The 288358-nt window shown below is 42.8% G+C and overlaps 8 protein-coding genes and 2 non-coding genes across 14 annotated transcripts in view; 2 read left to right on the top strand and 8 right to left on the bottom strand.

The window, feature by feature from the left end:
* elf2b (E74-like factor 2b (ets domain transcription factor)) overlaps positions 1–4068 on the bottom strand; it is a 25645-nt gene extending 21577 nt beyond the window's left edge. For both annotated transcript variants that reach the window (XM_087842127.1, XM_087842129.1), the window contains exon 1: positions 3717–4068. The gene's annotated coding sequence lies outside the window, so the exon portion shown is untranslated. The remainder of the gene's footprint in view (positions 1–3716) is intronic.
* Positions 4069–4981: 913 nt separating this feature from the next.
* LOC102786491 (uncharacterized) lies at positions 4982–21140 on the bottom strand. Its single transcript, XM_087842126.1, has 7 exons — positions 20395–21140; positions 17227–17324; positions 15424–15496; positions 12159–12482; positions 9644–10447; positions 7932–7994; positions 4982–7641 (listed from the first exon to the last, which is right to left on the bottom strand). The coding sequence occupies exons 1-6, from the start codon at positions 20465–20467 to the stop codon at positions 7948–7950; spliced, it is 1419 nt and encodes a 472-aa protein (XP_087698252.1). The 5' UTR covers positions 20468–21140; the 3' UTR covers positions 4982–7641; positions 7932–7947.
* A 5117-nt stretch (positions 21141–26257) lies between these two features.
* LOC102786993 (ras-related protein Rab-33B-like) lies at positions 26258–30524 on the bottom strand. Its single transcript, XM_006799646.3, has 3 exons — positions 30045–30524; positions 27090–27268; positions 26258–27001 (listed from the first exon to the last, which is right to left on the bottom strand). The coding sequence occupies exons 1-3, from the start codon at positions 30261–30263 to the stop codon at positions 26671–26673; spliced, it is 729 nt and encodes a 242-aa protein (XP_006799709.1). The 5' UTR covers positions 30264–30524; the 3' UTR covers positions 26258–26670.
* Positions 30525–33828: 3304 nt separating this feature from the next.
* On the bottom strand, positions 33829–59083 carry naa15b (N-alpha-acetyltransferase 15, NatA auxiliary subunit b). The gene is made up of 20 exons (XM_087842125.1): positions 58872–59083; positions 48347–48431; positions 48152–48256; positions 45113–45270; positions 44333–44467; positions 42653–42806; positions 42155–42274; positions 41968–42063; positions 41417–41523; positions 40371–40443; positions 40084–40253; positions 39835–39987; positions 38239–38367; positions 37908–38121; positions 37623–37816; positions 37434–37542; positions 37241–37339; positions 36991–37134; positions 34571–34668; positions 33829–34174 (listed from the first exon to the last, which is right to left on the bottom strand). Exons 1-20 carry the CDS (start codon positions 58923–58925, stop codon positions 33977–33979), a joined length of 2595 nt encoding a protein of 864 aa, XP_087698251.1. The 5' UTR covers positions 58926–59083; the 3' UTR covers positions 33829–33976.
* An 11804-nt stretch (positions 59084–70887) lies between these two features.
* maml3 (mastermind-like transcriptional coactivator 3) lies at positions 70888–217026 on the bottom strand. 2 transcript variants are annotated; one of them, XM_087842123.1, is made up of 6 exons: positions 215922–217026; positions 142730–143473; positions 140232–141170; positions 82170–82415; positions 77470–77548; positions 70888–76092 (listed from the first exon to the last, which is right to left on the bottom strand). In XM_087842123.1, exons 1-6 carry the CDS (start codon positions 216297–216299, stop codon positions 75020–75022), a joined length of 3459 nt encoding a protein of 1152 aa, XP_087698249.1. In that variant the 5' UTR covers positions 216300–217026; the 3' UTR covers positions 70888–75019. The 2 variants fall into 2 exon arrangements, with proteins under 2 accessions (XP_087698249.1, XP_087698250.1); XM_087842124.1 differs by lacking the exon at positions 215922–217026 and adding an exon at positions 146369–146499.
* Positions 217027–254920: 37894 nt separating this feature from the next.
* scoca (short coiled-coil protein a) lies at positions 254921–261869 on the top strand. Of its 2 annotated transcripts, none has more exons than XM_006799649.3 (4): positions 254921–255216; positions 259338–259409; positions 259519–259599; positions 260235–261869. In XM_006799649.3, the coding sequence occupies exons 1-4, from the start codon at positions 255153–255155 to the stop codon at positions 260375–260377; spliced, it is 360 nt and encodes a 119-aa protein (XP_006799712.1). In that variant the 5' UTR covers positions 254921–255152; the 3' UTR covers positions 260378–261869. The 2 variants fall into 2 exon arrangements, with proteins under 2 accessions (XP_006799712.1, XP_006799713.1); XM_006799650.3 differs by lacking the exon at positions 254921–255216 and adding an exon at positions 257178–257299.
* A 1209-nt stretch (positions 261870–263078) lies between these two features.
* On the bottom strand, positions 263079–273599 carry clgn (calmegin). Of its 2 annotated transcripts, none has more exons than XM_087842121.1 (15): positions 273393–273599; positions 270608–270865; positions 270428–270501; positions 270251–270309; positions 268956–269097; positions 268793–268874; positions 268456–268648; positions 268126–268315; positions 266711–266824; positions 266464–266620; positions 266008–266223; positions 265793–265909; positions 265551–265701; positions 265306–265451; positions 263079–264411 (listed from the first exon to the last, which is right to left on the bottom strand). In XM_087842121.1, exons 2-15 carry the CDS (start codon positions 270863–270865, stop codon positions 264334–264336), a joined length of 1977 nt encoding a protein of 658 aa, XP_087698247.1. In that variant the 5' UTR covers positions 273393–273599; the 3' UTR covers positions 263079–264333. The 2 variants fall into 2 exon arrangements, with proteins under 2 accessions (XP_087698247.1, XP_087698248.1); XM_087842122.1 differs by having other exon boundaries at positions 263079–264408.
* Positions 273600–275344: 1745 nt separating this feature from the next.
* exosc9 (exosome component 9) lies at positions 275345–280215 on the top strand. The gene is made up of 12 exons (XM_006799651.3): positions 275345–275483; positions 275694–275788; positions 275878–275997; positions 276762–276864; positions 276979–277116; positions 277251–277333; positions 278132–278264; positions 278798–278886; positions 279001–279147; positions 279429–279595; positions 279699–279774; positions 279885–280215. The coding sequence occupies exons 1-12, from the start codon at positions 275418–275420 to the stop codon at positions 279946–279948; spliced, it is 1281 nt and encodes a 426-aa protein (XP_006799714.2). The 5' UTR covers positions 275345–275417; the 3' UTR covers positions 279949–280215.
* A 168-nt stretch (positions 280216–280383) lies between these two features.
* Positions 280384–280455, bottom strand: trnaq-cug (transfer RNA glutamine (anticodon CUG)). Its single transcript has one exon. It is a non-coding gene; the product is annotated as a tRNA-Gln (tRNA).
* Positions 280456–280752: 297 nt separating this feature from the next.
* trnai-aau (transfer RNA isoleucine (anticodon AAU)) lies at positions 280753–280826 on the bottom strand. Its single transcript has one exon. It is a non-coding gene; the product is annotated as a tRNA-Ile (tRNA).
* Positions 280827–288358: the final 7532 nt, after the last annotated feature.

Raw genomic sequence — 288358 nt, 5'->3', positions numbered from 1 at the left:
ATCGTTCATATCATTATCAACATGAAAGATAAGAGACGTACGTAAACATTATGGTATCGCCTAATAGTTCTGGAGGCTGCATTTTGAAGCTTGACTGTAATTTATCATGTCAAACTCTAACATGCAGGTGCAACACACACACACACACACACACACATTCTGGTTAATTTTTTGCCAACTAAAAAGAACTAAAGACAAGCTTCTTGGATGATCTATACGTCACATCAAACTATAATATCAGTCAGACAATCCATTAAAAACACTCCAAAAGTCTCCAACCTGCACAAACACAGTAGAGTCCAGTGACTCAATGTAGTGAATGAGGCCAACTCAATAAAAAAACAACACATAAAAACAGATAAAAATAAATAAATAATTCATCTGAATTTCTGACAGACTGATCAAATATTTAACTCGAGTTTAACTTGTTTCAACTTTCATTTTAAAACGACTTAAAACTGCCTTTTATGAATATTAGAAGGATTAAATGACACAATTATTACAGAGATATTTAGCACAATACAATGTATAAATGAGATGGAATTAGCAGTTTAGAAATGCATTGTTTATTTGTGTCCTCTGTGCAAATAGAATAATGCATGTGATTCAGAAAACTCATCAGTTACATATATGGCTTTGAACAACTATAAGAACATAATAATTTCAGATAAAAATTCTTTTGCTTTGTTCCTTTTATGCTGTCACTCTCGTGTTTCTTTAGGCTGAAGCATTTTCACTCTTCTCTGAAACCCCAAATTCACTCCCCCTACAGGCTGTTGGAGCTTCAGATGAAGTCAAATCACTTCATCTCTCTGGAAACACTTTGGTTTCAAGTGTAGTAAGGAGCAAGAGCAAGTGCACGATGTCCCAAAAATCAAGTTATAACATTAAATAATATTGAGCATAATTTCGGCCACAGTCACACAACCCCAAAATATAAAGACACACACAACAAGTGCGACCTTTTGTGATTTAAACTTGCACACCTCTCTTGTATCCCATCATACATCATCTTCTGTGGCAACCAACCCCTTGTATTCCAGGGTCCGTGTTTGCAGTGGAGAACATTTGTGAAACCTTCAACTGTTCAACTGTTGACTCGCACTGCAGGATACGCTGTCTGGTTAATGATGAACGAGCACAAAGAGTGGACACTCCCAGCCTGTAGCATTTAAATAGGTCCTTTGCCCCACACAATCAAACTGTAAATACCTCCACACACCAACGCACACAACTGCGAGAAAGAGTGTGAACTCTTTGTTAATACTAATGTAATAATTACTAGGGCTGCCACAAACGATTATTTTGATAGTCGACTAGTCACCGATTAGTCGACTAATCAGATCATGCATCCATTGGACGTAAAACTACAGCTTATTGCACCAGCAGCATCTGCTCTTATATAACTATCATTAGCTTACAGCTTTAAGTGTTTAAGGTATGTGCTAACTAAAAATAAAGACAAGATGATAGTTTATTAAATTTTAATGAAATTTGCAGATTGTTTCGGTGAAGTTCAATAAACTCCTTGCTATCTAAAATATAACGGGACACCGGAGTATATTCTCGAGCATCTCACACTTCTGATAATCAGCTGTCTGCTTGATGTTTATTCAGCTGTGTAAAAACTATAACTTTAATCTCAGCCAAACCGATTTACTCAGGAACAAATAAAATACAAAAAAAAGCCAAAAAATAACATTTTTAAGTTATCTAAGTGACTTATATATGTTTAACCTGAGTAGCGAAAGAAGGATTTGCCGGTAGTCCGGTGTTCTCATGGCTCTAGTGAGCCTTGCCCCCGGCTAGCTATCGAGCTAGTGGGTAACAGACGTCTCCGAAAACGTCTGAGCGCTTTTGAAAATATGTGGTGTCTTGATAAACTGAGCAGATATTTGAGGTTTACACAGCTACATTCTCGCCTGAAAATATGTTAAACGTTTATTTTGTGACACAGGAAGAATAATAAGAGTAATATTAAAACTAACTAGCTGCCGCCATTGTTGGAAACTGAGCTGGGCTGCGCTATGAATTCTGGGACAGAGCTACTTCTTCTTCTTCTTCGGGGTTTAACGGCAGCTGGCATCCTTGTACATGCAGTGCTGCCATCTTCTGTTTCAGTCCGTTATTACACTCTTAAATCCTACTACTTATTCCTGTCTCTTTTGTAATCTTACAAAGCTTCAAACGATGCGTCGACTATTAAATCAGTCGTCGACGATTTTGATAGTCGACGTAATCGTGACTAGTCGACTAATCGTGGCAGCCCTAATAATTACCCATACAAATGATCTCAGATCATCTCAGGAGCCCTAAGAACAGTCGGGATGTCTTTAACCCTTCGCAGATCATTCCTCAGACTTTAAGCTGACACATGCACCAGCAGGGGGGCACATGCTGAATCAGGCCAGAGATAAATTTAAAATAAATAAATAAATCCCATAAAAGCCACACATAAATCAACCTTATAATGCACACTATTATATTGGCTATTTTTCTACACAGTTTGTTTGATCATCACAAGGTTTATTTATCCACTCATTCACTCACAAGGCAGATCCCTGAAACCATAATGCTGCCTCCACCATGCTTCACAACTGCAATGAGGTTTTAGTGTTGGTTTCATTTTTGGCCCACCTGTCCAAGAACTGTTGCAGAAAAATGATGTGCGACAAAGATTTAAGAAAATCTGCAACAAGTGTTTATTATTATAATATTTTATATTATCGTATTTATTTATTTAAGTATTGTAAAGCAATACACCCCCCCCCCCCTCCCCCGCCACGTTGTTGTGTGATTACATTTCCTATTCAGGATATTTGTAGGGCCTACATAAAATAAACAAATTAACAAAATTGATAGCAAAATGCATTACAGCGTGAAGAGCAAATCTTTCTGTAAACTAATCACATTTTCTAACAGGAAATGAGGGGGAAAAAGGATAAATACATGAGCAACAATGACCTACTTCTGACCACAACACCTGTTATAACATCATAATGCAAATCTGCCTCTCAACCCGCACACTCACCTGTGTTGACACTATTCTGTCAACACAGGTTTATGTGTTACATGCATGCAGTAGTTACCAGATCCCAACAAAGTAAATGTCAAAGGAATTACTGCTGTCAACAGTGGATATAACTTTAAAAACAAACAGCTGCTGTATTTTGTGTTATTGTCTGATGCCTTTCCGAAGGCAAATTAAAACCTCATAAAGACAACGTGTTGGTGTGTAGATCTATAAGTTATAAATATACTGCATTTAATTTTTTATCCATTTTTTACAGCTTCTCATACATATAAATGGATGCTAAAGTGGGGGGGGGGGGGGGGGGTTTACGTTGGTGTCTATCAATTATTATATGTCATTGTAACACAATAACAAACATGTCAACTGGACTAAGGCTGAAGGCTGTGCAGTCCCATACAAACTGGGACACCTGCTCACCCTAACCTGGAGTCAAAGACTATGTTGGACATAAAGAGCAGCCCACAGGAGGGAATCTGTTATTGAAATGATACCTCCATGAACTAATAGTCTACTCAATTCAGCATGTAACGCCCAAATCTCTTTGAGAGCCCCGAGCAGAAACTGAATGTGGAGCATTAACTTCGCTAACGCTAGCTAGCTAAGTTAGCGTTGAAAGAAAAGCAAGTAAACAGAGGATAACAACAAACCATGTGGCTAACGCTGCTACAGTCAGCTCACTCACCGTCTAATCCTTCCTTTCAGCTCCTGATCGGCTCACAGGCAGCAGTGTGTGGTTAGCTGGGTGCGAACCTCCGCCTCCTCCTCCTCCTCCTCCTCTGAACCCGCCGCTGCTGTAAACTGTCAGCCCGGAGGAGTCCCGCTGTTAGCGGACACTGCTCGGCTAGCGTTAGCTGGTCGCCTTCATGGTGAGGAGGGGGAGGAGGAGACCTCCCGGATCCTCCCGGCCGACCAGAATCAAGTCTTCCGCGATTCTGGGGTGTAAATGCGGGTCCGTGAGTGAGCTGCGAAACGGTCGGTCGAGTCTGCAGAGGCTCATGGAGACTGGCTCGGTCAGTTTACTCTCTGCTTGTTCAGGCAAGTGACACTAGTGACGTCACGCCGTATCATAAACAATCCCAGCCCACCAACACATTAAAGAGTCATTCTTTACAGCGGTGCACAGTGGGTTTTAAATCAAACAGTCCACACGTGACTAAAGTGCAGACCAAATGCTGTTTCCTCTCATCAGATGCTTGTTTGTGGATCTCTGCCTTCGGGTTAGTCTTCAGCAAATGAAAAGCAGGCTCTGTTTGCATAAAGAACATGAGATCAGTACTTGACCACTGAAGAATATCTTTTTTGTTGCTTTTGCAGTTTGCTTTGGGTCATTATCCATTTGCACTGGATCGTGTTTGCTACCTTTGACCCCCCCAACTCAGGAGGCTCTTTTAGGTGTTTTCTTGTAAAGTCTAATTTTGTCTCAGGTACATTAATGTATCTCTTGATTGTAGACTTTGACGCGATATGTTTTTCGTAACCAAGGAAAGAATTCAGCAATCACCCACCTTAGATGTCTCCTTTCGTTATTGTTGAACTGGCCAGTACTCAGCAATAACAATAATCCTCCTTTTCTAAGAATATAGTGGACTGTAGATTTAGGCACATCTAAAGTTTTTAGGTTTTTTTGGTATTCAACTTAATGGTGGCTGATGAGAATTCCAGTGAACAGCTACTAAGTTCAACAACACAACATGGAATCAACTCCAGATCTTGTATCTGATTATTTTTCATGAAATAATGAGGTAACAGGTCTCACCTGGCCATGAAACTGGTTGTCAGTAAATTGTCTAATCTCTAAATTATTCTTTTAAGTGTTTTTATTAGAGAAATGCAATTATCTGACAACAGATCAACCTGTTCTGCACCACAAACTTGAGCAAAGGGGGCACATATTTATTCTAAAAAGATCAAAAAGAACAGACAAATGCTCAAAAACATATAATCTCATTAGTTATTACATCACTTTATTTAAAATTTGAGTACATTATCAGACAACAGAGAAGTCATTTGCAGAGCAATTTGCTAATTACAAGCTAATTAAAGTTACTGTTTAATATGCAGATATATTAAACAAAGTTTCAATCTATACATCTACAATCATTTTCTCTTATTCTCTTACCCAGTCTGCACATAAATGGAGATTTATGTAAGTATAGACAGGTGTTGGTGTGGATGTGGAAGTGTGTTTACCGGATATTTTCTTGCTTCAGGTATTTTTCACCTCCGTATGTGTGTATATGTGTCTGTGTTTGACCTTTCAACACTTTTTTCTAAACTATTTTAGGTGCTAGTGGTATCAGAAAAGAAGGAAAAGTGCATAAATAACACGTTTAATTCTGTATGTAAAATAAAGCTTTTGTGTCACTCTTACATAACTGGAAGCACTGATGTTCACATACTTAATATTTAAACCACTTAAAGCAAACTTTTGTTGCAGAAGCTAAAATATAAACAACAACAATATTTTTCTGCCATTTGACAAACAAAATTATTTTTTCCTTTGAGTAAATTAAACCCCACTTATTTTTTTTTATTGCAGTTGTAGAGGAAGACTAAAACCTAGAAAATTCTAATATGTATGGATAATAAGACAGTCATGTAAGTACCTGCCTTTGTATTATGAGAAAAAGATTGTCATCCATCCATCCATCCATCCGTCTTTTGCCACTTATCTGAGTTTGGATCGTGGGGGAGCAGCTTACGCAGAGAAGCCCAGACCTCCCTCTACCCAGGCACCTCCTCTGCCTTATTTATGGCGACAGCAAGATGTGTCCAAGCCAGCTGAGCGATATAATCTCTCCAGCGTGTGCTGGGTCTGCCCTCACCCAGAGGGCACCCAGGAAGTATCGTAGTCAGATGCTTGAATCACTTCAGCTGGCTCCTTTCAGTGCTGAGGGGTAGCGGCTCTAATCTAAGACACTCACAAATAACTGAGCTCCTCACCCTATTTCTAAGTTAGAGGAATTTCCATTACTTGTATCCGAGATTACATCATTGTATTCACTACCTTGAGCTTGTGACCATAGGTAAGGTTGGTAACTGGTAAATGGACAGCTTTATTTTCATGCTTTCTTCACCACAACAGACCGGTACAGTGTCCACACTGCAGATGCAACACTGATCTGTTTGTCAGTCTCCTGTTCATTTCACTTGTGAACAAGACCCCGAGATACTTAAACTCTTTCACTTGGCACAACAACTCATCTCTCACCCAGAGTGAGCACTCCACCCAGGCTCAGAGGAGATCATTTTCATTCTCATTGCTTCAAACTCAGCTGCGAACCACCCCAGTGCGAGCTGGAGGTCGTCACCTGATGAAGCCAACGGAACCACAGCATCCATAAAAAACAGATAAGAGATGGTAAATAGACTGATTCTTATACAGCACTTTTCTACTCTGCTTGAGCACTCAAAGCACTTAAGATCGAGCGGCCACAAAACTGGAGACTTTCCAATGCTTGCCTACACACAGAAATCCATAAAAATTAGGAATCGCAGACAGAGGACAGCACTGGCTGTCAAACTGCGATCAGGACTAAATCCAACATACCGTATTATTGGCGATATGGACCAAGCTCTCACTGTGTTGCAAAAGAACTGAACAGCCTCTAACAACAAGCACGATAACTCACACTTGAATGGATCGATAGATGGATTTCTCACATGCTCAGTGTTTCTTCCTGTCTTGTGGATTGTTTTTTATTTTATTTTGATAGTTTGTTTTGGGTTTTACTCATCTGTCTGAATATCCTGATTACTTTCACCTGTGTCTCATTCTCCTGTTTTAGTACCATTTCGTTAGAGTAACACAAAACCAGTTAGCCCCAGGCGTATAAATAGTCCTGCCCTTCTCTTCTCTTCTCTTCTCATTTTTTTAAGTAACCAATATTTGACAACAGCATAATAAAACTGGAAATTCCCAATATTTTTAGTGGCCACCCCTATGGAAAAAATTCTGAAGGTGGCCCTACTCTTCACTTCATTGATTTTCCCCTTTAGTTCTCTGTGTATTTGCTCTTTTGGATTTTGTTATCTGTTATCGAATCTGATGCTTTTCCTCACCTTTATAAATATATTTGTGCAGTTCTTATTTTATAAACTTTCTACTGTTTTAAGATTGTTTTTTGTAAATATTTTGAAGAACTTTGTAACTGTGGTTCTGAAATAAAGTTATTATATGTATGTGAGCTGATATGAGCAGGTAAATCACACTGATGTGACACATTAAAAAGTCTTGTCCACATTGGCAAACTTATTGTCTATAAAAGTGGTCTATCACCGTGCTAAAATACACCACAGTATTACAGTAACCCACTTCCACTGCCTACTGAAAGATTTAAAGAAGCCTCAGCTGATCATGAAAAGTTTTGCAACAGTGGCACCTAGAGGACATGATAGGAATCACCTCACAAGCACTAATACAGAAGACAACTCTGATAACATTTGAGAAAGGACGTTTGAGTCGGTTACACCTGCGACTACCTCTATTCGTGTTTTTTGTTTTCTGCCGGTCGCTCTGGCTTGGTTGACAGATAGGCGAGTGTTGTGGAAGGCACACTGTCTGTCCCGTCACGACTGGGCTATCACCACCACCGTCGCCTCCATGGCTGCAAGAAAACAAGCACAACTTTAATTTAAAGGAGACAGAAACGCATTCACTCGGTGTACATGACTGTAGGATTTTGCAGTGCACATTTTCTAGAGTTTAAAAAGTAGGACTTTAAATATTGAATTCACAGCTGTGCAGCTTGAACTATCTTCTAACATTTGAAGCACAGAAAAGTGTCTGTGAATGTTTATGAGACCCACTGGAGCTGTTACAGTGTGAGCTGCTAAGATGTGTGCATATTTGTCCATTTAACTCTCTTTAGGTCTGTGTACAGCTGTGCTGCTTTACCTTCTTAACTGTAAAATTACATGACTGAGCAGCGTTTTACAGTCCAGTTAGACTCCTTTGTCTCTGTGGATACAGGCAGAAATACATCTGGTCAGAGCCAAACACAGGAAAGGCTTTACTGCTGTCTTTGCTTGTTTTCGAGGGCAAACTCGAACAGGGATACATTTAGCGTTTGGGGGAGTTCACAAAGTTTTCATGAATGAGTGGCAAGGAGGCCGTTAAGGAGCCAGTGAGTGACCTACTTTATTTATTTACTGATAATGTGTTGTATTTGGTAATCTAGGAAGGTTCATCAGCTTTGATGGCCATAACTTTGCTCTTTTTCACCTCTGAGAACTCGAGGTTTTGCCTTCCTGAGGTGATTCTTTTTATTTTTATCTCAGCTTTATCTAAACGTAGTATAACTCCCTGTATTTGTCCAAAGATTGTGTTGTTAGTTTCTTTTTTTCTTTGAGATTTGACTTTTGTTTTTGTTGAATTTTTGGATTCCTGTTTTGATTTTTTGATCTTCGTTCCTTGTAGCTCTGCTTTGGTTCTCGTGTTTCTAGCGTCCTCATTGTTTCCCTCTCTCTTTGTTTCTGCACGAGCTCCACTGATCTCTTGTGTTTCCTTTTTTTATGCCATCTTGGTGTTAGTCTCAGCGTTCTTTCCTTTTGGCCGTTTCCTGTTTTACTTTAACAATTTGATAAGTGTTTTCTTTTGTGTGATGTTTTGGGTTTCACTTCCCAATATTTTATTCTTCATATAGTCACAATTCCTCTTCTTCCCTGATCCTTAAACAGCAGTAAAGTGCAAATATATTAATACACACTACAAACTAAGTTCAAGACCTTTTTATACTAAAAGATAAAACTTGTTTGTTCAACTTGATAGGGAAGTGCTACAGAAATATCACCAGACAGAGCTGTAAGTCTACTGAATTCCTCCCCGTGTCACTGTGGCTGCACCATACCAACTTATCCTTATTTTTATGTACATATTACATAAATATACAAATATAAATGATGACATAACCATTGATTTCATATATCATCATTTCTGTTTTTGTGTCTTTGCAATTATTATTATTGTGCCGTGTGATCAGCCAATATTTACGGTGCTGTGAAAAAGTATTTGTTCTCTTTTTGATTTCTTAGTTTTTTTTGTTTGTTTTGTTTCAGATCATCAGACAAGGATAACCCAATGAAATACAGATTTTATATGTTTACATTTATTAAGGGAAAATGGTATCCAAACCAACCTGACATTACCTGACAAAGTAATTGCCCCCTCTTGTTAAATCATGAATTAACCGATTCACTGTGTGCATGCCCAGGACTGACTGCTGGCAGACCTGCTTTACCGAGAAATCACGAAAATAGAAGCTGCCCGACAAGATAAAGTAGGCTAAAAGCAACAGATCCTGCACTCCAGGTTCCTCTTTGTCTTTTGTTTGTTCAGTTTTGCTCGAGCAGAACTAAACTAAACTAAAACCTAGGATTTTAGTTTTTGTCTGATTTTTGCATTTTGAGGTAAAACTAAAACCTATTTGTTTCAAAACTACAATTTGATATTAATACTTTCAATACTGTTTTAACTTTATGTGAAGTAAATAATTCTCACTTCACAGTTTCACTACACTGTTGATCCCTTGCTTCTCAGACCGGGTTGGAACATAGATGATGCAGTATGTCCAGTAAACAATGTTTAAGTGGAGCAGTTTTTATTCTTACTTTGTGCTGAGGCTGCATCCTTGGCTTCTTGTGAAGTATCCACAGCACCATCAGTGATCAGCTCCTCTCCTACAGCAGCAGGTGGCGCCACCTCCTCTCCTGCTGAGGGAGCAGAGTGGCAGGAGTGGCAGGGTTTCTCCTCATGCACAGGAGCTCCTGATGTAGGCTCTGCTTCTGCAACGGAAAGAACCTTTAGGTCCGCTCCAGCGGAGGCTGCTGCCAGCTGAGTCGTGCTGACAGCAGCTTCAGCTGTCTCCTCTGCAGGTGTTTCAGCTGCTGCCTGGTCAGCTGGTGAAATCTCATCCAGTGGGGCAGCTTCACTGGTGACTGTGGCCTCCTCAGCAGGAGCAGCATCTTCAGAGGAGACAGCCTCATCAGCAGCGATGGCCTCCTCAGGAGCAGGTCGAACTTCAGCCTCTGCCTCGTCCACAATGGGCATTGGAGATGTTGTTTCCTCAGGATGAGATCCAGCTTCCTCATCCACAGCTGCAGCCAGAGCAGATGTCACTACCGTTATCACTTCTTCAGCAGCTGGAGTCTGAGCATCTTCTGCACTTTTCTCACCCTCTCCAGACTTCACCTCCTCCTCACCTTCTACACCTGCTCCCTCTTCAGATGCTTCCTTGGCCACTGCCTCTGATGCTTCTTCCAAAGCTTCTGTTTCAAGCACCTCATGTCCCTTTCCTTCACCTTCAGTTTGTTGGACAGTCTCCATCGGATCCGTCTCACCAACAGAAGCTGCGGCAATTTCAGCTGTTGAGCCGGTCAAGAGCTTAACATCTGTGAGCAGCTCTGGTGCGGACTCTGATGGAGGGAAAAAGACACAAGGTAATGGCTGAGAAACAGGTTTTGATGAAAAACCTTCTAGCTGTTAAAAATCAACAGATTTACTTCAATGCCAACATTTTAAAATCTACTTTAGTTTTGCACTACATCACAAGTGTGACTAGAGTGTGCTCTAAACTCGTGTTGTGCTTATTTAAGACCTTTAAATGGAATTTAAACCCTTCTAACTAATTTTTATGAATATAAAACATAATTTCTTAAATCTTCTATTAATCCCACTTACCTTGACCAGGAATCTATTACTGGATCTTTTACAGTCACCACAGGTTCAGGCACTCTACAGAAGACTACAAATCCCAGGTTTAATGCAATATACTCTTTTCTGGTATTGTAGACACTAATTCCTTATTCACCTTCTTATATTGTTCTCCAGATGAATTTCTTTTTCAAACAATCAAGCGTTTAAACAAGTATTAGTCATATCCCCTCTGTGCACTTGTAACCATGTGGTTATTTTTGCATTTATGGTTATTTTTCAGCATTTTTTTAACAGATGTTTCTTTCTGCTCATTATTCTGTGAGTGGGAAATACTGTGAAATCAATTATGAAGGCTGGAAAACTTCTTAGTTTGATGGCAGTCGAGCTGAAGCCAGACAGGAGCATGAACACAGCACAGGGATTCTTCGGGATAAGGAGCTTTTCTACAGGAAGTAGGTGTTTCTACTCCAAATACTATATTAATGGTGTGGAGCAACAAGCAAAAACATCTGAGAGACTAAAGAAAATCTTTATTACAGCTGTACCAAAGACCATTTTCAATGCACGGACATAAGGGTGAATGCATTTTCTATAAAAGAGGACAGAGACAGCAGCAACAAAAAGAGAACTTTGATTTTTTAGGGAACAAATTGGCAATGAAATAGAAATGTGTGCCGGGCAAATAAAGTGAGTGCAGGTCGGTGTAGCTGTAGAAGAATAAGATGGATATGTGGTAATGATGAATATGAGAAAGCATCTTACTGCACGAGATTTTTTTAAAAAGAAGACAAAGTAGGAAATGAAGTTTTAACCACGTCTCACTCTGTGCAAAAACTGTTTTATAGTTTGAGAACACAAGACCAGCACTGCAGTCTGCTAACAAAGAGCTAACTGGTTCAGGTAACTCTTCACGGTGAGTTTAGAGGTTGAAAGAAAACATGGCTGAACACATAAAATACCATCTGAACCTGCTGGAAAGGAACAAGAAACAGGGCCGTCCTGTTTTAAGAGCACTTAAAATCAGATTTTTCGAAAGCATTAATTACCAACTTAGTTCTGTCCATTATATTTACCCCGTGTACTGTACAGTATCCAAATTATAATTTGGATTTCTTCCTTTTTTGTGATAGATTTTCTATACAGACATAGTTTTCCACAGTGGCTCTAATCACACAGACTAATTCCAGATGTTCTTGGATGTGAAGCATTAGGAGAGCTAAGGGAAGGAGGGGAGCTGAAAACTGGACTGATGAACCCCCAACAGAATTTTTTAAAACGACTGAAACTACATTTTTTTTGCTCGTTATCAAAAAAAATGGGGTTAATGAGTCCGTTTTTCTGGGGAAGCGAGGAGGGACATAGCACATCCAACTGGGTGAACTATCGAGCCATCACAGGTTTAAGCAGCCACCTCTGCAGCAGGGGCGACCTCGGCTTCAGCAGGTGGAGTGAGATCTACTGCTGCCGTACCAGCGTTTTCTGCCACAGGTTCCTCTGCTGGGGCCTCCGCAGCCACTTCAGCAACCACCTCTGCCTCCACAGGTGGAGCGGCGTCCTCCGTCTCTGCCATCTCAGCTGCTGCCTCTGGAACGACCGCCTCAGAAACGGCGGCGGCTTCTGCTTCTTCAGACGCAGCTTCCACAACAGGTTCTGCAGCTGTCTCTCCTACAGGTTCTGCAGCAACAGTAGCCGGGGCCGACTCAGCGATGACCTCAGCAGCAGGGGCTTCCTCCTCCACGGGTGCAGGCTCAACTGCAGGTGGAGCTGCCTCTGATGCTGCCTTTGCTGAAGAAGCTGCAGCGTAAGAGGCCAGAAAGAGAAACATGTGAAAGATTTCACTCTAGTAAATGTTAGCTATGTGATGCTTGTTATATCTGTGCCTGAATAAAGTGTTAACCTCTGGAGATTAAAGATGAAAGCAACTGTGCACTTTTATTAATGTAGGTTTCATTTTTCCAGCGGGTTGCTCATCTGTGCATTAAAAGCTATTTGATACGAGACTTCCAGCAGCAGATAAAGAAGGCTCAAAGGTCAAGACTTTAGGTCTTTGAGGACTAAAAGGTGACATAGCTGCTGTTAAAACTGTAAACATGAGCAAAGTGAAGGATAATCTTATCCTAACATGTCAGTGAAAGACAGAAATATATTATTACCACCCCCAGAATCAAAGCTCAGCACTTTAGAGATAAAGTTTAACGTCTCAGGCTCCAAATCTGAGCTAATATTATGGACATTTTTGGCTGTTGCCATATTAGATTTCTGAAACCAGTATCATTAACTGGGAAACAGAGCACATGTGTTGTCAGTCATAAGTTAGACTGGCCTTACATCATACACTTATTTATTTTCCTCTAACAGACCAATCGTACTATAATGATTTTACCACGTATGTGTGTGTGTGTAATATTTTAGAAATCACAGTTATGTTGTTTTTGTAGCCTTCATACGTTCATGCGTGTGATGTTACAGTCTCCGTTTGTGTTTCATTCATGTGTCACACATAAATAGCTTAACAGTCACCAAAATTTGTATCCACGATGGAATTTTGCTTGAATCACCACTAAATACGTAATGAAGAATTTAAAAGAGCAACATGGGATTCTTAACTAGTTTAAACATAATGTGGTTAAATACTAGTTTAAACTAGTGACTGAGAGCATAAACCCAGCAGGAAAGCTTTTTCTGAGGTTTGTTTTTCTCACATTTTTGTTTACTGTACTGGTTTTACAGCGACACAATTCACCCCCTACTGGCCATTAGAAAGAATGCAGGTTTAACTCCCACCTTTCAAACCTGTAAATTACGTCAATCTTTCAGTCTACACTGTTCCTTTCAAGGAACTTGTACTATTTTGCCAAACATTTACTCACTGAGCTCAGGTGTTCCACTCACCTCCATGGCCACAGGTGTATAAAATCAAGCACCTAGGCGTGCAGACTGTTTCTGCAAACATTTGTGAAACTCTCAGGAGCTCAGTGAGTTTCACTGTGGTACCGTGATAGTCCAGTCATGACATTTCACAGTCAGCTGTTGGGGGCATTATAACAAAGTGGAAGTGATTGGGAATGACAAACTCAGCCATGAAGTAGTAGGCCAAGAAAAATCACAGAGCGGGTTGCCAACTGTCTGACTTGTCTGACTGCATTGTGCCAAGTGTAAGGTTTGGTGTAGGGGGGTTTATGGTGCACGGCTCGTTTTCAGGAACTGGGCTCGGCCCCTTAGCTCCAGTGAAAGGAACTTAATGCTTCAGCACAGCAAGACGTTTAACTGTGTGGCAACAGTCTGGGGATGGCTCCTTCCTGTTCCAACATGACTGCACTGCAGTGCACGAGAGTGCACATAAAGACATGGATGAGTTTGGCGTGGAAGAACTTGACTGGCCTGCACAGAGTCCTGACCTCAACCCGATAGAACACCTTTGGGACGAACACAGCGATGTCGGCCTTCTCGTCCATCATTGGTGTCTGAAATGCACTTCTTGAAGAATGGTCAAAACTCCCCTAAACACATTAAATGTTATGGAAAGCTTTCCCAGAAGAGCTGAAGCTGTTATAGATGCAAAGCACGTAAGTTAATGTGTGCATTCAGCTCCTTAAAGACCAGAGGTGGTTTCCTCTCCATCGCTGTAAGCAGCAGCACTTTAACTTCTTATTTCGGAGTGAAAACAACACTTCAAAGCTGCATGATCGCAACTAACCCACTGACAGCTGCTGCTTAGCACCATTACAGCTCAGTTAACGGCTCTGGGCACAGCGCCATGGACTCTCCGGGCTGAGTAGACAAAAATTGCGCAGACAGAAATCAAAACAGACAGGCACGATGAAGCCATTCAGAGTGATCAGTCTACCGTGCAGCTGGTGAAGCTGGAATCAGCCCTGAAATACATTCGCTTCTTCCTTTCTGCCGTCTGTGTCTTTGATTAAACAGTTACAGACTCCGACATCAGACTTCTGTGGTCAAACAGGCTGTCACACCTTGGGGAATTTTAATCTTAATGGCACAAGCTGAAGTAGCACCATTTTAACCTGTTGTAGAGAGGAGGCTCACGGTGAGGGATTTCTTTGATAAAACCGGTCCTTTTACAGTCATGGATGGTGTTTTGGGGCTCTTCATTCATCGCTGTGTTTGAACCCACACACGGGAGCTCTGTGGGGAGTTTGCACTCTCTCACTGTGACTGTGTCTGTGAAGGTTCTCAAAGGACCCCCTGATGATCCTCTAATCGCCTGAGCCAGTTTCACACCTTGGCTCAGGCGATTAGAGGGATCCTTTTGTCCCTCTGTGGGGGGAAACTCCCACTAGGTTTATATCTGGGACTCTCCACCATTTGACCTTAGAACTGAAGAAGCTTCTCGGATGAGAGGTGAAACGTCTTCAAGCAACTTAAAGAAGTCCAGACGCTTTTCTTTGCAAGCTCCTTTGACTCACTGTGACTGTGTGAGTTTCCTGTAGGATCTCCAGCTTTTCTACTATCAAAAACAAGCTAGGCTGGTGCTGCCTATCCTTGAGTTTCACATACTGGTTAAATAGAAGGTTTGAAAATCATTTAATTTACAAGAAATTAGTGTTTTAAGTTGCATATCAAACCTTCTCTTGCTTTAGCTGTGATCACATAAGTTGAAATCGTGTGTCTTGTCTGTGCAGCGTGTACGGTTTGCACAATGTCATGTTCACAAAGCTGAGTTGTGGGTGACAGTGTTTGTTTTTGAGTGTGTCTGTGTGAGAAAGTAGCTAACCCTTCGCCCCGGAGCCCATGTTGGCGAGTCTTTCCTCGTAACGCTCGGTATCATCGTTGACCGTCTTGTATGCCTGAGAGAAACACAGCAGACATGTACTCATTACATTCCAGCACACAGCTAATGATAACGGCACGAAACAAAATCCAACCTCAAGCTGACAAACACAGTCAGACACACTTGTTTGCTTTGCCAAGAGCCCGACGGTGACTGGGGGACAAATTTGACCGAACAATGGCAGCAAAAAGGGAGAGATTGTCAAAAAGCACAAAGAGCCTCTTTTGTCCCGTCCAGCGTCTGAGCTGTGGTAACGTCTGCAGACCAGGCTGGCTTCAGACTGCATCGCTCCCAGTTTGCACCGGCAAGGACAGAAGCCTGTAAAACTACCAGGTAACTGCATATATCCAGTACAGCAGCTTGTTGTTCTGGTTTTGAATGAGTATTAAAAAAAACACACTAGAAGATTTTGTTTCTTTGAAGATGTAAAAAGAGAGCAGACCTTTTTTACACTCCTGTATGACACTGAAAAACACAAATTTATTGAAAAGTAGAAAAAGGGGGACGAGTTACTTTCATTTACAGCACTGCGTTTCTATTCTTGCACTAGCTTTGCATGACTAACACTTCAAAATAATCCTCAGTCATCTTGTATTGGACCTTGAACCTCTCCGTTCATCCTCTATCTTAACCCCACCACCCCCTCCCTTTTGGAAAACTTTCTTCACGTAAACAACTAGTTCAAAATCTCTGCACACCTGAACACATGACAAGTCTTTAATGAAATAACTGAATATAACTGCTGCACGTTTAGCTAAACTTTGTGACTTAATAAATGTATTCTCATTGAGAATGTGTGCAGCAGTAATATTTAATTATTCTGTCTCCTGTAAACCATGTGTTTAAGCAGCAGGTGACTTGTGTGCCAGAGATGACCATATTAGGAATATCCTTTCCCAGTGACATCACACAGAGCCAAGAATAGAAAAAACTGTGTGAAACAGACAAAGGTAAGGATTGGTCAGCAAGTGTTATTTGATCATCTTAAATTTAAATGTTACTTGTAATGTTGTAATTCATGTTAACTACAGTGAATCTGTAGCACTAGGTGGTCTTGTGCAGGTTAACCTCATTTTGCAGTGATGAGGTAGGCCTGGTGCAGAGCAGGCAGTGGTTCTTATAGGTTCTCATACTCTGGGATGGGCACCTCTGATCTGATCGGACATGAACAACCAGGTGAAAATGATTTTCTTTGAAGGGGAAATCAATTAATTTAATGATGCTACTGCACTGATGACATGCACCTCTATTTATGTGAAATTTAACATGGATTTGTTTATGTTTAACTGCTGATTTAAAAAAATACAGGCTGTGAGGCATGAACTTTTTCAGATTTTGAAATGAAATGTGAGAAAAAGTTTGAAAAAAACTGGGTTAGATCGATGTTAGCAGTCATCAGTGTTCAGTTTAGACATGAATCCCTTTGTGGTGGCATCAGGATGGGCATCTGGAGCAAAATCAGTATATAACACCTGCTTATTACTGAATTACGTTGTCTAAATCAAGAAAGAGAAGTAAACCTCAGAGCAGCAGCACCACAGGCTCATATAAAGGAAAACAACACAAATAACAAATATTAATACAAATGATCGCAAAGATTTTCTTTTGCCCCAGCTGTAGCACAAGTTCAGGTTCCTCACCTGAAAAATCCATGTGCAACACCTGCTTACAGCAGTCAAAAACAGCACACACACGGTGAAAATGTGGACTCACAAACCATCGCCTATAACCTGATCTGATACTCACATAAACAACTGCAGCAGTGAGGCCGCCGCCACACAAAACAAAGTACGTCATGTTGGTGGAGCCTCCAGGAACACCGAAGGCCATGTGTCGCACCGGAGCTGTGGAGAGACACACACGGGTACAGTTATCCGGCGAGCTCGTAATAAAGACATTTATTTATATAAACACACGTAAGTGCGTTTAAAATGAGAATCAGTACTAATACTGGAGAGTCGTGGATAGAAACCACTACAGCTCTGACACTTTGTGAGTTTATTTTGTTCAGAAAACTGTCGCTCCATCAGAAGCACGACGGGCACGAAGAACAGTGCGTCAACAGCGTCAACATGTCTCCATCCCTTAATCCAGTTACACAATACAGCCCGGTCATTTGTAGCAGAGGAGATGGAAAGATTTAGCAGCAGCCAAGCCAAACACTGAATCTTTGCTTAAATTAAACCCCCGGCACACACGCGCACACACACACTACACAAACACTAAGACTTCCTGAATGATGATCTCAGATTTGCATCAAAACAAACAACATAAAGCAATGGGTTCAAATTCATATGGAGTAGTCATTTAGCACAAATCAGGACTGCCGCTGTGGTGTTGGTGACGAGTGCAGCTGCAAAAAGATCAGCTGGTGTTTAAAGGTGGTGCAAGCAGGTTGACATAAATAAAATCACACTGCCTCAATCTAATCTCTTCCTATCTGGACCTCTCACGCTCACACACTGTGAGAGTGAACACAGGGTGCAGCACATCTCGCCCCTCTTTGTTTGTGTGTGTTCATGCAAATCCTAACCCATCCTGTCACTTTTGACTTTTCCACTGACTGACATTTAAACTTTATCGATTGTTCTTTGTCATCCAGCACATACCTCGCCAGCCACTGCTTTTCACAAGGTTGAAACTGGTTTAATAATAATACAAGAAAAAGGCTTCTCTTATAAACGTCACTTTGTTCTCACAGGTTCAGAAGAACTGCGCCAAATGGCCTAGGCACATTTTGAAACCTTAAATGAGATCCATTATGCTTTTGCACATTTTCTGTCATATATTAACTGTTAGAACGGTGGAATTATGAGGTGAAAACAATCCCTGTGAACCAAAAGTTCAAGCTTCAGCCTGCTTCAAACTATTTTCTACTGTTGGCTCTGGATGACGTCAGTGAAAGCGGACATCGCTTACATCAGGCACACAGCTCTGGAAGGAAGGATTGTTTTGAACCGTGGATCAAGCAAAGCTACTCTCGTAGAGCACTAGAGATAAAAAATAAAAGCATAATGTGTTCCCTTTAAAGTAGATGAAGTGACACCGTGAACCCAGAGAGCACTAAGGCTTAAATCTATCTACAGCCTCATTTATTGGCTTCAAAAAGCTTTAAACTGAATTTATGTAGGGCGATCGTGGCTCAAAGAGTTGGCAGTTCGTCTTGTAACCGGAAGGTTGGGCAAGACACTTCACCTGCCGCCTACTGGTGATGGCCAGAGGGGCCGATGGCGCGATATGGCAGCCTCACTTCTGTCAGTCTACAGTGGCTACAACTGTAGCTGCCTCCACCAGTGTGTGAATGTGAGAGTGAATGAATAGTGGCATTGTAAAGCGCTTTGAGGGCCCCGAAAAGTGCTATATAAATGCAATCCATTATTATTATTATGTAATTGTTTAGCTGTTCTGCCAGAACCTAACCAAACATGCTTTTCCTTCAGTGCCTAAACTTAACCAATGAGCTTTCAGAGCTTAAACCTATGATGGTAGCTTTGAGTGAAAGTAAACCGTGAGAAAACACATACAAGTCCCAACAGGATATATGCATATAACACAAAGTCTGTGTCGTGTCCTGTTAAACCTGCATGACTGCAGGCAACTGCTTGACTAAACCAGGGTTTTTCTAGCATTGCTAGTATGTCTGGCCATCATACAGACCTTTTCCATTTATATGCTACATGTGTTTCCTAAAGTGACTCTTCATCATCGTCTGGAGCTGTAAAAATGGCTTCAGTAAGCTTTAGAGATGCTTTTAGATTATTTTTATCTTTGGGCAGAACCATTTCCCTCCTCTTCCCACTCTTTGTGCTAAACTGCAGCTTTTACCGTCCCATCAACCTTTTATCGAAGCCGACTCGCTGTCTCTGTTTTTGACTTTATATTTAAGAGCACTGTGCAAAGTTTCACTGCAGCTTCGATGAATTACAAACCCAAAACAGAGCTGAGGTTTGTCCTCCCTCCTGCTCTAATACCAATGACACAGCAGCACAGTGCAGGGACAGGTTACTTATACAGGTTATTTATACAGGTAATCACTTAATCCTGGCTGCTGGGTTCAAGCCTGTAAACATAGAAACGCATGTCAGAGAACAGCAGACAAGATAGACATGTCTGAGGACATGATGGTCAGACAGGAAGGGACCTGCTGCATACTTAGGATGCAGTGTGTCGAGCTGGTGTGTAGTTAGAAAGCAGTAGCAGTATTCACCTCCTTTCTTTCACGTCACATCTTCTGTTTTGTTTTGTTTTTCTTTGGCCTGGTTTGCAGCATTTTGCCACAGATTTCTCAGCAGGAAATTAAAGCAGCAGCAGCAGAATCAGCGGCTTTGCCTCGGGCTGAATTCCACAAAGCTCTGATCCCAAACTAAAGGATGATCCGGGCCAGGCAGGCAGGCATGCGTGAAAATAGAGCCAGTCTGAAATCTCCGTCATTGCACGCTCTCCAGATTCAGATTTTAAAAATAATTATTCTGAAAAACAGATGTTTTGTTCACTAATAGGTTATAAACGTTGTTATCCAGATAAACTGGATTTAGGACGTAATTATAGCGTCTACACTCCTTAGAGGCATCATAAAGAATCGCCTTTAATTGTTATTTCTGTTCAAATATTGGATTATTTATTGTAACAAAGTTGAAATATGTAATATTTTAAGTGGTACACTTCTGTGTGTTCCCAGAGCACACACCTCCTTTATCAGACTGCTGCAGCTCGACTGGAAAGCCCGCAAGTGCGTCTCTTTATGGGACTTTTACTTTTCCCTTTCTCAACCCACAAAATCATTAAAAAATAATAAACTGAACTGGCAGCAGCAGAAAATAAACGAGCACAACTATTCTATAAACTCTACTTAATTACTCTAATTAACGCCACAGTAATAATTCCTGAAAAGTCCCATTAAATGTCCTGACTCACCGTATCTGAGTGTCGGTTTGAAAGACCTCCATGCCAGCGGCCCGACTCTCTGCCATGCCCGTCTGCAGAACATGATTGCTCGGGTATTAGCTGCAGCTAAGCGAGTTTTTCTCCGGCAGGTTTTACAGCGAAATGATGGGAAGCGCTCAGCTGCTGCTCACCAGTGCTGATGGGAACAGAGCACACCCCCATTCAAAAGCAGACAGCTCCACCAGCACGCCCCCTGCAGACGAGAATCTAACAGAACACAAATAGCAGGAACTGAAGCGCCAAAGAATGAGCAGAGCTATGATTTGTATTTTCTCCTCGCGTTTGGATCCTTCTGAGGCAGATGTTGACCTGCATATATCATATAATCCCCCTCTTCCTTCATTAAATCATTCTGCCCTCTCTCTCAGCTGTGACTGTGAGAAGGAGAGATCCCGCAGGCTGGTTTTAAGCGCATCACATTCTAGTTCAGTTGCATGACAACGTCAGCTCTGGTTGCATAATGCGATCTCTGTCAGAGTGTGCACGGAGTGACAGAGCCAAGGACAAAAGACTGGCCTGTAGATCAGATCTGGACATCCAGAAAAACACAACGCGGACATGAGACTTTATCAAAGTTTGACTTCTCCTAAATCTACTGACAGTAATCACTTATATACAAGGTTTGTGTAACATCCCATAATATGTTGGGTTTTATTCATTTAGTACCACCTCACAAAAACAACAGATGCTTTATATTCAAAGGTGTAAATCACAAAAACCACAATATTAAAGCGAAAAACTCATCAGTGTCCAGTTGATCCTCCATGAGCACTTGGCGATGGCGGGGGAGGAAGAAGTCCCTTTTAGTAGGAAGCGACCTCCGGCAGAGGCAGATTCAGTAAGGCCATCTGCTGTGAGCAGTTAGGACGTGAACAAAAACAGATGACATAAATACAAAACACTAAGCACAGAAGAGAGAAGAAAAGTTAATGACATGGACTGATACAGTGGTTCTCAAACTGTGGTACGTGTACCACTGGTGGTACGTGGGCTCCCTCTAGTGGTGCGGGAAGTCTCCCAAAAAAATTTAAGATTAAATAATACACCATATTCTGACTGAGGGATTTCTGGAAAATTAAAACGACATAAATGAAGAGATTAAACTAAACAGCAGTGACGTTTGTAGGGTTACTGAAGTTGGACTAGCTGGTATATAATGATGTGCTAAATGATGGCTAGCTACACAGCTATGGTTAGCATAATATAAACACATTAGCACAGTGAAGTTGGAGGATGACCGCTTGACAAATGAAATGTCGGGATGATGTAAACGGACACAATACGAGGTTAGTCATTAATATACTGCTGCATGGGCTGGGCTGTAGTTACATCTTAAGGTTTTAAAAACTGAGCTTTAAAATAAACAGTGGTAATAAAAAAACCAAGAGAGGCTGACAGTGATCACTGGCCTTTTAGGGGTTTGTTCAGATGAAATAGAAAAATATACAAAAACAAGACAACCCTGAGAAACGCAGAGCAGTTGTTATTATTATCACTTGTCACATCCTGTTTATGACAGTTAAAGTAAATAACATTCATATAAGAAATAAAATTGTCTCGTATAAGCTGTATATGATGTTAAATAGGTGTATGCTATCGTACTTTAATTTCTGTCATAAGGGTGGTACTTTAAGAGCCATATATTTTATGAGGTGGTATTCATTGTGAAAAGTTTGAGAACCACTGGACTAATAAAAATGGAGAAGTGATGCATCATGGGAAGTCCTCCAGCAGTCTGAGCCTATAGCTCCCAGGTCCCCCTTGAATCGGGGTGATATCCATGAATGGCACATGAAGGAGACAAAAGCTGAGGTAACTGATGTGCATAAGTACTCCGAACTTTCTAAAACAAATATATATTTGATAATAAATAATAAACATTTTTTTCTGAGTTCTGCTGAAGTTGAATAAAATAAATTGCACCTCAATTTAATTCAAAATAAATACAAATTAATTACCACTGAATGCTGTACAAGTAGTAAGTCCCCCCTTTTAAGGTTTATTTTTGTTTATTTAATTATTTATATATAATGAACCCCATTAGCTTGCACAATAGTGGTTGCTAGTGTTCCTGGGGCCCAAGACATCAAGTATAATATCTAATGAAACATTACACAAGAACGTAGATGCAAAAAAGTCCACATAATTTGGCTGTTCCATCCATTGTAAGGTTTTACAATTGTAAAAATATAAGTATGCATATATCAATAAAATTGAAGCACAATACACATGAATCAAAAACAGGTCACAACTTTGCAATCATAAAATATTTACAATAATTAAAAACTTTGTAAATTTTAATTTTTTTTAAAAATTAGGAATAGTTTACAGTTAATAGTACTTGGCCTTTTTGTGGCAATTACTTTGTATTATTTTTGTAAGTAAAATAAAATTATTGAATCTTTACAGTGTGCACGGTCGCGGCAAAGCCTTAAACCTGTAGCTGAAGTGGAAATTTGAGATAAAGTGAGTAATTTTACTCTGAGACATTTCCTGTTCAACCATCATACATTGCTGGTTAGGTCAGGTGATATAATGGACATTATATATCACCTGACATGGACCCTACACTCGCTTTATACTGAGTTCCCAAGTCATTTTTTAGTCCCCAGTTTAAAACTCATTAAAAACTGTTCAAAGTTTACATGCTCCAAGCTAAACCCCCACTATGAAATTATCAGGAGGCCTTTCCTCTCTTGAACCACCTGCAGGAGCTTCATAGAGCTTCTTTTGGTAAGTTTACAGGTGCAGTAAACGTACAAAAACAGCGATTAAGATTTTACTTAAAAATCTCAGAGTAAAGAAAGCAGCCTCTCCTCTGGTTCCACTCTTCCCTGCATTCAGAGAGACACGCCTACTGCTGAGCTGTTGAATGTTGCACAGCTGTGATACTTTCGTGTGCGCACACGTCCTTAAACACCGGACGCTGGCTGTTGTTTGGCTGTAGGATCTGCAGAAGTCTGGCCGTTCGACTTTAATCATGTGACAAGCTCTGAATCATCGATTAGACAAAGTCGTGAAACCACATGTGATGCACTTTTCCAACGCCCACATCACGCACAAGACCTGAGCATGACTGCTGCCGAGTCCGCGGGCAGCCAGGATGAGATGGTGATGCGTCAAAACAGCACCAGCTCTCAGGAACTATTTGAGTAAATTTTAACTGAGTAAATTTCACTCTGTGACCCTTGGATGGGCTGCATGTTTGACACCCCTGGCACAGGATGATGTGACTCAAAGTTTTTAAGCACTGGAGAAACCAGAAGCCGAGATGTTTGCTTTCTTTTGAATATTATTGAACCAAATGACACGGTGACTCATTATGGTAGATGGAGGCACAGTGCCAGGGTTGGTGGGTGTGACAGCAGGAAGAAAAGACGTTGCACAATCACACTAAGTTTGTTCATTTGAGTCAGTTTTTCCAAAAGCCTGGAGTTATATTTTGGTGCCATCACATCCCAGAGACGGCTCACATCTTTGCAGCTGACATTTCCAAAACGAGGAAACTCACAGAAAGAGCATCCAGACCAGCTGTGTCAAACTTACAGCCCAGTTTGGCCACTGAAACCACAGTACTGCCTCAAATAACCACACCTGCACCGCTCCTTGGGTTTACACTTTGAGTAATAAATACACAAAAGCTCATTACCTGGACTTGGTCATATAATTAAAACCTGAATTCTTTTTTTAATTTACAGAAAATTTCTTATGGACCCACTTTAAAAAAGAAAAAGAACAAATTTCTGTGGTGAACAAGGAACAGATTTAATAGTTAAGCTTTTGCTTACTTTGGTGTACTACACTAGGCTGTTAGACCAACAAGAATACAAATAAAAATCAAAAACTGTTCACCTCCTGCTTTGCAATTTTCACATTTTCTTGACTGGCTGGTTCTCTGTTTACATCCCTGATTGATACGGATAAATAGCACACATATCAAGATATATGAATTTGTAATTTTAGGGTAAACTGCATTTTTAAGAGCTCATTCTCAGAGCTATGTGCTTTGCTTTAATGCATCCAGTCATATTGGACATGTTGGATCTGTGGTATCAGTTCCTGGGTGCACATTCAGTCTGAGTCAGTGAATAACAGCAGCTGAGGAAGCTGTAAGTTTAATGTGACTCGTGCAAGGTAGGAGTTTAGCATTTGGAGTCGAGTGGGCTGCTGCTCTGGGTTACAGGGTTTTCTGTTAAATTCTGTGAAAGCTGAGCTGCTCGTAGACGATTGCATTACGTTGTATTTATGTGTGAGAAGCAGTGTTGGGAAGGTTACTTTTAAAATGTATTCCATTACAGAATACAGATTACATGCCCCAAAATGTATTCTGTAAGGTATTCCGTAACGTATTCCGTTACTTTACTCAATGAGAGTAACGTATTCTGAATACGTTCGATTACTTAATATATTATCATGCTGTTTACAACTACATGAATGTACTATTGCTGTGATTTAAATGGTAAATGGACTGATTCTTATATAGCGCTTTTCTACTCTCTCGGAGCACTCAAAGCGCTCTATACAACATGCCACATTCACCCAATCACACCCATTCTCACAAGCACTTTATCTATACTTAGTGCTATTTTAACTACAGTCATACTCCGATGGATGCATCGGAGAGCAACTTGGGGTTAGTATCTTGCCCAAGGATACTTGACATGCAGACTGGAGGAGCCAAGGATCGAACCACCAACCTTCCGATCAGTAGGTGACCTGCTCTACCTCCTGAGCTACAGCCACCCCGGACCTTATTACTGTTACTGAAGGTCCGCGGCTCCGAACCGTAGTAAAGGGACCTCTGGCTAATTCGGTGGGTTCTGTGTCGGCTCGTAGCCGAAAACTAGCTTTAATTTGTTGTCTGGGTCAACTTTGCTAGCGAGAGACAGAGAGAGGCGTTGAAAGGCTGCTCCAACAGAACTTATTGTTTCGGAGGAAAACACGAACACGGTGTACAGTCGAGTCTTAATAGCTTACTTACAACTGGGCTCGTCAGGCTCTCTTCTTGGCTGCAGTGGTTATTATTATATTTACATGCTTCCAGCTCCCGTTTTTGCTCGATGACAGCTCGTACTTTTCCTTTTTCTCCCTCTCTCGCTCACAGACACATAACGAGTAAGGCAGTCCATTCTCCCTGCAGCACGGACTACACTGCCTATGATGCTACATTCTTTAGAGCTATACCTGTAGCATTCTGCCTATTAGCTTAGCACAACAATAACAGAAATGCCTCTCTCACCCAGGAAACAAGCAGAGAGAGAGAGCGTCACCCTGTAACCATGGCAACCGTAACGCTGCCACCTGGAACAACAGAACGTAGCTGTCAAACAAAACCCAAACAGTCCTGACCCGCCACAATATGAAACAGGGAAGTACCGCCGTGTAATCCATTTATTTCAACAAAGTAACTGTATTCTAAATACCACCTTTTTAAACGGTAACTGTAACGGAACACAGTTACTCATATTTTGTATTTTAAATACGTAACGGCGGTACATGTATTCCGTTACTCCCCAACACTGGTGAGAAGTAATCGCCTGACACTTTCTAAATCCACAGTAATGGCTCAAAATTCTCATGACTATTTACTCCATGTTGGTAAATCGCAGCCCTGTTTCTGAGCTGTTATTTTACATGAATTAAACGTGATGTAGGAAAGCAAACCGTTATAGTTCACGATCTGTCACACGAGGGTGTCAGAGTTCCTGATAAATTCTCTCTTTAGCTTTAAATCGACTTGCAGAGTGGGCACAATGTCACAACAATGTGTGAATATCATGCATTTTTATTATTTTATTCATTGTAAAAACAGAAATAATAACATCTTTTTATAGAGTCCTCATCCTGCCGTGGTTTGCATATTTGTGCATATGTCACAGATGGAGATTACACACCTGTGCTTCCTCACTCATAGCTCCTCCTGCAAAGCCTCCTCTCTCCTCGAGAAGCACTGCAGGCACTGAGATACAAGAAGGAAAGAGGAGACGAGGAGGCACAAAACAGGGAAATGAGAAAACCCTGAGCTCAGCCAGTGAGACCACACATGCTGAAAACAAACAGCGCCACTGCATCGAAAGCTCACTTGCATGTTTACATTCACAGTATTTTATTTTGCAGCTTTTGTAAACACTGAGATCACAAATATACACTAAATTTCTGAGGGGCACGTTTTGCATTTTTAAGAGTTTAAATATTAAAGTTCAGTGTGAGAGTGACTGGATTGGCATGTCCTCGTCCTCCTCGCTCTCAGCAGCAGGTCGTCGGCTCCTTCTCGGCCTTCTTCTTGTTAGTGAGTTTAAAGGAGCCGCTGTACGCCAGGGAATTCGCTGTCGGGAGTTTCTTCTGCCTCTTCAGCCTGAGGCTAACAGCGGTGACGATGTCCTCCACATTATCCTGCTGATACAGTGCCTGCCTGCTACCTTGCTGTCCGCTCGTGCCTTTCTTTGGAGGATCCTTGGCGGACGTCTCAAAGAAGATCATGCCGTGGGCTTTGGAAAAGCTCACTGCCCGCTCCTGGCTCACCTGGCTGTCAGTCTTTTTGGGGTCACGGAGGTCGCTCTTATTCCCCACCAGGAATCTGAGAGGAGACGAGGAAATGAAAGGTCACAAAGAGTCTGGTCCACGTTAAACAAACACTTTTGCACACAGAGAAGCGATGCAGGTACCTGGGTATGTCCTGGCCGAGGGAGTGCTGCCGGCATTCTTCTACCCAGGAAGTCAGGCCGCTAAAGCTGGCAGGACAGGTGACATCATAAATGAAGAGCACCGCGTGGACGTTACGGTAGTAGTGTTGCACCATGGATTTACGAAAGCGCTCCTGTCCGGCTGTGTCCCACAGCTGGAGCTGATGGTGACGAGGGGAAGTAAGAAAGGAAAGAAAGTGAGAGGCTGATTCTTCTTGAAGGCTGGTGCTGGCACAAGCACGAGGAAAAGGACGGAAGGAACAGTGAGGAAGTGTTGATATTCGTTAAAGTCAGTGACATACAATGAGTCATTTCTGAGAGGGAACCAAAAAAAGGAATAAACAAGCCGATCCTGTTTTTTTTTTTTTAAACCAACGATTTCTCTTCAAGGTTTATTCAAAGTTTCAAAACAGCCCCCGACCCCTCAGAAATACAGTCCTCATGTCTGCAGAAAAGACATTAAAAATAACTACATTAATGCAAAAATAGGGAAGAAACTTGACAGGGGGGGGCACGCAGACCAGCAGACATGGCACCCAAAAACAATCCTGAACAGAAATCTGTGGAGGAGCTCTGAAATGCCAAAGTTGGTGGCCTTGGCCTTTAAAAGCCAATCAACAGCTGAAAAAAGGAAATGCATTAGCCAATCATCCCATTGCACTGCACGCCTCTACATGTGATCTCAGTAAAGATGGTGGTGACTTTATTAATGTAGCTTATTGGGGCTTATTGGATGCGCAGCATCAAAACAAAACATGCTGTTTGTTCGGTTCTCCTGTGGGACGCAGCCATAACGGTGCAAACCTGTGTTGTCTTCCCATTCAGTCATTTAGCGGCTTCAAATAACTGTCTGGATTCAGACCAAGATGGCGGCTGAGCTGCAAACGGACAAAACCAATCAGGGCCCAAAGGTTAGACGTGGCCTGTGGACCAGACCTTCTCAATCTGGCTACAGTCAATTTACCGGTCAATATATTCTTGCCCACACCTATAACCGACAAGGAGTGGTTAGTGACACTGAGGAGTGCTGGTTTTCTCTTAGAGACAGGGTGAGGAGCTCAGCTTCTACAGGGGCGCCTCCAGATGCCTCCCAACTGCTACACAAGGTATTCCAGGCATGTCGAACTGGAGGAGATCCAGGATGCGATGGAGAGATTCTGCTTCTTGGATTGCTCAAAAGCACGTCAGGGTCTACCTAGAGGAGCGGAAGGAGGTGAACGAGTTCTGGACATCTCTGCTTAAACTCCTGCCGCAAACACCTGGACCCAGTGACATGAAAGTAGATGGATGCTTCATCAGCAACCTAAGCAGTGGTGCATATCAGACTTTAGACCTGATGTATGCCAAATTACATTTTGAGTTCAGTGAGATTTTTATCTTCTAACTTTCATTTGAAGTTGGAATCTTTTTTGATTCAGTTGTTAGCACATTAGCCTGAGTCAGTGAGTCAGTTTGGGGTGAGGACTCTGGCCACTCCTGATCCCAGTGACCCCTGAAACAGAAGCAAGCATCCCGGGAACAATACTGTTGGATCAAATCAGCATTAGCAGGTGGCGTTAAAGCATATTCTTATAAACTATATGAAAGTGTTTACTTCCTGAAACTTTTTGATAAATATTTGACTTGATGTGTCAAAATCATATCTGAGTTTTTCTAGTGACCCACTGATATTGTGAATGTGAGGAATATATGTTGGCATCCTGTGTGGATATATGCTTTCTAATGCTACAGCACAATTTTAATATTTCTAAAAAATTATTTTGCAGAACATTTTTGGCACCACTTTACGAGCCACTCATGTACAGAAGTTGAGTATTTTTTGGTAATTAGATCTATGCTCTGAAACCCTGAAAGCAACATTTAAAATATGCTTACTACCCACACCACCAGGATCTAGTCTTTACTTGTTGCCATAGAGCTGGGAGTCTGAACAGACCTGCTTGAGGCAGGACCTGCAGTAGCTGCCTCTAAAGCTCTGAAACACTTCTGAATTATTTTGGAGCTGCTTATAGAAACATGACTAAAACATAAATGATTCATCCTGATTATCTGGTTTTCATTATCACTGAAATTCAGTTCAATTGAATCTTAGGAGTCGCCACCCGCTGGTCATTAGAAAGAATGTCCGGTTTGACTGCACTGGATGGACCTAAAAAACTTCTGTCGACTGACTTGATCACGAACTTATGGTTTAAGATCCTGGGCTGTTGTTAAACTGTGTCAGACACTGGTAACTAAATGCACCGCTAAGCAAAAGGGAAAAAAATAACCTAAGGTTACAAATCCTGTGTCGCCACTCACGACACACTTCCTCTATCATGTGGTCATTTCAAAAGACCAACTGAGACTCACATTTTTCGTTAATACCGGATTCGATTTTCAATTCAACAAAACAAACAAACTTTCTCCACATCCTAACTACAGCCTAAAAATCTAATGTGTGTTTTTGTGGCTGTGGAAGCTCGCAGTGATTTAGAGGCTGACACAGGTCTGCAAGCACAAGCGGGTCTGCTGATTTTCTGCCATCCAGAGAATTTTTCAGTTGTTCAGTCTGGGACAAATAAGTGTGTGTTAATGCAGCAGAGCCACACTGCAGTGTAGATACTTAATTAACAGCGATCCTGAGAACATCAGGACAGAGGAGATAAAAACGTTTTAACAACATAAACACGAGGAATCGAAGCCCGGCTCACACGTGCTTATCTGTTTTTCCTTTTATCATGAGGGTAATTTGAAAAACAAACAAACAAATGAACTCACAGAAATTATTTCCGAAACTTCAACAAACCAAAAAGTTACTTAATTGTTTGGGGGTTTTCAAAATAAGAGTTTTACTTATGCGTAAAAGTTGTCGTTCAGAACCCTTATTAGGGCAAATATCTCCAACTGGGTTCATTAATGCTAGCTTTTTAGTGGTGGATGATAGTCACCAGTTACCTTGATTTTCTCTCCATCGATTTCAAGCACTCTTTCGCGGAAGTCCACGCCGATGGTAGCCTCCGATCTGCAGGGAAACTCCCCGGCGCACAGTCGGTGGGTGAGGCAGGTTTTACCCACCCCGGAGTCTCCAATCACAAGCACCTTAAATGTTCGACAGCGGGTTAGCAGTGAGGAAACACTACCCAAAGAACCGGAAAACTCGAGAGACGAATCCATGTAGCCCGAGTCCTTCAAGGTAATAACAAAGCGCAAAAAATGCGCACTTGGCTTCAAACGGCGTCTCCAAAGATGCAGCCTCCCCCCCGTCTGACCAAAACTTCTGCAAACACAAAATCTTCTGCTGGTTTCGAAAACTTTTCCAACAACTCCGTGCAGACTATTCACAGTGCTGCCCAGCGTGGGTGTGAGGAGGAGGACCCGGCGTTTCACTGTGGTGATGAGGGTGGAGAATCCAGGGTCTCAGCTTCCTGGCACATTAACGTGATTGGCTGATTTTAGTTCCTTTCCCTTTTAAGTGTTTTTAATTCACAACAGCACGGGACATGGTGGTACCTTCTCTTGGAAATAACAGGTCATCTTTTTTTTTTTTTTTGGGGGGGGGGGGGGGGGGGGGTCAGAACATAAAGACGCGCACGTTCACTGCAGCTGACCTCTTCAGCACGATGCTGCCCCCTCCTGGTGGGGGCGCCAAGTGACTCCGCATCCTGCTTCCCGCTCATATCCATCAAGTTTGGTGGTTCCCTTTAATGCTGTTTCTTCATTTGTGCTTAATTATACTTTATATTGTACATGATGATTTGGTCAGCATGAACCGTGGTGCCACCTGAGTGCAGAGATGAGGCCTCACTCTGTGACAGGAGACGGCTACATTTGAAAAACTACGAGATTTTATAGGAATTTTAGGATAGCAGAGGAAAAACAAACACTGGTTAGTGAGAATCGCGGGTTTCCTGGTTGTAACTGACAAGGGCACAAACATTAAAACTTTATTAAAATCACAGCTTTAAGTTAAATTGGTGCTTTGGAAGTTTTCAGTGCCAACGTGATGGATCAGAGAGAAGAGTCTGTTTTCAAAGGACTTTTTCTGGTAGCATCCACACCAGGTTTTCACTCATAAATAACCAAAAACGGCATGCTTAGAATAACAATCAAACATGATTTAAAAAAAATATATACTGATATTTTTTTTCTCCCCTAAAATAAGGTTTTCAGCTCTTAGTAACCAGATATACTTTTACCATCATCTTTATTGTTACAGTAGGGAGCACTGCCATCACACACCAAGACGAGCTCAGGTTCAGGTTTTCAACGTTCTCTGTGTGCTCGTGAAGGATATTAGGCTATTTGGTGATTTTAAATTACCGTTCTCTCTGTACTGGCCTGCGCCTGCTGCCCTCTGACAGTTGGAGTGGGCTCCTCTGACCTTGAACTTCATAAGCGGTTTCAAAATAAAACATTTTAGACTACCCAAGCAAGGGAAGTCACCAGCGTGGCTATAAAATGATTTATCCCGTTTTGTTAGGCAGGATTTGCTGAAAATAAGTGAATGCACAAATTTCTGTCAAATACAGGGGCAAAGCCTTTAAAGCACACAGTGTGATCATGCCTGTGTGAGCAGGGAAAGGCTCTGATAAAGTACCAGGACCTAATTCTGGGATTTTCCCTACAACACGTAAGCACTGATCAGCAGAGAGAGGAAGCATAAAAGTCTGTTATCTGACAGAAGTCTGCATTGTTCTGTTATTTTAGGCCATTTGATAAAGAAGTACTTTAAACTCAGTAACTTTAAACCAGATTTAAAAAAATAAGAACTGGCCAAACAGTTTTGTTTTTTAAACCACAGTCCTGGTGAATTCAGGAAAAACCCTGCACCTTCCTACTCTGTGACAGGTACAAAATCACCTTTGTTACCACTGAACTGTCTCTAAATAAAGAGGTAGTGCTAACACAAAAGGGAAACCCCTGGTGTTGGATAATCAAGCCAACACAGCAGTAACAGCAACTGCAGTTTTTCTAAAGGCCACATGAGTCCACACAGACTTCACGGTCGAGTTTGTGCTTGAAGTTTCTGCGAATGAAATGTTTATATTGTATTCGTCCATTATTCTGTCTAAGGTAGCGACTGAGATGCCCGGTCCTTTCTCATAAAGGCTGCTGCATTAAGATCACCCACAGGAAACTCTTCCTACTCTGATTTGAAATGTTCCCACTCATCTTTTTTTTTTATTATTATTGGGATTTTTAACACTCGACACTATGAAGCACCATTTGAAAAATCGTGAAAGCCATTTCATTTCATTTTATTGGTGAAACAGTCCTCCTGAAATAATCACACAGAACAAAATTTTTTGCAGGCGTGTGGATTTTCCTCCAGCTCACACAAAACAGCTGCTGCACATTCTCGACGTTCGGTTACTAAGCCCGCATCGGTGTCAGAGGGCTTCGTGACCCACTTCCACTCAAGGTTAGTTTGTTTGAAACAGCAGGTAAAACCTGGTCCTCGCGAAAGCTTTACCTAACCCCTGCAAAGAAAACACGGGCAGCTCAGGGAGGCTAACAAGCATTTTTTTTCCTGTTGGTTTTAATACAAAAATCCAGAGATATCATACATCACCATCTCAGATTTCATCTTTCACATTAGAACCAAAATCAGAGGAAGAAGGGGAAGAAAAACAAGATGTGGGGGTGGCACAGAAGTAAAACAGCTTCCAGATGTTTGTACGTTTACTCGCCTTTGTTCGTGTCTTATCATTTTGGCAAAGGGGGGGGCAGTGGATGTTGACTTCAGACTTTCAAAGTTAGCAGAGAAGAAGATCCCTCTGAAAGCACTACAGGCTCATAAACGCCTTCACCGAAAGAGTCTCTGTACATCATGCAGATAAAACCATTTCTAAAGAGCAACAACACAAGTTACTCTGCCTCGTCTGGAAAGCACCCGGGGCCAAACTCCTGTTACTAAATGTGCTGCATAAATAAAAGTGACCGCCCGGAGGCTCCGTGTAACCGCTTCAACCAGATCCTGAAATGATTATCATCGGTAAGAGTGTCTGTGGTATTGCTTAGGTCTATCCATCTCTCTCAGAGCTATATAGAAAAGTTAAGAGTAGCTGTGTAGTTGAAACAGAACGCATCACACAATCTTTACAGTTTTTATTCTGTGCTACGAGGTGCTCCACGAGGACAGAGGGTTACGTGTTCCCATGTTGGACCTGGAACTGCGAGGGAAGCACTTTTTTAGGGGGGGGGAGCTGTTCGACGTGCGAGGCGGCTTTCTCTGGCGTTTTACTTGAGTGAGCGTCACAGCAGATACAGAAACACCTGTGGTCGTCCTCAGTGTCCGTTTCAGGTAACTCTTCCCGCTCGGCTTCCTGCGGACGTGTCGGAGATCAGATCCGCTCCGCTCAGTCCCCCCCATCCCCCGCCCCTCACCGACAGCCGTGTCCCATATTCGTTTAGATTAGCTTTTATTTTAAAATAAGAGGAGCAGAGTATGCAACGTGTTGGGAGTCACGCCCGAGTGGTTGGCGTTATTGTTATTAATCAGAGGAAAACCAGCGCTCAGTTTCTCCCGATTCTTTATTTTCATGTTCAGCATTGCCAGCTCTGTTTTAAAAAAGTAAAATGGACACTTATCTTCTTCTTCCCCTCCCTCCTCCTTCTGTTTCCAACAAATACACAACCGCACACATGCACGCACACAAACACGCCCTCCACACACGCACACGCACGCACGCACACACAGAGTCCTGATTTTCACCCATGTGGGAGAGAGCCGAGCCGAGCCAGGTCAGAGCTGAGCTGAGCCTGAGGACGAAACACCCATTTTTCGCTTCCTGTGTCCGGCTCTACAAAAATGGCTGCCACAGGCGTACCACAAGGCTCCGTGCTCGGCCCAGTTCCTTTTCTCATCCGCTGCCGTACTGCCGTGCTCACATCTCGTTGGCTAGCTCCTCCGTTTCCGTGGAAACGTCTCCGTTGGCAATCTTGGTGTTCTCCTCGTATCCGGGGGGCATGAAAGCTAACGTGTAGGGATAAAGCTTGTGGCACTCGGCGCGGTACGACTCTGCGTGCTCCTTACAGTCGCCCAGGGCGCCGCTGCGAAGACAGTCGAGGACCTCCGTGCAGATCTGAAGACGAGAGGACAAAGGTTAGAAGAAGCTACGTTCAGGCAGGGAGGAGTGGACAGTTTATCACAGTCTGTCGCAATCCCAACTCAAAAGGAACTGCTGTACTTCCTGATGTTATTGGTTACCACAGTTTTTGTCGCGACTTCTCGATTGCGGTCGGTCCTTTGACCAACTTTTTAGGAAAACCTGTCTGGCTGGTTTCACTTCACTGAAGAAACTCGTTTGTTCTGTTCCAGCCCTTTTTTAGATGGATACTCTCAGCATCTGAGCCACGGGGACCTGAGAGACTAACTTTTATTCCACAACAGCAGAGACTCCAGTGTGTGTTTACCATAAGAATAGTCGTAACTGTTTCTTTGCTTCCCTCCCGTCTTCTTACACGATGCCACTACGTACCTGTATGGTTCTGTTGTTCAGGGACTCATCCAGTGCACCGGCCAGTTCTGCTGCTTTCGTTTGCATCGAGGAGTCCAGATACACCATCATCTTCGCAGCTACGGGCGGGAGAGAGAAGGTGAGTCTGAGAGAAAGTGTGTTTTTAATAATTCTACATTTTAAGATCAATCCATCGCAGAAATGTTTCTGCAGCGTGAGGCTGGTCCACAAACCTTTAAAGGCATGTTCCAGGGGTAAGTCTCTGTTCTGGGTTTCATGTTAGGGCCGAGGTTGGAGTCGGGAGTTTAGTAAGGTGATTAATATTAAGGTAAGAGGTAGAGCTGGGCGATATATCTCGTATAAAAATATCGATATATTTTTATACGAGATATAAGATGTGACAATATCCTTTATATCGATATAGTCTATGTTACGTTATAACTATACTTGTGGAGCCGCAAGTTTGCCTCTCTTTCGTCCACTTTTGTCTTTACACAACATTACTCGGCCTCGCCCCTCCTTCACTGAACACAACTCCCCCTCCTCCCCCATCGCTTCACCTGCAGGAAGCGACAAGATGGACACGGCAAACCTCCGTTAACGAGTTACTGCGCATCGCCCCGTGCGTGGGGCTGGACGCCGTCAACGTGTTAGCTAGCTAACCACGCTAACGAGCTAACCACGCTAACACCATGCAGCCCAGAGGCGCTGCACAGCCTAAAATCCTTTCATTTTCTCAAAAGTTGACAGCCGCCTTATGTATGAATTCTGGTTGTGCTTGATGACCGCGAACCGATTTTATGTGGTACACAGCGCTCAGCAATCTGTCAAAAATGTTTTAGTACGACTTTGCTAAGCTACGGTGCTTCACCGCTTGATGGATTGTCAGAGCATTACGGCGACCGAGGAGCAGTGTTGCCAACTCCTCAGTAAGGAAAATCGCTATTGGTTGTCCTAAAAGTCGCTAGAAGTCGCTAAATGACGTCATCACCTAATTTGCGTAATTGGTCGCTGCTGGAGAGAGAAATAACATCGTGGACGAGACATAAAGTGAGCAAAAAACGTCCTAAATGCATTTAGAATTTATTTAGAACTACAAATTAAATTTCTTTTAGCAATTATTGTTTTTTGTAATGTCACAATTCCAACCCTGCTCCTTTACCCGGGCTTGGACCGGCAAAAGTGACCCAAAATAGGCACTCTGGTGGAGTTACTTTGTGTGTGTGTGTGTTTATAAGTAGTTTTAAACCTGATCCACAAAACAGTATAAGAGTAAAAGAGTAAAAGAAGAACTGACTGCGTTACAGCACCCGCTGCTTGTTGAGAGTAAAAGCGATATGCGCTTTCACGTCTTTTTTTAGCGACTTTTTCTAGAAACAATGTCGCTAGGGGGTCTGAAAACTCGCTAAATATAGCGACAAAGTCGCTAAGTTGGCAACACTGCCGAGGAGCCTCGCGGAGTGATACGTACTGTGCTTCAACGTAATATTACCCTACTGTGTATAAGGACCATAAATGGCACCTGTTAAGAGACGTGGTTACGAAGAGGATTTCAAACTCAATGCTGTGAGTCACACAGTAGAAGTTGGGAACAGAGCAGCTGTGAAATCTGTCTTTGTTACTATGCTCATCGTCTTTTAGTTTACATTTTGACTGCACAATTGTGAGCTTTTTGTTATGCACAAAAACAACATTGTTTTCTTTTATTTATGGAGCGTGATTATTTAATAAATGCTGATAATTTATTTTTGAGTAAATTTTATGTACATCTATGCTCTATGTTAATAAAAGTGCCTGTGTGACATCTGGGACACAGCTTTGACTAAGAACTCTCTTTTTGTTCTTACTTTATGGCTAAAAAAAAAAAAATCGAGATATATATCTTATATCGCCGTCCAGGTAAAAAATATCGAGATATGAATTTTGGGTTATATCGCCCAGCCCTAGTAAGAGGCAAGGGCATGCATGATGTGAATCAGTGCCTTCACTAAGGTAGAACAGGTTGGCCATTGTCTGTGCTCATCTATCATTCTTTAGGTGCAAAGTTTCCACAATGGGACCAATGAGATCAACGAGCAACCCCCCCCAAAAAAACCACAAAAAAACCTGGCTTGCTTAAAATTTAAATAGAGTACTAGTAAGTAGGTACCAACTTTCCTAGCTCCAAAACATCTGAATGAACTAGCATTCAGAGGGAGGATACCTCAGGATACCTCAATTGAAAAATTGTTTGTTTTTTTCCCCCCCTAAGAAGGGGGGAAAACAAACAAAAACAAACGGAGTGACATTCAAGCAAAAAACATTTGCAACAATGGAAGAAACGGCCCCCAGCTCATGTCAAATAACCTTAAATGTTTTCATGAGTACTGCTCTTAAGTGTCAATTGAACTGTTGTTGCATTAAGTACCAAAGTATTAGAAGTGAGGGTCAAAGAGACTTACCAGCCAGTCTGTGTGGTATGGAGCTGGAGTGCTTGGTGAGGTAGGCCTGGTTGAAGCTCTTAGCGTTGCTGTCTCCGAACAGCCGGGTGATCTCCTGCTTCAGCACCGTCCTGACCACCTCTGGAAGCTCCTTGCTCTCTGAAACTGCAAAGAGGGGACAGAGAAAAAGGATTATGTAAGGATAGAGAGGCAATTAAAACCGAGCGCTTAGGAGCATGTGCTGGTAGTTAAATAATGAATCCTCTCATACCGCCTTTGAAGAAGCGTACGAGACACTGGTGCAGCCACGGATGGTCGGGGTCGATTGCCAAAGCTCTCTTCACTGACTGGAGCATCAACAGGTACTTTTCTGAAAGGAGAACACAGTAAACGTGTGAGGCAGAAATGGGGACGAAGACGATACTGGCGGAGTTAAAAACACATGATAACGTGTGCGCGCCAACCTTTCCTGAAGTAGATCTCAAAGGCCAGTAGGTGGGTGTCAATCTTGTCTTTGACCAGGTGCTTGAGAGGCGTCAGGAACTTGATGGCTTCTTCCAGTGGATTTTCTACCTGTAAAAGCAAAACAAAGTAAAACTCGAGTCCTAAAAACTGATAAACAGACTTTAATACTTCACGTATCGGCCACTGACCTTCACCAGCTTGTCAGGAATGAGCTCTTCTTTGGGCCCTCCGATCTCCTCGTCGTCATCCTCCTTCTTCTTTTTCTGGTTCTTGAGTTGCTTCTCCTTCTCCGCGTTCTTCTTCTCTTCCTCCAGCTGGGCCTTCTTCTGGGCTCTTCGCTGCTTGTTCCTCAGCTTTTTCAGCTCTTTGTCCGATAGGTTTGCTAGAGAAATGAAGACAAAAAGGACGGTCAGTGAAGGTCTTCCCTTGATAAGAGCCTCGTTGACTCTGGATCTTCACTGTGCGTCTCTCACCAGTGTCCGCCTGCAGCTCTTTGCTGTCATCCGTCAGCGGATTGTCGTGGAGGCTCAGGTAGATCTGGATGGCCGTGATTGCGGCTTTGTAGTAGAACGGGTGCATCCGGAGCACATCCTCCAGCTTCAGCAGGTCCACGTACGAGCGTAGCGTCATCTTCCTCATGCAGTAAGTGTGGAAGTCAAACTGATCGTCCGTGATCTCCACAAAATGCTGATGAGATTAAAGAGAGTAAAAAAGGAACAATTTTAACACCCAGAAAGACTTTGCGTGGGCGGTTAGGGAGCGTGTACTTTCGCATCAGTTTAAATCCCGTCAGAAAAGCCTCACCCTCTCAATCTCGTGGCACTTCTTCAGGGCTTCTCCAAACTTGTTCATGGCTTTGTAGGAGAGCGCGCACTCAGTCTGGAACCACATACACTGCATCTCGTTCAGGTTCTCCACTGCTGATGCTCCCTCCTGCAGAAACATGAGACATATAGACATGAGCACTGGCAGTCTGACCATTACTGTACGTGTTTCATGGGGATCCATTCTTAACTGAATGCTATTGATGAGGTGAACTAACAGTGATGAGCCTATAGTCTGCATTAAACCTTTAAAGCCGGTCGGAGCGGGCACGCTCTGTTTTGCATAACTATTTTTAAATCCTGGTAGCTCTGCAACCACGTGAGCTAGCGCAATAATTTTTTTTGCATATGAAACCGGAGGAGTTGTACTTACATCTTACCCATCAGCTTATCCTAGGTCACAGTTTCCTTCCACATATAGCTCTGCAAAAACTGCATAAAAAGCGGTTGCAGCAACAAAAACATAATATTCCAGAAACAGGCTTTGCCGATCCGATCAGCTGTTCATAACACTTCCTACGTTAGAATAGACGTCAGCGCGAACTTTTGCACGTCCGCCATTACCTGCCCGAAACCGGAAGTGACGTCATTTTTCGCGGAAATGTAGTCTAGCCTCATGAGCCTATACTGGTGTTTTTAAAAGTTATGTTTGACTTTATGACTTTCTGTGTCGTTTCTGTGATGCTTAGGACTCATATTACACTGCTGGAAATAGTTTATTTTGATGCATATGCTGCTTTTTTGCAAATTTCCACTGTAATATTTATTTTCCTTTTTCCTGCAGTATATAAAAATTGGTGTATTTCAAAAATAAAACTATGAAGACACTCAAAATAAATTTCCTGTGGTGGGAAACTAGTTTGTGCAACTTTTTTGTATTAACAGTTTTGAGGGATAAGCCTCTTAAATTTCTCTAACTTGAAATATATGTTAAAAAAACAAAAACGATTTTCAATTTTTTTGTAGTTTATTGCACTTTTTTGCAATTTATGTAATTACTATGCACTTAATGCAGACATATTATTAAAATCTAGGCTGTAATGGTTGTATTGATGTATAGCAACTTGAAATGCTCCCAAAAATGGCTCCACAGCATGTAAAAATATAATATAAGCTCTGGCAGACTTGGTTCTATGGTAGGTCTTAAAGGGTTAAAACCCTTCTTGAGTCTTATAAATGCTAACCAGAGATACTTTAAAGAGGGTTATCGAGTTAACTGGTCAAGAACATTAGAATAGCTAGAATCCTGCTAATGTGGGATTATTTTAAACTCCACACTTCTGCGTGTGCTTGACTATGGAGATGTTTTTGTGTATGGCTCACCCTCCACTTTAAAACAATGTTGGGAAATAGGCCGCTGCGATTGATCACAGTCAATTACTTTGTCATTAATCACTAGAGCTTGTACAAAAAGTGGGAATCTCTCTCTCCATCACTCTATCAGAGATCTAAAGATAGAAAGTGCTCATTATGATGAGTACTGATTGTTCTCGTCATCATTTGCCAGCATTTTGTTTTGACATTTTTAAAAGTCCTCATCGGTTGGTCAGCTGTCACTCTGCACAATTTCTCTCACCCGGGTGAACTTGGAGCACATTTCCTCGGCCTCTTTGATCATGGTCGCCTTCAGCATGTACTTGGCACACTTGGAGTTGATGAATCTGTCAGCGGTGTCCAGAGCCTGGGCCTCATCCATCCACTGGGCAGCCTCTTTGATGTTGCCAGCATGCTGCGGGAGCGAAAAAAGGTCAGTCGAGAACACTGCCGCAGCAGAACTACGCGTCTAAAACAGTAAACAATCATACGAATCGGACACGCGCGCCACCTTGTAAATCTTGGCTTTGATGAGGAAGAGCTCGATGAGCGTGGGCGTGCTCTCGATGGCCGCGTTGATATATTCTAGAGCCAGCGTCTGCTGGCCGATCATGTCATAGTGCTGCGCCAGAAAGTACTGCACCCAGAGCAATGTGGTTGGTGGCTCCTCCTTACCGTCATCTGGAACAGCAGAAGCAGACGCTCGTTAGGGTTGGAACCAAACGACTGCAACGGCTACACAAAAACTTAACTGGTTTAACTCCGTCTGGTTTGTTAGGATGCTGAAATGTTTCTCACCGTTCTGGTTGAACATTCGGCAGCTTTTTAATGAGGTTTCATAGCCGACCACCAGTTCCTCTATAATTGCCACCTAAAAGGAAAGGAGGACACAGTAAATATGAAGCGTGACGCAGTTAATACAGTGACTTATTGTTCATAAATATTTCTTACAACGGTGGATGCTAATTTCAGACGTTTTATACAGAGGATGAGTTGAGGGGCTTCACTGAGGCCCAGGATAAGATGATAAGGGATCATTTTGAACTCATGCAAAGCTATTCCAATTTTTTTATTTATTTATTTTAAATGGAATTGAGCCTCTTTTAGGCTACGTTCACACTGCAGGTCTTGATGCTCAATTCCGATTTTTTGATCAAATCCGATTTTTTTGTCTGCCAAACGCGCTCTAGTGTGAACGCTCAAAGCGGCCCGCATGCGCAAAAGAAGACGCCACACACAACGCGCTCTGTTTAGACCCAGAGCAAACAGTATTGTTTGACTGATGGCCCTTAATATAAAGACTTCGGACTTTACGTTTCCCAATTTTTGCTTTAAGTTATTTTGTTATTTACATAATAATGTAGATAACCTAATAATGATCCTTATTGCTGTTTTAGAGGAGCGGTGCTTCAAAGGATAGTTGCAGATTTCTGTCAGAATCTGCAGATTATACAGTACAAATAAAATGTTCACGTTGTCTTCCCAACAGTTTTACTGGATGGCCAGGAAGCGTTCACGATGTCTTCTCTGGAGCTGATAATTGGCGTCTGTCTTGTGTCGGTGACGTAAAAGACGGATTTAATGCGACCTGACCGTTCAAACAGCGGTCGCTTTCTAAAACATCGGATATGTATCGGATTCAGGACCACATACGAAAGTGACCCAGATCGGATTTGAAAATATCGGATTTGTGCCGTTCACGCTGTCAGACCATGATTGGATATGGGTCACAAAAATCGGATTTGATGCGCTTTCGCCTGCAGTGTGAACGTAGCGTAAGACTCTTTTGGTCCGAGGCTGTGACTGCGATTTAATTTTAGATCAGTCAGCAGGTGTGCCGTCACCTTTTCTTTGTCGTTGTACAGCGATTTGAGCGTGGTGAAGACGGGCGGGCAGCCTTTACTGAAGTTCATCCTCAGATACCGGTCCAGACACTCTCTGAACTTGTCACCTTCAGAGAAAAACAAAAAGACAAAGCGAAAGAAAATTAATCTTTAATCTGTAGTTTTATTGATTGTTAATTCGTTGACTAATAATTCTGGTCAGTTTTCATTAACAAACTTTTTTCCCTGATGGAAAAAGCCGATAACTAAACAAAAACTAACATACGAGGACAAAAGCTATGATGAGATGTACACTTTCATCACTAAAAATGAGATGAAAATGCGAAGCTTTGCAAACTATTTTGGAACAAAACAACCAACCTCTTTATATTTTAGTCACTGAATCAACTTCAGATTTAGTCTACGATAATCTTATATTTAGTCAACTAAATATAAACTAAAACTAAACTAATTACAGGCCTAAACTATGACTAGAGCTAAAGGGTGTTTTAGAAATATAAGTGAACACTGGCTTTATTCTGTTTGATTTAGCGGAGAAATGAGCTGCATACCAGAAAGGAAGTTGAGGGGTAGGCGGCGAGGCACCAGCCCTTTGGGAAATTTCTCCCAGGCTTCTTCAAAGATTTTGTATCTCTCCTCTACAGTACCTGAAAATAAAATAAATAAAAATCGAGAGGAATTCAGGATTTAGCTTCACCGCCGATTTGGATGTTTTAGAAGTCAAGACTCGTGTCATACTTGGTTTGAGGGCCTTCTCCAGGCCGTGATAATAGGACCAGTTCTCTGGGTTCCTCTCCAGCAGACGGCGGTAGACTTCTGTTGCTTCATCCAGACGCTCCAGCTTCAACAGTAACTCTCCTACAGAAACAGGAGCGTAAACACTGTTAAATCGAGATAACAAGCCAAGAAAAATCATGGCTGCCAGCAAAAACAAAACAAAAAACCCAACAAACTTCTGCTCACAGGAGAGTCAGAGATAGAAAAATTAAATCGGCCTCAGAAAAGTTTTCTACATGACTTATTGAAGCTTGTTTGCCTTTCTCTCCTGCATTATACCAAGATTACTGCTGGCATCACTGCTCCCCCTAGTGGCAGCAGGTTTTATCACACCATTAACACCAGTCCGCCACTGTGAATGAATTATGCTCTTTAAATAAAGTTTTGCTTGTTTGGTGTTACTTTGGTAAAGATGTTTGCACTTCCAAAGATTAACAGAGAGGCTCTGCAGTCACCCACCTCGCGTCTCCTCCACTGCCAGTTTATCGCAGATCTGCTTCTCGTAGTTGGACAGATGCTCGAGGGCCTCCTTGTGCAAACCTGCTTCTCTCAGCACCTGGTTCTGGTAGAGCAGCAGCTCGCTGTACTCGTAGTCCACTTTGTCCGGAGACGTCTGAACAGACCAGAAAAAGAACAGACCACTGAGTGTCAGTAATATTTTGTACCAGGCACGCATGACTGAAAACCTCCAGGAGCCGCTGTGCTTTTCAGGAAACTCTGAATTATTCAGTGTGTGTGTGCACGGTCGCACCAGCTCACTGTATTACACAGATGGCACAAAGACAGGAAGCAGGCTGGTCTTATCAGGAGCACGCCAGAGTGAAAGCGAGGGAGCTCTACTGCTGTTGTGACCAATGCAGAGACGACAGAAAAAACACCCGCCGGCTGCAAAGCTACAAAGCACTCACTGTAAATCAGCGAGTCCGACACCTACAGCGCCGCGAATACGAGTAAGCCTGTTACTCATCAAAGCGTGGAGCGGTGCACGGTGCCTGTAGTACACAAAATAGTTCATATCCAAGCTTCTTTAGTGGCAGGGGTTCTCCCTTGCACAAACTTTCCACGCAGCAGGAGTTATTGGTCCACACTGGTGTGCGTCTGCGTACCGCCCCTGCTGCGTAGAAACAAACACTGCAGGAATGTGGCCAACGCAGAAACTATGGCGACGACTCCGGTGCAGTGCTTTAAAAAGCCAACAGGGTGTAGCCAAATCAGTGTGTGCTGATTGAATGACAGGAAGGTTCACCACAAAGGAGGAGGAAAAAAGTGCAAATGAGCAGCACAAACAGCAGCTGCAGTGAACGGCGTTCAAGTTCTTTGTCTTTGTGTTCGGTTTTTGCCGCAGCAGGTGGAAAGCTAAAGCATCAACAACGCCACAAGCAAATAAGATCAGCCCACACTCCGCCAGCAACTTTCAGCCAACACTCACAAACTAACCTCAGCACAATCACACACTGAAGGATTGTAAGGACCAGCTGGCTGTAACAGCTACTTGTACCCCTACTTTTAAGAATAGGTAAGATGGTCTTTATCAGTGAAAGTGCAACTTTTTAATTTTTTTTTTTTAAAATTCCAGTCAAAGATATTTTTGGACAAAAAAAATTAAGAGAAAAACTAAAAATTTTGCTTAAGGTGAGCTGTTAAGATTTATCTTGGCTTCTTGGCCAGAGCTTGTACTGAAATCTAACGCACCGGCTCCAGCTGTGGCAGCTCTGAAACACTCTAAAATAGGTGCCTGGTCTGTGTTTGCAGTACTGGCCTCTGCACAGCTGCAGAGTCTGGACTGAATAGTCTGTGTTTGTTTCATTTACACTGTATCCCACTGGCAGAAGGTGCTACTGATGTGAGCAAGTGGTCACTCTATTTAAAACTGCAACATCAGCGGCCTCCAGTGCATCCCCCTCAGCCTCCTAGCAGATGCACGTATGGTACGATTGTCAAAGTCCAAGGTGACTTCCTTCTCGAGTTCTTGCATTCACAATACTGTCAGAAAGTGTGACCTCTGACCTTTGCGCTGAGATCACTAAAATTCCAACTGAAATTCAGGCCAGCTGCACGACAGGGTGACAACAAAACTGACAACTGAAAGTCATCTCCTGGTTCGGGTAAGAGAAATGCGAAACTGTCGCTGCGTCTAACCTGTTGTGTTTTCCTGAATTCCTCAATGATCTTTGCTGCCATCTCATAGTCTTCCAGGAGGTGATAGGCGATGGCGTAGCCGATCCAGGAGGCCCGCTGGGCTGGACGCAGCTGCAGCAGCTGGTACCGTGTCTCCTGGAGAAAGAGAAAGTGCCAGCGTTGAGTTCATTTGATATCAGGTGGAAAAATACTACGTTCCCTATAAGCCCACATTGTCTCAAACCTGAGGCAGCGCCGGGAAGATAAACAAAGAGAAAGTGATTGTGCTGACTCATGGTAGTGACACCAGGATGTTGCTAGCTGGCTCAGGGAGAACTAAAATTAACACCTAATACACTCCGAGTGGGAGCCCCTCCCTGTCCTCTCATCCATATTTTTTAATCCTTTCAGCCAGACTTTCCTCTTGCCATTTCATACCTCTCACTATAAAAGCATCTAAATCCCAGGAGAGCTGTTCTACATTGTGAAGACTGACTGCAACCTGATATGTGGATGCTGATTCGCCCAGTCCTCTAATTCAGAGCCATACTGCGTCCTGGACGAGGCAGGGCGACAGATGGAAGTGTGTGCTTCTCTTCAGGAAACTTCTTTCCCCACTAACTGAGGACTGTTTTTGTTTTCCTTTATAAAAAGTTTACTGTTTTTTTTTAAAACATGCCTCTGCCAACAGGGTTTATCTCCTGTGGCCAAACTTTTCATCAAAACCTCCCAGCTTTTGATTAAGAACATGCAACATCTCTCAATTGCTACTTAAAGAGACACAATCCCCCTCTGACTCACCCTGTAGCCCTCCAGGTCCCTCATCTGGATCTGCAGCAGGGACAGGTCTCGGAGGATCTGCAGGTTGTCCTTGTCCCACTTGAGAGCGTTGCGGTAACACTTGATGGCCTCATCGTACTTCTTGTCCGAGCGCTGGAGTAAACCGTACACGTGCCAGCCTGGTTCGCAAGGCCAGTTAAGGAAGATGCACAATTTGTATGATGCTATCAAATGAAGTACAGAAAAGGGTCAATGGACCTCTTCTCTTGTGGTTGAACTGAAGTGATGTGATCTTTTAAAAAGCTGCTTTCAGAGCGAAAGGATCTCAGAAGTGCTCACTTCTCAGGAACGAGGCACCTTCCTGCATTTTCCGTTATATGAACTCTGAAGCCTTGTAATAGCTAAACACTAGTTATGCATCATGTGGTCTTTCCTTTACTTGCAGCCCTGTGTCATCCTCTTCATTGTGTTGCTGCGTGGTGGGAGCCACTGTGATGCCACCATGTCTCATTTCGTCCGATTCATTTAAAACGTTCACTGGTGATTTCTGTCTCTTTGTTTTGTTCCATCAGAATATCTACATTTACAAGAATGTTGACACGATAGTGAAAGTAGACTTTGTACGAGTAATTACATGTATATCAGTTTAAAATCAACAGGGAGACTAAATGAGAAGTGTTTGGTTGTGTTTACAGATGTTGCTCAAATGTAAAAATAAAAACTTCTGGCTTAAACTGTGAAGAGTGCCGTAATTGTCGGGCTATAAGCCGCTACTTTTTGAAGCTTTGAACCCTGCGGCTTTTAGTCAGGTGCGGCTTTTCTATGGATTGTCCATGATTTTTGTGATATCGTAGGAGGATTTGTTTTGTTTGTTCCGCTGTTGTACGGCACTACGTTGCCTGGCGGAAGGATCGGGGTTCAAGAGTGGTATGTTGGTCACATGTCCGTCCGCCAGGCAACGTAGTGCCGTACGAAGCAGCGCGAAAAACAAACTTCAAAGTAGCGCTACGCGTTCAGCGGGAGGCGTGGATGATGAGCGGCGATAAACTTGCGAAAAGCAAGTTATGCTCAACTCCACCGGTGGATTCTGACAGCGTGGAAAAGTGTGAAAACATCCATGATCACCAACGGATTTCGAAGGGCTGGACTGCTGCATGATGGAGAGGACACCGCCACGGCCCTTCTGAGGGTGTTCGACTCCGACACTGACAACGAGGATTTGTTTGGTTTTGAAAGTGACAACGAAGGAGAGAAGCGGAGAGTGGATGACGAAGCCATCCTGAGCCTGTTTGTTTCCGACACTGGAGAAGAGGACTTTGGTGGTTTTAGTGCGCAGGAAGAAGAGAAAGATGGTGAATGACTGACTTTTCTTCTTGTTAAAGCCGTGTCACTGCACCTGAGCCTAAAAGGTAGTCCCAATCTATTTTTCTGGTGTGCTGTAGGTTATTGTTATGTACTACATTTGTTACTCGTTTATGAAGCACAGTACATGTTTCATACGTAATTACTGCTGCTTGTACATATACCTAAAAAGTTATGCAAATATGAACCCATAACTTGTTTTTCAAAATATTAATAAAAGGGGTGTGTCTCCAAACAGCCATCTCTTTCCTGACAATTCCCTTTGTGCATATTCTCTTACATATGATAAGTCAACATTGAAACACCTGCGGCTTTTAGTCAGGTGCGGCTAATGTATGTACAAAACAGGATTTTCCCCTGATTTTAGCTTGTGCGGCTAATATTCAGGTGCGCTTTGTAGTCCGGGAAATACGGTAATTGTTATTCTCACGCCATTTGTCATCAAACTTGCTTCTTACCCTTTCCGTAGTCCAACAACAGCACTGCTGGGCCAACATGGACCTCGCATAAGATAAAGTGCATCTTATTAGACTGCTGTAATCTTTAACCAATTTTCCCCACAAACATTTAAGTGTGAGGATTTAATAAAACAGGCTGCACTGAATGATCTACCTTGAGACACAACAAAATTACATTTAAGCTACTTTAATACTTTTAGTTTAGAAAAACAACTTTAAAAGCTGTGTTTTTAATGGCTGCTTCTGGTGCTGTATTCATGTGTCCCAACAATCCATGAACATTAGGAGCTGGACCAGTAACTGTAACCTACACTCAAAGGTCTGAATACTGGGGAATTTCCTATCCTTCTGCAGGAGCTAAAAAAAGATCCTTAAATCGAGTTGTAACAATTATGGCTCCTACAGTTCCTCCTGCGCAAACAAAGGGGGGAAAAAGAAGCTATTACCTCCAACAGTAGCCAACTATGAATCTGTTCATGCTGTTCAAAAAATCATCTCAACGCTGTGTTCAATGTGGGTCGAACACAAAGTAAAAACTACTAGCACAAGCTGCTGTGCTGCCAAGTCCAAATTCTGTGTAAACAGTGTTTTAATGAAGTTTTTATCCAGCGCCACAGAAACTAAAGCAGGGAGAGGCAAATCTAAAAGGCAAGTAAGAGATAAATCCATAAAACAGGATACTGTTTCTGAGGCTGTTCAGGCTTCATCGCCAATGTGGCTGAACATGATTATTCTAAAAACTGATTAATGACAAAGCAATGATCTAAATGAACTACCAATCATAATTCTGAGCTTATGCAACGCGTAACGCCGTGATTTAAAATCCTGATGTGTTGAAAAGCCTCGGCTATTTTAAAAGAACACTTTTTTTTTTTTGCATGCGTGCACCAAAGCACGCCCTCTGAGGGACGGAAACATGCCCTGGATACTGACTTACTGTGGAAGCTAAAGAGATAACAGTGTATCTGCAGAGAGCTGCTCTGTCTTGACTTCAGGCAGGGTTTAGGTTCAGATAGACCTCATCCACCAACAACGTGCACAGACTTCACTCTCTGCAAGAGAATCACAGAGAGAATGTGCTGACAGTGCTCCACCGAGAGCAGGGCTCTTCTACACAATGTGAGGCACCTCAAGGTCCTTTTAGCATCCCACACTTCAACCATCCTGCAAAAAGACACTGCTAACAGTTCAAAGCGACAGCTGCTTAACCCAGAGGATGCAGTGCTGTCTATAAGGATACAGACGTGGCTCTTGAGGTCATTGCGCAGGCCTCTCCTCACCAGGTCGTATGCCTCCTCCTTCTTCCCCAAACAGTTCAGGGTCAAGCCCTTCATTGCCAGGGTCTCTGCAGCAAGAAAAGGATGCAGTAGATGGTGAAAAATACATTTAAGAGAAAAAGAAAAATTCTCCGTACAGCTACATTTTTGCTGCTTACCTCCATGCTCAGCAAACTTGGGGTTGGACAGGATTTGTTTGCAGAACTTGAGCCCATTTCTGTATTGTTTGTGTTCGTAACATCGCTGTGAGAGGAAGGACAGAGAACTCGCTTTAGGCCAAAGTGACTTTTAAACAGGTCAGCGGGTCAAGCCCGTGTTCTGGGTCTCTGCTCGTTCTGCTTTTGCATCTATTTACTACCAACTGACTTCATCCAGGAAATGGATTTTTCAACATTAATGAAACAGAACGCGTCTTAGCAAAGTATAATAACACATTTTTTCCAAAGTCTGCGAGTAATCAGCGTTGCCCAAAATAATCGTGATTAAGATTCTTGGAGCTAATCATTTGCACGTTCATTTTTCCCCCCTAAACAGAAACTTCTGGCGCCGACCCCAAAAGCCGTTTTAATCAACGCCAAAGAAAGAAAAGAAATCGTGAGAATTTTTTTTTGAGTAATTTAAAATGCAAATGTGCTTAATCACAGACAGCGATTGAACATGCAGCACATAAACATGAGTATAGTGTCCAACTTCCAGCACTCTCCTCTTATCTACAGCTGCTATATTTTACACACACGCCGGCTCAGCTGCAGTGTTTTACACTTTTATCGTCCGCAGTCCGAACGCTCGTCAGGAAACGCTGGCAGTTACAGCCCAGATCCTCCCGGTGGCTTTATCAGTAGTACATTACAGGCCTGCCGATACTCGTGACACGTGCCTTTGCGTTGTTCAAGCACCGGTGCCGCTCCGTATCACCCATTCCAAGTATCAGAGAAACCAAACCGTCCCCACAACAACAGGAAAACCAGTATGCTTTTCTAGTCCACAGCAAAACTTCTCTCTCCTGTTTTCTTTGCACGCATTTTAATTCAGCTCATTTCCAAACAAAGCCGTTGTAAAGGCTATTGTAGGGTAATTTCCAATAAACCGAGTTCAAAAAGGGGAGTCTATGGCTGACGCGTGTTCCTGGTTTCCAAAAGAAATGCTTCCAGTTGCATTATGATTTGAAGACTGTTTATTTATGAACTGAAGATGTAACAATGAACTCCTTCCTAAATAAGCATGAAAGTTCAAAAAAATAGCAGTTATCCAGAACTACCTGTGCACACAGTCAGAAAACCGTGAGACTCCTAACCTCTCTGTCCATGCTCCTCCCCTTCCCTCTCACACAGGGTTTCATGCTACTATTGCACTTACATACTTAAAGTGAGAGGTACCCCCTTTTAGGTTCCAATCCCAAAACAGTGACTTAAAATTACTTTATGTAAACACATATTTTCACATTTATTAATCCTGAAAAGATGACTTATGTAATGAATCTATGAATTATAAAACAAACATGAACTCAATCGTAAATAAAAATATAAAGCAGACGTCTGGCGCTTACAGCTATTACGACTAAAGTAAACCAGTCTTCCCATATGGAAAAGAAATAGTAAAAACTTACATGATTTACTCATGAAAGTGGCCACTTTCTCATTACTTTCATATATTGTTTTAGTAAGTATCCAAAACATACAAGTTTCATTATATAATTTTTCAAGGGATCTTATATCTGTTTTCACTCTTGTATGCTTTTCATACAAGTTTCACACAAGACAGATACAAACTTTATAAGATTTATATATATCTTTTCCATATGGGTTTACTTCAAAGTCACTGTTAGCCTGCTTCTCTTCGCTGATAAAGTCCACACAATAAAACTGTCTGAGTTTGACTATAATCACAAGTTAAATGACCAATCGGAGAGAAAGTTTGAAGTCACATGAGGCTAAAGCTTCTATTTAGTGGGTCTACTGATGGTCTTTTATTATTTAAATAAAAAAAAAAAAGCCAACCTTCTGGAAATAGAAAACAGGGGCCAAAAACATAGCTGCTGCAGCACTATTCAGTACAAAGATTATATCATAGCATGCAAACTTATTCTAGTCTTCAAAAGGACGGTTCACCAGTTGCCATACATTTAAAAATTCCTTTCGGATAAGAAAAATCAACAAGGACTCTAAAAAATTAACCTTTTAATTCACAAATCCAACTGTACAGCTGTTTATCTTTACCCTGTAACACCCGTTTAATACTGACAGCGATGCTTTCAGTGCTTTATAATGTAGGAATTGACTTTAACCCTCTCAGGCTCAAATTAAACTTTTTGTTGCTAATGCACAACCAAGTCCTGCAGTGGTACTTCTGAGTAAAAAAACCTCATAAAATATGTATGTGGGATAATCAGGTTGATAGTTTTTAACTGTTGCAAATCGGCAACGCCTGCCTCGAGAGGGTTAATCAGTTGAATAATAGTGATGAATAACACAAGCTCATTGCAGTCCAATTTGCATTTACTGCCATCTACTACATACTACCCGTCTGAGCCAGGAAAAGCCTGAAAAGATACAAATGTGTGCCCAGCACTGTGTGTACTGCACATTTAAACACCTTGAACAACAGATTTTTGGTCAGTCAACACTTAAAAGTTGTAATCATAAACTACCACAGTGTGTATTACTGCAGCGAAACATAGCAGACATAGTTCTGAGCATCTACGATTTCCTTCCAAAAATATTAAAAATATTAAAAAAATATATTAAAAAATTAAAAATATAAATATTTTATATTAATATTAATTAATATTTTTAATATTAAAAATATTTTAAAAAGTTCTACATTTCCAATAAGCAAGCAGATGCTCAGTCAGCAATAAACCCCCTCTGTTTTTAAGCTGGTGGTCAGAGGAGGCTGTGCGTTTGTGAGGGAGGCAGGAAGAGTTAAGCTGGCAGATGGCATTGCGTTGTACCACCAGCAGCTCCACCAACAGTGAAAAAAAAAACAAAACAAAACCCCAGAGATGACGTCAACGTCACATATGGGTGCCAAGGTTGGTTACGAAATTAAGCAATTCACTGTTGAACTATGGGGACAGTTACACCACCAGCTGAGGTGTGGAGCTGGAGGACGGAAAGAAAGAGGCTCGGGTCCTGCCTGCGGCTGGAGCGTAAGGCTCCATCTTCTTATTGTACTCTGGAACAAAAGAATAGCTGTTCATGGCTGTAAGACAGTCTTCAAGGTAATCCTGCATAAATATGAGGTCAGGTTTGTTTTCATTAAGGTATACTGAGACCATTCATCGCTGTATGTAAATGAGCCCATATATGGCAGCGTGCTTGTTGTGGATCTGTATGCATTACTTACTCTTCGTGCTGGAAGTGGAAATTCAATAAACCACCTGATGTCTCGCTACTCTCTTCACCCGTGTGCAGATGTGCACATATGCAGCTCCATGTTTTTGTCTGTGCTGCCACACAGAGGACACTCAAACTGTGAATGTCATGCATCTGTCCTGATGCATGCTCAATCACTCAGGTAAGGAAATCCCAAAAGTTGATTCTGTTCATCTGGACGTAGCATTTTCAGAGGGAGAAACGTTTCATTGCTCATCCAAGTGACTCTTCAGTCTCCGCTGACTGCAGGTTTCAACCTAATAAATGGTACATTTGCATAATGAGTGAAACTAGGCCTCCTTGACTCCGCGCTCAAACCAGCGTTCCTCCCTGTCCAGGATGTAACATCCCCATCATCGAAAGAGTGTCCACTGGCCTGTAGGTGTAAATAGACTGCAGAGTCCTGGCCTGACGAGGTAGCTCTTCTGTGTTGTGCCATCGGCTTAGCCAGAGGTTGTTTGGTTTCGCTGATGTATAAATCACGGCAATCCTCCTGGCACTTAACAGCTTTCACTATATTGCTCTTTTTGTGTTAGGGGACCCGATACTTTTGGTGGACCAATTTTGGTGCACCGCGTTTTTGGGTTTGAAAGCCACAGAGACTGTGTTTAGAGAAAATGCGTCTCAGCTGTTCCGATACTCCTGACTAGGGATGGGTACTGGTATCCGGTGCCATGATGGCACCGGTTCTGACATAAACGGTAGTAACCAGACCGAAAAGCAGCGCACATTTCGGTGCTTTATTTCGGTGCTTTTTTTTTTCCTGAGCTGTGATACACTTTAGATTCTAGCCAATCATTTTACGTTAGGATAGTAGGCGGGTCCAGGTGCGTACGTTCTTTTAGAGCAGAGCTACAGATTAAAAATGCCCAAGGCGAAGCGGTCAAAAGTCTGGCTGTACTTCACAGCAAAATATGCAAACTCAGCAGCCTGCAACAAGTGCTTTAAGGTGATACTGTGATACTGTCAAAGGAGGTAACACCTCAAATCCGATGAAACACCTGGCAACGCATAGCGTTTTTTTTAAAAGCCGAGAAATGCGCCGTATTTGATAGCTTGCTGCCAGACCTCACACCGTGCACATCTACTGTGGGTGTAGCCCTAGCCCTGTCAGTGTAGCAGAAATGATGAGGATGATGATGGCAGCAGCAGCCGTTCTTCTCTGCGTGAGTAGCTTAATGTTGTTCGTGTGTAATTTACGTTGAGTAGGCTAACCATGTTATTACATTAATGCATGTAAGGTGAACTAGCAAACACAGTCGTAGTTACATGCGGCTGTCTTCTTGTTTGATGGCAGATACTCCCTTCACCCTGGACAAAAAGGCTAAAATGACCAAAGAAAAAGTGGAAAACAGCTAAACATGAGAGGTTTTTGGACAAAGTTTGTGTTTTTTTCCATTGTTTAAGCACTGCTTCCAGCCAAGAGTGATGCCATAAATCCCCTATAGCTGCAGAAAAGGCTAACATTGTTATCTTTTTACAAAAAAAACAGCTGAACATGAGAGGTTTTTGGACCAATTTTGTGTTTTCCATTCTTTAAGCACCGGTTTGAGCACTGATTCAAAAGTACCGGTTTGGCACCGGTATCGGATAAAACCTAAACGATACCTATCCCTACTCCTGACACATTCAGAGGGTTTTCCTTTAGGCACCAGTCGTCCTTTTTCTCTCCTGGAGCTTTCTTTAGGTGCCTCCATGTAGTGCACCTCTGTGGCACCTCATAGCCCAGTGCTAAACACATTGTCAGTCCTTTGTTTAATAAATCAATTTAAAGAAAATGCAGCAGGCCCAATTACTGAGCTCGCTACCTGTGAGTAACTTTGTTCTTTAACAACCTGTTTATTCAACGCAACGATCAACGTGATGATTACCCAACATCACTCTCTTGATTTAAGATAAAGGCACAGGAGACGTTAAATGAACGTGCTATGAAATGCTCGTGCTTCCACTGGCACTCAAAGTTGAAATTCTGTTGACTTTCATTGTCCGAGCACAGGATCCGAAATTCAGTTTGACAATACATGACACAACCCTACTTAAAGTGAACAGTAAGCGAGAGCACTGAAGCCTGAAACACACCCGTGTGGATCCTGCCTTCATTTGTTTTACTGCACTTTTATTTAAGGATCAACAGTGCACCATCTCTCATTATCAGGTTGTGTAAAAGAGGCAGATCTGGTCTGCAGTCTCAGCTTTGAATGACCGCTTTCCTGCCACAACAATGCAATGCAAAGCAAAAAACTGAAGCCAAGCTTTATTTAATTCAATATTCTAACATATGTTGTGTTTTTACTGCAAGTCTAAATGAGATGCTAAATATCGTCTCGTCAATTACTAATAATCAGCAATGCTGGTTTAATTGTAGAACAACAAATCCAAATGACAGCGTCTTGTGCTCTACATTGTCTTTTCATGAGAGCTAACTGTCCCTCTAGGAAAAAAGTTTCCTCCAAGTGAAACTGGAGTGGAAGTTATGATTTCTCTTCCCTGGAAACCCAAAAGACAAGGAAGACGCATGTAACACAAGCCAGAGTGAAGAACACAATGTTTGGTATGTATTTAGAGAAATAATATCAAGAACGCATCAGGCCAATGCCAGACTCAAGAGGGTATTAATCAATGAAGTGCACACCGGTAAAATGTAAAGTACACTGAGTCACTGTTAAACTGTGTCTGCTGGTTCTCTCAGTCCTTTCTATATAAAACTACATTTTAAATGATTCATTTTTAAATGATTATGATCCGTTGACACAGACAATAAGTAATCAGTCCTCTGAGATAATACCGTGTGTGCTTCATATAAATTTAGAAGCATTAAAACCATCAGCGGTGCTTATCAAGAATACTCTGCCACCACCAGAGAAGTCAGTCAGTCGCAGCTCTAAGCTGCACAGATCGCTGCGAGAAGTCCCCAGAGCCAATGCTAGATTTCGATTAGACATTTCAATGCATAGTTTGATTATTTCAGATCAAAATCATGGTGGAACGGAGGACGTGAAAATGAAGACCCAACTCACAGGAGTTCATGTCAGTAGTGACTTCTCACTCTGCTGGGGTGTGAACTCACTTTATCATCACAGACAGAGCCCTCGGAAAAAACACCAATCATTAGCAATCCCGCTAAAACTTAATCTTTCCTTTAAACTCAAAATATGACCTATAATAAAGCCAAAGAGGCTTAGACAAAGTTTAAAATTCAGCAGTTGGTTGAACTCCATGTTGCTCGCAAACAACTATTATTAATTTAGCCTGATGTAATTAGTGAAAAATTAGAGGATGATATTAGCTGAACAGCTGAAACAATTTGCCTGGCTCTTTACTTTCTTCATGCTCTAATTGTTCAGTCTTTTTTTTTTTAAATACATGTGAAATGTCTCCCAGGTTTTTACTCAGCTCTTCACCACACACAGCCACGTCTTTCACAAATGCCCGGTGGAGATATACAAACGTCTCTGCTCCAATTTCAAATCAAATCAACAGACATAAACGCCCTCCTTCTGTTTTCACTCGTTTAAAGATGATGGATGAAGCTGGTCACCACACACTTTTATTTCATATAGGGCAAAAATTTGAGGGAGATTTTACTATGAATTAAAACGATATGACCAACAATATTTATCACCATATACATTTGAAAATTTGCGCTAACGATATAACTGACGATATAATTGACACTAAACAAAATACTTTACAACTCCACAACTTTATTAGTGCAAAAAACAAAACAATGTATTTTCACTTAAACAAGCAGCTGTTTTCTATGTGCATTAAAGCTATATAAAAATGTAACAGTGCAAATGCAAATTCCTTGCTGACAGTTTAACCAAAGGGCATTTCCAGTGGAAATTGGCCGACACATCCTCAGCATAACCATGTATAATAACCGCAAAACTTAAAAAGAGGTTATACACACACACAATATGGTAATATTATGTTGAAGCACAGTACGTATCACTCCGCGAGGCTCCAGTCTACAATAGCCGTAATGCTCCGACAATTCATCAAGCGGTGCGGGTTCCTAGCTTAGCAAAGTCGTACTAAAGCATTTGACAAATTCTCGAGCGCCGTGTACATAAAATCGTTTCGAGGTCAGTAAACACAACCAGAATTCATACATAAGGCACACGGGATTATAAGGGGAACTGTCGATTTTCAGAAAAATCAAAGGATTGATTTCAAGTGTGCCGTATTTTCCAAACAACACGGTAATAACGACGGCCTGCTAGCATGCTAGCTACCAAAAATAGTGCTTTGTTGTGTATCTGACGGACGAAAGCTAAACCAGTTCCACACCAGTGAAGTTGCAACATTTTTACAAACCAATTCTGGTTCATCCGTTTCATTCAACGATCCGCTTTCGCCCTTCTCACCGCCATGCTTTTTCTGCCATGTGCGTATGAAAACAAAGGCACTGCGCACGCGCGTTTTACCCATATTTTATCGCGATATTTCATTTTCTTATCGTTGCCCAACATTATACCAGTATTACCGTGAATGGTATGATATGGCTCAGCCCTACTATGAATCTCACAGAACAATATGAACTTAATGAATTAATGGGGCATTAAACTAAATATATACTTGATTTGTGACCTACATATCATGTAATTGGAGGACAGAGCAAGAAGAGCTGTAGGAGCATCTTCCCTTAGTTAGACAACCCTAGAAACCCATCCACAAGTCTCGTGGCTGAATGCATCACAGGACAACACACAGCAGTTTATAGACCTGAAAAGTGCAGATAAGTTATAACAGCATAGATAGTACAACAAATACATGTGCTTGCCACTGCTTTTTTTCTCCTTCCTGTGATGCACTTGTTAGATGGATTGCACTGCCCTGCAAATTCAAAAGCATTAACAGGACAGCTGATGAAAACCACCATTACATTAAGATTACTGGTACAGGGCCCACTGTTAGGTGATGCAGGAGGAGAGCAGCGCGTTTGTGAATCCTGAAACCACAAAATGGAAATGTATCCACCTCAACTGTCAATCAAAAGCAGACGATTGCCAACTTCCAATAATGCACTTGGGAATTCACTCTGGGAAAGCAATAATAAAGAGAGGTGTGGTCTGCTCCTGGCTATAGCCAGAGGGGGACAAAGCTTGGATCACATCTCTGCAGCAGGAAGAGTAATAATAGTAATTTCATTTTCTACAACTCCACCAAAGTCCTTGTTAACTGAAGGAGACGTAAAGTTCACCTGGTTCTATTATAGTTTTTGTTAAAATGACATTCGCAGTATGTGAAATGTTTACAGAGATTGTACAAAATTAAAGAGCACTCAAACTGAAAAGCAATTCAGGACTGCACAAGGTATAACAAGAATGTTTCTACTTGTTATGTGATGACGTAACTGCTGTTGCTAAATCAAGCTTCTACTGTGCTGGAGGCTCTTACTGTCTCGCTATCTCTCTTTTAAAATCAGGCTGAGCTCCTCGTTTTAGGCCTTTTATTAGCATCATTTAAAAAGCAAACATTTGAACATTTCAGAATAGAATCAATGTTGGACCAACTAAGACTTCCGTTGGGGAGCAGGACTTTTTCATAGCAAGTTATCCAGATCACACAATATCAATGACTGAACCTCATCTGGCGGATGGGATCATCTCACCAAACTTCAGTATCTTGGCTGAAGTTTGGTCAGTTTCAGTCTTAAATTAAATCCAAGTGTTATAGCGGAGCTATGTATTCTTTTCTTCTGCAAATAATTAAGTCAGAACATTGTATTTAACCTAACCATAAATTCTCTTTTTATGGAGGTCAGAGTGTTAAAGACGCACGGATAATTTTATTGGAGAAGAAAGAAACCGGATTGTTTGTAACTCTCTGCAGTGCCTGAGTGTTTGTTTTCTTTTGGGTAATGAAGGTGAATTTGGACCTGGCTCATGACATCAGACTTAACAAGCAAACACTCAGTTTGTTAGTGGAAGATTTTCTGTTAACTATTTCCTACCTTAAGAAAGATCCAAGTATTTATACTACTAGTTACCTAAATTAAGAGTTTTTGCACAACTTCTACATTTTTTTAAAATATGGAAAGGATGTAATGTCAACCGATTATCACCAGTTCCATGAAAGGCTAAACTCCCACTGAGGAATGCAACAAGTACAGCCACTAACGTCTCAAGTTCAGGTGCAGGTCACACAGGTTTGTTTTCTGTGGGGACTGCCAATACTCAGATAAAGAGCCGCTAAGTCCCAGCTGAGCCCCTGCCTTTTAAAACAATGATGTTTATCAGATCCAGTTTGTGACGCTGAAGTGCTCACTGCCCACAAGTCTCCAGAGTTCCTGGAAAGTGCGTTGCTAGATGCCCATGCTGCACTGTTTAGTGGTACACACCGCCAAGCACCAGGCATGGTGGCGGGGGGGACTAGTTTGGCATGCAGCGCACAGAAAGTTAACCGCACTTCCTGAAAAATACTGTGACAATCCTTAACTCACGCTTGTTCAGCTACACGTGTGGCCCACGTAAAACTGCCCGCAGATAGGACACGAACAACCCAGCAACACGGGAGAAAGGGAGGGATGGATCAGTAGCTCAGCAGGCCTGGGGCGGCTACAGATTTGCTGACACGGCCACACCGGTACTCCCCGGACTTCCAGTGGCTTTCACACATCATACACATCTACGTCGGCCTATGCTAGCCTCTAAGGTTGATCATGACGGAGCCTGCAGGCCCCCACAACTCAGAGATTGCTACTGACATTTGTTTAGTGCCTCACATGCCAAGATATCTAGCTCGGTAGAGTTAGCCGATTAAGCAACGCTAGGTGGCCTGCAAGCACGTTACTTTGTCAGATAGCACACATCTGACCAACTAAACACAATCCGGCTAAGAAGACAGCAGCTATGCACGCAGCCAGGAACTAAAATGCCACAACATTCACAAAACTGAGTGAGAAGCTAAGTAAGTGCAAGCTAATTCAGCAGCACACACGGCTAACGGGTTAGCTGTCGCTGAAAGGAGCATTAACGTGCTTTTCCCAGTGCTAAGGCCTGTCGCAAATGAACCACAAATACCGACTATTTAATCCAAAATCCAAATGTTTGTAGTACAATTTAACCACACTGGAAGCATATATCGGAATAACATCAAAGTCATGAACAACCATTTTGGCTTTGTACCGCAGTGACAGCGCACATCAGGGGCCGGGCTAGCCGAGCTAACCCCATTCAATGATGCCATTTTGCTAACAGGCTAAGCGCTACCAGCCGGAGAGCTCCGGTAAGAGCCGGACTGCCGCCAACAGAGCTCCAAACTCGGCTGTCGTCGCTGTGCAGCACCTTAAAAACCAACTCACCAGGATCCTCTTGAAGAGAGCGTTCTCTTTCGGCGGTAAAGTAACTGTCGGCATGGTTGCAGGTGAGATCAGTTTCCCCCCTCGACCTCAGCACATGTAGCTAAAGTTAGCCCGGGTAGTCAAGACGAGTTGAGTGATGTTTTTTTAGCCCTGGCTCGCCCGCTTCGGCCGCTCCGCTCGATTGCTCCGTTTTCTCTTTTCACTCACTTCCTCCTCACATTGTCGGAAGCTCCGACAGCTTCCAAAATGGCGGGGAAAGAGCGTTCAGGTGGACTGATCATGAAATATTTGAGATAAATAAAATGAAAAGTGTCGTTTAAGTATCCTTTAATGCATAAGACAGATAACAGTACTTGGGCCATTCTACAGCTTCACGTAAAGAACACAGAGAAAAATCCAAATACGGCTGAGGACCTTATTATAAAGAAGAAGTAAGAAAGATAAAGGGCAAGGGAATAAAATAATAAGATAGGACAAATATTTAAATCTATAAACAGAGCTGCTTGTGAGATGTAGTGCAATGGCCAACAGAGAGGCAGTAACGCGTTACTGTAATCCGATTACTTTTTTCAGGTAACGAGTAAAGTAAGGGATTACTATTGCAAAAACGGTAATTAGATTACTGTTTCTTTCCCGTAGGAACGCTGCGTTACTGCGTTACTAAAACTGTGATTTTTTTTTTGCGAGAATGTCTCATGACAGTGACGTAAGCAGTGCAATGTTTGTGACAATGAGCGTGCAGCGTTTCTGCTGTGTTTTACTTGCATCTATTTGAAAGAGTGAGTGTAAACACACACACAAAAAAAATATGTGCTGGAATGTGCAGAAAATAGGTTTAAATGTTAAACAAATTTCTTCCAGACAGAGAATGTTACATATAATTAAATTTTTGCTTGATGCATAAAGTTAAAAGATTGAAACTAATAAAACAAGTTTTAAAAAGAGACTTTTCCATTTGATTACATTTTGTATGATGGATTATGCAGAAAAAGTAGAATTGGGCTGAAAGATCTATCTCTTTATCTCTTTTATCTAGATCAGTATGCAACAGAGCTGGGAAATTGGACTAGTATGTTAGCTCTTGGCAAGCCCAAGTCCTTGACTAGTGTTTGTTGTTGTTTTTAGATCAATAAAAACTTTTTTGTGATTTTGAGTTCTGATTTTTGTCTCTTTGAGGATTTGACTCAACTTGTAGAAGGCAGTTGCTGAATGGTACACAAAGTGTTGCTTCCTTCCCGTTTTTGCTTTGGCAGTTTAAAATTTTTGTCACGTATGATGGTTGGTGTGTCGCATAGTTAACGCTGTAGATCAGGGGTGTCCAACTCCAGGCCTCAAGGGCCGGTATCCTGCAGGTTTTAGATGTGTCCTTGATCCAACACAGCTGACCTTGAGGCTTGGAGTTGGACACCCCTGCTTTAGAGCAAATGCAAAAGCACTTGTGACCTACAAAGCTCTTCCAGAGTTAAATGAATCACATATTGCTATCTGTTCTCTGTCACCACCACCATGCATGTTTACCCCACTCTTTTCATCATCTATAGGCTGCAAAGCCCTCACCTGGCTTATGTTGTCGTATGGGTAGGCAACTCCAGGCCTCAAGTGCCGGTGACCTGCATGTTTTAGATAACACCCTGAGTCAACACACCTGAATCAGATGATTAGTTGATTACCAGGCCTCTGGAGAAATTCAAGACATGTTGAGGAGGTAATTTAGCTATTTGAATCAGCTGTGTGGGCTCAAGTACACATCTAAAACCTGCAGGACACCAGCACTCGAGGCCTGGAGTTGCCCACCACTGATATGTATGAAGGAACATAAGTGTGTTGGCCTGTGTGTTTGTACATTGGGATATGTGCACTTATTAATGCACGTTTTATCCAAACAAGATGTAACTGTCTGTTTTTAAAAAAGTGCAATACAAATAAACTCATCCATATTTTTTTTTAGGTCTGAAGTTGTTTTTAATCAAATAAATTTAATAAAATAAATTTAGTTCAGACACAGTAAAGAAGGACAATTATTTACATAAACGGAAAGACAACAGAAATATCCAGTCATCATTGAGTACAGCACCAAAAGACATTTTTTTCTTATGTTACCGGAAGTAAGGAGATTCAGTAAAAGCCACCAAAACAGTGTTTATTTGTTTGATTAAAAAAAAAAACACGGTTAAACAACACGTAAATACATGTTTATGCATAAAATTTCTCAGCACAGCATGAAAGGCAGCAACATCCCAGCGATAAGCTTCAGATAAAATCTGATGTGACATAAATGTGCAAAAGGTTGGCAAAGTGGACAAACGTACAAGGGAGCCACTTCCCATTTCAGCCACTAGAGGGCACCAAATGAATATAAAAGAGGCGAAACCTATCATTGCCCTATCGTCGCTCACCGCCACGTAATTTGTTGCCTATTTGCCAACAAGCAGACTACTCCTGCGTTACTTTAAAGCTGAGCGAGTGGACACTTCACCAAGCATGTGATTAAGTACACGTATATATTTATACATCCTGAACATGCTGGGGCGGCGTAGAGAACACTTTTGCACAGTGCGATGTTTTTCATTTAAATAACTCAATGAAACAGTGATAAAGTCATCTGAAGGTAATTAGAAATCTGCGTGTGTTTGCGTGTGCGACAGAGGGGTGCTTTATTCACGGTGTGAGACAGCTTAGGCCTTGCTCTGCTGTTATCTGGTGGCCTCCTACTCCTCCACCGCCACAATGTCTTCTGCTACCACATTTATCAACTTGACACGCACACTTTTCTCTCTCTCGCTCTGCACCATCCCTGTTCCCTTCTTCCCCTCCATATGTCTTTCCACTCCACACTTCTCCGGCTACATTTCTTCATCTTATTACTCTCAGAGAGGGGAGAGAGTGAATGATTCTCCTAACTCGTCTCCCACTCTTTGTGACACTTCATTTGTCGTTGTGATTAGAGCCCATAACAGTGCCTCTGGAGTGTGCACAAGGCTGACGGTGTGTGTCTGTAAGCGTTTGGCTACAGGAGGAAACGCGCTGTAATTAACTCGCTGTCTGCGCCGCTGACGATTTTTGAGGACCGATGAAGACATTTGTGAGAGTTCATGAGGCCTTTTACCACCTCCCCTGCGCAATAATGAAATTGCACTTTGTTAATCTAACCAAGAAAGAGATTAGGTGCTTTTTACCTACATCTTTAGAAATATAACATAAAAAGAAGTGCAGATATTTATACTCCCTGGAGGATAAAGAATTTATTTTTTAATCCTTGGATTTCTCCACTATACTAAAGGTATACAGGCCCAAACTAACTTAGACACAGTAAGCAAAAGACCATGCACTTTTCAGCATTTTCATTACTTAAACTGGAACAAGAAAAACAAACAGCAAAAAGCAACCTCCAAAGTAAAGAAGGCAGAAACAAGAAGACTTCACACTGAACATGACAGCAGAGGCAGGAAACAGACACAAACAGATAGCTGAGGCAGGGGGAAGGAACGCTGAATAAACTTCAAATGCAAGAAGAAATAATGTGACTCTAACTTTGTGATGAATAACCTCCTCCAAACACCCAAAACACTTTGCAACTTAATCTTACTTTTGTTGTTGATGTAATCTTGCCTCCGTACACAACCACAGTGCATTTTAAATCAAGCAATCTACCAAACAAGCTACCAAATGCAAGTTAGACACTTGGAATTAACTCTAGATCTTTAATCTGCTTGATTTGTCGTAGAATAACAAGGGAGCAGGTCTCAACTGGCCATCAAAGTGTTTATCACTCACTTATCTACTCATGTCTGCTGTGGAACCTCTGAAAATGAGGGACTACATATAAAGAGGGCTGTAATTCCTAAACAGCTAACACAATACTTTATTCAAAGCCCTTGAATTAAAGCTGAAAGTCTGCACTTCAATCACAGCTTGATTGTTTGTTTTAAAATCTACTGCGGTGATGTGCAGAGACAAAGTCACAAAAACTGTGTCCCTGTCCAAATATTTACGAGACGATTGCTCAAACATGGCAGTATCTTCTAAGTTTTGAGCTGTATTTGGGGTGCGGTCATTATTGCTCATGACATCAAGCTTAAAAGGTTCTTTTTGGACTCGAAGATATCTTATGACAGGAACCAGGACTCGAATAATACAGCAAGAGCTAAAGTCAAACATTACTCCCATGATACTTCAATTCAGTTTTATTTATACACCTCACCTCAAGGCACTTTATATTTTAAGGTAGACCCTACAACAGGGGTGGGCAATCTCAGTCCACGAGGGCCGGTGTCCCTGCAGGTTTTAGATCTCACCCTGGGTCTACACACCTGAATCACATGATTAGTTCATTACCAGGCCTCTGGAGAACTTCAGGACATGTTGAGGAGCTAATTTAGCCATTTAAAACAGCTGTGTTGGTTCGAGGACACATCTAAAACCTGCAGGGACACCGGCCCTCGTGGACTGAGATTGCCCACCCCTGCCCTACAACAATAAGAAGAACCCAACAATCTTATGACCCCCTATGACAGGGGTGGGCAACTCCAGGCCTCGAGGGCCGGTGTCCCTGCAGGTTTTAGATGTGTCCTTGAACCAACACAGCGGATTTAAATGGCTAAATTAGCTCCTGCAGTTCTCCAGAGGCCTGGTAACGAACTAATCATGTGATTCAGGTGTGTTGACCCAAGGTGAGATCTAAAACCTGCAGGACACCGGCCCTCGGGGCCTGGAATTGCCCACCCCTGCCCTATGAGCAAGCACTTTGGCGACAGTGGGAAGGAAAAATGCCCTTTTAACAGGAAGAAACCTCCAGCAGAACCAGGCTCGGGGAGGGGCGGCCAAAACAGAACTCCAAAAGTCAATACAACAAAAATTCAAAAACTAGACCTTCAATAAAAAACAAACAGAAACAAAAATATAGACTATTTACCATTTCACAGCCAAATAAAAAGTCTATTTTTAAAAAGGTATATGCTACTTTTTAAACAGATGTTAACCTTGACTGGTACGCGCCATTTAGATGTCTTTTTGATGGGTTTTGCACATTATTGAAGTCTTCTTTGTATCTGACCCAACGTCTTAGCTTTTTGGAAAATGGACCCCCCAATACAGACACTTCTTTTCACTTCTTATTGTGTGAAGACCTTAAATGAACAGTGTGCCTCTAATCCATAGTACATACTTATTCTAAGCAGGCTTTAAGTATGTGTGTTGAGGATGGAAAAATGACTAAATTAAGTATGAATTAAATCCACTTGAACTAGATGGCATACATATTAAATGTGTAATAGAAGATTATCTGTGAGACTAAAATGTGGGTGATGGTGAAACAGCTCTGGGGGGAAAAATGTCCCGTTAGTATAAAAATATATTTTAAAATGTAGTTAGCTGTTACTTGAATCATGCAGTTCAGTTATTTTTCTGACATATTTCAGATGCTTAACTGGCCATAAAAGAAAACATGTGAAAGTATTTATCTTACTGTTGATCTTCTACTGTTATTGAGCTCAGTTTGACACCCTTGACCTGTTTTTCTCTTTATCCTGATGCTGTGAAAAACCCATCCAGACAATGCATTCAATCAGCCAGCCACAAACTCACTCTCGACCTTTGTGTGCTTTTTGTATCAAAAGGGTGGGCAGCAACAATTTCAGCATGAATAAACTTCCTGAATCTCAGCCTGAGGATGAATCTGTAAATGTTTAGAGAAGCTGTTGCAAGCTCATTCAGAGGTTACCGGCTGAGTATTTCTGCTCGGTGAAATGAACCCATCTGAAATATAGTTGGTTTGTTTTTGTTTTTTTGATGGACATTGAACACAAAAACAAAGCTGACACCCCCACACTTTTCCACAAAAAGTGAGGCATTTAAATGATTTCTTTATTGCTTCTTTGTTTTTGTGTGACCTGCAAATAAGTGGGCACTTTCTTTGGTATTTTGTGCTGGCATGAGAACTTTTTGCTCTATTGCAAGTGTGTAGAATCAAAAAATAAGAGACAAGACTCATTTCTCTGAGTTGGCCTCCTTGTGTCCTTTGTCCTTCCTCCTCCTGCCTGTGACCCAGAAATCAATCTCAGTGTGTTGTGCTGACGGTTGTCTCAACTCCTAAAATGCTCATAGATGAAAGAGGAAAGATGGGTGCAGGAGGAGATTAATTGAGGATGCTCTGGTGTATCCTTTGCAAAAGTGTTTTTACCTTCAGTGAGAAAAAGATGTGAAGCGTACAGCTGGGATGTACAACCCACCGAAGGAGGACGACTCTTAAAATTTCTTTTCACAAAACAAACAAATCATAATATTTTTCCACGTTGCACAATTTTTTTGTGAATTCAATTAAGATGGCTATAAATTTAAATATAGTGCACTGAGCACTGTTACATCATAAAATCATAAAATCCAGCACTAGTCAAAGTTAAATGACATCACTTTAAAATGAGCATGTCTCATCTTGCTAAACGTCTGCTGCCTCCGCTTCTCTCTCCTCGTGCCTCTTCCTCGCCTCCTCAGCTCCTCCTCCTCCTCGTCTCAGGTGGGAGTGACTGAGATGCAATAAAAGGAATCGGGCATGTGCACAGTGCGATATGAGAAAGGTGGATTAATGAGAATAACACAATAAAAAGAGACACTTATAAAAAAAAACATGATGGGGAAGCCCTACCACCATTTGTATTTTCCAGATTCTAAATTCTTCTCCTTACATCTTAGCTCCACCTACCGGGGACCTTCCTGGTAAGTATGGATGTGGTATCCTGGAAGAGCTGGACCACCTGTTCCAACTCAAAGGGCTGCAGGTATCATTTCATGCTGCAAGGACACAAAAAGTAAAGCAGAATATCAGGAGAGAAAACCACACAGGAAGAACACCAAGACTCGACACAGACAGGCCCTGGCTGGTGAGTGGATTTGTACCCAAATCCATAAGCAGTGTTGGGAAGGTTACTTTTAAAATGTATTCCATTACAGATTACATGCCCCAAAATGTATTCTGTAACGTATTCCGTTACGTTACTCAATGAGAGTAACGTATTCTGAATACTTTGGATTACTTAATATATTATCATGCTGTTTACAACTACATGAATGTACTATTGCTGTGATTTATTACTGTTACTGAAGGTCCGCGGCTCCGAACCGTAGTAAAGGGACCTCTGGCTAATACGGTGGGTTCTGTGTCGGCTCGTAGCTGAAAACTAGCTTTACTTTGTTGTCTGGGTCAACTTTGTTAGCCAGAGACAGAGAGAGGCATTGAAAGGCTGCTCCAACGAAACTTATTGTTTTTGGAGGAAAACACGAACACGGTGTACAGTCGAGTCTTAATAGCTTACTTGCAACTGGGCTCGTCAGGCACTCTTCTTGGCTGCAGTGGTTATTATTATATTTACACGCTTCCAGCTCCCGTTTCTGCTCGATGACAGCTCGTACTTTTCCTTTTTCTCCCTCCCTCGCTCACAGACACATAACGGGTATGGCAGTCCATTCTCCCTGCAGCACGGACTACACTGCCTATGATGCTACATTCTTTAGAGCTATACCTGTAGCATTCTGCCTATTAGCTTAGCACAACAACAACAACAGGCGCTCTCTCACCCAGGAAACACGCAGAGAGAGAGCGTCACCCTGTAACCATGGCAACCGTAACGCCTGGAACAACAGAACGTAGCTGTCAAACAAAACCCAAACACACTTGACCCGCCACAATATGAAACAGGGAAGTACCGCCGTGTAATCCATTTATTTCAACAAAGTAACTGTATTCTAAATACCACCTTTTTAAACGGTAACTGTAACGGAATACAGTTACTCATATTTTGTATTTTAAATACGTAACGGCGGTACATGTATTCCGTTACTCCCCAACACTGTCCATAAGGGATATCCCTAATATGGTCATTTCAGGCATACAACTCTAACTGTGAAGCTCCGCCTACCTGCTGTTTATACTTCTATAACGGGCAGCCAATCAGCAAGTTAGCCTAATAAAGGAGGAGAAAATCAGCTTCTTTCATACAAAGTAGGACGTGAGGCCACACCAAGGACGAGTTTGAAATAAACTGCATTACTTTTAACTGCAAATCATGCAAAGCCACTCTACTAGAGCTGAAGATGATGAGGTCTACTTATAAAAAATCCAGCTTTTAGACATAGTTCTTATTAAAAATTCATATCAAAAAGTTTGTTTTGATGTCTGTTGATATCTGACAGATGCTTTACTGTTGAGATTTATACACTAAGTCACCAATTAAAAGAGTTCTTGACAAAGAACATATTAGTTTCTTGCAGCTTTATTTGATTTATGTCTGAAACTGATGACTTTCATCCGCTCAGATGCTACAGTCCACTTATTCTGCTTTTCACATCAGTAATGAACAGCTCAACACCGTGCACTCTGGAGATGTTAACATTTGTAGCAAACACCTCCAACTGCAAACTCTCTTCTCCACCCCCTTCACTCACCATCTCCCTCCCATCCTGTCCTTCATCCTCCCTCTTACGCTCGTTTTTTTTTTTCTGTCCTAGGTGGTGTCGCTGCTGAACATGAGTAATGATGCTGTCATCTCTGCAAGTCTCCATTTATCAATGTCAGAAGGGAAAGCCGGAGTGTTTGGTGGATATCTGTGTATGTGTGTGCGGGGGTGGTGATTTTGGGTGGGGGATAGTGAGTGGATAAGAACCAAAGCAGCATGGGAGTGAAGGGAAAGATGTGGCAGAAATATAGGAGGAAGAAGAAGAGTATGGTGGCCGTGGCAAAGAAAAGGGATGAAGACGAAGAGGAGTGGCACAAAGAGGAATAAGGAAGAGTTTGAATGGGATGGAAAAGATGTATTTTGACGAAAAGGTCGTGGCCCTGCATGTGGTCCGTCTGTCTGTCTGTCTGCCTGACACCAACAGGGTGTCCCTTATTCATTGTCACAGTTACAAGCAGACAGCATTAAGGCGCCGCTCTTTAGCATATTCCAGTCTAATTATGTAAATTGGGTGTGTTAGACAAAACATTACTGAAGCAGTTAGTCAGTCTGCTTTTAGGCGCCACATGATTGTGTGTGCATTTGTCTCTGTCAGTCTTGCAACCTTGGAATGAAATGAGCTTGTCTGCTTAACAGAGTAAGTGTGAATGTTCCCTGTGCACACACACACAGAGTCATTGTATGCAACCACCAACTACCACCAGCCACGGACCAGCCTGCAGGAGAACCTGAACGTGTTGAAATCTATAGATGTATAAACAGAAAACCTTCATTGTCACCCTGGCTCAGATTAATTTGACACCGTGGTGTTGCACGACCGAGTTTCATCTTTAGTGATGACCCATGGAAAAATAAACCACCTCCAGATTGTTCCCCTTTCCTAAAGCGTAAAGAAGTTTAACTACATGTTTAAGCTCTGAGATGTCTTGAGAAAAATATGTCCAGTTTTCTACCTTAGAAAGAAATGCTGCTGTAGTAAAGAAGCTGATTCAAAGAAACGCTCCAACACAGCTCCCTGGGCTTACAATGTAAGAAAAAGGACTTTGTGAATAAATGCAAACTATTACAGAAAAGGTACTGGCAGCTCTTTACCCCGACTAATACATTTTCTGTGAATTCATAAAAAAATGTATTGTACTGTTGTATTGTTTACAAAACAGGAAGTTCTACGGTAAAAAGTGAAAAACAGGAAGTAGGTTCTGTTATTTTATGTAGCATTAATAATATTAAAAACCACCTTTATGTCTTTATTTCTGTCATTTAATGTCGTATTCCTTATTTTGGTGTGGCAGAGGACATGCAAAGAAATGAGAATGCACTGAACAGTCCAGTCTTTATGCCCTCTTTTGCATCCAGCAGACCTAACTGGAGCCTTTGGTGGGCTGGTTTGAACATCTGGGCCAGATGTTTGACCCCCTGTTATATAAATTACTTTTACCTTCTCATTTCCGTCAGGTTTATATTTAAATTATTATTTTCTGGCTTTTTGTCCATCTGAATCAATTTTATCCAGCATCACTATATTAAAATATTTTTCATATTTTTAATTTAATTTAATTTCATCACTTTGTTTCATATTTTTAACTCATTTTTTTCAAATTATTTTTAATTTTTGCAGATTTTTTTAAATGATTTCTCTTCTTAATCCATTTGCAGGATTTCTTAATTTTACCACTTGTTTAATCCTTTCGTCTTTTATTTTTTCCAGCAACACATTATTAAATCACTTTTAGTTTACTGATGATTGCAGATTTTCTTATATATTTTCTTATTTCATGTTGGCTTTTTATCTTTTAATTGTTTTGTTTGTTTGCTCTTTCTTATTACCAGCTTATAACTGTCAGTTCAAAGAAAAGCACTCTGAAGTGCACTAATGTATGAAGGGGCGCAGTATCAAAATAAAATAAGATTGAGTGAAAGCTAAAGGCTCTGCCTGCCATTTTACTTTAAATACTCCAGGAACTACAAGTTAGCCAGCAGTCTGAGAGCAAAGTGCTCTGTTGGGGTGAAACAGTGCTGCGAGTTCTTTAAGATAAGATCGGACCTGAATATTCAACACATTGTATCTGAGGAAAAGGATTTTAAATTCAATTCTGAATTTAACGGGGAAAGAAATCAAGAGAAGCCAGTGTGAGAAAAATATATGTAGTAGATTTAAATGATTATAAATTATAATAAATATAAATCACATAACAATATAGGATAATAATAATTTAGTACATCTGAGAAGTAATAAATGCATGAGCTAGTTTTTCACCATCATCCTGAGACCGGATGTTTCAATTTTTATTGCAAAAGAGGACACAAAGAACCCAACAGGTCCTCACCCATCTGTGGAAGAAAAAAAGTGATGTAAAAATATCAGGGTTAAAAAAAAAGCATAGTGTCATATTACAATGGATGGATGGAGTTAACCTATATTATAATAATTCCAAGATAATTGCTGGAATTTTGGGAATAGGGGCAGCGGATCCAACCACCGCCTATCGTCTTTCAAAGCATGAACATGTATTATTTTGCATCTATAACAAGCACAAGCGTTTTATATTGGAAGGTAAAGCTTACAATTTAAACTTGCCATACAATGCTACAAAGAGAATCCCAATGATCAGAAAGTTTCCTATGAGTGAGTCATGGCAAAAGGTGGGAACGAAGAACTCCTTTTTAACAGGAAGAGACCTCAGCAGAACCAGGCTTGTTCTCCAATCAGCTCCCACTGCTGTGGAGGTGAGAGAGAGGAGACAACATAAAAGATGAGTATATGAGTGTACCCATACACCAACTATAGGGAGAGCAGACAAAATTATGGCAAAGAAATACTGGCATATAAATGCATGGGGATGACTCGGTGAATGATGGTAAATCTCACAGGAGCCTGAGGCTAAAGCAGCATAAATAAAGGATGGTTCAGGGTTACTTTATCATGCCATCAAGGTTAGGCTACACGTTTGAAGACTAACCTTAAAAGTAGAGATGGTATGTATCTCTGCAGTCTGAGAGTGAAGCTGTATTCAGATAACGTGATTCTAAAAGTTGCTCGCCGAAGTTGCCCAAAGTTTAGTTGAGCCTTTATGTTCAGTTAATTTAGCCTAATGGGTCAGTCTGGACGTGATTGGAGCAATACTGAGTGAATTCCAAGTAAATGTTTATAAACACTCACCAGCCACCTGTTTAACTGCTCGTTAACGCTAATATTAACACGGTCAAGATGACCAGCTGATGTTCAGAAACCTCACGGATGTAAATGGTAAATGGCCTGCATTTGTATAGCGCTTTACTCAGTCCTTAAGGACCCCAAAGCGCTTTACACTACATTCAGTCATTCACACACTGGTGATGGCAAGCTACATTGTAGCCACAGCTGCCCTGGGGCGCACTGACAGAGGCGAGGCTGCCGGACACTGGCGCCACCGGGCCCTCTGACCACCACCAGTAGGGGTGGCGGTACATGGGTTTAGTATCTTGCCCAAGGATATTTGGCATGCAGGAGGAGGCAGCCTGGGATCGAACCACCAACCTTCTGATTAGTGGCTGACCTGCTCTGCCAGCTGAGCTACAGTCACCCCTATATATGCTTGCAGACGCCATCATGTCAGTATGGACAAAAACCACGGAGGAAGTTGTCCAGCACCTTGTTGAATCAATGCAATTAAGAGCTAAGGTAAAAAAGTGGGTCCATCCCATTACTAAGGTGTACCTAACAGTGTCCAGTGAGTGCACGTTTCATGCTGTGTAAATGATGTAAATGAACCCAGTGTAAACAGAAGCTTTCATGTAATATGATCAGCGAGAATAGTCTCTCTTTATTTTATCTTTTTGAAAAAACAAACAAAAAAAAAAGGTCTCTTGTAATTATCTTTTGTTAACATTTTCAGAATTCTGTACAGGATAAAAAGAAATAAGCACTGCTTAAGAACCGAGTCAAATCTCAAACTAGAAAAAACAACTGAAAAAAATACCAAAAAAGAGAGGAGGTTTACAATACAAATTAGTAGTAAGACATTGTCTGAAGTGCAATGGCATAGCTCAGATGGGTTAAAAGTGAAACCAAAAAACTTCAAAATAAAAATACTTCTCTATTTTCCAACAAACAGTAAATTCTTTACAGAGTAGAGACTGTATTATCTGATGTATTTAAACCTGTAAAAACATATTTACAAATAGCCATTATCTTTTATATAGTTTTTTTTCTCATAATCACATATATGTCAGCACCAGTAAAAAAAAATAAAATAAAACAAAGAACATCAATAACAACAGTTTTCGTTAAAATGTTGTCTACAGACTTGGTCCCGGTACATAATGATATTTGGAGGAAGCTTCCTTTCTCTTCCTGAAGGGATTTCAAACGCAGCCTCACTTTGGCTGTGACCTTAACACTGACCCACACATGTTTCTATACCTTCCTGCCTCTGCGTTGGACTCGTAATCCTTGGGTGTTTTCCCACAAACTGCCTCTAACATGTGATTTATGAGCCTGCCTGGACTAGCATCAAACTTTTGGAAGCATGAGCATTGGAGCCCCCGCAGGTTTGGGCGCTCCGCTGCTTTTCCTACACGAGGCAGGCTCAACGACCGAGAGGGTTTTAAATTTGTGACCGTGCTCCCCCTGGTAAAACTCGGGAATGCTATAAAAACCCTACATATCCTTGACATTCAGTCTCCATACAGTGAGATGGAGGACTCCCCAAAGGTGACAGAAACCCCCCAAAAAAGTACAGAAATTCATTCGCGGGTGCTGCCAAACACATTGGCGCTTACAGGACGACGGGCGTGGTGGTTAAAGTTCGTATTTAAAGGGTTGGATTATACAACACCAACAACCATGAGAACAGATGATGACAAGGAGTTAGTTTACAGAGAAGAAGGCTTTTTTGGTTTTGTTGATTACAGCATCGTCCCCCAAACTTTCACTCTGATGAGCTAAATACAAAGTAATGCAGACACGCTTTCATTCATCTTTTAAAGCGTTAGCGATGTAAGATGTTACCAACAAGTACAGTAATAAAACCTTTTTGACACATATTCATTATGCACACATCAGGGCAGAGGAAGTCGAGAGGGAAGGGAGACACTAACTTCAGTGGAAGCACTGATTATCTCGACACTAACGCTTTAAAGGGACTGATCACCCCAGCCTTCATTTTATATGTTTTTCCTTCAGCCTCCAGTTTTCTTTATTCATCTCTATGAAACAGCACTTTTTGCAAATATTTTTATTCTACGAATTATGAAACGGTTACTCCAAACATCACATAAATCGTGTGTAAAATAAATAATAATAAAAATAATAATAATTAAAGTTGCAGTTCCTCTAGTGGCCACTTGAGGCAGCCTTCAAATATGATTCAGTCCCCATAGACTCCCATGTTAAAATGCCCAGCTTTACAGCAGAATTAAACATGTTTACACCCTGGTGCTAAACAAATATGGCATTGATCTCTAGAGATAACTTACCCCTTTATATCACCTGTGCAGTGGGTATAGTTTTGTTATATGTTACACCCATCCCATGGTAACTTTGATAGCAACAGATGATGGCTGTCTGATAAGCCTCAGAAATGCCAATTGGGGTCACTGAACTGGACCTCTCACCATTCGGTGTCTTTTGGAGCAACCCATGCTTCAGTTTTGAAGTTAGTTGGCACTAACTAGCAGGTACCTGTGGATGTGCAGTGCACCTGTACAGTTTAATGATGCGGTTTCCTAACCAAGCATGCAAGTGTGAGCTCATAGCTTAGCAGTCCACTGTCTCATACAAATAGAGACATATTTGGGTCAGAAAAACCTTCAGAGTCGTGGCCACAAGCCAACATTAGGACTTCAAAACCAACAGATTTTCTTTCTTTATACTGAATTACAGCCAATAGAAGTGTGTAGTTAGCACTGACACTCAACTCCATAACTACTATTGTGCAAGCTTCTCATCATTGGTAGTTACCCTCTTACTTCTGCACATTGATGTTGTTGGTGGCTGTAGTTTGTTAAAGCACATGGTTTGTGGATGTTTTCTGAGTAACCAGATCATGCGATTTATTTCCATTACACCTAAGTGAAGGTTGAAATCTCTGCAGCTGACCGGACGAAGGACAAATAAAACTGCACACCTGATGAAAAGTATGAGAATTTTATCTTTGGGGTGAGCTGTCCCTTAAAGGCTATCTGAAGCTTCTCTCTCTCTTTAAAACAAACTCAAGGCTTAGCAGTGGTTCATTTTCCTTGTAAAGCGCCAGAAGGGCCCGACTTGTATTTCTTCACAGTAGTGTTACAGTATAGCACAGTTATAGTTTGAAACGAGGGCGTTTTACAGCTGAGAGAAGCCACGATGTCACGAAAGCGGGGCTACGGTGAGTGACGACAAGCTGAGCCACAGATTTTTTTTTACCAAACAGATTTTCATAAGATGACGAACTAAGAAACAAAACTAATTTAAACTTTCTTTTCCGTGTGTAATTGACAAACTACCAGATTCACCGTAAAAGAAAAACACAGCGACAAAATAAAACACTGCGGGCGGCTTTTCAATGAGCTTTTTTTCTCGTCTCTTTAGAAGAAGAAGTCACTTGTGGTGCTTGAATACATTCAGTGCCCAGCGATCGTTTCTGTCTGCCTGATGCATGCGATGTGGTTTGTGTCACGCAGACAGAAGGTTTAATGTGTAGCCTAATATTAGCTCTGTTTGCCGCCTCTCACACATCTGCACATCCTCCCGGGCTGACGCTTGTTTGTCTGTTTGTTGTTGTCTACGTGTGCTTGCTTTAGCTGCCTAATCTCTCCTCCTTTTCTCAGCTTTTTACTGCCTTTGTCTTTGTCTACATGTGCAACCACAGCGACACAACACAGGAAATGAACCACAACCCCCCTTTTAAAAAAATTAAATAAAAACGCCACTCAGGTCGGTTGCCTAGCAAAAGCACTAGAGGGCAGAGCGAGCCTGCGTGGCACAATAGAGGAGCATCATTTGTTCTGTTGTGATGTGCACAGTTTAAACAGAGAAAGGAGCGTTGAGAGCGAGGAACGAGTCTCTGGAGAGAGGGTGGGAAAGACGGGAGGAGAGAGGAATGGAGGATGAGAGGGAAATCAAGTGAAAGGAACAGAGTGAAGGAGCGTGAGGGAATCAGATTTGTGAGTGTGTGTGTGTGTTTGTGTGTCTGTACGAGGGGGGGGCTCAAATCTAAGAGGAGGAATGGGAGCGTTGAGAGTGCTTTCTACTCCCTTCAGCTCCTCGCGTAGTTGAGAGATCTGAAGCACTGATCAGGGTGGCACAAACACACAAACACAAATAAATTGCTGTCTTGAGAACAAGTCTTGCTTCCCCTTCATCAGTCTACAGTTTCCAATCAGCCCCTGCTGAAGCTCGGGCTCAAAGCGCTGCTGCGTGAATGGGCCTCGCTTTCAAACACTGAAGAAATTTATTCCACAGAGAAAAAAGGGAAAATTAGGAAACACACTTCTTAATCTCTATATTGGTTTTTCATTAATATGCACAAGACAAAATGATAGCTCTCTCCATCACACGCACACATACATACGCACAAAACGTAACACAGGAACTCATTTATAATCTTGCTCATGTTTTACAAAACAAAAACATGCCAGTCCACGTCATGTTATCGTTTTTGTTTTACTTTCTCAGATTTTAAAATTTGTCCAACTTTAAATGTTTTTATTTCATCCAGTAACAACTGTCCCCGTTGGCTATTAGCTCGAGAAAAACTCCTCCATCCAACCGTCACTTGAGTCCAGCTCTGCCCCCGAGCCGTCGCCCAATCCGAAGGCTCCTCCGCCTGAGGGCCCGCCCCCGTATCCATAGGATGACATGTCCTGATTGGCTGTCCTCTGGTAGCCCTGCGGCTGACCTCCAACCCCGACCGCCCCTGGTCCGTAAGATCCACCTCCTCCACCTCCACTTGCCCCTAATCCTGGCCCCCCAGGGCCTGGCACGAAACCCCCCATCCCAGTTATTCCCTGGCCCATCACCCCCTGGTTCATTCCCTGGTTCATAACCATAGGGCGGGGTTGGTTGGTCCTTGGTTGACCACCCATGTGAGGGCCCATCATTGGGCCAGCCATACCCGCAGCTGGGTTGCCCAACCTGGGGTCCATCCCCTGGCCCATCCCTTGTCCCGGGCCCTGAAAGTGTTGTTTAGCCATGCGTGGGGGTTGACCCGGCTGCATCCCATAACCCTGGGCAGAGCTGAACCCCACCATATCTCCTCCCCCTCCTCCTGTAGTCCTTCCAACTCCACCCCCCATGGCCTGCAGACTCTGTCCTTGCTGCTGCGGCCAGCCACTTGCTGCCATTCCCCCACCGCCTCCTCCCAGCATGCTCTGCAGTCTCTGTGTTTGAGCTTTGGCATTAGGAGGTCCTTTAAGAGGCTGTTGGGTCATAGAGTTCATTAACATCCCTTGCCCTCCATAACCTCCAGCTCCACCACCTCCGGGTCCTCCAGGCATACCTCCGACTCCAGGACCCGCACCTGCCTGCCGGGGTGGCCCTCCGGTGGGGTTGTGCTGTGGCGGAAGACCCATGGAGGCTTGGACGCTTTGGCTCTGGTGCTGCTGCTGGTGGATCATTTGGCTCATGGAGGGGTTGAGCCCATACAGGGAACCCTGGTTGGATCCCTGGTTACTGTAGGGTAGTCCCATGTCAGTTTGGGGTCCCACAGAGCCACCCTGGGCCTGAACAGAACTCATCTGGACCATCTGCTGCTGAGTTTGCGGCTGCTGCAGGAGGCGGGTAGCCCGAATGTTCTGGAGAGCCTGAGGGGTACCTAGGAGTGGAAAATAAGAGGAGTTAGCAAACAGATGAGGAAATAGTTGTAGGGGAAAATCTGAGAGCTTACACAGTAGAGCCACTTAAATGACCCAAAGGCCATAAGACGGTTCTAATAAGTCATTGCTGAGGCAAAGATTTATGTTGCACGACAGCCCCTTTACTCTGGAAACGAATGCTTCCCATCCAATTTGGCCCAAATCCTACCCCACCAAAATAAAACTAAACACACTGAAGCACCAACATCTCACTCCTCTACTTTTTGCTATTAGATGCTCAGAAGCAGCTGAGCTGAGGAGGTCTGCTAGCGTGGAAATGGCTTTAAATCCTATAATAAACCCACTTCTGACATCATTCCACTAATCCCCCACCTCACAGCTCAGGCTGAAAATGTAACAGAGGAGCGAGAATGAAGAGGATCACTCACTCCAGTAAGTAGGAAGTGAGTAGAGTTGCAGGTAACTGTCTATATACTTCACAGATCACAAATATATCGAGAGTGAGATTTGTAGGTGATATGAGCACAATCACACTGCAGGACAGCTGAGTTAATGTGTATATCTGTAGGCCGGAGTTTCACACCGGAGCTTCCTCTTCCTCTCCATATTATCTCTTTCATTTGCAGACACTGATGGCTATAAATGGTTTTTCAGCCTGACTCTCTTCCTCATCCTCCTCCTCTCTCTCTCTCTCACTTCCTCTGTGTTTTCTTTGTCTCTCCATCATCTCATCTCTCCGTTCAACCTCTCCTTCTACCCACCGAACCATCTACCTTTCCCTCTACTTGCCAGCCGCCCCGCTCTCACTCCTCCTCCCATTCTCTCCCACTTCCCCTGCTCTCATCCATCTCTCCGACTTCACCGGAACTCTGGGGGATCCAGGACAGACAAGTTGCCGTGGTAACAGGCAGAGCAGAATTTTTTATTTTTTTTATTTTGTATTTTTTTTTTCCCGGAGAGAGGAGGAGAGAGAGAGAGAGAGGCTGGAGAGCATCTGAGCGCCAACTGATGTATCTGACAGAGACAGACAGAAAGGACGAGGCTTGGTTTCAGGGTGATGTTTGGTCAGTGCTGTTGTTTGCATACATATCTGTCTGTGAACGTGGCACCGAATGAACTGCAAAATCTGTTACGTCCCTAAATGTCTTGGAGCGCCACCATGTATACCATACTTGTTGCTGACAAAACATGCATGTATAATTGTAGCCATCCCCCCCGACACACACAACCATCTGGGTGCTAAATCCATTTTCTAATTTTCCAATAAATAATAACGTGTGAGAAAATCCTGTGGGGTGCAGCCATTCTTGCGCAGGCGCATGCCGTGCGTGCATTGCTGCACAGGTGACATGAACGCACGTGCTCATGTGTCTCACCTTGGTACTGATTGACTTGGGGATATGGATTCCTCTGGCCCTGGCCGATTTGTCTGGGGAGATGTTGCTGCTGCTGGAGCTGCAGACACAGACAGATGGAAGTTGTTAAGCAAGTATGCTGAAAGCGTGTTACAGCTGCTCGTACCTATTTCATGAATTTTGTATCATTAGGGTGTGAGATACACAGAAGAACAGAATCACACTTGACAGTAAGAATAGTTTAGCAGAAGAACCTTTCTTTTGCTCCTCTATCGCCGGATTGAAGCCAATGTGGTAAAGTGCTAAAAGCTGCACTTCCTCTAATGGCCACTTGAGCTGGACCCATGCCTGCTCTTAAAGAGCCAATAACAGCCAAAAGTAAATAATATAAAGATGTAGGTACACAAATGTTTGATGGAGGAGATTTTAAGGTAGAGACAGATGTAGCTGAGAACAGACAGATGCTTGTTACAGTAGATGTTAGTTAAGTCCAGGTACAGTGAGGCAGTGAGACTTGTTCATACTGTCAAGATCAGGCACCAATATTCCACAATACTGATACAGTTAAAGTTTGATGAAGTTATATAGATGCTGGGAACAGCGGCGACCTCACAAGGTCTCGAATAATCAGGCTCCATCTTATCTTAAAGAGTTCATATTACTATATCCCCCTAACCAGGCACTTCGCTCTGAGACTGCAGCATTCCTCGAGCATTTAAAAGCAGAATGGGAGGCAGAGCCTTCAGCTTTCAGGCCCCCTCTCTGTGGAACCAGCTCCCAGTTTGGATTTGAGACAGACTGTACTTTCAAGATTAGGCTTAAAACTTTCTTTTTTGATAAAACATATAGTTAGGTCTGGATCAGGTGACCCTGAACCCACTCTCTGTTTTACTGCAATATTGGGGCACAAAATCTTTCTGATTTAATTTGAAGCTTTATTTAAACTTATGGACAGAAGCCATTTTTTGTTTCCTATTTGCACGTTATTTTTTTTGTTTAAATACTAGCATTTTAACTTGTTTTACCTAATATTTTTATTTATTTCATTTTTAATGTAATGTTAAAAATACATTTGAGTGTTTCCTAGGTCATTGTTTTCATTAGCTGTGGGACGAGACAACAGGGTGCTAATCACAGGTGGGCAGACTTAAGCAGGTGAGTCACTGGAGCCTAGAACAGGAAGTTTGCCCACAGGAAGCGGAGATAAGAGACAAATAATCATTGACTAATCGACTAATCAAAGAAAATTGGCAGATTAGTCAACTACCAAAAGAATCTGTTTAAGCTGCAGCCCTACTCTGCATTTCATCATTAGTTAATATTAATCTCTGGTTCTCTTCCACAGCGTGTCTTTCAATTCATCCATCCATTCGCTTCCGCTTATCCTTTTCAGGGTCGCGGGGGGCGCTGGAGCCTATCCCAGCTGTCATAGGGCGAGAGGCGGGGTACACCCTGGACAGGTCGCCAGTCTGTCACAGGGCCAACACACAGGGACAGACAACCATTCGCACTCACATTCACTCGCACATTCATACCTAGTGGCAATTTAGATTTTCCAATTAACCTATCCCCACAAGCTGCATGTCTTTGGACGGTGGGAGGAAGCCGGAGTACCCGGAGAGAACCCACGCAAACACGGGGAGAACATGCAAACTCCACACAGAAAGACCCCGGCCTGATGTTGGAATTGAACTCAGGACCTTCTTGCTGTGCGGCAACAGTGCTAACCACCGTGCCACCGTGCTGCCTTTCAATTCAATTCAATTCAATTTTATTTATATAGCGCCAAATCACAACAAAAGTTGCCTCAAGGCGCTTCATAGATACAGAGAAAAACCCAACAATCATATGACCCCCATGAGCAAGCACTTTGGCGACAGTGGGAAGGAAAAACTCCCTTTTAACAGGAAGAAACTTCCAGCAGAACCAGGCTCAGGGAGGGGTGGGGCCATGCTGCGACCGGTTGGGGTGAGAGAAGGAAGACAGGATAAAGACATGCTGTGGAAGAGAGACAGAGGTTAATAACAGATATGATTCAATGCAGAGAGGTCTGTTAATACATAGTGAGCGAGAAAGGTGACTGGAAAGGAAAAACTCAATGCATCATGGGAATCCCCCGGCAGCCTACGTCTATTCCAGCATAACTAAGGGAGGATTCAGGGTCACCTGGTCCAGCCCTAACTATATGCTTTAGAAAAAAGGAAAGTTTTAAGCCTAATCTTGAAAGTAGAGATAGTGTCTGTCTCCCGAATCCAAACTGGAAGCTGGTTCCACAGAAGAGGGGCCTGAAAACTGAAGGCTCTGCCTCCCATTCTACTTTTAAATACTCTAGGAACAACAAGTAGGCCTGCAGAGCGAGAGCGAAGTGCTCTAATAGGGTGATATGGTACTACAAGGTCATTAAGATAAGATGGGGCCTGATTATTTAAGATCTTGTATGTGAGGAGCAGGATTTTGAATTAAATTCTGGATTTAACAGGAAGCCAATGAAGGGAAGCCAAAACAGGAGAAATATGCTCTCTCTTTCTAGTCCCTGTCAGGACTCTTGCTGCAGCATTTTGGATTAGCTGAAGGCTTTTCAGCAAGTTTTTTGGACATCCTGATAATAATGAATTGCAGTCGTCCAGCCTGGAAGTAATAAATGCATGAACTAGTTTTTCAGCATCACTCTGAGACAGGATATTTCTAACTTTAGAGATGTTGCGCAAATGGAAGAGAGCAGTCTTACATATTTGTTTAATATGTGCGTTGAAGGACATATCCTGGTCAAAAATGACTCCAAGGTTCCTCACAGTGTTACTGGAGGCCAAGGTAATGCCATTCAGAGTAAGAATCTGGTTAGATACCATATTTCTAAGATTTTCAGGGCCGAGTACAATGACCTCAGTTTGATCTGAATTAAAAAGCAGAAAGTTAGTGGCCATCCAAGTCTTTATGTCTTTAAGACATTCCTGCAGTTTAACTAATTGGTGTGTGTTATCTGGCTTCATAGATAAATAGAGCTGGGTGTCATCTGCATAGCAGTGAAAATGTATGCTATGTCTTCTAATGATGCTGCCTAAGGGAAGCATGTATAATGTAAACAGAATTGGTCCTAGCACTGAACCCTGTGGAACTCCATAATTAACCTCAGTGTGTGAAGAGGACTCTCCATTTACATGCACAAATTGGAGTCTATTAGATAGATATGATACAAACCACTGCAGCACAGTACCTGTAATACCTACGCATGTTCTAATCACGCTAATAGGATATTATGGTCGACAGTATCGAATGCTGCACTAAGGTCTTTGTCCTCTCTTCCTCCCCTCATCCTAAACAAAGTCACCCAGGCTCAGGAGAGGCCGCCCCTCCCTGATCCTAGGTTTCTTCCCGTTAAAAGGAAGTTTTTCCTTCCCACTGTCGCCAAGTGCTTGCTCAAAGGTCCTTTGATTGTTGGGGTTTTCGCCCCATTATGGTAGGGTCTTTACCTTACAACATAAAGCCTCTTAAGGCAACTGCTTTTGTGATTTGGTGCTTTGGGAAGATGTGTTGGGTAAACAGCATTGGGGACAGCAGAAGAAGATATCAGAACAGTTGAGTTCAGACAGATGTTGGTGTAACTGAGTTTAGCCAGATGTTGGTACAGCTGAGTTAAGACAGGCACTGGTACAACTGAGTTAAGATGGATGATATAATTGCATTAACACAGATGCTGGTATAATGAAGTTAAGACAGATGTTGCTAGAGTTTGTTATATGTTGGCCACCTGATACAGTGGAGTTAAAATAGATGTTGGTACAGCCAGTTCAGGCAGATGTTGGCACAGCTGAGTCAAGACAGGTTCTGACAGATGCTGATGCAGCTGAGCTGAGACAGATGTTGGTCGAGTTAAGACAGATGCTGATACAGCTGAGTTACGACAGATGTTGGTGTAATTTAAATTAGGCAGATGTTTTTACTGTTGAGTTTAGGCAGATGTTGGGTATAACTGTACTAAAACAGATGTTTTGGTATAGAAGAAGAGAGGAAGATGTGTGCCGACGGGATTAGATTTGCGTACATAACCTGTGTGATGCTCGTTTGCATTAACAGCATCATAACTGATTGGTGTAATGATGTAGCCACAGTTTGTTCTGCAGGTATAAAGAGAAACCTGAAAGGTCTGCACATTAACAAGCAGTCTGCACATTTTAAAGCAGGTCCTGAATGTATGCATGGACAGGTTGCTCATTTTATACTCAGTTAACAACATACACTAAATCCCAGCAGGATGGCGTTCCTTTTGGGCACCTATATTTGCGTGTCTGTGTATGTTTTTGCAGATCCAATTAAAACCCTTCGTAGTGGGTGGTGACTTCAGAGTTCAGAACTCTTTTAACACTTGATTCCCTCACAGAGAGAGAAATAAAAAGAAAACACCATATTATCACAGCAGGCGGCATGTGACAAAAACACATCTACACACACACACAGACACACACTGAAGAGATGAAAAGGAAGTAGTGAAGAGGGGGCTGGTTGAGGGTAATTATACATGCAACCAGACAACAGTGAGGAAGAAGAGAGGATGAGCTGCTCTTGTTTGAGCTGAAGATGCTGACAAATCTACATGGATGTATGAACAAACAAGGCAAACACGCACACGCACACATTATAATTTAATGGGTGACAGATGAGTCACAGAGGCCTTCCTTCCTGTTTAATCATCACCCCACTGAATGACATGAACATAAACTCACCTGTTCAGCCAAGAGTTGCTGCTGCTGTCTCTGCTCTCTTAAGAGCTGCTGTTTCTGCTGCTCCATCATGTGCATCTGCGCCCTCTTCTCCTGCTCCATCACCATCATCTGCTTCATCACGTCCTGCCGGTAGACCGGAGGCGGACCTGATCCCTGGTTGGGGCCCACCCCGGAGGCAACGCCGCCAGCGGGGTGAGGAGGTGGTATGGCGCCAGGTGGTCGTGACATCCCCACCACACCTTGCTCCTAGAAAGAAGAAGGCAGCAGGTCAGGTGGGCTATCAGCTAATAAGACATCACAGCACACTTGCACAGCTGTCATTTAAATATGACACTAGCAGCCAGCTGGATAAAGCATTGACTGTATATAAGAGATGAAGGTAGGTGTATGATGTCATCAATTGGCTCCTCCCTAAAGCAAGCCCTTCTCTGTCACCCTTCTTGAGTTTAATAATGACAACAATTAACAAAATACAAAGAATTGAATGAGGTCACAGAGTAAAGTGGGTAGTCAGAGGACTTGACCCCTGCTGACCATTAGAAAGAATGCACGTCGATGATGGTTCTGCATCATAAACCTTCTCATATCCAGAAGCTATGGCAGCTTTTTATATACAGTCTATAGATTAAAGACAGGAAACAGTAGGCTTCTGTGTGAAAAGCTAAAAAAATCAGCCAGCTAGCATCTATAAAGCTCTATAAAGCTATAGCTGCAATAATATTATTCCTAACCAGCTTGTATGTATGTTGTCTATTTGTCTGTCAGTATATCAGGAGAAATTACACGAAACTCGATGACGGGAAGGCAAAGAAAGAACTTCCACGAGGTCACCAGTGAATCACTACATGCTGTATAGCTAGGTAGCATTTAGCCACATGGTAAACAAACTCTTACAGTTTTTCTGTTAAAGAATTTCTCTTGAGCAATGCCAAGTGAGTCAAAAGAATGCACGCAAAGGTGTAATTGTAAACCATACAGGTCAAAACTCTCAGCGCTAACACTCTCTTTGCAAGAAAGCAAAGTATATGTATTTTCCAAGATGTTTAAATATTCCACTGAAGCCATTTTTAATCACGTATGCTCGGTTAAAGGCGTAAAACCAAACAAAAAGGAGCTTCTCGGCATCTAACAAAACCATTTCAGACTCTGAAAATCTCCTCTCCACCGAGTCATTGTTATCGCTCTTTATCACAAGTGAATGCCACACAATAAGATCAGATACATAAGGAAGGCATATTTTATACACTATCGGAGATGGAGGCATTTAGACTGCCGGCTTTGCGTGGTCCCTTTTTTGGCATAACGCTGCAGTCGAGCCTTGTGATGTATTTTAACTCACAAAGACACAGTCCAGCTGTCTGTGAATGACAGTGAAAAACAAGATAAAGACAAGACTGCCTCAAGATTCAGCACGCTGGGCCACCCTGAGTCCTCCCAACGGGGGCACCGGCTTGTCCTCGCTGTGCTGCATACATTATCTCCTCATTAGCATATAAAGAGCACTTCCTCCTCCACTCAGGCGTATGCTAATCTCTAATAGGATGAAATGGCCTGCTCTGGCCAATGGGAGTGGAGTGTTTATGGATCTATTAAAGGTTAGACAGCTGAACGAGAGTGGACATTGTTTAGGCCTGCCAGCAATAGAAAGGGGGAGGACTGAGAGGAGAGGAAAGAATGATTCGGGCCAGTAAAGAGTGTTTGCTCGCATAAAAATGCACCAGCACACAGGAACAAAGAGTGTACAACAAATCACATTTAACTGCAGGGCAAGAATGAAACAGCGAACGCGGGATTACAGCACCAAATCACATCGCTGGCTCGCGTCAGTAACACACCAGTATACTCAATATGTTTTGAAAGAGCCAAAGCCTCGTAATCCGCATTGAGGCTCGGCTCTTCTTAGAAAGGAGTTACGTGTAGATAAACCTCATATATTAGAGCACAAAAAGCCCTGTGGAGCAAACAGAATCGGCTGCTTAGGACTGGCTCACCAGACAGCCAGACCAGACTGATCGATGTTCAGAGCTACGTGTCTCATCTTCGGATGGCATGTTTGTGCCCGGATGGCAGCGCGGCAGTTAGACGATGCACGAGAGCGGGGAAGAGACGGCGAGCTGTAGTGCTGGGAAATGACCAACGGGTGGCAGTGGTGATCTTTAAGCACAGGCGTGTGTGTGCGGGTCTCACTGGCCTCCTCTCAGCAGATGGCTCAATCATGACGGCTCTGATCTACGATCGCTCCCTCTCTCACTCTACCACTTTTCTTTCCTTCTCTCTAAACACCCCCCCACCCCATCAAAGTCCTCTTTTCTCGACTCTTTCTTTGGTTCCATCTCTTCTCTGAAGAGAAGGGGCCCTGAGTCATGTCCACACAACTGCAAAGGAGTGAAAAAACGGAAGAAAGACGGGTTAGAGAGGAAAGAGGAGAGGGAAAAGTCTTAAAGATTTTCCTGGAGGTGGTGAAAAAGCAGCACGGTGGCATCTTCCTAAAGAAAGCACAGCTCCGACACATCTTCTAGTCAAATAAAGACACACGGAGAAGACAGACACGAAGAGTAAAATAATGGAAACGCAGTAAATGAATTCGAATTAGTACTATTTCAGCGCTGTTAATACTTCACTGGAGCGTCGCTAATATACAAAGAATTAAATCTCACGCCAATAAAGCTCATTAAATCAAAAGCAGGTATCCTCTTCAGAATGAAAAGGCAAATTAAATTAATTGGAGGGAAGAGAAAAGAGCATGTGTGTGGAGAGAAACGAGGCATGAGAGCAGAAGGACAACCACAGGAGGAGGATTTGAGCGTAGATCTTGTTTGGGGAGAAAAATCGAGAGGATGCGATGGAGGTGATGAGCCAAAAGAGGAGGAGGAGTAAAAGGTGGGCTGGAGGGGAGGAGAGGAGAGCAGGTACCCTGGCAACAGTTGCTGCAGCGCCGAGCAGATGGCGCTCGGAGGAGCGGTTATGGCCGCCGCGCCTGGTCACCCTCCGCAACAACCGGGCAGACCCGAACAAACAGCGTACAGTACACGCGGGTACAAACGAGTCTCCCGTGCAGCGTTAATGTGTTCGACCAATCTTCCACTCTCTTTGTCCTCTCGTGTGAGCGTTGTTACTAATGTAAGAAAGAGCACGCTCTGTGTCTGTTTTCTCTGTCAGCCCCGTCCATCCAACTCTCTCCCCCAGACGCTTCGTTTTGGCACCTCGGACCGGCTCGAGTCAGCCCCCAAACTCTGAGCTGTTCAGCAGAAATGGGTCAGTGGATAAAGTGACTTGAAGCTTAGCTGCTAACGAATAAGAGCTCAGTCACAGGCTGAAGTTTGTAACTGAAACAGTTCCTGTAAGTCGGACGGTTTGTGGCAGAAAAACTGAGGCGGAAAGAAGAAGAAACCAAGAGTTGAATGTATTCTGGAGCATGTGTGTGTTTGTTTGTGTGTATGTAACTGTGTGTGTTGGAGACTGTCAGCTTTATTGGGTTAGCAGGCATGGAGAGCCTAGGTGATTACATTACACATGAAGTGAGCGGAAATTTGTGTGTGTGCATGTATGTGTGTGTGTGTGCGCGTGTATAAGAGAGACTGAAATATGCGTCTGCTGCATTAACTGTATTTGTGTTTATGTGAATGCATTGGTATGCAGGGACTGGCACCCAGTTTGTTCGGGTCTGATTGAGTCACTGCAGTCTGGTGCTCTATTTCAGGGTCATGATTTTCTGTGCACAGAGTGAGTACACCATATATCAGTGGCATCTGTTCAGTTTAGTCACTTCATTGTTTATTTATCTCTTTACTTATAAGAGATAATAATGCATTAATTAGTTTAGGTAAATACACTTTGGGCTACTTCATTCGGTAAAGCTGTACTGGGTTGGACCCATATTTAGCTTAAGAACGGCCTTAACTGTTTGAGACTTAGATTCAACAAGTTGCCAGAAATATTCCTCAGAGATTTTGGTCTCTGTTGCTGTAGATTTGTCTTCCGTGCATCCACGATGCAAACCTCCCGTTCCACGACATCCCATAGGTGCTCTATTGGATTGAGATCTGGTAACTGTGGAGGGCATCGAGTAAAATTTAGTTCAATTCAATTCAGTTTTATTTACATAGCGCCAATTCATAAACAGCAGTCCCTTATTGACCTTACAATAACAGAGAGAAAAACCCAACAATCAGATGATTCCCTATTGAACAAGCACTTGGCGATAGTGTGGAGGAAAAACTCCCTTTTGAAAGGAAGAAAGCTCCAGGAGGCAGCCATCTTTCCCAACTTGTTGTGTGTGAGACGAGGTAGACAGAACAATGAGTGTTCAAGAAAGCTGTTTGAGATGTTCTGAACTTTGTAACATGGCCTGTTTTTTTCTGCTGGAAGCAGCCATCAGAGGATGGGTCAACAAAAACACCCAGAGAGACCTTGGCTGTTTAAATGATGTTCACTTGGTACAAATGAGCCCAATCTTCTACTGTCCAAATCTTTTAGCCAAAGTTTCCTGTTACTGGCCCCTGGTGTAGTTTTCTGCTGCCGTAGCCCATCTGCTTCAAGGTTTGATGGATGCTCTCCTGCATACCTTTGTTGTAAAGAGTGGAGTTACTGTTGTCTTTCTATCAGAAAGTCTGACCTCGGACATCAACAAGTCATTTTCACCCAGAGAACCGCAGCTGTGTTACGTGCCAAGAGGTGTGGCTTTGCTTTTGTGTTCTATTTGTCTTTCAGGTGTCAAGCCTCCACCTATTGGCCAGTTCGAAGTTGATTGGCATGTGTCTATTGGCTGGTCTGGGCCCAGTTGGCCAATCACACGCCGAGGATTACTACAAATGAGCAGCTCCCTGGCCAGCTGGTGGCTGCTGGCTTCTGCTATGACAAACATTTGCGAACAGGCTTCTTTGTATTATGTGTGGTGGGAGGCTGGACAGGTAAGCTGGGGTACCCTATACACTGATTGCAGGTTTTAAACTGTTAGACACACTAGGTTATGCGGTTGATGCCACTTTTGTATGTTTTCACTGACCTTTTGTTGAGCAGCTAGGTAGCCGTTTTGTTTTGCATTTTTCTTTTAGTTAGGCCCTGGGAGCTCTCGACCTCTTTTTGTTTTATTACTTTCTTTGATTTGGCTCAACCGCCCAGTCCTCCTCCCCCACCTTTTTTCTTATAGATTCCAATAAATCCCCACTGATTCTTAACTGTCCTGTTGTCCTTCTTCATTGATTGTGGTTGTCCGGTGTTGCTGTCTCCTACCTGCCTTTGCCACCACCATGGTGGGGGGGACGTAACACAAGTGGCGGCTCGTCCAGGATCTGAACCCAGGACCTTTCGCACCCGAAGCGAGAATCATACGCCTTGTTTTTTTTGTTTTTTGTTTTACCATTCTCTATTAATCCTAATGATAGAAAATCCCAGTAGATCAGCAGTCTGAAGTACGTCCGTCTGGCACCAACAACCATGCATGTCACTTAAATCACCTTTTCCCCCCAACTTTTCATCTTGTCCATGTCTAATTCACTCAGTTGCTGCCATGTGATCTGATGATTACAGCAAAATAAAAAAAAGTAGAATTTTTTTTTTTTAATTTTCTATTACCATTAGTTACTTGACCCTTAACAAAAAGTCAGCACTGTGTGTAACACATTACGGTAATCACATTACATTTTTCTACATGGCAGTAATGTAAGATATTTCTGCCCTAAATTCAATAATCACAAGACAGATGCAATTATGGCTCCTCAGTCACCTACAAGACAAGTAGATACAAAACCCCTCCAAACATGCAATTTTCTTTCCTCGTGCTGCAATCATCCGACTTCAGTTTGTGTGCAGGTTGGAGGGAAATGGCGTCACAGTCAACAGTTTTTAAGGAATTTAGATATGAACAGTAGCTTAACTGTAATTGCACGAAAGGGAAAGAACACAATAGCAAACTGTATCCTGTCTAAATATCACTGCTGCTAACACAAAATCAACTCTTTGTGAGCATCTGCATAAAAGGTGATAAAGAACTCAAAATGACTTTAACGCTGAGCGCATGCAGACTCCAGCCAAGCAGCCAGAGCCTGTAGGGTCTACCTTACAATATAAAGCGACTGTTGTTGTGATTTGGCGCTATATAAATAAAATTAAACTGAATCATCTCCACCAGGTAACAAAACAGGTAACCTCTTGGGCTTTTTATTTGATTTTTTTACCGACTTTGCTGTCGGCTTTGCGTGTCATCATTAGGACTGGGATTTGCATTGGTATGCTAACATGTTTGTATTGTTTTATGTGACAGGCCATGTTACAGTAGCAGTAGTGAAAAATTACCTTCTTGACAGAGTACTTAAGTAATGTAAGCATGATATTTTCTAAAAGTAATTGATGTGTACTGCATTATTTTGAGCAACGACCCCCCACACTGGTGAAAATTGGACACTGTGACAGCAGAAGCTGAAGGAAGGCAGGCAAAGCTTTCGATTCATCAGCTGATTAACCCTCCAACCCTGGCCTGTGGTCACGAAATGTGAGATATGCCCGCAAAAATAAGGTTGGGCATACAAGCAGCTAAAATGGGTTTTCTCCACAGGGTGGCTGGGCTCAGCCTTAGGCCTTGATCATACTCTGTTACGGACACGGATGGCTGGAGATCCAATGGCTAAGTAGTTATTCCTGTTATATTTCTTTAAAGTCCACTGCCTGGGGCGCATGCCTAGTCGGTGCATTGTAATATAAATTCTCTACAGATGAGTTTGCGCAATCATTGAAACAGGCAAGCAGGTGGACATCCGCATGGACCCTCGTGTTCACTGTTCATGAAATTTACCCCACTTGGACCCGAGTGGACATGAAAAGTATAACTGAGGCTTTAGTGATAAGGTGAAAAGCTCTGAGAGCTGGAAGGGCTCAGGTTAGAGTTTCCTTCCTGGGAGACAGGTGAGGTGGTTCAGGCATTTGATCAGAGTGTTGCCTGGATGGGTCTCTGTGGAGTTTCTGGGTACATGCAACTTGGAGGGGAAGGGAAGACCCAGAACCTGCGGGACAGATTATATATTTCATCTGGCTTGGAACACTTTGGGATCCCCGGGAAGAACTGCTAAGTGTTGCTGTGAACAGGACATCTGGAATACCCTGTTTGCCTCGCTACAACCATGACCTGACTTTGGGAAAGTAGAAGATAATGGATCCATCCATTTTCTATCTCTTATCTGGGTTCAGCTCACAGGAGGGCAGCAGTCGAAGCAGAGAAGCTCAGGCGACCTCTTCCGGGGGGATACCAAGGTGTTCCCAAGCTAACCGAGGGATCTGTTCCACTCAGTGAGCACTGGTCTGCCCCAGGGACTCCTCCCGATAGGACATGAGCGAAGCGCCTAGCCTAGGAGACGGTCCATCCTAGACAAAAATGGACTCCCCCTAAACGCGCCGCAGTGGCTTGGTCCACTTCCTGTAATTCTCTAAACCCCTTATTTAGCTAAAGTAAGCTAAGCTACACAACTACTTCTACCATTGAGTAGAATAAAACATATTGACAGTTGTAACAATTCTGCACTTTCTCAGCTTCATTACTGAAACATCTGCTGCCATATTGTTAAGCGGCAGCCATGCCTCCGAATGCAGGAAATTTGCTCATGAGCTAACAGGACTAGCCCCCCCTCAATTCTACACCATTTAGAAAATACTGGAAATAACCCTGTTGGCATGAACATCCACTCTCCAGCTGAGATAAAAATCCCATCTGCGACCACACAGCAGTGAGATTAACGGCTGCACTTGCTACACTGAAATAACACACACACCTAAACACATGCACCCACACTGAAAAAGCAAAGAAAAAAGGGACAGATTACTACAGCACTACTACAAGTTTATGCAAAAGAAACACACACACACTCACACACAACCTATAAGAGCATCGGCGCCTGGCAGCCGAGCGCTGGGTGTCTGCGTGCTCTCCAGAGTGGCTCACATCTGTCACCCGCTTGTGTAAGAGGGAGGGAGGGGGAGGGTGTGAAGAGGAGAGAGGAGATGCAAAGCGAGGGTTGGGTGGATAAGGAGATGCTTCATTAGTCTGTTACAGAGGCTACAGCTGCAATCAGACTGAGACAGTGAGCAGGAAATGTATCGGTTTTTTCCCCCCAAGTCTCTATTCAGATGAGCAGAAGATCTGCAGCAGGTGAAGGTTTATGGGCAAATCCAAGCCGTGTCCCTGGTTACCGTAGCCAGCTGAAGGTCACAGAAGGCGCCTTCGCAGCCAGGGCTCATCCATGCCTGAATGTCCTTGGGATTCATGCTGGCTGACCTTAAACTGTGACCCCCTCCCGTGACGCATGAGAGGTGTGGCAAAATATGCAAATCAAAAGCACTGCATCGTGAAGAATGAGGTGGCAATGTGACTGCCAAATGTGCCTGTTTGCTGGAGTGGAGTTTGTTATATTCAAAGGTTTCAGCCTGAATGAATGGAGATGGAGACAGCAGCTACAGACGCATGAGGGATTATATTTCAAAAGCTGTGATATGGATGGCAGAAGACACCGTATGCTCACATACAGGTTATAGCACACAATTTCCTTTGTGTTGTCAACCCCCAAATTCCCACAATATGCGAAAACATGGGGACAGAAGACAGAATTTTCCTTTAATTTGAAAGCCAGAGTTTGTTTTTGAGGATAAAAACAATAATTATGTTATTTAGTCTATAATCCACTGTTTTCATTTTCCCACTCTTTGTCTTAAACTTGACTGTCATTTGGCTTTTTATTACCCATCATCAATTGCCATTCATCAGTACTAAAACATTGTTACTTTTTATATAATTCAAACATAATTAAGAGTAATTAACTCTAATTAAGTGCAATTAAGTCTAATGAAACCAATGCAGAGTGAGGAAAGTCACATATGAGACTAATAAACAACAGGAAAAGATAAAGATGGAAACAGAATTGGACAGAGGATGATTACTGCATATAAAACTGGACATAGCAACCATGACATGACCCGATAGTTTCTGGACTCTGCATGTTGAAACCTCAGTGTTTTTAATAACTGCAGTGTTTATTTTTTTTGGAGTCAGAAGTCACCATATTTGGACAACAGGTGGGAATGCTAAGCTGCTGCATCAGCTAATGCTCGGTATACAAGAATTTCTGCTAATTAGCGCTAAGCAGTAAACTATTAAAATACTAGAATCGAATTCAACTAAAAGAAAAACCTCTTGGAAGCGCTGTACCGGACCACAGGCCAAACTATTTCTGAGGAACCCATTAAAAATGCTCCAAAAGGCACTGAAAGTGCAACCAAGGCAGAAAGCTCTGGTTCCAGCTGATTCTCAAAGCTGCTGTGGCTTGTTCAGAGAAAAGATTTCCTTTGGCCTCTGTGCTCTAATTCGATGTGAGTTTTTCCAAATATTCCACGTTCCAGCCTCCCAAACCTCTTGAATTGTTCTGAAGGAGCGAATTAGCTTCAGAAGCCTAAACAGTTTTTTGATTTCAGGCTATAAACACGTTTATTTCTGTTGTAAAGTTAGGCATGTCAACACATGAATCTGTAGGGAGTGACTGTGTTTGCGTGTAGCCTCGTGTGGCCGTTAGCGGAACTGCACTTTTTGACACCTGTACATCGATTTCTGCATCAATAAAATCTTCTATAAAGGTCGTCTTTAGCTTGTCGTCAAACAGACAGCTTTCTATGCTTTTAAATATGTGTTTAACACAAAGATATGAAGTCAGTGACTCGGTGAAGAAAGTATTTGATTAAAAATAAAAGATGGTGCACTGCAGCTTATGGTTAAACACAAGCTTTATGCATGTTATGCAGCTCCTGCTGAGTGATTCACATGCATATACATAATCACACATACACACTAACACCAAGCAGATGGTGAAGGCAGACCTTACAGTGTTGAACTATCCCCACAGCTTCCAAGGTAAAGAAGACATCTCTTCATCACACACAGAGTCACGTTTCCATCGCTTCAGAGGGCATTACATCGCTTTACACGAATTTCCTGGAAGCTTAAACTGGCCCAAAAACAAGTCTTCATCCTAAAACATGAAGGTTTGCTCCCACAGGGAAAAATAAAACCGAATATGTAAACACATTTGCCCCCCAAATACAAATATGCACGGAGCAATAAGGACAGATCAAAGTTTCTTAGCCACATATTTTTCACATGTAGAACAACACATAAACCCACTAACCCAGCCCGGCCCCCCTCAAACACACACAGGCACACACACTTGTAGACTTACTCAGTTTCTCCCAGAAGAGAGTTATATTTAAACTGCTGGAGAGGAGTTTTGCTCCCCACAGAGGTCTGTTTAATCTCTAACATCTCTCTACTTTAAACCCTAACTGGCCTATTTCGGAATCTTTTGAATCTACGCACACTCACCCTCATGCACACATAATTTACAGATCAATGTCAAAGTGAAACACACTCAACCTTCCATTTTCCTTTTTTTCCCCCCTTCATAAAATTCACCTCACAGGCTCAAAAACAATCGGCTGGGTTAACAGGGTTTCTTGGGGATCATCCTTTAACCATAACTGAAGCGACATGATGCCATGCAGCGACGCTGTGAAATGCATGTAGGCATGCAGGAGTGGATCAGTTTGACTAAATGAGTCCCTGCAGCATGAACGCTGTTTGGAGGCTCTGTGTTTAACCGAGGGATTTCTGTGCAGACACAGGATGCCACCCACAGACAGCAGCAAGCCTGGAATGTCACTTCACGCTCGTTTGCAGTCGTGTAGCGTGAAATTCTTTAAACTATGATCTCTGCAAAAAAAACCAACGAAAAACTGTATTGATTCACATTTATTATTACAGTTAAAAATGAGAACATTATATGCATTATATGAACACTTTAGACTGAAACTCTTATTCCCGTGAAGTTCGGATGCCAGGGTTTCCACTAGAGTGTCGGAAAACCTCTAAAAATGTAGCACATTTTAAGATGTTTCTTTAAGCTACTGTCAGGTTAGCCAGTGTGTGAGTTTAGCTTACTGTTACCCTAAAATGTTGTATAAAAACTGCCTGTTAAAGGAAGAAGAGGTTGAAAAAATACGAAAGAACCAGGTTATTGAATTAATTACAGTTTTTTCCTCAGACTGCACAACTGTTCTGATAGAAATCCTGTGTGGCGATTTAAAACAGGCAGCATGTGGAACCCAAAATGTACAAAGGCGGGAATCTGAGTCTGGTCCCAGATAAACTTCCATGCATAAGCTTTTTTAATCTAATCATACAGTCCAAAGCAAACACGAAAACATCCAGCGCCTACACTGTAAGCCCCCAAAGTATTCCTCACTGCCCCCTGAGGCCAGGACAGCAGACCGGATTGCACTTTCAATTCAGTTTTATTTACACAGAGCTAATTCACAACAACAAATGCATCAAGGCGCTTTATACTGCAAGGTAAAAGCCCTGCAATATTAGAGATAAAGCACAGAAAAATCAGATGACCCGCTGTGACTATCACTTTATGGTGACAACAGGGAAGAAGAACTCCCTTTTAACAGAAAAAGACCTCCAGTCGGACCAGAGGAGGGGCAGCCATCTACTGTGACCAGCAGGAGCTGAGGGGAAAGAAAGGAGAGACAAAAAGATGAGCATAGAAAGACAAGGACAAAGTAGGAGAGAAAAGACAAAGATGAAGCAGGAGTACAAAGACAGGAGTAAAGGAGAAATGCTCAGTGCATCATGGGAAGTCCCTCAGCAGCCAGACCAATAGAAGCGTAACTAAAGGACGGTTTGGGCTATCAAATCCATCCATCTTATAGGTACAGAGGCTGTCACTGAGCACACCCCTCATTGCAAAAACACTCTCAGATGGCAGAATCCTCCCCGAGCGTCACAAAAATGTGGAAAAGAATGTGACAAAGAGCCCACAGAGTCCCATCAGCCCAATCTCACGGAGTGCCTGGAGGACCAGAAGAAACCCGACCCATCGAACACATCTGCACTGATCTCCAGCCGAGGCCCTGGTGTCAGACAACAGAGGACACTCGTGTAGCTCAGAGCTGCTGTGGTAACACAAACGAGGCCTACACAGTATTTGGCAGGTGGTTTTAGTGTTGTGGCTGACTGGTGTACCTTTAAAAAGGACCTAAACAGCTAAAACCATCGACGCGAAGGAGTTCCTGCTGCTCGCGGCTCCGCGGTTAGACAGCGTCGGTTCAAACCCAGGCCAGGACTCCCTCACGTCTTCCTCCCTGAGCTTAGGGTGATTATAAATTTCCTGTTAATCATCTCTAATCAATTAAGCGTCTGGTTCAACACTATTAATCACTAATGTTTGTTGAACCCTGTAAAGCATTTCACAAGCTAATCTAATGACCTCCTTCTTATGAATACCTTTATTACCACCTCTTTATCATCCTGATGCTTTATATAAGGTGAATAAACGGTCACGGACGGCTGAACATGACGAGCGGCGGGAGGACAGAAGACGGGTGTAAATCACGTCTGCGACAACGCGGCAGGAAGAGAAGAAGAAGAGGAGGAGAGCGGAGGGATGAGATCATTGGTGGCCGGGGAGTGATTGAGGCGAGCAGGCGAGTGTACCACCCTGAGAGGGACCAGGTGCTACAGTAAATCACCTTGGAAACGGTCGCCATGGAGACCTTAAAGACAAAACGGGGAGGCAGACGAGAGGGAAGCTGGGATCTGACGGTGTGTGTGTGTGTGAGTGATTGAGCGATGTCAGCGCGTGTGTGTTATGAGAGAGAAGACTGATGTGTTCCTGTGTAATCTAATCATGGCGGCTGAGAATGGAACATCTGAGGGACGACGTGGAGCTGCAGCAGGCGGACCGCTCTGTCTCTTCTTTTCACTCGTCTATATCACGACATGCGTTGTGCACACACGCGCTCGCAAACACGAGCGTGCGTCTCAAAGGCGTGCGGCTACGTGTGATATCGCCACGGCGACTGCTCCGTCTCTTCCCTGAGAGAATTCCCAACTAGAGGTTTTGAATTATTCACAGCTGTGATCAGTGCTATTACACGGCTGTTAACGGAGGTGAAGATACGTTCCACGCATCCGTCCATCCTCCCTTCTCCGTCTACCTCCCCTCCCCTCTCCTCCCCCTCGTTGTGACAGTAAACTGCCTTTTTATCCGTACGGCATCCTCCATCTCTCACTCAACAGCCTCCTCTTCAATTTCCTCCTCTGCTGTCACACCAGCTCTGTCTTCCATTCTCTCAATCTCTTCTTCATCTGATTGCTTTTCCACTTTTTTTTCCTTCACTCCTCCACCCCATGCCACCATTTCCTCCCTCCCCCTTGTTCTCCATCCACCCCTTCAGCTCCATCCATCTTCCCATTTATTCCTCCGCCCTGCTTTGTTTGCACCCTTCTCGCCCGCCTCGTTCTTTCACGCTTTCATTTGTTTTTCTACCTGTTTCACATTTGTTTTTCTTCATCCACGCTCATCCATCTTTATTCCCACTGTTGCTCATTTAGCGGCTGTATCCGTCCCTCCCCCCCCCCACCTCAGCGGCCATCATTCACCTCCCTCGTCTCCACCCTCTCCTCCCTTTCACCATTTACCGTTTTTCACTCTCTTCTCCTGTTTTCTTTGACTCCATCTTTACTGAGCGGCCGTGTAACCTCCACCTCTCTTTGTCTCTCTCTCCATCTACCTCTCTAAATCTATCTCTGCCTCTGTCATAGCCCCCTCATTATGCCTTCTCCACCCATCTCTCTCTCTTTCTCCCTCTCTCCAGAGAAGCCATTAGGTGCTGCTGTAAGGCTATCACTCTTCTGCGCTCTCCCTCTCTTTTCACTCTTTTTCACTCTGCTTTAGTCTCAGGGCAATGGGTTCCCCTTCCCTCCTTCCCTCTGTCATTCTTCCTCAGTTTCTCCTTCTCTCTCCCTTCCTGTGTTTCTTCAGGCGCTTTTTTCTCTCCTCCTCTCGACTTCACATCCTTCCTTCTGCTTCAATCCACTTCACCTTCCCTCCATCTTGATTCCTCCACCCCTTTAACTGCCCCCACCTTCTATCCTACCATATTCCAGTGAGATCGTCTTCTGTAGCTGTGGGCTTATAGGCAATCTATACTGTGCTGTCTGTGGCTGCTACGCTTACACCTACAGTTATGTACGTGCACTAAATCTCTCCATCGGTTCAATTCTTAGCATATATTTCTATAGTAGGAATCAGCTGCAACACCGAAGAAGCGATGAATCAGGCCAACAACTAAATATTACTTTCTCTAATAACGGAGATCTTATAATGATGTCTTCAAATCCACTGTTGCAGCCAACCAAGAGTCCAAACCAACCCATATATGTACCCTGTTTATATGACTGTGTCATATTTTACTTTATCTGAACAGCTGGGGAGGAGTAATATGCAAAGTAAGAAGGAAAACTGTAATGTTTGATTGTGAAGGAGAAGATTACAAGCTCATAAACATGAATGTAAATTCAGAGGTCTGTAGCTGCTGTTCCATCTCCCTGTTTAAGCTCAGTGTAAAAATGCAAACTGAGATATTGGATTATGGGACTACTGTGACAGCAAACTGGAAGGATGTTAGCCAACCATGCGGTGAAATAAACAGTTTAAACGAGAGTCTGTTTACGTGATTTATTGGTGTGAAAGGCACGCTTTTTAAATATATTTCGAGAAATGGCTTCGGTGATGTGCCATGTGGAGCTGTGGTTAATGCCTCGTTAAAGCATGCTAGTCTAGTGGAAGCTGTGAGGAATTTGAGAATAATTACAGCCATAGACTCTATAAAAGATGGACGAAGCTTCCATTTTCCCCTTTAAAAGTGAAAATACACAGAATGTGAAAAACTGTGAAAAACACAGAAGTGCCGCAAACCTGCATGCTTTTTAATGGCCACCAGGGGGCGAACCCAGTCGCTGTGGAAAGATTGCAGCCCTGTTTAAATCTATGATAAAAGAGGCCTCGGCCCTGACCTCAGTAAACACTTTTCAGATGAATTCACTCAGTTTGGGTCACATTAAGTACAACTTCGAGTCAATGATATAAATTTCACTGGCTAATGACTTGTTCGCTCAGCACAAGGGTTCACGGGGAAGGAAATATATTAGCATATACCAATGATGCGACCCATTGGTTTGTCAAGTCCCACTATGCCTCGATCTGCAGTTTTGGCATTTGAAAAGTGTGACGAGTGAGGGGTGGATCCAATTGTGAAACAGCACTTTCATTAGCTAATGCCTTAGAACAAGCTGATTCAAATGGCGGCCCGCGGGCCACATGCGGCCCAGAAGCAACCTGCGAGTGGCCGCATGTGGTCCTGGCAGAAACACAGAGAAAAGGCAAAAAATTAATTAATTTAAAAAAATAAAAAAATTAAAAATTCCTACAGCGTAGTGTAGACTGTGAATGCAACACTCCTAGTAGCCTAGCAATATTTAACCCACAATGCTATCATTGTAATGTATGATGCGACAACAGCATGTCTTTCTCAGTCCAAAAGCGCAAAACTGACAATTAAAACCTTCAGTTTAACCCTGCCTGGACTGACAAATACTTATTCATTTTACCGCCAAATCCAAATGCCAAACCTATGTGTTTAATTTGCAGTGAGTGTGTTGCGGTACTTACGAAGGCACCGCAATGACAAACACCAGACTTCCTGCACAAACTTTCCAGAGCAATCTCAGGAGAGGGCTGCAAAAGTACAGTTTAATTGCGAGTTTAATAATCTTACAACCAGATTTGTACTACCATGAGGGTCCTGTACAGCCCAAGAGAGCTGCAGCAGCTTCCCTTCTTGTTTGCTGGATCTTGGCGAAGAAGAGAAAGCCTTTCACAGATTCTGAAACAGTGAAATACTATTAAAAACGTACCCCTGTCAGACAGTTCAAATATTCATAGAGTTGAAGTTTTGGCTTCAGAGGAGTTTGAAATGCTGTTAGATGACCTGAAGAAAACTGATGTAATGTCAGAATGGCAGAAGGTGGGTTCACAGACAGAACTGATAATGCACAGTTGTGCATATATGTCCGGTTTTTGGATGGCAAATTGCTCGGTTTACTACCGTTAGAGGGACACACAGCTGGCGAAATAATGTTTGAGAAGATTTCAGGGTTTTTTTGAGGAAAATGGTCTGATATGAAGCGTGACGGATATACTAGTGATGGATGGGGTCCATCCATGGGAGGAAAAGTGAGTGGTCAGCAAAATATATATTTTAATTTGAAAAGGAATTATCAAAATGTTTTTTTGTTATTATTTGAAATGTGCAAAAAAAAAAAAAAAAAGTTTGGTTATAGCTTCCTTTTTTTAAATGGACCTTTTGGTGTGCATTTGTGAGAGGCCACCAGATTTACAGGGGAAAAAAGAATAAAAAATTACTTGTTTTTCAATACAGTTGTGTGGGTTTGAAATTGATCACAATCTGCTGCTTACCGGCTGCAAAAAAATATCTGGCCCAGATAAATTCCCCGGTTTGAAAATCTGGCCCAACTAACTTTTTAGTTGAATAGCCATGTCTTAGAACGATCGCAGTTTCCTAAAACTTAATGTTTGAACCTGAAACTAGTGAACGACCCCATAAAGTCATCAAGAAAGTGTCGGCTGAGGTAACAGAGAAAAGGGCTAAGGGGCGTTTTCCTTTTTACGCTGTAAAACCACAGGTTTGCCCCCTGGTGGTGATTAAAAAGAATGCAGATTTACATAACTGTTTGGTTTTAGCCACGCCCCCTTTTTTTAACACCATTTACGGTTAGACAACAGGATGCACTGTGTGCGACATTATGCACACTATATCAGGCTGGTGTGGAGAGTTTGGCTTAGCTGCTAGCATTAGCAGCCTTTGTTTCTTGCCTGTATATTAATGTCGAGCAGTTTTAAATCATTTTACAGCCTAGACAACCACAGTTTTTCGTTCCCTACATCAAAACACTGAAGAACCAACCTTATGAGATGCCGTCTGTCTCACTTTCCCTCTTGCTCCATATGAAGGGAGCGGGCTGCTGTCTAACAGTACATTACCAACCTTTTTAGCATGAACAAATCATTTGTTTAAATGACTACTGTTTTTGGTTACAGCTAGTGAGGGTGGCAATGTTGAATCCACTATTTTAGTAACTGTGCACATCCGTAACCAAACTAGCAACCAATGTTATTTGTCTTCTTGGTGATTTCAATCCCATTAAATGCTGCAGCTTTCCTCAAAAACATACTTTTTCAGTATGTTTCAGAGATGCAAGCAATCTGTGGATAAGATAGCCAAGAAAGCCAGATATTTAAGATAGTGTGAGCCTTTAATATATGAATTCTGGTGCTTTCCTCGCTCTGGAGAAGGGATATAATGACGAATAAATCCAATTTTCTGATCCACTTATTGTATTAGAAGAAAACATTCACAAATCTGTCTGAGCGTGCACACAAACACACAAACTACGGAGCACAACCCATCTCCCCCTCACTTTGTCTTACACATTTAGCTGCCTTTCTACATGCTGCACCTTCTGCTATCTTCATCGCCCCCAACTCTGCCCATCTTTGTATGCTATTAATCTCTCTCCTCCTCCCTTTGCTTCCTCTGCTTTACCTCTCCCTCTCGCATGCAGGGGAGACAGAGAGCGAGGGAGAGTGACCATTATCTAAGGCAGCATCTCCAATAATTCCACAGCAGCCTATTATCCACAATAGAGCCAAAATGGCCTTTGGTAATATGATGAAATCTGCCGTAAAAAGTAGAAATGGGACTAAAAGCGTCAGAGTGTAGAAAAACCTCCATTCCTCAGCTGCTTTATCACATTATTGCATTCTACTCATCTCCCTCTGCCGCCGCCCTCCCTCCCACATTCAGAGCATTACTGTGTCTTTCTCTAAATTCTCTTCATTTCACTCAGTTTGTCTCTTTCTCGCCGCGTTTAGTAAAACCCCTCCCTTCATCAGTCACACAACTCTGTCTCTTCCCATCAATTGCTTTCCCTGTCTCTTGCTCTCCCCCCCCGTCCGTCTCTTCATCGCTCGCTCTCTCGGCTCTCTATGCGGCTCTCCACGAGAGTGCGTTGATCCGTCATCAGATAACACCGTGCTCTCGAAAAAGTAGAAAATGGAAATTCCATTAAACTAAGTGTTGGTCTCAGTCTCTTCCTAATGCAGCTAAAACGCTAATCCGGCTCGCGCACGCATGCGGACGGACCGGCGTGGACGTGACCGCTCATGCACGCAAATGCAGAAGAGAAAGGACCTTGCAATCAGTAGCGTGCCACAAATAGGTGCAGGGAAAACAATTTGCAGTCATTGCTAACAGCTGCTGCTGTGAAGGCGGTTTGAGTGTATGTGTGTGCAGAGAAGGAAAAAAAAGAGAAAGAGAGATAGAACCAGTTCCCTCTCTCCTCCTTTTTCTTTTTCTCCCCTCCTCCACTGCGTTGTCCCACGGGAGGTGGAGAGGTGATGTATAGACCCTCTCATGATCGCACGACTCAGCAGAACAGATGGACAGAGAGAGGGAGAGAAGGACAGAAAGAGTTAGAGGTATACTGTAGTAGACAGAACAAAAGGGTGATGCGATGTGTGTGCAGACTGAAGGCGATGTGGAGAGCTAATATGCTGTTTTTAGTCCTCCTTAAAGCCAAGAAGAAGTGTGTAAGTGTATACACCTGCATGGTAGGATGTCTTCTTCCAACTCTGTGGCAGGAGACGTTCCCGACGGCCTGATCCCGAACAATATTGATCAAGTGAATGAAAGACGGTAGATATGTTATATGCAGATATGTAATTAATGTGGAAATGTTTCACTGTCTCTGTGGAGTCCTTTTAGAAGCAGGTCACTAAGGCCCACAACTATACCTGCAATCACATCGGCCACACTGCTTCTGTCATTTTCTTTTGTTTGTTAGCAGAACTACTCATAAACTTACGGACAGCTCTGAATTAAAATCTATAACAGTCTGGGCTTTTTGGGAGAATCATTCACCAATGTGAGAGCGCGATATTGGATATTTGGGGTCTTATCTTTGGAAACGCATCTCAGATTGAAATGAGAAAAATTGGGAGATGTCTTCTTGATGTTCTCAGGAAAATATCACAAATAAATCAAAAGCCAGATTTCCTTCTTTGTCCAGAGACTCACTTCCTGCCTGCTGAGGAGAGATTTTTTAAAAGCCTGGCGGAGGTACGGACTGTTTCAGTGGTTGTGTCGACGGCCATCGCGGCACAAAATGTGGGTGTTAGGAGTCATAGGTCAAATCTGATAAATAAAAAAGGCTGTCTTTAATAAGGGTTTCTTTTAACTTGAAAGCTATACTTCTAAATATAAGCAAAAACACATCACAGCTTCTTCACAGCTCAATTTAAGAGCCAAGAAAAGAAAAACTATCGTAAAAACGAAGTACACATTTCTACTAAAACATTAACGATCCCGCTCATAGGACCTCAAACCTCATAAACACGCTCAAGGATTCCTCAACTCTCATGTCTCTGTAAATGTTTGCAATCAAAGAGTGATTGAAGATAATGTGGGGCCATCTGTCTGAAAGCTGAACCAAAGGTTGGCCTTTCAACGCAACAGTTATGCTAAGACACATTAACCATCCTACCAAAGAACTGCTCAACAAGAAAAAAGTTTAATGGAGCCACGCCCACATCTGAACCTGACTGAAATGGAGTGGGAGGATTTAAAAGGGTCAGGAAGACCCTCAAACATCTTGGAACTGGAGGACTTTTTAAAAGAATAATAAATTAAGCTTTTCTACTTGAATTAATTTCTTCCAAAGGGGGCAAAAATAACTAGTGAACATTTTTCCACTGGAGAACATGACGTGTTTATATTTTTACATCTCACGTTTTCTCGTCCAAACACGTCCCAAAAAGTCAGCGGTCCTCAGGATGTACTTATTTTCCTCATGACTGTAGCTCATGAGATGGATTTGTGACTGTGATGACAAAGCATGAGAGGACTTACTCATCAAATATCCTCCATCTGCTTGTTTTCGTGGACGTATTACGTCTTTGAAAGTCGGCCTTTTGCAGATAATTGCAGACCTTTACTGTTAGTTTAGCTGACGCGACGTCATGGGGCTCTGGCGTTGAGGCTGCAAAGTCAGACTAAACCGAAGCGCTCTCAACACAAAACATGAGCCATGAAGTGGCAATTACCTCGGCTGTGACCAGAGACCCTTCCTCCTCCCAGCCGCCTTATCATTTTTGCAAAACTAGAGCAATCGAGGGGTGGCTAAGAGAAAAAAAGAAGGGAGGGGGGCCAATAGAAGGAGGCATAACTTATAAGGAGGAGTGGAAGGAAAGATGTTGATAAAGGAAGGGAGTAAACAGGCACTCGGAGGAGATGAAGACAAGTAGCAGAGGATGGAGGGATGTATAGGGGAAATCGTTTTTGAAGGAGCGGACTGTCGGCCAACCTGGAGGGAGAAATAGATGTGTAAACAAACAGTGGCTATACGGATAAACAAGAGTGAGCCAGGGAGAAAGAAAAGAGAGCGCGAGAGAGAGAAAAGAGGGAGGGGAGGGTGGGAGCAGAGTGGGAGGAAGGCACAGAGTGAGAAAACAAGCTCGACCATGTGTTTAAGTCAACAGCGGCAAGAGAAACCTCAATAGAGAAAAAGGTGTGGGCGGGAAAACACTCCACGGGGAGAGAGGAGACAGATGTAGAAAGGAGCCAGGCACTGAGAGATGTAGGAAGAGACGGAGAGGAGAAGGAGGGAGATGCCTAGAGATTAAGAGAGATGTAGAGAGAAAAAAAAAAACAGATGAGCGATTGAAATGAAAATCAAGACAAAGTGGAACGTTTAGAGGGTGATAGAAGGTGTGGAAACGTCCTATAGCTTAGTGGCTGTGTTGATTGTTGACAGCAAAAAAAACTAGACGGGGGGGAGAGGGATGGGGTGATGAAAGGATGGTGGGAATTAAACGACAAGAAGAAAAACTAATTATTCTGTGATTCCTCTAATTAGCTCTGGCTTTACTGACAAGCTCTGCAAGGCACCAGACGTTTACCAAAGGATCCGCACTACTCGGGTGGGAGGGACCGAGGAGAGAGGGAGGAAAAGAAAAAAAGATGGAGGGAAGGTGAGCTGGGGGGGGGGAAGAGAAGGAGGGCGGGGGTTTGACATGAACAAAATGGACGGATGAGAGAGTAGAGGAGGAGGTAGAAGGGAGGGAGGCGGCAGCGAGGTGGGTCTGAAGTTATCTGAAATGACTCCATCAAAGTAAGAGAGGGAGAGAGGAAGGGAAAAAGGAGCTAAACCCCAGGGGACGAACTTGTGACGTCTGTTTACCCATGCGTTGAGCAGCTTTTACATAAACTAACAATTAAAAGGCCTCATTTAGTGTTGAGGATAATGCACACACTGGCATGTCAATGAGGGGAAGTCATCTTTAAACACCGACTGTGGTCTAATAACCGCTGCTGAGACAAGACAGGGGCGTTCTCAGAAACAGGAAGTAAATATAAAGGGCAGTAGATGTCTTCTGCTTTCTTTTTATTGTTCAAACATTCATATGACGTGTTGTGCCTTTATCTACAAGAAAATGCAGAAAGTGACAGGAAAGTGGGGAAAGAGTGAAGGCGGATAAATGTAAGAAATCGGTCGGTGTATGCTCATCCAGGTGAGGTACGGTGGCACCAACATGTGCGTTTTGTTTGATTTATATGAGAAAAAGAATTCAAAATTATGGTTCAGTCATGTCGGTAAATATGAAGAATTTACTTTTGGCTCATTTCAACATTAAACACTGGAAATATTTCAATAAAAACAAAGAAGTGCAAATAAAACAGACTCTCCATGAACAGCCGGCTTTCAAAAATAATCTGGGCTGGTTAGAGGCGCCTCTTTTGTATATGTAGTCTATGTTGAGCCCAGGTGGGTGCATTGGAGTGAAGTCACACTCTGACAAAATTTATTTTACATCCAGCATTTCTGCTCTTATTACCGCAGTCCTGGTGCAAGAACGACACAAAGACTTTCTCAAACCAACATTGCGAAAGCTGAAATGTTAGCATGTGCAGATAAATTATTTATGCTTTAATTTGGTAGCTAGCATAACAACACAGCCGAAGCCAAACGTTAGCATACTGTGTGGGTTTCTCGTTTGGGTAGAAACCCACAGTGACCACAGAGTCTGTTTCCCTGCATGGAAACATGGAAAAACTGAAATTTTAACAGGCTTACTATGGACAGTTTCTTCCATGCTTTAAAAGCAGTCCAGTTTTTCATTTACTACTTTTATTGTTCGTACCACGTTCATGCACTGGCTGCAGGGGAACATGTGCCGAACCCACTTTAACACATTTCTCTCAGTGTGATGTGAGTAAGCCTTGTTTTGGACAATGAGGCACTGGTATCACTGAATCGGCACTGAATGTTTGCATTTTAAAAACACTGAATGAAGCAAACACATCCTGATACCATCTGAACACAAGAGGAAAAGCTGCAGTCTAAGAAACATTAATTAAGACATACTCGGGTGCATTTTTCCTCAGATAGGTAAGCAGATTCTGTCAAGAAAATAGAGTAAAATTCCTGAAATATGAACCAAAGGCTAATATATGGTGTGCATCTGGACTTATATATGCCTGCTGACAGGTACATATAACATACATACTGTATGGCTTCATGCTGGTGTATTCTCCCGGGGATAAACAAGAAGTTAAATGTTAAAGAGGAAGAGTACCTGTGTGTGTTTCAGCCTATGCTCAGAGGCTCATTTGAAGTTTTCTTCTGGCAGTGAGGTTTGCCACGTGCCAGGAACGTGGCGCTCGACAAAGCATTAGTTTACTGATCACATACACACACACATATGCGCGCACACACAGGCACGCTCCAGCTAATGGTTACCGGTAGATCCAAGCATGAGTGAAGGGGGCGAAATGAAAGAGAGGGGTTAAGTCGCTGAGTATGGAGGGATTTAGACCTCAAACAGTTAGGGAAAGAGAGAGGAGGGGGAGGAAGAGGGGGAGGGGGAGTAAAGGAGTGCAATGAATGACTCACCGAGCGTGTAAGTGTTTAACTGTGCCGTACTGGTGTTAGTGAGTGATAGGGAACTCTACAGGGAGCAGCAGTGAAGGTAATGCTACCAGTGCGCCTGTAACGTCGCTCCTTCTCTTGATTTCGCTTTCTGTTTTATGCTTTTCTGCCTCTCGCTGAGCCTCAGGAGATGCAGGAAGAGAGGAACATGCTGCGGAAGGAAGGAGGGATATCCCTGCGTATCGTTTCTCTCCTCCTCAGCTCTGACTTTTTATCCTCCTTTCCATCCAACAGCACAAGCAGCTGCTTCTTTAAACAGATGAGATATCCCAGATTATTGACCCGCTGTATTGACATCTTCCACGTATCTCTGTGTGGATGTGTGTGTGTGTTTGTCCTGGGGGACTAATGGTATGCCTCTAGTTTCTACTGCAGAGAAATCAATGACAACACAACCCTTCCACCTTAGAAATCCAATGAAGGGTTGGGCAGCAGCACACGTGTGTTTACGAATGTTTATATTTGCACACACAACACACAAACTTGTAGCTAAGTTTAAGCTAAAATATGCTTACTTATCAGCTAATCCTCACCAGCGACGCTGATGTTTAAACCTGGAGGCGTCTATTAGCGCCGGCTAATGTCGGCCGTGGTGGGCTAATGCGTGAGGTCCTCTGACCGACCACAGAGGCCTGTTTGTGCCACGGCTGCTGAGATTGATTAAGGGTGGGGGAGAGCGGCATAATGTAGCGTCGTTAGCCTTGCTCATTGACCATATGGAGATCAATACTTAAGAGTGGCCTGAGGACAGTCACACACACACATACGTGATATAGGCACGCTAACATTCCTCAGTGGGCTAACATGCAAGGAGCGAATGACTCACGTCCACAAACAGCCTGTGGTCTAAATAATGTTAATGATTCAACCATTAGGGCCGAGGCATGAATCAGTGGTAATGGCTACAAGAGTGGCCGGTATTGATAAATGGTAACACGTGTTGAAGCATCTAGGCAGAGATACACACATAAAATAGCATGGCGGGAACATCCAATCAGAGTCACAGCTGATCAGCTGATCGTGAAGGAGAAAGAAAAACAGATGCGCTAACAGGACAATTAGCAGCTGATGACAGTTTCGTACCTCTCCGCCCCCTTTCTGCTCATTTAACAACCTATGAAAAATGTCCAGATCAAACACTGCAGCAGTTTCAAGCGTTTTCTGATCGTTTTCATCAAAGTTAGTACATAAATTAGTACAGAGGCCACGTTCCAAACTAATGTCACACCCAATTTCATCACAGCGCACAAAAGTTGAGCCGAGCTCAATTTTGCATTTGCCGTATTCTTGTCATAAAAGCATCTGCACCTGCACTGCAGCTTCCTCGCAGCACTGAACGAGAGGGCTGCAGCTTCCACGCAGTGTTTGAAGTCACAGAGAACTGAGGAGAACGATTCTCCCTGTCACGAGGAGAACGGGACCTAAAAGTCCATCTAGAGGCACGCATTGCTGTTTGTATTTGAAGCATTAGCTAAATAAACGCTAATTCCAACTCACCAATAAAATCTCTTTAAAAAACTTGTAGATTCTTCTGATTTTTCTCTCTGGTTGAGAGAAATGTTGATTAAAATTGCCCCAACTGCAGGTACTGTTTATACGAAGAAGTGAAGTCAATGCAGAGGTGCTTCAAAACCTGGATTATTTCTAATGGCCAAACAACAGACCTACGAGAAAACGAGTCTCTAAAGGCTGGTTTCAATCCAGCACGATGTTCAGTTTGTAGGTAATTGTTCAATTTGGTGTGCAATGTAATATGAAGTATAGAGTAACTGCTTTATAGTGCATCACTATTACATGAGGTTCACAATCCCTCAGTTTTTCTATCATATCCACAAACCCCTGGGTGTGTCACTTTCAGGACATCCAGCCAAACTTATAACGGATATCCAAACTCTAAAAGACCCGGCAAATTAGGCGACAGCTAATTTTAGATACTAATCTGATGTTTTACATAAAAATATATTGTAATCGCATTACTTTACTCAAGGAACTAGAGTGAGATGCTGGCTATGACCCCATGCCGAGGTCACTATCTGCGCCTAAAGGATACAGAAGTTGATGGGGATTTAGCGTTTAGGGCCCTTACACCCAGGTGAGATTCAAGACACAACGCCTGCTATTTCAGTCTCATCTGCATGGAGGGGGAACAGGAGGAGCAGGAGTAGAGGAGTGGGAGGGGAGGAGAAGGAAGAACGGAAACTAAGGCTCTAAATTTAGCCCGATGCGACATTCCAGAGAAGAATAATACTGTTTCCTCCTCCTCCTCCTGCTGCCGCCGCTTCTTCTGCTGCTGGTGGAGGAAGACGGAGACAGGGAGGAATCAGGAATGGGGAAACAGAAATGGCGAGACCACAATCATCCCATGAAGTTTACAGACATTACACAACAGCCAGAGAGGACAGAAAAACTGGAGACAATACGAGGCCAAAGAGAGTCTCAGATATCCTCTCCTAAGCTGTGGTGCAAAAAGTTTCCACTCGCTGGTGAATGTGGAAGTTTTTGGAGTGCTCAGAGAAACGGTCATGTGATTCTGTGTTTGTCCTCATATCCCTGACCTTCCACGGAGGGAGAGGAGAGGAGAGACAGAGGGAAGGAAGCATGAGGGGGAGGGAGGAAGGATAAGGAAAGGAAAAATACAAGGTAACTGGGATGAAAACATCCCCCACCCCACACATGAGTACACAGAAACGAGTACACTGTGTGCGCGTGTTCTTCCGACTCACGTCTCACATGACTAGTCACACAGCTTGGGGTGTGTGACCCACCAGGTATCTGTTCATATCAGAACAGCTGCTACAGGTGTGGCGAGGAGTGTTTCACATGACCTTTATATGTCACTACTTTTTCCATGGTCGTTTGTTTCTCCTTCCAAATGAGTGCAAGAAACATTGCAGAGGCACTGAAAATGATGAATGGTTCCTTCGAACAAACACGTAAAACTGTTTACACTCCAAGAACTGAAACATATGCAGTGAAATTAGCCGACTGCACATAAACACACCGACCACTTCTCGTTTCCGGGTTTCTAAAACCGGAGCTTTGGCTCGCTTTGTTTTCACCGGCCACGGTATTATTGGATGCTGAGAGAAAACCTCTGTTATGAAAGAGCGACAAAGTCCATATAAGGTGTCGGGATGAGTGGCGCTTTGTTTTTAATGGGCTGGCACAAGCGAGCACCAATAACCAGTGAGGGAGGGTGATGGAAAATCTGAAATAAGGACCAAACCATTTGAAAGCTGGCTGAAAATTCAGAAAATTAAAATCCTGCCTCTGTTTGGACATTAGGTTAATTCACATTAGTGAGTTAGTGTTTACATCAAACCTTCCAGGAAAAGAAACTACAGGCTGCAGCAAAATGAACCGCAACAACGCAATTAGATCGATTTGTAATGTATAATGTGTGAAAAGAACATATTAGCACAGCTCACAACTTATTCTTCCATGTAAACATAGTACTATGAACTCAATCACTTCTAAGGTCTTAATTTCCTTACTTAAAAGTAGGGATGGGTATTGTTTAGGTTTTATCCGATACCGGTGCCAAACCGGTAATTTTGAAACGGTGCCAGTGCTTAAACGGTGCTCAAACCGGTGCTCAAACCGGTGCTTAAAGAATGGAGAACACAAAATTGGTCCAAAAACCTCTCATGTTCAGCTGTTTTTTTGTAAAAAGATAACAATGTTAGCCTTTTCTGCAGCTATGGGGCATATATGGCATCACTCTTGGCCGGAAGCAGTGCTTAAACAATGGAAAAAACACAAACTTTGTCCAAAAACCTCTCATGTTTAACTGTTTTCCACTTTTTCTTTGGTCATTTTAGCCTTTTTGGCCAGGGTGAAGGGAGTATCTGCCATCTAACAAGAAGACAGCCGCATGTAACTATGATGGTGTTTGCTAGTTCACCTTACATGCATTAATGTAATAACGTGGTTAGCCTACTCAACGTAAATTACACACGAACAACATTAAGCTACTCACGCAGAGAAGAACGGCTGCTGCTGCATCATCATCCGTCATCATTTCTGCTACACTGGCAGGGCTAGGGGCCAGGACTCTCCTCTTCGGGTTCTTGGGGGATGTTGCTAACTCCGGGTCCGATAACAGGCACCACACCCGCAGTAGATGTGCACGGTGTGAGGTCTCGCAGCAAGCTATCAAATACGGCGCATTTTTCGGCTTTTAAAAAAAACGCTATGCGTCGCCAGGTGTTTCATCGGATTTGAGGTGTTACCTCCTTTGACAGTATCAGCTTAAAGCACTTGTTGGAGGTTGTTGAGTTTGCATCTTTTGCTGTGAAGTACAGCCAGACTTTTGACCGCTTTGCCTTGGGCATTTTAATCTGTAGCTCTGCTCTAAAAGAACGTACGTACCTGGACCCGCCTACTATCCTCGGAAACGTAAAATGATTGGCTAGAATCTAAAGTGTATCACAGCTTAGGAAAGAAAAGCACCGAAATGTGCACTGCTTTTCGGTCTGGTTACTACTGTTTATGTCAGAACCGGTACCGGTACCCATCCCTACTTAAAAGTAACTTCTGTTCAGTATTTATTTGCTTCACGTCCAGCATGATCAGCTCAGTGTCATTCAGAGGAGTGCAGACACACCGGGGCCAATGTGGAGGTAGAGCGGCTCGTCCACCAATCGGAAGGCAGATGCAGTCCAAAACGTCTGCGTTAGAGCAGGGGTGTCAAACTCCAGGCCTCGCGGGACTGTCCCCCGCAGGTTTTAGATGTGTCCTTGATCCAACACAGCTGATTTAAATGGCTAAATTACTCCTCAACATGTCTTGAAGTTCTCCAGAGGCCTGGTAATGAACTCAGGTGTGTTGAGCCAGGGTGAGATCTAAAACCTGCAGGACACCGGCACTCGAGGCCTGGAGTTCGACACCCCTGCGTTAGAGTGTCTGACTGCAGGATGACAGACTCAATATAGATGAATGAAAGCCTGCCCATAGGAGACTGTCCAATGAAAGAAATACACATAGCCCACCCAAGTGAGGCCTGCATGTGGGAAACACTGTTTACAGCCACACATAAGGTTAAAAGACCCTGATTAAACCGGAGAGGTCGGTCGTCAGAAATATAAACAGCCATATGCGGTTCCAACTCTTCGAGTGAGCGTGCGAGGCGTCAAGAGGAAAGAGAGGGCGATAAAAAGAGAGGCCACGATCAAGGCTGATAGCGGGGGAACAGAGTTTGTACAGCTTCAGCAGGAACTGTCTGTGCTGTCCCGGATCAGGATGACATGGCAGCGGCTGACATTAAACTATCAGCTTCGCCAGGACGTCACCATGAAAAAGTTTAACCTTTTTCTCAGTACACTCGTTCTCGGTAGTTAGATGGCAGAGATGATTGGAGGCTTGTTGACCTCTAAGATACATGAATGCAAACAACTGCACCCCTGCTATCTCCAGGCTCTCCCGCTCGCTTCGTCTCATGAGGCAGAGCTGCAGCAGAGCCCGCCCACATCGAGGTCAGCGAGAGATTTACTTCCTTATCAACACGAGCAGACAGCTGCCCGTCAGAGGAAAGCGAGACGGGACAGACGCGGAGAGATGAAAGATGGAAACGGGGATGAGATGGAGGTCTGCGATGGACAAGGTCACGTTTCTATGGAGATTTTATAGCGGTGTGACATCAGAGGCGACCGCTGTGACTGTGTGACACGAACGCACGCAACAAGGTCTCGAGTGCAGAGGGTGAAAGACAGGAAGGAGGTGGGACGGGGGTAAAAAAAGAAAAAGCAGAGAAGAGGGGGAGAGTGACAGAGGGAAAACAAGACGCATTGGTTCTTTGCTACAGCAGTGTGTGTGTGTGTGTGTGTGCGTGTGTGTGTGTGTGTGTGCGTGCGCCGCAGCCTTCCTCTGCCAGATTACAGAGTGACGTAGTGTTATCATTTCTCTGATAGGAGCTCTGCCACAAGAGGAGAGGGAGGAGGGAGAGGACAGAAAAGGGGGAGGGGTGACGATTCTCATTGCTGGAAAAATGGTCTGATAGCCAAGAAAAAAGGGAGGGAGGGAAAGGAAGAGTGAGGCAGAGATAGAGACATAGTGCCACACAAAGGAGCCGAGCAGACACAAAGAGAGAGAGACGGACGGAGGAAAAACAGGGCAAGGGAGAGAAAGTGAAAAGAGGTGGAGGAAAAAAAAATGGCAGGGAGATTGAAAGGAGAGAGATTTCTTTGTGTGGAAAAAAAAAGATCAGAGAGTTCAGAAGAAAGAGTAAAATACAGGCAAGTGGAAGAAGAAGAATGCAGAGGTGGCAGAGAGTTGAGGAAAGAAAAGAAACAAAAAAGGACCCGACGAGGTGCCCTCCGGGCGAATGGTGGGTCAAGAAAAGTGTGTGTGTGTGTGTGTGTGTGCGTCCACATGGCAGCGGCAAGCAACATTTACAAAGAGGCAGCTGTTCCATTAGCTACTGCCATTGTGTCTAATTACATCCTGGTCTCCTTAGACACACGCACATACACAGCATATGTGCATACGAACACACAAACGCTGCCTCTCCAGCCAACCAAGAAATCCCTACCATGCAGACTAACAAGGGGAGGAACTTGGAGCGACGCAAACACAGTGTCTGTGTGCGTGTGTGTGTTAATCACAGTGTCATGCACACTCCCTTACAACCCCACCCCCCCAACACAAGGCAGAGAAATGACACTTAAGATCTACGAGTGTCTGTGCATGTGTGTTACCCAGCATTTCTCTTATTACACACACACACACACACACACACACACACAGACACACACACACACGCACACCTCCCCCAGCCGCTGAGGAGAGGAGGATCTGAGGCTTTGTGAAATACCAAACATACCAGAGAAGCCACATGAGAGGGAAAAGGCAGCTTTTGAGAAGCCCTCAAAAGACCCACACACACACACACACACACCCCCACACGTGCACGAGCTCACTGAGGCACAAGGGCTTGCAGTTGTTACAGGAATCATGCTTTTCACACACACACACACACACACACACGTGCACAAACGCTTGCACGCAGCACTAACATGATGTACAGGCAGATTGACAGAATTCACACAAATCACACGCAAACATACAAATACGCACACAAACACATGCGCACGCACACTCGTACAGACTTCCTCCCTAATCAGCTCAGTGGTGTAGCATTTGGATAAGAAGCGCTCCTAAGACTCCTTGACAATGGTGAGACAGGAGAGCTTACATTGTATTAAACCAGACAAACCGTACACAAGCATCCTTCAAGCTAAGCACTGCTGCTAACCTGCCGTCTGAGGAACACGGCGGCACAGAGAAAAGAAAGCCCGACAGAGGCCCGGGCCAATAAGAGCTGCTTTCCATTCAATCAAGTCAGATTAGATCATCGAATTTCATAAACCTCTTCAGCTCACCCCCACCTGATTTAAAGATACAAAGCTATGAAAAACAAAGCACGGAGAAGAAGCAAGGCAGTGCTTTTAGCTAAGCTACAAACAGCTAAAAGAAGTTCATCTTAAACGTGCTCCATGCAACTCTTTCGTCTATTAGATCCTGTTTTATTGTCGTCTGCCATATTGGGCGTGCCATAACCTACCGAGGCGACCTTTGACGCTGTACTCATGCGCTGTTTACATACCGTTTTTATCACAACGCCTAAATCCTGTTGTTCTGTTGGCTCCAGTAATCATCAAGGGCAGAAAGAGAATATTTCTTTTTATCGCTTACCTGCTGATTTGGATAGAAGAAGATATTAAACTGCAGCAGCAAATCAGGAAAAAACCCGGCAGATTACAGGTTAGATTATGCAGTGATTACCTGACGTGCTTAATAATGAGTCAATGATGGTCTGGCGACTACCAGATTGCTAGGGGGAAAATCAGCTGGTGGCTGGTGAAATGAGATGCTGCACCAAAATCCTCTGTGATTGCTGTGGTTGCACGAAAGATGTCGACTTATCTGGTCATTCACCATCAAAACTCAAAAAAGTGTGATGCAAACGGGAAACATAGGGCGGTCAGATACAACCTTACTGCTGCAACAAACTTTAAAAAGGTGCAACTATCCAGGAAACCTTTTTACAGTTTCACTACTACTCAGCGAGTAGTTAGCAAATGCTTGCAGACAAGTTGGCGTCTTCCATATAAACTTTTGGTGACTGAGGCAACCAAAGTAATTGCAAGGACTTTTTCTGGTGTCTATAATCCTTTACGATCTCCAGTAACCTCCAACAACCACTCAACAACTTTTTATGCAACACATTTCCCCAACCACTGCTATTGGAGTCCAAGCAACAAAGTACTGCCTGTAAATCCCACAGTGGCCTCTGGTGTCATTAGTAACAGTGTTTTTCTGGAAGTTACGCTTTAAGTGTGTAAGGCGGTACATTCATTGAATATAACACAGAGCTAAAAAAAAACTGTATTCAGTTTACTGGTAAGTTTTAAATCAAAGTGAAGCTAGTAGAATTACACAATCCCAACATCTGGTATGTATGAAAACACCCACATGTATCTCATTTACAGAACAGAGCAAAATATTTCCATATTTTTGCACTTTTTTCCTAAAATAATGTCATGAACTTTAATTTAGGATTGAAATCAATTAAACGGGATGCAAACTTTCCTGTGGATGTTTTCATGCAGGACTTCCAGACAATTTCAGACGGATCAGGCCCAGACACATTCATTTGCGCAGCGACACACAACCAAGTCTTCTCCAAGTCTGAAGCGTCCTCATTACTTGAAATAAGCCATTTAGGCGAAGGCAGGTCACATGACTTCCATCCCCTTGCTGTTATATCTATTGATGATTCCCTGATCTATTCAGACACCGCCTCAATCTGACATCACACAGACCTTCTGCTGGGAGTCTGTTTACTTTGAGAACCGAGTGAATCGCATCTTTGTGTTTTCACTTCACCTCTGCTGGGTGATGCCTAGAAGAGTTCAGGGTTGCAGAACATGTTTGTCTCATTGTTTTTTTTTATCTTTATGTGAGCCCAATTCACTACAGGATGCTGAGACCCGTGGGGGCCGTAACATCTGCTGCAGGACGCTTTATTCTTATGACTGTATGCTCAAGGTTGCTGTAATGCCGGAGAAAGAATAGAAGACCTATCAAACGCCTCCTTGATGGTATCCCTCGCAGTTCCTAAAACGTTTTCTCAGATCTGTATATCAGCTCTGCAGGATGCAACTTCCCTATTTCCGGGTGTTAACACATGTCAACTCTTTGGAAAAAGTACTTTATAACACCTGTTCTTGGTTTGACACATCCCAGCTAAGCCACGGTGAACGTGTGATGCACCCATTAGTTGACGTGCGCTAGATGACGCACTGGTTCACAGCGTGGCTGGTGTGTGTTGCATTGAAATCCCGCTCAAGTTCATGCTTTATATTCGCCTGAATTTTGAGTCATAGGATTGATGTGGTGCATACTCAACATCGCTCAGGTTCCTTATGGCATCGCTGTTCTTGAGCAGAATCCATGCAGGATTCCTCTAACACTAGCATATTTAATAATTACACAATTTGAGCAATCCAAACTTTGCACAGGTGCAGAGCAACTTTCCAGAAACGATGCAGAGGTGGACTGACCTGGGCAGATGTGAACCTGAAGGCATCGAAATGTGGACCACGAGCTAACAATGATGCATGACTCCCCATGAACTGATGGGAAACTCACTTGGAAAAATCCACCACCTAAAACCAAAAATACCATCCCAAACAGAAGCCCGAGTGAAGTCAATGTTAACAACGCGAATCCTCCGGATGCTCTTATAGGTAACATCAACGTTACTATGGTGAAGCCTCGGTCCAAGGCGTTTCAGCCTAATTGGCTCAGAATATATCTGCGGCTTGAACTTGTAAAGGTGAAATACTGGATTTGTAAAATATACGACGCTGATGCGACAGAGGAGACAGTAAAAAAGGCACCGAGAGAAAGGAAAGAAACCATCCAGATAAAGACGGGTGGGGCATAAATGACTGTAAAGCTGTTGTTTAAGGAGAAAGACAAAAAAAAAAAGATCTGAGGCAAAATATGAAAATGGAAAACCTCTATTGAAGCATTTAGTAGAAGATGAACACTGAGTGTTTATTCACATTTTCTCTGTTTGTTCATTTGCAGCGTTGGAAAAAAATATCAGCATGTAATTCAAAATGTCTAAAATTGTTTGGTATGCACACTATTTTTACCCCTTTCATTTGTGTGTGTGTGTGTTTCCAGAACACACACCATGCACAAAACAGGCTTAAAATGCCATGCCATCTGATGTTACGGTATTTGCACTCACGTAAGGCTTACGTAACTTAAGATGACGAGCATGCCATGCATTATTAGACAGCCAACGATCATTATCTACAACAGTCGCTTTAAGATAAGGGGTACTTGTACTTCTGTGGGTACTCTGAGTACTGGAGGTGTGCTGCCTCCCCACCACTGAAGCAAAGGTTCATATTCCTGACTTTTAAATGGCACGTATCAGAAAGACTCAATGCCATCTTAGTGTTTCCAAACAATTACATAAAATTTTCTTATCAGGAATTTTGTGAAGGACTTTCACTTTCACTGCTTCACAGTTGCAAGTCGTTATTTAACAAACCAGATATTGGCACGGTGCATTTTATTCCCTCCAGAAATCTTTTGCACAGGCCTGCTGCTGCAGGTTGAATCTCTTTAACATGGCCTGCACTGCAAACCTTCAGTTTGCAAAGGACACCCAGTTAGAAGACAACTGTCTTAAAGGGAGAGGATCTAAAACCCCCTGAAACGGGATAAATAAGGATCATTTTGAATTCTCAACCACGCGGTCGAGTCCAGGAATACAAATATGGAGCTGGAAATGAGCATAATGGGCTCAGTGATGGGGTGCCCTTATAGCTCAACTGGTACTTAAGGCTAAAACCCTGAGCCAAGTTGGTACATTCTGCTTGGAAGGACGTTAAGCAGAAAATGTCCATTTGGATGCGAACAGTCGAAAAACGAGGGGTCTCATCATGCCGACCACTCAAATACACAGTCTGAATGATGTCGTCGACTCCCATACTGCTGTTTTAGACGCTCTGTAAGCAAACCTTTGAGTTTTTAGCACAACATTATTAATTTAGTCCATTGAGCTTTACATCAGAGCATCTGTTCACCTCCGATTGTCAAACCGCATGTTGCAGAAAGTCAACGGGACAAGAGGAGAGCTGTGAGACACACACAAAGACAGAGATGCGAGATGAAACGGGCAGGTCACCTCGCTGAGCTTGTCTCTCACTCTTTCCCTCACACGTACACACACCACAGGTTTCTCTCATCTCACACTTTGGAAGGGGACGGGGAGGAGCGAGCCTTCTGAGCGACTGCAATACGGTTGCTCTGAGGGCACATTGTCCATTACAGCTCATTAGTTTCCTAAATCGCTCTTCATTTTCAACGGGGCGCCCTGTGGTCTAATCCCACCACGAGCACGAAACAGGAAGCCACGAGAGAGTTCGATCGTGTCACGGACGAGCAAAGAAAATAGAGCATCCGAGGAGATGCGCGCACTAAGGACAGGTATGAGCTCGGTGAAAAGGCTCTCGTTCGCGTTCGCTCCCATCCCCCACCTTGATTTATGAGCTCAACCTGGGAGATTGCTTTCCACAAGAGGGAAACATACACCAGCCCGCCTTTTGAAAGACAAACACACACACATAGACGCACGCACAATGTCATAAACCCGAGCCCGCCGTCCACGTCAAGGTGAAATGGAGTAGGAAAACAAATAGATGTGCTCGTAGCGAACCACTGGTCCGGCGAGCAGTGACTCTGGAATAACTGTCGGACACAGGATGATTTATTTTTTTCCATCTACCTTCGGCAATCAGCGGCGCAATAACGACGTGGAGATGTGCAGGTCTGCAGATTGCACACGAGCCAAAGATGTCGCATGGCGCCACTTTTTCATTTGGTTACCATTTTGAACTCTCCCCCCCACCATTTCAGTGTTGAGCTTCTTTTGAATCACACCAGCTCCACATCTCTGAGCTGAGACCATTAAAGCCTTTTTTTTTTAATGTAAGGATTGTGTAGCAAGCAGACCGTCACCTCGCCCACTCCCAGCGTGGAGATGAGGTGGAATATACTTGGGTTAAAAGACTGTAGCCCTGATTTTTGCTACAGAAAACTTCCTGGTTTCCATTTACAGTCTTTATGATTCATGTTTGAGCAGCTTTTGGTCAAAGCGCTCTTGCTGTGTCTTTACTGTGTCGCCATTGGCCATTTCTGCACTGTATGGCTATTTTAAAGTCTCTACTCCACCTCACGAACACAGTTTTTTCCTTTGTATGTGATAAGCTTTAGTTTTGTTTTGGACTTTCCACCACAGACAGAATAAAGGACGAATGTAGCGATGTCACGCGTTGGTTAGTGAGACTTAAAACTGAGAATTTCCATCATTTCGCCATCTTGGCTGTTTTGCATGAGTTGAGTGAGGTGCCGATCTCACTAAGAAACTCACCTGGCTGACAAGTCATCAGCCAATGGCCATATCTTATATATATGTATAATCGTCCTTTCTCACTGTGAGAATGACCCAAATTTACTATACTGATTTACTGTGCTATTTAACTGGAAAGTGTTAACTAGAGGTCACCGAGTAAAGGCAGCCATGGGCTGTTTTTCTATAGACTTCTATGCACCTACAACCTCCAGAGGAGTCGCTCCCTGCTGGCCCTTCTGCATTGGCTTTACTTTTCATACCTGGAAGCTCCGCCCATCTTTCATACTGTCTATGCTTTCAACATTTTACTGACCAAATCTCATGTTTATTCCTAAAAGCAGAAATAAATACAGTTTTTTTTTCTTTTTGGCACGAGAGCCCGGCGTAGCAGGAGCAAAAGAGGGGAAAACAATTATCTGCATTTCTAACCACTGACTGATGGATGGAACAGGAATTCTTGGCCTGGATTCCCACTAGAAGCCGTGAAAAAATGGCTTCTGTCTCCAGAGGCTAGAACATCAGATGATATCTGCTGGATTCCCAGATTGGGAAACAAAGGAACCGCATCCACATTTTTATTCATATTGTGGTTTCTGGTCCATGAATAATGGCGGAGATGTGAAGCCGAATGAAGCGAGATCACATTTGGTATATTTTTGCTGACTTCACCGTGTGTGCTTATCAGCCGTGTGACACCTGGTCAGCAGGCGCTGCTGCAAAATTTCTATTTCAGGTCTTCAAGGATGACATTGTGATCCACGCACTGAGGTGTGTGTGTGTGTGCGTATGATGTATATATTTCTGTCATGCGACACTGTCCAAAACGGGCCAAAAGAGACCCAAATGACCTCTGTGACGCAAAATATAGCAGTCAGCCAAGAGCCCAGGTGTCAAACGGTTACTGAAGACTGATGGTGGCTCTGCATGCCTCTGTGTGTGTGTGTGTGTGTGTGCGTCGGCTTGCTCTCTAAACAGAAACATACAACCTGTAATGCCCAGAAATAGTCTTCTGACTGGTACTGTCAGCATGATCTGGAGTCTATTATGGTCCAAACAGCATGTTGGCTACTGCGGAGCAGAATTAGGCTCTGTAACAGTGAACTGTGCTGCTGAGGATTAGCCTACATAACCACGCATGTATTAAAGGATGTAATGCAGGTATTTAGATTTTCTGGATTTGAAGCTGACCCTGGTTTGTGCCGTCAGTCAGAGGGGAGCACAAAGGGTGGCAAAGGTTTGACTTTGTTACATCACAAGTAAAAAATCCAGGGGCTTTGTTTCATTGGTTTGTTGTCAAAAAATGTCAATAAAATGATCATTCAAATTACAAAACTGAAAATGACATGATTTTCTCCTAAACGGCACCCGGCCATCTCACAGTGTCATCACACAGCAAGAAGCAGGTTTGAATCTACTGGGGAGCTGAGTCTTTCTGTTCGCATGTCCTCCCAGCGTCTGCGTGGGTTCTCCAGCTTCTTCCCACAGTCCAAAGATACGTAGGTACTGGAGTTGGTGTAATTGGTGATCCTACTATGAATGCGGATGGTTATCCGTCTCTCTGTGTTAGCACTGCGTCAGATTCATCCCATGGTAGCTGGTATGTTCAGGGCCCAAATTTTGGGGACATCTTTCCTTTAGGACTTCTGTTTCAATAATCACCATGAAAAACACCTTTTGACACATTTCCAGCTTTTCTCCTGTGATTTTAAATGGCCTGTATTTATATAGCTTTACTAGTCCCTAAGGACGCTTTACACATCCAGTCATCCACCCATTCACACACACATTCACACACTGGTGATGGCAGCTACATTGTAGCCACAGCCACCCTGGGGCGCACTGACAGAGGCGAGGCTGCCGGACTGGTGCCACCGGGCCCTCCGACCACCACCAGTAGTCAGGGTGAAGTGTCTCGCCCAAGGACACAACGACCGAGACTGTCCAAGCCGGGGCTCAAACCAGCAACCTTCCGATTACAAGGCGAACTCCCAACTCTTGAGCCACGATCGCCCTTAAAAAATGTTTAACATTTTGTCCACATTGTGGAGACACGGGAATGATAACTTTCACTGGTTTTGCTCTGGCGGTGCCCTCGCCAAACATGACTCAATATCTTGGAAAAAAATTATAAATGACGTCTGACTTGTTTGTGAGGCAGACCGCAGGATATTAACGCTTCCTATCATGCACCACGGTATGTTATTGCATTTCCATTCGACCCTTCCCCTGCAGCATGGCTTTAGCAGCGCGCACACTCACACAGACGCACACACTCTAACACTTTGTATCCCCTACAGGACAGTGTACACTGTGATCATAATTGCTGTTTTGCTACCTGAGCATGAATCCACTACGTGATTATGCCGCATTAACACGCCAGCTGCTTTCACACCAGAACTATACAGTCGACCAGGAAGCGGTTTCAGAGTTAATTATCGCCACTTCAGTAAAGTAAAAGTTGTTCGACGGAGATGGATGGAAACAAAACGCCACTAATGAGCTAATTTTCCAATTTTAAGCCATTACAGCATGTCGGCCTTTTTTTTTTTTTTTTTAATAAGAGAATATGTTTTTTTTCTTTGCAAGCAGCACCACGCCAACACGCTTTCCTGTGCAGCTCATTTATAATATTGTGTGTGCGCGCGCTCGTGTGCGTCGCCGCTGCTGTCCGAGGTGCTGATTCTGGGACCACGGGGGGGAAACGGGAGCTGTCCGGTGCTCTCGCCATCGCCGATGTGCTGACAGGCAGGATTCCCGCTGCTAACAATGACAAAATACAATCTCTACCGCTGAGGAATTCGCTGTTCTACACACTGAGATTATTTTAGGAAGCTTGGCGTTAAATTCTGCTGCTGTTCGCCTATTGTGGCTTCTCTTTTCAGGGTACCGCTCTCTTGTACTTTCCATCCCTCTTGGCCTTTTCACTGCTGATAGGTGCTGCAGAATGTGTAATAAACAAAAATACACCCCGAGGAGTTTTGAAAGTTTGATTCTTTTTTTCCTTCACATCAATATTGCCTCATAAAACACACTCTGTACAGACTCTGTGTTTCATGCTGGTTCTCAGAGCCTGTTCAACTTGTTCCTTGTCTCAACTTTATAGAATATAAAGAAGCAGGTAAGATGACTCAGCAGCACTTTATGTAACGCCGAGCTCTGCGCAGGGTTTCTGAAGGAAACGAACCGCACTAAACTGTCAATTAACAAATCGGCTCTTCAGTAAAAGGTGCTAATAGAACATCACCTTGTTCCCATTTGAAGGTGCGTGCCCTCAAGGAAGAAAAATCTGTCCCTATTTACACAGAGGCAGAGACACAACCTCGCCAAAATATGAACAGGTATTGTTTACTGTACACACACACACGTTTGCTGTTGATGGTGCAGGTAATGCTGTGCTTTCCCAAGCAGTTTGAACTTTGTGTGAGACTGGCAAACATCCCCGTGTGTGGGGTAAGCAGATTTTCTGCTTTCTTGCACAAAAACTACAATAAAGGATAGTAGGATGGAGGGAGGAGGGAGGGAGGGAGGATGGAGTGAAGAGGGGGGAGGAGAGGCAGGGGAGGGAGGGCTCAGGAGAATGACAATGTGTTTTAGTGCTTACCTTCAACAAAATGACGGTAGATGAGGGAAGAAGGTCAGAAAATGCACAGAGAAAGGGGAGGACTCTTTGCTTTGCCCGTCTCAATGTCTTTAGCGTGGCAGCAGCACAGGGCACGCTCGCAGGTAGAGCTAAATAATGTGACCGCATGCCTGCACCAAGACATGAACGCAGTTTCTGCTCTGCCACGAGCTGAGAAAAGGCGCAAAGAAGGTAATGACTAACACCAATCAGCTTATTGGCATACGGTATCTGTATATGAGCACAGAAAGGCCTTTATGGAGTCCCCAGATAAACGCCAGGCCTTTAAAGCGGGGATGCTGTATATCGACTTGATATCTGGATCTGTGTTGCTGACTGATAAATAAGACATTAAATAAAATGAAAGTTACCTGCCGCACAATCTGTAAAAGTTCTCATTACATCGGCGACTAACTGTGTGCTCGTCGATGCAGTCCCCATCCACGGGACTTTTTGGAAGTATGAGTGCTGGATAAACTGAAACGTTAGTACTATTTGGGACACATCTCCACCAAATTTTGCTAAATTGTTGCTCACACATGTCCGCTCGTCAGTGGCTGGCTGATCACGTGTAAGTGGTAGTTGAATGGTGTGTGTGCAAGAGACCAGGAAACCAGAGAAACGTAACGGGAACTACTGATAAGGGGGAAACTATCTATAGAAACACACACTGCGTTCTCATTTCAAGGACAGTCTTTTTTGTGTTTGTTTTTGTCAAAGCCACTGGAATCTCACAGTGTAATTTGGTGTCAGTGTTTGACGCTGCCGGCAACAGCGCTTTTACTCCCAGCTCAGCACGTACGGATGCCCACGCTAAAGTTGAGAGTATTTTAACACAAACCCAGCCTTTTCCCCAGACCGTAATTATAGACTGTATATAAAAGAAGGATTTTGCCACCATGGCATCACCAACGGGTTTTGGACTGGTCACCGCCATGTTGGATTTTTTGGGGCCAGAGGTTACTTTTAATGTATGAAAGACTAGAGTGTGATGTTTTCATCTAATGCTGGTAAGATTGGTTAGAAACCTGCATTCACAATTGTGGGTGCAACACGCAGACATACAAAATTACTAATTAGTGCTAAATACCAGACAAAAAGAAACAAGTTAGGCACAAATGTCAAAGATTAATCTAGAAACCGGTAAAATATTCACGCACAAACAAAGTTGTGGAGCTGGAGTCTAACAGATACTGATGGACTCCAGTTTCTGGGGGTTTGTAGCTTAAAAAAATCACTCACAGTAAAATTCTTATAATGGAGGAAACTCTCCACAGATATGCTTCTTAACCCTTTAAGACCTGCCATAGAACCAAGTCCGCCAGAGCTTACTTTATATTTTTACATGCTGTAGTGCCATTTTTGGGAGCATTTCAAGTATCTATACATCAATACAACTGTTATAGCCCATATTTTAATAATATGTATGCATTAAGTCCATAGTAACTGCATTAACTGCAAAAACGTGCAATAAACTACAAATAAATTGAAAATCTTTTTTTTTTTTTTTTTTTACATATACTTGGAGAAATTTAAGAGGCTTAACCTTCAAAACTTTAAATACAAAAAAATTGCAAGAAATAGTTTACAACAACAGGAAATTTATTTTGAGTGTCTTCATAGTTTTATTTTTGAGATACAGCAATTTTTATATACTGCAGGAAAAACGAAAAACAATCCTATGATGCAAATTTGCAAAGAAAACAGCATGTGCATCAAAAAAAATATTTCCAGCAGTGCAATTCGAGTTCTAAGCATCCCAGAAACTATTCAGAAAAGCATAAAGTCAAACATAACTTATAAAAACACCAGTGTAGGTTTTTAAGGCCTACAAGTAAAAAACTACATTTTCTGTGAAAATGACGTCACTTCCGGTTTGGGGCAGGAAATGGCGGACATGCATTGTTCGCGCTTACGTCTGTTTCAATGTGGGAAGTGTTACGAACAGCTGATCAGATCGGCAAAGCGTGTTTCTGGAATATTATGTTTTTGTTCCTGCAAGCGCTTTTTATGCAATTTTTGCAAAGCTTTATGTGGAAGGAAACCTTGACTTAGGACAAGCTGATGGCATAAGATGTAAGTACAACTCGTCAGGTTTCATATGCAAAAAAAATAATTGCGCTAGCTTACGTGGTTCTGGTTCTACAGGGATTTAAAAATAGTTACGCAAAACAGAGCGTGCCCACTCCGACCGGCTTTAAAGGGTTAACCAGCCTCAAGCAGCATCTAGAGGAACTGTGCTTTTCCCAACTTCAGTGTTTCCACGATTGCAACTTGACTTCAACCGAAACAAGCAGCGAAACAAAATGCATAACCACGTGAGGACTGTTATCCATCCCAGTTAAACATGGCTGCAGTTGGTCGGTTCTGCCAACCACATCAAAGGACCTGTGCTGCGTCGTCTGACACGGCGTCAGAATTGGACGAGCCCGTGTTGAAATGGAGCGCATACATCCAACAATCACAAACAATCTAAACATGCAGAAAGGAGAGCAGAAATCCTAAACCTTTAACCCTCCCGCAACAGGCGAACGGATTTTCACAGCGGAGGGTAACGTGAAGACTTTGAGACTGACGCTGTCAAAATTACAACTCTCTGTCTAAAGCGAATTATCTCTGGCTCGCCGGGGCTGCCTGTCTCTGCGTCTCCGTGTCACCCCCTAAAGTTATAATATGTGGGTGTGTATCCTGGAATGACTGTGACAGCACATCTTTCTGAGTAAGGGTGTGTGTGTGTTTATTTGTGCAGATGGAAATGAAGCTGGCAAGGAAGCTTGGGAAATAGCGATATAACATTGAGAAATAACAGAGGGGGGGGGGGCAGACCAAATACACACACACTCATGAAACTCGCGCGTGCGCACACCACTTGTTTGAGTACTGCTTTCACGAGGACGGCGTGAACAGGCAGTGAAAAGGGAAACACTTATTTGACACAAAAATGTTGTTTTTTTCTTCACCCATTCTAAGAAAAAGCTTTAAATCAGATGTTTTCCTAAAATAGTTCTAATAAAACACGTGTCCCTTCCTGTTTTCACCATTAGTGTGTGTCTGTGTGTTAGACATTTGTGTTACGCAAACAGAACAGTAGTCCGTTTCCCACAACAGACCTCTTCCATCTTTCTCTCAGTGTGACTTATCATGGCGGATGAGACAATAGGACCCCTGATAGGTGTCCTGTGCCATGCCTGATAACGCTGCCTCCCTCCACCACAGCTGTCACGCTGACTGATAGATGGGCTCGGCCAGTACAGTCACACACACACACACACACACGCACACACACACCTGTGGACTGATGCATTACACTCGCACACACAAACAGAGGATCTGCTGACGCATTAGCCTGGAATTAAATATTGATTATTTGCAATCATTTGTTACATTTTTTTCCTTTGATAATATAACCTGAGCAGTCAAGATGATAATTGTATTCATTTGTAGTAAGTGAGATGAAAAGTGCTGTGTCTACCTGTAACATATCTCTTGTCAAAGAAATGTATAAATGGTTAAATAAACAGTGGTTTTGATTGGTTCGGTGGGAGGGATGCTGTGCTGTGATTGGTTGTTTCCTGACCATCTCCGGTTGAGTGGACAAAGACAGGTCAAAAACATACATACTCCCCTCACGCTGCACATTTTATACATTCAAATACAGACAATTTGGACTCTTTGACTCAGTGTGACTCCCTCATTGCGATTACGCTGGCGTTTTAAGACGAATCCCTTTAGAGCTCAGAGTCGGGCACGAAACGTAGAGTAAAGTTGAGGTTAAACTCTAATTTAAAAAACGTTCAGCTTTTCAAATGTGTGAATTTGCCGTTTGCTTTGCAGTAATCGTGACAGCGTAGAAGTCTGAGGTGTTGCTTGGACAAAGGGAACACTGTGATGGTGTCACTTCGACCTGTGAGACCATGTTCTTAGTTTTTACTAACAATTTAGGGTTGGTACAGAGACCTGCTGAAACACGTTTATGCTCTCAGTCGTCAGTGCAAAGTCACAATTCTGAGGTTTTTGAAACTAATTTAGAAAAACCATTAAAGAGGAAACTTATCCAAACCCATGAGCGGCCCATTTAACTTTCAAATGCCCAGACAGACGCCAGTTATTTGACAGCAACCAATCACAGCACACAGCGCCTGATTGATCCAATAGGGTCTGAGGAGCACTAATGTTTTATTTTTTTTGTATACTTGCAAATTAAATCTGCTCCCTGTTGGCGATGTGTGCGACTAGATCTTTTAAAGTTGGTGCCAGAAAGACTAGTTGGTTAAATAAATTCTTTTTATTTTATTAATGTGCAAACAGCAGTTACCTGTTTGATGTTATGATGCCACCCGTCACTAAGCGGGGCTCAACCTTCTTTCTCTCTGTGACGTGAAGGTGTAAAGGAGGCAGGAGGAAGCGAGGCAGGTGACAGGTGTGCTAAGGTGTTCGCAGTCCTGCAGTACTTTGATATAAAAAATGGGCGGTTTTATGTGTCAGAGCAAACTGGCGTATAACCACACAACTACAAAGATGTGTAACCACATCCTGCACAGGCGTGTGGATGCTAGCCTGCAAGAAAGAAAGGAAGAGTACTCCTAACATTAGCCAGATCCACAACACTAATCTGACACTCTGTGTTTAATATACACAACATTTTACACTTTTTCTATGTCACCCATTAGAGTATGCTCAGAGTGTTTTCTGACTTTTACACTAGTCAGCTGATCAAATTTTTATTCTCTTGCTTGCTAGTAAATTAGTGCCCAGGAACATCCACAGTACCTATGATAATGATCATGGATAACAGTTTAAGGTCCACGTTCTGCACATGTGTGCCGGTGTCGGTGCTCAAACTGTGTTTATAAAAGAAGAATGATGCAGATTCTGGGTCTGACAAATGAAGCTACTATCAATGCACTTAAACCTTCATTCTTTCAACGAGGAGGTAAAGTTCTGGTTGCAGAATGAAGTCTGATTGTATAGAAGACGATGAAGAGAGCATCCCCCGGCTCCCTCGCTCTCTGACCTCAGAGAACACTTCGGTGATGAGTTTATGTCTAAATTATTAGCTTAAAGTCTCGCTGAATACAGCATGGTATTCTTTTGGTAAATTATGGTACAGATTAGGGTGGGCCCGCTCTGTGACTGACAAGTCTGCGTGCAGCATCCCTCAGTTCCTCCGTCAGATCCACCCCTCGCTCGTCACATCAAAACACCGAGATGCCGACAGCTCGAGGCTTCACAGCAGGACGTCACGAATCAATGTGCAGCATCACAGTGGCAAAGCCTCTGTAGGTGCGCCATGGATGTGTTAAACTATCGCAACACTGATAATTAATTTGGGGCTGATATCAATGTTTGTTTGTTTTTAAATACACATATTTCCAGTCCAAGTCACAAATTAATAATGCAGCTTTTTTTTAAACATGAACTACAATCACTACAGTTCTTTTTGTTCGTCATAAAAAAACCCTGAGGTGCTGCAGGTATCTCTGATCTTAAAGCTTGTGACAGAACTTTTTTTTCTGCAGGTTACTGTAGAAAAACAAAATCCTGCACTTTAAGCAAATCAGCCCGTCGACCTGTGGAAGCTGAATGCTTCATGAAGAGAGTTGGAAAGAAGATTTCAAGTACAGCTCAAATAAATTCATATTTGTTATGCAGGCAACAGCTGTAGGTGGCGCTCTTGACTGTTCAGTTAATCCACGTTGGGTATTTCCACCTTAATGACTGGGTATGTGGGTGACAGCGAGCCTCAAAATGAGCATTTATTTATGTGCAAACATTGCTGATGACTGCTTTAACGAAGTAAGCAAGATTTTTTTTATTATCAGTAGCATCTGAAATCATCGTGCATCTTGCAGTAAACACTCCAGTATATAAAAATGACTTACATGAGCGTAGCTGTACCCCGCAGACCCAAATAATTAATCAAACTATACAAACTGTGTGTGAATGAGAAGGAGCCGCAGCACCAGTGGGAGCGAGGAGTAGGAGGCGGCAGGGAGTGTGGGAATAAAGACAGGGTGGAAAGGAAAGAGATGGAGAGAGGGAGCTTTGTGCAACCATCAATCACCTTCTTGGGGTTCAAGTTTATTTGGCTTCATTTTTCTTTGATATACACAGCAGAGGGAGAGGAGCTGGGGGATGGAGAGGAAAGGAGGAAGACATAGGAGAAAACAGCACGGGGAGGGAGGCGGTACCTGGGAGGGAGAGGATGAGGAGAAGCAGAAGAGAGGGGAAGACATGAGGTAAAAATGCATCTATAAGACGATGTATATGTGGAGTAACTGTGCACAGGCATTAATGTAAGCATCAGCATGCAGCGTGCAGCAGGGCGCACTACTGCTGTATTGACCAAACCAGTACAGGAAACGTAAACTAACCCTGGAAGCAGATACTCCCTCCTCACACGAGGAACAAACCTCTCGAAAGAAAGAAAAAGTGCACATATCGATGTGTGTTTTATATGTTTGTGTGTGTGTGTTTGCTTCTGAGCCCGCAGCCCGTCTCAGAGCTCTAATGAGAGACCAGGGCTTCCTCCATCTCCATCCCCCTCAATCACTACTCCGTCCCTGCTGCTCTCCGCCTGTGCTTCCGTCGCACTTCATAACAATTTGGACATCTGTATGTAGGTTACTCTCACTGTGTCCGCCTCTTTCCCCCCCCCACTCTCTTGTATGAGCATCTCATGCTATAATCAGCTTCCAGTACTCTGCCATATTCCTTCTCTGACCTGTGAAAGCATCCATGAGTCTATCTGCCCAAGTTCCCATCCAGTTTACTTTTTCCAGTGCAGCCCATTTCTCTGTGTCATACTGTCCTATGACTACGTGACTCACTATTCCTCCTTGCTATTAAACTCTTTTTTTTTTTTTACCTGTTTATCATCCAGAACTCTGCGTTTTTCTCCCTTTCAGTGACACTATGGCACTGTCTGCAGCTCAACAGAGAGCTGAAAAGCCCCAAATAGTGCAAACAATTACAGCTAATTAGCTCTGTTTGATAGCTCGGTTTTAGCAATATGGCCACCATAAAGAATATTTGGATAAAGTGGTGAAGTTACCAGCGTATGCTTGCAAGCTTGGTTAGCGAGATTCATCCACAAATTGTTCATCACACACACACACACACACCTGCTAATCAGTGCTAAATAGCATAGCAATAAAATGTTTAATTTTACCACCAAAGCTGCAGCACGGGTCTGTTATCACAATTAACCTCACAGCAAGCCAAATTATTTGTCAGAAATTTGGACTGAAAATGCTCCCAACGCTGAGGTGACATGAATTAGCTGACAGCCTTCAGCTACAGCTCCCTGTCTACTTGTCGGTCAAAACTGCAACACGCCTAACTCTGAAATCGTTTGCAGGAGTGATTTCAAACCTGTGCAGTCGTGACGCAGGGTGAAATTCACTACAAGACCAAAACTGACTTTAATTGTGTGCTTTTTAAAGCTTAAAGTTCAGTCTGGGGTGACTGACTCAAGTCAGCCTCAAGAGGCCATCAGAGGAACTGCAGTTTTTTGTACTTTTGGCTTTATTTCAAAGGCCCAGATGTTTCAGCTTGGTTTCGACCACATTTTTGAATAAAATTATTAGTAAGAGAGAAAATTAGAAGCAGCAGGTGTCTCCAACCTTTCTCTGGGGCTGAGTCAGAGTGCTGCAGCTCACAGAGGAGCACAGAGTGAGTAAGAAAGCGAGAAAAACATCGAGTTCTGGATCACATCTGTCCATAAATAGACAGATGTGCTGCATTTTGATGTAGTTTGATTTCAGTTTCTTCTGATAGCGACAAACAGACAGAACTGCATCCCGGTTAACCAACAGCCTTAGGTGGGATTTTTTTTGAGACAAAAAATTGCTATAGATGAATAAACAGTCTTAAATCTAGCATCTGTATTGCTAAGCTTACAACAATGGCCGACAGCGCAGATCGGCTGGTTTTGCCTTTGCTGCGATCCAAATATACTTGTACCAAAACAGGAAGCTGCAAACTTCACTCTGGTGGACAAACTGTGCAACATCAACAATCAAGGTTAGCAGGTGTTCCTTGCAGCTCTTCTTTACTTTTTAACTTGGTATTAACCTGCCGTTATAAGCGCAGACACCAATAGGTCGGCAAATACCTGATTCTGGCAAATAATATTGGGTAGAATTGGTCAGACTCTCTAAAATAAACTCTAAAACTGCTGAAGCTATGCTGTTAGCTTGAGTCATGCTACTACAGCTCTGCTGCTAGCACACAGTGCCATACACTGGCACATTGTGAGTGATATCCGATACCAATATCAGATGGGTGCATCCTTATTCTTGGATTTTCATGTTTTTCGCTTGGTTTTCTCGACCATCTGAAAACTTAATCCTGCCTATCTGACAGGACAGTCTTAATCTCAAGAGTCATACCTGCTGGTTAGCTCGCCTTTAATGATGCTAATGTTTGAAAAACTAAACCCTGGATTGTACTTTCGTCATCAGACGGTGAGCGCGAGAGTTTGATGCCTGCGTATCTGTGTTTTGTGAAGCGTGGACTCAACCGCGAAGCATTTGCATTATAAATGTACCAACTACACCAAGTGGTAGACTTCAAAGTAACAGGAATAACAGGAATGCAACAGAGCATAATCCAGGTTATACTTGGAAGACTTGGAAGTTAGCTCAAAAAACTGAAGTAAAACTAAATCAAGAGGCTTAAGACCCCTGAGGTGAAAGATACTACCCACTCTAAGAGTAATTGAGTTCAACATTGTTTTATTTTTTAATTAGAAATTAACCATTTTGTCCATCTAAAGACAGTAAACGTGATTTTGTCTGGAGTATACAAGCAGCACACGCAGCTCTCTCTCTGTACTTATGCTTCTCCCACAGCCTCCCGCCTTTCTCTCAGTTTTCCTGTCTTCCTTCTGCCACTCTCCTTTCTCTCTCTTCTCAGTATCAGGTACAAGTCTGTTGGATTAGGCTCCTTTAAGAGCGGATTAGCTGTGTCGGAGCCGTTTGAGGTAAATTGCTCCGAGGAGTCGATCTACCCCCTTCCGCCGCTTCCACCACCATCGCTGCCTCCTCCTCCCTCCTCTGTAAAACAGAGTCAAAATTCTCAACCTAATCCTCAAAGAGCCTTACTGCACCTCCCCCTGTCTGCTTTCCCCTTTCTGTTTCACTTTTCCCTTCTCGATTCTGTCAGCCCACACCGAGGAGCGAGATACCTGTGGGAGGAGGCGGAGGGGTGGGCTGGTGTGTGTGTGTGCGCGCATGTGTGCGCGTGGAGGGGGGGGGGGGGATAGACACACGTGGGCGAACCGTATGACTTTACAAGACTGTCTGCTTTTGTTGTGTGTGCGTGAGAGCGTATACCTGCTCGAGCATGTCATCAAACAGTGCCGTTGATGGTAAGTGGCAACGTGTGTGTGTGTGCGCGTGTGTGTGTATGAGTGTGTGTGTTAGCATCTGACTGAGCAGATGGGGCGGATGGAGTGCATTTTAGGGACAAGGGCGGGGTCACATCTGTGTCGTCCCCTCACATTTGTCTTGGTGTGTATGTGTCACTTGGCATGGCGGCCACATTTGGAGCCATCAACACGCAAACAAGGTGATTAGCAAGTTGGGACAAACACATTATTATTATTGCTCTAAACTAAACCGCTGACCCGCTCGCTCTGCCCCTAAGAGCAGTTTTCCCACCAACCTCTCTCAACATGTCTGGGGAAAAAAAAAAAAAGGCATTCTGTTTATTCTGGGCTCAAATCCAGTTTGTGCAACACTGATAGCGCACTGCTAATGCAATCTGCAGCTGAGCCTTATGCCGTATTTATCACAAACTATACAACGAGTACAACCTGCTTATAGCCGCAAACATTTGGACGGAGACAGACTGTCGCATGTGCGAACGCACAGACGCGCCGCGCAAGCGAGCCTACCCTCGTCTCGGAGCTGCCATTGATTTGGGCTGCAAAGTGCTGTGGGCAACGGTTGCCGTGGCAACCGGCAGCCGAGCAAGGCAGCCAAAGTTTGAGCTGGCATGAGGAGAGTGTGTGTGTGTGTGTGTGCTGTTTATGAGCGTGTGCATATAAGAGGTAGGGCACCCAAGCATGCATTGACTTCTGTGTGTGTGTGTGTGTGTGCGCATGTGTGTGTGTGTGTGAGGTCCTGGCGGGGTGACAGCAGTCTGTTTAGTATGCAGCCTTCTGACTGCATCTCCCTCTCTTTGGCCCACAGACACTGCATAAGAATGACCCCCGCCATCACTACTACCCCTCGCTCTCCGCCGTCCCATGAACACATGTGCACATGCTCGGCTGCGACTGCTCTTCCGCATATGCACGGGCGCAAGCACGCACGCACACACTCAGACAGCACACAGACTCATTGTGTCATGACCTGTTTGCTCCAAGGTGAGGCCTGCAGGTCAATATTGCAGACGAGGTTAATATTAGAGAGCGCTTGATTACAGACACACACACACACGAACTCTATGGAGTGACATCCCCTTAAAAAGCCTGTTGGTGGAGGTGAGTATTGATATTTCCTCTCCAACCCTGTATTCACACCCCCAGGGCGTGTCGAATGGGTGGAGATGGTCTGTCTCACTGTGTTTTCTCTGGCGCTGACAAACTGAACCAAACACTTTTGGCAGTGGTGGTGTGTGTTTGGGGAGGGGGGAGGTCCCTGGGAATCGTTTTCTCTCCTGCTGCTACAGATGCTGCTCCCTCACACACACACACACACACACACACACACACACACACACACACACACACGTGGCCTCTCTTATCTCCGGGAATTTGCATAATAAACTCGCTTTCATGCATATTTACTCTGTATCACACACACACAATTTTAAATTAAAGTCGCAAACACAGCAAGCCACATACATACAGTATACATCAAGAATCTACACAAGCGGTGACACACAAACGCACACACAATATTGATCGGGAGTAGTGAAGTGGAGCTCGGCGCTAACAGCCCTCTCTAAGCACAGGAGAGGTGGAGTGGTTAAGGAGGCGAGCAAGGAGAGGCGAAGGGAGGGAGGAGGAGGAAGAGGAGAGGTGACAGCAGGAGAGAGGAAGCAAAGACAGAAAATAGGAGGGGGGGGAAATGGACAGTGGCAACACAGAGAGAGCTGTTTGTCTGGTGTTTGTCTTAACAAGAAGCATCTCAGAGGAGACAGAGAGAGCAAATACACACCAGAACAGTCTCCACCCACCCACCCCTCTGCTTCACCCAAACACCTCTTCGCAACCTCCACCCCTCCACCCATCTTCTCTCTACAGGATCTGAGAGCAGCTCAACTCAAGCCCTGACACGTGTGCCTGAGAGACAGAGAGGGAGATGGAGGGGTGTGCATGTGTGTGGCGACTCAGACAACGTGTGTGTGTGTGTGTGTGTGGAGGTGGGGGGGTTACAGAGCGAGCAGGAGATGTGTGTATGTGAGAGAAGGAGGGAGGGGCGGAGGGAAGGTAATATCTGCTGCTCCTGGGAATAAATGGAGAGAAATTACTTGGTCCGGGGTTGGGCTGTCCTTTCCTCCATGTTTCAACATGAGGTTTGCAGCAGAGCCCGACGGATATTTGATATTTGATATGGATTGACAATAAAAAAACGTTAACACAGATATATCCCCTAATGCATTTCTTAGTTTTTGAGCATTGCTGCTAATTATGTAAAAAACAGTTACAATGTATACTAATATACGATACATTCTGAATTTTGCTCATTGCCAGCTCGGTATTTATTTATGGACTCTACTCGAGTGGCGTTGTGTGACTTGATGCTCAGTTTGTTTTCTGTCTAACAGAAGCTGTTTTAGCTCCCTTTCTGACACTTCAAGCTAAATCACTTCTGATTGGCTGTCCGCTTCAAATGGAGGGTTAGAACAGAAAATGGGCAGGGCTTCTATGTGTGCAAAATGTATCCACAGGTATCCACTCTCACTGAGCCCATCTAGAGAAATAAATATTGCTGAAAATTACTGACTTAAACTGAGCTTTTGCAGGGAAAGGCAGTTAAAATGACTTGTTTTTATTGATCTTACTTACAAAAAATTACAAAAAATATTCGCTTTATTTTCAATTTTTTTGGAGATCATACACAACTTCTGTGCTTGTTTCTTTGATATTTTTATTTGCCATTTTAATTGTCATTTAGAATTTTCTTCTTAAGTGTAGCTGGGACATGAATATATTTGTGTGTGTGTGTGTGACATATATGTGCTTTTATTTTTAGCACTATGCCTCACTATGTGAGCACACAGAGAAACTCCTCTCTGGAAACAAACCTTACTGTTGTAAAAGTAATTATAATTCTTTGTTTTACGCTGTTATTATTAATTATTAAAACCTATAATTGTCAAAGAATTGAAAAAACATGTTTGCAAAATGATCGTGTGGATTTTTATTTGTTTTGTTCACGTTCAATTTCATGCACAGGAACAAATCTTTGGGCATCCTTGCGGCATCCCATCATGGTGCATTACCCACTTTGGCACCCACTGAAATACACAAGTGATTCTGCAAACATCCCCTGCTGGAGCCACAGTCTACTGCACATTAGTACTCTGATTTCTGAATTCAGAACATTTTTTTTTCATGCTCAGATTTGAATTTCAAAGACACAGCTGTTCTTGTTTCTGTGACACATGTTCGAGGAAAAATGCTCTCAGAGTGACTGAACATAGAAGCTGACTGTCATCAAATCAGCTGATAATATTTACAGTGCATGGGCTTGAGTCTTGACTGAGCTGTGGAGGCTGTGTAGACACGCTGAGTGGGAGGTTTTGGGGAGCTTCGGATATTTAATTATGGTAAATGTTTTTGCAGCACTTTATGCCTCTCCTGCTTCGGCACATAGTGAAAATGTCATTTCACTTTTAGGTACCAGAAAACAGTTGAAAATAGTTTGGAATATAATCCACCGAAGCTTATTATTTCAAATAATTACTTTCAGGTTTTCTCATTTAATATTACCCATGCACATAAGTCAGCACACATACAGGCACGATTTCTGTCCTATTTTGTGTTTGTCTGGATTCAGACAATTCTGGGATCATTTCTCCTGCTTAAATGTGCACATATCACCCCATGAAGTCAGTGATAAATCCGTCCATTTTTATTTATCTGCTCCTCACCTTTAACTGCTTTCAGGAAGATTTAAAGTTTAAGCAATTCCATGCTAATGTTCAAAACCAAGACTCTAGCTTCTTCCCCGGTCCAACGATATCCACGAGTGGCTGTGAATTAGCCGCGGATGTGAGTTAGATCAAGTGCTGAAAGTGTGTAGATGAAAGCACTGTATGAATGAAGGGTCAATAAGACTAGAAAACTTTTATATACACATGTCATTTCCACTAATGCTGCAGGTTTTCTAACCCTAGATGAGACAGACGATGGTGTGTCGAGAAAGTGCTGTCCTGCTGTGACTGATAATTGACTGGCATGGAAGGATCCTCACCTAACGCAGCTCACCTGAATCTTCCAGGCTATAAAAACTATCCCAGGTGAACGGCTCAGTCTCTCTAATTCACTCCACGTTGCATCAACGCACTGGTGATATTTGTCTCTTGGTTAGGTTACGGTGAATAAATGCTCTTTCATTTAAGTGAACTCCCTGCTTATCACTTATTGACAAAACCATGAGCTGTAAATAAGGGTGGAGATGCATTTCGTGCATTGTCCTTGGAATCTACACTTAGGACCCAGTCCCTGAAATTCTGGGCTCTAGTTGGGTGTACTTAAAAAGTGTGTGTGTGTGTTTTAAGTTTGCAGCTTTGTGGATGTCCTCCGTAGGAGGATGAAGAAAGGGATGAAAAAAGAAGACAGAGAGGCTTTACCTCTGGAAATAGAGGGGTGGAGAAAGTAAGAAGCAGGAAAGGATTTATCAGAGTGTGCATGCCTGTGGGTGTTTTTCAAACCCTGTGTACGCCGCTGAGTGCGTGCATACATGTGTGTGCATCTGAGAGTGGGTTGCTGTCGTGACTCACGGGGCCATCAGCAGGCTCCTTCGTGCACCTCGGTTGGTGTGTGACGCCGTGATCTCCTACACTCGTTCACACATACACACAGTCAAACCTCCCGCTCAAATTCATCAGCAGAAGCTCTCCTCTGAGGCCAACGCCTGTCAATCCGCTCTCATCCAATCATTACTCAGATAACCCCAGAGATCCGCCCACGAGCTGCTGGCTTCACACAGCTGCACACACTTCTGTGCAACAAGCCACATCCGCCTCTCTCTCTCACACACACACACACTGAGACAGCCGCGTCATCCACCACATGCAGACATCCACACAAGCATCAAGCACACGCCTTTGCTTCCCCCCACTTGCTGCTTCCACTGAGAGATCCGCCACCGTGGCGACGGTAACCGCGACAACGGGCATAAATTAGTGTCATGGCGATATGCAAAGCGAGGGAGCAACAATTAAAGCTTGACTAACGAGCTTTTGAGGAGCGAGGCTGAAGTTTCCCCGAGCAGCTGCTAACTGGATTAGCCTACACACAGAAACAGAGAGAGGGAGAGAGGGAGGACGGAGCAGGGAGACGGTGATGCTTAAGCACCACCTGTGAGCCAACACAGACACACAAACACACACCAAGCTAAAGGCTAGCATCCACACCAACGCAGACAAAGAGAATAACGGCTAGGAAGGGAAAAAAAGAAGTGAATACAAACCCTGCAGCAAACAGACATTAGTAGTATTTCTACCAATTAAACAGAATTAAAGTATTTGAACACTCGAGCACACTTATACTTGTAAAGTAACAGAACTTCATTAACTGGGCCTAATTTAAGTCAACAACCACCGGCACCTCTAATTCGGCAACTGAGAGAGGATCTGAAAATGAAGCAGGGGAACACTATAACGAACAACGAGCATCCAGTCAGAGCATTTAAACAAAAAGCTTAAGATAATTTGGTGGCTTAGCCTTCAAATAAGGTCTTTGGTAACAACACAAACAAGGTTGCGTCAAAAACTGAACGTCTGCTGGTCTGTGTCCCATGTTGCTCTTAGAAAGCAGATGATTGGCTCGTCAGGGGAATGATCAGACAACTGCAATGTTTGACATAAAGAAAATTCTCCAATCGTTTAGCGCTATGTAAAAGGAAAGTGTGAGGAAATTTCCATTCCTCACACTGTGCTGTTGATTCATGGTGAGTTTCACTAAAGGTCCCATCATGGTAAAAGGCAAAGAAAAGTTGCTACCCAGGCCTTGCATGCTGTTGTACCTGGGTGCTCTCACATGGGGGAAGCATTAAAAAACGTTTGTGCTGTTGTTGGTCCTTCAGTTTACACTCTCTCATTGAGGCCAAGAACTTCTTAGTAAAGAACTAAAAGTAAGAAAACTGAAAACGGTTGATGGACGAGAAGCGAGTTACTGTCTGAGCTTTTTTGATCTTTGGTGTATTTTGGTGCTTCTTCCTCTTTGCGGTGAACTCCGCTGTGGCTACCTTTCCTGTGCAAGTGAACTTTCAACCAATCAGCATTCAACTTACGCTTATTGTCATGGCCACCAGGCCGCAAAATGTGTTGTTGCCTTTTTGGAGAACTCACGGGATTCACGGGTTAAAATCGCTCTCCCTACGTGACCATAGAGCTACACAAACACAAACACGAGACCGTGGCCTTACTCCACAAGCCTTGCAGTTTTTTGAGCTTCTCTTAACCGATCATCCATCCGTGCTTTCACCAGCACAGAGTAGTCAACCGCAAGAAGCTTCATACTTCATCCAAGCTGATACGCACACTGCCCGATTTACCCCAAGCGTTTCGGGTCATAAGTTTGCCGATTGATGACGTCATAAGATCTCATTTAGCATTTCTTTCAATGGTCTTTTATTATAGATTTCTCCTCAAATTCTAAGCCAAACCTCCTCTTTACTTCACGTCATAATTTGAAAAAAGTTACAGATTACAGTTAAAAACTGAGCTACGACTCAGCTATCAATGCTAAGAGACTGATGGACACTTCAGTGTTGGTTACTTGTTTTGTTTTTTCCATCTTTCTGGATCTAAACTCAGAAGTCTTCTGCGTATTCGGCCCTTTCGGTCCTGCTCTGTAGCCTTGCTGTAAGTGTCAGAGGGATTTTAAAAGAGCTTTTCTTCTGGAGCAGAACCCAGATGTTTTGGTTTCACTTCAGCTCTCCTTAACCTCTTCCTTATCAAGCTTTGACAGTCATCAGCAGATTTAACACACTGGTTTATCTGAATGCGTCAGACACAATCATCAAAGAGCTCCAAGAACAGGATGATATTTTGCATTTAACACAGAGTAAATACTAATACTGGTGCAAAGAAACAAGTAGCTAATCATCACGTGATCTTTGCATTAGCTGCGCGGGACAAATAAAGGATAAGCAGCGATGAAGCTGCTACTAATACTGCAACTGGGTACTCAGCAATATGCTGGCTTTGCAGTGGGAAAACTACCGAATACACCTGAAAGCAATAATTATAATAAACACCGCTTATTATCCGTCTTTCCCATAAAGAGCATGTGCATTTAATACCCCGTTCACATTCATAGTAGGGGAGATAAGCTGCGATCTTTTTTCCAGGACTATTAATTTGTTGTTTTTGGCATATGCTGTAATTATTTTCAAGAGTTCTCACCATGACACGCTGGAGGAATTTTGCAGCTTTTTATCCACTGGGCCTACAGTTTGGGCACAGATGGTTGGAAAGTCCAAAACTAAGAAACTGAGATTACTAGACATTTTTTTTTTTTAACTGGCACAACAATATTGCCAATTGGCATTAAATCTAATACGACCCACCTCAGTAACACTGATTACACTTAAGCTATTCTTGAGATTCAGAAATCACGAGAGACCAATTATACGTTGCTTTCACAGGCTGAGCAGCGTTATAAATGACCTAAGAAGTGATCTCGGCGTCTGAAATCTGTGAAATTTCCCTTCAAGTGCTACACCTAGTAAAAAAAAGAATAAATGACATATTTGTCCCACGTTTTAACATTTTATAGTTGATTTTGCTGATTTTATTTGAGACGTGTCACTAAAAATAAAACCCGCTAATTACAGTCAATGCAGTCGGGCTGCACGCGTGTAGATAAGTGAATATTTTGCATTTCAGACACTCCACTCGGCATTGCTCACTTATTTCTCTCTTTCCAGGCCCTTGACTTTCTTTGTAATATGCTCCATCCTCCCTCCATAATAAATCTTTCGCTTTCTGCATTTGCCTTTCTCCTCTCTCTCTTCCTGGTCTCCAACTCTCCTCTGCTCACTCAAATAAATCTCTCCACCCTCCCCTTACACCCGTCCCCCCTCCAAAAAATCTATGCAACACACTCAAACATACATGTGCACTGACCCGCTCACGCACACAAACACACAGCGCTCCAGGCAGCAGCCACAAAGGCCTCATATTAATAAATCTGCTCCTTTATTGGTGCTGAGTGTCTCTGGCAGAGAACGAGGGAGGAGAGGGGGAGGGAGGAGGAGGAGCAGGACAGGAGACGCAGAGATCACCAGAGGGGAGGAGGAGGTGACTGACTGACTGTAGCTGTAGCATCAGGACAAGGCGAGCAGAAGGAGACAGACACAGACGTAAAGTGCGCCATCAACAAGCACTCGCACACGCAATTTCTATTGATAACCGCACATCAGCCCTGAGATAATGAGGAGCGCCAGAGCCACACAAGTGTGAGGTTTCACTCGAGTATGTGAACATTTGTTAAGATAGAGTCCACCCGCACTCAAACGCCCTCCATCCGGTGGATTATTAAGGACACCTGACACCTGGCTGAACCGCTGGAGCATTCAGAGTGGGCTGCGCTGATCGCCGGGCTCAGGAAACAAACTGCCCGAGGTGGGCTTTCGGTAATGACAGCAGCTAGCTTGGCTTAGTGGTCCAATCTCAGCCATCAGTCAGCTGTGACAGATTGGGGATATGAGCTAAGGAGCCGTTTAGCTGTGGTGCTTGCTGTGGTGTGTGCGCGCTTGTGTGTCTGAGGGGAGGAGGTGGGGGGAGGCTATCAGTGCTGCTAGTGTTGCAGAGGCATCAATACACTCTCGACAGGCCATTTTCCTATGCCTATTCCCAGCCCTGGCTTGTTGCTGGGGCAACTACCGCCATTTTACCTTCCCTGGCTGCACCTCTGGAAGCCTTTTTTCAAAACAGCAATCCGTGTTCTGCAGTACGTCCCGAGCAACTGGTCAAACACTCTTAGCTCCTCTATTTTTGGGGGGCATTTTTTGGGCATTCTGCTTGAAAATGCGGTCCAAATGAATTTTATAGGAAACCTCCAGTGCACGGGGAGTTTATTTAGCTCTTATTCAAAGGATGAGCAGAAGGTCATAGGTTGAATTTTCCCAGACACACAGACTGTATGAAAAATATGGCTGTAGCTTCCAGGTATGGTAGTCAATGCAAAAGCACGTTTCTAATGACCAGCAGGGGGCGATTTGTCTGCTTGCAAAAAAAGTGTGCTGTATTAAAGAATAAAATTCCACAATTCACTTGAGTAAACGCTTAACTGATAACTGATATCAGTTATCAAATGAGCTGGAGTGTCACAGTCATGAAATGCCTCAGCTCAGTACTCAAAAACATGACTTTCCAAGCGATGGCTGACTATGTACATCTTTCTTATGCAGTCTATTGTAACCTCCCTCTCTCCCTAACATGCTCTCATAATCAAAGCCACAAACACTTTAACAGACCTGTCCAATAGCTCTTCAACTAGCTTACCCAACCTGGACTCCGGGGTCTTGCATTGGGTCAGAAACTTCTCATTGACTTATATACAGTACTTAATATCAACCAGTCAATGCCAGGTCTCCTTGGTGGTACATTTGCTAGTCAACTCAACTGCAGTTCAACACAAGAATAATGAGGGAGGCAGTGTATAAAGTTCATTATTTACAGAACTGAATTATTATAAAGGCAGAAAACAGAACCAGAAACACTGGACTCAGAGATCCACTTTCCAAACCACACAACCTGCAGATGATGGAAACACTCTGGACTTAAGTTCAAGCAACTGCACATGAACTGCTTTGGAAATAATTCAACCTCCATGTTCTTAAGACCAACAACGCCAAGCTGTCCCCTTACCTGTCCATGAGGCTGCATGGTGCTGTAGGGCATGTTCTGGTTCAACACTTTCTGTTTCATCAGTAACATCCTCTTCTGCTCTTCACTCAGGTGAGCTGTCTGTCCTGGGATTGGCCCTTGCGTCTGACCCGGCCCCGGACCCTGGCCACCACCTCCCGCACCGCCCATATAAGGTGGCATCATGGGGTTCTTGACCTGACCGTTCCCTGGCATGGGCGGGGTCATTCTCTGACCTATGTGATCCACCCCGCTGCCACTGAAGTGACTCAGCGGTTTGGTGTTGCTGTAGGACAACATGCCTGCTGTTTGCTGCTGCTGTTGCTGCTGTTTGGACAGGGCGTTCTGGTTTATGCTGTTCGGCTGCTGCTGGCCCATCATGCCCATGTGGTTGTGAGGGAGGTAGTTGTTCATGGGGGCTTTGGGACCGTTGTTGGGGGCCATGCCAGCCACTAGAGGGCCCTGTGGTGTATTAAAGGCTTGTGGTGGATACATCATGGGGCTGTTGGGTTTGTCGTGGTTAAAGTGAGCGGAGTTATAGGGACTGGTTGGAGCGGCTGCAGGTGACCAGTTAGCTGCTTGCTGCTGCTGCTGCTTCTGCATCATTTTATTACGCTGCTGAGCAAATGCTTTCAGCTGCTCTGCATGGGAAAGCTCAGGCGTTACTGGTCCTACAGACTGACTTCCAGGCGGTATCCCCGCTGCTCCAGGTCCAGTGCCCGCCTGACTGACTCCTGGCCCCGGGTTCATCATGTATCCATTCCCAGGCCTAGAGACTGCTTGTGTCTGAGCTTGGGTCGGAGTCTGAGGGGAGCGAGCCACGCAGTTGTGCAATGGCGAACCTGATGCCATAGCAACGGCTGGAGACTGCTGCAAAGGTTGCTGAGGAGGCGTCCCGTTGGCAGTGGTGGCAAACTGAGGGCCTGATGAAGATGGTCGCACCTGAGGAGAAACCAAAAGGACATTCGCTCAGGCTCGCACCTTGCAAGTTTTCTACATAACTTTATGACTTTATGGGCCATTGCCACCATAAATTTTACACGGATGGGGTTTGGTATCATTTTGAGTACCAAACATTTTAAATACCAAACAATTTGTGTATAGCCATAATAACTAAGCTAAACTAACAAGCAGTTTACTGCTGAATGCTATTTGGCTTGAAAAGGCAGTCGCCTTTACCTTCCGATGAAGTTAACTTATGATAGTGCATTTGTTCCATTTGTAAGGTTTACTTTGTAACTGTAAGTTTGCCCCAATTACAGCAAGACCAGAAAGCCACAGCTGTGGTTGCTGCATTGCTCATTGCTTGCATGAAATGGCATCAACAGGTCAACAAAGCTTGATTTTCTGGAGTCTTTGAGGTGTCGCTAGAAAACGCAGCTGTTTCTCCCTCTGTGCTATTTGGAAATCTCTGTGCTTCTGAATTTAAGCTTCACAGAGACGCTTGTAGCAATGAAGACTGCCAACCGCCGTGCAAAAACAACAATACTAGGATAAACTGCTTGCTGTATTTCATAATAACGCCACAGAGAGTTAATCTATCTTGTGCGACCACCACAGAGCCTACAGAGCATCTAGGCCCAATAACTTTAGCTGGCAGGGCAGTTGTCATTTTACTTAGAAGCTTCTTTCAGCTGCAGCCTTATTCTCGACAGGTCGTCACAGAGGATGAATTTTCATATTTTCATATGGCACAGATTTTTATGCCAGATGCCCGTACTGACACAACACTCCCCTATGTTTCCTCCCAAGTTTCAAACTGGAGGTCTTCCACATGTTAGGCAAATGTGTTACCAACTTCACTTTAATGCAGTTAGAACAGCTGAGAAATGTCCAGAAAGTTGGACATTTTCTGTGTTGTCCTGCGTTCAGGGCTGATTATATTCCGTTGGGCAGTATATAGCATTTCTGTACTGAACTGTGCATCAATCTAACCTCAAAGAAGCATAATAGGAATGACTCTCAGGAATCAGGTCTCAAGCTGGTGACACAATTTACATCACTTGGATGGATGCGGAGAATACAATCGAGGATTAATGAACTGCAGAAATGCAGCAAATTCCTACGTAGAAGTTTTGCTTACTTTAGAGATTTTTTTTCCTTTATTAATTTTTGTGTTTTGCTAAAAGCTGCTTGTGTAAGACCAAAATGCTTCACAGGTAGCTTATGAAACACATCAATACTCTCATACACTTAGAAACCACTTCAGGTTTGTTTCTTGTTGATCACATAATTAACGGCTTCATTCACGGATTAGTCGTTTAAAACCCGTTTGGGCTTAAATCAATCGGATCAAAAAGTTGAATCAGTGAAGAAAACTTAAAAGAGCAGCGACTGCGCTCTAAGAGCTGTAATTATATCTTCAGAAATAACAGTGAGAGACATATATCATATAAATAAATACAGAAGTCTGATTCACCTGAGGTGGTCATGACTTAGATTATGAGTTTGGGTTAAATACCCCTTCCAGTGGACATCATGTTGACTTTCTTGATACTGACCTGTGGTGAACCCATGGGAACCTGTGGGCCTCCCTGTGGAGGCTGAGGTGGAGGAGGAGGCAGTGCTGCTGGCGCTGCCCCCCCTCCCGCTGTTGTCGTATTCCCGGCTGCTTCCTGTGGGCCCGGCGTCTGATTGTTTGCCGGCCTGCCAAACTCAGCCTCTTTCTTTTCGTCAAAGTCCTCGTTGAAAAGGTCGTGCATATCGTCCTCTGGCACAGTATTGGCCAGCTCATCGATCAGCTCCTGCCACTCCTGGTCGTTGAGGTTAATGTCAGAGAACAGCTTGTTCTGATTGGACAGAGACTGGGGATCAGACGACTCCATTCCACCCCCGTCATCCAGGGGCTCCTGTTTCAAGTCTTTGAGCAGGCCGAAGCTGTCCTCCAAGTCCAGTGAGCCATTTAGCTTCATGTCTGGAAGGTGGCTGCCACCGTTCTTCCCCAGCTCATCCGATGTCCGGCCTACGTGGTTCCCATTGCTGTTTGTAGTGTTGTTACCGGCAGAAGTGTTAGGCCCGCAGTGTAAGGGCTTAATGTCCATTTGGTGATGCAGTGGAGAGATGGGCGGCACATTGTTGTTATTATTGTTATTAGGGAGTCCTGTTAGTGAGTCCATGCCGCTGGAGCCTTCCTTCCGTACCCGTTTGGTGGTCGGCGAGTAGTTGCCTCCATCACAGATCCCATTCTGGTCTCCGTTGAGGGGCGATCGTGCGCTGTCCAGTTTTCTCTTTACAGTCTCCTGGAGCTGAAACAGAAATAAAAGATGGTAAAGAGGCCGAATTACACTTTTGTTATTTACAGTTGTCTAGATACACTCACAAACTGTATGTGCAAGTAATCCCTGTTTTAAAGTTTTTCTACTCTTGGAACTGTTTGATATCAGAAATCAGATATCAGAGCACAGACGCTCCAACCTAGTGCTTGTCAAGCCTTCTGTTTCTGAGAGCTAGCCAATTATAAGCAAGTTGGCTTTAAATGGGAAGAGTCACTGGATCAACTGAGGGACTATAGGATAGAATAAGATAAATAAGGATTATGTTGAACTTTGAATCCTGCAAAGGATGCTAATGTGACCCTGGAAATAAGCACAACACGACCACTTTAAGAAGTTATCTTGTGTGTCTTATCTTCTGTTTGGAAGGATGGTCTCATTTGGATCAATTCACATTCAGAAAGCAATCCCATAATCACCTTATGATTGTGATTATCGCGACAGCATGCTAGCAATACAGCAGAGCTAAGGTAGCTTATTTCAGAGAATGGATGGCTGTACCGCGGCCTAGTTTAAGAAACTATGATTTATGCAAAGCCACTCAAAGCAGAACACAAGAAGAAAAAAAACCCCAAATAGTGTCCTTTAAAGCTGGAGGCCACCAGAGATGGAACGTGTTAGTAACAGGAACTTTTCTGTGGTCTTCAGGGGGCTAATCATGAACACAACATGAGATACAAATCAATATAACAACAGGCTTCTTCCTCTCCACACACAGAGAACTGTCATGAGAAGGAGGGAAGGAAGGAAGTGTACTGAAGATCAAAATATCACCAAGACAAATCAATTACATGTTAAGCTCGGATTCATTCTCTGAAATTAGGCGTGCAGGCCAGGGATTTTTCTCAGTCCACGCTCCCTATTTCTTCACGGATGCAATAAAAAACGAAAGAAAGAAAGAAAAAACACAGAAAAAGATGTAAATCCTGTACGAGGGTTTCAGGGCATGTTTCCCAACACTCGCCTCGGGAGAAATTCTTTTAAATATCAACTTTACACTGTGGATATATTTTAATCTTTATCGTGACGATTAATGGTAGAAACCCACCCGAGAATTAGAGTAATCTTTCTGCACAAAAAAAATCATGTAAGTGAGACAACAGTTCAGAGCACTTAAAATGACAAAAAAAGGAAAAAAAGCAGGAGAGTGCAAAGTGGTGTCCAGAATTGCATTAAAGTGCTCGTTCTGAAATGGAACAAGATAATGAACGTTCAAACATTCAGTTTACATGAAAAAATTAAAGTTAAGTAAATTATCACAGCGTTGCCGCGTTTACTCACACAATTTGTCATGATGACAGTGCTATATAAACAGTGGTGGTGATGAGTCTGTAAGCGAAAATTAATGTGGTGTTTGCTCTCTGCGACTGCTCTTTGGTCAAGTGGAAGACAGGGCGAAGATATTAAGCTTAGAAATTGATTTCACAACAACTGTTTTTCCAAAAATGTTCAGATGCTACTAAAAGTGAGCAATTTGGAAAAGAGTTAAAGCCTGTATTTAAAAAAAACACCATACCAAGTGGCAAAACTGTCAAATTACTTGCTGTAAAAAAATATAAATGCCAATTTTGCATTGCAACAATGAGTTGAGGAAGCCACAGCAAACTTTTCCAGAAGCAAAGGTGGAGATGGGTTCAACGCTCTGCAAAAGACTGACAAATAGTTCACAATTTAAGAAGAACGCAAAACAGGAAAGAATAAATAATAGTAATAAAAGATTCAGAGAAATCTCTGCATGTGAGGGACTAGGCTGGAAAACAATACTGAGCTGCCCCGGGCCAAACTGCGATAAAAAGAGACAGGATTTTGTAGTGGAAGTAACTGCAAGGGCTCATGAACACTTCTTAAAACCAGTGTCAGTGAGCATCATTTCACACTGCATCCACAAAAGTTTAAATTGTATAAAGAAAATGATCATATGAACATGATTCAGAAAAGCTTCACTGGGCCAAAGATGGTGAACTGAGGTGAAGCACAAAAGTGAACAATAAAATCTGCATTTCTTTTAAGAAATCATGGCTGGTGTCCATGAGGAAAGAAGTGACCAGCTTTTATCAGCACACAAAAACCAAACTTCTCTTAGAATAATAGAGAAAACCCTGATAGTCAAATGACCCACTATGAGCAAGAACCTGATGATAGTGGGAAGGAAAAGCAGCATCGGGCAGGATGTGATGACATAGTGGAACAAACTGAAAAAGACATAAGGACATTTCCTGTATATTAGGGGTGCAACATACACAAAATTCATGGTTCGGTTCGATACTTTGGTGTCATGGTTAGATATTTTTTCGATACAAAAAAATGTTCATGCTTTTTTAATTTGTAATTTATAAATATATATTTTAACTCAAAAGTACAGTTTTTAAATTTAATGTTGCTGAAACAAAAAAATAAATCTATCTGATCAAGAAATCACTCATCTTTGGAAAAGAGAGTTTATTACAGAGAAATGGCTCTTTCCAAAATAAAAGCTATACTATAAGCTTCCTCTGGGCTATGTTCTCAGCAGGATATTAAACATATCAGGTCCCCATAAGGAGAATCATGTGCTAACGGCTGTCTAAATGACTAAATGACTGTTGTTTTTGTCTGCTTCCACTTGTCTTTGCACTAGGATGATGTAAATGTGCAGTCATATTCGTTGTGTTCCCACTAGTGCTGTCAGCATTAATCTGAAATTACGTTAACGCCACAACACGGCAAATCTCCGTTAACTAGCTACCGCGGATCGCCCCGTGCGTGGGGCTGGACAGCGTCAACACGTTAACAAGCTAACTGCGCTAACACAGTAGTTCCCACCCATGTAATTGAGCATTGCGTGGCACATCCGACATACTGTTTTACTTTTGTCCATGACGCGCTTACCTTCAGGGTCATACTTCACATGAAAACCAAAATTGTTCCAAAGGCCAGATCTGAATGAGGGTGGGGGAGGTTCAATTTGCCATGTTGCAACGAGCTTAGCTTCTGTCTTGCTAGCTTGCTCTACGCTCAGTGGATCTGCGCTCGACAGTGCGGCCTAAGCGGAGTAGTCGAACGCAGATCCACTGAGCTCTCAACACAGACAGCATCGTCAGAAGGAAAGTTGATCAAATAAATTAAAAATGTTGTATTGTTCGATATATATGTGTACCAAACCGAAAGCACTGTATCGAACTGTTCAATATCAATACGACTATCGTTGCACCCCTACTCTATATGTTTATTTTTTTTTAGTTTTGTAAGAACACAATATCAGTTAATTCTCTTTTTTATAAAAGTCGCATTTTTATTTTGTTTTTGCACAGCTAGTTTTAGTTCGATAAACCTGCTGATCTGCAGAATCTGATCTATCTCAGACACATCAGAGCCCTCTGCCAGTAAAAACATTCATGACAGCTAACCCGAATAAAGTTTTAATCCCAAACAAAGTAACTAAAACAGGAGGAAAGACAAGATAAGCCTAGCGGCCCTCCTGATGAACAATGCCAGCATTTGTTTTTCCGAGGAGGTAAAGAAACGTCAAAGGAACATCTGGAGTATTTGGCCCATTATTAACATCGGCCCCACATCTTACTGTAGGAAGCCACCGCCGCTCCGTGTCTCACAGCATAAGATAACGACGGGGTGCTAACAAACGCTGGCTGTTAAGGTAATCACTGTCATAGACCTGTGTGGGAGAGGACAGGATGTATGGAGGCATGTGACATAACCCGAGTAATGGCAGGAGACACCCGAGACAAAGAAAGAGGCAGAAAATCTAAAAAAAAAAATCCCACCAGTTTGGCCTTGAAATGAGCTTTTCAAGTGGATACAGTTAAAAATCGACAGTCTTACGGAGCAGTGGTGACGGGGAAGACTCTGCTGTATAATTGTCAGCAGGGGGGAGTTTTACAGTTAGCTAACAACTGAGTGTGACTGATGATAGAGGGCTTTCAGCTCAGTGCAGCAGTGATACTTTTATCATTGCTTTCCCGAAGATAAAAAAAACACTCTGAACGTGGATCTATTTTAGTAGGAATGTATTTTCTACAACACCCGAGATTGAGTTGTTAAGAAACGACAAAGATGATGGCCACATGTTTAAATCAAAGCTGAATGCATTCACTGCCCGTGCGAGATTAAACAAAGAAGCGGGCACAACGCAGACGCGAGTAAACGCTAAGAAATGTGCAAGAATCAAATTGCCATGACAAAAAAATTGGCAAAGAGAATAACAAGTTAGGTTCCTGTGCAATTTTTGTGCAATTTAATAAACTCTCAATCTCAATTTTACCCCCAACTCCTGTTAATTTCAAACCCTAATGAAGTTGGCAGAAAAATAGCTGATGCTATTAAAATGACGAATGGGAAGCGGGGACCTCATTTATGAAAGGTTCCCAGGGTACAAATTTGATGCTCCCACACGAACCTTAGAAATAGTGCAGGATTCAATCAAAAAGATTATCATTTTTAGTCATGGCTTCACTTTCAATTTCATGTCCAAAGACCGGATGCTATAAATACTTCCATCTTTACAATCGTAAAGGGACAGGTCACCCTCAAATCGAATGTACCTGTTCTTCCTCTGACCTCTGTTCGAGACTGTTTTGGAGATGTCTGCTTCTCTTGAATTTGGAATCAGCTTTGAACTTGAGAAGAGTTCAAATCGAGACCAACCTGCCTCACTTCACTTCATCAGCGCTTATTTCACCTGCTGTTGGCTCAAGTTGCTAAATATCATTGACTTTCTGCATTCTCTGGTTGCGAAATCACACCTAATCACTTCCTGTCTTGATTGTTATGTGTCACCTGATTTGAGAGAACAATTCCTAATAATGGTTTGTATAGAAAACAGCTGTAATCTTATATTGCATTAATGGTTTTATATAGTGGTTGTTATCAACGTGTAGAAAAGCTGCTTGAACAAAGATGCAAAGACTCACCAACACACGTGGATAGGAGCCTTTTACAAGTCTTTTATACAGTACGTGTCGCCTGCACATCTACATTTCAAACAGCCTCCTCAGCTCAGACGCCGCAAAATATTTTGTAAAATCCACACTCTCCACTGTCGCATGTGAAAGAGTCAAACACACACGCAGACACACACGCGTACACAATGGAAGCACCACCGATACGTGTATGTGTGCAAATGCGCACTTAGCTCTTTGTTATTCAGATGGAACAACAGACAAAATATATTCAGATTGTATTCTGACCCGGAGGTGGACCCATTCAAGCTGGCAGGAAAACACTCACACACACACACACACACACACACACACACACACACACACACACACACACACACACACACACACACACACACACACACACATTCACACTCCAGTAAACCAAGAAAGTCAAAAAAAAGGGATGATGTGTGCTTCATGTTGCAGTGTTTGTGTGTGTGTGTGCTGGAGGTTCCTCTTCTGCTCTCCACATTGACTGACAGTCAGCATAATTATCTTCATGACATGATAAACAGTATTAGTATTGGCAACCAAAAAGAAACTACAGTGTATGCATCTGTGTGTGTGTGTCTGTGTGTGTGTGTGTTGATCTGTTAGCCACTAAAACAACAACTAAGGAACAAGAAAAAAGGAAAACACGCGTTTTCCACACAGTTTCCACTGTCACGACACGATTTCAGTGTGTGTGTGTGTGGTCCTGCAATCAATGGGTTTAAATAATTCAGGCCTCCTCTGTCTGTGTGTGTTTGTGTGTCTGAGTGTGTGTGTGTTACAGGCTTTCCCTAAATGCCAGTGACTCATGTTGGTAATAACAGACTCGTCTTTCAAAGCCCACCTATAAAAACTCCCATAATTATCCAGGTGGTGTGAACTGTTGCACCCTCCCACACATGCACGCACACATGCACAGGTTTTAAATACACACCCACTTAAAAAAAAAAACACACACACACAAAAAAACATTTAACCTTCTTAATAGGATCGTGAATCTGGAGAAAGAAACAAAGAAAACAAAAAAAGAGGAGACCAGACTAAAGCACTGTGGTCCTGCCTGCTCGGGGAGTCAGCATGCTGCTGCCCGAGGGAACGTGAAAGGATCCGGTGCTGGTGCAAAATACTTTATGTATTAACTGTAGCAAATTTCTTTTATTTTAGCACAATTAACAACCTAATTAAACCTGTGAATCACACTGAACCGAGCAGCGTTTCTTTCTGACAATCACAGCAACGAAATACCTTTGAAGCCGACGGAATCGAGAGGAACGGAGGAGCGTTTGCACGCGTGAGAGAAAGAATCCAGGCCGCGAGAAGAGAGATGACATCGAGACTCATAGACAAAGATTTTTGAAGTAGTTTAATCAAGCTGGAGTGGTTAGCGAGAGCTAGAGGGAAGAAAAGAGCATTGGAGTTCAAAAAATAAAAAAAATATAAAAGACTAAAGAAAAAAAAGGAGGAGAGCGCTGCTTGTTTTGCCTCCTGCGTCTCTCTGTGTATTCTTTGACATAAACACCTGCTGACTGCTCCTCTGCCTGCTCCCACAACAGACAGAGGGAGAACGACAAAAGCGAGGAGAGACAAAGGTGAAAGAGAGAGACGCGCACGCTCGCGAGGAGGAAGAAGGGATTTATTTGTCAGGCAGATGGTCTTTCTCCTTTGAGCGGAGGAGCTACCAGAACATGAAGATGAAGAAGAGGAGAAAGAGGAGGAGGAGAAAGGGTGAAGCAGAGAAAGAGGTGTGGAGGGGGGGGGCTAGATAGGTGGCTTGATGGAAAGGCATAGCGCTCCAAATGACAGCGGGGAGCAAACGATGAGAGGGTGATCAGAGAGGGAGAGGGAGGCAGAGAAGAGAGACAGAGATGGAGCCACTAAGGTGCTGTTGTTATAGCAACCTGCTGCTCTGGTGCTTTGTGCGCTGCGTCCTCCGTCTTCTTCGTCTTCTTCCTTTTTCCTTCTCCTCCTCTCGCTCGCTTACTCACTCTCCGACACCCTGCCTTCTCTCCCTCCCTCTCCTCTCCTCCTCTCTCTCTTCCCTCCTTCCTTTCTTTGGCTCGCTCTCTTGGAAACTTAAGCGTTGCATCAAATTCGAGTCCCGGCATTAAAGGAACGACTCCGCGTCGAGACGGTTCGGGGTATTTATTTCAAATTACAAACTATATGTGAAGGTAGCTAGTTTCATATTTCTTAATCTAAGGGGAAAGAACGTGAAATCATTTGTCTCTAAAATGAGACTCCCACCTCATGAGAACACCTTATTGCTACTACGGCGACATCACTGAAGATACACCTAACCAAAAGACATATAACAGTGGCATCTTCTGTGAAAAATAACTGCAACACATTTCATCAATGCCACGAAGCTGTTCATCGCACCTTCCTTTGCAAGTCAGTTCTTCCTCCACTCCCGCTTTTCTTACCTGTCCCTGCACACGAGAGATGGACGTACTCCCCGTGACGTCACCCTCTGGTTTGTAAACTTCAACTTGACCATTTTGGCCATCTTAGTTCTGGAAACTAAGTGCGTGATAACAATCTGCAAATAGTGCTCATAGGCGTGCTCGGTTTTACAGGTGACTTACAAAAGCTGCACTGATTTCTAAACACAGGCACAGTCAGTTTATTTCAATGTCAAAATGAATTAAGACACGTTTTCAGGGTTAAACATCATTAAATAGCAGTAAATGGCATGTTGCAAACGTTAGTAGATCATTACATTTGTAAATAGTGACAGTAGTGTTTTTTAATGCCAAAACCCAGTCCACATTGGCACTACATATCTGAATCTGGCTCAGAAATAGCTAAGACTTGCTGGATATTTCACTATAAATCTGGCTACCCATAAGAAAATGAAGACCCTGCGGTATTTAATAAGAGTTGAAAAAGCAACTGAGACCAAAAACCCATCAGGAAAATGTTTAATGAGGTCATAAATCAAGTGTGCAGCAGCGTCATTTTCTCATAGACTTCTATACAACCGGACTTCTTTTGGCAACCACACGGGTCGCCCTCTGCTGGCCATTAGAAAGAATGCAGGTTTAAAGCATTGTAATGGGCCTCAGTCCTTCGCAGGAATAACATGTAACCACATGCTAGTTGAGATTCCGCTCTGGTAGGCTGAATGGCTCTCAATGAGGTGTATAGAAACAGACTCTTTGTTTTGTCATGTGTTTATCCAGCACTTTATTTATTTATGCCCAGCCAGAACATTTTGGGCTGTAAGAGACCAGCGCTAACTACCGAGAATCTGGTTCTCACTCCCCTCCCCCCCCCAGGATGCTGGTTGTGGTATTGAAGGTTAGGCAAGAGGAAGGACTTTGATTCAACTCTGGTTGCAAATGACATGGCAGGCCACATTTAAGAGATTTTTTAAGGCTTCTGAGGCGCTTTACAGTCCAACTCCCAGAGACACAAACACACCAAGCTGCACGCTGATTTAACACTTGGCTGGTTAGACAGAAAGTAAAAGAATAACCTTTATTTTTGCTAGCACTTAGATTATTTTATAGTAAAAAATTACAGTATTTGAGCAACTCAAAGCTACCTCCAGCACACCTAATGATTTTCTTGTCAGTATCTCTGATCCATGAACTCAGCAGCCGAGTCCACAGCACAAAGGAACCAGCAGAGTTTTACTTTTTTTTTTTTTTTAAACTGACGCTAAAACCACAGCGGTGAAGATTTAGCAAGCCCATCCGCCCACATGACTCCATCATTGTTTGATTGTTATCATTATCAGTGATTTCAATTTAACATACAAAAAGCGAGTACACCTGCACACCTGTCTGTGAGGAGAGACGAAGGCTCTGTAAAGTGAGGCTGCAGAGAGGAATTACACCCTGTGGATCGAGTGTGTTCAAGTAGTTACAGTGGGGCAAAAAAGTATTTAGTCAGCCACCGATTGTGCAAGTTCCCCCACTTAAAATGATGACAGAGGTCAGTAATTTGCACCAGAGGTACACTTCAACTGTGAGAGACAGAATGTGAAAAAAAAATCCATGAATTCACATGGTAGGATTTGTAAAGAATTTATTCATAAATCAGGGTGGAAAATAAGCATTTGGTCACCTCAAACAAGGAAAATCCCTGGCTCTCACAGACCTGTAACGTCTTCTGTAAGAAGCTTTTCTGTCCCCCACTCGTTACCTGTATGAATGGCACCTGTTTGACCTCATCATCTGTTTAAAAGACACCTGTCCACAGCCTCAACCAGTCAGACTCCAAACTCCGCCATGGCCAAGACCAAAGAGCTTTCGAAGGACACCAGGAAAAGAATTGTAGACCTGCACCAGACTGGGAAGAGTGAATCTACAATAGGCAAGCAGCTTGGTGTGAAAAAATCAACTGTGGGAGCAATCATCAGAAAATGGAAGACATACAAGACCACTGATAATCTCCCTCGATCTGGGGCTCCACGCAAGATCTCATCCCGTGGGGTCAAAATGATCATGAGAACGGTGAGCAAAGATCCCAGAACCACACGGGGGGACCTGGTGAATGACCTGCAGAGAGCTGGGACCAAAGTAACAAAGGTCACCATCAGTAACACACTACAACGGCAGGGAATCAAATCCCGCAGTGCCAGACGTGTTCCGCTGCTGAAGCCAGTGCATGTCCAGGCCCGTCTGAAGTTTGCCAGAGAGCACATGGATGATACAGCAGAGGATTGGGAGAATGTCATGTGGTCAGATGAAACCAAAGTAGAACTTTTTGGTATAAACTCAACTCGTCGTGTTTGGAGGAAGAAGAATACTGAGTTGCATCCCAAGAACACCATACCTACTGTGAAGCATGGGGGTGGAAACATCATGCTATGGGGCTGTTTTTCTGCCAAGGGGACAGGACGACTGATCCGTGTTAAGGACAGAATGAATGGGGCCAAGTATCGTGAGATTTTGAGCCAAAACCTCCTTCCATCAGTGAGAACTTTGAAGATGAAACGAGGCTGGGTCTTCCAACATGACAATGATCCAAAACACACCGCCCGGGCAACAAAGGAGTGGCTCCGTAAGAAGCATTTGAAAGTCCTGGAGTGGCCTAGCCAGTCTCCAGACCTCAACCCCATAGAAAATCTGTGGCGGGAGTTGAAAGTCCGTGTTGCTCGGCGACAGCCCCAAAACATCACTGCTCTTGAGAAGATCTGCATGGAGGAATGGGCCAAAATACCAGCTACTGTGTGTGCAAACCTGGTAAAGACCTATAGTAAACGTTTGACCTCTGTTATTGCCAACAAAGGTTATGTTACAAAGTATTGAGTTGTATTTTTGGTATTGACCAAATACTTATTTTCCACCCTGATTTACGAATAAATTCTTTACAAATCCTACCATGTGAATTCATGGATTTTTTTTTCACATTCTGTCTCTCACAGTTGAAGTGTACCTCTGGTGCAAATTACTGACCTCTGTCACCATTTTAAGTGGGGGAACTTGCACAATCGGTGGCTGACTAAATACTTTTTTGCCCCACTGTACATTTCTGCACCCACTGAAACAAACAGACGCTTAAGTATCAGCCATAATTTAAATTTCACTTGTTTTCCCCGGTGCGGACCTGTGTGTGCCACGCTTTGAGTGTGTTTGTGAGAGTGTGGTTGTTCCTGGTCTGGCCCACTAGACTGTGAAATGAGTCAATTAAATCAAACAGGTCTTTAATAAGGAAATGTGTTTGTGTGCGTCCGTGTGTGTGTGTGGTGTGGTAATAATGGGCGGATGGGCTAAAGGCTTGTAAACACCAAATTTCAAACCATCACCTGTCTAACAGGCTGTTATACGGCGGTTTTCAAACATTCTGCGGCCGACAAAAACCAAAGGTCAGTGCAAAAAATTCAAAGTAGATCTGCAGTCACTCCTGCTTGGAAGAGTCTTTATTACATGTGTCCTTAATTCCTCTTAATTCCTCTTTTGATAATATTCTCCGATGACGCCACCTCATATAAAACTTACTTTACTGTCAGCCTTGCTTTCGTCTACCTATCAGACTTTTTAAGCACAGTTCAACAAACTTTCGTGGCTTCTGGATCAGATTAAGGACGGCCATGATTTCCTAATACGTGAACAGTCAATAAACAGAATACTTGCAACTAAAGTGCTGTTTTGAAATACACGTATTTTCCCCTGTTTTTACTGGTTTTTACTTTACTTCTACTATAACCAAGAGGTGGCACTACTGCACCTCAAAGCTATTTTTCTATCACCATTTAACAACAAAAACTTTACGAATAGAAAAAACACAAAAAATCCAAAAACGCCTACAGCCGTATAAATGGTCCATATGGAAGCTCTTTAAAAAATAAACTATAATGAGGTTCACTGTTAACTCTGCCATGTAAAGCTAGCACATCACAAACCTGTATGGGGTGAGTGGTGACGTCCAAAGAATAGCTGAACAGTTCCAAGTGAACACTGATCAGGGTTTTAATTTGAAATGACCATTTTAGAGATTCAGTGCTCTTTTGAAGTTCCAAGGTACTCTTCATCTGATTTGGCACCATGTTTGTCAGCCTCTCCTGATAAACTGATGACAGCTTCCCTGTTGTTTTGTGCTTTGATTGCAGTTTCAAGTTTTAGTGTTTCTGGCTTTTAGACGAGGTGAATAGTGTGATATTTCTTTCTCCCATTTAATTGACAAGATAATAAGTCAGCAGTAAAATCTCAGTTTTGTTGTATAAATTTGACTCTGTAAATGTTAACTGGGTGCCTACCACAGACAAAATAAAAGATGGAGCTTCTGAACTGCAAAGCCAGTGCAAAAGTGCCTTGAACCTGCATTCTATTTAACGGCCAGCAGGGGGCGACTCCTGTGGTTCTCCTACCGTGGATGTTTCCATAGCAGCTACGGCTAAACATAGACGCTATGAAAGACGGATGTAGATTCTTTGTCTGAAATGTAAAACCAAAACCAGAATGAGTGAAATCTGCACTTATTTTCATAACCAGCAGGGGGCGACTGCTCGAGTTACAAAAAAATAAGGTTGAAAACATAAGTCCCAAAAAGCCCTCTGCTCCACTGTGACCTCAGTGAGCAGTTTAAAACTTTATTGGCTCAGTTGTTAGATTTAAGATAGTAAATAAAATAATTACTCTATAAATGAAAGGAGGATTATCCAGGAATGAGCACTGGCTAATAACTTTTCACTCAAAGGGTCTTGATGCATCCTCAATCATCCAGGTATGTAAATCTGCAAAAGTTGATTCTGTTCATCTGGACGTAGCGTTTTCAATGGGAGAAAACGCTACGTCCAGATGAACAGAATCAACTTTTGGAGTTTTCACTCAAAGGTCGTCTGTGAAGGTTGTCAGCAGTGTTGGTCAAGTTACTTGAAAAAAGTAATCAGTAACTAATTACTGATTACTTCCCCCCAAAAGTAATCCCGTTACTTTACTGATTACTTATTTTCAAAAGTAATTAATTACTTAGTTACTTAGTTACTTTTTAAAAACACGATTTACAACCTGAATAGGTGATAAAGCGATAGATCTTTCAGCCCAATTCTACTTTTTCTGCATAATCCATCATACAAAATGTAATCAAATGGAAAAGTCTCTTTTTAAAACTTGTTTTATTAGTTTTAACCTTTTAACTTTATGCATCAAGCAAAAATTTAATTATATGCAACATTCTCTGACTGGAAGAAATTTGTTTAATATTTAAACCTATTTTCTGCACATTCCAGCACATAAATATTTTTTTTGTGTGTGTTTACACTCAGTCTTTCAAATAGATGCAAGTGAAACACAGCAGAAAATAAATAAAGTCAAAGACTAGCGGTCCTGTTGCTCTACTTTCACCTGTAAAGCAGGAGTGGGGTAGGCGGAGGTTTACCCTGGTGAAGGTGTGCCGCAGCGGTCAGTGGAAGAATCCGCGAGTTTCTCTGTGAATTTCCCATTACGTCATAGCGCACTCTGTGTTTGCTTTGAAGTTTAGGGTTTTATTTCGCTGTAAAGTTTTCTTCCCACGCACAACGGACACTAATGTTTTTGTCACTTTTTATGGAATCAAACTTAAAGTAAGGTCAGTACTTCCACGCTTTAAACGCTGCACGCTCATACTCTCTCCCGCACTCGATATATTATCCATTGTTGATCTGCGCACAGCTGTTGTCACGAACGTGGCACTCGCTTACGTCATTGTCATGAGACATTCTCGCAAAAAAATCACGGTTTTAGTAACGCAGTAATGCAGCATTCCTACGGGAAAGTTAGAGTAATCTAATTACCGTTTTTGCAATAGTAATCCCTTACTTTACTCGTTACTTGAAAAAAGTAATCAGATTACAGTAATGCATTGCAAGTAACGCGTTACAAGTAACGTAGTAACGCGTTACTTGTAACTAACTGCCCATCTCTGGTTGTCAGTCATCCAGGTCATGGCAATCTAAGGAGCTACTTAGTTCACTCACAAGTCAATGAGCATGCGGTTCATCCAACCCCCTCTTCACATCCAGTTAAAAAAAAAAAATCATTGTAGACTTTATAGCCCAACTGTCCTTACCAGTGGGTAAAGTCACTATCTATATCCCAGTTTTATGCTTATTCTGTTGAAATAGTGGATTTTATTCACGTTCTATATTGCAATGATAATGTAAGGTAAACACATCTGGAGCAACACAGACCGTTCTCTATGTTCTCTCCGCATAATATTTACTGCATGTAAATATTATGCGGAAAAAACTTATTTAAATGTATTTGTTGGTATTACTTCACCACGAACATTGTCAAGGAGACACAAAGGCGTACAGAGAGAAAAAAACATTTGTTACCGCACTTGTTTGTGAGATGTATGTTAAGTTTTTCACACAAGCTGCAGCACGGCTACACTTCTATTGATCCTCATATCCTCTATAGTAAAGTGACAGATGACTTCAGTGGTTTCCTGGCTGGCTCTTTTTAAAAGAAACCGGGAGCAGCTGCCGTGGAGAAGTTAGTGTTTGCTGTGATATCTCACAATCCCCCTCTTTGCATTTTCTATATGTGACCAGAGGCAAAGTGAAAAGAGGGTCGCAGCAAGACTGAGAGGTTGACACTGGTTTCTAAAATCCCTCCATCTGTATGTGGAGGGATTTTAGACGTGGAGTTAACTTTTATGATACGCAGTCTTCCTGTTGAATTTCAGTGAAAACAACGGGAGCGTGTGAAAACAGGCAGGAGTACGTGACAGTATGTCCTTCCAGTCAATGACACTGGTTCAAGCGCACGTCAGCAAGCATCCATCCTGCTGGAGTGTCCTTGAGCAAGACACCGAAAGCCTTCAGGACAGATTTAACATGAATGTTTTGCTTTGCTTGGCTGGAAGCACCTGTCGATAATAAGAGACCTGAGCTTGGTTCTGGACCAGAAGGAAACTTTGGTCCTTAAATGAGCAGTTTAATGGTTTGGTTTCAAACTGCGACCACTCTCATGCTGACATGCAAAACGTGTACATGGACCGGAAACGTGTGGAACAAACCACCGACTTGTTTCTTCTCACATTCAGGGGAAAAGTCAAGTTTTGGGTGTGAAACACTGGCCTGTACGGTTCTCACCTTCTAATCCTTTACACTCGTTTTCTATGTGAATCTTTTTAGGCACACGGTCCTTGGCTTTTTACTGACCAGATCCCAAAAATCGGAGCATTAAATGGACAAAAACAAAGCGTCTGTGTGAGTGAAGGACAGAAAACTCCAAGTGACAAGAGGAAGGTACAAACAAAAGAAACATTTGGCTGCCGTCCCAGAAAAGGGTGTATGTGTGAGAAAGCGCCTGCCAGTCTGCCTCCTGTACACGGGGGACCTCTACACCCCTGATTTCAATACACTCACACACACACTCACACAGACACACACACACTTCTAATCCTCTAAACACCTTTTTTTTTTCTTTTTAGTATTTTTTTTTTAAAAAATCAATCCACTTTTTCCACCCCTAGATTCAATATTCTGCACACATTCACCGATGTAATTCCTCTTTTTCAGCTAGAAAAAAATAACAAGATTATGTGCAACGACGTCAGTCTAGCCTTTGCTGTTTCGTGCAGAAACTCAAAAGTCTTTGAACTGGAGAAAAACTTGCCTTTGGAAGTTGTACATTTAAAAAGGATCAACCAAAACTTTAAAACCACTTACTTCCTGTTGCTGGACAAGCATGCTACTGCCTGGCAAATGTGCTCCCCGACAGCAGTGGTCTCTACCATTATGATGGTGTTCTCTACCACAGTACAAAGCGCTCAGGGATGGTTACAGGAGCACTACCTAGGGCTGGGCTAACTATGATTTTGGCTTCTGCTAACTACATAAAACTAACTCGTGTGTTATTCAGCTTAAGCCAAGATCACTAATAAGGAACCTTTAAACGACGAGAGCCTGAGGAAGTAAAACTCACAAGGTTTCCAGAGATGAACCTGTGGAAGAATGACTAACAGTTCCCGCAGGAACCCTCAGAATTTACAAAATGGACTTAATATTTTATTCAGTGTGACCTGAAATGTGTGACTGAGCCTATAAAATCATCAGGAAAGTGTTTACAGACTTCAGGGCAGAGGGCCTTTTCCCCATAGACTTCTATAGGACCGCAAGTCTTTTTGCAAACCACAGCTATCGCCCCCTTGTGGCCGTTAAAAAGAATTTAAATTTAAGGCTCTTTCGCGTTGTCTTCACCCTACAGAAGAGGAATCAAATGTATCCAACTCAAACGTGCCACGTTTCAGGACAAACTCTCACATCTTAAATAAGGATCACAACAATAAGTGCACTCGCCAAAAACACAACTGCGGTGTAGCTTATAGCAGGTGTTTGTCACTGAGCATGTTGCATGTTGTGTTCGTGCGCAGAAAGAAACAAGAGAGTATGTGTGTGCGTGCACATGTGTCATCAGCACTTTCAAACCTGCTGACCTGACATAAAAACCTAGAGGCCAGAGAAACCCATCACTTTTTCCTTCCCCATCTTCCCTCCTCCACCTCCAACCCCACTGACTCAATAACAGAGACCCTGATATGTGTGAGTGTGAGAGAGCAGTGACAGGAGGAGGGGGGTAAAAATACAAATGAGGAAGGCTAAGGAGTCACGTGTCCTAACAAACACTTTTACAAACCATTAGCATTGAGCGCACAACTAATTATCTTCCGAGTCAAGGACTGTGTGCATCGCTACAAGTGTGTGTGTGTGTGTGTGTGTGTTTACATTTTCAAGATAAAGTAAGTAAAAAAAGAGGGCAAAGAGTGAGAGCAGAGAAGCAACACTGAGAGAGAGAGAGAGAGAAAATGAGGGGACAAGAGAGGGGAAACTGTGTGTGTGTGTGTGTGTGTGTGTGTGTGTGTGTGTGTGTGTGTGTGTGTGTGTGTGTGGTTCCTGGCTGAGCTGCTCCTCTCTATTTATAGAGCTGCGGCTCCTTCCTGTTTCTGGAGCTGTACCATCGCGCCAGGAGGGGGTGGGGGCCGAGAGAGAGACCCAGAGAGACACAGAGAGCGAGGGAGAGAGAGAGAGAGGGAACAGGAGAGGTGAGGAGAGGGAGGAAGTGTGGGTGTGTGGGAGGGGACACTGGTCGTGTTTGAGTCTTTAGTAAATCAACAGATCCACCCCCTCTCTCTCTCTCTCTCTCTCTGTCCCCCTCCCTTCTTCCTCCCCTCTCCTCTCTTACTCAACAACATGGGTCCAACCAGCAGCGACGAACAACAGAGGAGGAACAGGAGAAAGAAACAGACAAAACACACAGAGCATAACGGCATAATTAGGGAGATATTTTTTGCATGCGATGATGAAATTATTGTTGTGCAGCTCAGTGGGACACTGACGATTAAAAAACAAAAAAACAAAAAACAAAACTGTTGAGATGATTGCTCACATGAAATTACAGTTTATAGTTTATAAGCACCAACTGTTGAACAATTACCGTTATAAATATCATCTTTAATTCTCATCCTACCGGCCGGGCTCCACGCAGACCCCAGAGGTACAGTTTTTACTGTATCTCACAGGTGGGTTTTCTTACTTTTCCATTTCTGTTTGGATTATTGCTTTTCAAAAACTCATGTCAAGAGCACCAAATTCAGTATATGCAGTTTTAATAAAAAAAAAACAAACTATTATACTTTCCAGCCTCGTTATCTGGATGTTGGAGACGTCACCAGGTCTATCTGAGACGGCTGTGTGCTCTGCTCATGAAGCACATGAGAAGTAGAGCTGGTCCTGCTACAGTGCGAGCCCTAATTCGACAAGCAACGACCCTCCTGAGAATGACCCCCCACCTGCTGATGTGACCGCGCTCCGCTCCGCTGGAAAATGGACTTGAAAAAGGTGTTTGCTCCTGAAACACAGACAGGAAGCTAGAAACTGTTTGCTCCTCCTGTCACACGCCAGCAAGCCCTGAGCCTAGCATGAGGCTTTAGATGGTTTTTAGTTCTGCTACTGCCGTAGCAGGACTCGGGTCACAACGTCAGAGTCGTTCACGGTGAGGGTGGTCTCTGCCAGCGCAGGTTTCAGGATATCATCTCAGCATTTTTGCAGATGATGTAATTCTCTTCCCTTTATCAGACATTGACCTCCAGCTTGCACTGGATTGGTTGTCAACTGCGTGTGAAGCAGAAGATCGAGGATCGTAAAGTCTGTGATCATCCAGAGAAGCGCGGAGTGACCACTGCAGGTCAGGGATGAGCTGCTGCCCCAAGTCAAGCAGCTTTTATGTCGAGGTCTTGTTCTTAGTCGAGCGGGACACTGAGAAGGATGGTGCTTGTCTGCTGTGGCGAGGAGAGAGCTGCACGTACATTACAGGTTGATCTACGTTCCAACCCTGACCTGTGCTCACGAGCTCTGGGTAGAGACTGAAAGAATAAGACTGCGGATATACTACAGCACCAGATTTTGATCAGAGTTTGAGAATTAGCTCAATTTAAAGCTAGTAAATTCCTAGATAGATGAATGTTGATGACAGCACTGACTCAAGCTTTATTTATACTTCTGCACTGAGTTCATGTCAAGCCTGTGATGCAGACGACAGATGTCACAGCTAAACACTAGCTACGGCACAGCTTCACTCTTACAGGTGATCCATTCTCTTCCAGTGGATTCAAAAAGAAGAAGTTGCTGGAAATTCATAAGATGAAAGCAGAACAATCCAATCACAGAAGTCGGGGGCTCGGTTGGCACGAGGTAGATACATTTCTACAGAGGTGCACGTCAGGTGATGGTGGGTTTCAGAAGGGTTTGCTATTACGTACCTACGGCGTAGATTTAACACAGAAACAACAGGCTGACTTTACCAAGACCAGATATTAGGTGTGTGGTGACATTTGGGACACATCTGGCTGTAACCCATGCCGACCAGCTCATGACTTTTGGGCCATGTTTAGCCCAGGACAGCGCAGGGATTAGACATAAAACACGAGGAGAGTGTGAGGGCAATGACACACAGAAAGTGGTCTGAATGTAGGATCATGCTGTGGAGACTCTAGTACAGGGGTGTCAAACTCAAATACACAGTTGGCCAAAATTCAAAACTGGAACAAAGTCGCGGGCTAACATTAATATTTATTGAAAAAAAATCTTCCTCTAGATATAAGAATGAATCTTTTCTTATGGACTCAAACACGTTTTACTGAAAAACTGAATATGGAACAAGCAAAGCTTAATACTAAACAATATATATATTAGCTGTATAATACCAGTAGGCCAGCTCTAATAGTAATTTGGTATGGCTTTGCGGGCCAAATGTAATTAGGCTGCGGGCCAAATTTGGCCCACGGGCCAGAGTTTGACACCTATGATCTAGTATATGGGCTGCCAGCTCAAAGAGGTATAGTGGCAACAGTTTTAATGATATTTTGAAGATTTAGTATAAACAGCATAGTTTCACACAACATTATTTTTGAGTCTCTTCTGACTCCAACCCAGATACAGGCTGAGTGAAAATTAACTCCTCTGCCTCATATTTCAACAAAACAAAGAAAAACCAAAAACCTGCTTTGGTTTGAAACTTTCTGTAGATTCGTGCATAAAGCTATAGAAAAACTGTGGTTTGCATTGTTTCACAGTGTAAAAATTAAAAGGAAAAAGTGGGTTTTATTAAATATTACGGAGCCCCGCAGGGGACATGGGAGAAAAAAAAATTAAGACGGACTTTTGCAAGATCTTGCAAAAGTTTTGCGAGATCTCGCAAAACTAACTCGGGATCTCGCAAAAGTTTTGCAAGATCTCACAAAACTAACTCGGGATCTTGCAAAAGTTTTGCGAGATCTCACAAAACTAACTCGGGATCTCGCAAAACTTTTGCGAGATCTCGTAAAAGTTTTAGCCGCATTCTTCCCGTTAGCTCGAAGCTAACGGGAGGTCGAGACCTACTACAGCCGGGAGGAACACCGCTTTCCCGGCACATCGTGCCTCGACCTCCCGGTCGGCTTCGAGCCAGCGTCCGAAGAATGCGGCTAAAACGTTTCCGAGATCTCGCAAAACTTTTGCGAGATCCCGAGTTAGTTTTGCGAGATCTCGCAAAACTTTTGCAAGATCCCGAGTTAGTTTTGTGAGATCCCGAGTTAGTTTTGTGAGATCTTGCAAAACTTTTGCAAGATGGAATTTATATAAAATTCCATCTTAATTTTTTTTTCTCCCATGTCCCCTGCGGGGCTCCGTAAAATATAAATGTTCTAATGAATGTTTTTATCATGTATTACCAAAAAAAAGCTAATACATAGATATAGCTGGAACATTAGCTAGGTGAAAAAGATCATAAAATGATTATTGAATGTCTAGGCTGTAATTTAAGATTAAGAAGCCAGTTCTGATCTAGACCAGAGGTGTCGAACTCCAGGCCTCGAGGGTCCTGCAGGTTTTACATGTGTCCTTGATCCAACACAGCTGATTTAAAATGCCAAATGACCTCCTCAACATGTCTTGAAGTTCTTCAGAGGCCTGGTAATGAGCTAATCATTTGATTCAGGTGTGTTGATAAAGTGTAACTGTAGCAAAGAGTTTGTCCAAATTACTTTTGTGATCTTTATTGGCAGTAAAACCTGCTTGTACTCTCGTCTTGGTCACCAAACTGGCTTATTAGTCAGTCCAGGATTAAAGCCTAAAAAACTGTCAGCTGTCAGTGTTGATGTTGATGAAAGTTTCTCAAGACAGGAGACTTGGACCAATGCTTCTGTCTCCATCTGTAATGAAGAAATACACAAATATACAATCTGACGGGGTTCACGACTCTGTGCACCGTGCAGCTGTCTTAATGTAGGGAAGCAGAAATATCACACTTGAAGTCCATATTGACAGAGACTCAGTTTGAGACGGACCTTTCTGTTGTTACATTTCTGCCTGCGGCTGCTAATTTCTCTGATCTGTTGGTCACCTTGTAAGGTGGACTGTCATTGTCTATTACATTGTTATTATCATGCTACACGGGGGAGCAAATCCAATAGGAGTCCAGCCTGCAGCTATATGAAAAAGATTAGTGCAAGAGCAAAAAAGAGAAGTGAAAGAAGGAGCGAAGGGGGGGGACTCTTGGCTTCGTGGCCAGATGGTCACCAGGAGGGGCCTGACAGCTGTGTGCGTGTGTGTGTCCAGGCTTCAGTGTGTATATGTGCAGGAGAAAGAGCGTAAGATAGGGACAGATTGTGTCCAACACCTGTCCTCTGTGGACCCGACAACAAAAGAGCGAGCGAGGCAAATGGGCAACATCAAACAGGCCGAGTGAGAAGCAGAGAGGAGGCGAGAAACGAAAGACAGGGATGCAGTGGAAGGAGAGCAAGTGAGGAGAAAAGAAAGACACTGACACGCAAGGACAGATTGAGAAAGATCAAAGACACAGGTGGCAAGTTTCCACCTATGTTTCGTGTTGAGGATGACATCTGCAGCCCGAAAAACAAAGTATGTAGTGTCAGTGTTTGTCTGTACCCGAGTGCGCCCTATGTGTGTATCTGCGTGCGCTACACGCGATCTTCTCTGATTGGCTCGGCCGGGCGATGTGCCACAGAAGGCGAGAGTACGATTGGCTGTGTCAAAACCCAGTCGGCTTCTGCCGCCGCCAGAGCCTGTCGTGAGGGCAGACTGGTGCACGTGCACGCGCGCGCAGATTTATGGATGCTCTCGTAGCAGGAACGACAGCTTTCTCTCCCCTCTCGCTTTCACCAGTTTTTGCTCTCTACAGTGGTGCCTCTGAGCTGAGGGGGGGAAGACGGAGAGCGAGAGGGGTAGAGCGAGCATGGACTACGGCGAGAGAGAGAGGCTGCTATGGTAACAGATCACTGTGGCAGCGAGTGGAGGGGCCCTGATGGCTACTTGGCAGTGACACCAGAATCTCACTGGCTGCATCGGTTTGAAGGAGTATGTGTTGACCAGAGGACATGCTGAATGGTGTGTGTGTGTGTGTGTGTGTGTGTGTGTGTGTGTGTGTGTGGAATGGAGTCTCTTACATCCAAGCTCCACTTGCTCTTCTACTTAAACTCGACCTTTTCATTTATTTAAACTTTATTTCACCAAACCAACAAAGTGAATTGTTTTTGTGACAATCATAAACTCGAGCATAACAAAAACAGACGATGGCTACAAAAGTAAGGCCAAACAACCAAGGCACATGATGGAAAGTGTGCATTAGGAATATCAAATCCAGTGTTTTACAGTCTTTGAACTCTCCCAAACACAAGACAAATCATTAAGCTTTAGCGAGATTTGAAAGTTAGAGCCACGACCAGCTGATAAAACAGGAGAAAGCTGCCTGACTGACGTCTATAAAAGGTCTTGGGTACAAATAGCAGCTCTTAAGTCTTTATAAATAAAAATATACCGATATTATCGTGGCCTTTAGGCTAAATAAAGGTCAAGAAACCAGATCAGATCATTCTCTACAATTTATTTAGAGGAGGCAATATGCACCAGCTTCCCTGTGGACTCATCAAACAACTGATCAGCTGGCCTTTATAATATCACCTGTTGAGACACGAGCAGGATGGTGGCTGGATGAAAGGCTGCCGTTTCCATCCCCTGTCTAATTTTCCCGTGTGCATAACTAGGTCATGCAGTAGTAGACGGCTGTTGTCTCGCTGCTGTGATTCTTTGACTGCGTCTGAGCGTACACGCGTGTGTTTACACTGCTTAAACACACATCTCTACCAGACCTGGAAAGAACAAAGTCCAATCCGGTGTGCTGCGTGCCGCACGTAGGAAACAAATGCAAGATCCAAGCGTGTGTGAGAAAACACAAACGTGCGCTCGCACTTCAGCAAAGGGATCATTTACTTACTTTATCATAGGTTACCGAGTGGAGGAATTAGTATACCTCAAAACAGTGTTTTCTGCTCTTGTTTTTGTTTACAGCTGTACCTGAGTAAAAAAAAAAAAAGCACTGACAGTGCAGCCTAGCCTGTTATCACAGTACAAAAAAACAAGGTTTCTTACAGGTAAAGGCCACATTCATGTTAGGTAGGGCTGCCACAAACGATTATTTTGATAGTCGACTAGTCACCGATTATTTTTGCGATTAGTCGACTAATCAGATCATGCATCCATTGGACGTACAGCTTATTGCACCAGCAGCGTCTGCTCTTATATAACTATCATTAGCTTACAGCTTTAAGTGTTTAAGGTATGTGCTAACTAAAAATAAAGACAAGATGATAGTTTATTAAATTTTAATGAAATTTGCAGACTTCTGATAATCAGCTGTCTGCTTGACGTTTATTCAGCTGTGTAAAAACTATAACTTTAATCTCAGCCAAACCGATTTACTCGGGAACAAATAAAATACTACAAAAAGCCAAACAATAACATTTTTAAGTTATCTAAGTGACTTATATATCATGTTTAACCTGAGTAGCAAAAGACGGCGGTGGGTTTGAAAACGATTTGCCGGTGTTCTCACGGGCTCTAGTGAGCCTAGCCCCCGGCTAGCTATCGAGCTAGCGGCTAACAGACGTCTCCGAAAACGTCGGAGCGCTTTTGAAGATATGTGGTGTCTTGATAAACTGAGCAGATATTTGAGGTTTACACAGTTACATTCTCACCTGAAAATATGTTAAACGTTTATTTTGTGACCCAGAAAGAATAATAAGAGTAATATTAAAACTAACTAGCTGCCACAATTGTTGTAAACTGAGCTGGGCTGCGCTATGAATTCTGGGACACAGCTTCTTCTTCTTCGGGGTTTAACGGCAGCTGGCATCCTTGTACATGCAGTGCTGCCATCTTCTGTTTCAGTTCGTTATTACACTCTTAAATCCTACTACTTATTCCTGCGTCTTTTGTGATCTTATAAAGCTTCAAACGACGCGTCGACTATTAAATCAGTCGTTGACGATTTTGATAGTCGACGTAATCGTGACTCGTCGACTAATCGTGGCAGCCCTAATTTTAGGTGTAAAAAAATGGAAGAAGACATCACAACACTGTGACACTGATTTGTCAATTCTTGTTTTAAAGCCTCAAGTTGATGTTTTTCAGCCATCACCATCTGATGGACTGACCCGAGAAACCGAGGATGCTGCACTGCTGCGATTTACCAATCATAAAGTGGGCCTCCTCTAAAGAATACCCTAACCCTGTCATCCTTTTTACTCCACATGAGAACAAAACTGACTAACTTTAAACGTTTTATTAAGAAAGGACACAACTGGCTTTCTTTTCACAGAGGCCGCCCCCTGCAGGCAGATAGGAACAATGCATGTTTGTGGCACATTACTTATCAGATCCCCCTTTTATATACAGTCTTTCGCTCGACTTGAGAAGTAGGCGAATCAACAAACACCTGCACGGGTCTGTGGTAGTTATTTTCCAAAATAAAAAAAAAAGCATCAGTTAAAATAAGCTCCAAATATGGTAATAAATGAGATCTAAACTTCAGCTTAACTCACAAACTCTGCAGCTAACAGGCCCTTGTTATTGTCGCTGCTGAGTGCTAACAGTAGTCCATCTTCTATATACAGCCTATGTGGGAAGTAATAGAGATTGAAAATGTGACGTCATTCAGGGGTGAAACCGCAAAGGATTCTGGGAACTCGTGGCAAGAGGTACTAGCCTTTGTTTATTGTGCATAAATAGTGAATTGTCCTGACACAAGATTGCGTTTCGCTTCTGTTATTACCATGGTACATTGACAAAAACATATACTTTTATTCACAGGATAAAACTGTTTTTTTGTATCACTAATTGCCCAGTACGATTACAGCGTACAATATTATTGTCACTGCTACATTTCTGTGATGCGTACCAGAAATTATTTCCACTACTAATTAATTACCGTTGAGCTTAAAGGTCCTATTAATAAACGGTTAACGAATGTGTATTTATGAAGACGATTTGTGAGACTGGTAAACTGGTATTGGAACCGGAGAATGAACATTTTGCAGTGCTGCAAATGCTTGCATTTGATGCGGTACTTGGATTGTTTTGCTACGAGTTCCCGGCATGCAATGCACGAAAGTCACGTGGTCTGTCAATCTCTATATGTTGGTAGGGCTTCACTGTTTGCAAGCATTCACATTATCCTGAAATGTATGAATGCAGTTACGTCTCACTTATTACTGCCAATATAGACGTTGTGCTTTATTCAGTACGAAGCATAATGAGTGACCATAAACTATATTTACTGAGGTCAAAGCAAAGGCAGCCAGAGTCCTTTAGCTTTCAATGCAACTGATAGCTGTTGCAACCATAGAAGTCGCCCCCTGCTGGCCATAAAGAGAATGGAGGTTAAAAGCAGGCCAGATGCAAAAGCTGCGTCCATGTTTTGTACTATGGTTGCAGCAGATGGACAGCGCTACATAAACCCAGCACAAACTGCACGGCCACGCGTTATTTTCCGATGTTATTTGACTTACTAAAGGACCCGACCAATTGTTCTGCCACTGTACATTGTAAACGGACATCTTTGTCTACGGCTGGCGTGTGTGCGAGTGTGTTTGTTCGCCGCGCTGCCTCTGGGCAGAAATCATGAGGGATGACAAAAGACAGATATACTAATCTATCAAGACCTCTACAATACATCTCTCCTCTTTCCCTGCCTCTCTCTCTCTCATCCTCTTTCATCCCATTGATCCCATCTTATGGCAGACTGATTTTCATTTAATGCAACAACAACTTTGTGCTGTGGCTTCTTGTTTCCATGTGTTTGCTTTGTTCATACAAACGTGTGGTCGCTGTCGCTGGCCGCATGTAAACTGCACTTTTATACCGTACTAAACAGACTTTTAGCCTGCCTGTAAATCGCCGTCGTCATCACTCTTCATTCATCCGTCTTCACCTCCCTGCCTCGCTCGTTTTCAGCTGCTAGCCCCTCCTCCTCCGCTCTCCTCTCACTACATCTCCCTCCATCGAGCCCATCCCGCGTAATGCATCATCTCTCTCATCTGCGCAGGCCAGGCAGACCCATCATTACCCCAGCATGCAAGTATTGATCCACGGCCCCAGTGTGTATGTGTTATTTTAAGATGTCCAGACCTGTAATCAGCATGTTAATGATAGTTATCGCAAAAGCAACAGGCTCTGCGTGGTTATTTAAGGCCTGTGGATACCAGTGAGAGGCTGGCAGACCGAGCACACAAATACAAACATGCACACGCGAGGTTGGGACGGGGGGCGGGCTGGTGTTCTAATGAGGGTGCTCTGGGGCTCGTTGGGTCAAATCTTCAGGCAGGATCACTTCCTGCTGTCTGTCTGTCACCCTCAGAGCTCGCCAACGTCTTCGTTATTTCCCCGGGACTGCGGTACGTATGTGTGCGCGGTGGCTGAGGAAAGGTGACGTCATCTGCGCCCCGGAGCGCTCTTAGATTGCATGTCGCCTGATCAAATATAAGTGGTATGTTTGTGTGTTGTGTGTGTGCACATGTGCTGTTGCCCATCAGCAAAAGGGAAGTGAGGCTGTGTAGCTGCAGGCTTTGACTCACTCTGGTCAAATGACTTCTGCATTTGCCCGCAAAACCTTGGAAATTTCACATTCCTATCAACATAAGGTAAACAAACCACTGTGCACGCACACACAAACAAACACTTGCAAATACAATTTATCTTGATATATTACAGGATGCAGATGTTGCAACCCCCTGCTATCCTTCCAGAAAGCAAATACACACACACACACACAGCAGCTTTGCCAATATGGATAAGCCCTATTTGGCAGTGTTGAGGAAGATGCATTTCAGAGGTAAATGACATCATTACCATATAAATGACTTCCAGCCAAACACATCTGCTAATGTAGCCACACACACACACACAGCAGTAAATGTGATATTGGTTACACATAATTTCAGCGCATCACACACAAACAAACACACACGCAATCCAAAAACTCTGCGTTAACCTCACACACAGCTTTTAAAAATAGACTCGCGCTGCTGGTTCTGATGGGGTCTAATCCGACCCTGATGTATGGGGAAAAAATGGCTGCCAACGCGGTGCAGCAAGTGCAGCACAAACACTGACAGGTGACTGTTGCTTACTGGATGCTTGCTGATGTGGAGAGACGTTCGTTTATGAGGTCAAGGTTGAGTGAAAGTATACAGACTCTTTAAGAGTTCTGCTCCGACACACATCAAGACTTTGAGTGTAAAAAGATTGAAGCGGCTCAGATATATCTACTAATAATCACTTCCACTGAAATGTCGTGTTTAAGCTACAGCAGCGCTCTTTGTTTTTCTAATTTTGGGTTGTTTGTGTTGTCAAAGGGGGCAGGGGCATTTTAGGCTCCAGTAACACAAGCCTAGAGACCAGCTGGAGACCCCCCGGGCAACATCTGGTCATTAGGGTGTAGATTCCCCAACCAGTTGGTGAGTGGTTGCTGGAGGTTGTTTGCTGTCGCTGGATGAAATCTGAGAGTCTCTACACCTGTGTGACTTTGGCTTTAGGTAACCAGAAAATATTTATCCTGATGAGTTATTTATCCAGACTAATACTATCAATTAGGGACGCACTGCTTTAAAATTTGGATCAAATATCCTGACCCAAAAAGCTATGCTGAGTATTTGCGACAGCAGGCTATAATTTCATTCTGTGCTTAATTCTATGTTGTGCTGTCTTTGCTATGGCACACTCTACAAACAGCATGCTGGGTGCTGGAGGCATGGGGAAGAAAGCTAAGAGCGTAGGGTCAGCAGGTTGGAGGTATTTCATTTCTCCTTTCTCAGAGATTTCCTTGTTTATTTGAGGTGCTGTAGTTCAGTCCTCCTTTAAGGTTTACTCAGCGTCTCTGCAGTTATCTTACATCAGAGCAGACCCACGTAAGGGGCTTTTCTTGCAAATGCTAACATAATGATTTGTCGTCAGTCGAACTCTTCCCTTCACAAATCTCGTTCTGGTTTTGCTCCATGTGTGAGGAGGTTTTTGTGAAAATTAGTGCACAAGATTCTACATGTGATCAGATCCTGCAAGGTTTAATGCATTAACCTGGGTTCACCCTATATGGCTTCTTTCACTCTCTCCCCCGACTTTCGTGTCTAATCTTCATTATTTTATCAAAAATAAATCCTAAAAATATAAATGCAAACTTGCGATGTTACTAATAAAAGAATTTCTGCACATTTTTATTAATAGATGTATTTATTTGTTGCATTTGATTAAAGTTAAGCCTGATGTTGCCTTCAGGGACATGCATGGTTGTGCGCTGGTCCTACTCTGCACTTTGTAGATCATTGCCTACATGTTGCAGCTGTTTCCTGTCACTAGGGGGCAGTGTTAAAGACGAACAGCTTTGTGCACGTTAATTAAGATAACATGTAAACACGACCGTTAACAACAATCAAACTGTCCTCTACAGCCAACATCTGTGCTTCTCATGCTGCTTCGTTGACATCTGATGATTTTTCGCACTTCTCCCCCTTGTGGTGAGCTCCGCTGTCACTTCCCATCCCGTTCAAGCAAACTTCTCAACCAATCAGCATCCTACCTATGCGTGGCCTCTTCTCGGTCAGGCCTGACTGAACACAAGCTCATCTGCATAGGATGCGTAGTTATTATCAAGTAACTACACGAGCAACCGCAAACTCCACTTTATCTGTAAAACAATTCTACTGTGGATCGACAGCTACCACAAGTCACGGCGTCGTCGTGAGCGTCAGATGTGAAAAAGATGAAAAGTTGCATCCCTACTAAGAAATCCATCCTCTATAGCGGAGCTACAGCAGATAAAGCAGCCTATAACTTTGCAGCTGCATGAGCGAGGAGCTCACAGGCTGAAAACAAGGGGGTGGAAGGGCTTAATGTGACACCAGACGGAGCTCAGGCTGAAGCACTCTACATCTATACAGGCAGTCAGTGTTTGTCTGTGTCGCTGTCTGCAGCGTATACACATTAAACCGGCACCGGAGACACTCGTGCTACAAAGACAAGAGGAGGCAGGTAGGCGACGGCGACTGCTGCAAAGCTGTGATGGCCGTTATTGTCCTCAAGACTAGGACGGCTTTTATCTGCTCTCCAAGCTCACAAAGACGAGAGAGAAAGAGAGAGAGAGGGGTGGGGGGGGGGGAATTAAAGAGAGAGAGAGCACACAGACTGCCTGCGGCTCGCTTTCAACATCTCAATGACTACACACACTCGTCTCTCTCTCACCCTGTTCTCCTCGCCGGTCCTCCCCTCCCTCTCTATCTGTAGTTCTGCCTTTTTCTCCTCCTCCTCCTACTCACGCTCTCCCCTCGTGCCCTCAGGCCATAAACATCAGCATGTCACACACATGGCCATGAAACACAATGAACACACACACAGAGACACACACCAACAAAACTGATGAACACCAGTGGTAGGCTTTGTTCCAGAGCAATGGTTCTGGGGTCCCGAGGAACCAGCCATGCAAAAAAGAAAAGGAAGTGTGTTTGCATACACGCACACACACACGCTCGCGTACATGACCACCCTCCCGCCCGTACTGTCACTTCCTAACACCATCACTTATTCATGTGAGAGAACATTAGAACAGGAGTCTCCCTCTCCCCCGTCTCACTACAATGTGTGTGTTTTTCCGAGGAAGGGGAACTTGTCGTTTACTCGCCAGTGTGTGCGCGCCTACATATGTGCAGCATCTGAGCGGCTCTGTGTGCGAGCAACAGAGGGAGACGGACAAACCGAAACCGCGGAGGAAGTTATTAATTATTTTAGCTCCTATTAGGAGGAACACGTTGAGTCGATACCCCTGGAGACGTGTCATGAACGCCTCTTATTGTTCTCCAGCTGACATACGCCACTCTCCTCCTCTCCTCCCTCCTCGCCTCCCCCCTCGTCTATCCTTCGCTCCCGGTCACATGTACCTTTTCCTCTCCTCCTCTTCTACTCCTCTATCCCCGCTCTCGTGCATCCCAGCTGTAACATGCACCTCTCTCCTCCAACCACCCTTGTTTTCCTAGCGTTTTGTTCACCGTGTCAGCCCTTTTGCTCTAATTTGCCATCTCCGCCGCGCTCCTTCACATCTCCAATTTCCCTCTCTCCTGACTCCTTTTCATCTTTCATCATTTTTGCTTCTGATTTTGTCCCTCATAAGCTGCCCTCAAGCTCCTCATTCAATCCCGCCCCTCCCTCCTTTTCTATTCCACTTTTACTTCATCTGTGTTGTCTTTCTTCCTGTTCACCCACACAGATCACTCATCTCTGTCACACTGATTTTCTTTTGCGTGTGTGTGCGCATGTGTGTGTGTGTGTGTGTGTGTGTGCGTGTGTGTGTGTGTGTGTGTGCGCCATTGGGAGATCATCTAGAAACTCGCAGTCTGCCTCGGCTCAGAAGCCGCTTCGGCTTTTATCCCCAGCTCAGTTGCAGCGGCTCTAACACGCCCACAGCCCAACAAAGCAGCCAATCAGAAGCCACTTCCTTATTTCAAAAGACATGTGGTTTAAAGAGGCATCGGACAATTACACACAGACACACAAATCCACACAGAGCAAGACAGAGAAGCAGAGAAACAGATAGAAGAGACATTTTCAGTATATGCAAATAATTTTTCTATAAAATAGCAGTTACTAGAATTTGATAGTTGTGCGACCCTGCATATGACTAAGAAAACTACACTCTCCTATAACGTGCAACCAGTTGCCACAATGTCTTTATTTAAAGGGGACCTACCACACTTACTTCCAGCTCCGATTCACAGCTTAATGTAAAATATGAACGAAGGGGTCTTTTACAGGGAGAATTAACACCTGAATGTGTTCTCCTCAGCTTAGTGTTAGAGCACGGTGAACACAGATTGATTTTGAGGACTCAAACTGTTTTGTTTACTTTAGATTTTCAGTTTTTACTAATTTAATTTTCAGCTCCATGGGCTAAACACCCCAGTTGGAGCCAGCTTTTTGCAAGCCTGGCGTCTAAAATCCCCATGACTCTGAATGACACTCCATTATCTGCATTATAAGGCAAAAAGCTACAATGTAACTATTAAAATAAGCAGAAATTAATAACTTCAGTCAAATACATTCATAAATAAATACATTTAACAATAAAAAAAAAAGAATTATAATATAAACAGTTTTGGTCCTCCACAAACCTCAGACTAATGTTGATTTGAGATGCAAAAAGACTAAATTTAGATTATTAACATGTTCCAGCGTGTTCCTCTTGTGCAGGGGTCTCAAACCTGTGTCACACGCAGCGCTTTCGTCCATCTCCAGGGGATCCCTGTGGCCCTGCTTTCACTTCTCAGTTAAATTTACTTCACAGGTAAGTTGTAACCGCAAGGCCTTCTGCAAGGCCATCCCATAATATGATGTGATTGACTGTCCTCTTCGACAGTAATGATACCAACCCCCGTTCTGGTGTAAAAAACAATATTTCCAGTAACCCCATTAAACAGTTTTAATGCAAAAACCAGTTTATCCAACAGAATTACATAAAGTCTGCTAGCATTTAGCTCCAGCTAGCAGGACTCAAGTCAAGACAGGAACATCTTTGACCTTGGAATCTGTTAGGAGTCACCAGTCTCACGCACAAATGGGACTAATTATCTATGCACACGCACACACACTGACACACAAGCCGAAGCAGGAAAACAAGCCCGATCAAAGCGATGAACGCATGGATGTCTACGAACACGCACTCTCACCCACACACCCACAGATCTCCATTGTCCCCCAGACAAAGATGGGAGTGCATCCCTGTGCAAGTGCCCCAGGGGGAGACCTGATTCTGCACCCACCCCTTAACCTCCACATGAATGCACACACACACACACACACACACACAAACACACAGAGACATTAACCCACCCCCATGCTTGACGGCCTGTTTTGAAGAGTTACAAACCGGCTAGCAGACAGAAGTGGGGGTTGGGGCAAAGGGGTCCCTGTATGGTAACAAGGACATTATAAGCCAATTATGAGTGCCGCCTGAGTGACTGACAGACAGGGTGGAGAGCGCGACACGGCTGGCTGTCTGATGTGGAGAAGGTGTGTGTGTGTGCGCCTTTGTATCAAATTGAATTCCTCACTCTTAAAGCTAAAGCTTTGGGCTAAAGGGCTCTAATATGTGCACATAAACACAGTCTAACACACACAGGGCAAACATCCACACGATCCCCTCCCTTGAGGTCCACCTCCTACACGCAAAGGCATTCAAAAGATCTCTTTGTCTCTCTATCGTGCCAGAGAAATAGAGGAGAGAGAGAGTGTGAGGGGAAGGCGGGAGGGAGGGCAAAGAGGAGAAAAAGAGCAGCAAAAGGATTTTGCAGGAAAGCAAGGAGGAAAAGAGGGAGACCTGAAGAAGGAGGAGGAGGGGGAGACAGAGAAAACGTGGAACAGGAGACTTAGGAGCAGGAGGGGGAGTGCTGAGGAAGAGGATGAGGAGGGAGAGGGCGAAGAGATGGAAGCTGAGAGAGACAGCCGGGCTCCAGCACTGCTCTGAACTCGTTTGATCCAGTTCGTCTCGCCAGGCGTTCCTCGAGATACATTCCTGTGGCTGGCTGTGTGCAGATCGAGTGAGAGACAGAGGGAGATAGTGAGCAAGGGAGAGAGAGAGAGAGAGAGGGTGAGACCAGCAGAGAGATTGAGAAACCGAGAGACAGGCGCAGGGAGAAGCTTGTAGGTAATTTGCTAGAAAAGCAAAAGTAAGATGGAGATCAACCAGAGGAAATTAAAAGAGAAGAAAGCGACACGCAGAGAGAAACCGAGAGAGAGGAAATATATTCAAGCCACAGCAAAAAGTTTCCTAAGTGCCAAACGTTACCTGCTGCTGAAGTTCAACCCTCCAAACCACCCACCCGCTTTCCCTTTTTTGTGTCTTTCTACCCGAGGAAACCCGAGCACTTCAGTTAGGCAGGGAGAAGATGAAAGAGAAAGACAAAAGTTAAAGTGGTGGCGAGAACAAGACAGAAGCAGAACGGCGAGGAGGAGGAACTGAAGCGCTTTTCTACCATGTTTCAAACTATGGAAAGTGTCTCCACCACAGAAACATCCCATCATTTCTATCAGAAGAGTTAGCCATGACAACTCTTCTGATACTAGCATATATATAATGTTAAAGACGTGGATTCATATTAAACACTAACAATAAAACATATTTAATAATAGTTGAACCTAAGCTTTAAATAGTTAAGTAAGTTAGTGTGTCAATGTGTGTTAACAGACCTCTCTGCACTGAATCATACTTGTTATTAATCTCTGTCTCTCTTCCACAGCATGTCTTTTATCCTGTCTTCCTCCTTTCACTCCAACCAGTCGCAGCAGATGGCCCCGCCCCTCCCTGAGCCTGGTTCTGCTGGAAGTTTCTTCCTGTTAAAAGGGAGTTTTTCCTTCCCACTGTCGCCAAAGTGCTTTCTCATAGGGGGTCATATGATTGTTGGGTTTTTATCTGTATGTATTACCATTTTTAAACCTTCTAATTACAAATGGCAGCCAATCGGAAGAAAGGTGACTTGAAAAAGGAATGACCTTAAAGGTATAGGAAACAGCTTGTTTCAGACAATGGATGAACTGACAGAATATGAGCTCTGTCACACATGCCTATGGACCCGCCCCCTGGCAACCACCTGTCTTTAGGACAAAGGTGTATTTCCTTATCTATTGGTAAGCGGTTGCTGAAGGTTTCTGGCTGTTGTCGGGTGAAATTGGTCAAAAAGAGGTTGGTGTAACCCCGCCCCCCCCTTTGGTCACCAGTGGATTTGCATGGAACATGTTGCCTTGTCACAAACACTCTCCAACTACTTGCCGAGTAGGAGTAAAACTTCCGCAAGCACATCAAAAAGTTGGAGAATATTCATGTTTCCGTAGCAACCACTGGTTAATAGCAGATGGCTGAGTGGTGACTGCGGCCTCAGATAAAAAAAAGATTATTCTGAACCGTGAATCATGCAAAGCTGGTCTAATAAAGTCCACAAATACAGGTCCACTTTCTAGGTCACCTGGAAAGTTACTTGTTTGCTGACTTGATGCAAAAACAGTCATTCATGTTCTTTTTCAGGTCCAGGACACATGAATAGTTCTTACGCTGGGGTGAAGGTGTCGAGTTCACAGGGTCACGAAAAAGACCAAAGACCTTTCTTGGCTGTCTATATCGAATCTCTGGAGGATGAAATTTCTGTAACTCGAACCCAAACAAACCCTCACCTACTGGCGGGGGTGGAAACCACCGGCTTGCTGGTCAAGACATCGTTTTGAGCGGGACAGCCAATCAGAAAGTGGGCTTAGAGGAAGAGGAGGGTGAATTCAAAGGCGGAACGGAGGCCCATAAGAGGATAATTTTTAGAGGATCAATTTTTAGTTATTTTTTTAAAGTTAAACAGGAAAATGAGTAGGGGAGAGGTTGAAGTGGGATTCAACACAATAATCGTTTTATGAGCTAAAGTTTGATCAGCTGACCTCCTGCTCTTTGTGGATTTATACACCTGAATTAAACAACATGTCAGCAGATGTTTCATGAGCTGTCCTGGCTGATTTCCATCCTGTACACTGACAGCACACAGCATGTTTCACAATATGTCTGTGAAGGTTCTCAGTCATCCAGGTCATCGTAGTCAAAGGAGCTTGCAAAGAAAAGCGTCTGGACTTCTTTAAGTTGAAGACTCCTCTCATCCGAGAAGCTTCTTCAGTTCTAAGGTCAAATGGTGGAGAGTCCCAGATTTAAACCTAGTGGGAGTTTCCCCCCACGGAGGGACAAAAGGACCCCCTGATGATCCTCTAATCACCTGAGCCAAGGTGTGAAACTGGGTGTGAGTGAAACGTCTTCAAGTAACTTAAAGGAGTCCAGACGCTTTCCTTTGCAAGCTCCTTTGACCATGTTTCACAATATGATAACACAACATTCACAAGTTGATCAAACCCCACTGAGCAGTTCTTACCTTTAAATCTAACCTCTCTTCTTCCTCTCCTGTCCTGTCTTTCTTATCTTTCTCCATCTCTGAGTGAAGTTAGCTCTTTCTGTGAAATACAGCAGCTGGACCTTCAGCTAGCAACACACTTTGTGACAAACTGCACACAAACAGTTTGTGTGTTTGCTGATGTTTGGTGAGCTGATAGAAACGTTGCATTTGACATTACCTGCCACAGTGACAAAACGTCACCCCCTCCTTCTGTAGGGCTAGCTAGATACTGAAGTACTGCGACCGCAACTTATGGGCACCTGCAGTCGTTCTGGTGTGCAACAAAACAGATGAATCAAAACACCGGCACACCTTAACCCCTGACTTTGACACACGGTTTTGCATCTTTCATCTCTTTTATGCACCCAGGTGATTACTACATGAACAGAATCCCCTTTCGCGTGTGGCTGTTTAGGTTTAAATCGGTTTGAACTTCAAAGGCCTGCAGTGACGTGAAATACTGACTCCCCCTCAAATGCTTCAAAACAAAAGTAACGAGTGCGTGTTAAGAGTGTAAGGAGACTTTTCATTACTGCTGGCCCGGCGAGCTATTTTGCTTAAGTGGAAAGACTCTTCTCCCCCCTCACACACACAATGGCTAAATAATATGATGTCCTGTATGGACTTAGAAAAACTTAGATATACAGTTCGTGGGTCGAAAAACTAATTTTATAAACTGTGGTCCCCCTTTCTGGTCTTCTTTGAAAGGCCCACAACTATTGTTTCTGAGTAGTCCAAGGATTCCCCCCCTTTTCTTTTTTTTTCTTTCCCCCTTTTTTTTTAATGAGTCTGTTTGTTCAGTTGACTGATGTTTTTTTGTTGGTTTTGTATTGTTTTGTTTTTTTTGTGTGTTTGCTTTAGGCTACGTCCACAGTACCTGGGTATTTTTGAAAACGCAGTTTTGCGTTTGCACCTTTCGTGGACAAGAAAAATGGAGAAAACGCAGCGTCAAAGGTGTGCGCATATTTTGACGTCACACTGTGCGCCACGTTATTGTTTCGGTTAAAATTATTTCTACAATACTGTTACTGTTAATTGTACTCTCTGCAGTGTTTAAATGCTTACATATACACACACAGTTACTGTCCCTCCATACAGACAACTCGGTTCTGCTTCTATGCCCCAGCTTTGTTTACTTTTTCCCACCGTGGCTTCTAGACTTCTGATTGGGCAACATTTCTGCACGGTTAGAAATATATCGCCACCTGTTGCTTTGGCATGTTCCTAGCAGCGTTTTCCTTCATTTCTGCCTTTACGTGCGGACGGGATTATTTTTTAAAACGGAAACGGAAAATCTCCGTTTTCAAAAATACCCGTGTACGTTTGGACGTAGCCTCAATTGAGCAGCAGGCTGCCAGTTATTTGTTGCTTAATGGTCAGGGTGGGAACAAGAATGAGAAAATTTTGAAGCACTTTGTATTGCATTGAAACCTTTGTCTAATAAAAAGACTTTCAAAAGAAAGAAGAGTGTAAGGAGTAAAAAGCACAGATATTTGTTTAGAAATGTAGGGAGTAAAATTAAAAAGTGTAAATAAAAGTAAAGTACAGATACCTGAAAATTCTACGTAAGTACTGTAAGTATTTATACGCCCTTACATCCCAGCTCTGAAGCTATACGCTATTAAAACCCAAGAATAAAAATATTGGGATGGAAATGAGCAAACTAGGAACAGGAACCAACTGAAGCCTGCAGTAATTCCTTTAAACATGTTTCTCAGTTTTCTCAGTGGATGTGAAGGATTTCGTCCACACCGAGATCACGTGATCATGCTATACGCTGCTATATCATCTGACTCATGAAACATGAAGCATCCGACTCCAGAAACAGTCAAAGATTTCCATGTAAAACTTTCATTTCACACTTGGCTGTTATTGATACTTCTGGCCAAGATTTAGGCCGAAATGGCAAAAAGATAAGTGTCAGACATGCATTAAAGAAGTTAACTGAAAGGCACGCCTGCAATATTAGTAATAATCGTTCATTGCTGAGTAGCGTTTGTGTGCTTCGAGCAGAACGGGTCAGGCGAGGTCACTGGAAGCTTCGATCAGACAGCTCGAGGTGTCGGTGACCGAAGAGAGATGCAGCCGTCTCAGAGAACTACTTTAAATACACTTTGAGCTGCTCGTGTGGGGACGATGAAGCAAATCTACAACCATGCAACAAACCTTTCACGCGTGATTGTCTTTGTTGACGGGTGACTGCACAATTTGCAGTCTCGGGGTTAACAGGTCAGGAATCTGTTAGCTTTTTCAAACATATAACATTTAAAGCCGCGACTGCAGCAAGATAAGTTTAAATAGTGGTATGCAAATATTTCCCCGCCTCAAAAGACAGCTAATGTTTTCTCTTCATAGCTGCATAATTGCTCAAAAATGCAGGTGACAAAGTAAATAACAGCTTTGTGTAAATAACCACGACCTTCTATCGCTTCACAGAAGGTCGTGGTTATTGTTCTGTTTAAAAATAAACGTTCCTAAGGCAGCAATAACAGTATTTCCACTCGACCATAAATGAAACAGGTCACTGTTAAGTGAGTGTGGGTAACCCATCAATTACAAGTATACATTTGTGTCTGTGACTCACTTTTTTTTTTGCGTCATAGTTTTGCAGCAACACGAGCTGCCGAGACTTTGTCGGAACTCGCGGGCTAATCTGCATGCAGCTTAATTAAAAACACAACAAGTGAGGCTTCATCTGAACAATACCTGTGCGCACCCTCCCAGCCTGATGGCAAAACAAACCCACGTCTGAATCTGATTGCTCAGGCCTCACGTCAGCGTCAGTGACGACACCTGTTGCAGATACCGCGCGGCTGTGAAGTCATCTGGAGGCTTTTTTTTTCTGCATAAATCAAAATTTGGTTCCTCCTAAAGTTTTAGTCGGACCCAAAAGATAAAACTAGAGACTAATTTACATGCAAATAAGACATTTGTTCATCAGGTGGTAAGAAATATCAGGAGAGGCTCGTTACCTTTACGATACATAGACTGAACTTGCGCGTTTTTGTTTGGTTACCCTCCAAAGACTCACCTCGAGCCGGGAAAAACCCTGATCTATCATTATATCCTGTTACTCTGGTGGATCACTAAACCAGAAATAGTGCCAGTAATGCAGCTTTATGATGTTTTACTGTGTTTGTTAATCACACATTGACAGTGATGTTATTTGAAGATGGAATCAGACCAACCAAGAGTTTTGTAACCAGAAATATTACTTGTTTCTAAAACATCTGAAGAATGAGACTAACTGCTGAACTGAACTATATTTCATGGCTTTGAAGCTGTCATTAAAAACTTGCAGACCTTCTCTTTGGTAGTTACCAGTTAATATCTGACTAGCTGAAGAGACTAAAATCAAGAAAATTCCCAGAAAACAAAATCATCCACGAAAAATATAATTTTTGAGGGTCATTTCAGACTGTTAGTCACAATCCTTTATAATCTGCTGCAGAAATGTTTGAGCCCTTTGCGTGATGCATGGTGTGGCTAGCATCTGCAGTGCCAGCACCCGCAGCCTTCTTTCCTTCAGGTTTATATCAGCATGGGTTGGAGGGCTTTTAACAATCCGTGCACATGACCCGATCCAACAAAACACTGCATAACAACACAGAGAGGCAGACCCACAAGGCCGGGCTGTCACAGCTGGTAATGAAAAATGTTCAGACGTAAACAGTGTTTTCGTTCAGTCGGGATATTATCTGCAGTTGCCCTCCCTCGCATATAACATATGGCAGGAGACGGTGTCCTTTAGATCCATGCTAGCGTGCACTCGGTTTAGGCGAGGGAGCTGCCAGCCACAGGAGGACCACTCGCGCCTATAACTTCCCCGGACAAAGTCCTCAGACATCACGAAGGAGCCGGCAGGGTGAAGACTGCTTAATGTCTGAGAAACACACAGTTCTGCAAAAGTGCAGCAATGTGGTGCACTTTTGCACAGATTCAGCTGTACACCCAAAAAATGCATCTGGGCAGTTTTTTTTGAAGAATAATTTTATTTAACTTCAATTCAGAATCATCTTAACTAAAAGCTGCTGTGAAGAATCGTGTCAAGTAAAACATGCTGAAAAATAAGCTTAAATTGTTTTAAAAAGATGTACTTTTACCACCGTCTTTTCAGTTGCAGAATTTTCCACTTCTCTAAGTCCGTCAGACTTAATGCATGCACGTGTCACCTGATCAATAATGTGATGCTCCGTGCCTGCCTCAGATTCTTCACATAATAAGAAAGTCTCTTATCTCTACCCGTTGCCCTGCACCCTCACCTTCTCCTCTTGCACTCACTCTGCGTGTCTTCAGTTTGCATGTGGTGACAGGTCAGAGACTGGTCATCGATTGTTATGTGTGTGTGTGTGTGTGTGTGAGTAGGTAAAGATGGTTTAATTGTAGGGATAAAGGAGAGAGGAGAGATGGGTCAATTACTGCAGGAAATGAGGAGCAGGTATGTGCACGAGTGTAGATGTGGGGGGAAGGGTTTGGTCGGTCATTACTTCCTTCCTCCAGGGTTCCTATTGTTTTTTTACGCACCTATAAAATCCCCAACTGCTCCAAGCCCCCCCCCCCCCACTTCACTAGCCCTCCCCAAAGCTAGCTTCTTTCTTTCCCTGTCTGAGTTAGGCAGATAAACACACGCATGGCTGCTATTTATGTGCGAGCTTCTAAAACTGTGGTTGGTGCACTCCTGCTAACCTCTCACCTGGCCTGTTGTTTAAATGTGTCCATTAGCTGCAGATGCAGACTTACAGATTTACACTAATAATCAATCCCCTGCCTTTAACATGCATTCACTATCACCTTAGCTTTAGCATCAGTTCTTGACTCACAACTGTACAAACACTGAAGAAATGTCCAGAAAAAAAAAGAAGCTAAAATTAAAACCTGAAAACCTGAACCAGACGAGCTCACGTTGAGTAGATACCTGGCAATCGTGCCTTAGCGAGGGCAAGTGGGTGGCAGCCAGTACACACACTCACGTCCTCTCACAACAAGATTAGACACTGATCTTGTTGGCAAATGCACTTCAGCCTGCAGACGCACACAAACACACACACACCCAGCAGATCCTCTGCCTCCTTTCAAGGCAACCTGTTCCCTGAAGGCCAAGGCCAGAGGAGATCAGGATGACTCCAATTAGGTGAGGTCAGAGGTCTAGCAGTCGCAGTGACAACAACCACAGCAAGTACTTACACCTGTCTGCATGCACCTATGTGCAGTGTTGGGGAGTAACGGAATACATGTACCGCCGTTACGTATTTAAAATACAAAATATGAGTAACTGTATTCCGTTACAGTTACCGTTTAAAAAGGTGGTATTTAGAATACAGTTACTTTGTTGAAATAAATGGATTACACGGCGGTACTTCCCTGTTTCATATTGTGGCGGGTCAGGACTGTTTGGGTTTTGTTTGACAGCTACGTTCTGTTGTTCCAGGTGGCAGCGTTACGGTTGCCATGGTTACAGGGTGACGCTCTCTCTCTGCGTGTTTCCTGGGTGAGAGAGGCCTTTTTGTTGTTGTTGTGCTAAGCTAATAGGCAGAATGCTACAGGTATAGCTCTAAAGAATGTAGCATCATAGGCAGTGTAGTCCGTGCTGCAGGGAGAATGGACTGCCATGCCCGTTATGTGTCTGTGAGCGAGGGAGGGAGAAAAAGGAAAAGTACGAGCTGTCATCGAGCAAAAACGGGAGCTGGAAGCATGTAAATATATTAATAACCACTGCAGCCAAGAAGAGTGCCTGACGAGCCCAGTTGCAAGTAAGCTATTAAGACTCGACTGTACACCGTGTTCGTGTTTTCCTCCAAAAACAATAAGTTCAGTTGGAGCAGCCTTTCAACGCCTCTCTCTGTCTCTGGCTAACAAAGTTGACCCAGACAACAAAGTAAAGCTAGTTTTCAGCTACGAGCCCGACACAGAACCCACCGTATTAGCCAGAGGTCCATTTACTACGGTTCGGAGCCGCGGACCTTCAGTAACAGTAATAAATCACAGCAATAGTACATTCATGTAGTTGTAAACAGCATGATAATATATTAAGTAATCCAAAGTATTCAGAATACGTTACTCTCATTGAGTAACGTAACAGAATACGTTACAGAATACATTTTGGGGCATGTAATCTGTATTCTGTAATGGAATACATTTTAAAAGTAACCTTCCCAACACTGCCTATGTGCACGTATAAATGTGGGTATCGATCAATAACAACAGACATCCTGCATCAGTTAACTCCAAAAACAGGACCCACATGAAGTCCAGGAGGAGACACGTTTGTGTCGCCTGTAAACAGCAGATTTATTTCACCGATGACAGAGAAGAACTCAAAGACGCCTGATCAAATTTAATCACTTTTGCCAAATAATATCCAGGTTTTTCTGCCGTGTTTGCAGCAGCTTCCCCGAGATTCTGTGTTTTGCATACTTACAGCATGCTCAGAGCTGATCTCCTGTTAGCTTCCCTCGCAACTAAAAAGCTCAAAATTTTAAAGCCTCTGATTAATTTTTTTTTGCACATTTTTTTCATGCAGAACATACATCATAGTAAAGATTTATGCTAAAGCATGAAGACATTTAACGGTCTGCTACACTGATTCACGCGACACACTCTGATTTGAATCACAGGGCGGCACAAGTGGCCTTGACCACTTCCCTTTAAAGTAACAACAAACACGAGATAGACCGCTTCCTTTTTACAGCACAAAAGAGCGTTGACTTTAAAACTCATTTATAATGGAAATTTTCTGAATGGGATTCAAACCGTACGACGCAAGAGATCGTAACCACGCAAGCGGAAGTAGCCACCGTGATGTCGCTCGTCAACTATTATTGGGAAGTCCTTAGCATTCTGGCCTTGTTTCCTGGAGTGAGAAGTAACCATATTTGGGTGAGAGGACGGTGACAGGTCACGCTTGAAAACTTCTCTTTGGACTTTTCTTTAAGGCATCACATCTGCTCATTTAGACTGAAAGAAAGATCAGAAAGAGCGAATTTAGCTCGTGATGTTCAGCAGCACATGGTTCACCGTTGCCTAACAGGAGGAAGGTTACACGCTACAGATAAATTCTCCTGCATTTTACCTTTAATCAAGGCACAGGTTTACATATCTAGAGCCGCTTCACAGGCTTGGTGGCTGCTCAACGCCCCTCCTGCTCAGGATGGCTGAATGGGTTTCCCTAAAGGGATCAATAAAAACATCCCTACCCATCTGATCTCATCTTACCCTCCGAAACCACCATGACTCATGGAAAAATAGATGAAGTTATTATATTCTGAGTGATGCAGATTTGTTTTGGAACCGGCGTGTAGCGACCCTCAGCAGGTCTCTGCACGTTAAGACACTCCCCCGCTGGCCTCACTTTTCCAACCCGGTGGCTACGTCAGTGTTTTACATGGAAATTTCCCAACGATCCCGCTGTCACATATCAATCAAACAAACACTGCCTCCAAACAAACAAATTCGCTGCTTCAAATAACTTAGTGAAGCAAATTCTACAATTTAAAGCCATTCCTACACCATATTTATTTAATATAGTAGTTAATTAATGCTTTAACTTGATAATCACACCTGAATCTGAGCAGTTATCCAATCCAATCCAATTTTATTTATAAAGCACTTTAAAATACCCAGCACAGGAACAAAGTGCTGTACAGAAAATAAGTTTAAACAATAGAACAGAAAACAGCAAAATAAATAAATAAAAACATAAAACATAAAATTAAAACAGCCCTATATTAAAACAAAAACAAGATAAAACAGCATCGAATCACCTAAAAACAACTAAAATAAAAAATAAAAATAAAAAAACCAACATCTCACGTTACATACAGAGAAGGTGCTCATATTCAATCTACTGCTTTTTATTTTTCTAAGTTTGTTTTCTTTGCTTCGCTCTTCTTCTTCTCTCTCAATGATTTGCTTGGTTTAGTTTTTTAACTTTATCTGTTGTAAACAAAAGTGTGCGTATAATGATTTATAATGATGACATTGTCACTCTCCAGCTGTTTATATACCACGTTTCAGGTCGTTAACTTTTGTCTACGGTCTCTCCTATAGATTTCTTTCCATTCAACCCCCTCATTTGGTGTTTTCTCTGGAGATGTCTTCCACGCCACCGTCTACAAGCGTTTGCTCATAGGGGAGTGCCAGACCACTGGGGTTGCAGGAACTTTCCCTCACAATATATAGCACCTTGTGATGATTGCTGTTGTGAAGTAGCTCTATATGAATAAAACTGAAGCAGGCTGGAAAACCACAGAGGGAGCTCAGCTTTAAGCGTGGTTGCACTTCTTTTTGGGTACACAACCATCATTTTATTACTTTCTAGAACTTTCTATTAGATGTCAGATGTAGATTAGAAAATTCTATTTTGTGTTTGTGGCTGGTGACAGACGAGTGAGATTAGACTGAGTGTGTGTGTCCATTAGTATCTGTATAGTTAGCCCTGCGAGTAGCCAAAACAAATGACACAAGATGTGCACCGCGTTGTACATGTGAGTATATTTGTACACGCTGGTGGACACTGCATTTTAGAGCACGGCTGCACGCGGTGTGTGTGCGCGTGCAAGTGTGTCTGTGGACCAGTGTCTTTAGTAGACTTGTGGTAATCCTCTTAGCGTATGCTGCTTGAAGCTCAGAGCGCATTATGTAACCCCTCTAATCCAGCACCGCATCAAGAAAGACAGCGAAAGACCACAACCGGTGCTCCCTTACTTACACACAAACACAGCAGCACACACTCGCTCTTACAGTCCCCGACGCCCACAGACTAGGGGTCTCTGTCAAATAACCGATGAACAAAGTAAAACTATCCTCACTCCAAAAACCGAGAAGTGAGAGCGTAAGGATATCGATTGCGAGCACAGGCTTCTCTTCTTGTGTCACCGCTGTCTCCATCTTTCCCCTCTAACCTGAACATCCGACCAAAAAGGGAAGGAAAAGGGAGGAAAAAACATCTCTCACTCTCTCCTCCTGCTCTCCACTCTGTTGCCAGGGCAACAGTGGCCATCTTGCCGTGCCCCGTTGGTCTTGGGTACACATCACAGGCCGGTCATAAATGTGGAATGACAGCCAGAGACGAAAAGCAGAGAGAGGAAGAGGAGAGGGGGAAGCAGAAGGGTGGGCAGGGAGACTGACCAGAGGCAGAGACACTCACAGACCGTTTCTTTGAGATGCGTGAATAAATAGAAAAGAAGGGCTGGACGTCTTGGCACAACCACATCTTTACCTATAAAGATGTGCCATTTTCTTCAACACCTTCGTTAACATTTTGCCCACACATTTGTGCCTTAATAAATGCTCTCACTAGGGATGGGTACCGGTATCCGGTGCCATGATGGCACCGAAACGCAGCGCACATTTCGGTGCTTTATTTCCTGAGCTGTGATACACTTTAGATTCTAGCCAATCATTTTACGTTTCTGAGGATAGTAGGCGGGTCCAGGTACGTACGTTCTTTTAGAGCAGAGCTACAGATTAAAAATGCCCAAGGCGAAGCGGTCAAAAGTCTGGCTGTACTTCACAGCAAAAGATGCAAACTCAGCAGCCTGCAACAAGTGCTTTAAGCTGATACTGTGATGCTGTCAAAGGAGGTAACACCTCAAATCCGATGAAACACCTGGCATCATCATGACGGATGATGATGGCAGCAGCAGCCGTTCTTCTCTGCGTGAGTAGCTTAATGTTGTTCGTGTGTAATTTACGTTGAGTAGGCTAACCACGTTATTAAATTAATGCATGTAAGGTGAACTAGCAAACACCATCATAGCTACATGCGGCTGTCTTCTTGTTTGATGGCAGATACTCCCTTCACCCTGGCCAAAAAGGCTAAAATGACCAAAGAAGAAGTGGAAAACAGTTAAACATGAGAGGTTTTTGGACAAAGTTTGTGTTTTTTCCATTGTTTAAGCACTGCTTCCAGCCAAGAGTGATACCATATATGCCCCATAGCTGCAGAAAAGGCTAACATTGTTATCTTTTTACAAAAAAACAGCTGAACATGAGAGGTTTTTGGACCAATTTTGTGTTCTCCATTCTTTAAGCACCGGTTTGAGCACCGTTTAAGCACCGGCACCGTTTCAAAAGTACCGGTTTGGCACCGGTATCGGATAAAACCTAAACGATACCCATCCCTAGCTCTCACCAATAATTAATATATTTAGTTCTAGACCTCTTTAATAGTAGCGATGGTCATGATTTTTGACTCCCCCAGTCTAAGTCTAAGCAGACCTCCATCTCCCAGCCAGCTGAGCGGTCTTCCATGGAGTCTGCTCCCTACATTCTTACTGTGTATGCATACAAACACATAGGAAACGTCCCAGTCATCTCAACATCCAATCAGAGGACTGCAAAAAAAGATGGACTAAATAGTCATTGGTTCAGTTGGAGCTGTAATATGTAACCTCTATAGGGCTGTGATTGGACAAACCTATGAATACTTAATACTTTCAATTTTACTGCATTCATTGTGTACAGTATGAGTGGCTGGTGGTCGATAACGCTCTGTTTTGACGCACCACAGTGTTTGGATTAGACCCCACTGTGTTTTTCTCTGAATCTAAAGCACTTTGAACTTATATAGATGTAATCTGAGATTAATATGGTCCCATTGATGGTCCTGTTAGTGCTATTGGCTGGCTGCTGGCACATATACAGGCAAGGGGCAGACTCATTACTCAGATTACTCCCAGTAGTTCTTTTATTGAATGTTGGAACGATTAAGGCATTTCCTCCGTGTGCAAATCCTATATGGGAATGCAAGGGTGTTAGCCACATTCCCGATGAAGGCCAGGGGGACTAAATGATGTAGTGTAAGTAAATATTCCAGCAGAAAGCGAGACGGGACGTCTGAGTTATATTCGATTGGGTTTGTGCAGTTATTCCTCCAACGTACCTGTCGTTCATTCAGGCGTGAATTCTTGCTTTGAAATACGTTCCCCTCGTTTTCACCGGCGCCCACTAGGATGTAACGCGCTACTACTGTGCGTCAGACCGATAAAGCGTGGCTGGCGCAGTGAGACGCTGCGGTACAAACGGGACAAACACACACATAGCAAAAGACAACAACAGCAACCATGTCTGCTACTTCATCTCGGACAAAAATAACCTTTGAGGATACTACACGACCGGGCGCGGTGGTCGCGCACAGAAGCTGTGCTGCTCGTCTTTCCCATACTTCAATCACGTGACGCAGGCACCAAATCTTTACAGATGGTGCTGACAGCTATAAACCGAGAGAAAAGAGAAAAGGTGACAGACAAATGTTACTTTCTTTGTTGTCTTCGTCTGTGAACCGTTCGGGAATCCCCACCCTACGGTAACTTGAGCCAAAGTTGCAAAGCAAAAAAAAAAAAGACTTCAGAAGATCTACAAAAGCTCTGATCCAGTTCACAGCTTACATTTTTCTTTGAGGAGTCCTGATTGTGGGACTTTTTCTGGTCCCAGTCACCTAGTTAGTGCTGACACAATGAACCCAGCAAACACATGCGCACCCAAAGGAGCAATATGGATTGAGGCAAAGACCTAGTGACTGCACCTGCGTGTGCTGATTGTGCTACATCGTGAAATGCACTGAAATCTGCCCCATTGGACAACAGGGACCTATCACATACATGTCACAGGGTTTTTTTTCAGCATTTATATCATCAGTCAGCTGCACTGGTTGCTTGTTTTCACATTAACGTCTGTTAAATGAGTTCCAAGCTGTGCGTGGACTGCAGCTGCACCCTCATAGAAACTCAGCGCAGTGTTGGAACCCCAGTGGAGGGCAGGAAGACCTCACGCAACCTGGAGCTCAAGGGGGGAAGTGACGAAGCGGTTTCACTCTGCCTGTGACAAACCGGAGACACAAACCCTGGTGAGAGTTTATGACTGCAAGAAAAAGCTACAGAGCCACAAAGTCAGCAAAGTCAGCAAGAAACGTGAGAGGAATGAGAGGGCAAAAAGCTAACGTGGAAAGAAGGGAAGAAAAAAATGGCAGAAAGGGCAACGCGGGTCTCGGAGAAGGAAGAGAAAAAACGAAGAAAATAACAGGAAAGAAACGGCAGGCCCAGCGAGAGTGCTGCTCTGCTGCTTCGCTGGGTTGGGTTGGGTTACTCGGTGTGCACAAATACAAAAGATGAGTCACTTTGTGAAGAGCACACACACACGCGCGCACACACACGCAGACATACAGCTTTAAATATAGCCTCATTATACTCAAATTCACAGCAAGTCCACCACTCTCTCTGTAACTTTCCCTTTTAAGTCCTGACGAACACACCGACATGTGCTCAGTCGTGACAAACGATTACCTTTTCTTCTCCGCCGCAACATTTCGGTGACCTTTTTCTCAAAGTTCTGAGAGCAGAGGCAAAGATTATTTTTAAGGAGGACTGTGGCGCAGCCTCCTTCTTTTCTTCCGTTCACTTCTCGCCTGCCCCGCGCGCGATCGCGCACGCGCCTCGGCCTGCTCTTTTTTAACATTTTCTCAGAATTTTTGTCGTCTTAAAGAACACTAATTACAGGCTTAAACATGCGGGCGACTGTAGAGTACACACATGCACCCCCCAGCCTCCCCACTCACTCAGCAAGCGAACATAATTAAAGAGTCGCTATGAATGAGAGAAGGGGGAGAGGTTGGAGGAGAGTCGAAGTTCGCAAAGTTTATCTTAGGAGTTGGAATTCAGGAGGAAACTTCACACTGAGTCCCCGTAGTTCTCACTTTTGCACCTTAGCGTTCAACATGATTTAATAAACCCGCACGCCGCTCTGCAGCCACTGATTTCCACATGACTTGTAGACACAGGAATCCCGCTTGACACGGGCGATCCATCATCATAAACCTTTAATTGCCTTTAATGTTGTCAGAGGCATTTTATCAAGCAACTCCTTCTTGTGTGACAGGAGCCGATTTGCAGCCATTTAATGCAAGCAATCGCTAACCTGACATTATCTGTTTCGCAACATCTACGTCTGTTTATCAAGGACAGACAAAAGTGATTCGGTTATTCGTATCATTACTGCCACGAGTCTAAAAGTGTTCATTCTGTGCGTTCTTGAAAAAGTAAGTGGGGGGAAAAAACAAGAAGTTGCACTAATTTAGGCAGTGATACAGAAAGCCAGATGACTGTACTGTACGGCAAGTTCATCATATATATCTTTTCCTTCACTTACCCTAACGTCAGTAGAGTAAGTGGCCACACAAAGGTGGTTATCAACTCGGCAAATCAACCCAGCGTTTTCCAGTCTAGCTATCAGCTCGTTTGCATGAAAGAGATGGTGAACAATCGCAAACATGGGTAGGTTTAGTGGCGGCAGAGCAGCTGATTTTACAAGCAATGAGAAAACTATACATAATACAGACTCAAAGCAACACAGTTGCAGGAAAAGTGGTGTTCAGTAAGTGCAAAAGTGGGAAAAACAAAGGCTTGTAAAGCCGGTAAAAATGCTGACTGTGTGTGTTCTGAGAGTTCGCTGTATCGCTGCCCCGTGATTAAAGCCCAGGTAGATCTGATGTAATTACACCTGTGTGTTCTATTAGATGAATGCGCTGTTGGGATGAAGGCTTTCTAATAGTGTATGAGGCGATGTCAAGCAATCCGAGGGCAATAAGGCGTAAGTGCCCTGTTTTATGATGACATCGCTATATTAAGACTCTTTAACAGATTTAAATGTGCTGGCAGCTCATGAAGAAAACAAGAAATAGCCTAAAGTTTTGACACTAATGTATGTTGTGAATTAAAAGGTTTCCACTGCCACAATACTGTCACACACAAACTATAGTTTTGGGTTATTTTTAATGCTCTTAAACTTGAGGGAGGAGGAACGTGCCCTCATGTTGGATGTTGGCTAGGGCTGGGTATCGTCACTGATTTCTAGAATCGATTCGATCCACGATTCGATTCAATTCGATTTGAATCTGGGAAATTTTGTCTCAGACAGTCAGAAATATTATAATTCAGATCAGTACATTTACATATTTTTGTATCTATAAAAAGGAAGCTGACACTTTCCAGACTTTATCAAAGGTGGGAGCATCGCAGCAGATGCCTTTGTGTCAAAATAGCTGAAGATAAAACACAGAAAAACATAAAGGTGATTTTCCTGTTCTGGGATTTTATAAAAATATTCTGCAGTACATCAAAAACGAAAGAAAACCATTAATCAACGTTACCTCTGAAGTTACAGCGGTTTTATTAGAGACACGGCGTTTTGCATTTTGCATAATTTTAAAAAGTTTACATTTGTTCAGTATTGAACGGCAGAAATTAGGTTTTCTTTTTGGAAGTAAGTAAAAGGGGAAAAAACAGCGGCCGACAGCGCTGTAAGAACAGTAGACTTGTGCGTAACAAGCAAGCGAATAATGCAGAAAACAGATTTTTAGACGGGAAACTGTTCTTGAAGTATACAGAGAGAGAGAGCTGTGCATGAAGTGTGATTTTTATTGTGGTGGAAGCAAAACAGCAAAAGTCAGAGTGAATTCACGACAATGTTTATGTGAAGCGTAGTTTGGATCTTCTTTTGCTGCTGGTTCAGTCAATATTGTTTGGAGAGAGATCAAACGAACAGCTTTAGAATCAGCGCCAAAAGGGCGCGAACACAAATCGTGGACCCGCCGAAACATCGGAATCAGCGAGCTGTCGGCTTTCAGCCCCGACCGTGTCCGTGCCGTCGGGTGAGAAAGGCGACATCTCACTGATTCTGATCCGTCGGCGGGTCCGCGTTTTGTGTTTACGTCTTTGTGCAGAATCCGTGTTCCTGCTCTCGTTTACTGTTTTAGCGGTTTGGTGGTTGTCGAAACTGAGATTCTGGCATTTCGGGCAAAATAAATTTATATTAAAAAATCGATTCAGGATTTTAATGAATCAATATCACGTTATCCAAGCCAGAATCGATTGTAATCGATAAATCGATTATCAAAACCCACCGCTAATGTTGGCGACTGTGGCTTAGGAGGGTCATCTTGTCAAAGCATGCTTGGGCAAGATACCGAACCCCTGATGTCCATGATGCATCCATTAGATGATGGGAGTACAGAAAACTGTGTGTGATTGTAGTAAAAAGTTCCATTCACGGTGTTTTGCGTGCATTTTTCCTTCTCTAGCTTCTAGATTGGCTAAAGTTTATTAGGCTAGTTGCAGCTAACACCACATTTTGAGTACAGTTATTAATAAAACGCAGTAAGACTAGTCAAACCCCAGGGTTCAACCCAATAACAAAATCCCCCACACAAATCTGCTCTCTGTTTGTAAACTGATTTCAGATTTCACAGATTTGCAAAAACCTACTGTGACATGTTTACAGCTGTGCCAGAATAATTGGCTATTTTCATATCCGGTATGTGATTTTCATGTTTTTAATTAAGATATGCTTTTTTGTTTGTTTTGTTTTTTGAAGCAGTCACATTTGTGCTCCATATTTTCAGTAAAAACAAAGAAAAAAAATCAGTGTTCATAACAGAAACATGTTAGGCATGAGGACCCCGTATGGTCCATGTGTCATGTGGTGATCCAAGTGATCATTTCATTCATGAATGTGCCCTAAATCACAGTGCAGCACATTACCTGCAGATGCATGCGTGCTACCTGTAGCATTGAAAAACTGGTTGTAGCAGTTAACAGAATATAAAAATGTCTCCAAAACATCCATTCATCCATCTTAACTGCTTATCCGTTTTAGGGTCAGGGTCAGTGTGTGTGAATGTGAAGAGGTCGTCCATCCATCACAGGCTAAACACATAATACTAATCGCCTTAAGTGCCGCCCACTGCTATGATGTCTGCACGATAATGTGGAGGTTCGCTGGTTTGAAACAGTCTTCAGAGTGTAGTCCAATGGCTCTGTGCTAATGTCTGAATACCCTTCACTCCAATATCCAATAAGAGAAACGCACAAGACTGACAACTGCTCGTCCACAAGTACGATGCCGGCCTTAACTAACTATCTCTCACTGGAACCATTTAGCTCAGCCGTGAGCGCTGTTTTTTCAGGGGTCAGGCAAGCATTCAGAGATCCACACAGTGAAGCTTGTTTCAAACACAAACAACTCATTTTCTACATGAATATTATTTATTCTTTTTTCCTCGTTTTACTCGTTTGACCGTAGCTAACCCATGAGAAGGAGCTTGTGTGTTTTGAATTCAGACAGCCATTAAAGTTGTGGCGTCATGATGTGTTTGAAATACAAATGTGCTTCTGTCAGATGTTCAGCACAGGTGCTGGAACCTTTAGCATCGTGTTGGCATGTTTAGATTTTCTTTTTAGGCTAGGGTTGGATTTAGTGGGTCAGAGGCTTGTTGAGGTTGCACAATTTACAGAGCTGTAAAAATAACGTATGTTTCTGTGCTAAAACTCTAAATATAGATTTTTGAATTGAACTCTTTAGCAGCTTTCTTGAATGCGCCACCAAGAAAGCGTTTTCTCTGATGGTGAACGCTCCATTAGGAGTGCTGGATTAACTCCAGATTGTGGCTGCTTGAGGAAAACTTGTTTTCAAAATGTCAGTGAGCTGACAAAAGTTCGGTCCCTTAAAGTAGCAGCAGGCCTACAGCTACAGGTACCCACGACCCTTTTTCTTAATCAAACTTTTCCACAACCGTGGCTGCTTTGCGTTTCCAGACTTTTCTGAACTTTCTTGCTCCGTTCGCAACTCTTTCCAAGTCGTTATCGTCAAACTGCTGCCTGCAAACTCCCTCGTCCCCCTCTTTCCGTGTTTGCATTGCTCTGTCTCTATTTTTAGCTCTCTTTTTCACAGATTAGGGGTCTATTTATAGACCCCCTTATGATGTCCAATAACAGGGCTCTCTGCAGGAGAATGGCAGCATCACAAGGATTCACACACCTCCCACTTGGCACTGAGCTTTCTCACTCTCTCTCTCTCCTGTTTTGCTCAGTCCTCCCATCCCATCCCTATGTTCTCCTCCTCCTCCTCCTTTTTCAGCCGCCCCTTCCACCCCTCCGTCTATCCATGGTGGAAACTGGCACCGAGCCCACAGTTACAGTGGAAACTTTACGCACAGGAAAGAGCCTCATGTCACCCTGACAGCCTGACAGTGCGTGCACATTTTTAAAAAACTGCATCTTACTTACAAAAAGAGACGGTAAGGATATAAACGTCTACCTACACGTGGAGAAAAATAACACAACCTCCATGGCGCTAATACACCACACTCTCCTTTTTAGTGAGAAATAAAGCAGACGGCAACATAGATGCGGACAGATAGGACGTTTTTTTCTTCTTCTTGACGTTTGCCCCCCTTTTAAAAAAGAGGACATTACATAATTCTCAAAACACTTCCTCTCTAAGCCAAGAGCACTCTGGCGTTTTATCACACGCACACACACACACACACACAGACTTGACATATCCAAGCAGACAGGCAGCCTGTTCGGGATGTCTGCATCACAGTCGCTATGACAACGGCAGGAGAACAATCCACAAAAACAGCCACTCGGTGGGAGGAGCGAGGGGGGAGAGAGACAGACAGACAAAGAGAGAGAGAGAGAGCGCTCATGTGGACTGTAGCTGTACCAGCTCGGGCTGCGTGCCATTTCTTTTACCAGCTTCTCAACTCTGCTTCCCCTTCAGGGCAGAAAGCGCCTCCTCACCAACGGGAGAGCTGCGTTTCATGCGCCACGAGCGCGGTTCCCCTTCTTTGTGCCTTTGTGAGCGTGAGAGTTACACAGAGTCGCGCTCAGAGAAATAAATGCAAATACTGGCCCGCTGTGGGGTTGCGTCACAGTCCCCACAGCTGGATCGTTTGGATTCTGACCACTCACATCCAAAGCAGCCACTGAGACTCGTTTTGAGATGTGCGTGCTGTCACCAGGCACACTACAGCCGGGCTTCCTGCTTTAAGAGAGTGATTATCTGTGTCACCATGCAGGACCTACCCCATGGGAGTCTTTGCTGTCCCTGTGGGTACATAAAGGGCAACAGTGCAGATGCATTCATACGCTGTTGTTCAAAATGGTATAATTGTTCAGTCTTCCACCTTCATCTTTTTTTCAGTAATGCTATCTAACAAAGCCACTTCAGGTGCAATGCAATTACAGCGCACATTGACTAACCTGGCGCGTGTGTGCATGTGCACATTGGTGATTTATATTGTTATTTAAGTAGTTTGTGACAAATGAATGACTGAGCGCCATGATCAGCTTTGTCTCCCATCCAGCGAATGAACTCCAGATTTACTGAGCTCAGCATATCATCACACGAATGAACCAGTTCTCCACCTGCTGCAGGTGCTGCTTAGAGTGGCCCTCCAGCTTGCAGCAGCTATCAGGAGCAGAAGAACTGCAGCTACCAGCTGCAATCTAAGACTCCGGTGACAGTAGGTCTCGTTCGTCTAGTGAAATCAGCTGCAAACTGGAGGTTCAGCCAGACCAGTACTGGTTCACCCACATGATGCTATTTAGAGTGAACAGTGTTGGGAAGGTTACTTTTAAAATGTATTCCATTACAGATTACAGAATACATGCCCCAAAATGTATTCTGTAACGTATTCCGTTACGTTACTCAATGAGAGTAACGTATTCTGAATACTTTGGATTACTTAATATATTATCATGCTGTTTACAACTACATGAATGTACTATTGCTGTGATTTATTACTGTTACTGAAGGTCCGCGGCTCTGAACCGTAGTAAAGGGACCTCTGGCTAATACGGTGGGTTCTGTGTCGGCTCGTAGCTGAAAACTAGCTTTACTTTGTTGTCTGGGTCAACTTTGCTAGTGAGAGACAGAGAGAGGCGTTGAAAGGCTGCTCCAACAGAACTTATTGTTTTTGGAGGAAAACACGAACACGGTGTACAGTCGAGTCTTAATAGCTTACTTACAACTGGGCTCGTCAGGCACTCTTCTTGGCTGCAGTGGTTATTATTATATTTACATGCTTCCAGCTCCCGTTTTTGCTCGATGACAGCTCGTACTTTTCCTTTTTCTCCCTCCCTCGCTCACAGACACATAACGTGTATGGCAGTCCATTCTCCCTGCAGCACGGACTACACTGCCTATGATGCTACATTCTTTAGAGCTATACCGGTAGCATTCTGCCTATTAGCTTAGCACAACAACAACAAAAAGGCCTCTCTCACCCAGGAAACACGCAGAGAGAGAGCGTCACCCTGTAACCATGGCAACCGTAACGCTGCCGCCTGGAACAACAGAACGTAGCTGTCAAACAAAACCCAAACAGTCCTGACCCGCCACAATATGAAACAGGGAAGTACCGCCGTGTAATCCATTTATTTCAACAAAGTAACTGTATTCTAAATACCACCTTTTTAAACGGTAACTGTAACTGAATACAGTTACTCATATTTTGTATTTTAAATACGTAACGGCGGTACATGTATTCCGTTACTCCCCAACACTGAGAGTGGACCTCCAGCTTGATGGCGTTTCTTCTCATACAGTGAGGAAATGAGGCCTTACAGAATGAAACAAGTGCTTCTTTTTCTCGTGTTAACTTCAAGAGCAAACTGAAAGAAGAGTTATTTGTCATAATGAGATTTTTTTTATTATTATTTTTGCACAAAATATAGATTGCACGTCTGCCAAATTGCTAAACACAAGTATGAGAATTTCACAAAAGGCCTAGGTTACATGCACCTCTGTGATTCTACATCTGAGATATGAAGAGAGCTTTAGACGTCTTTAGTATGTCTAAAAGTTATGAGGGATAAGGTCCGCTCCCAGAGTGATTCCAGTCTGATTTAAGACATTAAAAGTAAAAGAATCTCGCTCTCTTGCTGTCTGCGCGCTGAAAGGAGTCGGCATTTTAAAATACCACATTGTTTTTATTTCCCCAACCCATTTTCTTCTGCACACAGGTGTAATGAACTGGAAAAGCAACGATGTGGAAAATATACTGTTAATGTTCCAAAAATATTTAGCGTATGTGCATAACAAAGATTAGGACTTTTCCTTCTCTCCGGGGACTTCCGCTGGCTGACAGTTAGGATCCTCGAGGGGGGCTTTCTTTGTTATGTTTCGAGCTGGAGTCATTAAGTATCCATTAAAAAAAAAAACCAATGGCTCCTTAACTGTCAACAAGCCGAAAATAAAGCAAGAATCCCAGACTCGCTGTTTTCACGAATCGGGAAAAGTGTCAATTACAAAGCTTTAAAAAGAGCATAATCACTGCTTTCCCCTGCGTTCAGTCGCATTTTAAAACTGCTACAACTTCTCACAGACTTTGAGGGCATTATCACTAAAGAGTTTCAGCTGAGCTTTAAGCCTCTAACTCCACAAAGCTTGCTTGACAAAAATCAAAACCACGTCTGACCCAAATCTGCTCAAAATCTTCAGGGAAATGTAGTTTTTTCTCGGCTATTTTTACTACTCTGCAATCATCCTGTGAGTTCCAGTGCTTTGCTGATACACTGAAGTGAACGGTTTGTGACAGCAGAGAGCCGGGTAAACATCTGCCGATCTCGTCTCCTCAGTAGAGTCCTCAGTCTCTGCCAGAGCAGACTAGAAGGCACAGAGAGGAGGAAAGGGAGGTACAGATAACAGAGGATGAGAAGATGGTGGGATCCGCAAAGGCTGACAGGCAGAAAGACGGAGACGGGAGAGGGGGGAGCGGGCGATGAGCCTGAAAGGTGAAGGGAGGAAAAAAACTGAAAAAAGACGCACTGCCGAGAGTGTCGACAAGAAAGAAGTGAAGTCGGGTCACAGAGCGTGTAACAGACACACTAAGACGCACACAGAGACAGACGAAATGACATACTGTAGATACACATTCTTGCAAAAGGCAGTAAAACTTTCTGCAGAAACAATACTACCAGCCAAGTGTCATATCCACTACTATCAAACTGCACAACGGTATCTTGGGAATCTCCAGCACTCCGTCCAGCAGGGCCGCCGTTTATAGCAGGAATGCAGCGACACACCAGTCGTCGCTGCCTGTTTACATTCTCTGCGTGGCGGTCGTGACACCGCGCTGACAGTTTCAAGGTCCCAGAAAATAGAACGCAGTGTTTTGCATTAGCATGCACTGAAATTTTCAAGGAAAGGTTTAATATTTAAAAAATTTCGGTTTCTGTAGGAATATTTATGACATCTTTTCTGCCTCCTTGTTAGCTTAGCTTAGCTTAGCTATCCTTGCACTCACTGTACAAGAAATAAATTTAGCCAACAGAGGTATTAAAGCTCACTGGAAAAAAGTTTTTACCCTTTCTTGGAAAAATAAAGTGAGCGGGTAGGACTGGAAGCTTCCGCTCTTTATGGCTTCAAATTCCAATTCAAATTCAAATTTTATTTGTCACATACACAGTACGATATGCAGTGAAATGCTTACACAACTGCTCATGACCTAAAGAAAAAAAGAAGAGGCTATGAATAAGATAGGAAATAAATATGAAAATTAAAAAGGGGTAAATTTAACTAGGAAGGAATAAAATAAAATAAAATATAAAAATTAAAGTTAAAAATGAAATAACTGTACAACACAAATTAGAATGAAGGGTAAATTTAACTGGGAAAGAATAAGATAAAATATATAAATTAAAGTTGAAAATAAAATAACTGTACAACAAAATACACAATACACAGTATGGAAATATATAAGAATGTATGAAGAAATATAAATATAAATATAAATATACACAATAACAGCAGCTGTACAAGTATTAACTGGAAATGAAGAATATAATGTCCAGTGTTGTGCAATCCACATTATTTAGTGTCACATTTATGATAAAAGTGGTGCAACTTGCCTTAATCTAAGGTCGTCATTCTTTAAATATCATCCCCTGTTTATTATTGAATCTTTGTGCTGCACCTGTAGTTTTCCAGAAAGTCCCTTCAGATTAAAATCTCTGTAACAGAGAGGCGAACAGGGAAGTGCAAAACTCATCCAAACAAAGGGATGATCATAACAATAATCAACTGTGTGACTAATGAAAAAGTAAGGTAACTTTTGGCCCACTTGAACCTATATTTAAAGTATCTGTTTTCTCAATTTAGAGATTCAGATTTTTTTTTTTTTAATTTAATGTGGAAAATATAAACTAGGCGTCCCTCTCACTCACAGCTGTGATCATCATACTTGAGTTTATGTTACCGTTACCGTCTGGCAACGTCGCCATTAAACTACGTGACTTTTCTCCGAGTCTACTGTTGAGGGAACAGCAGAAAGAAGTGGCACCTGTGAACGAGCCGACTGCACGTGTGCTGCGCTCTTCGTGTGGTTTGTTTCCCAAACGGAGGTTGAGCATTGATCTAAACTCTCGTTCACCCTCCTCCAGGTCTGCACAAACTCTCACAGTTTTATTCATTCTAAACGCTTTCAGTAATAAACAATATAAACAGTTGAATTCTTCTATTTTCTAATAAATAAATAATTTGAAATTTTTCATAACCCTAAAAACGCGCAGTGAATAGCAGTCAAAAGTCTTGGCTGACAGTTTGTGATTCTAACAACTGTATTTGATGAATACAGTTAATACCACACGGTGAGAGAGAGAGGGCAGAAAGTGAGAGTGCTTTTGAAAAGAGCAGCTGGCATGTTTCCTTGGTTGTGATCGTTGTTGCTGCTATTTTAGGAACCATCCAGGAAGTGATCTAGAGACAGGCTGCTGACGGAGTAATTCAGCTCAACCAAACAACGCTCAACTCATCACAAACCAAAACAAGCACAAGTGAACGTAGCAGAGAAAAAGAGGGCAGAATAACGAGGAGGGAGCAGCACATCTGGATCTTTCTGTGTATATATCTACTGTTTCATTTACTTCTGGGAAATGCGCTAGGCGCTGTAGCACCAGTGTGCTACGCGGTGCATTTGATCCAGTTTCATCATGACTGTTCAGATGCATTATCTCTTGCTGGATTAAATCTTGACAGACTTGACCTTTTCTCTCCAACACATTTTGTAAAAAATCAATTTCTCTAAGATTGCATTTGACAAGTCTTGTAGCACCGTACAGCATGTTTCAGCCACTGGATACTGATGCCTGTTACCCTTCACTATCACAGAGGTGGGTAGTTCATTCTCAGCGTTGGAGGAAAATAAAGGGATGAGTCAAGTTCAGTTAGAAAACGGCTTAAAGGAGCCACAATTTGCACGATCGCAACAGATTTTTACCCAGATTCGGGATAGCCAAATCCTCTTTAAGTACACAGCTCAAGACCTCCATGCTGTACTGGCTTTCTTTGCTAAAAAAGGCTAAAAACGAACAAGGATCTGCGAGGAAGGCTTGTGTAAATGCCATAACCTTGGGAAACCTTTTCTTAGCGCTTAATTGAAACAAAAAAAACATAAATACGTCTACTTTTCCGAAGCTCTCAGCGGCATCTGAGGGCAAATATGGACTACATGACTCTCAGAGCTGCTGTGCTGCTCAAACCACAAGACGTTTTTGTCTCTAATAGCAGTTCACGGATCCCCACAAGTCAATTAATTTAACAAATTACTATAAAAATATACCAAAATACCATTCTTTGAAGTTAATTCCTGTAAATGCTGATCCCTCGAGGGGGAAAAGCACAACAGTGAGCTGCTGTGCGTTTTTATAGCATACTAAAGTATTGTTTTCTCTTTACAGTGTGTCAGTGTGTACGAGTCCACGCATGAGGTTATAAGGTTTCACTAACAAAGGCCACGTGACAGAGACTGCGGTAGAAATTAATCACATCTGGCCTGTGGATATGTCTGATTAGTAAACCAAGCAATTAAGCGCTGGTGACCCTGCAGGCGGTACCAGAAATGTTTGGTGGTTAGACGAATTATTCATATTTTACCAGTGTTGGGAAGGTTACTTTTAAAATGTATTCCATTACAGAATACAGAATACATGCCCCAAAATGTATTCTGTAACGTATTCCGTTACGTTACTCAATGAGAGTAACGTATTCTGAATACTTTGGATTACTTAATATATTATCATGCTGTTTACAACTACATGAATGTACTATTGCTGTGATTTATTAGTGTTACTGAAGGTCTGCGTCTCCGAACCGTAGTAAAGGGACCTCTGGCTAATACGGTGGGTTCTGTGTCGGGCTCGTAGCCGAAAACTAGCTTTACTTTGTTGTCTGGGTCAAGTTTGCTTGCGAGAGACAGAGAGAGGCGTTGAAAGGCTGCTCCAACGGAACTTATTGTTTTTGGAGGAAAACACGAACACGGTGTACAGTCGAGTCTTAATAGCTTACTTACAACTGGGCTCGTCAGGCTCTCTTCTTGGCTGCAGTGGTTGTGCTCGATGACAGCTCGTACTTTTCCTTTTTCTCCCTCCCTCGCTCACAGACACATAACGGGTATGGCAGTCCATTCTCCCTGCAGCACGGACTACACTGCCTATGATGCTACATTCTTTAGAGCTATACCTGTAGCATTCTGCCTATTAGCTTAGCACAACAACAACAGGCGCTCTCTCACCCAGGAAACACGCAGCGAGAGAGCGTCACCCTGTAACCATGGCAACCGTAACGCTGCCGCCTGGAACAACAGAACGTAGCTGTCAAACAAAACCCAAACAGTCCTGACCCGCCACAATATGAAACAGGGAAGTACCGCCGTGTACTCCATTTATTTCAACAAAGTAACTGTATTCTAAATGCCACCTTTTTAAACGGTAACTGTAACGGAATACAGTTACTCATATTTTGCATTTTAAATACGTAACGGCGGTACATGTATTCCGTTACTCCCCAACACTGTATTTTATTCATACACATGTACCAGTTTACTCTAGTTTCTAAAATTTTCGCAGCTAAGCATCAGTAGCAGGAGGCTGCTGGTGCTAACAATGCTAACGTTAGCCTCACACTGCACACTAATGTGACGTGATGCACAAGAGTGCAAGAGTCAAGCATTTCAGAGTCGTTCAAAATGCGATTTAGTCATTGAATAATGTGATTAACGGCTTAAAATAGCTCTTAAACACACGCACAACATTTTCGTGGCTCTGTCAGATTTTGCTCAACCATCAGTGCTCCTGAGTGTTTTTGAACTTTGAGACTCGCAAATTAGTCTCAAACCATTTAATGTACTAAGAAATGATTCACCGGGAAGATCCATAATCTGGTCATAATCATCTTCACTGCGTTATAATGTTGAATGCAGCTGCAAGAAACTAAATTCATGGCGTACAGGTGAAGCCATGCAAGCTGAGATCCTGCTCTGAAGAGATACCCATCCATCCATCTTCTTACACTTATCCTGTCCAGCGTCGCGGGGGAGCTGAAGCCTATCTCAGCTGTCACAGGCCGACACCCTGGACAGGCTGCTACGCTGACACAGAGAGGTGTTCACAACTATTCACACGTACAGCCGATTATGAATCACCAATTAACCTAACCCACACATCTTTAGGCTGTGAGAGGAAGCTGGAGTACTCATGCAAGCCTGATGAAGAACATGCAAACTGTACACAGCAAGGCCTCAGCTGGGACTTAAACCGAGGACCTTCTTTCTATGAGGAGACAGTGCTAACCACGACGCTCCCGTGCTGCCCAAATGAGAAGGAATAATAAGTAAAGTTACAGCGTAGTAAAAGAAAAAAAGCTCATAATAATATTTTACTTGTACTAAACACAGCAGGAATATTAAAAGGACAGTACTATGGTAAACAAACAGCGTGTAGCTTATTTGCCTTAAAATAGGAAACCTTTTTAATTAACTAAACTGTGAGAAATGGACGAGAAAACCTGCACAAGAAACAGGCAAACACCAAGTTTAAACCCAGGTCCCTCTGTCTGTGAGGCCACCGTGCTAACCTCTCAGCTACAGCATGAAACTGTAACGTTTTCTAAAGTAAGAAGCTGTGAGGTTAGATTACACTGTGAAATAAACTCAAAGCTGTTGATTAAATCTGCAAAGATCCGTGCCGGGAGAATAGAGGTATCAGAAATAGGGGACAAGATTATTGTTTTCTAGTTTTGGGCAGCTGTAGCGGTGTGATTGAACTTTCTCTCATATAGAGACAGAACCAAAAAAAAGAAAAGGAAAGAAGAAAAGTGAACAAAATCACAGGACTTCCTGGAAAGTTCTGAAAATATATTTGTGAAACTTGATTCCAGCTATCGGCTCGTCCTTCTCATGTTGGCTGCTGTGGGGCAACATTTGGTGAGTTTACACTATTTGCACAAGTAACGTGTGAAAAAAAAAAGGTCAGACACGGCTTTAGATGCAGGAAAATCCAGCTGCTGATAATTTGCTGAAATTTAACAGTGAAATTTGTTGCAGTGCCGCGTGAGGCGAAATAAACCAGCCGGCACTGACAACATCTGCCCCTGGGCCCTCGTTTTCAGCCAGATGTGTGTGCTTCTGTGCAGCACTGACGGTCTCCAGACAATCGCTGTCATAGGCAGCATGTCTAAAGACTTCCAGGCTGCAATCACCAGGTAAAAATCAGCTATCAGTCAGCGTCGTAGCACGCCGCTAACTGTTCCACCACACAGTTAAAATCCTCGCTCACACCATCCCGCTCTTCCCCACTGCGCCTCGCTCCCCCTCTTCCTCCTTATTGCCCTCTGCAGTATTATCAGATAATGTGTGTGTGTGTGTGTTTTTCCTCCTGCACTGCAGCCACTGTGGCACAATTACCCCAGCTGCTCCACTAATGGCTATTGATGCAGCTGAGGGCCCCCTGCACACAGTTGCACACGCAAACATTCATAAAAAATTCATGACGCTGGCTCGATAGGAAGGTGCGGGGGATCTGGCCGGCACTGGAAAGAACAACAAATGTCATCTAACAAAGGAGCGAAGAGGCACACGATACCAGCTTTAACATTCAGCAACACAGAAAAATGCAGATGATGTTCATATGAACGACGTGTGCACGCTGTTTGCACGAAGAGCCGATGGGTTAAGTCCGGCGTGCAGTAAAATCCTGTGTCTACGTGCCTGTGTGTGCTGCAGGAGCACATGTGGTGGGTAATTCCCTCTTAGCACAGGATTTCTCCCTGACACCGGCCTACGTGGAGAAAGCTTTAGAGGGCTAAGCCTGCTACCTGAGACTGAACTGGAGATCACCGGAGGCATGGAGCGCAGTGATGGATGGAGGGAGGGGTGGCAAGGTGGAAGGGGAAAAAAGAAAAGGGTGGATTTGAATGACTGAAAGGAAAGAAGGGAGGACAGAGTGTAAGGACGACAAAGAAAGGTCAAAAGAAGGTAGGAGGAGAGAGACGATCAACAAAGGACCAAGTTGCGTGGGAATTAGAAGCAGTCGCTGTGCGATGGGCACAAATGAGTAACGGGAGGAAAACTGGAGGACAAACAAATGATTTAAAAGTGCCACGATACTGTTTTTCTTTTTTGTTTGTTTTTTGGCGGGGGAGAGTGCAAAAGTGATGGAAACTGTCCCTGAGTTTGACAAATCAGTAAGAGGAAGGTCAGAGGGTTGCCGCCCGCCACCAACAGGAAACTGAAAACTGGTTGTCAAAGATTAGGTGATATTTCCTCTGTAGCTACCCTCAAGTGTTTCACTGTAAATGCACAGCAAGTCAGACTAACATGAAATTAATATGTGTGTCATTCAAATAGCTTCAAAAAAATAAGAGCTTATTCAAAGTCAGCTCGACATAATTTCACATTATTTCTACATTCTGCCTCCTTATGTTGTTTATCTCGTTTACATTTCAGGGCGAGATGTTGAAACTTGTTACTTTGCATGTTTATATTTAAGCACGTAGACTTGAAGATCTGGCTGCAGTGTTTTTAGATGTCTCTTCTCTGCTGTAAGCTCCTCCCACTTTACAAACGTCACATTGACACAAACTACAAGGAAGTCCAACGCTAGCTTCACACGAGGTTCCATGCCCGCTCTCCCAGGCGACGGTCCTCTGTGTCTTCCTTCACAGATGTGCTCTGAAAACACATGTGATTGGCCAAAGTCTTCTACTCTGTCTAATCTGACTAGATTATCTAAAGCCTAAAACAGAGCCCACGGGAGGAGCAAGAGTCTAGTTAATGTTCTAGTTTAAGGTCTGTTAACATACCAGCATGCTGTAAGCCACGCTAGGGCCAAAGGAGGTTAAATGATCGGGATCTCGTGTAAACAGTGGAGTTACGCATGAAGTTTTCTTCTGTCATCTCCCATTAATCATGTCATGACTCCACAGATTTATCGTGTGACCTTTCAGAAGGGTTACGCCGCTCATTGGGAACCAGTGGACTAAACTAACTTTCAAGTCTCCACCATAAGCAACAGAAAAAAGGTGCACACGTGCAGATGTAGCAGGATATTTAAATCTAATAAGACTATAACACATTCTTCTGCACTCTTAATGAAGACAAATTTTGAATACAATAAGTTTTTTTTTTTCTTTTCCACTGCTGCTATAAAGACAGCAGCATTTGCATATGATGAAAATGTCATGTGGCGTTATCTGGTGGCTAACAGCTCCGGCAGAAATGTTGGAATCATAGTACAATACTTCAATTCACAAAGCACGAGGCAGATAAGCGAGTTCGTAACAATTCCAAAGATCAACACCGGCAAGACTCGGTTTAAAAATAACAAGTAATTTTAATACTCTGCCAATTTCCCTGCAAGAGAACAAAACAATTACACCAAGATCTTGTTAGAAGGTTGTCACAGTACGTTTCCCTTCGAAGCGTTAGTAGGAGTGGGGCCTATTTAGGGGAAAATGTTGGAAGAAATACTGACAACCAGGCACACTGAGGAGCTTTTGGTTGAGTTTGTATTGTGGCCGCGTTTGGTATTAAATTCCCAAATACAGTGGTTCTTTTATTTCTTAGTAATAAGAAAATATTTTTAAACTGCTGCCCGGGCCTCGTTGCAATTTCTACGGTTCTGTGGAGGAAGTCGACTCTACCCCTTCTTACTACTGGACTGCAACCTTCAGCAAACACAAATGTGGTCCCATCTGCTGCAGACCAAGTGTGTTGTTACAGTATTTCCCTAAAAACAAACTCTCACAGTATCTCTGCACCCTCTCCTGTGCACACACATGTATGAATCCATATGTGGCAATGTTCCTGTTCTGTGTCCCAGTTTAATAGGCAGAGGGAATTACGTCTTTATGACAGGACTCCCTTACTAAGGCCATTGTTTTAGAAACCCTGTTTAGCTGTAGAATGGTTTCTGTGTGGATAATGCTTACCTCGCAGAGTGCAAAATGTTTTTAATTTGGTGTGTGTGGTGTGTACAGATCAAACTACCAAGTCAGACGCTACATGTTAAAACAGCAAATTGTTCATTCAATCTTCAGAGAGAGTTGTAGCCGTCACCATTCCTTCATTCAGACGTTTCTAAGTAAAGCGCATTTACTCGCAGAGGATCGGAGGGGACCCGGGCATCTCCGATAACCACCTCATCCATATTTTACCAACTCAGTGTTTGTGTGAGTACACCAGGGGTGAAAGCAACAAAGATGGCTTCCCACCATCCCGCTATCAATAATGCAAAATCTAAACTGTCGCTGAGTATTGCTCCTTTAATACTACACTTACTGACGTGAATACAGTGGAGAAAGCGAGCAGCCTTCTGGCACAATCCAAACAAAAGGCAGAGCAGAGGCCAGAGAGATAAGACAACAGATACTCGACTCTTTCCAGAGGTTTGCTGTTTACTTAGTGAGACTGTGCAGTTTTTACTGTGAGAGGATAATAGTTAATGTTACAGAGAAAACTGCGGCGGGGTCAGAACTGAACTTTGGCTAACCTTAGACACCATGAGCTATTGGTCATATAGACTAAGCGTGAATACAGCAACACGGAACATTTGTCTGTCTGTTAGCAGGATTACACAAACACTCCAACACAAAACCTGTTAAAGTTTCATCACTTTTATTTTAAACTGCATGACGGGTCCACGCTTTCTGAGTTATTTTGTTTCATAATGTCGTATTTATCTCGCAGACTTTTGGGATGATTACAGTACATCTTACCTGATCTTATGCTTTTAAGACGTAAGCGGAAGAGTTCAGTGTTGGGAAGGTTACTTTTAAAATGTATTCCATTACAGAATACAGAATACATGCCCCAAAATGTATTCTGTAACATATTCCGTTACGTTACTCAATGAGAGTAACGTATTCTGAATACTTTGGATTACTTAATATATTATCATGCTGTTTACAACTACATGAATGTACTATTGCTGGGATTTATTACTGTTACTGAAGGTCCGCGGCTCCGAACCGTAGTAAAGGGACCTCTGACTAATACGCCGGGTTCGTGTCGGGCTCATAGCCGAAAACTAGCTTTACTTTGTTGTCTGGGTCAACTTTGCTAGCGAGAGACAGAGAGAGGCGTTGAAAGGCTGCTCCAACAGAACTTATTGTTTTTGGAGGAAAACACGAACACGGTGTACAGTCCAGTCTTAATAGCTTACTTACAACTGGGCTCGTCAGGCTCTCTTCTTGGCTGCAGTGGTTATTATTATATTTACATGCTTCCAGCTCCCGTTTTTGCTCGATGACAGCTGTACTTTTTCTTTTTCTCCCTCCCTCGCTCACAGACACATAACGTGTATGGCAGTCCATTCTCCCTGCAGCACGGACTACACTGCCTATGATGCTACATTCTTTAGAGCTATACCTGTAGCGTTCTGCCTATTAGCTTAGCACAACAACAACAGGCGCTCTCTCACCCAGGAAACACGCAGCGAGAGAGCGTCACCCTGTAACCATGGCAACCGTAACGCTGCCGCCTGGAACAACAGAACGTAGCTGTCAAACAAAACCCAAACAGTCCTGACCCGCCTCAATATGAAACAGGGAAATACCACCGTGTAATCCATTTATTTCAACAAAGTAACTGTATTCTAAATACCACCTTTTTAAACGGTAACTGTAACGGAATACAGTTACTCATATTTTGTATTTTAAATACGTAACGGCGGTACATGTATTCCGTTACTCCCCAACACTGGAAGAGTTATATATATTAGTTACATATTCATCTAAACTTCTGCAAGTCAGAGGCTTTGTATCTGTATATCTTATATAGCAAACAAATTACAGAAATGTCACTTCTTTTATATAATGGGTTGGTAGCTAAAAACATTGGGAACTAATATTTTAACGTTTACCCATCTATCCAGTTGACATTCATGCCAATTAATAATATGTAAGGTGACGACTTCAGCTAAAGAATTACAATATTTCCCTCTGAAAGTTACTAAAATAGGAAAAGACTATTTAATTCAATTCAATTTATTTATTGTAAGGTAAGGTAAAACCCTACCAAAGTACTGGATCACCTACACATGACACGGAAACCCATGTCATGAAGCTCCCAGCTCACATGTTTTGTGCTGATGTTAATGCCAGAGGAGGTTTGCAGCTCTGCGGTTCCTGAGTCAGCAGAGAGTTGGTGACTTCTTTACGTGGTCTGCCACTTCATGGATGAGTTGCTGTGGTCCTTAAACGCTCCCACTTTGTAATAATCCCACTTACAGGAGGGAAGAAATTTCACAAACTTACTACCGGTGCCTATAATGAACACGTGATCATCAAAATTGCAAATTAACTGCCTGTCTGCGATCAAATAATATGTCAGCTGATCGTTTCTGGTTCATACGGTAAGTGCAGAAAATTATAGGCTATAAAATCAAAGCTTGGCCATTTTAAGTCTCCCACATTTGAAAATTACAGCAGACAGTCGCCAAGCCTTCATTGTGACAATAAAAAATATTTAATTCACCTGGATTTGATTCTCAAACATGTTCTGCTGTGTATACAGCATATTAACACACGCTAAAGAGCAAATAAAAAAATGTAAAAACAGGGAGATAATCCTGTAGCTCTTCGCTTTTTTCCCTTCAGCAGCTACCTACAAGCAGGTGGGTCGACTGAAGAGAAAACAGCAGTGTGGGTTTTAATGCCTCTTGTCACATGTCACCTCACTTTCTGTCATCCATCCAAAACTGGAACAAAAATGCCCTAAAAAAATCAACTACAGTCAAGCTGAGAAATCTGTGCACAGAGTAGAAAACAGTGACTTTACAAAGCAGCTGCAGACTGTGAACACGTGCGAACGCCTTTGATATGGAATCGACGATTAAGGGATGAAGGTTTTCTAAAAGTCATAAATTTGAAATTTAAATGATTTCTTTCAGCAGGTGAAAACAACACAAAGTTTTAAATCCTGTGAAAACAGGTGAGAAAACGTTTGAGGCCTGAAACGCGAACACGACGACCCTCTGGATCCCTGCACGGGCATCAAAGAGGAAGAACTCTCATCGAGAACGGTTTATTACCTCGGATTAGCTTTAAATTTTATTTTGAAATCCTTTTTGTTTCGGCTAGTTAAAAGTTTCTAAAGAGCCGAGAGTCCTCTGAATATTCAAGGGTCTCTGCAGATTGTGTGTGTTCCTGTAGAACATGTGAACAAGCGTGGGAGGAAGGGAATGTGGTCGCAGCCGCCCCAAATCAAAAACATCCAGAGCTGTGTGCGTGTGTGCAGGGACTCAGGGCCGAGGGTGAGAAGGAGCAAGAAAAAAAGTGACAAAAATGTCTTGATGCTTCTCAATGGTCATGAGAATTTGCATAATTAAGATTAAGGAACAGACCTCCCAGCCCATTGTTCCTTTAGTCGGCTGGTTTCAGTCATTATGCAAATGTGCTGTTTATAAGATTGGAGAAACCTGCAGTCAGCTGAGACCGAAGAAGTCACCTGGATGAGCGACGAAACGTTTCTCCCACAAAACGCTACGTCCAGATGAACAGAATCAACTTGTTGGAGAGTGACAAAAATGTTAACATGGAGCACATGAGAGCAGAAGAGAGGGAACAGTCAGAAAAAAAGCAGAGGGAGTCAGTCAAATTAGCGTGTAATGAGTTGAAAACAGCATGACTGTGATGTCACGGGTGTTCGCCGACGTCACGCTCTGCGTGTGTGCCTGTGCGTACTGGTGAGTGTAAGCTCCTCGCCAGCACGCTGGTTTAAATATAGCAAATGGGCAACGGTCCCAGCTGACTTTAACAATGCTATAGCTACCAGGACCATGTACGCTACATTAGTGCTTTACTAACGCTGAAACCAGAGAAGTGTTGAACAGAGGGAGGGAGGGAGGAGAGGAAGGGAGGGATGGCCTCAGATTCATGAAAACTCAGCCGCCCACACTCAGGCCTCTGCTGCCAAGAGTCGAGCAGGACAACAGTGTGTGTGTGTGTGTGTGTGTGTGTGTGTGTGAGAGAGACATTCCTCTGCGAGGTGAATGCCAAGGAGCGAGCAGAGCCGAAGACAGACTGTCCTGAGCTACTGTGTTTTAGTGGAACTAACGAGCCCCTCGCTGTGCACCTCGGCCTCACAGCTGCAGACTTGTTAGCGACGAGGTAATCAGATCTGACTGGATGTTTTGTCAGAAAAAAGTACGGGTCACGATTCTGCTTTTAAGCAACATCACGGCCCATTGGATCGGAGACACGTGCCTCTGACTGAAAGGTCACGGGCCGGATCCCCGCAACGTTCCCCCTCCTCCCCCGTGCTTCCATCACGACGTCAACAAAAACGCTAAAACACGGCAGCCACTCGTGAACGTGTTCTGTTGGAGGTAACGTCTCATCGTGCTAAGACATTAGATACACCCGAATCAGATTTGTGTGTCGCTCCCTCAGTATCAACATGCAATTTTCACTTTTAGACTTTCGAATTCAGTTGTCATAGACGGGGTGAAAAAAGCGAGATTACACACTAATTTCTCTCCTGACTGTGGTCTCAAAGGCCCGAGCTGCCATCACTAATTCTCTCCCCACCAACAGATGTAATGAACAGCTTCACACCTGCTCCCTGTGGGCTGTCAAATGTCATTCTGGGAAGATGAACGCATCAAATGGATAAATATAGGGGATCATACTCACATCATGGACTTTAATATTCAGCAGTGGAAGAATATTGACAAGAATTTCATCTGTTATCCAGTGACTGAGCTGTTGGTGTTAACGTTTCTGATACGGAGGAGCAGAGCTGCCCAAACCCTAATAAAAAACACCCCCATCTCATTAAAATAAAGCAAAGAAATGGGCGTACACGGTGACAAACGTTCGACCCCTTGCTCAACGACCTAAAGGCAGATCATTTATAACAATCGTAACACAAACACGAGTTTTATTTCATGCTGAACGGGATACAGAAACAAAATCACCAACCAGGTGCAAAGATTTTAAATCTCAGAAGCGTATTTGTTTGGTTTCATGGATAAAAATGTTCATGTTTTTTAATTAAAGTATTTCAACAGGAAGTACATCTCATGTCTGCAGCATATATGTTGTCAAAACAACAGTGATGACTCGCCCTAAACAGCAGAAATCAGTAAGTGGTATTGCTTGTGAGGGTGCTAATTTGGCAGAGAGAAAAACAAATGATTTCTTAAATAGAGTACTGCTACTAAGATGTGGTCAACTTGAGTATGATGTCATCATCCAACTTCTGAGGCGAAGGAACGCAGCACAAATCGATCGGCTGCCTGGCGTTTCTCCTCCCGCAGTCCAAAGACATGCAGGTGTGGTTAGCCGCTGATTCTAAATCACCTGTAGGTGTGAAGGTGAACGGTTCGTGTCTCCCCGTGATGGACTCGTGACCTGTCCAGGTTGCACCGTGTCTCTCACCCTACGACAGCTGGGTTGAGCTCAGCCTCGTTTTTTAAAAGTAGAAAATATTACATCTGTATACGGAGACTATTTGCACATTTAAGACCAGGCAGACTGATAAAGATGAGTCCAGTGACACAAAATGCTGGAAAATTTGGCTCCAAAAACCCAAATAAGTAGATTAGAGGTGACGACAATGTCATGAAGTGCCATGAGGGTGTGTGGTAGCAGGGGGCTTAGGGTAGGAGGTAGGGCAGTTAGTCAAAAAAATCCAAAAAACACTTTTAGAATTGTAGAACGTATTCAAAATTCTTAATTGTGCAGCAAGTGGGAGCTGAACTTTGACCTTTGACCTAACACAATTTGCATATCTGTCCATCTCTCTTGACATATTTTGTCGCCATGTGCAGGATGCAGTCCCAAAGCTTTACAGGTGTGCACCTGACCTTGCAGCGGGTCTCATTCTGCTGTAAAATGGTCTTGTTTGTTGATCGTACATCAACGCATTTTATGGAACTCTGCCTCACCTACTTAGTAACCCACAGTAACAATGTTGCTACTAGCCTCTGTATTTCTGTTGTACTTGCATCCCACTTGACACGGTTAGAGCTCAAATTTAGCTTTATGTGTGTTTACGCTATGACGGTCCAGATTTTATCTATGGTGGCTTGCGGGCTGCAAGCGCTGATCGTACAAGCTCACAGAAGGGGTGAAAACGCCTCCTCAGACACTCAGTAAATTTAGCTTCTGTTTGCTAATAAACATTTATTTTTATCATAAATTATTGGGCCATCTTTTTTTCCTCAGCATTAGCATAGCCTAGCCTAAAAATCAAACACAAGAAAAAATGCCTATAGCTTGCTTGCTTCTGATTGGCTGCTCCTTGCAAACAAAAGATTTAAACTGAAGGTGGGTGGGGCATATGGTCATCTGATCCCAAAGATGACCATATTAGGAATCTCTGCCTTCAGCGACATCACGCTAAAACCAAAAGCAGAAAAAAGTATTAAAGCTGAGATTCTGGTTTTATTTGAAATCTTGACCATGTTTAAAGCGAGTATCCTGTATTAACAAGGAAATGTGTAACAGGTCCAGTTTAATATTAACTAAGCATGAATATGTTGTACTGATAGCCATGGTAAGTGACAAAATCAAAACTTTATTCATTCTTCTTGGAGGTTGAAAAAGGAGTTAATAAATAACTTCATTGTGTTCAGCTTTACCTCAAGGAGATAAATACGATCGTCTGTCTGCTGTGAAACATTTATATACAGTATACTGTCTTCTCTGCCCATTATAACAGTTGGTGCACAATTAAGAAGTGTTTAATATGTAAATGAGCGTTCAACTATTCCACTGTTAGTGTAACATGATATATGGATGTTGACAGAAAGCAGAAAGGCAGCTTGGCGTTCTGCAAGCTACCCTCTCATTATCCGACAATTAAAAGTTTGGAAGTGTCCGTCTCGTGAAAGTGAATCTCCAGGCGGGCAAACAGTTGGTTATGCAGGAACTACCACATCCCAGGCCCCCTGTACCCCGAGCTTTAGTTGGCTGTTGGCTCTTTAAATAATGTCTGAGTGAGACAGAAAAGGTCTCACTCAGACACATGCTGTCGTCTTCTTCTCCGGTCTCACTAATAGTTAGTCTAGAGACACAAACACCCACTTTCCATGATTACAGGCTTTCCCCGACCCTGACGTGGGTGTGTCTGAGAACCATTAGACCAAAGCACAGTGTGCTGAGACGAGCATGACAATACCAAATATAAAAGATTACACTGACACAGTTTGGATTTGGTTCAGAAAGACATTATTTGCATTTGAAGGTGTTTAACTGTATCGCTGCTTTTGCACTTTAAACTGGCTGATGTTGGGGTTTGGGGTTTTTTGCACACTGTAGGCATTCCTGACATTCTTCAAAATGGTGATTACTATCCTGACACTCAAAGCCAACCTGTAGTAGAGCACAAACGTTTCACAGCTGAAGTGTGTGTGAATTTAGTCTCCTGATGTCAGCTTTTCATCTTTTTAACTAAATCCTGAAATGATTGTGCTTTTTCAGCCAACACTATGTTCACAGCACACCCTCCCCATATGGTCCGCAACATACACGCTACACATTACGGCCTCTGTTGAAATTGTGCATGCACATCTGCATAATCCCATCATCGGAATACTTTGCTTTCCTCGAATGCCTGCTTGTGAAGTGACTACATACAGCCATCTAGCTGCAGCTCCCTTCTTCTGAGGGGTAAAACGGCGAGGGATGGGAGACTTTCCTTTTAATCTCCGCGACTGCACACTGCCAAGAACTTACAATGTAACATAAAGAGGGTGCTAACACACAGCTCTGTGTGTTTCAGCTATTGAATGCTGTGTTTGCGTACAAGCTGTCGCCATCGGTGAATGGGAAAGGAGCAGAGAGAGAGACGGAGAGGGATGCCACTGTGCCTTTAAGCAGTAATCCTTCCATTCTCGGAGCATTTGTTGCCGGCCATCTAATGGGCGGTTCGGTTTAATGTCCACAAGGGCCGCTGGGAGCTCCTGCACTATTAAAATCCCTGCCGCTCGTCTCATGCTGGAGCTGCTCTGGTTCGCTCTTAAATAACAAGCGAGGCTGCCTCAGAAATTAAAAGACGCTCCGTATTTTGCATTTCAAAAGGGGAGGAACTGGGCTCATTGCAGCAACAAAAGGGATAACAATGTTGACATTCCCCACATGCATCCTTTGGTCTTTTCTAAAGGAAAGTAGAGCCCACGGGAGACGGGGAGCAGGCAGGGACACCACACAGTTTGCCAGTGTCTGCCTACAACCTCTCTCGCACAAACAGCCAAACACCGGGAGTGAAGATCTCTCACAGCCTGGACACCCACGAGCAACTCACCAGCCCTCCATATGTTACCACTGCCCCCTACCAACAGGAAAACACCCTAGCACTCCTATAAAACCCACTCTGACTGTAATGACAAATGACAAGTGCAATATCTTCACAAGGGCATGCAGCTATTGAGGCATGTTATGCGATCGCTGCATTCACGAGCGAACCTGAGGAGCTAGGAGTTAATGACAGTGTAACAAATGTTCACAAACTACTGTGGCATTCATCTGAAGTCAGCTGGCAGGTCCGTGGGTGGCTTTGATTGGGTGTGTGTGTGTGTGTGTGTGTGACACTGGGGACAGACTGCAGATTTTGAGAGTATGTGACAAAGGTTACAGTGCAGGCTGGAGCATTAACTGCTGCTGCTGCCGAGAGCAAGGAAGCAGTGTTGCAATGCTAATGCTCCCCTGTGTTGCAGAACAATTTCCACCCAAGAACAAGAAAGCAGAAGTTATTTTTTTAGATGCAAACACACCGCGAGCCATCCTCCAGAAGTTACTGACTAGTTTCAGAACCTGTCAACTGAAAGTGCCCCCTCCCAAAAAAACAAAACAAAAAACACTGATCTCGCAGAATAAGATCAAATATCAGTTGTCAGGCTTCTAATTTCCACACAGAGCACAATCCAAGCCCCAAACTGCAGCCTGTTGGCTCCAACGAGGGGCCGGACTTCTTTGTAAACAAAAGAACTTGGAGGAAAGAAAGTGGAGCGAGCGCTGAGAAAGAAAGCAGCGATTAGCGAGCATGTTTTCAACAAGTTTTCCGAGTGATGAACAAGAAGAAGCTGTGCGGCTTGCGGGGGTTTGGAGGGGAGAGAGAGAGACTGGGGAGCAGAGATGGAGGGGAAATGAGCGAAAGTGTGTCGTGTTTGTGTGTGAGTTGTAGGTGGCCGTCGCAGTCAGCTCGTCCTTACCGCTATGAGCGTGTTATTCCTCTGCTCCGCGGAGGACGCAGAGTCCGGGTCCAGCTGCTTGCTCTGGGGCTGCTTGGTGCTGCTGCCGCTGGCGGACTTTTTGGCCCTTTGCTCCAGAGTCCGCTGGTACAGGTTGACCGTGTCCCTGCGGTCTATCTCCATCTGCTCGGCGTGGGCTTGCTGGTACCTGTTCTCGCAGGTTATGTGGTGTTTCCTGCAGCCCTCTATCCGCTGCCTCAGCCTCTCCACCACCGTGCTGTGCTTAGGTATTCCCACCACGCTCGCGGCGGGCCCCATGCTCGCGGCGGCCGGGTTCATGCTGTTGTTGATGCAGATACTGCCGTTGGGTCCGGCAGCGGGGGAGGCGAAGTCCCCCATCACGGGGCCGAGCGGCGGCTATTTTGGAAGAACTTTTCTCCCAGTTAAGCTCAGCGCCACCGCCGCCACCTCCTCCTCCTTCCACCTCCACCTCCACTCCACCACCTAGAGTCCGCTTTCTCTGCGCGTCCTCCGCCGGCGAAAGGTCCCGAGCAGCGGGCGGAAGATACGGCCGCTGAAGAAGAGGGCAACAACCGGGAGTGGAAGGTTTAAAGGGCTGCGAGGCTCTCGGTCATGCGGCTGAGCGTCTCTTCTTTTCTTTCCAAGTGCTAAACACAAACAACACAAAGCCCCCAAACTGAATTCAACAATAAAGCCGCTGCCACGCTGATAAGAGCAAAAACACACAGCGGTACAGCGACGGTGCGAGCGGGCACCCAGCGCTCATATGCGCACAAACCGTCCCGCAGAGGAGCAGCGGCGGCTACAGCAACAGTCCACTCTCCGGTTCACCGTGCCGTCCTCTGAGAAAAAGTTTTGCTGCCTAAACCTAACGGGCTCCAGAGTTTCCCAGTGAACTTGCATCTCATCTGGTTTTGGTTTGAAAGAAATCCCGGGTAAGATGTTGTTGAGTTGGGGGGAAAGCGCACAAGCGCCTTCGGTAGTCCGATTGTGAAGCAACCAGATAGTAGGACAGACGGCGCAAAACGCGGATATGGGAAGCAGTGGCGGAAGTCTCTAGTCACTGCCTGCCACCATCACAATAATCAGGTCCGCTTCTCCACCATGCCAGCGGAGTGATATCAGGAGTTTAGTAAAAACCAGCTAAAGGCTGTGCGAAGAGCCCGATGGTGGAAACCAGGAAAACACGGAGTGGAATCCACCAGGGGACGTGTGACCTGTCCTGAGCTGTGTTAACGGGTTAATAAAGGGTTAAGGGAAAGGTTAACATATTGGAACTCGAGGGAGAAGCACGCAAAGAGACAGAAACTGCGTTTAGGTGGTAAAAAGAAACGCAAGACTATACAACACTAAAATATAGATGAAGAATCAAAATGTAAAATGTCTTTGAAAAACTAAAACTCAGCAGAAACGAGTAGGGAAAAAAAGCCCAAACACAAGAGGCAGTTTCAAAATTTCATTAAAGTCAGCCATAGTTTAAACTTGCAGGGGTGTTTGGGCTTTACTGTTTGGAGATTTATAAATAAATTATTATCATTTGATTCTTGCGCATAAGATTGCATCATACCAGATTAGGCAGTTACTCAGTTTTTTGCAACTTTAAAGGCACAAAATAATCCAAGAATTTAAAAATGAGCTCAAAAATACAAACTTTAAAACAAAAAAATGCAAAAAGGAGCAAAAAGTGTGCAAAAAAACCAAAAACAAACTATAAATGCACAACACAACAAAGCAAGGCAGCTCTTTGGAGGGCAAAAGTTTAAATGTAGCATCAGTTAAGGCCTTTTTAAATATTTACACACTTCATACCAGTTTGAGTTTAGTTTTCACAAATACAGAAATCTCTCCAGAAGATATGGAAGCAAGGCGCAGGTACAGAAATACTCTTCACATACAGACAACAAACAAAAACAGAGACAGCAGTGCAATGCGATGTATGGATTACACAAAGGCCCCTCTTTGATTGATGGCTCAGCAGTTGCAGCTTCCTTTAAAAAAAGAAAGAAGAAGCTCCACTTGTGTCAAACAGATGATGGTGTTTTCTTGATTTGCTTGTTTTGCCTATTTACTCAAGTCGTGGTGTGTTGAGCTCTGCAGGCCCCACTGCAGGTTACACCCATTTCACACAAAAATAGAGTGTCAGGTAAACGAGTGGAAATGAGTTCCTCCTCAGACTGAAGTCCATGACTATAACTTGTAATTATCCATCGCTGGAGCATTTTTAAAGAGGACTGAACATGTTATTTTATAATGAACATTTATAATGAACAACATACAGATTGTTTGCTGAAAACAGAAGATGGGAGTTTGGAAGGTTTAACGCCAATTTTTAAACACTAAATGCAAATATTTCTATTAATGTCCACTACAGGAAGCCATTATTGTTGAATATAACACGCACTAATCACAAATCCTGGCCGCGCTTATTTAAAAAGGTGTAAAAAATGACTTTTAAATGTGCAAAGTGAGATCTTTTCAGGGGCTGGTGAATCACCGCTGAAAGAATTTAAGCAGGAAGTGATAATGATGACATAGCCGTTTTATTCTCAGGCCTCTCTTTCATTAAGATGTTTGCTGGTGTGCTTCTTCTTAAGCATACAGATGTTCTTTATGTTATAATATGAGAAAGAGTATGAGAGTAAAAGTGTATCCAATTAAATTTAAAGACCTTTAGTATTAATAACAAGCGCTGATCCACTGAACTGGTGACCTTGTGATTCGTGTCTTCTTATCACTTTCCAGTATCTGACTTCTCATGCTCAGTGCATGTCACAGATATTTTGCATGTTTCACTGACACATGACCATCCAAGTTATAATCACCAAATTATGAACCCAGCACTGAAAAAACGACAGGTCCCATGATGGCCACTTAAAGGTGGCTCCAAAAAATAAATAAAAAATAACAAAGAATTAAACATATTCATAGTCTTGTACATATGAAAAGGTTTATGCTCCAAGGCTAATTTGCTTCATCAAAACAATTTATCAGCACATTTTCATCTCTGGAGCCTCAATTAGTGCAGTTTTGACACACAGCATGTCCTTTGGTGTGTGTCCCACTTTTTTTGTCACTTTTCTACATTCGCGACTACATTTTGACCTGCATGATGTTTTCCTAACCTAAGAGTGCACATTGGCTAAACCGGGGGTCCATGCAGCTTATTTGTAGCTTCATCTGTATGCTTGATCCACAGCTGCACTTTAGTCATCAGACGGACAGCTCAGGTTGAGCTGTTTGGATATGTGGAGAAGAAGGATAAGGTGCTATGGTCAGACTGACAACACAGAAACCTCCCACACCTGTTTTGCCTGCACAGTGGCGAGAGCGGTGGCTTGCACATCTTCAGCAGCTACCTCGCACTTATCCGATCCAGGCAGGCCCACAGTCTGATGCAAGTGTTGCAGGATGGAAGCGACTGTGTGGTGCTCCACGCACCGGATACACTGACGCCGTCACTCATGAAGAACCTTGGGTAGATCTTGCAGTTGCTCCAGTGACAACAGCTGGAGCATCAGCTGTGTGTATGCACTGGAACAAACCGGATGATGATGATGATTGAAGCGGTATCTGGGTTTGTGAGATGCACCCATGTGGTCTGTGGATTTACCTTGTTAACCAAGCTGCTAACATTAGCTGGTAGTTACTGTTAATCTGTGGCTCTCTTCCACAGCGTGTCTGTGTCTTGTCTTCCTCCCTTAACGCCAACCGGTCACGGCAGATGCACGATCTGATATCGTCGTGTTGGTGTTGTTCCCAGATCAACATAGTAAATGTTGTTCCAGGATCAACATAGCAAGTGACCAATCAGAATGTTGTGACGTCATACTTTTGCGACTTCGGGAAAAGCCGCCGTAAAACAAAAAACTGTACTTAAGCTGCGAGAAACCGCCTCTGTCCGCCAATCAATGGACCCTGACCCTAACCCCTTAATAAACGCTAAGCAGAATTGATATTGTCCTTGCAACATTGGAATTTCATAAATGCACGAATGGCATGGAATAAAGATTATTCAAAGAATAACGTCACAACAATGTGATTGGTCACTTGCAATGTTGATCCTGGAACAACATTTACTATGTTGTTCCAGGATCAACACCAACACGACGATATCAGATCATCCCACGGCAGATGGCCGCCCCTCCCTGAGCCTGGTTCTGCTGAAGGTTTCTTCCTGTTAAAAGGGAGGTTTTCCTTCCCACTGTCTCCAAAGCGCTTGCTCATAGGGTGTCACATGATCGATGGGGTATTCTCTGCTTTCGCTGTATTGTTGTAGGGTCTTTATCTCACAATATAAAGCACCTTGAGGCAACTGTTGTTGTGAATAAAAAATAAAACTGAATTAAACAGTTTGGCACTCCAACCTTTTGTCCAAATATGGTCACAGAAAAAAAAAACATTTTGGCAGCTAGAATGCTATAATTAAGACTTTTAAACAGGACCCGACCAACCAGTGGGTGACATCCATCTTTTATATACAGTCTACACACTCTGTTCTTCTCCTCATTTCACCAAGGAGCACCACAGACTTGGACGCACACACACACAAATGGACAGCAATGTGAATGTTACCCAGACAAACACATGTGGTTTATTTCTGTTACGTCGCAGCAGAGCCCAGTTATCTCTCTCTCCGTCACTGTCTGTGCACCTCTCTCTCCCATTTTTATTTTTATCTGCCATGTCATGTGGGAGTTCTGAGCTCCATCGCCGACTGTTCGGGCCATATGTGCTCCCTTGTCTCTTTCTAACCATCCCACCAACACACACGCATGTACTCACACGCACAGTCCTTCACCCCCTCACATACTGTACACCAACAGAGACATACGCACGCACACAATCGCACTCTCTGCTTGGCAATTAAACATGGGCAGCATGTGTCTCTGCTTCCACTCCATTGCATGTTATTCATTTCTGTTTCCTGTCTCAGTGTTAAAAGGTTATTTGGTTCCTGCACGAGCACCAGTGATCACGATTGCTTCGCTCGCAGAGGGCAGATTTAGCTTGCTCTCTTCGTCTACAGGAAGTTCACCATATTTGATGGTCTTAGTTTCAAAACATCCTCTTGGAGTGTTTTGAAGCTAAAAGTCATTTGTGTTAAGATTATTCCGTGAGGACTCTTCCACACCGATACCACAGACCACGGTTTCCCAACCTTTTTTGTTGCAATTCATTTTAATTGAATGACGCAATATGTTTTCGCAGCTGTGCTTTTGAGCTAAACATAGAGGTGTTTTCTGATCTGAGAGTCCAGTTAACAGAAAAACATTGCATGTCTGTGACTTCAAAAACTGGTGAAAAATATTTGTCTATTTTATATTGTTAGATTCAGGCAAAGAATGCGTTAAGATTTGTTAGAAAACAAAAAGAAAGACAAAAGATGTCTAATATCTTAAGACCTAATATGCAAATTTCCATGTGTTTATTTTGGACTCTAGAGTAGCTTTGCATGATTCACAGTTGTAGAAACTCAGAAAGGTTTCGGGCACATCCTCACTGACTCTAAAAGTCTAAAGACAATGATGCTGCAGCAACACTTGCAGTGTGAAAAACAACTTTAGCCCAGCCCATCCTTGCTCGCGCTTCATTGGTGGATCCTGGGTGTACATGACTGGGTGTATTAATTTTTTTCTACTAAGCAAAAATCTAAAGAAAGGCACATGCTATTTTAACGGATGACTGAGATGAAGGCTACGTGATATACAGGTGAAAATAATCCTTATTTGTCTTTCATTGAATGCTGGTGCAGACCCCAGATTTTAGCTCTCGCCCCTTTAAGCCAACTTTCTTTTGATTGGCTGCCCATCGCAATCAAAATGAGTTGGTCAGGGCTTCTGTGTTCACAGCCAGCAGCTCAGGGATAAGCAGAGCTGCTGAGATATCAGCATTAGTGATATATTCTCTTACTGACATCATACAGAACCAGGAGTAGAAAAAAAAACGTCCTGAAACTGAGTTTTTTGATTAATATGACAACTAATTCACTCCACTACGTGGTGCAGCCCATCCAACAAATATGGTCACAAAAACCCAACATGGTGTAGCCAAAATACTGACAAAACCAAAACCACTGGGAGATGTCATGGCTGTTGCATCCATCTGTTATAAATGGCTGGTGCTGTGATTTTTCCTATGCAACCCTCAGTGTGTTGGTGATTGTTGACGTGCTGCTACGTGACAACAGACACACCATTCCTGAAAAAAAGTGGAGGAGAAAACAGTTTTTTCCTCCACTCGCTCCCTTCTTAGCTCCGCTTTAGCGGCTTACTGCTGTCGGTGTCTCGTTTGTGTGGAGCGTAAGAGATGAGGAGAAACCGTTTATTGAGGCTTAGAAATATTCTGACCTCTGTGAGCCATCTTTCCCAAACCGTAGCAAAAACTAGAGCGCATGAAAAGCTGTGGAGATTGTCAGATTAAAATTTTAAAGAGAAAGTCATGACATTTCTTCACCGAGCGCTGTGTATGGTCTTGCTTGTGACGTGTAGGAGCGCACCACTTCCAGAGCTAGGAAGGACACTTGACACACGTCGTATGACGCTGCGCGGCGGTGTGGCGGTGGTTAGCGTCAGAGTTAATTCAATTCAATTTTCAATTCAATTTTATTTATATAGCGCCAAATCACAACAAAAGTCGCCTCAAGGCGCTTCATAGATACAGAGAAAAACCCAACAATCATATGACCCCCTATGAGCAAGCACTTTGGCGACAGTGGGAAGGAAAAACTCCCTTTTAACAGGAAGAAACCTCCGACAGAACCAGGCTCAGGGAGGGGCGGGGCCATCTGCTGCGACCGGTTGGGGTGAGAGAAGGAAGACAGGATAAAAGACATGCTGTGGAAGAGAGACAGAGGTTAATAACAGATATGATTCAATGCAGAGAGGTCTATTAACACATAGTGAGTGAGAAAGGTGACTGGAAAGGAAAAACTCAATGCATCATGGGAATCCCCCGGCAGCCTACATCTATTGCAGCATAACTAAGGGAGGATTCAGGGTCACCTGGTCCAGCCCTAACTATATGCTTTAGAAAAAAGGAAAGTTTTAAGCCTAATCTTAAAAGTAGAGATAGTGTCTGTCTCCCGAATCCAAACTGGAAGCTGGTTCCACAGAAGAGGGGCCTGAAAACTGAAGGCTCTGCCTCCCATTCTACTTTTAAATACTCTAAGAAACGACAGCAGTTGTGGTTACAGCAATGATGGCATCTGTACTTTGGGAGAGGATGTAATTAAAAAAGTATCATCCAAGGAAGCTGGAGTATCTGGAAAGAACCCACCCAAACTCCACACTGACATCCCCCGGACGGACAATGGAGTCAAACTCAGGACCGTCTTGCATATTGTCCTGATAATGTGTCTGAAATCTGTGTATTACTGTTGTTTACATTTAATATCAAATCTATTTATCTTGGCTTTCATTATGCCAAAGGAGACAACAGCATTGGTGTATCTGTATTTACAAAGCCATGCTGGGTAAACTAGCTTCTTATCTGTGCAATCTCTTATCATCTATGAACAGCTGTTATGATTTCTCTATCTGTAATACAGTTTCCTACCTGGAACAAAATTGTCTTACGAGCCTCCAGGTTGCCAACCAGCATCTTCAGTAAAGAAGTCCCTCATAATAATAATAATAATAATAATAATAATAATAATAATAATAGTAATAATAATAATAGTAATAATAATAATAATAATAATAAGCTGTGTTTTTGTGAGAAAGCCCTGCAGCCCACAGGAAGGGCTCACCAATAACAGTGATTACTTTAAATAAAATAGGACCTAGTTAAAAGAGCAGTGATAACTAAATGGACAGACAGAGAACTGCATCAACTGACTGTCACACAGGAAAAAATATTCAGAGTCCCGAAAGAACATTTGATGGCCGAGTAATCTGCGTGGAGTTTGGTGTCAAACAGCAGCAGCTCTAACCCTGAAATGTAAAAACAGGGACCCCACATCTTCGCTGACATGCCAATGTTATAGAAAGAAATATAGTGGCAGAAGCAAATTCTTACTACACTGTTTCCCTGTGTTTCATCATCCCCGATCTGCTAGACCCGAAGCCACGAGGATTTTCTTGGAACATCTTGGCTTTCGCTTTGCTTTGTAGACAGACGAAAGGCTTTGGTTCACTCGTTGTTGTTCTGGGTTGAGCAAGGAGATGTCTCCACTAGCCCTGGGCAAAATATTGGCTCAAATAACTTATCTGCTGCTCTTTTTTACGTGCTTATACTGCTCTACACCTCAGAAGAGCGCGATCCCCCGACTGAGAGAGTTCCTTTTTAGATTCGAGTCAGCGTCTGTGGATATGAAATTCTACTGTGGATCCTTCCACCTTGGAATAATTAATGTTATGTTTGGTCCAAACTGTATCAGTAAGTAAGATCAATCATCATTTCCTCTGGTTGTACTTCTGGTCTATAAGGCTATGAAATATCATTCAATTGGCATAGCAGCTGGGTCAAAGCCCTGGTTATGCACTCATCCTATATAAGCTCGTAGGATGAGTGGCTTCATGGTAAACACTGGAATCCAGTACTTGGGATTACAGTCACATCATCAGCTGAACAACCATGTTCATATCTGTCAATCTGAGATAAATCAATCCAAGAAACTAAAGGAAGGATTCATCACAGTGTAAATAAGCACACATCCCCAGTGACTGAACTTTCCTCGGTGACAGTATCTTGATATGCAGTCGCAAATTTTATCTGTTGATATCATCGGTGCCAAACTCACGTTGAGATATCTGCAGTGCAATTTGATCTCAAGCCCACTGGACAGTTAAACTTACTGCAAAAATGCCTGCCTTTCATAGTAGATACAACATTCACATTTAATGAACCACTTTCAAAGCAGATGAATTTTGTCATAAAAAAATTAGCATACAATATGTCTTCTGGCATGCGCTTTATAATTCAGATTTCATGTAAGCTTTTTGGATCTCTGTATACTCTTTGATACTCTTGATCAAAACAGTTTGTCAAGATCTTGAAATATCTCCTACTTTTCATACATTCAGCATCACAGGTGGCTGTAGCTCAGGAGGCAGAGCAGGTCTGATCGGAGGTTGGTGGTTCGATCCCTGGCCCAAATCCGCATGTGAAATATCCCTGGGTAAGATACTAACCCCTAGTTACTCTCTGATGTGTCCGTCAGAGTGTGAATGTCAGTTAGAAAGCTCTTAAAAGTGCTTAGGTGAATGTGGCATGTTGTGCTCGGGGAGAGTAAAAAAGTCACACCAACCGTCTCTGTGTCCTCTCAAATTCAACGTCATTTCCACAGTCTCAACCATTTTAACCTTATTTTCAATTCAATTCAGTTTTATTTTTTTATATAGCACAAAGCTAACAACAACAGTTGCCTCAAGCTGCTTTATATTGTAAGATGAAGACCCCACAATAATATTAGAGAAAACAGAGAACGCCCCAACAATCAGATGGTCCTCTATGAGCAAGCACTTTGGCGACAGTGGGAAGAAAAAACTCCCTTTTAACAGGAAGAAATCTCCAGCAGAACCAGGCTCAGGGAGGGGCGGGGCCATCTGCAGCGACCAGTTGAAGGGGTGAAGAGACAGAGATTAATAATAACTAAAGAGTTGTCTCCAAACTGCTGAAAATGAACTGTCCCTCTGACATACTCATTTCTAATCCTGTCCACCCTGGTCACAAAAATCTTAACGTCTTCAGCTCTGCCGCCGTCAGCTCGGCCTCCTGTCTTGTTGTCATTGCTACCGTCTCCAAACCATACATCATAGCAGGTCTCACATCCATCTTGTAAACCTTTTTCCTTTCACTCTTGCTGCTATGCTAACAAATCACCCCTGACACTCATGCCCACCTGCTCCACCCTCTCTCCTCTTCATCTCTCTTGTGCACTGTCCATTCTTGTATCTATCTTAAAAACTGATAGCACCTAGCATTGTGACTAAATTATAGAGGACTCGGTTTTTACAGCGATAAAAAGTTTACCTGGAACATTTAGGCTACGGATCATTATCCTCCAACTGGTGCTCATTTAAACTCAGATATTAACAAGCTGGCAGCCATCTATCCATCCAAAATGATGAGGTAATTACATAGACTACCTAAAAATGTTCAATTAATCATTCAGGAAGCAAAGCGCACTCGAAGGACGGGCTGCGTTCTCTTATTTATTCTTCCACGGATGCTCCTGTGTTATTCCTGCTGCTCTATTGTGATCACTCTTTAGGCCCTTTTCACATTGAGCATTTGAGGCCCCAAATGCAGAATTGATGCAAAAATATCTAACAAAAGATTAGTTTTAGGTCATTTGAAGAAAAACTAACCATCAAAATAAAAGATAAAAAAAGACAAAAAAGATATTGATGAATGTTAAAACTTAACGAGAGACCAGAGAGGTAACAGAGCACAAACAGAAATGCTGGGAAGACTGTTACTACAGCTACTGACAATGACAGCACACCTGAACAGTGCGTAGACATAAACATAACAGATTGTGCTATGTTAAATTCACTCATTCATCCATTTTCTTGACAACTTTTCCAATTCAGGATCACGGAGGGCTGGAGAACACCACTGCCTACGAGCAAGCGCTTGGTGACAGCGGGGAGGAAGAACTCCATTTTAAGGCCAAAGAGGCCTCCAACAGAAACAGGGTCAGGGAAGAGCGGGCACCTTCTATGACAATTTGTCAAAAAAGGGAAAACAATGGAAAGAGAAGTGAGATATGTGGAGTGAAAACAAGAGAAAAAATACTCAGCACCATAGGAAGTTCCCCCAGCAGCCTGAGCCTATAGCAGCGAAACTAATGTAGGGTTGAGGGTCACCTGATCCAGCCCTGACTACAAGCTTAAGTGAAAAGAAAAGTGAAGCCTAACCTTAAAAGCAGAGAGGTTTCTGCCTCCTCAATCCAAACTGGGAGCTGGTTCCACAGGAGAGGGGCCTGATAGCTGAAGGCTCTGCCTCTGGTTATGCTTTTAGAAACTCGAGGAACCACGGGTAAGCCTGCAGTGTATGAGCAAAGTGCTCTATTAGGAAATATCACCCTGTGAGGGCTTTAGGAATAACGAGGTCTGATCCTTCAGGGCGTTTTCATGTGAGGACAAGGATTTTAAGTTAAAACTGGATTTAACAGGGAGCCAATGAAGAGTCAGCGTTAAATCAACACACATTGTTTTTTGATCACAAAGCAATGAAACGGTGACGGCTAACAACTGCACCACACAGCTATTTTGTAGTATACGTGTCAGGAGTGTGATTAATCTCAGTTTTGTGCTCATTATGAAGCGAACTGCTGCGTGTCTGTAGTTTAGAGACAATCGCTGACAGGTAGCATTTAATATAAATTTATAAAATACACAAGAGCAAAGGTCAAGAAGGAAGACTTAGATTGCATGTCTCTACTTTAAATAAGCTGAGTACTGTTTGCACTCACAGTCCAGCCCAAGTACGAGGAACAGAGTATCGCCATTAAACAGCTGACTGACTTTGAGGAATTTCCACTCAGGTGTTACACATCATTGTTACCTTCAAGGAAAATGGAAACAATAACAAGCAGTGGTCAACACTAATGAATGGAATAAAGCTGCTAATTTAGTAAAGTTAAAGAGAACAAAATGGGAAGCTTGGCTCAAACACCGGCAGGCACACAAAGGAAAGAACGGAGTACGGCACATTCGATCTGAACAGGATGTGCAGTGTTGTGTTGCAGTTTCCTGATTGAACAACATGTTATGGGCCATCAGTGTTGGGGAGTAACGGAATACATGTACCGCCGTTACGTATTTAAAATACAAAATATGAGTAACTGTATTCCGTTACAGTTACCGTTTAAAAAGGTGGTATTTAGAATACAGTTACTTTGTTGAAATAAATGGATTACACGGCGGTACTTCCCTGTTTCATATTGTGGCGGGTCAGGACTGTTTGGGTTTTGTTTGACAGCTACGTTCTGTTGTTCCAGGTGGCAGCGTTACGGTTGCCATGGTTACAGGGTGACGCTCTCTCTTTGCGTGTTTCCTGGGTGAGAGAGGCCTTTTTGTTGTTGTTGTGCTAAGCTAATAGGCAGAATGCTACCGGTATAGCTCTAAAGAATGTAGCATCATAGGCAGTGTAGTCCGTGCTGCAGGGAGAATGGACTGCCATACACGTTATGTGTCTGTGAGCGAGGAGGGAGAAAAAGGAAAAATACGAGCTGTCATCGAGCAGAAACGGGAGCTGGAAGCATGTAAATATAATAATAACCACTGCAGCCAAGAAGAGAGCCTGACGAGCCCAGTTGTAAGTAAGCTATTAAGACTCGACTGTACACCGTGTTCGTGTTTTCCTCCAAAAACAATAAGTTCTGTTGGAGCAGCCTTTCAACGCCTCTCTCGGTCTCTCGCTAGCAAAGTTGACCCAGACAACAAAGTAAAGCTAGTTTTCGGCTATGAGCTGACACAGAACCCACCGTATTAGCCAGAGGTCCCTTTAATTCAATTTTCAATTCAATTCAATTCAATTTTATTTATATAGCGCCAAATCACAACAAATGTCGCCTCAAGGCGCTTCATAGATACAGAGAAAAGCCCAACAATCATATGAAAAAACTCCCTTTTAACAGGAAGAAACCTCCGGCAGAACCAGGCTCAGGGAGGGGCGGGGCCATCTGCTGCGACCGGTTGGGGTGAGAGAAAGAAGACAGGATAAAGACATGCTGTGGAAGAGAGACAGAGATTAATAACAGATATGATTCAATACAGAGAGGTCTATTAACACATAGTGAGCGAGAAAGGAGACTGGAAAGGAAAAACTCAATGCATCATGGGAATCCCCCGGCAGCCTACATCTATTGCAGCATAACTAAGGGAGGATTCAGGGTCACCTGGTCCAGCCCTAACTATATGCTTTAGAAAAAAGGAAAGTTTTAAGCCTAATCTTAAAAGTAGAGATAGTGTCTGTCTCCCGAATCCAAACTGGAAGCTGGTTCCACAGAAGAGGGGCCTGAAAACTGAAGGCTCTCCCTCCCATTCTACTTTTAAATACTCTAGGAACAACAAGTAGGCCTGCAGAGCGAGAGCAAAGTGCTCTAATAGGGTAATATGGTACTACAAGGTCATTAAGATAAGATGGGGCCTGATTATTTAAGACCTTGTATGTGAGGAGCAGGATTTTGAATTCAATTCTGGATTTAACAGGAAGCCAATGAAGGGAAGCCAAAACAGGAGAAATATGCTCTCTCTTTCTAGTCCCTGTCAGTACTCTTGCTGCAGCATTTTGGATTAACTGAAGGCTTTTCAGTGAGTTTTTTGGACATCCTGATAATAATGAATTGCAGTAGTCCAGCCTGGAAGTAATAAATGCATGAACTAGTTTTTCAGCGTCACTCTGAGACAGGATATTTCTAATTTTAGAGATGTTGCGCAAATGGAAGAACGCAGTCTTACATATTTGTTTAATATGTGCGTTGAAGGACATATCCTGGTCAAAAATGACTCCAAGGTTCCTCACAGTGTTACTGGAGGCCAAGGTAATGCCACCCAGAGTAAGAATCTGGTTAGATACCATATTTCTAAGCTTTTCAGCGCCAAGTACAATGACCTCAGTTTTATCTGAGTTAAGAAGCAGAAAGTTAGTGGCCATCCAAGTCTTTATGTCTTTAAGACATTCCTGCAGTTTAACTAATTGGCGTGTGTTATCTGGCTTCATGGACAGATAGAGCTGGGTGTCATCTGCATAGCAGTGAAAATGTATGCTATGTCTTCTAATGATGCTGCCTAGGGGAAGCATGTATAATGTAAACAGAATTGGTCCTAGCACTGAACCCTGTGGAACTCCATAATTAACCTCAGTGTGTGAAGAGGACTCTCTATTTACATGCACAAACTGGAGTCTATTAGATAGATATGATACAAACCACTGCAGTGCAATACCTGTAATACCTACAGCATGTTCTAATCGCTCTAATAGGATATTATGGTCGACAGTATCGAACGCTGCACTGAGGTCTAGCAGGACAAGCACAGAGATGAGTCCACTGTCAGAGGCCATAAGAAGATCATTTGTAACCTTCACTAAAGCTGTTTCTGTGCTGTGATGAACTCTGAAACCTGACTGAAACTCTTCAAATAAACCATTCCTCTGCAGATGATCTGTTAGCTGTTTGACAACTACTCTTTCAAGGATTTTTGATATGAAAGGAAGGTTGGAGATTGGCCTATAATTAGCTAAGACTGCTGGGTCTAGAGATGGCTTTTTGAGTAAAGGTTTAACTGCAGCCACCTTGAAGGCCTGTGGTACATAGCCGATTATTAGAGATAGGTTGATCATATATAAGATCGAAGAATTAATCAATTCTTTACTACGGTTCGGAGCTGCGGACCTTCAGTAACAGTAATAAATCACAGCAATAGTACATTCATGTAGTTGTAAACAGCATGATAATATATTAAGTAATCCAAAGTATTCAGAATACATTACTCTCATTGAGTAACGTAACGGAATACGTTACAGAATACACTTTGGGGCATGTATTCTGTATTCTGTAATGGAATACATTTTAAAAGTAACCTTCCCAACACTGTGGGCCATGAAATGCAATTCATCTCCAAATGTTTGAGTCTTTTAGAAGTAATATCATGAGAAATGATTGTTTTTGGGGGTATTTATGATATTAAGTTCTGTTTATTATTTACTGTGTTCAGTTTGATTTTTAACTCACTGTTTAGCTTTTCAACTTTGTGTATTTCCTTAATATGCTCCTTCCATTATAGGTATTAGTTGCGTTGCTCTCTGATTGGTCTTATATTTTTACAGTTACGGTTCTCTGCTTGTCCCTTGTACCTTCGTCTCTGCGTTAGGTGTTCCCCATTTCCTGTTTTATTTTGGTAACCCTTTTTTCGGGTGTTAGTATTCAGGCTTACTTTACCCAGACTCGTTTCCCTGATTGCTTGCACCTGAGTGTTTGCCTCAGCTGAGCGTCTCTGTGTGTATTTTTACCCTCAGTCTGTTTCTGCTTGTTGTCACGTCATACTGTTTACTGTGGGTTTTCTGCTATCCCCTGTGGTTCCCGAGTTCCTGGTATTTTCCCTAGTGCTTCCTCTGCTCATCCATGGACGTGTTAGTTAGTTGCCTTTTGGGCTACTGCTACAAAGGTTCATATTTATTTTGATCCTTGCCTGCTCGCGTGTCTCCTTTGGGCTCCTGTTTCACCATTAACCACAACACTCCTTATGTAAATGCAAATGTGAACTGACATGTGAGCGTGTTCTTCAACAGCTGATGGGGCCCAAACTCTGTGAAAACTTTGCGCATCACTTTGGGTGAACAAGTGTTGGACTCTTCAGCAAAAGTTGTTGTGTTGTTTTTAACTGTAACATTAAAGAAGGGCTTAAATTAAAAAAAAAAAAAAGTCAACTCTTTAGTTATGGATAGTTGATGAGTTTTTAAAAAAGGAAGACCTAAAGTCTAAACTGTTTCTGGCAGTCAGACTAATCGCAGGTTGCAGAACTACAGCTTTTAATCTTTGACCAGACAAAGGAGCCTTTTTTAAATAAGTAATTTGATGAAGTCATTAATACACCTGAATCACAACAGCCTATTAGCTGATAAACCCAACTATTACCACCATTGTTTAAAGCAACAATTCTCATTCAGACATACACCTGTTCAGATAAAAAATAAATAAATCTCCTATTCAGTCAACATGTTCATGTTATATTGTTCTCCACACCTAGAGAAACCACCACATATATTTCAATTTGAAGATCAGCAAAGCTAATGCGACTCAGTCCTTATTAAATAGCTGTGTTTTCATTCAAAGTGGGGATAAAACCAACCAACAGAGTAACAGTGACATCTCTAACAGCTAAACATGAATATTTCATCTTTTAGTTGGCATATACTTTGTATTGCTTGTGAAGATTTATTGCAATTATTATTTATCGCTTTGGCCAAATGAACATAATTCAATTCTCCAATAAACAAAATAACATGGCTTAATTTTTTCACCAACTAACATCATGTTTTCCAAATTAGCTTCCAGTCTTATTAAATAATGGGATTTATTGTCTGTAATTGCTGGGAAGTGTAACTCTTGGGAATTACACCAAAAATATGTGAGTTATGTTCTACAGTTTGGACTTTAAAGCCAGCATTATAACTTGTATGAGTTATACGCTCAGAAAGTAAAGTATTTAAACTTTGAGTGTTCACTCCCATATGGAAAAGAAATAGTAAAAACATATATGATTTCCTCATGAAAGTGGCCACTTTCTCATTACTTTCATATATTTTGTTAGTAAGTATCCAAAACATACAAGTTTCATTATATAATTTTTCAAGGGATCTTATATCTGTTTTCACTCTTGTATGCTTTTCATACAAGTTTCACACAAGACAGATACAAACTTTATAAGATTTATATATATCTTTTCCATATGGGCTGACTTGTTACTGGGATGACAGCTTCTAAGGTCTGCTAATGTACCCTTAACAGGGGATACTTATTTGTACTCGTGTGTTTCAGAGACAAATCTTGACCCTCAAATAACAGTTTCCTACCTTAATGTAATGCTACGAACACTGACCTTTTAAAAAAGCTGCAAAAAAAATTGATGCTAAGATTAGATAAACTTAGATTACTATTCAAACAAAGGGGAAGTGACTGGCAGATCTACGGCATCTTTCTAGGCTTACTGACCGTACTGCTTTTGGACTGAGCGAGCAAACAGGGCCACAAGAGAAACGGAGTCACACTATAAGCTTTTAAAGAGATAAAAATTAATATTGAGCAGTGTTGGTCAAGTTACTTGAAAAAAGTAATCAGTAACTAATTACTGATTACTTCCCCCCAAAAAGTAATCCCATTACTTTACTGATTACTTATTTTCAAAAGTAATTAATTACTTAGTTAGTTACTTTTTAAAAACACGATTTACAACCTGAATAGGTGATAAAGTGATAGATCTTCAGCCCAATTCTACTTTTTCTGCATAATCCATCATACAAAATGTAATCAAATGGAAAAGTCTCTTTTTAAAACTTGTTTTATTAGTTTTAATCTTTTAACTTTATGCATCAAGCAAAAATTAAATTATATGCAGCATTCTCTGACTTGAAGAAATTAGTTTAACATTTAAACCTATTTTCTGCACATTCCAGCACATAAAATAAAATATTTTGTGTGTTTACACTCAGTCTTTCAAATAGATGCAAGTAAAACACAGCAGAAAATAGATAAAGTCAAAGACTAGCGGTCCTGTTGCTCTATTTTCACCTGTAAAGCAGGAGTAGTGTTAGGCGGAGGTTTACCCTGGTGCAGGTGTGCCGCAGCGGTCAGTGGAAGAATCCGCGAGTTTCTCTGTAAATTTCCCATTACGTCATAGCGCACTCGGCGCTTGCTTGGAAGTTTAGGGGGTTTTTTTCGCTGTAAAAACAAGTTTTCTTCCCACGCACAACGGACACTAATGTTTTTGACACTTTCTATGGAATCAAACTCAAAGTAAGGTCAGTACTTCCACGCTTTAAACGCTGCACGCTCATATTCTCTCCGTACTCGATATATTATCCATTGTTGATCTGCGCACAGCTGTTGTCACGAACGTCGCACTCGCTTACGTCACTGTCATGAGACATTCTTGCAAAAAAATCACGGTTTTAGTAACGCAGTAACGCAGCGTTCCTACAGGAAAGTAACGGTAGTCTAATTACCGTTTTGCCATAGTAATCTCTTACTTTACTCGTTACTTTAAAAAGTAATCAGATTACAGTAACGCGTTGCCCATCTCTGATATTAAGCAGAAATAAATTTCAGCTTATTGGTGTGGCACATTTTGCACAGGCATGTGGACATCAATGTGCAACAAAGGAAGGGTGCTGGTGCCATCACTGACAAGGTTAGCCACACTCAACAAACTAATCTGATATCAAGAGTTTTATCCACACATTTCAGTGACTTTTAAATTATAGTGGACTATAGAGAAAATCTGATTAGTGGTTTCAAATAGCTCGTGCAATATTTATACGTGTTTAATAATGCTATCTTCTCACGAAGGAAAACAGCAGCAGAACAGTAGACGGACGAATGTTGAAGTTGTTGTTGAGTCTCTTGCAAAGAAAGAATTAAAGACATTTATCTTTGTGTTTTTTTAAACAGCTACAACTACTATGGTTGGCACACGGTCATGAACAGATGTCGGCAGAGCTTCTTCTCCACCTACACAGATTAGTTTTACCTTTTTTTGGTTGTGGGTTTCAGTCACACTTCACATAATGTTTTTTTTGTCCTTTCTCATTCTTTTAATTAAGAAACCTTTAAAATTTTGTATATTTTTCTTTATTTTAATCACTATAAACAGCAGAAGCATTCGTGCATGTTTGCAGGGTAACCAGATTACCATCAGCTGGGTGGTGTGGCCCATTGCTACAAGCCATTGGTCTGCCATGCAGGCAATATACCGTACTCGCTGGGTGTTGGATTTCACCACAGCTGTCCTTTGTCACTAATTCTATTCATAATTTTTATTTACAGAATTTCTAGGTGGAGCCAAGAGGTGGAAAGCTTCTACTCTGGTGGATTAACCTAACTAACGTAACCGTACTAACGGCATGTCTGTGGGAGGAAGCTGGGGTGCCCGGAGAGAATACACAGCGCTAATGTGGCCTGATTCGCACAGTCTCCTCTGAACAGTTGATGTAGAGATGCGTCTGCTACTGCAACTCTGTGTGGCATTTATCTGGGCTCTAATCTGAGGTGCTGTTAACTTGTGATTTCTGAGGCTGGTGACTCTGATAAATTTATCCTCAGCAGCAGAGGTGACTCTTGGGCTTCCTTTCCTGGGGCGGTCCTTATGTGAGCCAGTTTTGTTGTAGGGCTTGATGTTTTTTGCGACTGCACTTGGGGACATGTTTAAAGTTTTAGCAATTTTCCAGACTGACTGACCTTCAGTTCTTAAAGTAATGATGGACTGTTGTTACTCAGCTGATTGGTTCTTGCCATAATATGAATTCTAACAGTTGTCAAACAGGGCTGTCAGCTGTGTACCAACCTGACGTCTGCACAACACACCTGATGGTCCCAACCCCATTAAGAAGGCAAGAAAATCCACAAATAAACCCTGACAAGGCACACCTGTGAAGTGAAAAGCATCTCAGGTCACTACATCATGAAGCTCATTGACATTAACAAAGCAAAGGGTGGCTACTTTACTTTGAGGAATCTAAAATATAACACATATCTGGAGTTATTTATCAAGTTTTCTTTGCTACATTTTTTATTTGATGTCTTCAGTTTGTATCTACAATGTAGAAAGTTGTGAAAATAAAGAAAAAAACCATTAAATTAATTAAAAAAGAAAAACCATTAAATGAAAAGGTGTGTCCAAACTTTTGACTGATAGTGTATTTATTTATTTTATTTTATTATTTATTATATTTGATAGTGTATGTACTGATTACAGTCACCAGACAGGTTTTTTCCACAGGTGACCTGTGGTTGGTTGGTCACTGCAACCTCTTGCAGCTGGTCTCCAACAGCATAAAAACCTTTTCTGGTTGTGAGGAGGTTAGTGTCACATGACTGAGCCTCTCGACTCAGTTTGAAATGCTTTTCCTCCTCTTAGTCTAGACAGGTTTTTTTCCTCTCGTTTAAATGACTGGTGTATTAGTCACCAAGAACATCCCTAGTTTGAAAACAGAACTTTCTTCATGTGAGGCGCCATACTGGCACTGAATGAAACTGATACAGTACACTGTAAATAAAATAAAACTATAAAATCTACGAGTGAAATAAAATGTAAGAGTAAAAATTCAGTAAAATTCACCCAGTTTGCTTTTTTCATTGGTAGAACTGTATCGTTAAACTTAAAATTTACACTTAAAAATGTCATTTTTGTCCATGGAAAGGTTATCTTGAGGTGTAGTAATTAGCTTTAGAGTGAATATTTGTGTAGATCGTCTGGACTTTCTGGGAAATGTAACAAAGACTTCATTTCTGAGAATTTATTGCAGTGTTTTCATTTTTAATTCAGCGCACATTTAAGACCAAATTAAAACAAGGCTGGCAAATATTTGACCTTGGCCTGACGTATCAGTGTAACTTTCTCCTTTATTCCCCTGTGCACCTCAAACATGACGACTACTACAAGCAAGCAGTTTGATAAAGACAGTCAGTGCTGTGTGTGTTTGCGTGTGTGTGTGTAAAACAACATTCCATTCATTCCTGAAGGACTAAGCCATCCAGAATGGGCAGCAGCACCAGTTACAAGCACACAAACATAGGAAGACACACACACACACGCATGCATACATACACTCACAGCCTTTTTTTTTTTTAAAGTGAGGCGGTTTTATTTTCCATCCATTTCAGTTGTCAGCACTGACACTGTGGGAGTGGGTGGTTGTGTGTGGATGTTTGCAGGATTTTTGAGCGGGGGAGTGTCCAGCTGCATTTGGTCTCTGAGGCAGCCATTGTTAAGTTAAAATGTGGGTTTCTGACCATAGGAAAAAAAAAAGAAAAGGAAAAAGCTCCGGCCCGAGCTCTCAGCATTCACATCATTTATGCCTCAACATGTAAAGGTATAATGCTGCTGGAGATGGTGCTTCACACACACAGTCAGCCAGTCTTTGCCATTAAAGGAGCAGTTGCTTTTGAGAGACAGAGCTAAAGTGATTATTAAGACATGCTAATAGCTGTTTTCACTGGATTTGCCTCTGACTTTTTCACTTACGCAGAAGCACAAAAGATCATTTGTTGTTCACTCCTTAACAAGGCAGAGACGTATTTCTCTTCTCACTGTCATGCCGGTTTGTCTGCTCACGACTTCAAGTGTGGGTGGCGAAGAATGAGTTTACACAAAAGGCACACACATTGACACACAAGCACACACACATGCACACCCACACGCACTCGCTCAGGGTTGAGAACTGTCGTGAAAATCAGCAGGGCGAACCGGGATGCCCGTGTGTCTGCTGCATCTTTGTGGCTCTCTATGTTAAATTAAAAACCAATCAAAGGGATCCAAGCACAAACATCCACAAAGGGAAATGTGCTAAACCTAATTTGAACATTTCCTCCCACACTGACACCACATAACTCCTCCTACTGCTGTGGTCTTTTCTGTTTTCCTCTGAGCTCCGCACATCAGTTTCTGCAGCTTTTTGACATTCAGGCCACGCTGTTCACCCAGAGATGACCCTCGGCACGCGCTCGGCGATAACCAGAGGGAGAAAGGGGTTCTCCTTCCCTTTGGGCTCTTCCAGAGACTCCCATCCCCAGGGTGGCAAAGAGATGGAGAACACCGAGCCTCTGTCTCTCTCTCTCTCTTTGTGCAGAGGTTGCTGGGTTGTTGCACTAGACGGTCTTCCTTTGAATATTTAATGTACGCGGCACTGCCTCCAAGAGCGAGATAAAGAGAGAATCACACTGGCTGATATATTGATGAGCCACAGGGAGAGCAGAGGAGGGGATGGAAGGAAGGAGGTGGTGGTGGTGAGAAACTGAGGAATAAAAGGACAAGGATGGCCAGAAAAAATAGAAAGACAACCTTACTTAAGAGCACACTGATGCTTGTTCACTGTCCACATCCAGATGTTTACCAGCAGCTGGTATTGTCTGTGTGTGCAATCATGGCAGAATGTCCCCGCAGACACACCTTTTGGTGTTGTAAACTTCATTCTCACAAACAGAGGTGCAGTAAAAGGGAACTTCTACATAGCCATGCATACCGATTAGAGGGTTGAAAATGTGCAGTAAAAGTCTCCTTCCTCTAGAGCACAGGTGTCGAACTCCAGGCGTCAAGGGCCGGTGTCCTGCAGGTTTTAGATGTGTCCTTGATCCAACACAGCTGATTTAAATGGCTAAATGACCTCGTCAACATGTCTTGAAGGGCTGTATTCCAATTCAGGGTCTGCAGCCCTAAAGGCCGCATTTTAAGGCCGATTACGTCACCGCGACGCGACGAAGGCTGTCCCAATTCGAAGGCTGCTCGAAATGCGGCCCTCAAATGCGTCCTTAATTTCCCTGAATTTTAAGGACGTGGCGGTGTAGACTTCGTGGCCCAACATATCCCAGAATGCATAGCGCGGCGGTGGGTGTGGATAATTTTGCCGACAAAAAACGGCGGATGAGGGGCGCCCGAAGAGTAAACTTTAAGTAAGTACTGAATATCATATCACTTATTTATGTGCAAATGTTTAATAACGAAGAACATTAAAACATTACTGTTGGTGACATGTCGGCAAAGTTATGTGACATTAGTGACGTTTGTACTAACTTGGTTTTAAAGCCTTTACTTTAAAATATACGCTGTTCAATGGCTGAGCTTAATCTTACAGAGAATGATCAAAGCTCATGTAGAAACAAACAAATGAACAAAAGATTTTCTCCTTCATTTCTGTCAAACAAAGCTGTATGAAATGTTTCCAGCTGTTAGTATCGTGGTTGCTAGGCAACCTGGGCAGCGCGACGGAGGCTAGACCGTCCCATTTCACAAGCCTCGCACTTCCGGCCTCAGCGGTCTTTAAGTACGCGGCCCTCGAGGATCGTTGAGGCTGCGTACTTTAAGGCTGCAGACCCTGAATTGGGAAACAGCCAAGTTCTCCAGAAGCCTGGTAATGAACGAATCATTTCATTCAGGTGTGTTGACCCACGGTGATATCTAAAACCTGCAGGACACCCTCGAGGCCTGGAGTTCGACACCCCTGCCCTAGAGTTTAAGGTGACATGAGTAACATGTAACATGAGAGAGTCTGAATTCAGTCTAATTAAAAATTAATCAGTTAAAATATTCATTTTACTCATATACTTTAAGGTTCCTGTAAGTAAATCATAAGCACGATAAATGTAATAAATGAAGCGACTGGACTTCTTTAAAGAAGTCCAGTCGCTTTTCTTTGCAAGCTCCTTTGACTACAATGACCTGGATGACTGAGAACCTTCACAGACGTAATAAATGAAGCATTTATTACCTTTTCACAGGTTTCCTTTTCAGTCCGCCTTGTTTACCAGCAGCATACCAGCATTATTCCTTCAAAGGAGTTCTGGGTTTGAGCCTGTGCTGTTCCTGTGCTAGAAGCACATGTCAGGGAGATCAAACTCAGAGTGGTCAGTAAGATTACTCAAAGTGTAACTAAAAATGTGCCAGTCCATTTCCAAGCAAATTTAAAAAGGGAAATAGCTGGATTAGGCTCCAGCCCCACGTGACCCTGAACTGGATAAGAAGAGAATAGATGGATGGATTTACTAAATTTGCACTTAAAAAAAGTGTTAACCACAAAAGTAGAAATAAGTAGCTGCTATCAAGGTTACAATGGAAGTATCTTAGAGGGCACCATCAGTGTGACAAGCCATCATCAAGGCATAATAAAGTCCTTTTCTGAGAGTGTAATACAGCAACAGGCGGTATAAAACACGTGATGTCACCCATTGTTTATTTAATTAATGACTGAGCCCACAACCTCATCAAGAAGTCTTGACAGAGATCAGGTCCAAGGATGGAGCAATGCAGGATTGAAAGGAGAATGTGACTGATATCAGGTCAGGCTGCAGAAAAGTTTACAAAAATGTGAAAGTTTCAAAGGTGCAAGAGTTTATCTGCACGCAGACAAAGACTTTCACTCCTTAATTCAACAGTGCTGTTGCTGTGTAAAATAAACTGGGGTGCAAGGATTAGGTGAGCAGATCAAACCGGCGGTGTGATGAAGGATTTGAAGCATTATCACACCTCTTTATGACAGTAATCGCTCATGTTTTGCACCAGAGAAAGTGTTTAGTTAACAATCTACTCTGTTCTCTATCGTGGAGTAGATGCACGCTGTCCATCCAGACTAGACTGCTAAGATTATGCTTTCTTTCTTTCTTTTTGTTTAGGTTTGATGCCTCACTTCATGTTGCACATGGACTTGCATGTGTGTGTGTGTGTGTGTGTGTGTGTGTGTGAATATTCTCTTCCTGTGGTGGCCCGTCCTAAGGCTCAGATGTGCTGCAATAACGGCTGCTTTTCTTACAGGAATGTTATTGTTACCCACACATGCACACACATTACCACAGTGTTTACTCTCTGTGCACAGCGCTGCGACAGCCTTAAAAACCTCTGGCTGGGTAACAAGAAGCAGTGACCGCACTCGCCATGAAGGCTGCAGAGGAGAATCACATGCTTTTTTGCAGGATCAGCTGTTTAAAAAAGCTAAAGAGAAAAAATGGGTTTGAAACCAGACTTCCACTGAAGAAAGACTTATTTTAAAAAACATGGGACGGAGATGTTTGTTTTTCTTCTTATTGCTGCTGCTGGACTAGATTTTCAGGAGGTGGAGGGAAAAAAAGATAAATGAGCATGAGTGGATAAAACAAATTAGAGTGACAAAGGTAAGAGAATGTGGGGGTGGACTGTTAATGACAATAAAAAGGCAGAGAAAAATAATCTTTGGTGTAAACAATGCAAACACACACACACACACACACTCTCATGCAGCACACCCACGTGTGCGTGTCATGATCACAAAGGATGCTGGGTAATTATGCTAATGATGCTGTAATGAGATGCACATGCCCTCTCTCATTAAGGAACGACATCTTCTTTCCTTTCAAAATATGTTAATTTCTTAAGTACCCTACACGCTACCGAGTCGTACGAGGACTCGCACACAGAGGCGCACACACACAATTATAACTGACACACCGCTGCGGTTAATAGTGGAGTGCATCTTAACCCTGTATGCATACACAAAAACAGACACACAGGCCTTCAAACACACAAAAATACACATACTTCCATCACTTCAGGGGACATTACATGGACTTTCATTCATTTCCTATAGATTTACCACATGAGCACTGCTTTCCTGACCTAAATCTAACTTTATGCTCACCTTAAACCAAGTCGTCGCTGTAAAATCGAATGAGTAACAGGAGGAGGACTTGCTCTATGTTTGTCCTCACAAATAAACATTATAAACACACAGACACGAGGCTCTATTTACATATGAGAATGATATAGTGATGATTGTATTGAAACCATGGGGATTACATGGCTGCCATAAACAATACTGTGACACTGGATTTTATGGAAGACAATCATGTGCACACGCTCGTGTCTGTGAACGAGACTTAATGATGACTCAGAGATGAAGCCAATCATGTCGATTATGTTGCAACAATGCTGCATGTTAAGGTCTGGCATAGACAAGACGTTAACCTACAATTGTCGTGTGTTCAGTGGAGGGAAAATGTGCAGATGTGAAGAGGGAAACTAAAGGAGATGGGGATCTACTAACAGCGGGCCAAGGAAGGAGAAACCAGCCACAGGGTGTTGGTGGACTCTTATGGAACAACTGGTGAGTGAGCATATTAGCAAGTGTGTGCAATACTAGACCACCACACATACAAGACTATAAATAAAGTCTTAATTTCACAGCGTAGGCGGCATAGCTTTATAATTCTACCAACGCTTAATTCATAATGTTAGCTGAAAAGGAAGCAATAGTTCTCAACTACTGGAGTGAAAAAGCATCAACAAGTCCAATGGTGATGGAGCAAAATTTGAAATTTTTGGTTCATATTGTTGTATTGCTGAATGTGGAGGAGGTCAGGTTAGTGAAGGTTTACAGCAGGGACGTCGAACTCATTTTACATCGAGCGCTACATTCACCCCACTTTGATCTAAAGTGGGCCGGACAAGTGAAGCTCTACTTTCTGTCAGTGTAAAGACGTTTAACTACACATTTAATACCTGACATATGTTTATATGCGATAAAGTACAATCTCAACTCAGCTTTATGAGCAGGAAAAGCTGTAAAACTTATAAAAATACAGTTAAAAGTCCAAAAATTAATAACTTCAACCTCCTTCATATTTTCCAAAGCCACCCAGTGGGCCGGATTGGAGTCTTTGCCAGGCTGATTCTGGTCCCCAGGCCTTATGTCTGACACCGCTGGTTTACAGCTATCTGTAAAACATGGGCGAGGCAGCCAACATCCGAAGGAAAGCTTTGAATGTCCTTCAGGAAGCCTGGAGAAGCATTCCTGAACGCTACTTAAAGAGAGAGTTCAGGCTGTGTTGAAGAATAAAGGCGGTTGTACCAAATATTGACCTTCAAGATCATTCCATTATTATAATACTTGTATAGAGTATTTACATTTATTTTGCATGTTTAAGTTAATTTGCTGCACCTGTTTCATATTTTCTTTTCAAAATATAAAGAAATGAAGGCTGGCTCAAGACTTTTGCACAGTACTGTGCATACATTACAAAGCTAACATTATCCAGAACTAGCAAACCAAGCAAAGATAAACTCATGTTAACCCTAAACCTCTCACAGTTTCAGTCACATTCCCTTTTGACCAAATGAGCAGAAAACTGGGAATTTCCAAAAGTCAGGAGTCCAGGTTTCCTTCTTTTTTTAGTGGCTAAACCTGTGTGGCTTCCCATGTCATCACTTTCAAATACTAAATACAGTATCTCAGTTTATATTTTATCCACTGAATTTAATGGAAAATCCAAGGTCTTCACATGTAAATGAGTCTGCAGGCTGTTAGAGGAAAGGGCCGAGTCGGGGATGGCTCAGATGGTAATGACGTGTGTGTAATACAGGAAAAGCATAAAAAATATAAAATCACTTTAGACAAAAGGGACAAGTGAAAATGATTTTAATAAACAAAATCTGCTTCAATCCTCCATGACCGCCTCCAAACAGCTGACACATAACAATGTGACAGACTTCTAAATTTAAGCTATAATATATGTTTTTGACTTCATGACACCATCATGACGTATCAGCACGAGGGGGATGGAGAAGCACCAGCCGATGTCAATAACCACACACACACACACACACACACACTGACTCACCAAACACTCACTGAATATCCTTTAATCACTGTTATTTCACACTTTCTTGTCATGTCATGGTGACGCAAGGCAGAAAGAACAATTAAATCTGACTGTCGTCTGAGCAAAAACAGAAAAACAAAAAGGCAGCGCCATCCCTGAATTTTATCTAGAATTAATATTTTTTAGTATTTCTGATATAAAAGCAAAAATTTCACAGCAAAAATTTCACTCCTCAAAAAAGCCGCTATAGTCAGTAATTTTGGAGTGACAGTAGATCGGATGTCAGCTCCTTTTAGTCCTACTTGGTGTCTCTTCATTGCATTGTTTTCTTCTGCTCTGTTTTAAGAAAGAAGTTCGAGACATGCTGCAGTCTAACTGCGCATCCACAAACAGCAGACAGGCTGAAGCTGCTGCTGAATGTAAGGTAACTATTCTGCCCTCACTAGGGTGTGAAGCTGGTTTCTAGCTTGGCAGATAGCTAACAGGTCCACAATAAACATCCAGGAGTCAGCGGATACGTTTTAGATGTTTACTGTTGAAGCACTGTAAAACTGGTACAGAAACAAAAATAAAATATTACATTTCTGCTGTAATTGCATTTTCTTTACAACATCAAACATTAAGTCATGCACTACAATGTATATAACACATAAACACAAACTTATCCAAACCCTTTCACTGGTTATTAGGCCCACGCATTTAGCGATTAGCTTAATGCTAACATTACATAGGAAATCCCATAGACGGGCTAACATGTTAGCATCCACAAACAGCAGACAGGCTGAAGCTGCTGAATGTAAGGTAACGCTTAACAGGATATGGTGGAGACCAAAACAGAGCTAAAAAGAAAGAATATACTATTGAACACCAGAGTGCATGCTCTTCCTGGTTCTGCCTGGAGGTTACTTCCTGTTAAAAGGGAGTTTTTCCTTTCCACAGTTGCCAAGTGGCTGCTCATAGGGGATTGTTTAATTGTTGGGGATTTCTCTCTATTATTGTAGCATTTTTACCTTACAATGTAAAGCACCTTGTGGACACTGTTGTTGTGATTGGGCGCTACAAAAATAAAACCGAATAGAATTTTTAATGCAAATAGCCGTGTGAGCTCATTAGTGTGAGGGAATAGGGAAATTTATTGTTTTTAAATCCACTGAATGGAATTTTGGAAGTCGTTTTAACTGGATTTGACATTAAAACTATTCTCTGATGCTGAAATTGGAAAATATTCCTTCAGCCACCCACAGTGTTTAATCAAGTTCACTCAAGATGTCAGGATTTATTTTGTTCTGTACTGTACAGCTGTATGGTGGCAGCACAGTGGTTAGCAGTGTCGCCTCACAGCAGGAAGATCATGTGTTTGAATCTAGCGGCCAACTGGAGAAATCTGCTTATTCTCACTGTAGTGCTGGCAATAAGTGGGCCTGTGTGGGTTTTCTCTGGATACTTGGCCTTCCCTCCACAGTCCAAAGGCATGCATGCTAGGTTAATATGTGATTCTAAATTGGCCGTAAGTATCAGTGCGAGTGCAAATGTTTATCTGTCTCTCTGTTAGCCCTGAGACAGATTGGCGACCGCCCCTGTCTCGGCCTATGACAGCTGGGATAGGCTCCAGCTCCCCTGAGACCCTGATATGGATAAGTGGGAAAAAATGGATGGGCTGTGATTGCCTCTTTAAGAAACTATTTTGGCGTATATTTGATCCAGCTGCATGTTTGATTTAGTTTTAGGGAAATAGATGTGATTATTTCTGCTTCTACGTGGCGTGCAAACAAGACCATCTCTGGAGGTAATTTGGGTTATCTCTGTCTTTGACACATTCACACACATAGTTTTGTCTTTCTGGTTGTCTTTGTCTTCCATACATGAACATCTCATACCAGCAGCCATCCAGACGACCCATCCATTGTTTCTGGGGAGACGAAGCTCTGGAAGAGATGCAGGAAATATCACTTTCTATTGGAGTGTGCATTTCGGAGCACATATTTGTTTGGAGGACTGAACTTCCGTTACCTAAAAGTCAGTCATGCTATAGGAGATAAACTTTTCTTTTTAAAATTAAAGTCACTGTACACCATGCAACTGATGATGGTGGGTGGATTAAGCCTAAGGCCCCCAACTCACAGGGGGCCCTAAATGCATCTGTGTCTCAGTACTGGGGGTAGAAACCTTTGTACTTTCAAAATGCCAACTTTTCAAGAAATGAGATAAGTAGCCTTTTTTAAAAGCTCATCTAACGTGTCTCATTAAGCTTATCCTTTGCTTCTGAGGGACTTAAATGAGCCAAAGAGTTATTAAAAATCAGTTTGATCCAAAAGAGAGCTCTTTTATGAAATTCTTCTATGAAAATGACCAAAATCAGATTAATGTTTAACATTAGAAACTGTGAGTGAGTGAGTGAGTGGTGTGAGAGGATGATGGTATCAAACTTTCCTTATTGATTTATACTTTAAGTAGTATTTTTTTTCACAGAATGCTGTGCTGGATTTTATGTATCTCAAAAATGAGGCTCAAGCGCTAAAAAGAAGCTAAAAAGAAGCTAAAAAGAAGCTAAAAAGAAAGTGAATAAACTTGCACTTCCACCAATGGCCACTTGAGGCTTGCTTCAAAAAAATGAATAAATCTCCCAGACTTGCGTGTTAAAACTCCAAACAAGTTGAGATGCAATGAACAATTTTGATCTCGATAGCTCACTTCTACCTTCGTAACGTCTGTATAAGAGTAATTAATTTTATGTGGGACGTTTTTAAACCATAAATTTTATTGGTGTAGACCAGCATTGCAGCAAGTGTTTAGTTTCCAATGCTAACAATAAGCATTCACTGGACTGCAGCTGCCTTTCGCCACTGAGTCTGTTTAGATCTTATATCTCAGGGTCCTCCAGTCGCTTTTATTTCCAAGCTCCTTGGATTACTCAAACCTGGATGACTGAGAACCTTCACAGACGTCTTCACGAGTTTAGCAGTAGGGTATGTGTGGAACATCCTGAGACTGTGTTGACACTGTGCTGGTTTGTTGTAGCAAAGAGAGAGATAAGGGTAAAGGTGAAACTGGTCTTACCAGTTAGTCTACATTCCTACTCTCACCTATGGTCACGAACTGCGATTAATGACCAGAAGAAGAAGAAGAGTTAAAATCAAGAAGTCATGTGGTCATTTGCATCTGACGAGGATGCCTCCTTCTCAGTGGGCTGATGTCCATCATGCTGTTCTCCTCTGGCCTGAAATGTCTCTGACGAGCTAAAAAAGGTGGCCAGGCAGAGAGGGAGAAGTCTGGGCATTCCTGCTTAGACTTCTGCTCAGACACAGATAAGAAGCAGAAAACTGATGAATGGATGGAGCAGTCACTAATGCAATATAACGGTATATATGCTGTTAATTGGTAATCTAATTAATTCAAGCAGCCTCTGTGTGTTTAATTAACGCTCTGCCTGTGTCGACTAAATGCTGTTTAATTTACAGCCACGGCGTAAGTGCATTGTATTCTAGTGTGGGGAAGACTGCTGATACAATCCTCCACTGTTCTCCTGTCCAGTGGCTTAAAGAAACGGCAGTTCACAGTGCAGGCGACTTCCCTCTTACCTCAAGTCCTCCTTCAGGAGTGTGTGTGTGTGCGCGTGTGCATATGTGTGTGTGTGTTCCCCCTGCAGAGTGCGTGTGAGTGGGATGAGAGTGAGTAGGGTGAATGAGAAGAGGGGGGGATAGAGAAATGTGAGTGTGGGGGACATGAATGCTGAAGACCTTAAAGTAACACTGAAGCCTGTGGCTGCCTGCAAATCCTGGAATGGACTTTTACCATAGATCGATAGATAAGGGAAAATGTAGATCCTCAGTCAAGTGCCTCATTTGCCCACAAGCTCTTAAATATTTTAGAGTGATTAAATTACTCCACAGATAAAGCTACGAAGAAGGACACACACACACACTGAGCATCACAGATGGTATTTGTTATTCTTCTATAATGGCTCGTGCATACACACTTATTTGCACAGAACAGCACAGCTGATTATCTTTTATTAGTCTGAGGCCGCTGACCCTTTCTGTAGCCGTGGGTAATCTAAGGACACATAATGGGATGAATGTGCGAGGCGGTTGCAGCAGAGGGGACGTTTCTTACATCTTAATGTAAATAACGTCAGAAAACTAAGAACAAAACTAGAGAAAAATCAGTCAGGATGGATAAGAAGAGAAACGGTCTGCAGCTACCACCTGCAAATATATACATATTTACCTTTTTGTGGGTTGTCACCTTCTCTGACACTAAAACACTGAAATGGATTCACAATACTTGGTACTTCCTGGGCAGATTCATTTTCCTGACTTGTGCTGAATCAAACACATGGAGCTACCTGCTGTGGTGATGTATGAGAACAGAAATGTGACTTTTTAAAGCAAACTGCTGTATATGTAAATGATATAACATCCATTTTTTCATGCTCTGATGACGGCCGAAGAGCCAAAATATTCATATATTTGCTACATGGCCTGAATAAATTGGTGAAACTTCAACTTGTTCCTTATGCCACCTGTAAGTCATCCTCCCTGAATTCCTCCCACTCTTGAGCTTCTTGTTCTGCAGCTGCATTGGCTACAGCCTCTGGTCCTTCAGTACACATCACCTGGACCATGTGAGACGATTGCATGTTTGTATATTGAAGAGGTTCGTTATGGTCTGGCTGACGCTCACACTAAATTTGTCAAAATCTGGGGTCCTTTTCTCAATCATATTAAGGGGGATTCAACATAAACTTTAACCCATGTGACTGCACTTTGAGTTTACGTGACCCCAATTTCTTCCTGGACTTGTTCCCCACATCTTCTTGACTTGGTGAACTCTCTGTTGCCCTGTCTAACCTCACACAGAAGATCATCTTCCTCGGACACTAGCATTTCTCTTGAACTTTTGATTTGGACTGACTAACCGGTGTATTCTTTCTTTTCTTTTCTTGTTTTTCTGTTCTGTTTTTTTTTTTGTCTTTCTTTCTGTGTTTGGATGTTATTGTTTTTGAATTTTGTTTCCTTTGTGTAGTGTGATTTTATGTAATTTTGACCTTAAAATCTTATAAATAAACATTAAAAAACACAGAAGACTCCTGGACCAACCAGGCCCAGAAAGCCACCAGTCCACCAGCAGGTCCTCTGTTGCTGCCATGTCCAGCTCCTCACAGCCAGCTCTGCAATTGTATCTGTGAATATTTTCCATTTGGACTCCAACTTCCCTGATATTGCAAGAGAAATTGTTAAGGACTCCACTGGCAGAGGCCTTGAATAGGAGTCCCTACTTCATCCTCACCACCTGTTTGCTTTCACCAGATCTGTCAGGCAGATCAATTCTTCCTGTTTCCTCCTCTCACCCCCAACCGGTCGCGGCAGATGGCTGGCCCTCCTTGAGATTGTTCGGCTGATGGTTTCTTCCTGTTAAAAGGGAGTTTTTCCTTCCCCCTGTTGCCATAGTGCTTGCTCACAGGGCGTTATCTGATTCTTGGGGTTTTCTCTGCTTTCACTGTATTCTTGTTCGGTCTTTATCGTACTATATAAAGCACCTTGAGGCGACTGTTGCTGTGATTTGGCGCTGTATAAATAGAACTGAATTGAACGGAAATATCTGACAGTCCCGCTCCTCCCTTCTAAACATCCTCAGATCAGATGACACAACAAAGAGTCAAAAATGCTTCGGTACCATGTACACCGATGAGCCACCTCACTCACAGAGAGGTCACATAACACGTAGAAATACATTCAAAGTCCTGCTGACTGTAGCAAAAAGAAGAAAACTTGTGTGAATGAAAAAACTAATTGCTTTTTCATGTCTATTTGACTGCACATCAGTGCAATCTAACATTGTATGGACTTTGTACTTGAGAGCTGGCAGGTTAAAGACTGTTTAACAGTCTCAAAAAAGGTGAAACAGCTATAGGCTCATTCACAGACATGCTCACACATAACGCTGAAGAGGCTGCAGCAGACACAAGCATGCTGATGTGTTCTCTGCAGTGGCTGGGAGATGGACAGATGGATGAGTGCTCTTTCACTGCCTCTTGTGTTTCTGTTAGAGTGCGTGTACGTGTGTGTGTGTGTGTGTGTGTATACCCATGCCTGGTATAACACTGATTGGGTGTTGGTGCCAAAGTGGGCATCTGGTCTGTGGACTATCACAAGAGAAAGAGAGAGAACACACACTTTACTCTCTCGCTAAAGTTGTAAATGGTGCTGATCCCACCACAGATACTGCTCTGGTTGTTGGGAGGCTCTACGTTACAATAATTAAGTGCACAAAAGGAGAAAAAGATAAGAAACACAGTGAATACATTTTAAGACTAAAGAAATGTCAAATACGGTTTGTTCCTCAGTGCCTTCATTTGTTCCCAGAATCAAGCTGTTGTGTGTGTGTGTGTGTTTGAAGTCGTATACTTCCAGGTTGCGTAAGGGTCAAACTGTGCTACAGGTGCTAGAAGCCATCACCGGCCACTTACCATCCCACTTAACATCGTCTACCACCCTCCTGTAAACTTTGAAACGTCGTGCTGCGTCTGCCTTCTACTATTCATCGAGGGTTTTGTGAGGAAGCTTTACTGTCACCAGCCAAGTTTAGCTGGCAGTGTCATCCTTTATACTCTGTGAGCGATAATAAAACAGATCTGAAATCAGCAGAAGCAGCCCTCGGAGAGAGCTGATGAGGCAGCACTCTGAAGGGCGAGTTTGGATTATTACCAAACTTTTTCCTGTTAACGACTCTCCCCTTCCTGTGAAAATGTTCATATAAATGTCGCTTTCTTTGCAGCTTTGTGGGGGCAACTAAAAACGACACACACCAAGAACAGGAGTTCAACTCCAAACCTGGCTCTGCCTCTGAAATGTTTCCCCGATCAGTGGTGAAACATTTCAGAGTCTGCAGGGCACCGATGATCCCCTGTGGATGATTCAGGCACTTCACAGTTTTATTTACATTCATTTTTCCCACATTTATCCTCTGATCAGTGTTTGTCAAGGTCCCTGCTGCATTTGTTATCTAGTTTCTCCTGCTTTCTCAGTAAGCCGTCTCTTGCTTACTTGCTGTCACATCTTTAACAGTAATGGTAATTTTGTATTTTGATTATTTCCTGTTTTACCTTAAAGATCAGGACGATCATGTGTCTTATTCTGGTTTTACTTCATGCTTTTGTTTTTTCCTTCCTTTCACCTGCACTGGACATGCATTTTATGCATTTGTGCTTCTTCTGTGGATCCCTTTTGTGTGAAAGTCCTTGACTTTGTGAAGCTTTTGGTTCTTTGCTCAACCATGAAAAAACTTTGCTTTCTGTTCATTTTGCTGTTTCATCATCCTCTCTCCAGGTTTCCCTTTAACACAACTGTCAAGGTCCAGGGATGGCTGATTTTTTTCTAAAGCTACACACTGTTTTATTTCTACTTAATAATACTAACATTTTCTATTATCTATCTAGATATATATGTTATATATAAGTGCAATGAAGGTGGTCAAGAAATGGTGAGTCAGTAGTGAGGAAGACTGATAGTGTGTCTTCTTCTGAGAACGAAGAGGAGCAAGGAGAGGAACCATCATGGAAGGACAGGCCCCTGCATGGCATGCACCATCGGCAGATAGAAGAAGTAGCTGATATCCAGAAATCCGGACGCTGGTGGACTGAAAGACAGCACAGAGACACTAATCATGGCAGCACAGGAACAAGTTCTCAGCACAAGATCTGTAGAGGCTGGATCCACACCAGACAAAATGTGTAAAGATGACCCTGAGACAATCCAACAGCAAGCAGGGCAAACATCGAGTGCCATAACGAAGTGGCCGGCACAGTATACAATAACATCTGTGCCTAGTACGGCCCGAGGTCTAAATGGGACACATTTGTCACATCTGTGTTAATCCTGCAATAGGCTCCAGGACCCCACGACCCTCAGTTGGTCAAGAAGACAGATTATCATCTGTTTGAGCTTAACTGTTCAAATCCCTTCGTTAGCACCAGATTTCAACATGCGACTGATTTCAACATTTCTTAGTTTTTCCACATGCACTGAGTTTACTAGAGCACACTACAATTTACAGATCACTAAAAAGGGACGGGAGCTTCACATGTTGAGTTTTGGTAATCAAACTCAGCATTTCAGTCTTTATTAATCAGACAACTCGCTGAGAAAAATGCTCTCCACATTTAAGATGGTATCACACCATCACACCAGCATTACAATGACAATTGGAACAATTAATAACCTCACTTTTCACATTTAGAAATCCATCCAGTGAGCTGGAGTGGATCCTGGCTTCCTGTTGGACACACCTGATGTATAATATCGTTTTAGCTGCACTGTGAGTGATCTGACCACAAGATGGTGCTCTGCCCTCAGTAATTACATTTAATGTGGGCTCCAGCCTCTTACCACAGTTCAAAGAGGTACATGTCAGGTTAATCAGTGATTCCTATTCAAAATGCTAATTGCAAACTTCACAAAGTTTTAGGTCTTCATGTCCTTGATGTTGTGTTTTGCTTTTGTTGTTCTTTTTTTTTTTGTTCTTTTTTTTAAAACTTCATTTTTTAGAAACAAAGAGACTCGATTAAATAAAAGCCTAAAATATGGAAGTTTTAACTTTCAACTTTGACTCCATAACTTTGCATTTGAAACAAACAAACAAACGAAAAGAAAAAGAAAATATTCATACTCATATCAGCATGTTTAGCATCTCTGTGTATCTATAAGGCTGTGCAGGTCCTAGCTGTGTTTGTGTATATGAATCAAATTTAAAATACACCACTCTGGTAATATTTAAAACACATAGCAGCTTAATAGCTCTCGACAATTTCAATATGAGTTTGATTAAAGTCCAGCTGCAGATCTAGTATATCAGTAAGCCAGCAGCATTGACAGTAGTGATGGACTGAGGAAAGTCAGGCACAGGTTAAAGTCCGAAAAAGGTTTGTTACCTTATTTATTTACCCCGTTAAAAAAAAAAACTTGGTTCAATTATACAAAAATCTAAACCATAAATAAGGGCAAGGTAACAGAACATAACTCAAAAACCAGCTTGCCCCATACTAGCAACTCAAACAATCGGACCTACCGAAATGAGGCGAAGGGAAAACTTAAATTGTAGCTGATCAGCCCACAAGGACACAAAAAGGGGTACAACTCACTAAAACCTCACTAAAACCAACATAACAAATTCCAACCCCCCCACAACAACCAGAGTTGTGGTATGACCCAATTTGCAGGTCTCCATATAAGCTTGCTCCGCCCCTTTTCCACCTCTTAGCTCAAAGGGCTGGGAGCAACAGCCACTGGGAGACTAAATCACACACATAACACTATAAATTAAAATGTGCACACTTATTTTAGAATACACTAAACCAAAACCAATTCTTTTTTACCCTGTAAATTAAACCCTATATTTAAAGGAAAAACAACTATGTGTAGTGTTATGTATAAGTCTGTTGTTGATAGATGTTACCCAATATGTGTGGCTGTAACTTCAGCCATAACAACAGTAAAAGGCAAATAAATGTGCTCAGGTCCTGTTGCATTCCCAGTTTTCCTGTCATTTTTAGGGGGGATTTGGAGTCTAAAGCTCAGGACTAGACATTTGTGTGCATTCATTTATGCCAGCCACTTTCATTTGGTGCATATGATACACATTTATACAACTGTAGAACATAAAGAATCACTTATAGAAATCATAAATAAAAACTGGAATGTTAAAAAATATATATTCATATTCATGTGGGGTTTTTTTCTTTCTCAAAGCCACAGGGAGCCAGCAGAGATGGAGACTACATGCAGCTCTGGAGCCTTAGGTTTCTGACCATTGTTCATACTGGATTAATGCAGCTGCAGTGGGTATCTGCATTAATGGTGTTCCCTGTGTCTGCACCATAAATTGCACACAAAAGACACCGGTGTGACATTAAACATTATTTCTGGGGACTGCATTGTAAAGCCTCACCATTAGAGCGTTGGCCGCTGCCAAAGCAGAGGGTGAAATGATCACATAACCAAGCTTGGTTGTATAAGGGCAAAACACAAACACAGGGACCGGCTGTTTAAAGGTTCCTAACAGATGAATCAAATATTAGAACCTTGGCCATTAGGAATGAACTGCAAATGTCTTGGCTGGTCTGTGCCACACAGCAGGCGTTATCATTATTGAGATAAAAAAGAAAAATGTTTTCAGGACATACACCGCTGTAGAAATCTTTCATAAGACAAACCCTTTTTAATCTGTTACCCAAATAGCCCAGCTAACAGCGAGCATTCCTACAACACTTGCAAACGTCAGCTATGACATCTTTAAGAAAGCATTTTGATCTTTATCATTTCAAATATCATCCATGTAAAAGTTTAAATAAGAGACAATATTTTGTGGGGGTATCAGATAATTTTTAAAACATTTTTTTTAAATAAAACATCCCTTTAGTGTTACGTGGTAATACGTTTTCAAGTGGCTACTCTGAGCAGAGATGTTAGAATGTTAAACTGAAATAAAAAAATAGCCATTTTAATAAAAGATCGACGTTCTTGTTTCTCTGATTCATTCATTTCAGACTCTTTCCACTAGCTGAGAACTGAGGACTGAGAAACTACTAGCCTCAGCAGTATTGGGGAGAAAGAGCCAGGTAAAATACAGGCTATCAGTTATATCGCTTTTGTCATTTCAAGAATATATTTATTTATGTTTTGATAAGATATAGTTTTAAGATTAACATTTAAGAGAAGACAAGTTATTTTTCACGGTTTCCTGGATGGGCCTCTAACTGTACATGGACCCCTGGGCAGTGTTGGGAAGGTTACTTTTAAAATGTATTCCATTACAGAATACAGAATACATGCCCCAAAATGTATTCTGTAACGTATTCCGTTACGTTACTCAATGAGAGTAACGTATTCTGAATACTTTGGATTACTTAATATATTATCATGCTGTTTACAACTACGTGAATGTACTATTGCTGTGATTTATTACTGTTACTGAAGGTCCGCGGCTCCGAACCGTAGTAAAGGGACCTCTGACTGATACGGTGGGTTCCTGACGGGCTCATAGCCGAAAACTAGCTTTACTTTGTTGTCTGGGTCAACTTTGCTAGCGAGAGATTCGTGTGTTTTTGGAGGAAAACACGAACACGGTGTACAGTCGAGTCTTAATAGCTTACTTACAACTGGGCTCGTCAGGCACTCTTCTTGGCTGCAGTGGTTATTATTATATTTACATGCTTCCAGCTCATACTTTTCCTTTTTCTCCCTCCCTCGCTCACAGACACATAACGTGTATGGCAGTCCATTCTCCCTGCAGCACGGACTACACTGCCTATGATGCTACATTCTTTAGAGCTATACCTGTAGCATTCTGCCTATTAGCTTAGCACAACAACAACAACAAGGCCTCTCTCACCCAGGAAACGCGCAGAGAGAGAGCGTCACCCTGTAACCATGGCAACCGTAACGCTGCCACCTGGAACAACAGAACGTAGCTGTCAAACAAAACCCAAACAGTCCTGACCCGCCACAATATGAAACAGGGACCCATATAAACACTGTGGTATTGTTTCTACCTTATTGCCCTTTGTTCAGTCACATGCTTGTAACATGTAACATGTAACCGTGTAATCCATTTATTCCAACAAAGTAACTGTATTCTAAATGCCACCTTTTTAAACGGTAACTGTAACGGAATATAGTTACTCATATTTTGTATTTTAAATACGTAACGGCGGTACATGTATTCCGTTACTCCCCAACACTGCCCCTGGGAACATGCCTTGAATGCCTGCAGGATAATACACGCAGGCTCTGGCCCGCAGGAAGTCTCCTAAGAACTAAAATGAGTTTGACCCCCCTGTTCCTGTCCACAGACAGTGGATAGTGAGCTGCAGTGCAAAGCTTCAGCCACCAGAGTGCAGGATGCACCGCAGATTTGAGGAAACTCTTTGTCGTTAAAGATTTCTCCGGTCATTTTAAGTCAGCTGAAGCCTTCAAATTCAAACCTCATGTAAATAAATAAATGAATAAATAAAAACTGAGGAACAAACTTTCCCGAGTCACCGAGCTGGGGACTGCAGTGTGCTCACATGGCTCACGATCCTAATTTGAAGATACTTTAAATGTGCCTCTTCGCTATTACTCCATTTCACAGGAGCTTAAACTTTGACCCCCGCTAGCTTTCCCTGCAGTCTGTCTCGTGTTTTGGTCAAGCGGTCGCCATGGTGACCCATTCCCACGACAGCCACGTAACCGGAGCTGCCAGGCAGGTAGAGCAGGTAACCGTGGCAAGCAATTCAAGGCAGCAGGTGTGTGTGAGAGAAGGCAGAGCCAGAGGGGGAGAACAGACAAACAGCAAGAAGAAACGGAGACTAACAAAACCCGGAAAGATCAACACACATTCACGACTCTGTGAGACAATCAAGAAAGAAAGGAATAAAAGTGGAGGACGAACTGCAAACTCAGGCCATGGAGGCCACAGTGGACGAGGATGATGGGACGTTCACTAACATCTCTCTGGCAGACGATACAGGTAATCCACTTCTTCAGATTTAGCCCTAACCTGTCCTTTATTTCTATTTGCACAAACAGCTTTTAGCCTGCAGCCAGTCGACCGGATTGTAAACGTCGGTCTGTCAGTCACAGTTTTACACAGATAGTCGCCTCAAGACTAAGACAGGAGCTAACCCCCCCTCTATCAAACTGATTCCAGTTTCCAGCTTTATGTTTTAAAACTAAAAAGTACTTTAAAAAACAGCTTATTGTTCAAAAGCATGCGCTCTTTGGGTTACAGGCGAGGTTATGTTCTGATTATTATTGTTATTCATTTATTTATATATTTACTTTACCTGGAGCAAACGGTCAGAGACCGTTGTTTTCAATGTTACAAGCATGTGATTGAACAAAGGGCAATAAGGTAGAAACAATACCACAGTGTTTATATGGGTGTGTGGCATTACTGGCTGGGGTGTGGCTCCTTTTTAATTCTCGGATTTCACACTCTCCGATTGTTACTAATCTTCACTATGTACACATGAATCTCAGACTATAATATTTTATTTAGAGTTGAAGTAAGTGGCTCGAGAACAGCATGTAAGCAAAGAGAAAAGAGTAGACGCCACAGACTGTAAATAAAGATGGCTGCAGTCACCTTCAGAATCACCAACAGATTTGTGAATTCCTGCTATGAAGCCCAGAACACTTATTGTGGAAGTTGATTCACTAATTAAACTTTAAATTAATTCGAACAGTTATTGTCTTGTTAATATATGTGTTACTATTAAGGTACATCAGCAGCTGTCTTACAGTTCAGTTACACGGTTTAGCCTGTTAGATGCTGCTCAGCTGCCTGTGTCAGATCACAGACAATATATAGAATATGGAAAATTTTGTAATCACAAGCCATTAGCCACTGAGTGTGCAATTTCACAGTGAGATCCATCCCTTGCTTTTCACATTCAGTTCTGAAACACCAAGAATCTCAGGGCTTCTTAAATTTAATCTGTGGTCTGTGTGGTCTTTACCCACTTGCCAGTCAAAGCATACACCCTCAATTATGCAAACTGGAAACCGTAGTTGTGTTGTGTTTCCTCTTACAAATCCCCTCTAAAGACTCAGTTTTCTATTACCTAATAATCCTAGAATGCTACTCATAAAGACCTTGGAAGCCACACACACTCCACAGAGCAGAAAGGAACGCACAGGAGGATGGATACAGGGTAAACTGGCCTCAGACAACTGTTGGCTGAGGCAGCAGTGCCCCCACAGGGTTTGGGTTTGGCTAACAAGCAGCAGCATATGGAGCTGAGGCCACAGGGGTGCCACACACAGACAGACAGACATGCAGGCATGTAATAATGCTCACACAGGTCAGATAACACTTCATTCATGCATTCACATAGAAAATGTGCATAGATATGTGTGTGTGTGTGTGTGTGTGTGTGCTGGGGTTTCTACCAGACGGAAAAGCACGAGCATCTGTTAGGAAAGCTGTGTGTGTTTGTGTGTGTGTGTGTGTTCAGAGCTGACATATCTCATTGTTAAGAAACAGGGTATAATTCAGGGGGCTCACGTGACATAACACTTATTGAATAGAGCTAAACGGCTAAAATATATTACATCTGGTTCTACATATAAAACCCCACACTTTGGTTGGGCGAGTCTTCTTTTTTATTCATTTATTTATTTTATTATATTTAGACTGCATGCTGATTGGGTTGGTTAAGGGCACAGTCCCGGCTGCTGCTGGCTTCATGCCTGAAATCAAAATGGCAGGTGCCGTAAAGTGGATTAGTAGCCTTGTGGCAAACCCACATAAAGGTATTTTGCGAGTCTAAAATCGAACTAATTCCAACATATTTAATAAAAATGAAAATATGATAAAACCCCACGAAATTCAACATTTCTGTTACATCACGAAACCGGAAGTTTAGAGAAAGTCTCCGGTGGTGCGTAATGCATGTGGTATGTTGCTCCCCCTGTCGGTTGGCGTGGTAACACACAGCGATGTAGCTGTCATCGTCATCCTCCTCCTCCTCCTCCTCGTCATCATCACAGCTGTGTGTCTGTTTGCAGGGTAACTCCGCTAATCGGAGAAGACTTTTTTGTTGCTTTAGGTGAGTTCATACTCATACATCTGCTGTGTTCCTAAATTCGAAGTATAAAAATTCGGGACGTATTTCTGTCTGAACTTAAAACTAGCCAACAATTTGCTTGTAGCAGTTAGCTGCTCTTCGCCCGGTGACACGGTGTAAATTTTATTTGTTGGCGAAAATTTAAATATCAGACAGACCAGGTGGTTTTGTTTGGTTTCTTCTTATGATGCGTTTAAACGTTTTTGGTGTTGAAAGTAAATTAAGTTTCAGATTCGTTGGCTTGGTTGACCACTGAGCTAGTTAGCTTATGGAGCTAATGTATCTACGCCCATTATCGGACACGTTTGTGCTGTTTTGGCTTGTGTTGTCGGGGAAAACTGCCTCCAGCACCTTGTCCGATGTTTCGGCCGTGGCTTCGAGTGGGAATCGTGATGTGCTAGGAGGTGGAGCTTTGTGTATCTGTATGTGTTTTTTAGCTAAATGCTATGTTTTGGCGCTCATTGCTGCTTAATCGTTGCTTCAGTGTCAGCATCGATTCGATTATTGGACGGCAGACCGGAGAACTAATGAGCGCCTTTATCCAAAGCAGCATTTGGCTCCTAACACGCGTTTTATTGATGCGGTATGACCACAGCACTCTCAGCCTGGGTGCGGTGTGTGCTCCCGTCATGCTATCATCACTCACTCAGACACGGTAACGGTTACCAAATCCAAACAAGCCAAACAAAATCACACTATTCACACAAACGATCAAAGTTACTTTGTTGATCAGTTAAATCACTGATACAGTGCATTTAATTTGAATCAAAAATTTCCCAAATTCTCTATAGTTTATAATAACAGTACAATAATAGTAATAAATGTCTTATGATAGTCTTTATAAAGCATTCCCCGCATTAAAATAACCGTAACTGTTATTTCAGCTGCTGGTGCACTCATTATAATTTTAGGGATGAGCTGAGTACATACTCAGTGTGTAGGAAGGTTAAAAATGCTGTCATCCTGATTCAGAAAAATCCTTTTTGTGTCACTGTTTGGTCTAGAAGTCCAGAATTACTGTAACAGTTAAGGCACTTAATCTCTGCAGACTATCAGTAAATGAGTGAGCTCTTTATAGTTATATAATAAATTAATTAATAGGTTTATTAAGACAAAGGCAACTTGAAAAGAGTGCAACCCAGTCACAAGCCAGTGCTCCTAGTGTTGGTCTCAAGCCTGGATAAATGGGGAGGATTGTGACAGGAAGGACATCCCGCGTAAAATCTTGGGCAAATCAACAAACGCAGCTTCCTGTGTTGTTGGACAACAGGGTGCTGGTGGATTCTGTGCTACTACTGGCCAAAAACAAAAGAATAGGGAGAGATAGAGACAAAAGATCTACTGTGGTAACCCAGTTTTAGTGCTTTAGGATTGGAATAAACCTGGCTTTACATTGCAGGATGGAACAGGTCTCGGTCTGGTTCATACCTCAGCTCGTGTTGTCAGGAGACATGAACTAACAAAGTACCAGCTGAGCAGTAGAGCTTCAAAGTTATGTCACAGTAATTCAAGAAAATTTATGATAATGATATAGAAAACTACCCAGAAGCAGTTTCAATATTTTTCAGCACTGTGACTTCAAACTTGAAGGGAATTTGTCTTATATTGTAATGATCACTGATATCTACTGATATGAAATTCAAGTTTTTGGACACATTGCCCAGCAGTAAGACTGAGAGTAAACAAAAGGGGGAATCATTACAGCTAGAAGTGTGTCATCTGTAGAGCATATAATAATCAACCTAAAATGTAATGTTCAGTGATTCTGCTAATAATTAAAATCACTGTCTTGTATAGACTTTCCATTATATCCTCCCCATATGAATCTTGTCCATGTGTTCTGTAATGTAAGTAGGCCACCCTGCCTGACACACCAACTCTACTGACATGAAAATGTAAACACTGATGGCACCATATTTACTGTTGTTTATGAACAGAGAGATAGATTGTACAGTGCCTCTTAAATATAAACTCCATGTTACAACTCACAGCTATAACGGCGCTTTTCTTTGTCTCACAGTGGACGGTGGATCTGCAGCCCTGTATACCAAACAGGAGAACGAGCTTGTCACCATGAACTGCGACATAGATGGTACGTGTGGGTGAAACAGTCTCCCTCAGGGTTAGCTTGTGTAGAAATACTACTACTAATAATAATGATATGATAATAATGATGCTGACGTGTATTGTTGTTATTTCAGGAGACATGGAGAATCAGGTGGAGGTTGAGGAGAAGACGAGGTTGATAAATCAGGTTTTGGAACTTCAGCACACACTGGAAGGTAAAAAACAAAACAAACCCTCTAACACACAAATTAAATTTTACCAGACGGAACAATGACCTCATGGATGAAACACTCTAAAATGATACAACATGCTGCACATTTTCTGGTTTTATATCAGGAAACTTCCTCTGATATCCGAGGGCCTTTCACTTTTTTTGTATGCACATCCTGCGTTTGTTCCCTCAATAAAACCTCCAAAAATCACATGTTTCTGATTTAACACGCTGGACGTTTCTCTCTGTGCAGCTGCCTTTTCTCCTTTTACGTATTCTTTCTTACTGCATGAGCTGTAAAGCATTAAATGCAGATTTTGATAAGTAGAAAACTGGTTTGGGTTTTTAAAAAAAATCCGAAATAATTTACATGAGTCACATGTTGATCTTTCAGTGTGTATTCTGGTAAATTTCTACATCTAAAGCTTTAAGATGGGTCTGGGCATGTCTGCTTAGACAGCTTCCCGAGTGACCCAGGCCCATTTACAACATGGATGGATAAATGCGAATCTACTAAATACTAATAATTAAGTGATATTTGTGTGACAAAAAATATACAGGGGGTCAGTAAATGCTAAGAAAGGGGACCTAATTGGGAAGAGTATGCCTTTTAGCTGCCCGTTTCCTTTTTTGTCCCAGACCTGTCAGCACGAGTCGATGCAGTCAAAGAGGAGAACCTGAAGCTAAAGTCTGAGAACCAGGTCCTCGGTCAGTACATTGAGAACCTCATGTCGGCCTCGAGCGTCTTCCAGACCACCGACACCAAGAGCAAGAGGAAGTGAGTTACCCTCAGTAGAAAGCTGGAGTCCTGGGCCAGCAGCTGGGAGAGGAAACCCATCATGGAGACGTGGAGACGGGTTTGTTTCCTCAGCAGATGTGGGAGTTTCTTTAACCACTTACCCGAGTCAAAACTAACAAAATAAATATCAAATAACCCCATAAACGGACTTATAGATGTAAGAAATATGTGTATATAAAATTCATTTGGACCAGGGCTGTTTTTCATCAGCTTCCTCTAAACACTACAGACAAAGTAGATGTCACCCCTTTAACTCAATAACAGTAAATTAACAGGTTGAGGGTCTTCTTACCTCAAGTTTGTCCCTAATGCTCGCTGTCAATCCGGTATGTGTAAAAAAACAAAACAAAGCTGTGTTTCTGTTTGAGGCCGGTTCTGATTTCCTGCGAATGTCCCGCCTTTGTGTTCTGTTTAAAGGCGACCCCAAAACAAACCGCAGATATTACAGATCCTCTTTGACCATGAACCTCATTATCAGCACTGGTTTAATTTATTTATTTTTGGTAAAGTATTTTGTACGACAGCTGGATCTGTTCAGGTCTTGGATGTCACCTTGTCTCTGTAAAGCACGACTGTGTTCCTCCACTTAAAAGCTGGCAAGCTGAACAGTATTATGCAGAGTGTATTTGGCATGTTTGAGTGATATTTGTTTATGTATGTTTTTTTGTTTGTTTGTTTGGCCGATTAGCATATCTACTGAGATGTCAATAAATCAATAATCACTGAAAAACAGACTGTATAAAGTTACCAAGAACTTTTTTAAATCAAGAGTAGGTGGATCCAGGATGTGCAGATACCTTTGAAAGCTTGTTAGCAATATAAATAAAAGCACAGATACTAAAAGTCTTGTAAACTTGCACTCTGTACCAGATTTTGTCTTTAATAACATCACTCAAGTCGGATTTTCTGTGTTTTTGCAGACCTGTGAACTTAACAGTGCGTGTTTGGTCCAAATAATTCCAAAAGCCACTGGATAAATACTCTAAAAGTTGCATCTGTTCCCTGCCTTCCCCTTTAACTGCAGGAGCAAAAAGCTGCAAAGAGGCCTGGAGTGTTATCGATCCATTAATCCAGGCCTGCAAGATGGGTTTGATCGTAAGATGAGTTGATGTACTCGGAGGGGGGAGGGCGTGCACATTGTCGTCTTCTTCAGATAAAAAGGGACGTGGAGGGGTCAGGTGAAATTTACTTTGAGCAAAGATTTAATTCGCTTTTAAAATGAATTTTCCCCAATTATCCCAAACAGTAATGTGCTGTTTGTAAAGTAAGGAATTAGGAAGGCGAAGGGAGTCAGTGAGTGCTGTACATGCTGTAATTTATTGATGTTATTTTGTACAGTTGTACAGTAGGATTTTAATTTGTTTCCAGCATGCTGCCTGTGCCCTGCCTGCACAAGTCCTCGTGTCATCCTGTATGTAGACGTTCTGCACCTTTGCCTTTAAATTCTTTCTGTTTTAATAAAATCCTGAGATCGAGCCTCTCGCTGGTTATTTTGTCACCTGTACAACCTGAAGTCTGTATATGAAAGACGGACATACCCACTGTGGCACCCCCCATTGGTTGGTGCTGTGTTTCTCAGACTGTAGAGCAGGGATGTAAAAATCATTTGACATCATGGGCTACACACACTTAAAGATTTAACCCCTGAGACGTCTTAATATAAGACAAAAGAACAATTTCAGCATTATGTCTGAGTGTTTTTTTTATATATATGATAAATCTATAAAATTACAGAAAAAGTTTATTGCCCAGTTCGTTCATGGCCCAGACTGACGGGACTCCAAGTTTGTTTTCTCTTTCCCGTCTGAGCAGATGCAGCTTTCTGCACCATCTCCTCGACGTCCTTATCGCCGCAGAGAAATCGTTTCCTTGTAATTAAAACAGATTCTGAAGTAAAATTTCACTAACTCATCTGCACAGGCATTTTATAGAAGGCTTTAATCTCAACTTTATTCTCAAAATGATTGATTTTTTTTCCTGAAGTGACCCTAATACTCGTTCGACTGTTGTGCATTTATAAAACAATGTTTTTGTTATTTCACAGAAAAACAAGAAGATTGTCATTTAATTGTTTATCTATCAGTTAACTATTAGGTTTATGAAAATTATAAAGTTTATAAGAATACAGTTAAAAGTTCTAAATCTCTGCACTCCACATTTTCCACAGGCCTCCAGCTGGATTCTAACTTGTCCAGCGATTAAAACTGGTGGGGTTTGATTTTTCTTTGGTTTGCCATTTAGATTATAAAAAAAAAAAAAAAAAAAAGGAACCACGGGGATATTAAAGCCACAAAATGAGTGTGTCCACCATCAGCATTTGTTTGAGCTTTGAGAGCATCACCTAGTCCCCCGCCCATCAGCTGCTCTGACTTTAACACACTGTATACGCAGCACTGCATCGACCCCAACAGCACGTCTGAAAAATCCAGCCTTGCATTCTGTGCTCTTGTCTCCATAATCAATTATTTACACAAATTGTATAATCAAATTCCTAATATTCATTGACAGCTTCAAACCAGAGATGATGAGTGAGGCCTCCTCTAAAGCATACCCTGCTTTATCATTATTTTTGACTTTAATGGGGACCATTTATTTCTAAACTATTGAAGTCCATAAAGTCATCATAAAAGTGTTTACAGAGGGCGTATGCATCTTTGTCCAGTCTGAATAAATCCCAGAATACGTTTTCTTATTAAATAAGTTTATTTTCAAGAGCAATGTACAATTTGCAAACAAATGTAAACAGGGATATCTGCCAGTGTGTGGCGAGAAGGTGAACTACAAAAAGCTTGAGACAGTAATAGAAAACAAACGAGCGTCAACGTCTTCCCCAGGCTGCAAACTAGATCTGACCTCCGGCTAGCCGGGATAGATTCTGGGAAAGCACTGCTGAATGAGACACGTCCTCACGGCTTTTTGTTCTGTCTTCCAACTGATGGCCGAGACTTTAACTGTACTTATTTTTGCTCAAAGCGCTGACAGTTTCACTTTGATTTCAGACCTTGGCTCAAAGTAAGCACGTCAGCGGCATTTAGTTTCAGGAAATCTGCCTCGAGTCATTTAAAACACGGCAATATTAAATTTATCTGTACTGCAAAAGAAATTACAACCAAAAACAATAAATATGGTAACCAGTGCTAATCCTCAGTTCTTAAATGCTATAACTTAGTATAAAACACACATGAAAGGAACTAATGCTCATTACAAACTAGCTGAAATCTAAACATAACATCTTTTTTTAAATTTTTTTAGAAGAGGTAATCTTTAACCCTAAGCTGACGAATTTGTCTGTCCTGAAGTTGTAGTAACATCTCACACAGCCTTCCTCACAGCCCGGCATCCTCTCCTGCTCTTGAAACCCGAACATTTAGAAAATCTGCCAAACGGTGTCCTTGAACACGTTCTTAAAAAAAGAAAAAGGACACTGAGAGAATGGAGTCTAACTTGAGAGAAGTAGCCCCTACGATATGCGGTAAAACTGGGACGAACAACGCACAGGCGCTCTCTGCTGCTCCGAGAGGACAGGATATGATGGCAGAAGAAACACGGCGAGCAGGAACTGTGGTGGAGGAGGGGCGGGGCCTTTTTTCGTTTTAGGGCTGACAGGCGTTTCGACAGCGATGGCTTATAGAAGGAGAGAAGGATGAAGAAAGTGGATGGAGGAGGGCAAACAGCTAAATGCACAGACTCTCTGGGGAGCTTATCTGAGTAGACGGGAAGAGGGAGAAACAAGACGAGGGGATGGTACAGGATGTGGTGTGGATGGGTGGATGAGGAGGAGTGGATGGGGCAGCCGGTGGGGTGAGAGCAGGCTACCAGTTAAAGGAAATGCATGCTGCTCCGCTCAGGGAGGAGGGAGCAGCGGCGGCGGCAGAGACGACCCTTCCACCTCTTCCCCGTGGGGGCAGAAAGGAGACAGCAGGCATGACGTTTGCCTCCTCAGTCTTTCCGTACCCTCCTCTTTCTCACTGCTTGTTTGTGGCTCTCTTCGGCAACGTCTCCTTCGTCCTTCATCTGCTGGACAGAAAGCGAAGCGTCAGCTTTGATGCTGGAGCTGTACCACAGCTCTCGTGCAGCTGACACGTTATTAAAATGTTAAAAGCTTTATGAGGTGTTGGGGACATGTCAGGTTGAGAGTTATTGGGCAGTTTTGACCATAAAGCCCGTCTTGCGAATGCAAACGACAGTTCCCAAGTGAACTGTAAGATTAAAGTTTTATTCTAGTGGCTGTGTTACAATTCTGCAGCAATGTCGAGTTTTATGGTCCAGAAACAGGTGATGTGAACTGTATCAAAATCTCCGTTCTTTGTGTAGCTAAAAAATAAAAAACCTGTCAGATGTATCGCTGTCAGCTGAAGTGAAGTTTGGAGTTTGAGGCTGTTTGGATTTTCATATTTTGCCCCCTTAGGGTTACTGCTGCTTGCACCGCTCTGAGCGAGGACATTAGCCCCTCATTAAGGGATGCTTTGGACTACCGGCCCACCTCTACTGCAGGATATCTATAAGGGCAAAGAGAGGCCCATACAGCAGCAGACTCGAGTGTGCCGATAACAAACGTGGAGACGGGCTGAGAGACCCTGAGCGATCCAGAGGCAAGCTTCCACCAGTTCAGCTACGGAAAATCTGTTTCTCTAAAAACATATTTTCATTTCAGTCATCTTGTAAACAGAGAGTGAGTTTGGGCTTTTAGCAGCACAGTGAGGCTAATGGCTGTAATACCTCCACAATTGACGCAACTGTTTCTGTTCAACCCCTTAAATTAAAGCTAAACTTAAGTCACATCTTGATAGTTTCATTTGATCCTCTTCTGGTGGTAAATAGAAAGAAAATATGTCAAAGACTTGAGAAGTTCCCTGACTGCACAGCTGTTAATTTTTTATCATTTCCCCCTGTTGAACAGATGACACCAACCTCATCTTCTAATGTTCTCCCTGGAGCTTTGCTTTCCTCTTCTCCTTCCTCCTCCTCTTCTTCCTCCTCCTCCTCCTCCTCCTCTTCTTCTTCATCGTCACCCTCTACATTGTCCCCTCCTGCTACTGCATCCTCCTCGGCTTCTTCTGTTGCATTAGGGGAAAAAAACAAAGAGGACAGTAAGGGGAGAAAATATGATCCAGAACAGTGCAGTATAAATGTATCAATAGGTGAATGTGTGTCACCTGCAGCTGGTGCTGCTTCTGTAGCTTCAGCTCCTTTGTCTTCCTCATCTACTGCTGCCTCCTCCTCCTCTTCCTCCTCCTCCTCTTCTTCCTCTTCCACATCAGCCTTGGGCGGATCCACCTTTTTGTACACGTAGTCATCATCCGATTTCTGGGATGCAAATACGAGACATCGCAGCAAAAGTCAGGAAGCTGCGCCTATGATCTGAAGTCTAAATGAATGTTTAGCAGGGTCTTGGTACCTTTGGCCAGCAGAAGAGCACGAGCAGTCCCACGGGCAGGCCTACTGTCAGTATGTAGATCACCCAGAGCCACGGCCGCTCCTCTGCTGCCATCATCAGCTGAGCGAAAATCCCTGGCTGTTGAGATGGAGGGAGAGACAAAGAGTAAACCGTGAGAACTTCTGCACAGAAACGTGACAGCTCTGCGGTACGTCACACGCACACGTGCTGCTGACCTCGTTAGCACTGGCCACCAGTTTCTTCAGCCCCCAGCTGTCAGACGCCCAGCGGTCAGCAACCTCCTTGTGAGAGGTGATAATAAAGTTGTCGAAGTAGATATCTGAGGTCATGGACCACAGCTCCAGTCCCAGAGCCTTGAATGGTGTCATCCTGAACGGCTGCAGGTCCTCAAAATAGTCCGGGTTAAGGATCTTACGAGGCTTCCACACTCCCTTAGGAGACACAACAAAGCATGGAGGATACAGTCAGAAGGACCCACAAATACAAATATACTGGCCAATGCTGTTTTACTGATAAGATGTACTAATAATACACATTTTAGAGATAAAAAAATAATAAATTAATTTTAAAAAACTATGAAAATCGTAAAGAACCAGCCGTGCAGGGGCAACTTGGTGGACACTGTGACATCAATTTAAGTTATGTGTATAAAACCACAGAACAATAGTTACCTGATAGTTAGGATTGTCCACCAGGGGGGCTTTCCACTTGCCCTTGTACTGAGGATTGTTGATCATGGGACGCTTCCACACCCCGCAGCCAGGAGCCGTCTCACAGGCTGGGTTAGGGATCTGCGGCGCCTCCCATTCTCCATCCATCTCCTCGTCCCTAAGGAAACACAGCGACAAGCTGTCACCCTGAACCATTCCTCATCCCAGTTAGCATGACTGTAAGACCACGGTGAAAGAGTTCGTTTACCAATCTTCTGGTTTCTCTGCGTTGGGGTCAGGGACAAACTCCGACTCATCATCCAACCAGCCCTCAGGCTTCAGTGCATCAGGGTCTTCGATCTTTGCAAGTGCATCCTCATCCCTTTGTTACACACACACAGCAGGGTTTGTTATTTGCTATTATGCTTTTACATTTCAGCTCTTTTACCCATAAAGACCCCATCTGACGACCTCCGCTGTACTCCTAATGTTGACACACAATATATATCAATAAAGATGTGGTTTAACCCTTTAAAGCCAGTCGGAGACACGCTCCATTTTGCGTAACTATTTTTAAATCCCGGTAGCTCTGCCACCACGTGAGCTAGCGCAATAATTCTTTTTGCATATGAAACTGGAGGAGTTGTACTTACATCTTATGCCATCAGCTTGTCCTAAGTCACAGTTTCCTTCCACATACAGCTTTGCAAAAACTGCATAAAAAGCGCTTGCAGCAACAAAAACATAATATTCCAGAAACACGCTTTGCCGATCCGATCAGCTGTTTGTAACACTTCCTACATTGGAATAAACGTCAGCGCGAACTATCGCATGTCCGCCATGACCTGCCCGAAACCGGAAGTGACGTCATTTTGCGGAAATGTAGTTTTTTACCATCTGGGCCTTATGAGCCTATACTGGTGTTTTTAAAAGTTATGTTTGACTTTATGACTTTCTGTGTCGTTTCTGGGATGCTTAGGACTCATATTGCACTGCTGGAAATAGCTTATTTTGATGCATGTGCTGCTTTTTTGCAAATTTGCATTATAATATTTATTTTCGTTTTTCCTGCAGTATATAAAAATTGGTGTATTTCAAAAATAAAACTATGAAGACACTCAAAATAAATTTCCTGTGGTGGGAAACTATTTTGTGCAACTTTTTTGTATTTACAGTTTTGAGGGATAAGCCTCTTAAATTTCTCTAACTAGAAATATATGTTAAAAAAGCAAAAACGATTTTCAATTTTTTTGTAGTTTATTGCACTTTTTTGCAATTTATGTAATTACTATGCACTTACTGCATACATATTATTAAAATCTGGGCTATAATGGTTGTATTGATGTATAGCAACTTGAAATGCTCCCAAAAATGGCTCCACAGCATGTAAAAATATAATATAAGCTCTGGCGGACTTGGTTCTATGGTAGGTCTTAAAGGGTTAAAGAACAACAAACTAGTTTCTGGATTTGTCCAAGCTTAGCTGCAAAGACAGAGACCAAAGAACAAAATGGACAGAACTGAACTTTCAAAATAAAAGCAAGGAAGAGTTTTCTGCCTGTCAATTGTGGATGGTGTTGTTCTGACAGATAGCCAGACTGAGAATAACTGAACATTTTCGCTCATCAGTTCTAGCCTCAACTTGTGTGTCACTCTGTGCACTAGTATGGAGACTATAGTCACCAGTCATCGGGCTTCGCGGCCTCTGGGTCGGGAATCTTGGCCCTCTCGTCCCAGTCGTCTGGCTTGGAGTCATTTGGGTCGTCTATCTCTTTGGGCGGGTTGACCGGAGGCACCATGTCCTCCAACAGGTTGCCACGGCTCACGCTCGACTGATCGATGAACAGCTCGTAGCTGTTGTCCGGGTTCAGGACTGATGACAGACAGAAGTGACCAAAGTAGAAGAGTAGAGTGGATTTTAATGTCATCTGATGAAATCGGAGTCTTACTGCAAAATGAGATCATACTACAAAACAACACTGAGTGCTAAATCTCTTCGAATTAGCTCCATACGCAGCGTGTAGAGGTGAGTCTTCTTGTCGGTGTAGAATTTCTTGAGGTCGACGTCGGCTCTCTTTGCGTGCTTCTCCTCCATGTCTCTGTTCAGAGGATTCTTGTGGCGGAAGATGAAGTGCAGCTTGTAGTCCTCGCCACATTTGTCCGGTCCGAACATGATGGTGTAGGGTGTGCGGTCATGGAACTGCGCCTGTAGTGCAGAACAGAAAAAAAAAATACTTAAGCATTTGGTGGATTAGAGAAATTCACCCAATTCTAACACAAATATCAGATTACAGCACAGAAATCTGGAGGTTTTGCTAATTATGGTGGATTATAAAACATGTATACAAACCAGGTTGAGACTGCCAGTGTCGGAAAGCAGTTTGATGTATGCTCCACCACAGTCGATACCATCTTGGAAATTAACTTCATACCTACGACGCCACATAACAAAACTGTTTAATGGGTCCAGGTTGCGACTTCTTTACATAACGAGGGACAAAGTGTGAACTCACTGAATGACCAGAGGTTCATCCTTGAACACAAAGGGTTTGTCCAGCATTGCAGAAATGGCGTGGTGTTTAGCCCGGGACTTCAGCACCAGGCCCTGGTCTCCTGGAACCTTGTTCTCCTTCAGCTGCTCCACAGCCCACTTCCCTGCAGCCACAGACACGGTAAATGGATAGTAACACTTATTATTATGGACGATTCTCCCTTTTAAACCAGTCTGAGTTTTATTTTTACTCCCACAACTTTTAGTCCTGTGGGTTATATCAGCGGTCCCCAACCTTTTTTGCGCCATGGACCGGTTTATGCCCGACAACATTTTCACGGACCGGCCTTTAAGGTGTCGCGGATAAATACAACAAAATAAAACTAGTACCAGTACCGAAAAAAAGAAGATTTATTCATAACACACGTGAAAAGACCCAGGAAAACCGAGCTAACGATAACACGATAACAAAATAACGCTGAAAACCGATAAAAACCCTGAAAACTATACATTTCACACCTGAGCCTCAACTCTCGCGGCCCGATACCAAACGACTCACGGACCGGTACCAGTCCGAGGCCCGGGTGTTGGGGACCGCTGGGTTATATGGTAACGTTTTTCATAAAAGCCTACTTTTTGGGATGTGCGGTGGTGCTCACTGTGTGTCAGACAGCTTTAAGAGGACCAGTTTCTGGCTCAGGTATCGTAACCTCATGCTGCAGCAGTTATGTTGCCAAATGAAGTACAATTAGCACCAAAAAGAAAAGGTGGCCAATACTATACAAGTTAGACCAACTATTATAAATATCATCATCATTTAAAAGCATAATTTCTGCAGGTTTTAAGAAGTTACATTTAATAACTGACTGAGCAAATTTTCAGTCAGTTATTAAAAACTGCCAACCAGTCCCATTGGTTAGAAAATTTATTGTGAAGAATCAAGCATTTTTGCCATTTTGCCGATATGACAAGATCGAAGCAGAACTAAACGCAGAACCCAGAGGAGTCTGATTTCTTTTTGGAACCACTGAAGTCGCCCCCTGTTGGCCATTAGAAAAAAGGCTGGTTTAGGTACTAATTTGAACGCTTACATATGTTACAATGAGCCTGACTTAAAGTGTGGTTTGCTTTGATTGTTATAGGCTTAATTGATAGTTTTGTTTAGTACTTTCAACACACTTGCGTTACTTTGAATTTAATGCAACTTAAAATAAGATTTTCAGACCTTTCAAACAATGGAATCATGCATGAAGAATATGTGATGTGAGGAAAACACCCACACGCATCTTGAATAGGAGGAAGAGAAAAGCAACAAACCGTCATATTTGGCGATGTCACCATCCGCGTCCTCCTTCACTGTTTTTGACAGCTGCCATCTGTGGAGATCAACATCATGAAACACACACACACACACTCTTTGATCCGCTAAATCTCTGTGGGAGACCATATAATACGTTTGGGCTCCATTTTGGAAGTTTGTGTGTTAAACAATACCTGTCCAGTGAACCATCATCAAATGTCTCTGCAAAGTACACATCTCCAGTGGGAACAGGAGTCTTGTATGTTACCTGGTGATATAATAAAGGATACAATAAGAGGCTTTGCAGCCATCAAATAATCTTCAGATTCAAATCATTTTACTAGATTTCCTGATTTTTTTGCTCTGCTCCAGACCTGGAAGGAGACATTGGAGTCAGTGTCCTTCTCACTGGCTGTGCTCTTGCTGTGCGTCTCTTTAACCTGCTCTCTCTCATCCTCCGCCATCAGGACCTTTAACTCCTCCTCATCTAAGCCCATGTCATCATCGTCGTCGTCAACGACGATGTCTGAAACATCGGCCTCCGACTGCTTCTCGTGGGCCGCCACAGCTGCCACAGCCAGGGTGGATATAAGCAGCAGCAGGAGCCACGTCCAGCCTTTTTCCAATTTCATCTGTAGCAGGAGGGTTACAGAAGTGTGAGATAAGGGATGTGCATGGTGTTAGAGCCAGAGTAAAAAAGGGCGCGGGAGGGGGATGGGAAGAAGAGGCAGGTGTGAGTGAGATGGATTTTATTTATGGAGAACAACGGGGAGTGTGTGCGTCGTGTCGGGGATAAAAATAGAGGAGAGACAAGTGGGTGAGGGTTAGAGGGGAAAAAAAACTACAGACATGGAGGTTACATTAGGACACAATCCTACAAGCTCAGGGACGTGTATCCTCAGATCATGACTCTTAAAATAAAAAATCTGCACATTTTCTGCTGTGTTTTTCCACCAGAAGAAACGCCTTAGGAGCAACACCTCTACTTCACTACACATCTTTTAATATCTTTCTTATTTTTTGCAGCACATGCACAGTATGAATACACATTTGAAATCTAAACGGTGTCGATTTAGCATGCTGAACCTCAGCTTCAATAACCTCCCATTGATCAGCCCACACCCGCTCGCTCTTGTTGCGAGCAGCAGGAAATGAAAAGCATCACTGGAGACAGCACAGCGGCATGCTTTCCCTTAATTCCTAATTAAGTTTAATTCCCAAACTGGTGTTGTTCTGTTTGCTAACAACAGAGTGCAGGAGGATCAAAAGGATTGTGATGAACATAAGGGAGAGATGATGAAAGAGCAGCATAGTGAAAAAGCTGTCTTATCTTTAAAGGCATTGTGCCGTTGCTCATGTGTTTGCATCTTTGGACTGAAAGCGAAGCTCAGTTTGAAAGAGAGCTAAACATTTAAATATCAGGTAAGTTTGATGGGGTGTAACCGTTCTGTTTTATCACGGTTTTATCTTCCCCTGTTGTGACAGCTGAAGTGCGCTAGTCTGGTTAAAGGTGTGATGTTTAATGAATGTTGAGTTAACGAGTAAACTGAAAATATAGCAGAATAAATTAGTTTATTCTGCCTGAGCAACTGATCAGGCTTATGGTAAAAATAATTAAACTGAATAGGAATGCACCAAAGATATGGCCCAGATCCTCACTCGAAAAGCTGGATGGGACAACAAACAGCCCATAAACAGCCCAGTTCTATGTCCTGTATTTATGCTGAAGAGCTAATTTAGACTGGGGGAAGTTAACAGGAGAGGTTCAGCAGTCTGGAGGTATTTCACACCTTCAACATCAACTGATTTTCTTCACATGTTTGAATATATATTTTTATTCAACTAGAAACTGTGGTACCAGGATCAAAAAGCTCAGCAAAGACTCATTTGTTTGTTTACTATACCTCTGTACATTTGTTCAGACAGACATTATATTTGGTAGAAGCTAGGAGGACTCTGGTTCCACTGTTGTGACTTGTTGTGAAACACTCGATGCACAATTTCAGGTCTCAGACAGAAAGGAAAATGGAAAACTACCCCTATCAATACATTTAAAAAAATATATATATATTGTTTGTGTTGCGCCTGATGTCATGCATTATTCTTCTCATTGAAATAAAATGAGTCAATTTCTAAACTAAATTATCAGCTTTTATTAGCAAATTATAAAATCTTGTAAGAATGAGCCTAAGTTTATTTTAAAAAAGTCAGTATATCAGAGTTAAGTTGAGCTTGATGTTGCCTTAGCACCGAGAGTGATTCCTAGTTTCCTTCACACAATGAGAAATACAGCATAATCAAATACTTGCATTAGATCAAACCCTATCTGCAGATATGTGAGGTCTAGTTATTTATCTTGGAACTGGGAAAATTTGGATTGGAGCACCACTAGGTAAGTCACTTTCCCACTGGCTTCCCTTTTCAAACCAAGGAGCTACACCCATCTTTTATTCTGTCTATGGTTTGGGGTTTTAGGTTTCAGGTGTCTCAACTTGGCCTGCCATGCTAATACCCTGCAAGGACACATCTACCATATCTTACCTGGTGTCAGTCTATCAGTTATTCAGGTAACTCCCCCTTTAGCAAACAGATTTATTAGTGGACATAATCTAGTACTCAACAGCTGTCATTATCTTTACCCCACAGTCAAGCTTCAGTCCTCCTGCTGAAGTGTGCAGAGGCTACATGCCTTATCAGCATCTGGTTGACTCTAAATAGCGCCATTGTGACGTTTTTCCATTTATAACCATTATCATAACACACGTTTACACAATAGGAATAAAAAAACCTAAAAAAATAAAGGTCAGAGGCGCTAACATGGCTGCCACCAAACACAGCAACGTCCAGGCTCTTTCAGAGAGCAGCTCTGGCTGCAGGAGCTGCTCGGCTAGCTGATGTTAGCGCGCCAGTCACAAACGGCAAACGTTAGCACAAGATAAGCTCAGCCAGAAACAAACTAACGGGCTCGTACCAGCCCGCTAATTCAACACACACTGGTGTTTAAATTAGAAGATGCTAATGATTAATTTGAAAGCAAAAGGCCGCCGAATATCGCATTCTTCGGTTGAAGAAATGAATGAACAGCAACGGTTAGCTGGCTACATTAGCAGTGATGTCGCACAGGGAGGATGGAGAGAGATTGAATGAGCGCAAACAAACCTTAGCGCCTTCTGGATATCACGGAGAAAAGAAAAAAAAAACTCCGTCGATGAAAACTGTTTCTCCACGCAAAAACACGGGAATAGTTATGTGGGGTGAGCCCGCTGAATACTACTGGGGTACAGTCGAGGAGAGCACGGTTATCTGCTGGAGGAGATGGACCGTGGATGACAGCTCGGCCCGGATAACGGTGCGCCGCTGAGAACAGGTTCCTTTGCGACTGAGCATGCGCACCAGGGGTGGTTGGAAGCGTAAAGGGTGCATTCAGGCACCGCAGAAATTAAGAGCATAGCGGTATTCATAAGTATGAAATGACTGAAAAGGAACACTCAGCATTAATAACTAAACGAATCTTGAATCTTGAATATTTTTTTTAAAAAAGTAAATGAATACATATATAAATAAAAATAGCTTACAAATTACACAAATGAAAAAGCTTAATGACATTATTTAGAGAAAAATACATTTCTCTAAATAATACATGTATTAATACAAAATTTAGAGAAAAAAGTAAAATAAACAAGTTCAGAGCTCTTTCTTGTCTGTCAGGGTAAAGGTCAAGCTGACAGATGATGTGACGGAGGAGTCTCCATGAACTATGATTTGCAGATTAACCTGTGATCTGAGAGTAGGGAGGAGTTAGAAGAGCGTCTGAAAGGGTGGAGGTATTCTCTGGAGTGAAGAAGAATGAAAATCGGAAAAACCAAGACTAGAACAGGGAGGCAGACCTAATGGTGAAGACAGAAGAAACCAAAGCTAGTGAAGGTAGATTATTTTAAATATGACATATAACATAATTTCCTCCTAAATGAATAAAGTATTTTGATTCCTGGAGTCAACCATCCAAAGCAACACATGAAGAAGAAAGTGCAGGTAGAGGGGATTTAGACATGTGTTAGTGATGATTTGTGGTAGAAAGACAGTAGCAAGAATGAAAGTGAAGGCTTTCGTGATGGTATGAGACCTGCTGTGAAGGTGGTCCTGATAAAAAGACAGGAAGCTGAGCTGGAGGTGGAGTTAAACATGCTAAAATTTTCATTGTGAGCCTCCAGGATGGACAAGATCAGAAATGAGTACATCAGAGGAAGAAGTCAGTTTTGGAGCAGGTTACAGACAAAGCTAAAGAGGCAGGCTGGGATAGTTTGGACTTGTGCAGAGGAGGGCGTTGAAGATGGAGCTGCCAGGCATAAGGAAAAGAGGACTGTCACAGAGGAGGTTCATGGATGTAGTGAAGGCAGACATGTAGAGGGTTGGTGTGTCAGAGGTGGATGCTACGGACAAGATGAGATGAAAACAGGTGGTCTGCTGTGCTGAAAAGACAATTTGAAGGAGATATATGAAAGCTTGCAGCATATACTCATATATTATTACACATAATATTAACATTTATTTCTAGTTTGTGAGGCCGCAAATCTACTAATATTGAGCTTAATTCCATTCACAAAAGCCTAAAAGGACTGACAATTTTACCTTCTTTGAGTGAAACCTTTCTATCAAATATATTTCAGTGTAACTGAGTGACAAAACATGAATTTTATTATTATTTTTCATGCATAACATAAAACAACATTTAAAGAATGGAATATTCTCATACTAAATACATTTTGCCCATTTTTTTTATTGTTTTGTGATGTGTTTTCCAAAATTTCCAAATTCCTCCAAAACAATAAAAAGCAGCTACTGAGAGCTATAAAGGACAAGCTTTTAATATGTCACCAAAGGCATCAAACCATCACACCGCGCTGGATTTCAAAATAAAAGACCCTTATCAATAAATTCTACGCCCAACATATCAAAATAACGAAATACGACACAAATACAGATTCTAAATGAATTTAAACGAGTTTAATAAAATGCTTAATATTAATAATTTTAGATACGCCAATTGTTTAAAAAATATATAATCTAGCCGCTTTTACGTTCACGTGTCTTCTGCACTTCCGGGTTAAAGTTAAAAAAACATCGATGGCGGCCACATGCTTTTTGGAGCGGTGAATCAGATCAGTATATTATAACATAAACAGAATGAAGGACACACCGTTGTCCAACTGCGAGCGGGACTTCCTGCTTAAAGCCATCGAAGAGAAAAAGGTGGGTGCGATAATCAGCACGCGCTGTTATGTGTGTGTGTGCGCGCGCGCGCAGCCTGAGGATTTAGCATGAAATACATATATCAGTGTCCTATCCTGGCATCGTTGCTCTGTTTTAGTGAGGATTGATGTGTATTATAATGCCTTACCATAGCACACCTACAGACTTTCATCCGCACCCATGTGTCCTGTTTCTGTTCTCTTCCTTCAGCGCCTGGATGGACGGCAGACCTATGACTACAGGAAGATTAAGATCAGCTTTGGGACTGACTATGGGTGCTGCTTTGTGGATTTGGGACAAACCAGGTGAAGCTGCAGCCACATGTTTGCAATCGTGTGTCAAACTGAGCATCTGTGTACACTGAGCTCTGTATTCACTCTACGGCTCCCCGCAGGGTCATGGCGCAGGTGTCGTGCGAGCTGGTGGCTCCTAAAGAAAGCCGACCGAATGAAGGAATCATGTTCTTCAACATCGAGCTGTCCCCGATGGCCTCACCGGGATTTGAGCAGGGAAGGTGAGGACGAACCTCACTCTTTGAATTCAGCTCATTCATTTATGTTCGCTGGAATCTAAAGAAATAAGCTCGGGTTTTTTTTCCCTATGGAGTGTAGGGACATTGTTCATGAATTTAATTAGATCTGGTGACTGGAAAGCATCCATAATAAGCTTCCATGTTCTGAGGCCGTGGTTCCCAGTTGGATGAGGGTGGAGTACCGACTGGGTTGGGGATGTATGCAGTGGGAGACTGATAAAAGGAGTCGTGGCACTTTTGTTTTGGTGAGGAGAAAGGTTACCATGAAACAACAGCTGTCCATCTATGCCACCACGAGCTGTGGTTAGTGACTGAGACTGTGGATGCCAGCGACAGACACGAGCTCCTCCAAAGGCAGCCTGTGCTCAGTCGTAGAGCCAGGGTGTGGAGCTCGTTCTTTCAGGAGGCGCACAGAGTACAGCTGCTACTCCTTCATAGTGTAAGGAACTAGCTGAGGTGGCTTGGGCATCTGATCTATGTGTCTCCTGCTCCTGGCTTCGAAGTGAGGTAATTAAGGCTTGATCTACTGTAGCTTAGCTTACCAACAATTCTGTTTACATGGAAATAATATGTAAGAGGACCTCTGTGTTTGGAGAACGATAGCTGGTGAATTATAGATGACCTGTGCAGTTATTGTTAATTACAAGTTTCCGAGTAGTGGTCGTCCCCTGGGGCTGTCTGGTTCGTTTAGACAGACTGCTGGTGCAGAGAGTGGAAATCATGTGTGGGGTTTTCTGTGTTTCCAGACAGTCTGAGCTGTCAGTGAAGCTAAACAGACAGCTGGAGAGATGCCTGAGGAACTCCAAGTGCATCGATACGGAGTCTCTGTGTGTGGTGTCTGGAGAAAAGGTAATATATACACACACACAGACACACACACACACAAGACAGACAGAAAGAAGCTTTATCTATTGATGATGATGATGATGATGGTGGTGGTGGTGCCTGCTTGCGGGTTTCTAGGTGTGGCAGATCAGGGTGGATGTTCACACACTGAATAATGATGGAAACCTGATGGATGCCGCCAGCATCGCCGCCATCACCGCTCTGTGCCACTTCAGGCGCCCTGACGTCAGCACCCAGGGACAGGAAGTCACAGTGGTGAGTCAGCAGCAGCACAGCAGGTGGTGTCTGAGCTTCCCTGGACCTGCTGGGAGAAAATTGATGATGTTATTGTTTTCATGAGAATTCTGCTTTATGTTAGCTGTATTTTATTTTTAAATTTCTGTCTTCAGTACAGTCCAGAGGAGAGAGACCCCATTCCTCTGAGTATCTACCACATGCCCATCAGCGTCAGCTTCGCCTTCTTCCAACAAGGGTAAAACACTGCTTCTCACAAGATTTTTTTCTCCTCTGTATCAAAATGTTAATGTCATGTTTACAGGTGCAGCAGGTTTTAGTTAACTCAGTATATTCAGTAGTGTTTATAGAGAGTCACTTCAGACCTCCACCAGAACAAACTCGTGGAGGGGCAGCCCTCATCAGCCTGCCACGACCAGCTGGGGAGTGAGGGGAAGCTCAGCGCATTGAGGCATGAAGACAGCGCCGTGGTTGCTGGTGTTACACGGGCCAGGGTATTTCAGAAACTGCTGATCTTCTTTTCCCACATGCAAAAACATCACCTGGTCTGATAGCACCTTGATTTCTGCTGTGACATTTGCATGATAGCGCCTGAATTTGGGGTAAACGATGTGAAAGCATGAATCAGTGATATTGTGAGGGACCTTTTTTTGGGAAACTCTGGCTTCCTCAGGACCAAATGTGCATTGTTTCAACTCCACAGCCTGCCTGAGGGTTGTTGCTCACCATCTTTATGATCAGTGCACACATGATAAAACTCAGATCATCTCAACCTGATACTGGCGAGGTGTACCTAATAAATTTGCCAGTGAGAGTGAATATAAATTTGACTTTAGCGGCACAACTGAGTGAGTGTTCAGGGTCACCTGATCCAGCCTCAGCATTTAACTGCAGTAACATGCAGGCGATCAGGGGAGTAACTTAACTGATCTCGGGCTGTTTTCTTAAAACAGTCCACTTATTTTCTGCTGACCTTCTGAGTACCTGCAGGTGACCACTTGTTTGAACATTAACCTTCCTCGTTGTTTCTCTGCAGCACTTACCTGCTGGTGGACCCGTGTGAGCGGGAGGAGCGAGTGATGGATGGCCTGTTGGTAATCGCCATGAACAAACACAGGGAGATCTGCTCCATCCAGTCCAGCGGAGGAATCATGCTCCTTAAAGAGCAGGTGAGCTCCTTAAAAGCTCTTTGTTACTGTGAGTGAGTGAAAATGGGCTGATTTCCAAAAGGTATAAATTAAGAAATAAATTACTTCAATGCAAAGTTTCGTGAGGACTTAAGAATGGGAGATATGACATGTGCTGAAGGTATCTGCAGCAGAGAGTCTTTCTTGTTTGGAGTTTTCCAGCTATTTGTCCTGCAAATGTTGTTGCATACACTCCCCGCTGAGGTCTGTCCACAGGTTTTCTGTGATTAGGCCACAGAGGTCTGTAGACATCATGGCAGAACCTCATGAGGTTTAATTAAGATCTTTGTCCAGTTGTCTGATCTTCAGCTTTGTTTGAAACAGGCTGCTCCCAAAATCTGCTGGAATATAATTGAATCAGTTCATCCCTCTACCAGTGAAATATCACAAGGCCCAAATGATTTTTTTGCTTACTCTAAAATTAACAGATACTTGGCTGATATGTTGGTGAAATAACTGTTCAGTACAATAATTCTTTATCAGAGTAATAGCTTTTTTTCTGTGTTTTGTTGAAGGTGATGAGGTGCAGTAAGATAGCTGGTGTCAAAGTGTCTGAGATCACAGAGCTCATCAGTGAAGCCCTGCTGAATGACAGGAAAGCCAGGTGAGCAGAGACTTAGTCTCACTGCCAAACTTCAGTCTTAAACTAGAATCATTTTCGAAGCTAAATTAAAACCAGTGTATTTTCCTGTATTTAAAATGTGTATTTTAAATACAGGAAGGCCGGTGGAAAGTGTGGATTTGCAGAGTCCATGCAACAGGACCGAATCACAGCTCTGAAAAAGGACGAGACTCCGGTTGAGATGACAGATGTGACAGAAACAGCCAATGGCATCATCCAGAAGGGCGAAGCTGCACCTCAGACGTATCCTGAACCGAATTTACAAGCTTGGATATAAAGCATATAAGAAATGGGACACAGTGTTATGGCATTCTTTCAAATGGCCAGCAGGGGGCGATTGCCAAAAACAGATGCCACTTTTCACTGGATTTGTTACGTCTATAAATTTTAAGTCAACAACATGAAGTTTATTTTTAAGGTTTATAACTGAATGACTACATCCAGATTTTATATACAGTCTGTGATAGCAACAAAGAAAATGTGTTCACTTCCTTGTTCTTAGTTTCCTTAACCACACATGCTAGGGTGCCATCCCCAGTGGTGCCAGTCCCTGGTGTTGGACAGGTGGGGCAGGGGCTGCAGAACAGCTGGGGACTGGAGGATGATGATGAAGATGACTATGAAGAGGAAAAAAATGACAACAGTGGTGACGAGCAAGTGGAAGAAGTGACAAAGATGGATGTGGGCGAAGGTGGTTTATTATTTATTTATTTGGACAGTTTGATGTAAAAGTCAGTTTTGCTGATTAGAGGAAAAGAATAAAAATGTGCTTGAACTGAGAGTTTGTGTTACAGGAGATGTGGTTGAGATATCAGACAGTGAAGAGGAGGATGTTGTCATACTAAACCCTGAGGTGCCAGAAAAACCAAAGTAAGCACAGCTGTTATTTATACATTCATTTTGTAATGAATGTAATTAACAGATAAATATTATTTTTATATTGATGTGGTTGTTCTTAATTCATTTTTTATTGCTCTCAGAAATACAGGCTCCAAGTCTCACCAGAAGGGGGCAGCAGCATCCAAGAAACGGCAGAAAAAATGAGGAACGACTGCAGATGGGGATTTGTTCCAAAACGTCAAAACGTTTTATTATAAACACTGAGCTGGATTTCTGAAGTGACTGCAGCTCAGAAACAAAACATTAACTTGATGTTTGTAACTGTTTCAAACAAATGTACAGAAAGTGAAAATGTTAAAAGATAGTTCATCTGTGCACACCAGACTTTTATATTTCAGTTTGTTTGCAGGGATGTATTCCCTACGTCGATTTCAAATAAAATTAAATAGCTTTTTTTCTAACAGCGTTTCTGGCTTCATCTAATGGGTTTTATGAATGATAAATGCAAACTGAGAATCTGTAAATATCCTAACATCGTTTCAATGTGTAAACTAATTAAAGTAAGCACGTGTTGTTCATGGAAGACATTTACAATTATGATAATGATAAGGAGTAACAGCTGGAGAGAAGTAAAAGTTTAGGTTCCACCGAGATTTGAACTCGGATCGCTGGATTCAGAGTCCAGAGTGCTAACCATTACACCATGGAACCACCATTGTGACATACCGAGAAGGTTTGATTCATATAGACAACATGACGGCATTTTGTTAAAGTCTATGAAACTACTTTTCCTCACTGAGAGCGATACAGTTTTTCTGAAAAAGAAAAGAAAAATCTTCTTGCTTCGTCAAACAAGTTAGCTGAAGTTAGTTAGCATATTTGTGATGAGCTAGCCCCAATATGGACTAGCATGCGAACAAGACCTCGATAAAGGGAAGAAAACTGCCGGATGATCAGATGTTTGTATGAGCGAAAGAATGCTTGAAACAACATAAAAGAAAACAAAGTTGGCCCGTACGGGGATCGAACCCGCGACCTTGGCGTTATTAGCACCACGCTCTAACCAACTGAGCTAACCGGCCACGTTGAACCTGCCTATCAGTCATAGTTAAATAACTCACAGGTTTCATAGCAAATGGCAGCTGCATAGCACCAATTATATAACCTATGTGGCGGATGTAAGAACACCATAAATCAGTTTTTAAATCACTTTTTGTCCTACACCCTGGTGTTCACACTTAAATGTAGGCTGCTGAGTACTGACTACAGATTTTTGGTTATGTGCTGAAAGCTTTAAACCATTTACAGTTTTTTTCTGATGGCTTAAGCACATTTTTTGCAAAACTCTACACACAAATAAGAAAATCCTTCACCAAATCAGCAAAACATTGTAGTTTTCTTGTAAAAGCTAATAAACCTTGCTTAACTCTCCAAACCTTTGTAAAAATGGTGTTTTCGTATCAAACAATTAACACAAGCCATCACATTAATAAGCAGACAATGCACCAACTACACACTGATGGTATGAATAAAAAACACATCTGGCTTTTGCTTTCTCAGTACACAAGGTAGGCTATGTCAATTTGAGGTCATACTTTTGTCATAGGTAAGTAAACATAGAGGGATCTGAACTTCATGTACTGGTGTTTATTCACACACATCAAAACAAACACAAGTGTTTATTTCCGAGTCAAAACAAAAATAGTAATAGCAGGCGGCAGGCAGTGACCAGAGACTTCCGACACTGCTTCCCATATCCGGGTTTTGTCCTATTATCTGGTTGCTTCACAATCGGACTACCGAAGGCGCTTGTGCCCCCCCCCAAACTCAACAACATGTGGTGGAGGTGGAAGGAGGAGTAGTGATGGTAAATTTGATTCTTTTTACTGAATCGAGTTTTAATGAGTCACTCACCAAAGTGAATCGGGTTTTCTGAGTCATTTGATTCACTAACTCAGTTGACCAGAGAGTGCAAAAATGTACATTTTCACTCAAACTTAATTTGTTTCTCTTTTCATGTATATCCTACTGCTAAGATGAGTGATTCTAAAAGAAAACAACTATTTTATAGAGCAAAAAAGAGCAATTTTTTTAAATTTTGTTTATTTTTATTTTATTAGTATTTTCCTTAAATGTGTCAAATATATAGTTTCTCATCTAAATGTCCACTGAGCTGTGAGCCAGGGGGCGGTAATGCGCCTTAACATTGGTTGCCAACCAAGAAGAAGAAGAAGAAGCTGTGAGCCAGGAGGGAAGTAAGCAAAGCTGTTATTTTCAAATGAATACAGTCAACAGACAAAGGGCTACGCACATATTGATGTGGTTGTTCTTAATTCATTTTTTTATTGCTCTCAGAAATACAGGCTCCAAGTCTCACCAGAAGGGGGCAGCAGCATCCAAGAAACGGCAGAGAAAATGAGGAAAGGCTGCAGATGGAGATTTGTTCCAAAACGTCAAAAGGTTTTATTATAAACACTGAGCTGGATTTAAATGAGGCTGCAACTCATTAACAAAACATTAACATGCTGTTTCTAACTACACTGAATACAGATTTTTGGTTATTTGCTTCATTAAAGATTATCAAACCTTTAAACCATTTAAAGCGTAATATGCTCCTGTTCTTCTGCTTCCAGTTTCTCCCATTAGGGGTCACCACAGGTCATCTGCTCCCCATCTCACCTTGTCCTCCTCTGTCACACTAGCCCTCTACATCTCCTCTACTTGTCACTTCCTGGTCACTCCCAATGAAAAACTTAGCATCCTCACCTACGCCTCAACTTCCTGTCTACTGTCAGTGCCATCGTCTCCAATCCATACATCATAGCAGGTCTCACTACCATCTTGCCAAACTTACCTTTTACTTTTCCATCCATCCATCTTCACTTCCTCTGCTCTTCTAATCCTCACTGCATAACCTCCTGCAAATCCTGCTCATGAGAACACTCATAAAACTGAATTAAATAGATATGAAACTGGTATAACACACTTGTTTGTGCAATGAAAAAAAGTAGACATGAACAGCAAACCTCAGATAATAAGCACAGACGACAATGGGACATACAAAGTTTAAATCTGTAAGGAAATTGCACAGATCCCAGAAAAGGATAACCGGCGAGGTTTAAATCTAAAATATGATTTTACTTACTTTTTAACGATGATGTAATAAATAAATCATAAAGACATTTATGAAGCTTGCACCTGACATCTGACAAAATGAAACATGGCAAGTCTACTTATTATGTAATTAGTGGGGTGGGATTCTTTTCTCTTTGAGTAACTGGTACATTGTGTGCCTCGGGCTTCTAATTAGGATAGATCACAGCCAACATTTAATACCTCAAACACAGATTCAGACTCACAAACATTTCAGAGAGGTAAGATTATGTAAGCGGCTTCGAACGACCTGGCATCAAAGGCATAAACAACAATATAACAAAATAGTTGCTCTCAGACCACAGAATATGGAGTTCAAAGGGCAACAATGCAGTAGCTATGTCTACCTTTTAAATACAGCCTACGCTTGTAACCTAAAAGATCCACAAAGGATTCGTTACAAACGTCAAAGCGGACACACCCAAGCTCTGGGAATCAGAGCAATTTTGGCTGTGCAAGGTTGCCTAATCAACATTAGGCAGGTAGTTTTAAGGTTATGTCTGATCAACTCAGCATGTGCATAGAAGATTACATAACGATGTATCTGTATGTATTTATCTTAACAAAGTCACCAATCCTGTTTGCTTTCTGATGGAGTGATATGTAATCACTAGAAAAACAAAAAAAGTCTTTTAAGCCCCTGTAGATCAGACGTGCTGGTCCTGGAAGCCTCTTGGCACCTGATGCAAATACCCACATGACTCAAATGTGCATGCTGTTACCCTTATCGGCTTGATCACCTGTGCAGCATCCTTTGTGTACTAGTTTATTTGATGAATCAGAGGTCAGGATTGTGAAGCAGCTCGGGGCTTGTTCCCTAGTGCACCAGTACATGGTGATGAAGGATCTAAAACCCATCGCAGAGCCACACCTCTGCTTTCACTTCAGATGTCTGTGTTTCCAAAGTTATTTCCTCAAAACAGAAACACATGATTAACTGCTATGTAACTCTGTCAGATTTGCCTGTATGACTGTGTAATCCTCTAATTCTTCCTCAATTCTTCATTAAAGCCTACTCAGTTTTTTTGTGTCTTTTGTCTTCTGGTTGGCTGATAAGATACAGCAACGGTTCCTGTCTTTCCCCCCCCGGGCAGACACACAAGGCTTGCACACAAATACACGTGCACGGCCTGGTGTCTCAGTCAGTGGAAAAGTACTGAACAAAGCAGCGACTGTGAATGCTCACCACCCCTCATCGCTGCCATCAGTGGTCTGACACACAAGCCAAGGTGGCCTAGTGGGTGTATTCAGTGACACACAAGGATACTGTTAAATCAAACTCGTAATGTGACCACTCAGTGCACAAGCAGGGTCTATATTACTCCAATAGCAGACACTCCACCAGATTATTTAATAGCCAATATTGTGTTACAGTGCTGGAACAGGTTAAGTCTCTTAACTTGGCTAGATTTATCACAGGGTTAAGTGTACCTGAGCTCACTCTCTTTGCAGCTTTTTAAATATACATAAAAAAGATGCAAAGTTGACTCTTCTGCTATTGGCTCTGTATGATGTCAGTGAGAGCAGAGATACTAAGTATGGCCATCGCAGGCACACAGTTCTGGCCGTGAGCGCAGAAGCCCCACCTACCTGCTGTTTGGTCATTCTGTTTACGAGGGACAGCCAATAGGAAGAAAGTTGTTTAAAAGTAGAGGCGCTACGAGGAGCTGCATCAAGACCCATTGTAGGGTAAATAAGGATTATTTTGGACTGTGAATAATGCAAAGCTATTCTAAGCATAAAGATATGGAGTAAAAAGCTACTATTTTAAGTTGTCAGCTTGGGCAATACTGCAACGCTTCCACTGAAGCTTCCATTTCTGGATCTGTGGAAGTCCTGTTGTGACAACTTTCATTACATTAAAGACCTTTTCCAGAATTTTGAAACTTTTGAACTTAATTTCATGTTGGGGAACAAGACAAAGTTACAGGTGGGACAAATATGGCAGGTAGGGATGGTGGTAACCAATGCTTCCTCTAATTTTTCATGTGTCTGAGCGAACACACAAACTCCCTGAGCGGACACTTGGACCACTGTGAGCAACATTAGGCGTGTGCACTGTGGTCACACCAGCATCGAATCCATCCAAGTTACATGGTTTATTAAAATAATCAAATTAGAGCATTTACATTTATGTTAGACTACTTTTAGTTAAGTGCTTTAGCCCACTTACAATCAAAATTGTAAGTGAGAAAATTTTTCTTTTTTGCTCTGACTTGTGTTATGAGTCTGTGGTTTAGGAGAGAGTCCTGTAACTCTGTCTGCAAAATACAGCACATAATGACCAATGTTGGGCAATTAATTATATAGTTACTTCTTCAAAAAAGTAACTGAGTTATGCAAACAACAAAGTTTTTTGCAGCTGTTTACCTAAAAATGCAGCCAGGGCGTTTTTTTTAAAAGAAACATTTCAAACTATTTACGGAACAATCAGCTGTTCTGCATCAAATCTGATGCCACACAAATTATTTGTGCCACTCCAAAAAATAATTTCTGTCCACTATGAGATAAAGAAGAACATCAAAAGTCTGATACCTGCAGGCCTGACAACAGGAGATGTATCACTGCTGTAACACCTGCAACATTCAGCAGTCGCCTCATTGTTCTGACACACACAACAAAACTATTGACTACACTACACACTATAACTACACAAGATTTGCGCTAAACGTCGCAAATCTCTCACATCTCAAAACACCGCCGTCACTCCTAAAACTTCCCCCTTCCTACACATTAAATGCCATGTTGCCATATAATTTTTTGATTGGCCCACATAGTACATTTTTCCACCAATAGGAAAGGCTGGGGGAGGGGCTTGTCTTTGCTCACAGGTGGAGAGTGCTTTCAAGCGTTTTCCTTATAAAACGCCGTTTTTAACGTTTCTTCCCGCAGTAAATGTAAACAACGATAGTATTCAGGAAAAAACCAAACATTGCAAATATTTTTATCATAACTCTGGTTTTACGTGGCCGATCAACACAATTTAAAAACTGGTATAAAGTCCCCACTTTTTCCATCAATTGTTCCTGCTCACATCTCCAATGGTTGTTCACGTTGTCATTAACGTGGCTTCACTCCACATCAGCCACGCCGCTTTGCTAGCTAAAACACCGGTGTCGGCACATAAGGACGCTGTCATAGCCTGTCAACGACGTTGATTGGCTGCATATATACGTGAATGTGAATCGCATTATTGGCTGGACTATGGGATAAGGTGGCATCGTTCTAATCCCATACTGGAGCAGCCAGTCACTTACTGACTAACACTGCAAAACAGAATTGATAACGTATTTACTTTAATTTCAATTCAGGTTAGATTTGTTTTTGTGCGCAACGCCACCTTCACATATGCTTCAGATGTGTTTTTGTAGAGTAGTGCCTTTAAACGACTTCATGCAGGGTAAGCTGAGACATACCATATTTAAAGGTGAACCCACTTTGAAGATTTTTCAGAAAATTTGGTCTTTTTCATCTTTTTTGTGGAGAAGGATTCATACAGTATGATGAGGAGCCCAAACACATCTCAAAGCTTCCCAGAGAGGACCAAGTGAGGACCAAGAATGGCCAACTGTCATTTACTTTCCGTCACAGCCACATAACAAATCCATTTATGGGGGCACTTGAAGACTGTTTTAGCCAAACATTCCTGTCATCACAAGTAGCTCTTGGGAAGTTCGTGCTGGGTTATCAGGTTTTGCATAACATTTGTTGAGTGCTGCTGCCTTGAAAACAAAAGCTGGGGAAACCAAATTTGCATATTATTCACCATCACTGCACCTTTTACTCTTAGTTGATATTAACATTTCTGATGGGAAATGCTGTACGGACTTTAAAACAAATGCAAATTAGAAGCACCTTTTTGCAAGTTTGCAAATGAGTCTCTGCTCACACACCAGTGTGTTTGCATGGTAAAAAAAAAAAGTCATATCTAATCATTTCTATTAAAACTTGTTGATATAAACTCCCAGTGAGTCTTTTTAACACATTCAAAGAAAAATGTTGTTTAAAGCTGGAGTTTCCTTTTTCCAGAGATGATCATCACGGATCAGACTTAACCAGTTTGGGAGGAATGAAGCACGAACTCCACATGCAGTGAAGTGCTGCAGTTTAATGAAGCAGTGGAGGTGGGACCTGCTAGACAGTATGTGTTTAGACACCTTCTTATCAAAGAGGCCATGCTCTTATATATATGTCTGTGTGGACGAGTTATAAAAAATTCACACTACTCTGAGTTGTTATGAAGGGAAAAACTATCCATCGAGGCTAAAACATTTTTTTTTGTTGGAGCTGTTGCAAGAAGGATTTTCTCCCCAACATGAAGATGACATCAGTGTGTTTCTCTGTTATCCGTGAAGACGTTTTCACACTGGCTTCAGGAGCTGAGTGCCAGTTCTTGCATGGCTGCAGTGGGAGATTTTTCAGACCCACTGTTGAAGACCAGAACTTTTCTCTGAAGTAATGAAATTTGGATAAAAGCAGAAACCAGTTAACACAGAAAAGCTACTTGACACTGACTAACTACTACTAACTACACGAAGTGGGCCTCTTGGCAGGCTGTGACACTAAAGCAGCATAAATAACCTTCATTAGATCTTGTAGTGCTAGGTCTTACTTTGTTGGGTTTTAAAGTTAAAGGTCTAATTTTTATGATGTTTCATGTTCAATGTTTCATGTCCCTAGAAGGAAGATAATTTTTTCCAGGAAAAAATTGTCTGCAATGATTCCCCAGCTAGCAGGAAAACAGCTATTATTAACATCTACAGCATCCTCTGCTCTGAAACCGGAGCTCCTTTGTCCTAATTAGAGGAGTGTGTTGATTGCATCCACCTGTTATAGAGAGTGACACTGAACCAAGACCTCAGCTGAACCTGAAGCTTATTTCTGTGCAAAGAGGATTTTGCTATAAAGCACAACTTTCACGTCTTAGTAATCCATTTTGACAAAAATCAAAGGAGTTGTGCGACACTGGGTGGAGCTAAACTCAAACACCACCCCTTCTCCTGTTTATATGGACTAAATATAATGCAACCCACGTATTCTTCTAGGCACTCCCTCTTTAGTGATTCGTTTTAACCCCATCTTGCCCCATCTTTGGTAGATATAAATGTGAATGTATATGGTTGATTGTTTTGTATATTTTTAGACTCTATTCCAAAAAATGTGTCTGTCAAACTATCAAAGTTGTGCTGTTGGAAACTTTCACTCACTTTACTTCTCCGTGCATGAACGTTGTGCCAGAAGCTTCCACTCTGTTAAACAACAATATCATGGTGCAGAATTTGCCTGCAGTGTCCGTCAGTCACTGCTGATTTCTTTGTATAGCCCCATCCCATAGCGCTTCCAGCAATTTCGCGGTGTCATTCTGCTGCCAGGCTTTTGGCAAGGGCACTTATCTTCATTTGTTTTTGGTTCAAATGAATGGAACTGGGTTTAGATTGGGCACAGGCACTGCATGAGACTT

Source organism: Neolamprologus brichardi, chromosome 6 (assembly GCF_056152115.1).
Source record: "Neolamprologus brichardi isolate AB-2024 chromosome 6, ASM5615211v1, whole genome shotgun sequence".
NCBI classification, from domain to species: Eukaryota; Metazoa; Chordata; class Actinopteri; order Cichliformes; family Cichlidae; genus Neolamprologus; species Neolamprologus brichardi.
Note: the sequence above shows the minus strand (reverse complement) of the source record. Positions and strands in the feature narration are given on the sequence as shown.

What these genes read in the sequence shown, in the direction of transcription:
- LOC102786491 (XM_087842126.1), bottom strand. Translation starts at nt 20,467, where the DNA reads ATGTTCTGCAGACGGGCATGGCAGAGAGTCGGGCCGCTGGCATGGAGG. An exon ending in TCACTGCTGCAGTTGTTTAT is followed by an intron (nt 15,497 to 17,226) that starts GTGAGTATCAGA and finishes TGTTTCTCTCAG; the next exon opens with GCATACAAGACGGTCAACGA. An exon ending in GGATGCAGCCTCAGCACAAA is followed by an intron (nt 7,995 to 9,643) that starts GTAAGAATAAAA and finishes CTGTATCCACAG; the next exon opens with AGACAAAGGAGTCTAACTGG.
- LOC102786993 (XM_006799646.3), bottom strand. Translation starts at nt 30,263, where the DNA reads ATGGATTCGTCTCTCGAGTTTTCCGGTTCTTTGGGTAGTGTTTCCTCA. An exon ending in TCGATGGAGAGAAAATCAAG is followed by an intron (nt 27,269 to 30,044) that starts GTAACTGGTGAC and finishes CGTCACCATCAG; the next exon opens with CTCCAGCTGTGGGACACAGC. An exon ending in CTCGGCCAGGACATACCCAG is followed by an intron (nt 27,002 to 27,089) that starts GTACCTGCATCG and finishes GTCTCCTCTCAG; the next exon opens with ATTCCTGGTGGGGAATAAGA.
- naa15b (XM_087842125.1), bottom strand. Translation starts at nt 58,925, where the DNA reads ATGCCGACAGTTACTTTACCGCCGAAAGAGAACGCTCTCTTCAAGAGG. An exon ending in GGAGAAGGCCCTCAAACCAA is followed by an intron (nt 42,064 to 42,154) that starts GTATGACACGAG and finishes TTTTATTTTCAG; the next exon opens with GTACTGTAGAGGAGAGATAC. An exon ending in AGAGCTGCAGGCGGACACTG is followed by an intron (nt 37,817 to 37,907) that starts GTGAGAGACGCA and finishes TCATTTCTCTAG; the next exon opens with CAAACCTATCGGACAAAGAG.
- maml3 (XM_087842123.1), bottom strand. Translation starts at nt 216,299, where the DNA reads ATGGGGGACTTCGCCTCCCCCGCTGCCGGACCCAACGGCAGTATCTGC. An exon ending in TTCCCATGGGTTCACCACAG is followed by an intron (nt 141,171 to 142,729) that starts GTCAGTATCAAG and finishes GTTTCTCCTCAG; the next exon opens with GTGCGACCATCTTCATCAGG. An exon ending in AGCAACTCTTGGCTGAACAG is followed by an intron (nt 77,549 to 82,169) that starts GTGAGTTTATGT and finishes CTGTGTCTGCAG; the next exon opens with CTCCAGCAGCAGCAACATCT.
- scoca (XM_006799649.3), top strand. Translation starts at nt 255,153, where the DNA reads ATGGAGGCCACAGTGGACGAGGATGATGGGACGTTCACTAACATCTCT. An exon ending in CTCTCTGGCAGACGATACAG is followed by an intron (nt 255,217 to 259,337) that starts GTAATCCACTTC and finishes TTTGTCTCACAG; the next exon opens with TGGACGGTGGATCTGCAGCC. An exon ending in ACTTCAGCACACACTGGAAG is followed by an intron (nt 259,600 to 260,234) that starts GTAAAAAACAAA and finishes TTTTTGTCCCAG; the next exon opens with ACCTGTCAGCACGAGTCGAT.
- clgn (XM_087842121.1), bottom strand. Translation starts at nt 270,865, where the DNA reads ATGAAATTGGAAAAAGGCTGGACGTGGCTCCTGCTGCTGCTTATATCC. An exon ending in GACTCACCTCTACACGCTGC is followed by an intron (nt 268,316 to 268,455) that starts GTATGGAGCTAA and finishes GTCTGTCATCAG; the next exon opens with TCCTGAACCCGGACAACAGC. An exon ending in TGGACAATCCTAACTATCAG is followed by an intron (nt 266,224 to 266,463) that starts GTAACTATTGTT and finishes GTGTCTCCTAAG; the next exon opens with GGAGTGTGGAAGCCTCGTAA.
- exosc9 (XM_006799651.3), top strand. Translation starts at nt 275,418, where the DNA reads ATGAAGGACACACCGTTGTCCAACTGCGAGCGGGACTTCCTGCTTAAA. An exon ending in CCGGGATTTGAGCAGGGAAG is followed by an intron (nt 275,998 to 276,761) that starts GTGAGGACGAAC and finishes CTGTGTTTCCAG; the next exon opens with ACAGTCTGAGCTGTCAGTGA. An exon ending in TCATGCTCCTTAAAGAGCAG is followed by an intron (nt 278,265 to 278,797) that starts GTGAGCTCCTTA and finishes GTTTTGTTGAAG; the next exon opens with GTGATGAGGTGCAGTAAGAT.